The sequence below is a fragment of the Canis lupus genome, chromosome 12, assembly GCF_011100685.1.
Source record: "Canis lupus familiaris isolate Mischka breed German Shepherd chromosome 12, alternate assembly UU_Cfam_GSD_1.0, whole genome shotgun sequence".
In the NCBI taxonomy this organism is placed as follows: Eukaryota; Metazoa; Chordata; class Mammalia; order Carnivora; family Canidae; genus Canis; species Canis lupus.
Genome location: NC_049233.1, coordinates 498,939 through 769,013, shown reverse-complemented (window position 1 = coordinate 769,013; position 270,075 = coordinate 498,939). Strand labels below are relative to the sequence as shown.

Here is a 270,075-nt window from a genome sequence, read left to right as displayed (position 1 = left end):
ATATATATGAGTGCATTAATGTTGTGGGGGTAGGCCTCCTAAAGATAAGCCACATTGGCATGAACATTATTTTGAGTTTAAAGCAATCAAAACACAGCCCATTCAAGAGAAGCTCCTTACCTTCCCCTTAATGGCCTGCTTGCTTTTCATCAGCCTGACGTTTCATCATAGAGAGCTATTAACAGAGATTCCTCTTTATCTTAGAAACTTATCTACATAATAGGGCAATCTTATTTTTTCAAACATCGCCTTTTCACCTTCCTGCTAATGGCCTTCCTCCCTTTGTATTCTCAGACACTACTCCTCTCCTTTGTTCACATAAGCTTCATGTTACTTCACTGTCTTTGGAATTTCTATGTGGAATCCCCATAGGTACACCTATTAAATTTGACTTTCTCCTGTTAATCAGTCACATGTCAATTTGATTCTTAGTTTAGCTAGAAGAATTGTGAAGGGCAGAGGAAATTCTTCCTCCCCAACAATGTATATGCAAGCTCCCTGCTCCCTAATATGCTGAATTAAAGCTTCCTATACTAACCCAACAAGGACATAGTGCTTAGAGAGCTCTCTCAGTCTCCTCATGTGTAACAAGTAATACAAAGTTCTTTGCTTTCAACACTTCCTTGGGCTACATTCAATTTGATGCACCCCAACTGCTGAACCCATTGATTCAGTTACAATCTTTATTTGTATCCTTTATAATAAACTGTGGTTCTAAGTATGTCATTTCCCTGAGTTCTGTGAGTCATTCTAGCAAATTATCAAATGAGAAAAGGATCAGGGACCCCTCCAGATTTAAATCCAGTTGGTCAGAGGAGCAAGTGGGGACCCCAAACTTGTGGCTGGCCTCTGAAGTAAAAGCAGTCTTGTTGGGGATTATATCCTTAACCTGGGAATCTGATGCTAATTCCAGATGGCTCCTGTCAGAACTGTGCTGCAGTATTCCAGTGCCTTATCCACCAACATTCATGTCATTTCTTTGTTGTGCCCTTGCTGGAGTGTCTCTATCCTCATGATTTCATAAAGGAGGGAGGCCAGGGGAGAGGAGATTTACCCAGAGAAACAATTCTGAATGCCTTTTGATGTGCATTCCTAAAATTTTACAATTTCTTGCTTATCAATTCTCTGCTCTGCTTTTTGTTTCTCTGATTTTACTAGATTATCCAGATATTGGCAACACTAGCAATGTATTTATATAAGTTTAACCTATCAGCCTTCAGGATACATTCTCCTACTTTCTCCATTTTTTCCCCAGAACTTCCTCAGTTGTGTGTGTGTGTGTGTGTGTGTGTGTGTGTGTGTGTGTGTATGCGCATGTCTGTGTTGTTAAAATCAAGACAGCATTCTCTCTCGGCCTATATCTCTGCCTCTGTGTGTGTGTGTGTGTGTCTCATGAATAAATAAACAAAATCTTAAAAAAAAAGGTGGGGGACGGGGGACACCTGGGTGACTCAGCAGTTGAGCGCCTGTCTTTGCCCCAGGGCATGATCTAGAATCCCCGATCCCTGCAGAGAGCCTGCTTCTCTCTTTGCCTGTCTCTGCCTCTCTCTCTGTGTGTGTCTCTCATGAATAAATAAATAAAATCTTTTAAAAATAATAATAATAATAATAATAAAATAATAAAAACAAGACAACGGGCCCAAAATTGAGTTGCTTATGTAACCCCCAAATCACCAAACCAAGACCTAACTTAATAACAGTTTCAGCCCCTCCAAGAAATAGAATCTTAAATCAGTCAATCAGGAATCACATAATCAACACTAGATGGAAATCTGTCTGATAGATCTCTGCCATCCCCTAAAGGAAAGTACCTTGCCATAACCAATCCACTTTTTACCTCCTTGTTCCAGCTCCCATCTGCCTATAAATGTCTTTCATTTTATACGGCTCTTGGAGCTCCTTTTTATCCGGTAGACGGGATGCATCATGAATCATTGGATAAAGCCAATAAAATCTCAGATTTACTGAGTTGAATTTTGTTAACTGTGTGTGATATTCATTAACATGACCATGTATCAAAGAGGTTTACCATCGTGATGGTAAAACCTTTACCATGAACAAAGTAATGAATGGTTTCCACAGAACAATTAAGTGAGTGATTATTATACAATACTGGTCACTGCCACAAAGGCAAATATATATTGTTTAAATTCTCTGGATTTGAGGGGGCCTTTTACTTTCCTATTTTTATTTTGTGCTGAGAAACACTGCTCCTACCCTAAGCTAGATTGAACTGAACTACAAAGGCCTGATGCCACTCACTCACCGTCTTTTCATGACATTGAGGATTCTTGTATCACTGAGACTTCCTGTCTTTTTCCACACACTATGGAATGGTCTCAGCAATGGTCACAGACTGAGATATTTCCTTTCTCAGTGTGGCCTCCTTTCTCACCTCATAGATTTCCTCTTTTTTTTTTTTTTTTTTTTCCCACAGAACAAGAAATTTTATTATCTCAAATGCTGGTGCATAACCATTAACAAGCTTAATAAAAAAAAAATAATAATAATAACAAACTTAATCAGAGGAGGAGACAGAGGGAAACCAGATACTCAGGTGGATTTCTGGGCAGGTTTTAAAACCTTTAAAGGTTGAGGGCATAATTGTTCAGTCTTTTTTTTACATGTAGGGCTTTCCTTTTACTTGACATTTTCACTTTAACAGTTCTTATATTATGAAGTTCAACCAAAATCCTTCACCTGTAAAGTTAAATGAAAAACAGAGAGCAAGTAAAACAATTTCTCTAGGATGTAAGAGTATTAGAAATAGTTTGTTCTTTCACATACATTTTAATGTCTAACTTTGAAATTATGGATGTCTTAAGTTTTGAGTTTTAAAAATGGTAAGACAAATTTTCTTGAATTATAGATCGTAGTAGCTTTATAAATGATCAAGGTACATGTACAAACAAAATTTCAGATACTCTTGAAAACACATTTTGAGGGATCCCTGGGTGGCGCAGCGGTTTGGCGCCTGCCTTTGGCCTAGGGTGCGATCCTGGAGATCCAGGATCGATTCCCACGTCGGGCTCCCGGTGCATGGAGCCTGCTTCTCTCTGCCTGTGTCTCTGCCTCTCTTTCTCTCTCTGTGACTGTCATAAATAAATAAAAACATTTAAAAAAAATATTTAAAAAAAATTGAGTTGGAAACCAGTTTTCTTTAAAAAAAAAAAGAAAGAAAACACATTTTGAGATATATCACACATGGTATATATTTCTTCTTGGGTTTGCTTATCTTTTTGGGATACTGAAGAATACCCAACTTATTTTATTTTATTTTATTTTTTATTTATTTATGATAGTCACACAGAGAGAGAGAGAGAGAGAGGCAGAGACACAGGCAGAGGGAGAAGCAGGCTCCATGCACCGGGAGCCCGACGTGGGATTCGATCCCGGGTCTCCAGGATCGCGCCCTGGGCCAAAGGCAGGCGCCAGACCGCTGCGCCACCCAGGGATCCCCCCCAATTTATTTTACACTAAAAATTTAGCCTTTGAACACTGGCTTGGATAGACCACAAAGTAGAACCTTCAGAGTTCTCTCAGTAGGCTTTCAGTCCAAATGATTCGGACATCTTGTGTCCTAAATTGGATGTTACTATTTTTTCTCATGTAATTAGTATCAGTGGGGGGTCTTGTACTGGCAGTTTGTCTTGGTCATAACTTATTCTTGCAAAACCAATCCTTATAGTGAAATATGAAATTTTCCTCAATGCAAGGAAAATGATCTGGATCAGTAACAAAGTCCACAGGTGTTTCAGGAACATTCTTGAAAACGAATTTCCACAGTCCTGATACGTTTCTCCTTCTTTAACAGTTCTTTTTCATAACTGCGCAGTCACTGCCCTATTCTGTCCTGCACCACCACCACCACAAAATTCTTTTGAAGATCAACTTTTTTCCTTGGCACCGTTACTATCTATCCGGAACGAGCCCAAAGACAGTGGGATGTTGGGTCTCTCCTCAAGTAGCTTCCTCCTCTTTTAACAGCATTTAATCACCGTCAATAACCTTATCAGGCCCAGTCCTAAGTAGGACCATTGACAGCCATAAGCGAAAAAAGCTCTTCGCTAAAAGCCAACTGATCAAACGGGGTCTTCTCATAACGCGTTTGGACCCGCCCCCCAGGGCTGCTCCCTCGCTCTGGGGTTCTCAGAAACATCTAGTGGGCTCCTTCCGGGCCGCGGACGCCCAGTCGCCGGCACCACTCAGGTGCTCCTCCCCCGGGTAAGCGCGGGCGTCCTCCCAGTCCTCAAACCCTCAGCCGCGTCCTCGCTCGAAGTCAGGGCCCGCGCGGGGGCTGCTGCCCAGGGCTGGGCGGGTGAGCAAGGCCTCGGCCCCCCGCGGCCCCGTGGGGCTGGGCCGCCTGGCGGGCGGCGGGCGGCGGGCGGCGGGCGGCGGGCGGGGTTCGGGGTGGCTCCCGGCCCCGCCTCCTACCTCCGTCTGCAGAAGGTCACCCCCGCCGCGCATCACATCCATCTGCAGGCCTTTGCTCTCTTCACACAACTCGGACAGCTCGTTCATTTCCAACATTGTACAAGCGGCTCAACCTCTAGCCAGGCGTTCGTGCAAAAACCTCACAGATTTCCTTTACCTGATTTTCATAGTGGCTTTCATGGACTGCTGGCTTCTGGGACCAGAGAGATCGTGTTAATTTGTCACCTGCCCGCCAGGGTGGCGCAATGGCGCATTTATCAACCACATTTCCAATTTTATTTTAGCTTCTCCAAAAGCAAAGCAATCACTACCTCTAGCTCTTGGAGGAGGGTTTTAGCTACTTCATTTAATTTTATGGGAACTTTCATGAAGAGGAGCCACATTTGATCTATGTCCTTGAGCTGAACGGAAGGCCATGCACAGAAAAGGAAAAACAATCTGTTTATAGTCTAGAACCTCACTTTGAGGAGATTCCCGTGGTGGAAATTTGCTGGGTAATGCCTCTCTCCTAAGATGGCAAAAGATAGTATGCTAACACCAGGTACCCTAGTCGTTGGCATATGGCTTCATCAACAGCTCCATGCCTCCAGTATTTCTTCTATTGCCTGGTGTTCAGTGTGGTCTCAGCCAACTTGTTCCCTCCCACACTTACCAATTCATCCCCAAAATGTTGAAAATCAGACCAAAATGAAAATGCTGTCTTAAATGTAAGAAGTTTTCAAAATAGTTGTTAATTCTAAGGCAGTAAAAATTACACCTAAGTAGGACCCTAGGTCTCATTGTGTCAGCAAGAAAGGCTGGCACAGTCTCACCTGAGTCCTCCACACTGTTGGGGTTTTTATACCTTGGCTATTACTCCTTGTGATGGTTCATTTGATGTGTCAACTTGACTAGTTAAGAGTCATTAACTCTTAACTAAACTGCTAAAACATTATTTTTCAGTGCTTCTGTTTGTGAGGGTGTTTCTGGGAAAGATTAGCATTTGAATCAGTGGACTCAGTAAAGTAGACTGCTCTCCCCCTGGTGGGTAGGCATCATCTGATCTGTGAGGGCCTGAATGGAACAAAAAGGAGAAGGAAGCTCTTTGCTTGAGTTGGAGCATCTGTCTCCTCCTGCCCTCAGAGGTCACATCCCTGGTTCTTGAGCCTTCAGACTCATACTGAATGACCACCAGTTTTTCTGGTTCTCCAGCTGCAGACAGCAGAGAAGGTTGGGATTTTTAGATCTCCATAATTGTGTATTATATATATAATAAACAGTACAGAACCAGTAAAAAATAGATACTGTTTTAAAAATTCAACTGAGTAAAAAAAAAAAAAAAAAAAAAAAAAATTCAACTGAGTAAATTTAAAGATCTAATTGGTTTTACTCAGTGATTCGTGAGTCAGGCAGCACCTCATCTAACAAACAGAAGGGAGCTCTGAAGATTTTCTACAAAATGGAAGATTTTTATAGGCAAGAGAATGGGACAGGAAGTCAAAAGAGTGGATTATTTCAGGCAAGACTACATGGTCTTAATGGAAGGCAGGGGGTTTTACCATACAGATTACCTCACCAGTGTAGATCAGAACATTCCGAATTGATTGGTTTAAAATTCACTCTTAGGTGGATGAAGCTGATGGCAGCAGGCTGGGTCCAAGGACCCAGAGGGGTCCTGCAGGACTAACCAAGAAGGTCTTTAGGCATCAAGATGGATGGAAATGAGACAGGAGCCAGCAAGAGGTGAAAGCAGAGCTTATTGAAGCTTATTGAAGCTTATTGAAGCTTACTGTATCTATAGAAAGAAATATAGTTCAAGGTCCGGGAGAAAGCAGATCAAGAAAGGAAGAAAGCAAAAAAAAAAGAAAGAAAGAAAGAAAGAAAGAAAGAAAGAAAGAAAGAAAGAAAGAAAGAAAGAAAGAAAGAAAGAAAGGAAGAGTCTCATTTTTGCTTGGGGTCTGGGATTTTTACTGGCAACTGTGATCTGGTGCATGTGTCCTCTTAGGCATCCACGAACTGGTCAGAACAAGGACAGAGTCCAGGTGTCCTTCATAAGTCATTCATTACCTGAAGTCAGAGGTCTTGGCATCAAGGCATTCAGAGTCAGTGGGGTTTTTTTGTTTTTTGTTTTTTTTAAGATTTTATTTATTCATGAGAGACACAGAGAGAGAGAGAGAGGCAGAGGGAGAAGCAGGCTCCATGTAAGGAGCCTGATGTGGGACTTGATCCTGGGTCTCCAGGATCACGCCCTGAGCCGAAGGCAGGTGCTAAACCGCTGAGCCACCCAGGGATCCCTGGAGTCAGTGGTCCTAGAGAACATTCACGACAACTCCTCCTGGTCACTCCTTAGATGTTATCTATTAGGCTGGAAGTTTCCAAAGATATCATTATCTATTTGTCCTTTACAAGGAATAGATATGCTATTTGCATCACAAGGCTTACGTAGAGTGGGGTGGGGACGCAAATCCTAGCAAGAATAGAACCCAGAAATGAAAAAAGGAGGAAAATGGCTTTTTTAATGGGGTCCTTTTAGTTTTCCTGTCTCAGAACTATAAGGTATCTGACATGAAAGAAAAGTCTGAGTATACTGTTAGGTAACTGCCAGAGGGAGAATTAGCCTAAGTGTATCCATGTTAAACTTATACAAATCTTTCACTGGTTAGCAGAAATTCATTTTTTTTTTTTTTTTGTTAGCAGAAATTCAAAAGTGTGATATCACAGTGCATGAGTGATGCTGAGGAAACCAACTGTCACATACATTGCTGGCAGTAGTGCAAATGGCACAATCCTGAGGAGCAGAACCTATGGTACATGCCAAAATTATAAATGCATTTACCCTTTCATCCAGAAATCTCCCTTCTGGGTATCTATCCTATAGATTTGCCCACATAAGTGGAAACTTGCTGAGGTGTAAGGTTAGTCATTGTAGCATTATTTATAATAACAACTTACTATATTGTAATATAGTCGAAGTGTCCAGCAATAGGTGACTGGTTGAACATATAACTGCTATATCAACCAATGGAATACTATACAGCTATCAAAAGGGACCAAGGTATGAGAAAGAGTTAAATATGCTTTGTTATAGGGATCCCTGGGTGGCTCAGGAGTTTAGTGCTTGCCTTCGGCCCAGGGCATGATCCTGGAGACCCGGAATCAAGTCCCACATAGGCTCCCTGCATGGAGCCTGCTTCTCCCTCTGCCTGTGTCTCTGCCTTTCTCTCTCTCTCTCTCTGTGTATCTCTTATGAATAAATAAATAAAATCTTAAAAAAAAAAGGCTTTCTAAGGTGTGCCTTAAAATAATAATAATAATAAGGTGTGCCTTTGTGGCTCAGTCAGTTAAGTGTCTGCCTTCAGCTCAGGTCATGATCCCAGGGTCCTGGGATCCAGCCCCAGGTCAGGCTCCCTGTTCAGTGGGAAGTCGGCTTCTCTCTCTCTCCCTCTGCCCCTTTCCCTGAGACATCTCTTTCCCAAGTAAGTAAATAAATCTTTAAAAATAAATAAATGGGGATCCCTGGGGCGCAGCGGTTTGGCGCCTGCCTTTGGCCCAGGGCGCGATCCTGGAGACCCGGGATCGAATCCCACATCGGGCTCCCGGTGCATGGAGCCTGCTTCTCCCTCTGCCTGTGTCTCTGCCTCTCTCTCTCTCTCTGTGACTATCATGAATAAATAAATAAAATCTTTAAAAAAAATAAAAATAAAAATAAAAAAATAAAAATAAATAAATGAATGTTTTAAAAGACCTTAAAACTAATATAATGCTATATGTCAGTTATATATCAGTAAAATAAATAATTTTTTAAAATAAATTTTAAAACACAATGTTTCTTCAAAAGATTGTTAAAAACCTAAACAAGAAAACTTTCAATATTGGATAGGTTACAGTAATTTGTGGCAAACTAAAGTGGCCACAAAACATACTTAGATGCCTGGCTGGTTCAGTCAGTAGAGCCTGTGACTCTTGATCTTTGGGCCATGAGTTCAAGCCCCATGTTTGGTATAGAGATTACTTAAAAACAACAACTAGAAAAACCAAATGAAACAATGTTTATAATCACCAGAGATCTGAGGAAGCAACTCATACTATGGAACTAATTTAGTTAACGTTCTAAAGGGAGAACCTAAGAAAGTGAGCTTCTGATCTGAAGCTGCTTTTTTCCCAGAGGCATTTTCTAACCCTGGGCTCAGGCAAAAGGCTAAGAATCTGAGCTTGGCTCAGGCAGCATGCCATGGAGTTAGGGTCACAAAACTGGAGACCGGAGAGGTCTCAAAACCACTGTATCCCTTCAAGACATTTGCAAAATTTTGAAGGCACATGAGGCAACAGGCAGAAACCTCTGAAATGAATGTCTTCCAAAAGTTTTAAACACTACAGATTAGAGTTAAGGGTCCTCCAGTGGAAGGATTCCCAGTTAATACATCAGCTCTTCATTCAAAGCCTTGAGAACTATACTATAGGAACAAGAACAAATAAAAAGTGGACTACAGGGACGCCTGGGTGGCTCAGCGGTTGAGCATCTGCCTTTGGCTCAGGGCATGATTCCGGAGTCCCCGGATTGAGTCCCACGTTGGCTCCCTGAATGGAGGCTGCTTCTCCCTCTACCTGTGTTTCTGCCTCTCTCTCTCTCTATGTCTCTCATGAGTAAATAAATACGTAAATCTTAAAAATAATAATAATAAAAGGTGGACTACAGCCTTAAACACTAACTAAATAGATAACTGCAATTCAGCCTTAGCACTGCTAGGTCACCAATTGCATTGAAGTACTCAGCTTCCACTCTGTATACCTAGCAGAAAAAAAGTGAATACTCTGTAGTAGAAGACTTCATCATCTCGATAAGCCACAGTTTTTATAAACAATGTTTGATATCAAATCAAAATCAGTGGCAAGGGACACTGCCATAAAAATGAAAGAGACATTTCCATGAAAGAGACACTTGCACAAAAATGAAAACCAAGAGGAAAACAGGCAATAAAGAGACACAGGGCAACCCGGGGGGGCTCAGTGGTTTAGCTCCGCCTTCGGCCCAGGGCGTGATCCTGGAGACCCAGGATCGAGTCCCACGTCAGGTGCATGGAGCCTGCTTCTCCCTCTGCCTGTGTCTCTGCTTCTCTCTCTCTCTCTCTGTCATGAATAAATAAATAAAAATCTTTTAAAAATAATAATAATAAAAAAATAAAAAGAGACACAAAGTGATCCCGATATTGCTTTAACAAGCAAGGGCTTTAAAAGAACTATGGTTAATAGGTTCACAGAAAGAGAGGAAAAGATGGAGAAACTATGTTAAAATGGAGACTTTCACCACAAAACTGAAATCTAGAAAATAAGCAAATGGAAATTCTGGAATAAAAAATTACATCTGACATTAAGAACTCAATTGATTAGAAATAGCAGAAAACGGTTAGAAATAGCAGAAAATATGCTTGGTGAACTGGAAGACAGACTAGTTTCCAAACAGAAACATAGAAAAAAGAATGAAAAGCCCAGGAAATATTTGTTAGGAGAAAAAGATTAGAATTTTTAAAACTCTCTAACGATTTTTAAAGATTAAAGAAATAGAGGATCCCTAGATGGCTCACTGGTTTAGTACCTGCCTTCCGCCCAGGGTGTGGTCCTGGAGTCCCGGGATCGAGTCCCACGGCGGGCTCCCTGCATTGAGCCTGCTTCTCCCTCTGCCTGTGTCTCTGCCTCTCTCTCTGTGTCTCTCATGAATAAATAGATAAAATCTTTAAAAATAAATAAAGATTAAAAAAATATAGAAAGCGAATATTCAGTAAGCAAGATATAGATGTACATAAAAAATACTCAGGTTTTATTTTTCTAAGAAAGTCTCTCTTCTGTTTTCATGCCTTTATTTTTGTAAAAAATAAAATAAAATAAAAATTCCAAGCCTGGAGAGATTTCAGGAAAAACCTGCCAAGGAAAAAGCCTAGAATTCAATGGACAGAGGAGCCGCAGGGTAAAAAAGAGAAGGCTGGGCAGCCCTGGTGGCTCAGTGGTTTAGCGCCACCTCTGGTCCAGGTCATGATCTTAGAGACCTGGGGTCCAGTCCCACGTCGGGCTCCCTGCGTGGAGTCTGCTTCTCCCTCTGCCTGTGTCTCTGCCTCTCTCTCTCTCTCTCTCTGTCTCTCATGAATAAATAAATAGAATCTTTTTTAAAAAAAGAGAGAAGGCCATAAAATGTTCCAATGACTTGAGAATTCTGTTGTTTATCCATTTTTATTATAAAATGTACACCAAATGTCATATTCCTTATTTTTTCTCAACCAAATGGAATCCACTCTGTACCCCAACCTGCCAGGCTGGGAATAAATTCAATCTTAGTCATCAGTGGGGCTCTGTCCTCCCTCCACAAGGCTATAAAATATCAGGGGCTTATGCTATGCCAGAAAAATCTAAAGCAAGCCCAGGCCCTTAGTGGTAACTGTCTTAGCTCAGGCTGCTACAATGAAATACTACAGACTGGGTGGCTTAGACCACGACGTTTCCCTCACAGTTCTGTAGGCCAGGAAGTCTAAGATGGAGGTGCTGGCAGGCTCAGTGTCCGATGAGAGCTCTTTTCCTGGCCTGCAGATGGCTGGCTTCTCACGGTATCCTCACATGGCAGAGAGAGAGGGGGGAACTCTTGTTACAAAGCACTGGGGATGAAGGCTTCAACTCAGGAATTTTCAGTGGCACACACATGCAGTCCACTGTAGCAGTGGCCGTTTCTGTCACTCCCTCTGCTTTCAGATACTGTTGTCAAGCCCTGCAGTCCTGGCCTTCCCATGCATCCATGTCACTGACAATAGGGTCTCTCTGGGGGACCCTGGCCTCGGTGCTTCTATTGGGAGAAACTGTGCCCAGGCTCTCTAGGCCTTCTCCAGTGATCCCTTAGTCTAGGAATGCTCTGGGCAAAATTAGTAGCCTGGGTATCCACCACTCATAGGAGAGAAAGCCCCAAATCTCCAGATCATGAAGAATCCCAGCCTCAGCTCAGCACACACCCACAGCTCACGTCTGTCTCTGTCCACCTAGGTGTTAGCACACAATCCAGATGCCAACAACCACCCACACCTTCATACACAAAAAGAAATTCAGAATAGAGAACAAAAAATAGAGAACAAAAACTTCATAACTTTTTGTCGGAAAATGTGCATAGAGCAACAGGAAAAATAATTCTACAATATCTACAATAAATTATCCTGCCATGAGCCTGGCAGCTTAGATAGATTCTAATGGAATAAAGAGTTAGTTAAATTTTTAGCCAGAGTTTGGCCAAGTGAGTTAAGGAGATGAATTCTTACAGAGCCAAGGAGCTGCTCATCATGGGCATAAAGGCTCTGGTCTAAGGAAAGATTCAACTTTTCCATTGACCTATTGCTGGAAAACAACTATGCCAAACTTAATAGCTTAAAACAAACAACACTGCCTCATATCTCATGATTTTGTCTGTCAGTTTGGCAATTCTTCTATTCTTTTTTTTTAAATATAAAAGTTACAGTTTATTTACTTATTTATCTATTTTTAAGTAAGCCCTGCCCCTAACATGGGATTTGAACTCATGACCCCAAGATTGAGACACATGCCTTACCGACTGAGCAGCCAGGCACCCCTCTTCTACTCTTTATGTTGGCTGAAATCACCTGGCACCATCAGATGCAGATGGGCTTGGTCTAGAGTGTCCAAGACGGCTTGCCTCACATTTCTGTCTCCTTGGTGGAGACAGCTGGACTCCACTGGTAGTTGACGAGAGTACTGCACATGCAGTCTTGGGGAATTTGGACTCCTTGTACGGCAGGTCAGGGTTCCCAGAGTGTTCCAAGAGAGGGAAGTGGAAGTTGCCTAGCTCTGGAAAATGGCCCAGTATCCCTTTACCAATTCTTATTGATCAAAAAGCCATAGAACCTGCCCAGGTTCAAGGGAACACCCACCCCCCCCCCCCCTTAATGGGACAAACAGCAAAGGATTTGTGACCGTCTTTAATCTCCCGCACTAGATAAAAGTAGACCCCTCCTTCTGGGTGATTCCAGGTGAGCTGAGTCCTACTTTAGCAACAGCGCCTGTGAACCTTGATGGCCCTGGAGAAGATACCAGGAAGGCCTCAAACCTGATCAGCAGGGTCTGCCTGGCTACTGTGACCACCACACAGGCCTCACTGCTGGATTTACGGATGCTGATGCTCATATTGGTCCCGCTGATATTTGATGAAGGAGCTCTCAATAACACAAGCCCATCTAGCTCATTAAAGTCTTTACAAGAGCTGAAAAATGCATGAGATCAATTCAGGAAGCCATTAAAAGGACAAGCAGAAAAGTCCTTCACGATTTAAATTCTCCCCCACCACCCCTCCTCTGGTTTTAGTATATGTGCTGCCAAAGCAAGCACCCACCCCTCCTCTTGATGAGACAAGAGTGAAGATCCTATGAGGAAGCCACCGAAGCCGGTGAGATTGAGATGACAAAAAACCATTCCCATTTTCCTCACTCCATTCTGCAGATTCATTTCTAATACTTAAATCCTTTTAAAAAATGATTTTCAGGGATCCCTGGGTGGCGCAGCGGTTTGGCGCCTGCCTTTGGCCCAGGGCGCGATCCTGGAGACCCCGGATCGAATCCCACGTCGGGCTCCCGGTGCATGGAGCCTGCTTCTCCCTCTGCCTGTGTCTCTGCCTCTCTCTCTCTCTCTCTGTGACTATCCTAAATAAATAAATAAAATATTAAAAAATATTTTTAAAAAAATGATTTTCATTAATATAATATAAATACAGAAAAGGACACAAATTGTTAAGTGTACAGCACAATGAACCTCCACGCACTGAGCATATCATGCAACCAGCGCCTAGATTAAGGAATAAAACATTCCCAGAATGCCAGGGGCCGCCCTCATGTCCCCTTTTAGTCACTACCCTTCCCCAAAGGGTAACCATTCTCCTGGCTTCTACATTCATGTCTGGATAAATGGAACCTGACAGTATGTGCCCTTGGATAGTCAGCTTCTTTTACTAGACTATGTCTGCAGATTCACCTGGGCCATCGCAAGGAGCTGCGAGATGATTCATTTTCATCGCTGAGAAGCATCTCTTTGCATGAAACTGCTACAATTTTTCTTTTTTCTTCTCATTCTCTTGTGGAAGGATATTTGGGCAGTTTCTGGTTTAGGCTGTAGCATGCTCCCTAGTGGGCATAACTCTGTTGGAACCAGCTGTGCTCCTCTTGCCTCCCGCTGAGGGCCAAGCCCCCCTGAGACACAGGACCCTGCTGAGACACAGCGCCCCACTGAGGCATAGGGCACCAATCTGAGGCATTTGACACCTGGCGCAGCTGGCAGCACCACAGAGTACTTCCTTCCCAAGGGCTCCAGCCTGCCCCAGACTCAACGAAGCAAGACAGAGGCCCTCCCTCCTGTCCCACAAACCTTCTTGGCACTTGTACCACCTTCCCGGGGCTTAGCCCAAGGACCCCTTCCTCTAGGGCCCACAAATGTCCCTAGCCTCATCATGTCCCCTCTGCCCCTGCAGTCCAAGGTGGGCATGTTGCTCTTAGACTCCCCTTCTCCTAAATCCTGGGCTTTTGCTGTGAATCCTTTCATTTCCCTCAAAGGTCTAGTATTTAAAACTCAGGAGCCACAGAAGGATAAGCAGACCCTATCTCCCTGCTTTTTCTCCATTTAGATCCCTCCTTCCTCCGGTTTCTTACAGGCAACAAAAGAACATAGTTTTTTTCCTGGGAGAGCTTGGCATCTTCTCAGCCTGAACCAGAGAATTACAAGCCCCATGACCCCCCACCCCCCGACTAACTTGGCTGCGTCTAACAGTACAACCCTCTAGTATTCTGACCCAGGCAGGGGAGCTCGTGGTGCTTTACAGAGGAGCCAGAGTACACTGGTATTTTTGCGATTAAAGCTGGGAAGGGGGCAGCCCCGGTGGCTCAGCGGTTTAGCGCCACCTTTAGCCCAGGGAGTGATCCTAGAGACCCAGGGTCGAGTCCCACGTCAGCCTCCCTGCATGGAGCCTGCTTTTCCCTCTGCCTGTGTCTCTGTCTCTCTCTCTTTCTCTCTCTCTCTCTCTCTGTCTCTCATGAAAAAATGGATAAAATCTTAAAAGAAAGAAAGAAAGAAAAGCTGGGAAGGTTGCCCCTGCCTTGTCCTGCTCAGCCTCTCTGCCCTCACCCCGTTCTCTGCCCCCAACTCCTCTCCTGCACCCCTAAGGCCCAGTTAGCCACCCTCCTTCCTCAAACATAGCTGCAGGCTCCTGGTCCAGGCAGTGTCTTCCCTGAGCAGTCCTTGAACTGTGTGTGCCTCCCGCCCACCCGTGGTCTCTAGAGCACAGGGCAAGAGCAGGCAAGGACAATTGCTGGAAGCCGGGGCTCTCTATCTAGTGGGGATGCCTGCCGTGGAGCCGTGGAGTCTGTCTGGGACCGGCTGCGCTGATCAGCTCCTTCACCCCTCTCCTCCCACTGCCTGAGCCTCTGAAGCCTCAGGACATTCTCCAGGCCTCGGTTACCAGGCAGGGTGGACAAAGCAGCATTTGGGGAGTGAGGACACAGCACTGTCCTCTCCCTCTCACCCCACTGTGCCACGTGTGCCTGCAGTGCTGCAGTCGTAGCCACTCTGGTCTGAAGCACCACAGATCCTGAGCGGCGGCAGTAGGTCCAGCTGAATACGTGAGTAGGACGTGGAGCCATGGGTCAGTGCTGTATCGCAGAAAAACTAAATGGGCGCGCACCCACGCATGTACTCTGGGAGGACCCACCGCCACAAGATGTGGCCAGGGCGCCCCTGGCAGGCTTCCCGCAGTTCCCCACGCACCTGCCATCCCAGCTCAGGCCCACGGCCCTAGCTATGCAATCTGCCATCTCAGGCAGGACTGGAAGACGTTCATGGGCCGAAGGGCCAAGTCATGGCTCCTGGCATCTTCTGTCCTGAAATGACAATTCCGGGAAGAATTGGCCTCTGGGACAAACTTGCACTGGTGCTCAGTCTGGCCAAGCAGGTAGTCCAGTGTGTCTGGTGGTAAACCAGCCCATGTCTGCTCCTCAGCCCCACTGAGCCAGAAGGCTGGTGGCAAGAGGAGCCAGGGCTTCTGGTGGGACAGAGGCTGCTCCTTACTGTCCTTAAATTCACAGCCAAGAGGGGACACATGCAGGAGCCTGGTTCTCTTTATATTGCAAAGGAGGCTGATGCAATTCTTTTTTTTTTTTTTTTTAAGATTTTATTTACTTACTCATGAGACATGCAGAGAGAGAGGCAGCGACATAGGCAAAGGGAGAAGCAGGTTCCCCACAGAAAGCCCAATGTGGGACTCGATCCAAGGACCCCTGGAACATGACCTGAGCCAAAGGCAGACGCTCAATCACTGAGCCACCCAGGTGCCCCGTGGCTGATGCAGTTCTATGTTGAGATCACCTTGCGATGCCATGGAGAATACTGGTGCAGCAGGAGAAGGGAAAGAAACTAGAGCCAGGCATGAGCCCTGCCTCCATGTGAAAAGAACTGAGAATCCCCTCCTCACCCAGACCAGGACAGATTTGGAATATTGGATGATTTGCTCACTGGGTCCCAAGGACACGGCTAAGTAATGCTCTAGATGCATCCTGCTATCATATACACCCATGACATATGACACTTCTGGTTGTCCATCCAGGCACCATCTCCAGCCTCCAGTGTTTGTTCTCATATGCTCCCTGGTGCTGGGTCCAGCCTGACTTGAGACCCCTGATGAAATGTTGTCATGGAACCCATACAGAAACCTTCCTCCTATCCTAAAGCTGCTATCCCTGGGCTCCTTTCATGCATCCTTGTGTTGGGTGGGGGACAGTACCGCTTCCCCCAGCCTCATCTCAGGTGACTGCTATAGCCCCGCCTACCTGATCCAGCTTTGAGAAAGTTAGCAGAATATGATTGGAGGAACTTGTTAGAATAGCCCCCTACCATGTAGCACAAAGCTACAGTTCGTACTTGTACAAAAGACACAGACACGTGAGTGAAACAGAACAGATAACCCAGAGTTTTTGATGCAGAACAATGATGGAGAAAATATTGGAGAAAATAAAAACTCCATGTTCAACAACGGGGGATATCCCCATAGATATTCTCAGAAATGGAATATCAATGCAAAAAATTAATAGGGCTGAAGCAGTGGCCTGTTGGGCTCTGAGTCTAGGTACAGCCAAGGGCAACTAGGAATCCAAGGCCTGTCAAGTGATGAGAAAGAATTCAACTGCCCACTTGAGGTGGGGGACCAGAGTCATGCTCACTGATCAAAACTCCAGGAGCACAGCAAATATCATTCTCAATGGGGAAACACTGAGACCCTTACCTCTGCGATCAGGAACAAGACAGGGATGTTCACTCTCACCACTGCTATTCAACATAGTACTGGAAGTCCTAGCCTCAGCAATCAGACAACAAAAAGAAGTAAAAGGCATTCAAATTGGCAAAGAAAAAAAAAAAAACACAAATTGGCAAAGAAGAAGTCAAACTCTCCTTCTTTGCAGATAACATGATACTGTACATAGAAAACCCAAAGTCTCCACCCCAAGATTGCTAGAACTCATACAGCAATTCAGCAGCGTGGCAGGATACAAAATCAATGCCCAGAAGTCAGTGGCATTTCTATACACTAACAATGAGTCTGAAGAAAGAGAAATTAAGGAGTCAATCCCATTTACAATTGCACCCAAAAGCATAAGATACCTAGGACTAAACCTAACCAAAGAGGGAAAGGATCTATACCCTAAAAACTACAGAACACTTCTGAAAGAAATTGAGGAAAACACAAAGAGATGGAAAAATATTCCATGCTCATGGATTGGAAGAATTAATGTTGTGAAAATGTCAATGTTACCCAGGACAATTTACACATTCAATGCAATCCCTATCAAAATACCATGGACTTTCTTCAGAGAGTTGGAACAAATCATCTTAAGATTTGTGTGGAATCAGAAAAGACTGAATAGCCAGGGGAATATTGAAAAAGAAAACCAAAGCTGGGGGCATCACAATGCCAGATCCCAAGTTGTACTTCAAAGCTGCGATCATGAAGACAGTGTGGTGCTGGCACAAAAACAGACACATAAATCAATGGAACAGAATAGAGAATCCAGAAATGGGCCCTCAACTCTGTGGTTGACTACTATTCGACAAAGCAGGAAAGACTATCCACTGGAAAAGGACAGTCTCTTTAATAAATGGTGCTGGGAAAACTGGACAGCCACGTGCAGAAGAATGAAACTAGACCACTCTCTTACACAAGACACAAAGATAAACTCAAAATGGATGAAAGATCTAAATGTGAGACAAGATTCCATCAAAATCCTAGAGGAGAACGCAGGCAACACCCTTTTTGAACTTGGCCATAGCAACTTCTTGCAAGATACATCCATGAAGGCAAGGGAAACAAAAGCAGAAATGAACTGTTGGGACGTCATCAAGATAAAAAGTTTCTGCACAGCAAAGGATACAGTCAACACAACTCAAAGACAACCTACAGAATGGGAGAAGATATTTGCAAACGACTTATCAGATAAAGGGCTAGTTTCCAAGATCTATAAAGAACTTCTTAAACTCAACAGCAAAGAAACAAACAATCCAATCATGAAATGGGCAAAAGACATGAACAGAAATCTCACAGAGGAAGACATAGACATGGCCAACACGCACATGAGAAAATGCTCTGCATCACTTGCCATCAGGGAAATACAAATCAAAACCACAATGAGATCCCACCTCACACCAGTGAGAACGGGGAAAATTAACAAGACAGGAAACCACAAATGTTGGAGAGGATGTGGAGAAAGGGGAACCCTCTTGCACTGTTGGTGGGAATGTGAACTGGTGCAGCCACTCTGGAAAACTGTGTGGAGGTTCCTCAAAGAGTTAAAAATAGACCTGCCCTACAGCCCAGCAATTGCACTGCTGGGGATTTACCCCAAAGATTCAGATGCAGTGACACACCGGGACACCTGCACCCCGATGTTTATAGCAGCAATGGCCACGATAGCCAAACTGTGGAAGGAGCCCCGGTGTCCATCGAAAGATGAATGGATGAAGAAGATGTGGTCTATGTATACACTGGAATATTCCTCAGCCATTAGAAACGAGAAATACCCACCATTTGCTTCGATGTGGATGGAACTGGAGGGTATTATGCTGAGTGAAGTAAGTCAATCGGAGAAGGACAAACATCATATGGTCTCATTCATTTGGGGAATATAAAAAATAGTGAAAGGGAATAAAGGGGAAAGGAGAGAAAATGAGTGGGAAATATTAGTGAGGATGAGAGAACACGAGAGACTCCTAACTCTGGGAAACAAACAAGGGGTGGTAGAAAGGGAAGTGGGCGGGGGGATGGGGTGACTGGGTGATGGGCACAGAGGGGGGCACTTGACGGGATGAGCACTGGATGTTATGCTATATGTTGGCAAATCGAACTCCAATAAAAAATATACAAAAAATAAATAAATAAAAAAGAGTTAAAAAAACAAACAAACAAACAAAAAACACTCCAGGAGCTGCCACTGGCCTCTCTCCATCCTCTTCAAGAAAATAGATGGATTAAAAAAAAAAAAAAAGAAAGAAAATAGATGGATAGTGAAGTCCCTGGATACCAAAATGGATCTGCATGTGGACCTAACACAGCTCCCTCCTGCCTGGAGGGGGTCATGCCTAAGTTCATACTGGGGCAGGAGCCCAGACTGCCTGTAAGACCTCACTCTGGACAGGCCCCAGGGAGGGCAACCACTCAGTCACTGGACAGGAAGGGCTGAGGAGCAGAGAAGGGAGACAGAGAGAAAAAAAAAGAAAAAAAAAAAAAAAAAAAAACAACAAGAAATGAACTTGTTGGCTGTGTTCTGAACTACACAAAAACTCACACGAGAAAGGCAGCCAGAGGGATCCATGGGTAGCGCAGCGGTTTGGCGCCTGCCTTTGGCCCAGGGCGCTATCCTGGAGACCCGGGATCGAATCCCACGTCGGGCTCCCGGTGCATGGAGCCTGCTTCTCCCTCTGCCTGTGTCTCTGCCTCTCTCTCTCACTGTGTGCCTATCATAAAAAAAAAAAAAAAAGAGAAAGGCAGCCAGAGTATCAGCACGCTAAAGATAGATTCACACCAAATGAAGCCAAAAGAGCAACCAGAAGGAGACTTCAGTATCCTCAAATTGCTGACTGGACATTAAAAACAAGCAATTGGGATCCCTGGGTGGTGCAGCGGTTTGGCGCCTGCCTTTGGCCCAGGGCGCGATCCTGGAGTCCTGGGATCGAGTCCCACGTCGGGCTCCCGGCATGAAGCCTGCTTCTCCCTCTGCCTGTGTCTCTGCCTCTCTCTCTCTCTGTGACTATCGTAAATAAATAAATAAATAAAAATAAAAACAAGCAATTATGAAATAATACTCAGCAGAAAGTTTCCATTATAAAGCAACAGAAACAAAAATGTCTTTAATAAATGATTTGGGAGAAATAATTGATTTTTTTGGGAAAAAATATATATCATGCTAAAAAAAATCCAAATATTTTCTAATCTCTGAAGAGAAGAGGATGTTCTAAACTGACTGAAAACAAAGGGACGGGGGGCAATAAAAGAAAGGGAGTAGGCTGATAGATTTAATCATAAATTTTTTTAAATTTTTAAAAAGATTTTATTTTTTTATTTGAAAGAGAGAGTGAGAGAGAGAGCACAAGCATGGAGAAGAGGGAGAAGCAGGCTCCCCACTGAGCAAGGAGCCCAATGTGGGGCTCAGTCCTAGGACCCCGGGATCATGACCTGAGCCAAAGGCAAACACAATTGACTAGGCCACCCAGGCATTCCCTAACCATAAAAATTTAATGATTATAGTTAATAGGGAAAAAAAGGCAAACAAATAAATCAGATAAATATTGGCTATTTTGTAGTTTGCACAGGCTTTGAATCCAGACTTCCTGGGTATGACCTGGGGCAAGATACTTGATTTCTTCATGTCTCTGTGTCCTCTATACACTGAGACTAACTAATCATTGCACCTGCCTCCTGGTGGGTCAGGATTAACTGACTTACTACATGTAAAGCTCTTAGAACAGTAACTAGCACATAGAAAACACTATTTTTATTTTTTATTGTATTGTGTGAGAAATTCAAACACAAACAGTTTACAGCAGAGAAGCCATAACTAATTAAAAATCACAGTAGAAAATTCAACTTCACCAATAAAAAAAATCAAAATAATAATTAATTTTTACTGTTTTAGTTGATAAAGATTATGTTTTTTTTTTAAAGATTTTATTTATTTATTCATGAGAGACACACAGAGAGAGACAAAGGAGAAGCAGGCTCCCTGAGGGGAGCCCAATGTAAGACTCCATCCCAGGACCCCAGGATCACGCCCTGAGTCAAAGGCAAACACTCAACCACTGAGCCACCCAGGCATCCCAGTTGATAAAGATTGTTAAAATGACAATAGAGTATTCCTTCTACAACCATCCTAAAAATCGGCTTGGATGAAAGCACTATGATTAAAGAATTTAGGACTTTATGCAAAGTTTAGGGTAGGTCACAATCTTCAGTCAATCTATGTTCTGGAAGACATTATGCCACCGCACACCCATCAGGATGTCTACATCACAAGAGAAAAGTAGCAAGTGTTGACAAGGGTGTAGAGAAATGAGAACCCTTGTAGCTGTTGGTACGATTATAAAATTACCAAGCCACTATGGAAAACAGCATGGCCGTTCCTCAAGAAATGTTAAATAGAATTACTGTATGATCCAGAAGTCCCACTATTCCCCAAAGAATTGAAAGTAGAGTCTCAATATATATTTATACACCTGTGCACATAGCAGCATTATTCACAATAGCCAAAAGGTGGAAGCCACCCAAATATCCATCAATAGATGAATGAATAAACAAAATATGATGTGTGTGTGTATGTATATATATACACACACATGCATATACCAATGGAGTATGTACATATATGTACATATATATATATATATATACTCCACACACATTGGAATATTATTCCTCCTTAAAGAGAAAGGAAATTCCAATATATGCCATCACATGGATGAACCAACCATAATGACAAATACTGTAAGAACCCACTTATATGAGGTAGTCAGATTCACAGAGACAGAAATTAGAATGGTGATTGCCAGGGCCTAGGAGGAAGGCACAATGGCAATTATTTAATGGGTACAGAGTTTCAGTCATGCAAGATGAAAAGCGTCCTGGTGATTAGCTGCAAAACAATGCGAATGTACTTAGCACCACTGAATTGTACATTTAAAAATGATTGAGATGGTAAATTTTATTACCACAATTTTGTTGAAGATTTTTATTTATTTATTTGAGAGGAGAGAGAGAGCACAAATAGGCCTGTGTAGAGGGAGAGGGAGAAGCAGGCTCCCCACTGAGCAGGGAGCCCACCTCGGGGCTCGATCCCAGGACTCTGAGATCATGACCTGAGCTGAAGGCAGATGCTTAACCAACTGAGCCACCCAAGAGTCCCATTTACCACAATTTTTTAGTGTTTAAGATCTTGGTTGTTACATTTAAAAAATATTCCTTATTTTTACTAAAACTTATAAAGAAATGATCAGTTTTACAAAACAAATTATTAAGTGCTTGTCGAACAATGATTATCCATTAATCTTCCCTCCCTTCCTTCTACAGGAGAAGACTCCCTTCTCGTGTAGTTTCAATAAGATGTTTGCAAGTTAGTTCTAGGTTTGTTTGTTGTTGTTGTTGTTGTTTTAATCACTAATGGACCTATGGCAAAGGATTTTGGTGTTTGCTCACATGTAGTTCTCCATCTAAACACTCAGCATCTTTCCAATGATCAGTGGGACTATGTAATGTATTGCACTTATGTGATGCAAGTATGAAACAGAAAAAAGAAAGTGTGGTTCAGGGACACCTGGGTGGCTCAGTGGATCAGAGTCATGATTATGGGTTATGACTTTGTCTCAGGTCATGATCTCAGGGTCCTGGGATCGAGACCCGCAGCAGGCTCCCTGCTCAGTGGGAAGTCTGCTTCTCCCTGTCCTGCTGCTCCCTCTGCTTGTCCTCGCTTGCTCACTCTTTGTCTCAGATAAATAAATAAAATCAAAAGAAAGAAAGAAAGAAAGAAGAAAGAAAGAAAGAAAGAAAGAAAGAAAGAAAGAAAGAAAGAGAAAGAAAGAAAGAAAGGAAGAAAAAGGAAGAGAAAGAAAAAGAAAGAAAGAAAGAAAGAAAGAAAGAAAGAAAGAAAGAAAGAAAGAAAGAAAAAGAAAGAAAGAAAGAAAGAAAGAAAAAAAGAAAAAAGAAAAGAAAAGAAAAGAAAAAAAGAAAAGAAAAGAAAAGAAAAGAAAAGAAAAGAAAAGAAAAGAAAAGAAAAGAAAGTGGTGGGACGCCTGGGTGGCTCAGCAGTTGAGCACCTGCCTTTGGCTCAGGGCGTGATCCTGGAGTCCCAGCACTGAGTCCCACACTGGGCTCCCTGCATGGAGCCTGCTTCTCCCTCTGCCTGTGTCTCTGCCTCTTTCTCTCTCTGTCTTTCCTGAATAAATAAAATCCTTTAAAAAAAGAAAGGAAAGGAAAGAGGAAAGGAAAGGAAAGGAAAGGAAAGGAAAGGAAAGGAAAGGAAAGGAAAGGAAAGGAAAGGAAAGGAAAGGAAAAGAAAGGAAGAGAGAAAGAAAGAAAGAAAGAAAGAAAGAAAGAAAGAAAGAAAGGAAGGAAGGAAGGAAGGAAGGAAGGAAGGAAGGAGTGGGGTTTAGGCAGAATGTGCTATGGAAGACCATGGCAGGAAGAGAAGCTTGTGCACCAGCCTGGAATGAGCCAGTGGTACCAGCGCGGGGATTCCAGTTGGCTGGGCCTGGGCCCAGGCCCAAGTGTTTGGAAATGCTCCTCAGGTGCTTCTACCACGCAAGTTCTAATGTGAACCTGTGGAAGGAGGTTGGATCTGGGAAGAGACTTGGCTTCTAACACAGTCTTCCACCATCTTGCAGTTCAGCCATAGACAAGGGTTTCCATTTCCTGGGTTTTAATTTCCTCCTTTTGCTATAAAATGAAAGAACTGGACTAAAGTGAGGTCCTTGTTGACAGGGCAACATGGGCAACCTCAGAAAAGAACACAGGCCTTGGGGTCAGGCCCCTGGCAGTGATGTTCTCTCCAGTCATTCTTCCTCTCCCTCAGCCTTCGATCTGCCCTTCCTACCCTGAAATCTGTCTCCCTTCTGTCCCCGCCTGCCCTTTGGTGATTGTCTTAATTCAAACTTTCATCACCCATTGAAACAGGTTCAATAGCCTCCAAACTATTTTTCCTGACATCGGTCTGGACTTCTCCAATCCACTCCTACACGGCCTGTTGCTATGCACCTTTCTCTCCCTTCCCTGTAGGTGAAATTTCAGGCTTTCAGTATAACAAGAGTATGTTTGCTCTGCTTTATACACCAGCCATTTTATCAGATCATCAAGATCCCGGCAATGATCAGGGAGCAATTTACACTATTGCAACATGGCTCTTATTATGCTGCTCTCTCTTTCCTTCTTCAGGAAACCCTCAGTATCTTCCCTTATATAAGAAATGAGCAGGGATCCCTGGGTGGCGCAGCGGTTTGGCGCCTGCCTTTGGCCCAGGGCGCGATCCTGGAGACCCGGGATCGAATCCCACGTCGGGCTCCCGGTGCATGGAGCCTGCTTCTCCCTCTGCCTATGTCTCTGCCTCTCTCTCTCTCTCTCTCTCTGTGACTATCATAAATAAATAAAAATTAAAAAAAAAAAAAAAGAAATGAGCAAGAGGCACCTGCGACTCTTGATCTCGGGGTTGTGAGCTCGAGCCCCACGTCGGAGTATAGATAACTTAAAATCTTTCTAAAACATGAGCCAGAATGTTATCATAAAGGTATGCCATTTTAACGTATCCTCACAATCAACAAAGTTTTTTTTTTTAAGATTTTTTAATTTATTTATGATGGACACACAGAGAGAGAGAGAATGGCAGAGACACAGACAGAGGGAGAAGCAGGCTCCATGCAGGGAGCCCGACGTGGGACTCCATGCGGGTCTCCGGGACCACACCCCAGACTGAAGGTGGCGCTAAACTGCTAGGCCACTGGGGCTGCCCCACAATCAACAAAGTTTTGTTTTGTTTTGTTTTAAGATTTTATTTATTTATTCATGAGAGACACACACAGAGAGAGGCAGAGACATAGGCAGAGGGAGAAGCAGGCTCCATGCAGGGAGCCCGAGTGGGACTCGATCCCAGGACTCCAGGATCACGCCCTGGGCTGAAGGCGGCGCTAAACCGCTGAGCCACCAGGGCTGCCCTCAACAAAGTTTTAAAGGAATTTTGTTTTCACTGGGAGCTCTGTCTCCATCCACACATCTGGGCATTGGGACTGTCCTGGGGCCTCAGGGGAAGAGCCTCTCCTAGGATCTCCATCTTGCCCCTGTGGGACTAATGACCAAAACTATAAAGTGCCCTGAAGCCTAGAACCTTGCCTTATTTACCTTTTAACCCCAGCTCCTACAGCAGGCCTGGTAGATTTATTGAATGAATCCATCCATCTAAAATAAATATTAGAAATAGTCCTTTAAAATTCTCCAGCGTCAAAATGTATAGAAGCACAAAAGTCACCCCTGAATGCCTTTACTTTTCTCAGCTCCCTCTTGCCTTGTGCCTCCTGCTCCCACCTTCTCAGCTGCGACCACCTGCGGTGGACTCTCAGGCACTCCTTACCTTGGACTCTAGATCTCACAAGTGCCAAATCCAATCTGGATGTAACCAAAAGAGACAGGCTGATATGCAGGGGCCAACTGTACTCATCTTCAGACACCGCAGGATAGTTAGCACTTCGCAAAATGGGATGCATGTTTTAGTCCAATAATGCTAATATTAGCAATAATTCCTGCCTAACGTCTTCCACTCTGTGTCAAGGAGTCTATAGCCAAGGGCAGTGCATGTTGCAGATAAAGATAAGCCTGCATCCAGTTCTTACTCCCAGGTGGCTTTCTACACACAATGCAGGAGAGGAGGGATCCCTGGGGGGCGCAGTGGTTTGGTGCCTGCCTTTGGCCCAGGGCGTGATCCTGGAGACCCGGGATCGAATCCCACATCGGGCTCCCGGTGCATGGAGCCTGCTTCTCCCTCTGCCTGTGTCTCTGCCTCTCTCCTCTCTCTCTGTGTGACTATCATAAATAAATAAAAATTAAAAAAAAAATGCAGGAGAGGAAAATCCAGACTGAACAGGCTCAGGAGGCCCATATTTATCATTTTAAGGTTAAGAAAGGAATTTGTCTGTACTTTGATGGCAAGAAAAACACATCAAAATAACAAGTGTCACTTAGAACAGACACGTGAAATATGCTTTCTTGTATTTTCAGCATTGATTACAGGTTTCCCTTCCTTTCCAAAAATAGAGCATTCCTTTTTTTTTTTTTTTTTTTTTTTTTTTTTTTTATTTATGATAGTCACAGAGAGAGAGAGAGCGCGGCAGAGACACAGGCAGAGGGAGAAGCAGGCTCCATGCACCGGGAGCCCGACGTGGGATTCGATCCCGGGTCTCCAGGATCGCGCCCTGGGCCAAAGGCAGGCGCCAAACCGCTGCGCCACCCAGGGATCCCCAAAAATAGAGCATTCCTATGAAAACTTCTGGAAGCCGAAATGGCATAAAATTGAAGAAATAATTAATATTAATTTTATGGGAAAAAAATTTTAGCACCCCGAGATCCAAAAAATAACCTTTTAAGCTGTTCTGATCCCTCAGGACATATGGATGTACAAAGCAAATCCAGATAAAGCGCAGATGCTCACAGACCAGTTCACTGCGGAGACGCTGAGATGCCGAGTGCAGTTCCCCCGCTCAGCGCGTGGTGGCGCCACTGCCCCGGCTGGTGGTGCCTGCTGCGTCCGGAGAAAGGCTTTCGGGACGTCAGGGCTCCCCGCTGCTCTCACTTTTTTTCCACTGGAGAAAAACTTCTCAGATTTCTTTTGGTTAGGGAAAGCAGGTACTGATGCAGGCCTTTTGTAAAAGTGAAACGGCACAATTCACACGGGCCACAAGCGGGGGGCACCTGCATCTGCTGGCCGTTGTGGGGTTTAGAACCGACGACTTCCTCTTTTCTTCTTAAGTAAACGCGCTCAAGTCATGCCACCTGGTGGCCAAATAAATTGGACACGTGCAAGTAGCCGGCTTGAGCAGGGCCTTTGTCGTCGCAGAATGTGTGAGCGGGTCCCATTAGAGTTATTGCCCTTGCTTTTTAATTCCCACCCCCATTTCCCCATGAGAATCTGTGAGTCGCTGCATTAGGAGAGCCCGGGCATTGAGGGTATCCGGACTCCTACAGGAAAAAGATAAGCAAGTTTAGTCTTGGGATTATGTGCAACTGGCTATGACAAAAGGAAAAAGGACAAAGGGATACGTCCTTCACTCATGGCCATTCACACAGTGTTTCCAGATGAGAGACAAAGAGCAGAAGACTTTGAGCGCTTCCAGCTTCTCAATGGGAAGCATGACTTTTGAGTGGGAAGGGTAGGATGACTATTGGTAAACAGAGATTAGAACCCAACACCTAAAAAAAGAAAGTAAGAAAAACTGTAGCAGCACTAAACGTGTTTAAACTTCCTACTATGAAAAGATCACATGTCAGAGCACCCAAAAAATGGTGATACTCGTGGTACACCAAAGTCGCCATCATGAAAGGCAGACAGGTGTTAGAAGACCAGAGATGGCTTTGACTTCCAAAGATGGACAAAAGGTGAATGTTGAAAATTACAAATCAGTGGCCTTGACAATGACCGTAGGCAAAAAGCCTCAAATAAGATACAAAAAGGTGTCTTGTGAAGACAGGAGAAGCAAACGCAGTGCCAGACTGTCCTCATTCATGTTCTCTTGTCCCCCGTTAAGACTGATAGAAAGAGGCACTATAACAGACCCAGGGTCTGCATGTGATTAAGGCATTTCATGACATCTTAAATTATATCCTTCCGGAACAAATGGAGAAATCTGAAGCTGGTTAAATGACAGAATTCCAAGGTGCTGAGGAGTTCTCACCTCACTCCTGCCTGCTCAGTATTTGTATCATGTCTTATGTGTTGTATATAGGATACATTTGGCAAATATGAAGATGGTACAGAGTTTGAAGGATAGAAAATCCATTAGAGGGATCCCTGGGTGGCGCAGCGGTTTGGCGCCTGCCTTTGGCCCAGGGCGTGATCCTGGAGACCCGGGATCGAATCCCACATCGGGCTCCCGGTGCATGGAGCCTGCTTCTCCCTCTGCCTGTGTCTCTGCCTCTCTCTCTCTCTCTCTCTGTGACTATCATAAATAAATAAAAATTAAAAAAAAAAAAAAAGAAAATCCATTAGATTCCAGAATCTACCCCAAATCCATCTAGTCAGACCAAACAGATTCTTTTTTTTCTTTTTCCATTTTTATTTTTTTTTATAATAAATTTACTTTTTATTGGAGACCAAACAGATTCTAACAGAAAGAAATGGATCTTTCTTTTCTCCATCCCAGATCCCATTCTCTTGTTTTATGGTTTTGCCCAAAGTTCCTCCTCTGTTTATAGCTCAGCTAAAACTTGCCCTGCTTCCCCCAAATCCTTACTGTGGGTGAAAGCATCTTATCCACCTTAACCTCAAGGATTCCTCCTTTCATCTCTCTAGCAATTGGTCACTGAAGTCACTGAGCAGAGTGTTCCTTACTTCCTTGACTACCTCAAAAACAATCTAAATTAACCTGATCAATATGCCCTCAGCCTCAATCACAGAGACTGGACAAAAGATCCCTCTTATTCCAGGCCAATCAATCTTCCTGGCCTTAAAGTCCACCTTCTATCTTCTTCCCAGGGCTCACCTATTAGCCATCCTCTTTCCAGTATCTTCAAGTGCCCCCTTTCAGGTTCCTTCCTCTCTTTCCTACTCTTAAACAAAAAGAAACAATTTTAGAAACCCTTCTTTTCTCCTTCCCCAATAAACTCTTCAAAAGACTTGTTTCTGCCACTCTGTCAGAGACTGGGTTCTCTGGAAGCAGATACTTATATGGGATTTGGGATGCAAGATGTTGACTAGGAGTCAACCTCTGTAACAGTAAGGGGAGGAAGCAGGCAGGGCAGGGCAAAGGGAGGCCTGTAGAGTCTCAGATAGCTATGGAGAACTTCACAGAGCAAACCAAATTGGAATGAATCAGCTAGGCCTTTCCAGCCCCAGCCCTGCTCAGTCACCATGGAGCTGCTCAGAAAAAGAAGGACCCTGAAGGAGCTGACAGCTGGTGACGGTCACCCTAATTCTGTGTCTACTATATTCTGTGTCTACTATATTCTCCTTGCTTTGCCTTTCTTTCTGATACATTGGAAATCTACCTTCTGTCTCCACTTTTTCCCATGCATCCCCTGCCTGTGCCCCACAGGAAAGTTTCCTTTCCCAGAAACTCTGTTGCATTCATTGGTGCTGATTCATTCTCTCTCTCGGTCTCTCTCTGTCTCTCTCTCTCTTGTCTCAGAAGTCTTAACTCTTAATTTCCATGATAACTTGCTCTCTTACCTAGTTTTAACCTCCCTTCCTGGCCTTCTCAGGGGTCTTGTCCTCTACTCACCAACTAAGTATTGGGACTCCACCCTCCCCTTTCTCCATACCCTCCCAGAGTGACCTTGCCCACTGTCATGTATGTTTTAATCCCCACATACATGCCAGTGACTCTGAGATCTACTCTTCAGCCCACTCCCTCCCTCCTGAGCTTCCAGTTCTCACATTTAATTGGTTGCCAGACATGCCAATGTTAAAACTGTCCAGAAAGAGAAGTGCTGCTTTCCCTTTCCTGTCATGTTCCCACTCTGAAGAAGGCTCTTCTTCTGGTTCAACAGTTGAGGGATCCTTTGAACCTCCTCCAGCAAGTTCCTTTTCTAGGCAGCTACCCTTGCTCTGTCCTGTTTGGGCATGTGAAAGCACTCTGAACAACAGCAAGGACTCTACGTATGGAAACCTGCATCACTGCCATATAAATAGCTGATGCTGGGTGATGAAGCCGAAAGAATATTCATCACTTCTTCCCTGATCACATCTGCTGCTTACCTAATTAGATGTGAACCTCTGACTCAGTGGGTCCCCAGGAAAGAGTTATTCAGAATTTCCTTATTACAGGTGATGAAAGGTGACAGTGATTTCTTTTATAGCTTGCGTTTCTCCTGAAGAAGAGTTCTCTGAGCAGGTTGTTTTCAGCCATGCCCTCCCTTTTTTTCCTAGTCCTATATCTGGGTAGCAAAGACATGTATAGGAGGCATTTCTCCAGGAAAATGATCTCCATTTTATTTAAATGCATCATGCTTAGTGTGTCTGTCCTCTCTTCCCAAATTGGAATTTCCATTTGGACTCAATGAATACTTATCAAGCAAGTACAGTGTTCCAAGGGCAGGGCTCAGTACAAGACAATCCTTGCCTTAAGGAGCTACAGGGTAGTAAAAGAATGTCTAATCAAGCACGTGCCAGTTTGCTGATGATCACAGAAGCCACAGAAAATAAGTGCTGTGGGGTTCCAGAGAAAGGAAATGTCTCCATCGAGGGTGGCTTCATAAAAGCATCTGAGACGGACCTTGAAGAGTAGATCAAATTTCAGGGAGTGAGCATGTGACGAAATAAGCGAGAAATAATGATGACACACAAGGAATAGAGAAAAAAAAAAGACAAATGACAAAAAATCCATCTGAAGAATATCTTCAAAGAACTGCAAAATAAACAAAGAATAATGGTAAGAGAATTTTCTCAAAGCTATGGCCAAATACTGAGACTATAGAAATAGCCTGGGAAACAGAGACAAGGTCATGGGAGAAAGATTATTAGTATGATATTATTAAAAGACGTTGGGTAGGACAGGCAAGATCAGTGTCCTATTAGCCCTTCATAGGCCTCAGCTGACACCCAACCTCTTTGGATTTTCCTTTCTTACCATCACAGGCAGGATGGGTGTTAAAGGCTCCAAGACCCCGCCTCTATCCATCACTACAAGGACAGTGCTCACTAAGAAAGACGTTGATGCCGCATTGACCCAATTTTTCTAGTTTGGTAAAATGTCCCCAAAGTTGCCTGAGTGGCTACCTCCCACCTATACTAGTCCATCCTTCTGCCTCATGGGTGCTAAGTGGCTGTTCTTACAGCCACTTACAGGTATCACATCCACATTTCAGGCAGAAAGGAAGAGGAAGGAGCAAAAGACATGTTGCAACAGAATCTAGCTTTTCCTTTTTAATCAGGAAAGCACTTGAATTGCTGAAAGCCACACCAGGCAGACTTCTGTTGATGACTCATTAGCCATATAGTCATGTGGCCACCCCTAGATGCAAAGGAGTATGGGGAACTTAAGTGTTCTTAAGTAGAATATTGTCACCCAGACAAGACTGAGATTCCATTGAAGAGGATGATGAGGATGATGGAATTTGAAGCAGCAATCAGCTGCAATGATATCAGAGATACATAGCCATCCAATAAATAGCCAAATGACAAGATAGAGGAGGCTGCTGAGAAAGGGCATTCTGAGTGGATGAGGGGGAGGGGATATCTGAGTAATTCTCCATCAGAGGTTCAGGCACCTGCATAGCTTGGCCTCCTGTGCCTGTTGGTGTGAGCATGAGGCCGATAGAGAGGGAGTGGATTGTTTCATTTGCCCCAGGTCACTAAGATAGTTAACCACAAAGCAGGGATGCACACCATTTCCCAACTTGGAGGCTGGGTTCTTTTCACCACCCTATACATTTGCAAACCATGTTCAAGAGGTCCACTGAGAGGTCTCTAGAGGATCTGGTAAGTATCAGGTTGGATACACAGTGGGTAGGGCTCTACTCCTTGGTCCTCTTCACCCAGAGAAGTTTCACCTCTGAGTTTGTCTTATTTAGTGAGCTTCCTTCTCTATGAAATTTAATGTAATAAAAAGGCTATGGGACACCTGGGTGGCTCAGCAGTTGAGCATCTGCCTTTGGCTCAGGGCATGATTCCGGGATCCAGGATCGAGTCCCGCCTCGGGCTCCTTGCAGGGAGCCTGATTCTCCCTCTGCCTGTGTCTCTGCCTCTCTGTATCTCTCATGAGTAAATAAATAAAATATTTTTTAAAAAGACTGAACCATTATTTTAAAAACCATTCTGCCATATAACTGTTGTGTACACTCATTATTTGGTGAACATTTTAAGACAGATCTAATTATGGGACACCTGGGTAGCTCAGTCAGTTAAGTGTCTGACTTTTGATCTTAGTTCAGGTCTTGATCTCAACTCAGGTCTTGATCTCAGGGTCGTGAGTTCAAGCCCTGCATTACCCTCCACACTGGGCATGGAGCCTACTTTAAAAAGGCTGGGAGTGGTGCCTGGGTGGCTCAGTCAGTTAAGCGCCTGCCTTTGGCTCAAGTCATGATCCCAAGGTGCTGGGATGAAGCCCCACATCAGGCTCCCTGTTCTGTGGGGAGTCTGCTTCTCCCTCTCCCTCTGCTGTTCCCCCTGCTTGTGCTCTCTCGATATCTCTCTTTGTCAAATAAATTAATTCAAAAAAATTTAAAGGTAGATTTAATTATTCCATACATTCATAGGTCCTCTGAGTTCAAAAGTGAGGCCAGTGCACAAGGGGCTCCAGAAACAGTTCATACCTATTTGGTGCCAGCATCAGAAAATAGCACTCTCTAAAATGAAGTTAAAATTAGGGAGGAGGGGGTCAGAAACCTGTAGAGGCAATCCGGAGGGAGCCAGGATAGCCCCAAGTGTCCCTGAGTGGAGTACAGTATGGGCCGTACCCCCTGTGAGCTTGTAGAGGCTGCTTTCAGGCAGCAGGCACTGGAATTTGAGTAAGAAAGGAGGGCCCACAGTGACCACCAGGTGAGTGCAAACAGGCCCACGAGGTGACCCCCCCTGGAAATAGTCAGCTGACCAAAGGGTCACTTACAACTGGGTACAGGTACCACGATGGGAAATTGCATCCTTCCCCATTCCTGCCCACTCCCCCACTTAAGAGTAGTCCCCCCAACCACCTCCCCACCCCCCCACCCCACACTGGATCCTGGCAGAGAGTCTCTCTCTGTTGTCCTGCCCACTGCTCCCTTGCAGTGTATTCAGTAAACTTCTATCTCCTTTGTCCTGCCTTGCGTGAATTCTTCCATCACCCACTCAGCCACCTCCCCCTCCACTCAGCCAGATCCTTAGCCCTGCAAGCTTGGCTGGAGCAGCATGCCTGGGGACAGAGAGTCCTAGAGGAAGGTGTTGGTCTGAATTGAAGAATGGAATGTGTCTGTCTTTAGCTTCTTTTCTTTTTTAAGATTTTTATTTATTTATTCATGAGAGACACAGAGAGAGAGAGAAGCAAAGACACAGGCAGAGGGAGAAGCAGGCTCCATGCAGGGAGCCCGACGTGGGACTCGATCTCAGGACCCCAGGATCATGCCCTGGGCCGAAGGCAGGCGCTAAACCACTGAACTACCCAGGAATCCCCTTTAGCTTATTTTCATTCAATAGTCACACATTGACTGGATGGAAGAAAGAAGGAAGAGAAAGAGTAGGGGTTCCAGTGATGACTCACACGCAGATATCTGGCTTTCAGATCCAGTAGGAGAGAAATCTTCTGACCTCCACACAGAAGAGCTGGCTGCAGCCTGCCTATAGGGAGACCGTGTGCAGTTTTAAAAGACTCCTCCTCAGGGTGAATTAAATAGGTACAGGCAGCCCATAGGCATACAAGCTCAGCAACAAGGGGCACCTTTTGTGCAAATTAGAAAAAAAGACCCCTTCCAGGGGCCCCTGGGTGGCTCAGCAGTTGACTGCTTGTCTTCAGCTCACATCGTGATCCTGGGATCCCGGATCCATCCTCACTGAGCTCCCCACAGGGAGCCTGCTCCTCCCTCTGCCCGTGTCTCTGCCTCTCTGTGTGTGTGTCTCTCATGAATAAATAAATAAACTTTAAAAAAAAAAAAAAGGCCCTTTCCTTTGGGTAGGCAATCTATGCCTTGCTGAGCATGAGGCCAAGGGAGCTGAGCATAGGCTGGAATTCAGGCACACTCACCACCTTTGTGAGTTCATAGGCAGGGCCTAAGTTACCCAGTTCTCCCTGTGCCTCAGGACATCTGTTGGGGTCCACAACCCTGCATTCTACACATCAAAACTTTGTCAGCTCCAGACAACATCTGCCTTAGAAGGGAGAAGGAAGAGGCATGGAGAAACTTCTTTTCTCTTCCTCTTTTGTATCATATGTGGACACAGGTCTGTGCCCATGTGAACACATAAATACACACTTGCACATGCACACATGTAAGGACACACAAAGTCAAAGGTCTGTTGGGTAGAGCTTAAGCCACTGAATGTTTCAGAAAGAACAGTGATACCTAAGATAGAATAGTTGGTGGACTAAAGGTAGGGGTTATTTTACTATTCATAGTTCTTGGGTTTATATGCAATTACATTTTAGAAACCCAACAAGTAAATGGTAAATATGGAATTAAGGAATCACAATGTAGTGAAGTTCAAGGAAGCTGATGTTACTCACAAGAGTAAATGAAGTAGGAGCCATAGGGCATAGGGCCATGGTAAATGATGGGGGAACAGAGGACTGGCTGAGGACAAAGCACAAGCCCAGGGCAGCACATTGACAAGCCCTTGAAACAGGCAGAGGGACCTTCCTCTACAGACTCAACCGCCTCGATGTTCATACTTTGCTAAGGGCAAAAGGCAATCTTAGCTTGACCCCCAGGATGACCCCCAGGATCCTGTAAGTCTTCTTTAAGATAAAAATTCCTTTAGAAAGTTCCTTTATTTCTCTCTTTTTTTTTTTTTTCTTAATTTATTCATTCAGGAGAGACAGAGAGGGTGAGAGAGGCAGAGACACAGGCAGAGGGAGAAGCAGGCTCCATACAGAGAGCCTGACGTGGGATTTGATCCAGGGTCTCCAGGATCACATCCTGGGCCAAATGCGGCACTAAACCGCTGAGCCACCCAGGCTGCCCAAGTAAGTTCCTTTATCTCTAAACCCCCAAGATAGGGCAGCCCCGGTGGCACAGCAGTTTAGCGCCACCTGCAGCCCAGGGCATGATCCAGAAGACCCAGGATTGAGTCCCACGTCAGGCTGCCTGCATGGAGCCTGCTTCTCCCTCTGCCTGTGTCTCTGCCTCTCTCTCTCTCTCTCTCTGTGTGACTATCATAAATAAAATAAAAATTAAAAAAAAAAAAGACTCCATGTGTTGGAACGTCGCTTAGACCAAGATGGATTTCTATCTTTACTGTTTTCTGTCGTTGTCCTCTACCAACTACTTAAGCTACAAAATTGGGTAATTTCCCCTTGTAAAACTTTTCTAGTGTTCTCCATGGGTTAAAACCAGCGGGTTTTGCCTCAAGGCAAGGCAAAATAAGGCGTGACCCTCACTACATAACCTCCAAGGCACAGTATTTCGGTCCATATGCTGGCACCCATCCATACACTGAACCCATCCTTAGCCTAGGATGCGATGGGGAAGCAGGAGGAGACAGGCCTCCCTCCTACGGGGCCTTTGACGGCTGCGGCTGGAGTGATCATTGCGATTCTGTTCAGGGGGATGCCTTGGGTCACTTTGACACTAGGAACCTCTGACATATCCTGCGCGTGGGACGCCACCCAGGAGTCAAGGGGGGTTTTCTTTGGTAATGGACCTTCTTTACTCTTCTCTTGGAGCATGGGAGCTTCTCTTTCAGTCCCCAAGGACTCTCCCTTGGGGTGTCTTTTAACCACTGGAGACAATTCAGATTGCAAAATTTAGGAAAGGACTGAACTCTGACACTGCATGGCTTCAGTGGGATCTATCCATTAGATCTCCTCTGCAGGAAATAGGGCAAATGGCCCAAACATGTCGGCTCGTAAACTCCCTCCCAATGTTGGATAATGATCTAAATAGGCCTCTTCCAAGTAAACCCAGGATGTTGGAGGAAACACAGGCCATCCCAGACAAAGGGAACTCTGACTCTTACTCTCACTGTTCCTCCTAATAGATGTGGGGGGTTTCTCCCTCACTCATTTCCTGGGTTAATGGAAATAATTGGGGCCAACTGTGGTTAGTCTACCTCAGGATGGGGACTTCAAGGAAGATTCCCAAGTAGCTGCCGAAAGTCTCTTTGTTTCGGGGATTCCCTGTCTTGTCCGGCCTAATATGGACTGCCTCATTCTACTTGTTGGTGGAAAAACATGACGTGGGACCCCTGGGTGGCTCAGCGGTTGAGTGCCTGCCTTCGGCTCAGGGCATGATCCTGGAGTCCTGGGTTCGAGTCCCCCATCAGGCTCCCTACAGGGAGTCTACTTCTCTCTCTGCCTGTGTCTCAGCCTCTCTCTCCTGTCTCTCATGAATAAATAAATAAAATCTTAAAAAAAAACAAAAAAAAAACATGACATTTACTCATCTATCCAAGGGGACAAGCTCTAGAACCAGGAACCCTTTCTCTGCTTTCTGACTGCACTTTGCCTCTTCTATCTCCCCTCCCCCTCCTCCTGTTTCTGCACCACCTTGGGCGCAGCCTAGTAACTGGCTTCTATACCTTCCCTGGTGCCTCTGGCACCATTGGCTCCTACCCTCTCTGTCAAGGAGCAAAGAGCACTCCCTGGAATTAACACTGCCCACTCCAGATTTCCCCACCAGTGTCTCAGGTAAAAATTGGCAATGGGGAACAAAATGACTTTTAAGAGTGAGCCCGGGTGAAACATACTCAATATTCAAGCTAAATTAAGTTCATTGGTTTAGGGCAGCCCCGGTGGTGCAGTGGTTTAGCGCCGCCTGCAGCCCAGGGCATGATCCTGGAGACTCGGGATCCAGTCCCACGTCGGGCTCCCTGCCTGGAGCCTGCTTCTCCCTCTGCCTGTGTCTCTGCCTCTCTCGCTCTCTGTGTCTCTCACGAATAAACAAATTAAACAAGAATAGTAACATGGGATAGTTTTGTGACTCCTTGTTTGAACTACTACTGGTTCTATTTGCTCTCTCAGGTTAAAACTTTCTCTTAAGATATCTGATTCACAGAAATGTGATAGAGTATTCATTTGTAAACAAATTAAAGCATTAACTTTTCTCTCTACTTGAACCCTCTGAAATTTACGTTATCTCCATGGCAATCATATTCATTTGCATAAGTTCAATAAGAATCTGTTTTTGTAAAAGGACACCATTGGAATATTGGTTATTTTACCAAGGCTTTGACTGGAATGTCATATTTGGGACACATGAATAGACTCAGATATGACCAAAAAGCTTTAAGGAACTAAGGTTGGCTTTATGAAATCTGAAGCAATAAAACCCTTTGGAAATGTTGGCCTGATACCTTGCTTATGGAGTTCCCAGCAGCCTCACCAGGTAAGTAAAGAATGTCACTCCCTGGCAGGTGCAGGAAACTCAGGATACTTTGGGGACCTTGTGAAGAGGCATCTGACCAAATCTACAGGTATTGCAGGCACGTCTAATGGCAAATACTTGGCTTGGCCTCTGACCTGGAGAGGCTACTAAAAGTTCAACCTAGAGATTCCTTATAAAAGGTTCCAGTGGGAATCCCTGGGTGGCTCAGCAGTTTTAGCACCCGCCTTCGGCCCACAGCATAATCCTGAAGTCCTAGGATCGAGTCCCACATCAGGCTCCCTGCATGGAGCCTGCTTCTCTCTCTCTCTCTCTCTGTATCTCTCATGAATAAATAAATAAAATCTTAAAAAAAAAAAAAAAAAGGTTCCAGCAAAGCAGATTCTAAAAAGATATATGGGATCATTATTCTTGCTGAGCTTATGTAAATAATTAGGCCAAGTTGATAAAGAAGATGTAGTATATGTATACAATGGAATATTCCTCAGCCATTAGAAACGACAAATACCCACCATTTGCTTCGAAGTGGAGGGACCTGGAGGGTTTTAAGCTGAGTGAAATAAATCAATCGGAAAAGGACAAACATTATATGGTCTCATCATTTGGGGAATATAAAAATTAGTGAAAGGGAATAAAGGGAAAGGAGAGAAAATGAGTGAAAATATCACTGAGAGACTCCTAACTCTGGAAAATGAACAAGGGGTAGTGGAAGGGAAGGTGGGCGGGGGGTTGGGGTGACTGGGTGATGGGCACTGAGTGGGGCACTTGGCACTGGATGTTATGCTATGTGTCGGCAAATTGAACTCCAATAAAATTTTTTTTTTTTTTAAATAATAATTAGGCCAAGTTTGTTAAAACTGGACTTGTTTTGCAGACAGGTCAATCAAATCTCTGATTAAGAAATGAGGGCTGTGGGCAGGCCCGGGTGACTCAGCAGTTTAGCTCCTGCCTTCAGCCCAGGGCGTGATCCTGGAGTCCCTGGATCGAGTCCCAGAGTCCCACGTTGTGCTCCCTGCATGGAGCCTGCTTCTCCCTCTGCCTGTGTCTCTGCCTCTCTCTCTCTCTGTGTCTCTCATAAATAAATAAATAAAATCTTTTAAAAAAAAGAAATGAGGGTTATTTTAGACAGACACTGTTTCAATAACACACTTTTGTGAATGTAGTTCTAGTTCTGATTGTCGTGTTTACTTAACCTAGACAACTTTAGGTAAACCTCAGACAAATTGCCACAATAGCTCATGTATAGACAATCTTTTTGTTATTCTGTGGGGATAACAAGGCCCCATGGGAATATAATTAAACAGCTTTAAAAAGGGGGGATTGATTCCCCCAACAATTGCATAACCCAGCTAGCACTCTAACCAATTCTCTGTGGCTGGGATGACAATCAGTTCCCTGAAAGCCAGACATACCCCACTATGGCATTAACTATGGACTTATGGAGATAATGGATGACCCTACTTTATGATTGGATTGGATGATACATTAATGGGATGCCCAAAATTATATGACTGTCTTCTAATGTGACCCAATGACTATGCCACTCTAATTCATGGCCATGGCTTCAATAGGCCATGTCTGGATAGGCCACTGTACTCTGGAGTTTTTAAAAACAGTGATGTGTTTTTATGTTTCATTGTTGTGACCAACTAGCATCCATCTTTGTTCTCTCTTTGAGACCAGAGGATGTTGTTTGGATCATGGAACCTCTTAATAAGTACATGGACAAAGCCCTAAATAACACTCAATGTAAAACTTCTCTATTAAATACTAAAGTAACACAAATGCGTGAAGCAGTTTTACAAAATAGAATGACATTAGATGTTTTAACTGTTACACAAGATAAAACTTGTGCTATTATAAAAGCAATGCTGTGTATATATTCCAGATGACCACAAAAATATTTCTGGGTTTCTATCTAACATAAATACTCAGATTTGTGCTTTAAATAATCTCTTTCCTTAAGTGATTGCTTTAAACTCCTGGACTAGAGGAAAACTATCAAAGGTCAACTGTCAAAGGTCTTTAATTTCTCATTATAATGTTAACCTTAATTTTGTTATTTCTGCCATCTCCGTGACTACTGCGAAGACTCCTTCACTGCCATAACTTCCAGCTGACAGATGATCCTTTCTGCTCAAGGAGATTCATGTGTTGTCCTCATTGGATTCAGCTGCCTTCTCCTTTTTATAACTCCCCGATATGTTCCCCAACTGAATAATATTGACCCACAGGTAGGGACATCTCTACGCCCCTACTCAGCAGGAAGAAGTTACAGATGAGACCTTCCACCTTCAACCTTAAAGATTTAAGGGTCAAAATTGTTCAAAGGGAAATGATGGAGGAACAGAGGACTAGCTGAGGACAAAGCACACTGACAAGTCCTTGAAACAGGCAGAGGGACCTTCCTCTACAGGCTCAACTGCCTCGATGTTCATACTTTGCTAAGGGTAAAAGGCAATCTTAGCCCCACCCCCAGGACCTTGCAAGTCTACTTTAACATGTAAAAAATCATTTAGAAAGTTCCTTTATCTCTAAACCCCCATGATACATGTTGGCAAACATCCCCCAAGCACATGGCCCACCCATACACATCTGAAGGGTCTCGTGACTCAGGTTTTATTAGCCGGTAATAAGTGACTTTTTCCCAACAATAGCTGGTCCCCCCAAGGTCCTGGAAACCCTGCTTCCAAATTCCTTAGAGACTTACCTAATCCCTAACCACCTCCCAACTCCCAGGTATATAATCAGCCACCCCTCACAGGCCCTGGGGCAGCAGCTCTTCCTGCCCACAGGTCCTGTCCCAGTGCTTTAATAAAATCACCATTTTGCACCCAAAATGTCTCAAGAATTCTTTCTTGGTCGTCGGCTCCAGACCTTACCTATATTCCAAAACTTCGTCACTTGTAAGTCACTAAATGGGACTTGCAGAAAAATCCTTTTCTGGAACTGACTCTACAGGCTTCAGTCACCTTTGCCATTTATCCTCCCACTTCTCCATGCCTGATGCATCAGCATGCTGGCCGGAGCTCTAGCAGTCATCTCAACAGCACTTCAGTGCTGGGAACTCTGCATGAAGAAAACAGATTTTTGTCTGTCCCTTCCCTCAATGAGTTTACAGTCTAGTGGGAAGAGACAGATCATAAACAAACTGCTAGAGAGTATGTCAGAATGTGATAAGGATTAAGGAGGAAAATAAATGAAGAGAGACAAACCAGTCCTAGAGAAGAGGGAGCCAGGTTCCTGCTGCACTATTAGGAGCCCTAATCCCACCGACTGAGCCACCCAGGTGCCCCAAGGTTGATTTTAAATGCAGAAAAATTATCTTTTTAAAGATTTTATTTATTTATTCATGAGAGACACAGAGAGAGTGAGAGAGAGGCAGAGACACAGGCAGAGGGAGAAGCAGGCCCCATGCAGGAGCCCGATGTAGGACTCTCCTGGGACTCTGGGATCATGCCCTGGGCTGAAGGCAGGCATTCAACCACTGAGCCACCCAGGTGTCTCTTAAATGCAGAAAAATTAAACCTCAAAATTGTTTATGTCAGTATTTTTCAGGTTTTGTTACTACAGCTGAATGCCACCCCCCAGCTGATAACGATCCTAAAAGAAGACTGTCTTGGGCCTGCTCAGTAACAATTCCTCAGCTCTTGTCCATATGAAAAGGTTGTTAGCCAGATGACACACAAATACCAAGACAAATAATAGACTGCCAACAAGATAACTACTCCCATCTATGAACATAAACAAAACACTGCTTCAAAAATACAATGATTTTTCCCAGAATTTTTCTGTATATTGAAAGTTTCAGTCGTGGTCCTGAAGTTACTTAACCTTTCTGTGTTGCATTAAATACTAATGTTCATGTGAACAAAAGGTGGAAGGAGGATATACTACGGAAAAAAAGGGAGTGAAGGAGAGAAATGGGGAAGGGAAGCATGAGTGTTTAAAGCAGAGGTTGCAGATTTCACAGCCTGCAGAGCAAAGCAGGAAATGCAAGTGATAAAGCACTCAGGGGTGAGGAAAAAACAAGGCTCTTGCTGTCTCTTTGTTCTCTCACTTTTAAGATGTGGTAAGGAACTGAAATTTTTCTGCTAAAGGAGAAAAAGCTGCTCAAGCTAATGACATTGCTAGTTGATATTTTCCCTCAGCGTCCAGGAGGTCAGGGGACACCAAGTAGACTGGTGACCTGACATGGCCAGTTACCACCCAGTTCCATCAATTGTTATCAGCAATAAATAGTCTCAATTTTTAAAAGCTGGAAGTCTGTATTTTTGGGGTGAAATCTTCTACTTTTTAATGTTGGGAATGAATTCAATATTTTTGGGACACATTTTGGTAAAATTCTGTTAGCAAATTATGTTTCTGCAGTTATCAGGCATCAGGTTGTGAGTTTGTGCCCTCCAAAATGCTGAATGGATGGGCTAAAAAGCAGTTGCAATGGAAAGTGGGAGAAAGGCAAGGAGCTGATAGCAGGTATGGTGAGGGGATGGGAAAGAAGGGCAAAATGGAAGAAAAGACCAAAGATGGTGGGATGGAAAGATAAAAAAACATAGGTAGAAAGAAAAAAATGTTGAAAAATGAGAGCAAGAAGAGACTGGGAGGAAGTGAGGAAGGGAGAAAGAAGGTACCAAAGGTGGGAGAAGAATGTGTGAAAGGGGAGGAGATTAGGGGGGCTGCTATAGGCAGGGGTGGGGGTTTGGAATCTCTCCACAGAGACAAAGGAATATGCCCACACCACAGGGAGAAGGACAAGGTGAAAGGGAAGCCCAGTTTCCCAGCCTCTGGCCATCACTTTCTTTTGATAGTCAAATTGAAAGAGGACTTCAACTACTTCATTTTGACTTCAGACTTAAGTTCTCCTTTCCAGTGTCTCTCTTAACTCAGACGGCAGACCTCCAGGGAAAAGCTGTGGATTGGAACTACCTCCTCAAGCTGCAGCGCTGCTCTGAGCCAGCAAGACCCCATGTGATTGGCCCTAAGGCAATGGGGCCCCTGACCTGTGCTGCCTGCCTGCCCATACCTACCAACCTTCGCTCCGTGTTTTCCCTGTATAAACCTAGAGCCTTTTTCAGCACCTTGGAAACAATCTTTTCGATGTTAATCACTCTACTGCCTTCAGATGCTGGCCTCACGGCAACGAATTCCTCTCTTGTTTCACCACCACTCAGGTCTCTGCCTTTGGATTTTGTCAGTGGCAAGCAGCTGAACCTTGTCTGTTTGGGATCCTCGGAACTAGGTGCTCTTGCACCCATGACCCCAGTTACAAAATAACTCAGACCCCCACTTTTCTACAGCTGTAGAAAGTTTAGGACCCTGGCCCAGGAAGTGCTACCTGGGTCAGTCAATACCCCCAGTTAATACCCAAGGTCAATATCACCTCTGGCCTCTTCCTCTCATCACTCATCACTTCCTGTAGGCATCCAGCCTCTTCAGCCCCTCATTTCCTTTATAAACTAACACTGGGCTAAGAGTCAGCTCAGCTTCAGCAGAGGCTTGAACCACGGATGGGCCAGTTAAGAAGGAAGATTGATGGGACGCCTGGGTGGCTCAGTGGTTAATGTTAGGTTTTTTAGTAACTAAATGGAAATGAGACCGCCAAGGCAAGCGAGGGTCCAAGAACAGATTTTATTGCAGGCACCCTCGGGCGAGGTTCCACGACTCACGGGGGAAAGAGAGTGAGTCTGGGAAGTCGCACCAGGACAAGGTGGTCGGGGGTTTACATAACGTTGTAAGGCAGAACGGTTTCCTATTGGTCGGCTCATATGCAAAGGAAGGCTTGCAATCCAACCGGTCAGAGTGACCCTCACTATGCAAAGGAAGGATTGCAATTCGACCAGCCAAAGGTGACTAACTCCTCTGGGGTTTGAAGGGCATTGGGTTCGGTTGGGGAAGTCCAAAGGGGAGGTGTAAGGGTCTGCTCAAGCTGTCAGTAGGTCATTGGCCCATTGGCGTCCCAAGTGGAGGTGGTGACAGGAACCTCAGCCATTTTGGAGTATCCGCCATCTTGAGGAGTTTCCCTTCCCGCCTGGCCCCAACAGTTAAGCCCCTGTCTTTGGCTCAGGGCGTGATCCCAGATCTGGGATCGAATCCCACATCGGGCTCCCTGCAGGGAGCCTGCTTCTCCCTCTGCTTGTGTCTCTGCCTCTCTCTGTGGGTCTCTCATGAATGAATAAATAAATAAATAAATAAAACCTTAAAAAAAAAAAAAAAAGAAGGAAGATTGATTACAGGACACCTGGGTGGTTCAGTTGGTTAAGCATCTGTCTTCAGCTCAGGTAATGATCCTGGAGTCCTGGGATCAAGCAGGGGCTCCCTGCTCAGTGAGGAGTCTGCTCCTCCCTCTGCCTCCCGCCCCACTTGTTCTCTCAAGTAAATAAATTAAAAAAAAAATTTTTAAAGAAGGGGAATTACAGGGGCACCTGGGAGTTTTAATTTTGGCTCAGGTCATGATCTCAGGGTCATGGGATCAAGTATCAGGCTCCACACTCAGTATGGAGTCTGCTTAAGATTCTCTCCCTCTCTTCCCCTTCTCACCACCCTTTATGCAAATACTCTCTCTCTCAAAAAAAGGGGGAAAAAGGTGTGTGTGGGGGGTGGTTACAGCCCAGAACAGGGACACAGTAGAACTCTGTATCAAAGGTGACTGTTCCTAAAATGATTTCTGACTCAGGGGACCCATTCTGGACATTTCTTACCTCTCTGCTCAAGGAAGACACCCTTTCTTTTCATTGTGCTCAGCAATGGAACACCTCTTTGATTAGCCTCTCAGTTCAAACTCTGCCTTAATTTCATGAAATTAAAGGATACATTACAGAGTTTTGTCTTACAAAAAAGCAACATCCCCCAAATAAATGATTCCATCATACCCTAAAGCAATAACGAATGAAGGAAGGACAGGAAGAAGGAAGGAAGGGAGGGAGGAAGACGAAGGAAGGAAGGAAGGAAGGAAGGAAGGAAGGAAGGAAGGAAGGAAGGAAGGAAGGAAGGAAGATGGGAGGGAGGAAAAGAAGGGCGGACGCTAGGAAAAGAAAAAGGAAAGGAGGGATCCCTGGGTGGCGCAGCGGTTTGGCGCCTGCCTTTGGCCCAGGGCGCGATCCTGGAGACCCAGGATCGAATCCCACATCGGACTCCCGGTACATGGAGCCTGCTTCTCCCTCTGCCTGTGTCTCTGCCTCTCTCTCTCTCTCACTGTGTGCCTATCATAAATTACAAAAAAAAAAAAAAAATCAAAAAAAATTAAAAGAAAAAGGAAAGGAAAAGAAGAATAGCCCGCTGGTAGGAGTTGCAGTACTAGAGCAGAAAGAAGAGACAGAAGAGAGAGGCAGAGAAGGCAGAGCGGGTTTGGAGCTGATATGGAGGTAGGGCTGCTGGTCAGGCCCTAGAAGGGCTGTGAATCGGGCAAGTTACTGTCATCATCCTCAAGGAAAGAGCAGTTTCCTCCTGTCTGCCAGGCGACAATGTCCCATTAGCACTCCAGCTCTCCTCAAGGCCTATACAGATCATTTCTTTGTTTGTTTGTTCAAGGTTTTGTTTATTTATTCATGAGACACAGAGAGAGAGAGGCAGAGAGGCAGGCAGAGGGAGAAGCAGGCTCCATGCAGGGAGCCCAACGTGGGACCTGATCCCGGGACCCCAGGATCACGCCCTGAGCAGAAGGCAGACACTCAACCACTGAGCCACCTAGGTGCCCCAGAACATTTCTTTCTTTTTTTTCTTTTTTTTAAAGATTTATTTATTTGAGAGAGAGCATGTGCAGGTAGCATGAGCAGGAGGGGCAGAGAGAAAGGGAGAAAGAATCCCAAGCATACTTTGAGCTGAGCCCAGAGCCTGATGTAGGGCTCGATCTCATGATCCTGAGATCCCCACCTGAGCTGAAACCAGGAGTCGGATGCTCAACCAACTGTGCCACCCAGGTACCCCTCTTTTTTTGTTTTAATGGATCTATTATTTAATTAGGTTCTTTGTAAGAAATTTAGAACAGCAATTTGTGAGGATAAACTCCATTTATAAGAGGAAACAGAGCAGAGAGAGCTGTGAAGCTGAGAAACAGCTATGATTTTTGGCAGAATTCATTGTCCATGGCTTTCTGATCAGTCTTGTGCTGTTCTAATTTCATATTTCTCTTTTTCTGTGAAGAACTCGCCTTCCTAGCGTCTGGATTCATACTGCTTCTTCTTCTTGAAGCAAGCATCCATGAGATGTTTTGGTGGAGGTGGCAATGGCAAATTTCTGGTGTGTTCTACGCAGAGGATTGAGGGCCAGAAGCCTGGTCACAAGTAGCAAGCCACTGCTCAGCTGCTTCAGGAAAACCACCGTCTTGCCTCTGTGGTGCCCACTGAGGATGATAAAAGGGTTCCAGGAGTGACATTAGCTGGCAGGTTTTTCACAAGCTGACTGAAAGGTTTTCTTTTTTTCTTTTTTAAGATTTATTTTTTATTTTTATTCATGAGAGGCACAGAATGAGAGAGAGAGGCAGAGACACAGGCAGAGGGAGAAGCAGGCTCCACACAGGGAGCCAGACGTGGGACTGGATCCCAGGTCTCCAGGATCAGGCCCTGGGCGGAAGGCGGCACTAAACTGCTGAGCCACCCGGGCTGCCCAGGTTTTCTTTTTTGCTGAAGCTCAACAGTGCTTTGTTTTGTTTTGTTTTGTTTTTTAAAGATTTTATTTATTTATTCACGAGAGACACACAGAGAGAGGCAGAGACACAGGCAGAGAGAGAAGCAGGCTCCCTGCAGGGAGCCGGGGTTAAGCCCTGAGCCTAAGGCGGACGCTAAACCACCCAGCCACCCGGGCTGCCCCTCCCCCCCTTTAAAGATTTTATTTATTTATTCATGAGGGGGGGGGCAGAGACACAGGCAGAGGGAGAAGCTCAACAGCTTTTGAGGCACATCTTCAGTAGGATAATACATAGCATTTTGCAAAGTTTAACCATTTGGGTACCACCATTCTTGTCACCACTAACTGGTTTTTTGGCAGTAGCAAGAACCTTCTCCTTTTTCCTTTCAACCCTGGATTTAGCTGCTGAATACTTCCTCTTGTACATAGCCCTTCTGGAATACTCACTCGATGGGGAATACCTGCCAATTCCTCTGACTAGAACAGGGTATCAGCTACAGTAGGGCTTCCCCTTCTTTGTCATTTTAGCCTTGAGGTCACCCTTCTTAACCTTGCCACCAGCATCAGCCTTCTTGACTTCAGGTTTCTTTTTAGTATCCAGCTCCTCCACTTTTTTACCCACCATCTTGCAATATGGAAAAGAGCCATATCCTATTTTCCTTACTCATCTGTGTAGTCTCAGAGAAAATACCTCCCTGAAGGTAACTTGGGTGTTTCTCTGTTCTTTGAGACCTCAAGGAGCTGCATACCTTTTTCACCTTAGCTTCTTTGTAGAATAGTCAGGGTTTGTGTTTGTGTGTTTTGTTTCCCAGTTGAAACGACAGTTGAGGATGTTTGAATATGGAATAAAAATGTTCAAAATTTGAAGGATGGAAGAAGAGGTCCATATTCTGCTGCACAGAGGAGAGCTCTGTTCACTCCTGGTCCCAGTCCAGGTCATTTCCTCATGATCAAGCTCGTAAAAAATTGAAATCCTGCTTGCCATGCAATTGATATTTTTTTCTGTGCTCCTAAACAACAGCAACATGGGCCTCTCCCAGCCACCAGCACCCTCAGGCCCTACCATCTTACCTCCTCTACTCCTGCCCCTTCTTCTCCAATACATATTCCTTTTCCCCCTCCTTTTTCATCTATTCAATCATCCAGCAGATATGTAATGAATATCTGCAATGTGCCAGACACTGTGGTGGCCACAGAATAAAAGATGGCCACCATGGGGGCCCTCCCAACCACAGAGCCTTACAGCCCAACATGAGGCCTACAGGTCTAGAGCCAACCACACTCCCCACATCTGAGCTCAGTGGATCTGAGCAGTAAAGGGAGATGAGGTTAGTCCTCAGTTTGAAAAGGAAATAGAACTATAGGGCATTATGAAACTAATCATGGAGGCCACAGACATAGGAGCGTTGAGCCTGGAATTCAATGTCATACAGATCAAAATCCTATTACTTACCAACTGTGTGACCTTAACTCTGAGCCTCTTTTCCCTTCTGGCAGTAACAACCTAAGCCAACTAACAGGTCAAGATTGATGATTTACCCCATTTAGCAGAGTACCTGGCAATTGGCTGTAGACAATAGCAAGGGGAAACTGGTATTAATGATGCGGAGCTGCCCTGGATATGTGAGCACAGAGGAAGAAAGGTTCCAGCTTCTGTATTCCATCCCTCCCTTTTGCTGCCTGCCCACTTCTCTTCCCTCTGTCACCAATCTTCCGCAGTCAGAAACCTGGCACTTCCTAATATAGAAAACAAGAGCAGGAGGTATGTGGGAACAGGAAACATGAATCATTAACAACAACTGAGCTCCCCAGTGCTCTGAGTGAGCACCCTCACCCTGCCCCCAGAAAGCCACTTTCTACCCACCCCTACCCTCAGCCCCAAGCAGAGCTGCCTCTGCAGGACCTGCTCCAGCTTGAATCACTCTCTTTAGGCCACTCTTCCTAAAGCCTGAAAGGCCATAACTCCCTTGAGCTGCTGGATAAACACTGCACAGAAATCACAAAGAGTCCAGGAAAGAAAAACAGGCAACAAAACGGAACAAGTGCAGAGAGTTGAATAGGTGTTTATTTTGATCCATGTCCAGTTCTGGCAAACCTGGAAAAGAATACAATGTCCAGGAGAAGGCAAGCTGAAGGGAGGTTGGGAAGAGAGCTAATAATATCAAATTTGAGACTCTATAAAAAAATAATAATTTGATCTATTTATCATATCATACAAAAGGATAACTTCTACATAGGATTTTTTTTTTTTAATTGAAACTATAGTGGGGCATCTGGTGGCTCAGTTGGTCAAGGTCCGAATCTTGGTTTCAGCTAAGGTCATGATTTTAGGGTGGTAAGAGCTCCCCCTCAGTGGGGAGTCTGCTTCCCCTCACCCTTTCCCTCTGCCCCTCCCCACTGTTCGCACTCTCTCTCTCTCAAATAAATAAATAAATCTTGTTTTTTTAATCTTAAAAAAATCTCTTTAAAAAAGTCTTTAAAAAAAACCCTATAAAAGTACCAAAGGAAAAAAATGGCAGAATTTCTGTATAACTTGAGAGTAGAAAAGACTTTCATAACTATAGCTAAAAATCCACCTTCAATTGAAGAAGATTGATAAATTTAACTACATAAGAATTTAAAAGCAAGCACTTTTTTTTTTTAAGATTTTTTATTTTATTTATTCATACAGACACACACACAGAGAGGCAGAGACAGACACAGGCAGAGGGGGAAGCAGGCTCCATGCAGGGAGCCCGAGGTGGGTCTCGATCCCGATCCCGGGGTCTCCATGATCACGCCCTGGGCTGCAGGAAGTGCTAAACCCCTGCGCCACCAGGGCTGCCCAGCAAAAACCTTTTTAAGGAAAACATTACCATAAGCACAGTAAAATAACAAACATGTCACAGACAAATGGGTAACATTCCTAATATATAAAGAACTTCTGAGATTAGAGGGAAAAGAATCAACAACTTTAATGGGAGCAGAATAGGCCACCCCAAAATGTACCACTTTGGCATGTGAATTATTTTGACCTGAAGGCAATCGATACCCGGTAGACTCAGAAAAAGCTTTTTACCTCTCCCTCAACTGCCTAAAAGAACTTAGATGAGGGTCAAGAACCATAAAGAGAGCTAACCATTGATAACTTTTTTGTTCAAGTAATATCTACACCCAATGTGGGGCTCAAACTCACAACCCCAAGATGGAGAATCATGTGCTCTACCTACTGAGCCAGCCAGGTATCCTGAAACTTTTTATCTTGAAATTTTAACTGCTTGGTAGGGCAAACACATGACTACAAAATATCCGCTCTTTTTATCTTCCTATGAATTGCCCCCTTCCCTTTGAAGCCCTAGGTCCCCAACTAATTCCTTAGCTTAGGCCAACGTGTAAGCTTCAGTTGCCTATCTTGAAGTATCATGTTTTTATGGGGCTCTTGTGTGTACAAAATTCGTTTTTCGGGACCCCTGGGTGGCTCAGCGGTTGTCGTTTGCCTTTGGCTCAGGGCATCATCCTGGGTTCAGGGATCGAGTCCCACATCGGGTTCCCTGTGAAGAGCCTGTTTCTCCCTCTGCCTATGTCTCTGCCTCTGTGTGTGTGTGTGTGTCTCTCTCATGAATAAATAAAACCTTTAAAAAAAAAACTTTTGGGCATCCCTGAGTGGCGCAGCGGTTTGGCACCTGCCTTTGGCCCAGGGCGCGATCCTGGAGACCTGGGATCGAGTCCCACGTCGGGCTCCCGGTGCATGGAGCCTGCTTCTCCCTCTGCCTGTGTCTCTGCCTCTCTCTCTCTGTCTGTGACTATCATAAATAGATAAAAATTAAAAAAAAAAAAAACTTTTGTTTTTCTTCTTTAATCTATGTCAAATTAATTAATAGACCGCCAAACTCAATTTAATTGGCAAACTACAAACTCAATTTAAAAATTACAAGAACAGGGCAGCCCTGGTGGCCGAGCGGTTTAGTGCCGCCTTCGGCTGGGGCGTGATCCTGGAGACCCGGGATCGGACTTGGGCTCCCTGCGTGGAGCCTGCTTCTCCCTCTGCCTCTCTCTGTGTGTCTCTCATGAATAAATAAATATAATCTTAAAAAAAAATGACAAGAATAGGGGCATCTGGATGGCTCAGCAGTTTGGCGTCTGGATGGCTCAGTTGGTTAAGCATCCGCCTGACTTTTTGGTTTCAGCTTGGGTCACGATCTCCTGGATCCTGGGATTGAGCTCCCCATGGGGCTCCGTGCTCAGCAGGGAGTCTGCTGGAGATTCTCTCCTTCTGCCCCTCCCCTCACTCACGTGCATGTGTGCTCACTCACTCACTCACTCACGCTCTCTCTCTCTCAAACAAATGGATAAGTCTCTGGGGAAAAAAATTGCAAGAACAGGGCACCTGTCAGGTGCCCTGCTCAGTGGGAAGTCTGCTTCTCCCTCACCTTCTCCCTCTGCTCCCCACCCCCCCACCCCCGCTCATGCTCTCTGTCTCAAATAAATAAAAAATTTTTTTTTAAAAAGGCTTTCCCATGGGAATCCCTGGGTGGCTCAGTGGTTTGGCGCCTGCCTTCTGCCCAGGGCGTGATCCTGGAGTCCCAGAATCGAGTTCCACGTTGGGCTTCCTGCATGGAGCCTGCTTCTCCTCTACCTGTGTCTCTGCCTCTCTCTATCTGTGTCTCTCATGAATAAATAAATAAAATCTTTTTTAAAAATAATAAAAAAGGCTTTCCCTAAAAAGGAAAGAAAAATAAAATATCTGCACAGTGAGTTAGTGGTATAATCACAAAGAGAACTATTTCAAACAACTTTATTTTTATTTTTTTTAAGATTTTATTTATTTATTCACGAGAGACATACAGAGAGAGAGGCAGTGGGCAGAGACACAGGTAGAGGGAGAAGCAGACTCCATATAGGTAGCCGGACATGGGACTTGATCCCGGGACTCAGGATCACGTCCTGGGCAGAAGGTAGGCGCCAAACTGCTGAGCCACCCAGGGATCCCCTCAAAAAACTTTAAACACTAACTTGACTGTATCTACCTAGTGAGATATAACTTAAGGACAAAAAGAATTGAAAAGTGTTTTTCATTTTTATATTAATTGATTAATCAATTAATGATGATAATATGAAGAGATAATGCCAATGTTGGTGTGTTTGGGAACTGAGATATTTGGTTGGGAGGAAGAGCAGATGTAAGATGAAGTCATGTAAAATAGTGGGAGTGTCTATTTGAATTAAAAGTGTTAGTAGAGAGAATCCCTGGGTGGCTCAGTGGTTTAGCACCTGCCTTTGGCCCAGGGTGTGATCCTGGAGTCCCAGAATTGAGTCCCACATCAGGCTCCTTGCATGGAGCCTGCTTCTCCCTCTGCCTGTGTCTCTGCCCACTGCCTCTCTCTCTGTGTGTCTCTCGTGAATAAATAAACAAAATATTTTTTTTAAAGTGTTAGTAGAAACAAAGAATGACTTTAAGTGAAAACATGTATGTGTGTATTTCCTATCCACCAGAAGGCCCTATAAAAAAAAGATCAACCTAAAGCAATGAATATCCCTATTACCCTGACTGTGATCTCTAATTGCAATTTCCCATCAATGGAAAGAAATGCTTGGTTCTGAGACTGGAGAAGGAAATGTACAAGATGTACTTGGATGTCTCGTCATAACAAAAAACTCAGGAAGCTATCAAAGTATCTTAGGAATATATCAAAGGGAGGTGAGGAGACTCCCACTTGCCAAAGATGGGACAATTCAAGCATTCATAAGAATAATAATTGCAATGAGCTGTAATAAACTGAGCTATATCAAATATATTCAAACCTATGACTTCATAATGATTTTTTTAGTTGCTCACATTTAGAGAGTTGTAGGTAGCCAACTCACTAATTTGAAAACTGGTCATAAAAAGAAATGAAAATTTCCTGCCTTTCCTACAGGAACCATACCTGACTACATGGTTGATGAGGAAATTTCTCTTACAGAAGTAGTCCAGCTAGTAAATGAAGAACAGAATGATAGAATTCCAATATCACCATTTTGCATCCCCTAAGAAAATCATGCATTAGTCAATGCCTCATAACCAAAAGAGAGACAAGCTGACATTATGCACCTTCTGTTGGAAGTTCACATTCTCCGAGGAGTCCTATAAGATAAGCCAAACATAGACTGAGGGAAATTCTACAGGACAAAAACAAAACAAAACAAACAAAGAAAGAAACAACAACAACACAGTTTCTTCAACAAATATATTTCAAGGGGGAAAATGGAATCGGTAAGAGAACTTATACATTAAAAAAAAAACATAAAAATACCAACCATAATGTATGGACTTTATTTCAATTCTGATTCAAGAAACATAAACTCATTTTAAAAATAGGACATTTGGGGGAGTCTGGAAGAAAAAACTTTGAGGCTCTAAGGAGCCTCTAAGGAGTTCTAGGCTGTTTTCCCACTGGTCTGAGCCTAGGCATTGCTGCTGTTGTAAGCAAAGACCACTTGAGAGCCCAGAACTAGAGTTGGAACAGCTCCTTCTAAATGGCTCTGTACTATCAGAGGAAGAGTCTAAATAGCAAGACCACCTCTCTCATTCCCTTTCACCCCCCATTCTCCCTTCCTCCCACATAAAAACATTCAACTTTCAGCATGAGGATCCAGCAGGAGGTTTTCTTGAGGTGGCTCTCATTCAGTTTCTTGCCCATCTGGACCACAAGTTATGGCATCATTCAGGATGTCCCAGATGAACAAGGTCTGATTGTGTGAGGGAGCTGTTATCCCTGATCACATATGAGCCTAATTTAGAAAGGGAGGTAGTTGGCATACTCCATCAATACCTCTACCAGCAACCCCACGGACTGGAATAACTATAAACTATGGAATATAGGATTCCATCTCAAAAAAAGGTAAAAACCTGCCCCTAGGGCCTGAATATTCTTAAGTCAGAAACCTGGGAATTAGCCATTATTCCCATCTATTTCTACATCTACTCACTGCTCTTAGCTCTTCAACCATAGATCTGAGATATGATTATTTCATGATAGAGAAGAATTTAAGATAAAAGAACCCAAGGAAGGGCAAGAAATGAACAAGTCAGGAAGTGTTGCCAGCACATGAAGCCAAGGGAGCTGAAGCTGCTAGGCAGAAAACAATATTATTATTATTATTTTAAAGATTTTATTTATTTATTCATGAGAGACACAAAGAGAGTGAGAGAGGCAGAGACACAGGCAGAGGGAGAAGCAGGCTCCATGCAGGGAGCCTGACATGGGACTCGATCCCGGATCAGGCCCTGGGCTGAAGGTGGCACTAAACCGCTGAGCCACCCAGGCTGCCCAGAAAACAATATTAATAATAATTTCACATTTATTGAGCTCCTATTACCTGCCAGGTAATGGGCTAGGTCCTTTTCATGCATCATCCCATTTGATACTCTCAGCAACCTATTAAGTAATGCCCTCAATCTTTTCTCAAAGGCAACTTCTCTCCCTCTTCTCAAGAATGCATCTCTTACCTATTTCCTATTTTAAATACCTAGCAGTTATACATAATATCTGAAGTTTTCATATTATTTATAGCAGATATGCCTAGACCTGTGGGAGGTCTATAGTCATTGGAGGGCCAAAGACCTCCATAACACAGTCAACAAAACATCTTCCACCTAACGTTTGAGCAGAGACCCATCTAAAGAAACCTGTCATCTTTACAAAAGATGCCTAGAAGATGCCATGCTTCTCTACTCAGGGCTATGTGTGTGATATGACCCATGACCGGCCATTATTCCTTCACAGTGTCTCATCTGGCCATTATGATTTTGGATCCTTGTCCAGGAAGTAGAGCAAGCAAAGCATGACCACATCTCTAAACAAAGGCATGTTGGACCTCTTACAATTTTATAATGAATGAGTAATGGTGAAAGTTGAGTGCATTTACTTGTAAGAAGTCACAATGTAATTGGTGATTATAGAGCAACTGTATTTTTTCCATCATTTCCTAACAAGAGTCATGCCTCGGAAATTCAATAATGGCCTAATGATAATGACAGAAAAGGAGGAGGAATTGACACATGAGGCAAAGAAGCAAACTATGTCATGTGAGATCTGTCTGACCCCAGGAAAAGAACAACATTTGAACTATATGTCCATTACTTTAGCCCCCCCAAAACACAAAAATAATCAACCATGGGGCTTAACTCTGTAGCTACAACTAATCATATCAAGAATTACTGCAGTGGAACAATGAACCGGTGATGGGGTACACGGCTTCATTACTGTTTGTGTCTTCTTGATATGGATACTCAGTACAGATGACATCTATAAATTTTACATTTGGGTTGCTTCAATTGTCTGTGAAGACCCTACTGAGGCATAGCAAGAATGGTGCTGCCCAGTTGGGTCTGGTTGGGTGAGGAGAGCTGACCACTCAGCTTCAGGAAGCAGTTTTGTGTTTCTCAGCAGATAGTCCAGTAGCCAGAGATCTATGGAAGGGAAAAAATGTTTTTAACTTTATTTCTTTGTAAAAATTGCCCAGAAAGAAAGCCAGTCATTGACACTGGTAATTGAAGTATAAAAATGTGAAGAGTTCCAAGAAAATAATGGTTTTTAGGAATTGTATATTGAAGTAAAGACAGGCATTTTGATCTTGGTGGCAGTTCAGCTTTATTAGTCCTCAATAAATCCAGATATTTGAAAAGAGACTTGAGAAATTTCAGGAAATATTTTCAGGCAGCTCAAAAGTTTCTTACAGAGCAAGATACAAAACTTAAGTGAAAGTAGGAACAGCAGTTAATTCCTAGTAAGAGAGTATAAACAGGAAACAGCAACCTCTCAACAGAAATGTAATTAAGAAAGGTCTGGAAAAATCTGGATAAGTATTTATGTATCATATAATTTAGAGATATGCAAAGATTCTGGTGCCTCTTGTAAAGGTCAAAAGGATCTGCTGTCCTTTCTGCAAACATGGCACTGGGTGATGGCACATCAATCCCCCTTTAATTTTAGTAGCCCTCATCCAGAACTTGCTACAAACCACTTTTGAAGGTTAAAAATTTCTGACCTCCCTAGAATAAGATTGTCTAGAGGGAAAGAAGGTTGGTAAAAAGCTGCCAGCACGCCAAGTATATAGGCCCCTCCCCAAAAGGAAAGGCTTCTGATTCACCTTCCAAAGGCTCATCCTCTCTCTACATAGATATTATCACTGTGTACACACCCTCTCCTCCCTTTCTACTTCATTTATTAGTCTACTCTCATCTATCAAATCCAGATTTATGGTGTTTATGTCTTTTCTTTTAACTACCGAAGTCCTTTTGGATATAAGCTTGATGTACATGAATAATAAGAGTAACTACCAAGTATTATAGCTATTAATTATATTAATAGTTATAATATAAGCTATAGTTACACTATATATAATACTATACTATTTAAGATAGATATAGTTTTATTGCAGTAATAGTTATAGTATGAATGTTACAATACACTATCACATTCCAGTTTATATACATTGTCTTTTATCCTTACAATGCTGGGAGATAGAATCTACAGAAACATGGCACAGGAAATGTAATTTGCTCAGATTCTCATAGTATGGGGGCAGCCCGGGGGGTTCAGCGGTTTAGCGCCGCCTTCCGCCCAGGGCCTGATCCTGGAGACCCGGGAGGGAGTCCCGCGTCAGGCTCTCTGCATGGAGCCTGCTTCTCCCTCTGCCTGTGTCTCTGCTTCTCTCTCTCCTCTCTGTGTATTCTCAGAAATAAATAAATAAAATCTTAAAAAAAAAAAAGATTCTCATAGTATGTGGTAGATTCAGGGTTCAAACGCAAGTGGGAAGGAATCTGTTTCAGGGCTTGTTCTATAGTAAGCTGCCTCTAATGGGGCACATCTCGTTACTACCACTCTCTTACCCATCACAAATTAGACAGCATCAACAGTTTTATAAAAACTGCTTACTAGGGATCCCTGAGTGGCTCAGCGATCCACTAGTGCCTGCCTTCAGCTCAGTGCGTGATCCTGGAGACCCGGGATTGAGTCCCACGTCGGGCTTCCTGCATGGAGCCTACTTCTCTCTCTGCCTGTGTCTCTGCCTCTCTCTCTCTCTCTCTCTCTCTCTCATTCTGTGTCTCTCATGAATAAATAAATAAAATCTTTAAAAAAAAAAAAAAAAGAACTCATCACCCTTTAATTATTTGTTCAGTGTCTTTCATCCCATTGTCCTGTGACCTCCATGGGGGCAAGATGGCTATCCTGTTCACTGCTATATCCAGTATCTTGTGTAACACCTGGCACCTAAGAGAAATTTTATATTTGTTGAATGAATGGATGTGAATAAGCAGTGGGAGCAGGCTCTCTCAAAGGTTAGAGAAGGTGTTGTACCAGCCAGTAGTTAGCTGATGATGCCACAGGATGTTAATCTCTGCCTAACAGAAACCAATAGCCTCTGAGTTCAAGCCTCCCTCCTGTTGCAAACACATTCTGTTGTCTGCTTAGCCTGGGAGCTATACCAGTGGGTGGAAACCTGCCCTGCCAAAAAGGCTAATTAATCCTAAAAGCCACATCAGTGTCATAGCTCTAACCTGTCCAATCTGGTGTCTCTTTGGTCGCAATCTCTAGCCTTAGGTTGAACCTCAAGAGAGTCACAACACCTGGAAAAAGGACAATACCTCCATTCTACCCCTCACTGTAGGGGGATTACCTGGAGACTGGCTTTCCTGCTGTGCCCTGTAGGCTAAGGTCACTTGCCTGTCAGTGGATCTCTTAGAGGTCCACATTCTGGCATCAGGTAGGCATAGGTCAGGTGGGTCCTCAGGCAGGGACCTGGAACTCAGAATGGGAGCTTTGAACAGACATAAGTGGGAATGTGCAGGGGTCTATCTTTCTCCCCTTAGACTCGGGGAGCTTCTTTGAGTTGGAGGCAGCAGGCTAGGAGTGAAGGAGGAGCAATCGTGCAATTCCCTGTGGGCTGAAGATAAATCAGCTCTGTCCTGTGAATCAGATTAACTGGTTGCCTGCTACTCAATTCTTTGATTTCCTTTTCTTTTTTTTTTTTTTTTTAAGATTTTATTTATGTATTCATGAGAGAAACAGAGAGAGAGGCAGAGACATAGGCAGAGGGAGAAGCAGGCTCCACACAGGGAGCCCGGTGTGGGACTCGATCCCAGGACTCCAGGATCATGCCCTGGGCCGAAGGTGGTGCTAAACCGCTGAGCCACCCAGGGTGCCCTGATTTCCTTTTCTTAACTCTAGATCTTTAGGGAATTATTATTTGATTATTGAGATTCTGCATTGCTGATGGCTTCAACTGTGGTTGCCCGCAACCATAAAGGGACAGGGAAACTTCTGGGGCATGGCAGAGCTGGGAAGTCCCCTTCTCCCCATAGGGATGCTCCCTCCAACTGCATCCCCTAGGATGTTCCTCTTACTTTATTATGGGACATGGCTGTTTCTTTGCAGCATCTAGACCAGCTGAGGAAGGCCCCTGACTCCAGTCCTCAAATGGAGATGACCCCAAAGCACCCCAAGTTGGCTCTGGAGATTTGTTCTCCTGATGCTTAGAGTTGCTTTGGGTAATCTGGAGGCCTTGATGGAAGAAAGTCACCACCTAGAAGGTAAAAGGATCCCATCTGTGTTCTCAGAGTCAGGAATGTGGTCTACCCACCGCTTCTCACCTCAAGACCTCAAGGCTCAAAGCTACCTTTCATTTCACAAATAAGATCTCCCCTCTTCTGTGTTGTGCACAGCCCTCCCCCCCCCCCGCCCCGTTCCAGGGCACTTATCTAGTTCCCACAAGATTGGATCTCTCTCTCTCTCCCATTGCTCTGAAAGAAAAAAACTCTGAATGATGAGTCACAACCCTTCCCTCCCAAATCCCCATTATTAAAAATGTTGATATTTTGTTTACATGTGAATTACCGATAGCCTTCTTTTCTCTCTCCCACATGTACATACTTTCTCATTTTTCCAACTAATATGTATGTCTATCTTTCCTCAGCCTGCAATTGAAGGTTTGTGACAGGGCAGGTCCCATCATCCTCAGCTCTTACTCAAGGCTCATTAATTAACTCAAAAGTTAATACTCTTTTAGGGCATTTGTGACCTCAGAGGAGAGTTCACTTACAATGCTGTGCTGATAAACCAGCATGAGTGGTTTCACTACCAGGAGGTAAAATCCCTGATTTGCAAAGGTTACCAATTTCCATGATGTAAATACCCCCACCCACCATGACCACTTTCCAACTAACAATGGTTTAACGACCAGCTTGTAACAATTTAATAATTTCTCTCACCAGTTGGTCTGAGGTGGCTGAAGCACATCACTTGTTCTAGGGGAGCTCCAGAACATTCTTGGGTCCCTAAAATGTCTCAACAAAATGAGCAATAGATTCAGTGGAAGTGAAGGAAGGAATGACCCCTCATGTGCCATTTTCACCTGCTGGCTTTCTTGGCTCAGAGTACTGGAAAGAGTATGGACTTTAGGGAGCCAAAGCTCTGGGTTCAAATCCTTGTGTAACTTGGGCAAGCTTTAGCTTCCAACTCTGCAAAAGAGGATTGATAAAACCTACCTGTGGGATTACTTTAAGAATAAAATGAGGGGATCCCTGGGTGGCGCAGCGGTTTAGCGCCTGCCTTTGGCCCAGGGCACGATCCTGAAGACCCGGGATCGAATCCCACGTCGGGCTCCCGGTGCATGGAGCCTGCTTCTCCCTCTGCCTGTGTCTCTGCCTCTCTCTCTCTCTGTGTCACTATCATAAATAAATAAAAATTAAAAAAAAAAAAGAATAAAATGAGGGCAGCCCCAATGGCCCAGCGGTTTAGCACTGCCTTCAGCCCAGGGCCTGATCCTGGAGACCTGGGATCGAGTCCCATGTTGGGCTCCCTGCATGGAGCCTGCTTCTCCCTCTGCCTGTGTCTCTGCCTCTCTCTCTGTATCCATCATGAATAAATAAATAAAATCTTTTAAAAAAAGAATGAGGGATCCCTGGGTGGCCCAGCGGTTTGGCGCCTGCCTTTGGCCCTGGGGCGTGATCCTGGAGACCAGGGATCGAGTCCCAAGTCGGGCTCCCGGTGCATGGAGCCTGCTTCTCCCTCTGCCTCTCTCTCTCTCTCTGTGACTATCATAAATAAATAAAAATTTAAAAAAAAAGAATGAAATGAGATGCCTAAATAAAATGCCTAATATATAGCAAGCTCTCCATAATGTTCTTTGTTTTGCACCCACCCTGGTCTTAATTTTTCCTGTAGTTCACATGATTATTTTCCAAAGGGTCCAACAGGGGGAGCCCAAACTCAACACTGTCAGGGTGGAGGGCTGGTAATTCAGCCCAACTCTCTCACCAGTCTTGGTTTTAACTGGGGAAGCTTTGAGGAGCAAAGCTTTTACTCTTTCAGGCTCTCCCTTGTCCTCATCCTAAAAGAAATGAGTCCATCAAAATATTTTAGAATGGGATTTATGCCACTCGCCTTCATTCTCCTCCGAGATGGCAGGCTATACTCCTAATGAGAAACCATGGTCCATGAAGGGAGCACCACGTCAGGACCAGAGCAAGGGCGGCAAGCTTCACCAAAACTGTACTTTACACAGTGCAGAGCACATAAAGCTTTCTGCACAGCCAAAATGCTTCCCACACCAAACCAAGTCCCATAATAAGTGGTTACACCTAACTCTCATAGTAAAAAATGTGCATCAGGAGGCTGTGGTCAGACATCTAGAAGAGCTTTCTAACTATAAAACCACTATAGAAGGATTGGAGTCTTTGTGGCTGGGAAGGGTGGAGAGAGGAAGGGAGGTGGAAGGAACATGAGGCTCACTATTTTTGAGAAGTGTGGCTGTTCACAAACATTGGAATTATCGGAATGACACAGAGAGGGGCATCAAACAAAATTTTGAGGAAATCTGATTTCTTGTGATAAAGAGCTTTTGATAACCTGAGACAGTTTTGGAAACTTGGAAGCACAAAAACTCTTAATGAATGGGAAACCTTGGATTTGAACCATGTATGGTCACTTTCTAGCTGACTAACCCATGCAAGTTATTCAACCCCTCTAAGTCTCAGTCACTCATCTATTCATTCACTCCACCTATATTTATTAAGCATCTTGTATGAGTCAGGGGCTAAATGAATCCTGAGGAGACAAAGGTGAGTAAAACTAAGTACTGTCCTTTTTTTTCGTGGCATTTACAATGTATTCATCTGTAAAAAGCATACTAATGCTGGGACAACTAGATACCCACGTGCAAAAGAATGAAGTTGGGTTCCCACCTCACACCATATATGAAAATTAATTCAGGGCAGCCCCAGTGGCGCAGCGGTTTATCGCCGCCTGCAGCCCAGGGTGTGATCCTGGAGACTCGGGGATCGAGTCCCCACATCGGGCTTCCTGCATGGAGCCTGCTTCTCCCTCTGCCTGTGTCTCTGCACCCCTCCCCCCGTGTGTCTTTATGAATAAATATATTTTAAAAAAATCTTTAAAAAAAAGAAGAAAGTTTAAGAAAAAAAAGAAAAGAAAAAAAGAAAATTAATTCAAAATATATCTAAAGGGCAGCCCGGGTGGCTCAGCCGTTTAGCGCGGCCTTCAGCCCAGGGCCTAGTCCTGGAGACCCGGGATCGAGTCCCACGTCGGGCTCCCTGAATGGAGCCTGCTTCTCCTTCTGCCCTTGTCTCTGCCCTTCTCTCTCTGTGTCTTAAATAAATAAATAAATAAATAAATAAATAAATAAATAAATGTGTCTAAATATAAATATCTAAATATAAAACTATTAAACTCTTAAAAGAAAACACAGACATAAAACATAAGTATAAATCTTTGTGACCATGAATTAGGTAATGGCTTCGTAGATATGACACCGGTTGTACAAGTAACAAAAGAAAAGAACACATAAATTAGAATTTATCAAAATTTAAAACTTCTGTGCCTCAAAGGACACTATCAAGAAAATGAAAAGATGGGGCACCTCACTGTTTGAGTGTCTGCCTTGGGCTCAGAGTGTGATCCTGGGATCCAGGATCCAGTCCCACATCAGGCTCCCTGCATGGAGTCTGCTTCTCCCTCTGCCTGTGTCTCTGCCTTTCTCTCTCTCTGTCTCTCATAAATAAATAAATAAATAAATAAATAAATAAATAAATAAACAAACAAATAAATAAATAAATAAATCCCTTTAAAAAATAAATAAAAATGGGCAGAGGATCTAAATAGACATTTTTCCAAAGAAGACATATAGATGACAGACACATGAAAAGATGCTCAACATCACTCATCATTAGGGAAATGAAACTCAAAACCACAGTGACAAATCACCTCACACCTATCAGAATGGCTAGAATCAAAAAGACAAGAAATAACAAGTGTTAGGGAGGATGTTGGGAGAAAGGAATCTTCATGCACAATTGGGAGGAGGGTAAATTAGTGCAGCTACTGTGGAAAACAGTATGGAGTTTCCTCAAAAAATTAAAAATAAAAATACTACATCATTCAGTCATTCCACTACTGAGTATTTACCCAAAGAAAATGAAAACACTAATTCAAAAAGATATATGCACTCCTGTATCTATTGTAGCATTATTTACAACAGCCAATAGATGGATGCAAGTGTCCATTGATTGGTGAATGGGTAAAGAAGATATACAAAGGAATATTACTCAGCCATAAAAGGGATGAGATCTTGTCATTTGCAACATCATAAATAGACATAAAAGGTATTATGCTAAGTTAAGTAAGTCTGAGAAAGACAAATACCATTTAATTTCACTTATATATGGAATCTAAAAAAGGAAATGAATAAATAAACAAACAAACCAAAAATAGAAACAGACCCATAAATACAAAGAACAGAGGGGAGGAAGCTTAAGGGGATGGGTAATATGGGTAAAGAAGAGTGAGAGATATAGGTTTCCAGTTACAGAATAAATAAGTCACAGGGATAAAAGGTACAGAATAGGGAATATAGCCAATGATACTATAATAGCATCTTATGGTGACAAATGGCAGCTACACCTGTAGTGAGCATGGCATAACCTACAGACTTGTTGAATCAGTATATTGTACACTTGAAAGTAAGGTAATATTCTGTGTCAACTAGACTTCAATAATCAACCAATCAATCTCTGAGGAGAACAAACTCTGAGGAAAACAAACTCTGAGAAGAACAAAACCACAAAATAAAGAAGAAAGAGAGAGAACTGATATATGCTGTAATGTAAATAAACTTCAAAAACATTGTGCTAAATTAAAGAAGCCAGACACAAAGACTACATATTGTATGATGACATTTATGTGAAATATCCAGAATAGACCAGTCTATTGAGACAAAAAGTAGGTCAGTGGTTGCCGAGGGCTCAAGTGAGGAGACATCTGAGGGGAAATTGGGACTATTAACAGGCATGGGGTTTCTTTTGGGGGTGATGAAAATGTTCTAAAATTTACTGTGCTGTTGATTGCACAATTCTGTGAGAACACTAAAAGCATTTCAATTGTACGCTTTAAAAGGATAAATCAGGGGCGCCTGAGTGGCTCAGTGGTTGAGCTGTCTGCCTTTGGCTCAGGTGGTGATCCCAGGGTCCTGGGATTGAGTCCCACATTAGGTTCCCCCCAGGGAGCCTGCTTCTTTCTCTCTCTGCCTGTGTCTCTGTCTCTCTCTGTCTCTGTGTCTCTTATAAATAAATAAATGTTTAAAAAATAAAAAAAATAAAAGAATAAATTATGTGCTATGTGAATTATATCTCAATACAGTTGTTATTAAAAGTAAAGGCATAACTTGGGATGCCTGGGTTTCTCAGTTGGTTAAGGGTCTGCCTTCTGCTCAGGTCATGATCTCAGGGTCTTGGAATCGAGTCCCACATTAGGCTCCCTATTCAGCAAGGAGTCTGCTTCTCCCTCTGCCCCTCCCCTTGACTTGTGCTCTCTCCTCTCTTTCTCTCTCTCTCAAATAATAAGTAAAATATTTTAAAAACTTTTTTAATTATTAAAAAGTAAAGGCAAGGGATCCCTGGGTGGTGCAGCAGTTTGGCGCCTGCCTTTGGCCCAGGGCGTGATCCTGAAGACCCGGGATCGAATCCTAGGTCGGGCTCCCGGTACATAGAGCCTGCTTCTCCCTCTGCCTGTGTCTCTGCCTCTCTCTCTCTCTCTGTGTGACTATCATAAATAAAAAAAAAAAGTAAAGGCATAACTCAAATATATATGTGTATATCCACATTCATACAGCATTATTCACAAGAGCCAAAAGGTGGATACAGCCCTGATGGATGAATAGATAAACAAAATGTAGTATATACATACAATGGAATATTACTTGGCCTTAAAAAGGAAGAAAATTCTGTTACATGCTACAACATGAATGAACATCAAATACGTTATGCTAAATGAAATAAGAGTCAGTCACAAAAGGACAAATATATGGTCTCACTTATATGGGATACCTACTATAGTTAAATTCATAGAGATAGAAAGTAGAATAGTGGTTATCAGGGGCAACAGGTGGGGAATGGGAAGACACTGTGTACAGAGTTTCATTTGGGGAAGATGTAAAAGCTCTAGAGATGAATAGTGGTGTTGGTTGCACAACATGTGATTATACTTAATGCCATGAGCTGTATCCTTAAAAATGGTTAAAGTGGTACATTTCTTTCCATGTCTATTATTTTTATTAGGGCAAGAGTGTGTATGTTCTGTAACTTATTTCCTCACAAGCATGAACGGGGAGGAGTCCTTCTCTCTCTTTCTTTACATGGACTGCCCTTGGGCGTGGTCACAATGTGCCACCACAGTGGGACAACTCACCTTCTTTTCAGGCAAGGGGCAAAGCTTAAATCTTAGGACCACCAGGTAGGATCTTCTGCAGCTGCTTAGCCTCTTAGGCCCAGCTTTCCCTTCACACTTTCTTCCACTGCTCTTCCTTGGCAAAGAAATCAGTACATTGCTTTCTGAGAAGGATGCCAGTCACCTATGTGCCTTGAGGAACTCTGTAACACTCATAGCTCTCAGAGGGCAGGCCCACAGGAGGGTTAGGGACTGGTGGTGGAAGCCGACTGTGCCAGAATTCTTCCTCTACTTCCCTTAGCATCTGGGCAGCCTTCCCCAAATCCTTTTCACTCTTATATTCTTCAAACTGGTTCATGCCAAACAAGCAAAGGACCAGTACTTGTCCCTGTGAATGTGCTACAACTTGTAGTAGCACAGCACCCACTCACAAAGCTCCAAGAGGCCATGATGGCCACTTGCCTTCAGTGGCTACCAGGACTCCCTAATAAGGTCAATTTATGTTGTGTATACTTTACTACAATTAAAAATAATAACAGTGGCACCTGGGTGGCTCAGTTGGTTGAGCATCTGCCTTCGACTCAAGCCATGATCCTAAGATCCTGGGATCCAGTCTTGCATCAGGCTCCCTGCTCAGTGGGGATTCTGCTTCTCTCTATCCCTCTGCTGCTCCCCCTGCTTATGCTCTCTCTCTTTCTCTCTCTCTCTGTCAAATAAGTAAATAAAATATTTTTTAAAAAATAATAATAAAAGCAGAGTGCCTGAATGATTCAGCCTGCTAAGCATCCGACTCTTGATTTTAGCTCCAGTCATAATCTCAGAGTTGTGGGATTGAGCCCTGCATGTGATTCTCTCTCTCCTCTCCCTCTGCTCTTCCTATCCCCACACAAGCCCATACACTCTCTCTATCAATAATAATAATAACGGCATAGTAGTAGTTCTTACCTCATAGGGTTGTTGTGAGGACTGATGAGATCAATATTGGCTGAAGGAATGGCTAAAGTGTGTAACTTTAGCCATTTGTAATGGCTAAAGTTCATAACATTTATGAACCAGGCTTGGAGAGTGAGGTTCAGGGTGGTGGAGGGACACTTTAATTTTCTACTCTAATTCATGTATCTATTTTTCAGATTTTTTATAACTGGTATAGTTTCATAATTAAAAAAAAAGAAATCAGGGCTGTTTACATTCCTGCATTACTGATTTGTTCAAGATTTAATATCCACAGAAAAGTGCATGAGGATTGGGATCAACATTCTATTCTTGGCTTATGTTTGACCTTCTGTGTTTATATCTCTATGTGTAATTTTTTCCAGATTTCCTTAGCTTTGCTTGCTTTTCTTCCCCTCCACCCCCAGCTTACTTAACTCTCTTAGTCACAGTCTTAAACCTCCTAGTCTAATCACTGGACCTGCTCTCATGCAGGAAGAGAAACCCCAGACTGCAGGCAGCGTGCCTCCATGTTCATCTGTAGACAGTGTCTTCTCAACTCCTCTTCCCCATTTTTACCTCCTTCCCCATAGTGAAGCATTCCCTGAGATCTGATCTTCAGTGTCTGGCTGCAAATTGAGAGGTCTGCTGCTCCAGGAAGCCCAGAGACAGCTGGGAGCCCTGGCCGGAAGTCTGTTTCCTGGGCAGAGAACACTGGCAGAAATCCAGACCACTGACGTCACCTGGTCCGGATGGCGGAAGCCATTGCCCAACCATAGGAAGTTGATGCCAACAACACATTTCTCTGTGACTCCCTCTCTTAATTCAAAAAAGCATTTTCTTGGACAGAAAGCAGTTGGAGTGGACGTGCTCCGAACTTTGAGCCACACAACATGAAGCCTTGACTGACAAAAGAACGTGAGAGCTGACACTGGACTGAGGCTTCGAAGACACAAGTCTAAGTCATCAACGGCACTCTGCCCCCTAACTTCTGACCTTTGACAAATCGTTCAGTTTCCTTGGTCAGTTTTCTTAGCTATGAATAACACTACCTATCTCACAGAAGTTATTGTTGCAAGACTTAAGTGAGGTCATCTGTGTGGAAGATTTCATAAACTTGAAGCAGGATGCCAAAATCAAACCATGCTTCTAGGAAGGCCTTCCTGACAGCAGCAGACCCCAAGGAGACCAGAGGGAGAGTGGTTACAGGCAGATCAGAGCCAGCCGCCTGCACTGGAATGCTGGTGTGCAGCTTTACTAGCTCTAGGGCAAGGATTCATAATTATCTTCTCTGCACCCAGTTTCCTGGTGGTCAAAATGGGGATGACAAGAATACCTTCACCATGGGGCTGTCAGGAGGGTGAAGCACTTACTCCACGTAGGGCACACGGGCGCAGAGGACACTGCCCAGTCGTGGCGGCACTCACGAAGTCTCGGCTAAGGTGATTGTCCCAGACGCCATCTTGTGCACTTCCAGGCTCTAGGCTGCGCATTCGGGCTAATCCCAAGAGACCTCACAAAGAGAGATTCTGCCCCCAATCCATGGTTCACACAGCAGGCAGAGCAATTCAGCTAAAATCTGACCTTGTCACTTCTCTGTGTAACCACCCCAATCTGCCCTAGCGAACCCAGTGAAGATATCCAGCCCCTGAGACAGGCCCTTGAATTCCTCTCCAGCCTCATCTCCTGATGCCCACCGCCTCTCATCACAGTTCTAGCAACCCCAAACTACCTTCAGCTTCTCACCTCCACCATCCAGCTCTGTTGCACCTTGGCCCAGCATGCCCTCACCTCCCGGTCTTTGCTAACTCCTGGTTATTCTTCAAGACCTTTAGTTTCATGCCTTCCAGAAAATTCTTCTTCACTCTCCTGTACAGGGCTTGGTTCCCCACTCCTCCCTTAAGTCCTTGAAGGCATTTCCACCATGGCACAGGGCAGATTTTATCCTACCCCTTCAGGTGACTCACAACAGATCAAGGGATTCTTGAAAGCAGAAGCCGGCACTGGGTTGGACTTATCTCCCTAAACTCAGCACCAGTACCAGGCACACAGTGGGTGCTCGGTAAACATTGAGTGCCAGCACTGATGAATGGATGACCAAGAACTAATTAAGCTTGTTTGTTCAGCTACCAAAACAGATGACATTGCTTGCCTGGGGTTGGGCTGAGTCTCAAACAGATACAGTTTGCATTTGCCTCCTCAGCTGTTATAGAATTGCCTCTGTCTGTGTCTCAGGCATCTTCTGTATGTCTCTTCCCCCATTCTTATACTTTGTCTCACTTTTTTCACTTTGTTTCTCCTCTTTGCTTTGTGTCATATTTGTTACTCTGTGTTGCTTTATATCCTTTCCTCTTCTTTCTTTTGTGACTGCATGGATATCTGTTCTCTGACAGCTCATCCAAGGTTCTGGGCTGGTAAGAATATCCCAATAACTCTTCAGAAAGAAGGAAAGATTTTAAAAGGAAGAAAATCAAACCTTAGTATGTCCCCAGAAGTTCCATATATTTTATTTCACTTATTTTTGGTGATATCCATAATATGGTACATCCCCCAAAGAAGCTAGGTTATGATTCTGTAATAAACATCCCCAAAATCTCAATGACTTTATGCAACAAAAATGTATTTACTGCTCCTGCAGTGTAGGTTGGCTGAGGCTGCACTGGTCCTAACTCCAGGACCCAGGCTGACAGGGCAGCCACGATCCGGAACATTGTCAGTTGCCACAAGTAGGAGGAGAGAATGTGGAAAAGCACACATTGGCTTTCTAAAACTGCCACATTCGATGAGGGGCACCTGGCTGGCTCGGCTGAAAGAGCATGTGACTCTTGATCTCAGGGTTGAAATTTGAGTCCTACCCTGCATGTAGAGATCACTTAAAATTAAATCTTGTAAAAACTTCCACATAGAAGGGACACATCTTAATTAGTCAATGTAAGTTACATAGCCATACCTAGGCTAATCAGTAAGGGTTAAATAGGGTGGCAAATACAGTCTTCCTAGGAACCTGGAAGGAGAAAGAGGTTCATCTATCTTTGAACAAGATTGAGAAGCACAGTGGATATTACTGTTCCCACTTTATAGATGAAGTGTCTGAGGCTCCAGAAGTTTATTTGGTCTGTTCAAAGACATTCAGGAAGTGTCAGAGAGGGGGGCTGAACTCATGCCTTTGATTCCTGAGACTCTGCTTTTCCCATTTCAGTGGATTTTTTGTGAGCATAGACCTTTTCTGTCATTTTCTACCTAGGTTTTGGACCATGATGTGAAGCATGGCTTGCCAGCATAGCATGTCAGAAGCAGGATGATAAGAAACCCAGCTTTGCTCACCAACCTCCACATCACATCTGGAGAGGGCATCGGCATCTCTCTCCAAAGTGAGGTTTTTGAAGAGTTCCATTTTCCAAGACAAAACCAAGTAGGTCACAAAACTTGGAGCACAGTCATTTGAAACCTTCTAGGCAAAACTAATCTATGGTGACAGAAGTCAGAGTAGCAGTTATTTCAAAGGAAGGTATAAGAGAGAATGCTACATACTGACTAGATAGGGGCTTAAAGAAACCTTCTGGGAAAATGGAGTGATTCTATGTTGGAGGGGATTGTGGTTAAAAGAGTGAATGAATACATACTTAAAAAGTAATCAAGCTGTACACTTAAGATTAGTACATGTTGCTGAATAGCGGTTATGTCTCAATAAAAACAAGTGATAAAGAATATTTTCATCAAGTTAAAAAAATGTATTGTGCCAAAGATTCTGTTAAGAAAATGAAAAAAAAAAAACAAGATTTTGAGTGAAAGAAAATATTTCCAAATCACATACCCAACAAAGACATGTATCCAGAATATATAAACTCTCAAAACTCAACAGCAAGAAAACAGATGCCCTATTTAAAAATAGGCAAAAGACTTGAATAGACACTTCACTAAGGGAATATAAGGAAGGCAAATAAGCTTGACATTTGGCCATCAATTTTGCAGATTGAAACCATGATGAATTACCATTGGAGTTCTATTAGAATAGATACAGTAAAAAATGCTGACAGCATCATCAGGTGTTAACAAGAATGCAGAGCAATTCTATTTCATTACTAGTGGAATTCAAAGTCTACTCTGGGGGACGCCTGGGTGGCTCAGTGGTTGAGCATCTGCCTTCAGCTTAGGGAATGATCCTGGAGTCCCGGGATCGAGTCCTGCATCAGGCTCCTTGCAGGGAGTTTGCTTCTCCCTCTGCCTGTGTCTCTGCCTCTCTCTGTTTCTTTCATGAATAAATAAATAAAATCTTGAAAAAAAAAAAAACAAAGTCTACTCTGGAACATAGCTTGGCAATTTCTTATAAATTCGATACACTTACCATACAGTTCAACAATCCCTTATGTATTTACCTGAGAGAAAAATATGTTCTTAGCAGCTTTATTTGTAATTACCCAAAACCAGATTAAAATGGGTAAATGCATAACTTGGCATATACATACTGTGGAAGAGTATGCAGAAACAAAAACAATTATTGATACATGCAAAATTTGGATGACTCTCAAAGGCATTATGCTGAACAAATCTGATCTCATGCTGGGGCATCTGGCTGGCTCAGTTGGTGGGGCATGTGATTCTTGACCTCAAGGTTGTGGGGTTGAGTCCCATGATGGGTATACAGATTACTTAAAAATAAAATCTTTAGGGATGCCTAGATGGCTCAGTCAGTTAAGCATCTTACTTCAGCTCAGGTCATTATCCCAGAGTCCTGAGATGGGCTCCCTGCTCAGTGGGGAGTCTACTTCTCCCTCTCTCTCTGCCCCTCAGCTCCTGCTCTCTCTCACTCTCAAATAAATAAAATCTTAAATAAATAAACAAGCAAAATCTTTTGAAAAGGGTTACATGCTGTATTGTTCCGTTTATATGACATTTTTGGAAAGACAAAACAATAGTCATGGAGAATAGCTCAAACTAACAAGAGGTTTGTGGGGGATGGGAGGGAGGATGTGACTACAAAGGAATAGCATAATGGATTTTTGGGGGGGCAGTAGCTGTTCTATATCTTTTTTTTTTTTAAGATTTTATTTATTTATTCATGAGAGACACACACACACAGAGAGAGAGAGAGAGAGGCAGAGACACAGGCAGAGGGAGAAGCAGGCTCCATGCAGGGAGCCCGATGTGGGACTCCATCCCAGGTCCCCAGGATCAGGCCCTGGACTGAAGGCGGCACTAAATCGCTGAGCCACCTGGCCTGTCCTTGTTCTATATCTTGATTGTGGTGTTGATGACATGAATTTTTACATGTATTTAGATTCATAGAAGTGGGGCGCCTGGGTGTATTTCGTATCTCAGTCAGTTAAGCCTCAGGTCATGATCTTGGTTTTCCAGAATTGAGCCCCATGTGGGGCTCTGTGCTGAGTCCAGAGTCTGCCTCAGTTTCTCTCTCCCTCTCCCTCTGCTCCTCCCCCTGCTCGTTCATGCTCTCTCTCTTTCTCTCTCTCTCTAAAATAAATAAAATCTTTTAAGGGGTGCCTGGGTGGCTTAGTCCATTAAGCATCTGCCTTCACCTAGGGATTGATCCCAGGGTTCTGTGATCAAGCCCTGCCTCAACCCTCTGTGCTCAGCAGGGAGTGGAGTCTTCTCCTTCTCCTCCCTCTGCTTTCTCCTCCTGCTCATGCGCTTTCTCTTGCTGTCTCTGAAATAAATGAATACATAATCTTTTTAAAAAATAGATAAAATCTTTTTTTAAAGTTCATAGGGAGTATACACTTTTAAAAGTACATTTTACTATATGCTAATTATTATTTAAATAATAATATTTATTAATTAAATTAAATTACAATATTTAAAATATTTTTTAAATTAAAAAGAAACCTTCTAGGGGTGCCTGGCTGGCTCAGTCAGTGAGGGTATGTGACTCTTGACCTTAGGGTCATGAGTTCAAGCCCCATGTAAACAAATAAATAAACAAATACTTCCTAGCCCCTTCTAGCCCCTCAAACAATACAGAAGGGGCCCTGAGGACAGGTACTCAAGAACTAAGTGCCCTGGAAAAGGCACACCACTTTCCTCCACTCTAACCCCATACTTGACATTGGGATTTTCCTGTGCTTTATGCTTACTTCTTTTCATTGTTGTTGTTTGTTTGTTTGTTTTAAAGTAGGCTCCACATCCAATGTGGGGCTTGAACTTACCACCCTGAGATCTGGGGTCACATGCTCTACTGACTGAGCCAGCCAGGCACTCCCCTGCTTTGTTTACTTCTACATCCTCCTGCCTAGAACTTAGGTATAAAGTGAGTGCTCACCGACAGAGTCCTAACACTAGCCTGATTCATCTTGGTATACTGCACAGCTTATCTATATTTAGCCTCTTCTCCAGCTGCACTGGATAGACCATAGCTGGAAGGCATCACTGGTCTCCTCTCATAGCCCAAGCCTGGGTCATAAGCTTATCCTTCTTGGAAAGCAGAATCTCCCATCTGGCCTGTCATTTGAAATCTAAAGATATTAGGAATCTCATGAGTTTATTGTTGCTGTCATTTTAATTTTTGATGTACACTTTTATTATAAAAATAACATCTGTTCAATGTTTTTTAAAAACTCAGTCAAAAAATAATAGATTCTGTCCTACTTCTGAGAAGCCATAACTGTTACTAGTTTCTTCTCTCTAGAAACATTTATATGTGTATGCATATACACATAACAGGTATGAATGAACTGATCCACAGCTCTTGGGGCACAGGTAATTACTTATGTCTTTATGGACTCACTTATATCAAGTCTGGCTTTAGCCCTGACCATCACTGACTAGAATTCTAGAGTCTAACAGTTTTCAGACTGCCCCCTTGGGTCATACAAGGAAGCCTAGGCTCATGCAGTCCTGAGGAAACAGGAGAGTCTCCTGCTCTGACCATGGTGGTCAGAACTGCCTTATTCCTTACTCAGGCCTGTGGGGGCCATTAGAAGTCAAGCCACTCAGTCAAGCTTGGGCAGGTCCTAATCCCCTACACATGACACCCACAAAGCCAAGAGAGGGGAAAAAACAACTTTGGAAGTAATTTCATATTTGAGAAGAAGAGGAAGAGGAGCAGGAGAAGCAGATGGAGAGAGAGAAAGAGAGCACGAAAGCAGTCACATACTAGGAAAAATCACAAATCTGTAGTACATCCTTAAAGTTGCTTTTGGTTTCATATAGCTCTTTTATTTTTAAGTATATGGGGGCCACTGTAACATATTTAGTGCTTCTCTACAGTCTTGATCTGACCTTCCCTGGGGGCTGAGGACATTTGCTGAAGCTCTGAAAATGCCCTATCCAAAGCACCCCAGCCCAGCTCCGATGGACCTTGGCAGCTAATCCCATCTTAGGATGGGCCTAGACCTCCACACATCCTGGAGAAGTTGTATCCCCTATCTTCTTTCTGAGTTCCCAGAGGTCCAAGAGTTAACCAAGGGGTAGGCTACTGTCTCCACATCCTCCCCTCTCAGATTAGACATCTAGTACCTTGCAAAACTATAGCCTACTTAGGGGTATATTTCCTTTAGAGTCTCACTCAGTCTGATTCTTTCCTTTCCTTCTAAAATGCACAACAATCCTAAAAAAGAAGAACAAACAAAACCAAACCCAGGAAAAGGAAGGAAATAATAAAGATTAGAGCAGAAATAAATGATATAGAAACTAAAAAAAGCAAAAACAATAGGACAGACAAATGAAACCAGGAGCTGATTCTTTGAAATGATGAACAAAATTGGTAAACCTCTAGCCAGACTCACCCAAAACAGAAAAAGGAAAAGAAAGGAAAAGAGAGAGAGAGAGAGAAAGAACCCAAATAAAGAAAACCACTATTGAAATAGGAGAAATAACAACCAACGCCACAGAAACACGAAAAATTTTAACAGAATATTATGAAAACCTGTGTCAAAAAATTTGACAACTTAGAAGAAATGAATAAATTCCTAGAAGCATATAATCTACCACAACTAAAACAGGAAGAGGGAAGCCCAGGTGGCTCAGCGGTTTAGTGCCCACTTCAGCCCAGGGTGTGATCCTGGAGACCCAGGATGGAGTCCCACGTCAGGCTCCCTGCATGGAACCTGCTTCTCTCTCTGCCTCTCTCTCTCTCTATGTGTCTCTCATAAATAAATAAAATATTTTTACAAACAAAAAAACAACTAAAGCAGGAAGAAATAGAAATTTTGAACAAATTACCAGCAATAAAATTGAATAAATAGGGGGATCCCTGGGTGGCTCAGCAGTTTAGTGCCTGACTTCGGTCCAGGGCGTGATCCTGGAGACCCGGGATCGAGTCCCACATCAGGCTTCCTGCATAGAGCCTGCTTCTCCCTCTGCCTATGTCTCTGCCTCTCTCTCTCTCTTTCTCTGTCTCTCATGAATAAATAAATTTTTTAAATCTTTAAAAAAATTGAATAAATAATTTTAAAAACTCCACAAAAGTCCAGTGTCAGATACTTTCACAGGTAAAATTCTACCAAACATTTATTTATTTATTTTTAAAGATTTATTTATGATAGAGAGAGAGAGAGAGAGGCAAAGACACAGGCAGAGGGAAAAGCAGGCTCCATGCAGGGAGCCCTATATGGGATTCGATCCCAGGTCTCCAGGATCGCGCCCCGGGCTGAAGGCGACGCTAAACCTCTGAGCCACCCGGGACCACCCAGCATCTGATTCTTAATTTCAGTTCAAGTCATAATCTCAGTGTCATGAGATGAAGCTCCATGTTGAGTCCTGAGTTGGGCTCTCTGCTCAACAAGGAGCCTGCTTCTCTCCTTTCTCCTTCTCCCTCTGCCCCTTTTTCTCTGCCCCTTTCCTGCTCTCTCACTTTCTATTTCTCTCAAATAAATAAAATAAAATATTTTTAAAACATGTCTATACTATCCTAAGTGACCTACAGATTTAATGCAACCCTTATCAAAATACCAACAGCATTTTTCACAGAAATGGAAGAAACAGTCGTAAAATTTGTATTGAACCACAAAAGACCTTGAATAGCCAAATAAATCTTGAAAAAGAAAAACAAAACTAAAGGTATCACAATTCCAGATTTCAAGTGTTATTACAAAGTGGAAGTAATTAAAACAGTATGGTCCTGGCATAAAAATAAACACATAGATCAATGGAATAGAATAGAAAACCCAGAAATAAACCCACAATTATATGGTCAATTAATCTTCAACAAAAGAGAAATGAATAGCCAATGGGAAAAAGTCTCTTCAACAAATGGGTGTTGGGAAAACTGGATACCTATGTGCAAAAGAATGAAACTGGACTACTTTCTTTCACCACACACAAAAATAAATTCAAAATGAATTAAAGACGTAAATGTGAGACATTTGATTTCCTAACCATCAAAATCCTAGAGAGGCAGTAATTTCTCTGACATTGGCCATAGCAACTATTGGGACTACATTAAAATAAAAAGTCTCTGCACAGCAAAAGAAACAATCAATAAAACTAAAAGGCAGGGCAGCCCAGGTGGCTCACCGGTTTAGCGCCGCCTTCAGCCCAGGGTGTGATCCTAGAGACCTGGGATCGAGTCCCATGTCAGGCTCCCTGCATAGAGCCTGCTTCTTCCTCTGCCTGTGTCTCTGCCTCTCTCTGTGTGTCTCATGAATAAATAAATAAAATCTTAAAAAAAAAAAAAAACCTAAAAGGCAAATGACGTACCGGATAAAGATTAGTACCCAAAATATATAAAGAACTGATACTACTCAACACCAAAAAACAAATAATTCAATTAAAAGTAGGGACAGGGGATCCCTGGGTGGCGCAGCGGTTTAGCGCCTGCCTTTGGCCCAGGGCGCGATCCTGGAGACCCAGGATCGAATCCCACGTCGGGCTCCTGGTGCATGGAGCCTGCTTCTCCCTCTGCCTGTGTCTCTGCCTCTCTCTCTCTCTCTCTCTCTCTGTGTGACTATCATAAATAAATAAAAATTAAAAAAAAAAATAAAAAAAAAATAAAAGTAGGGACAGGACATGAAAAGACATGTTTCCAAAGTGGACATCCAGATTAACAGATACGTGAAAAGATGCTCAACATCACTCATCATCAGGGAAATGCAAATCCAAACTACAATGAGATAATACCTCTCACCCATTAGAATGGCTAAAATAAAAAACACAAGAAACAAGTGTTAGCAAGGATGTGGAGCAAAAAGGACCCCCTTGCACTGTTAGTAAGAATGCAAACTGGTGCAGCCACTGTGGAAAATAGTATGGAGTTTCCTCGAAAAGATAAAATAGAATTACCCTGTGACCCAGTATCACACTACTGGATATTTACCCCAAAATACAAAAGCATGAATTCAAAGGGATACATGCACTCCTGTTTATCGAAGCATTATTTATAATAGCCAAACTATGGAAGCAGCCCAGATGTCCATCAATTGATCAATGGATAAAGAAGAGGTGGTGTGTGTGTATATATATACACAATGGAATATTATTCAGATAACAGAGAACAAATTCTCACTATTTGCAATGACATGGATAGAGCTAGAGAGTATTATACCAAGTGAAATAAGTCAGTCTGGGGGTGTCTGGATGACTCTTTTGTAAAGCATTTTCCTTCAGCTCAGGTCATGATCCCAGGGTCCTCAGATAGAGCTCTGTGTCAGCCTCACTGCTCATTGAGGAGTCTGCTTCTCCCTCTCCTTCTGCCCCTCCCCATGTTCTCTCTCTCTCTCTCTCTCTAACTAAATAAAATATTTTTTTTTTTTTTTAATTTTTATTTATTTATGATAGTCACAGAGAGAGAGAGAGAGAGAGAGAGAGAGAGAGGCAGAGGGAGAAGCAGGCTCCATGCACCGGGAGCCCGACGTGGGATTCGATCCCGGGTCTCCAGGATCGCGCCCTGGGCCAAAGGCAGGCGCCAAACCGCTGCGCCACCCAGGGATCCCTAAATAAAATATTTTTTTAAAGAAAGAAGTCAGTCTGAAAAATACAAATATCTTATGATCTGACTCATATGTGGAATGTAAAAATCAAAACAAATAAGCAAAGGAAGAAAAAAAGAGAAAGAGAGGGACAAACCAAGAAACAGACTCTTAATTATAGAGGACAGACTGATGATTACCAGAAGGGAGGTAGGTGGGAGGATGGGTGAAATGGGTGATGGGGATTAAGGAGTACGTTTATCATGATGAAAAATAAATAAATAAAATAAAATAACAAAAAAAATAAACAAACACACTCAAGGGATGCCTGGGCGGCTCAGTGGTTTAGCCTCTGTCTTTGGCCCAGGTTGTGATCCCAGGGTCCTGGGATCCAGTTCCACACTGGGCTCCCCACCGGGAGCCTGCTTCTCCCTCTGCCTATGTCTCTGCCTCACTCTGTGTCTCCTATGAATAAATAAATTAAATCTAAATAAATAAACAAACAAACAAATAAATACACACACTCAAAAAACACCAAATTCTTCAAGGGGTCAGGAAACCCATAACTTCAAGGAAACAAAGTCATGGCTATGCAGAAGAGGGAAAGGAGAACATCATCATTCTTTTTTCATCCTTAATAGATTGTTACCATAATTTAATGATAAATTATCCTGCTACATACATATTCTTTTTAATTTGATCCTTTCTTAGAATATGATGCCTTTGGGTAAAGTTACTCTGGGAAATCAGTTAAAAATCATTTATGGGGGATCCCTGGGTGGCGCAGCGGTTTGGCGCCTGCCTTTGGCCCAGGGCGCGATCCTGGAGACCCGGGATCAAATCCCACGTCGGGCTCCCGGTGCATGGAGCCTGCTTCTCCCTCTGCCTGTGTCTCTGCCTCTCTTTCTCTCTCTCTGTGACTATCATAAATAAAAAAATTAAAAAAAAAATCATTTATGAAGGGGCACCTGGGTGGCTCAGTCAGTTAAGCGTCTGCCTTCAGCTCAGGTCATGATCTCAAAGTCCTGAGATTGAGCCACCTGCCCCACTGAGCTCCTTGCTCAGGCTCAGCAGGGAGTCTGCCTCTCTCTGTCTCTCTCTCAAATAAATACTTAAATAAATAAATAAATAAATAAGTAAATAAATAAATAAATGCTTTAAGACAAAAAATGAATCATTTATGAAATGTTTCTTGGATGAAGAAGCCCATAGTGAGCATATGAGGGAGATAGATTGATTGGTTAATTGATTGATTAAGCTTTTATTTATTTATTTGAGAGAGAGACAGAGAGTGAGAGAGTGAGCACAAGGGGGTGGGGAGAATAGAGGGAAAGGGAGAAGCAGGCTCTCTGCTGAGCAGTGAGCCCCATTTGGGGCTGGATCCAGGACCCAGAATCCTTACCTGAATGGAAGGAAGGCAGACCCTTAACTAACTGAGCCACTCAGGGGCCCCTGCCCCCTACCCCAGGAGATTTAAAGAAAGGAAAAGACAGGATTGGGATCCCTGGGTGGCGCAGCGGTTTAGCGCCTGCCTTTGGCCCAGGGCGCGATCCTGGAGACCCGGGATCGAATCCCACGTCGGGCTCCCGGTGCATGGAGCCTGCTTCTCCCTCTGCCTGTGTCTCTGCCTCTCTCTCTCTCTCTCTGTGTGACTATCATAAATAAATTATTTTTAAAAAATTTAAAAAAAAGAAAAGACAGGGTCATGAGCAATTTTAGTCTAATTTAGACAACAAAATGCATATACTATCTGAGAAACTATTTCAGAACAACTCAAGCCAATGAATATTTATGGAGCATCTACTAAAAAAACCTAACAGTTTCTAATAGCCCGCTAGGAGCCAGGCACTACACTAACCTGAGGATACTGCAACCAAGCAGAGATAAATCCTGCCCTAGGAGCTCAGAAGAACAGACATGAAACATACAGGAATAAGTGGTGATTCTTACAAAAGGGGGAGCATAAGCTACCCCAGGAATGGAGAGCCAGAGGACTAAACAAAAGATGGGGTATCAGGGAAGGCCTCTCCTGGAAACTGATATTTAAACTGAGACTTAAAAGTAACCAAAATCCAAAGATAACAGAGCTGACAGAGGGAAGCTGATTTACTGTTTCCTAGGCAAAGGACAGCCATGTCTCCCAAGAAATAAAAGTTCAGCAGTCTCCCCAGGCAGAAATTGAAAGGGTCAGAAATAGGTCCAAAAGGAGGAAACCAATAAAGTAGGACTGAGTTTGAGTCTGGCTCACTGTGGGGGCTATACACTAATTTGTAATGGGCCCTCTTCGGGTCTCAGTTCTCAAAAAAGCAAGCAGCTCTCAAAGAGATCCAAGACAGGTCCTGTGATGTCTTGAGGGACTCAGAGCCAATGTGGACAAAATCATACACATTTGCTCCAAGGCTAGATATATTTTTCCTTACGAAGACTAAATAGAAGTAGAACAGGCAGAGAAAGAACGGAAGGTGATGGAGGGATCAGAGCTGCAGAGAACTGAGCAAGTTCAAGGAACCAAGAGAGCTTCAAGATAAAGAAGCATGGAGGCAAAGAGGGTGGTGGAGAGTAGACAAAGCTGGCAAAGTAGGCTAGATTAAGAAAGGCTTGGTAGACCGTGTACTATGGATGGGACTGTGTGTCCCCAGGATTCATCTGTTGAAGCCCTAAACTCCAATGTGACTGGAGATTTGGAGATAGGGTCTCTGGTAGGTAATTAAGGGTGGGCGTCCTAAGGGTGGGGCCCTAATTTGATGAGAATTGTATTCTTAAAAAAGGAGGAGGAAACACAAGAGAGTTCTTTCTTCTCATATACACACAGAGAAAGGGCCATATGAGCACAAGGAGGATGGTGGCCACCTACAAGTCAAAAAAAGAGACCTCTGATTCTTTTGTAGTTCACAAGAGTGATGATTGGGTGCTCATGGGATTGTGTGACATGTACCTTTCTCAAACCTTATTACAACCTTGGCACATTATCTGCCTGATATGGAAAAAAGAAGAGGCCTTAGAATTAAGCCTACTTGCTGGCACCTTGAGTTTGGACTTCCAGCCTTCAGAACTGTGAGAAATAAATTTCTGCTGTTTAAGCCACCCAGTCTGTGGTATTTTGTTATGGTAGCCCAAGAAAATGACACCATATTAAGAATTTTGAACTGAAAGCTTAATGAGACTTTTTAAGACTAGTTGAGAGAGAGCATGAGCAGAAGGGACAGAAGGAGAGGGAGAGAGAGAGAGAATCCAAAGCAGACGCCACACGGCCAAGCTGACTCAGTGCTCAGTCTCATGACCCATGAGATCACGACCTGAGCCAAAACCAAGAGTCTGACACTTCACACTCTGTGCCCCTCAGGCACCCCTCAATGAGACCTTAAGCTGGGGATATATATGCTTACACTTAAGCCTGGGAAGGCTCACTCTGGCTGCAAAATAGAGAAGGAATCTGAGCAGGACAAGACTAGAAGCAGAGAGGCAAGGTAGGAGATGAGTGTAGACATTCAGGCTGGAAGTAATAAAGGCTTGGAGCATGGTGGAGGGGACGGGAGGAAAAGCAGACAGGCTGGAGAAACCTTTACAAGGTCAAATCAGCAGGACATGGGGATTAACAGAATGGAAAGAGGAGAGGGCAGATTCCAAAGGCCCCTAAAACACAGCTAGAAAGATTACTGGGCTGAGATTCTCAAGTTTGAGGCTTTAATCACAGATCTGCCACCAACAAATGACTCATATGAAGTAAATGCATTAATGAGGACAAATTTAAGCAATAGTATCATCCCCCTCAAGGCTAGTTTAGGAACCCCTTCTCTATGCTTTACTTAACACTATTGATCATATATACTTATAATTGATCATCAAGGACATATCAGAATTCTCCACGTACTTGTCTGTCTCCCTCAAAAGACAGGATCCCTTGGGTTAAGAACCAAGTATCCTGTACCTGGAACCAGGTCTCATACAGTGATTGATTCATTATATTTGTTAAGATGATTATTTTAAAGTGCTAAGAGGACAGATATATGATTATTCTAGGAAGTTATTTTGGTGTGATGTGTTTTCTGTATATGGGGCACTGTGGTAGATGCTAGGGTCAACAGAATAAACAAGCAAGCAAGTCATGGACCTTACGTCAAGTCAAGTAGCTTAGACAGACATTAAACACATGAGGACAAAAATGATGGTTTATTTCTGGTTGTGGTAAGTGCTACAAGGAAAAGTACTGGGTACTGTGAATGTGTAACAGACATAACATGGGGGTAGAGAAAGGGTTTCTCTGAAAGAATGACCTTTATGATTAGACACATGAGTTGATTTACTCACAAAACAAAGGAGGGAAGAGAGAAGAGGGGGGATCAGGAAGAGGGGAAAGGGAGAGAGACTTTTAGGTAGAAGGAATAATAAGCATGCATGAAGGCCTGAGGCAGCAAAGGAGTTCTGGTGAGAATACTAGAAGGAAGCCCACCAAAATGGTAATGTTAATTATATTCAGGCTGCAGAATTATGGGTACTTTTTTTTTTAATTTAAGATTTTATTTATTTATTCATGAGAGACACAGAGAGAGAGAGAGGCAGAGACAGAGGCAGAGGGAGAAGGCGGCTCCCTGCGGGGAGCCCTGTGGGACTCAATCCCAGGACTCCAGGATCACGCGCTCTGGGCGGAAGGCAGACGCTCAACCACAGAGCCACCCAGGCGCTCCCAATTTTCTTTTGTATACATTTTTCATTTTACAGATTTCCTACAACAAACATGTATTATTTTAATTATCAAAGGGGGGAAAACAACAATGCTAGTTTAAACAAAATAATAAATGATGCAGAGAGAATGGATGTCATGGAGAAGAGGGTACATTCCAGAGGGACTAGTGACATAAGCAATGAGTAATTCCTATGTGGGAGAGAGCAATAAGCACATTGGTGGGGCTGGAACAAAGCAGCATGTGTGGCTTACAAATGATACACTTGAAGCCAGTCCACCAAAGTCCATGAAGGTGAGGCCAAGGTGTTGGGGGTGAGATGAGAAGTGATAGTGAGCTGGGCAGCCCTGGTGGCTCAGCGGGTTTAGCGCGCCTCCAGCCTAGGGCGTGATCCCAGAGACACAGGATCGGATCGGGTCTCCCTGCAAAGAGCCTGCTTCTCCCTTTGCCTGTGTCTCTATGAATAAATAAGTAAAATGTTAAAAAAAAAAAAAAAAAAAAAACTGATAGTGAGCTACTTTCAAGGGACTTGAACAGGAAAAATATACCTTCTAGCAGAGGCAAGCTGGATGGAGAGAAACCAGAGGCAAAAAGACACCCCTCCCCTTCCCACCAGGCCCTGCAGGGCTGGGGCAGGTCAGGGGGCACCTAGGAAGGGTAGTTGTCCTTTAACAGAAACAACTCTGATCCTCTTACTTCTTACTTCCCAGGCACTGAGGGGCTGGGCTGCCCCATCTTTCTGCCCCTACAGCAGAGTGGAAACTGTGGTTTCCGAATATCCTTCCCGATTTGCAATCTCTGAGAAACTGCTAGCCTGAGGACATTTCTAAAGAGATAAAGTCAAAGATTAGTTTGGGTGGAAGGGTGGCAGGCCATAGACAGGGTCTGGAAAATTGAAACCTGATGCAAGTCCTAAGATCTGTCCCCACCCACTCCTGATCATGATAAGCACCCCTGCCACCCACACTGGATCCTTTGCCAGAGTTCCCCCCTCCCACCTCCAGGCTATGAAGCTGTTTAGGGTTGGGATGTGAGTTGGGGAAGGGGGCGGAAATTGGCTGTCCTCCCCTCTCTGAGCTAGACCCACAGGAATTGCCTCAGCCACTTCCCTTCTAGCCCTCCTGCTCTCCCCACCCAGTTACATCAGATCACCATCTAATTGCTCCACCTGATGCTCCTTGGTCTCTCCCACTCACCTCACACTCCTGACATGGGTGCTGCCTTGCTCTTGCTAGCAGAGGGATGAAAAGCAACTTTATCCTGGTCTTCCAGCCAGGAAGTTGAACGCAGCATGAGGGACTTTGCTCTCCTGAGAAGAGAGATACAAAATTACATTAAATCATCACATTAAATGGGTGTGTCAAATGCAAGACCAGTCAGTCGGTAAGTGGCTGAGGTGTCTGTTCATAGCTCTGTGGTGACCCTGAGCTGCTGTGAGGATGGAGGAAGCAGGGGCACTGAAGAAACAGTCCCAGTCTCCACAAGTTTTATTTGCTCTTTGGACGCATCCAGTACTTCTTTTTTTTTTTTTTTCTTCTTTTTTTTTAATCTTATTTATTCATGGGTAGCCCTGGGTGGCTCAGCGGTTTAGCGCCTGCCTTCCGGCCCAGGGCGTGATCCTGGAGACCCGGGATCGAGTCCGCGTCAGGCTCCCTGCATGGAGCCTGCTTCTCCCTCTGCCTGTGCCTCTGCCTTTCTCTCTCTCTCTCTCTCTCTGTGTCTTTCATGATTAAATAAATAAAATCTGAAAATAAAATAAAAGTTTAAAAAAAAGACCTTGGGGCAGCCCCGGTGGCGCAGCGGTTTGGTGCCGCCTGCAGCCTGGGGTGTGATCCTGGAGACCCGGGATCGAGTCCCACATCGGGCTCCCGGTGCATGGAGCCTGCTTCTCCCTCTGCCTGTGTCTCTGCTTCTCTCTCTTTCTCTCTCTCTATGAATAAATAAATACAATCTTTAAAAAAAAAAAAAAAGACCTTATTTACTCATGAGAGACACAGACGGAGAGACAGAGAAAGACAGAGAGAGAGAAAGGGGCAGAGACACAGGCAGAGGAAGAAGCAGGCTCCACGCAGGGAGACTGATGTGGGACTCGATCCTGCATCTCCAGTATCACACCCTGGGCTGAAGACAGGCGCTAAACTGCTGAGTCACCCAGGGATCCCCCTGGAGGCATCTAGTTCTTAATAAAAGTAGCATCATCAACCCAGAAGTCCTTGGTCCATGTCACAGCAGAGCTCTTGCTGAGTCATCTGGGCTAGCACACTTACCCTTCTAAGCCTCAGGTAGTTCTTTCCATTGCTGTTATTTTTGATGGTTGTTGAATAAAGGGGCCACTCAGAAGAAGCAAATGGAGAGCTCTAACAGAGTATAGGAGATTGCATTTTCCAAAGATGAGTGCCTCCCCTTCATGCTCTTCTGGAGTTTTACAGACTCCAGGGTGGGGTCATTTACAGAATCAGGGTGGGGCTGTGGCTACATTGACCAATGGGTACAGGGCGAGCAATGTAGATCATAAAAAAGATGAGGTCGTAAAAAAAAATACAGTTCATGCCTGCTTCTTTCTTTCAGTAACCCAGGCACCACGCAGGAAAAATCCATCTAGATCATTAGGAGTGAAACTGAGGCCCCCCAGCCAATAGACAGCATCCACGGTCAGATGCGTGAGCAAAAAATCCTGCAGATGGGGATCCCTGGGTGGTTCAGCGGTTTGGCGCCTGCCTTTGGCCCAGGGCACGATCTTGGAGTCCTAGGATCGAGTCCCACGTCAGGCTCCTGGTGTGGAGCCTGCTTCTCCCTCTGCCTGTGTCTCTGCCTCTCTCTCTCTCTCTCTCTGTCTATCGTGAATAAATAAATAAAAATAAAAAAAAAAAATCCTGCAGATGACTCTGGTCCGCGGGTTTTGAGTATTCCAGCTGCAGCCCCCCGACAGGAAACAGAGACAAGCCATCCCCATTGGGCTCCATCCAAATTCCTAACCCACAGAACTCATGAACGTAACAAAGGGTGTCTCATGCTACTAAGTCTTGGGGTAATCTGTGAGGCAACATTAGGTAACCAGAACATAGAGTAACCTTAGGACAAGCAAGAATGAGCACATATCAACTGGAGCAGGAAGTGCCCTGGAGGAATTTAGAACCAGAATGGAATGGCATTAAATATGGAAAGCATTACTAGCTCTCGCCACGTAGTTTCTAATTCAGTTCTGCTGTGAAATTGTCCCCTCAATGGCCACCAACAACATCTGAACTAACAAAAAACAACTCAACTTTTTTTCCATACTCATTCTTCCTCAACGTCTTCTTCTCTTGACTTCCAGTGATAAGTTCAACTACCGCACTAACAACCTTTCTGCTGATCTATGCCTTGTTTTAATCATTAAAAAAAATTTTTTTTAAAAAAGGTTTTATTTAGGGACGCCTGGGTAGCTCAGTGGTTGAGTGTCTGCCTCTGACAGGTCGTGATCCCGGGGTCCTGGGATCGAGTCCCGCATCCAGCTCCCTGCAGGAAGCCTGCTTCTCCCTCTGCCTGTGTCTCTGCCTCTTTCTCTGTGTCTCCCATGAATAAATAAATAAAATCTTAAAAAAATAATAAAATATTTTATTTATTCATTTGAGAGAGAGAGACTGAGAGAGAGCACACAAGCAGGGAGGAGACAGAGAAACAGTCTCTCCTCAACCAGGGAGCCTGATGTAGGATTTGATCCCAGGACCACAGGATCATGACCCAAGCCAAAGGCAGATGGTCAGCTGACTGAGCCACCCCTTGTTTTATTCATTGATTCCTCTTCTCCTACCCACCTTCCCTCTAGGGTATAGCCAACTTCCTTTCCAAGGGCTTGCTCCTCTCTCTCTCTATCCATGGCCCTCAAAGAGCTCGTTTCCTCTTGTTGAAACTACCATCTGTGTGCCAGAGTCCCTTACTCCAGGATCTGCATAGCTAGCCCCATTCTTCTCTGTGAACTCCTCTCTTGTAGCTCCCATTTCCCCCTAGTCATATACCAAACCTTAAATCCAACACTCTCAAAATGGGCCCACTGCAATGGATGCTGCCTGGGCCTCACTCAGATCCTTTTTAGCAGCTGGTCCACTCATCACTCACAAGCATGTGGTCTAATAACCACACATAGCTGTCCTCCTTTTTTGGTCAATGAATTACCCTGGAACCAAAGGGGAACCGAGTCTTCCTCCCTTACACATACTCTGGACAGACCTGAGTCAATGACTGCCTGGTGTAGGGCTACAAAGCACCAGCCCACTTGTCTGTAACTGGAGCCCACCCTTTTGCCATTTGTGCCAAAAGCCTCCCAGTGGGCTCAGCCCACACCTTTACTCGCCCTCTTCCCCTTGGCCGTCCCGTTTCCCTCATTCTCCTTCTCCTGGTCCCGCACCAGGTTCTGCTTCTAAGTGACCCAATCAAAAACTCCTACCAAGGGAGGTTTGTTATGTTTACTCTATAAATGCCGTGTCTTGGCCACCCTACCCTGAAACTCCCTATCAGGCCAGACATCAATCTGAACACATTGTCTAGCAAATGCCTCAGATGTACTTCTACTTCACAGCTGGATTGTGAAATCTGTCTCCCCTCCACCCTGCCTGATGCTTCCTGTTTTTCCACCCTCCTTCAACATGTCTAGCATGTAAGTGCCAGATTAAAATTTTTTAAATGCCTCTGATTGTACAGCTTCCCTACCCAAAACATTAATGCCTCCTCTTTTTCATGGTACCAGATCAAGATCCTTTGGTCTTCTTTCCTGGACTCTCACTGAGATCTGGCTTCCATCTTGTTTATTTAATCTCATTTTCAGTATTCTAGGTTTCTATTCCAGCCAGCTCCTTCAAAGTTCCAGAAACCACACACATTTCTACTATACCAGCATGACTTTCCCCTCTCATTTATACTTTCCTAAGTCCTGCCCATTAGTGAGAGTATAACCAGAACTAATGTGAATTCACTCCTTGGTGAATCAGAAACTGCACCAGGTTGTCCCACACAGAAAACTTTATTTGCAGCAAGTAGGGAGATCATGGGGTATAGCCTCCAAAGATATGACTCCCTGAGCAAGGGTGACGGGCTCCTTTATTTATGGTTAGGGTGAATATTTAGATAGGGAAGCCTTGTCATTTAATGTAAAGGCAGGCATAAGGTCATGCATGAGCCTTAAGGAAATATGCCTATACATGCATTGTATATTGTATGAGTGAGACTGAGGCTCTTCCTTGGGTGGAGGTTTTAGTATTATAATGAGGTAAAGGTAATTGAAGGTAATTTTAGAGGTCACTCCATCATCCAACTGTGCAGATGTGACCCAGAAGCTAAACTCAAACTGGTTTGGGTAGTCTGGGCCAGTGGGAGGTCCTGATGGGACAGTTGCTATTGCTTGAAAGTTGGTTTTGCTTTCCATTTGCCCAAGTTAAGTGATAAACTGGAGGGGCGCCTGGGTGGCACAGTCAACTGAGCATCCCACTCTTAGTTTTGGCTTGGGTCATGATCTCAGGGTCATGAGACCGAGCCCCACATTGAGCTCCTTGCTACTTGGGTTTCTCTCTGTCCCTCTTCCCCTGCCCCTCCCCCCATGCACATGCACGCTCTCTCTTTTGCTCTCTCTCTCTAAAAATAAATAAATCAATCTTTAAAAGAGAGAAAGAAGCTGGAAAAAAGAGCTTAAGGAAAAATGTGGGACAAAGTTTTATGAGTATAAGCCAGCAGTCAGTAAAGGTCAAGTCCTGGGTTCTAGCTGGTGACAAGAGGAATGGCCAGTTGCCTCCCAATATCCATTCACTCTTTCTTTCCAGTTTCCATCTGGGAAACATGCTCTAGCCACCCTTTCAGCTAGATGTGGTTAAGTGACTTCACCTCAACCTATTTCATAGAAGTGGAAATGTTGCACATTACTTCTGTCAGTGGCCTTAATAGAAAGGAGAGTGTGTTTCCCTTTCTCTTCCCTACTGGCTGTAGTGTGGAGCTTGAGCAGTGTTAGGGAAGAAGAATTTCCTCTGTCCTTCAAGGTCCTTCTAGCTGGACAAAGAATCAAAGTGACATGAGAAAGATTAACAGGAGAAAACCAAATTTAATAGTATACATACAGGGAATCCACACAGACATGAAATTCCAAAGACAATGAGGCAACATGACATTTATATGAGAGAGAGCTAGTGTTTAAGGATACAAAGGAGTGAAAGACCATTAACCGGAAGGTGAAAAATATTTGGAAAACAAAGATCTCTCTATTTTGCAGATAAGTTTCTTCAGTAAAGAGGAATCTCTGTTAAATAGCTCTCTTTGATACAAGAGAGCTCTCTCTGGTATAAGCAGGCAACAAGGGAGAGTTGAAGAGCTTCTCCTAATTGGCTGTGTTTTGATTGCTTTTTTTTTTTTTTTTTTTGTTTTGATTGCTTTTAACTCAAAATAATGTTCATGCCAAACTGGGGCAGCTGGCCCTTGGCCTCTACCATAGCCATGTTAGATCACGAAGTAAAAGCCATGTATTGAGGATGGTGAGGCAACAAATTAGATGGTGAGCCAAGCCCAAATGACCTACCTCAATCTAAGGAATGAATTTATATATTGTAAGCCACTGTTTTTACTCACAGCTGAATCTAATCCTAACTGGCGCTCAGTCCTTCATGGTTCTATTCACATTTTGCGAAGAAAGAAGTAGATGCATTGATGTATTGGGTAATGATTAATAACTACTTTCAGGGTAGGGTATGGGGCAAGCCCTCATTTGCAACATTTCCAATGTCCATGGCGTATATATTCTTATTAAGGTCAACTTCAAACTACCAATATTATGTCAATTGGCTCACAAAAATCCCAAAAATAGAATGATTAGCTCTTGTGAGCTGGTATAAGCCAGCTCCTGCAAACTACTGGGGAAGGGCTGGTATGGCAATGACGTTTAACAGAGCTTGCTACAGGCTAGGCACTGTAATAGGCATTTTTCTTACATTACCTTCTTTAAGCCTCCTACCAAACTTCTGAGGGGCAAGGCCAGACTTCTCCAACCATTAACACCTTTTGGGGAAAATTCCAATACAAATGGATTTTTTTTTCAATTTTATTTATTTATTCATGAAAGATACAGAGACAGAGAGAGGCAGAGACACAGGCAGAGGGAGAAGCAGGCTCCATGCAGGGAGCCTGATGTGGGACTTGATCCTGGGACTCCAGGATCACGCCCTGGGCTGAACAAAGGCATTAAACCACTGAGCCACCCAGGGATCCCCACAAATGGATTTTTATTTATTTTTTATTTTTTATTTTTTATTTTTTCCACAAATGGATTTTTAAAAAATATCTTTTCTATAACCTTAGGCAGATATGTGGGTTATCCCAATTGTGGAAAATTTTAAAAGGTAGGAAATTGAGGTCAGGAAGAGAAAATGGGGTATGGAGGATATGAAGGCTTGATCATTCAGCACACACTCTCCCTTCCTCTGACAGCAGTCACTGGATTCATTGGGGAATTACCTCTGTGTGGTCATAATGACTGTCAGGTTAGGTGTCCTTTTTTCATCTAGCTCCTGCCTAAACTAGGCTAACCAGGTTTCTCTACTGGGGCTTGGAATGATGAACATGAATGGGAGAGATGGAAAAATCTGATTTTTATTCATTTGTTTCAGCAGGTGGCAAGGCAAGACTTGATTCCTGCCATTGAATCCCCTAGAGCTACCTTCATTGCTGTGTCCCCTAAGCCTGGTTGGTTCTCTAGCCTTCCTTTGATTCTGTGAGCTATCTAATACCCTCCAACACTCAAGTTTTCTGTTTAAATTAGCCATAATGAGTTTCTATGACTTGAAACTGAAGAAATCCAAAGGAAGAAAGACAGAAGCTTTAGGAAAAATTACAGGTAGCTGAGGCAAGGTGCACAGAACTTTGGAAAGATATTTCTAAATCACCACCAATAGGGAGGTGGCTATGATTATGTAAGAACTGAGGCAAGCTCAGTCAGAATATAGGGCTGGAGTTTTATGCATTCTACACTGCAAGAATTATGGGCAGAACTGTCATTACATAACGCTGAGTATTAAGTAAGGTGTTGGAGCTAAACCATTGGATGCTTATCATAAGGTAATTAAGTAAAGGCAACTCAAATCTGTTTACATGTAGAGTATCAAAGTTATTCTGTTTCTAGAATTGCATAAAATGTGTGGGAGGTTTGTTGCTGTCGCATTTTTTTTTAAGATTTTATTTACTTGAGAGAGAGAGAAAGTAAGAGTGAGCATGAGTGAGGTGAGGGGCAAAGGGAGAAGCAGACTCCCCAGTGAGAAGGGAGCCCAATGCAGCTCAGTTCCAGGACTTCAGGATCATGATCTGAGCCAAAGGTAGACACTTAACTGACTGAGCCACCCCAGGCACCCCTGTTGTTGTTTTTAATATGTTGATCATTTAGATGGAGGATCAGAAAGAAAGCACAGACCACTAAGTACTCCATCAGCATTTTATCCTCTGGAAAGAAAAACGAATTTATAATCATCTCATTAAAAACTAGAAGCAATGAAGAATCTGAAGGTTTGTAGCATGGAAGCCAGAAGTTGTATTCAGGTTTGCAGGACTGTCCAGAATTCTTTCTAGTTCTGTGCCTCAATCAAAACTTGCCCCCCTCACCCCACCCTGCAGTGATCTCACTGTGCTCTAAATTCCTAGAACGCTTGCTTTCTGTATCAACATTCCATTCATTTGACATTCATCACAGTGACTTGCTTAGGAAAAGTACTTGTAAGTTCTAACATACCAAACAAATCTTAGTTAGTATGTATTATGTGTGTATGTATGTATATACATGTGTGTATGTGTCTACACATACATGTAATGTATATAATATATACATATTAGTGTACAAACGTATTTATATATAAATACGTGTGTGTGTGTGTGTGTGTGTACGGTTAGGTAGTCATTGTGTGTTTCTCTTATTTTCCCTTCACTGGGTTATAAGCTTCCTGAAGCATATTTTATCCATCTTTCTGCCTTCTGCTGCTCTTAGTTGGAACACATTTGTCAGTCAATCTACTGATGTTTTGAGTGTGGACTCACTTCCAACATTTCACAAGTACATGACTTTCGGCCAGTTATCTTCACTGCCCGTCTGTGTCCTACAGGCTGTTGGAATGACGAGGTGAGATAATGGGCACAAAGCATCCTGCATGGGTGAGTTCCCTGTGGCCAATGACAGAACATTGTGGTTTTAGTTCCTCCTTCAATCTCCTGTCTTCTTTTTCTCAGAAGTTTGGGTCATGGATATGATCAGAGATATCTTTCTTTCTTTTTTCTTTCTTTCTTTCTTTCTTTCTTTCTTTCTTTCTTTCTTTCTTTCTTTCTTTCTTTTTTGTTAAGGCATATATTTTTTAAAGATTTTTATTTATTTATTCATGAGAGACAGAGACAGAGAGACAGAGACACAGGCAGAGGGAGAAGCAGGCTTCATGCAGGGAGCCCGACGTGGGACTCCATCCCTGGTCTCCAGGATCATGTCCTGGGCTGAAGGCGGTGCTAAACCACTGAGCCACCCAGGGTGCCCGAGATATGTTTCTTAATAACAGATTTCTGAAGTGATTCCTAGACCTCTGAATGGGCAGTATGCAAAATCTAATGAGAGAGGACTGATCTAGGCTGTTTTAAAAGTGTTGAAAGCAAGGTAGAGCCATCAGCCTGTGATAAATGTTTTCCCTATGCACCATTTTTCCTTCTCTCACCTCATCGTCTAACCCAGTGTTGTCCAGTAGGACTTTCCTGTTTTTTTTTTTTTTTTTAAGATTTTATTTATTTATTCATGAGACACACAGAGAGAGAGGCAGAGACACAGGCAGAGGGAGAAGCAGGCTCCATGCAGGGAACCCAATGTGGGGCTCGATCCCCGGGTCTCCAGGATCAGGCCCTGGGCCGAAGGCGGCACTAAACTGCTGAGCCACCCGGGCTGCCCCTCCAATAGAACTTTCTGTGCTATATCTGCTCTTTCCAATAGGATAACCACTAGTCACATGTGGTTACTGTGTACTTGAAATGTGGTGATGTAAATGAAAAGTGGAATTTTAAATTTTCTTTAATTAAAATTTAAATAGTCACATGCTACCCTATGGAACAGCACAGAGCTAAACTAAGAATGTTGGTCTCTTCATTCATTCATTCATTCATTCATTCATCATTCAAGCAAAACCTGTTGAGTACCTAATACGTGTCGGGCACAGTAGTAAGCCCTGACAGTGGGTTCAATTGATTGTCTCCACTGAAACAGCTCAAAATTTATTTAGGGAAGCAAATAATCCTTTGAGGTGATCTTAAGTCCTTATCCTTTTGAGATACGTTGCTGGAGAAGATTTCTTAGACATGGGTCACCCTGCAGATAACTTACCTCCCTGACTTCACCTGCTGGATTGGAACCTTGCTTGACCTAGAAGCAGTTCTCAAGGGCTGGTAAGAGGCCAGCGATATAGCCAAGAGGGCTGCCCACCAAGGTTATTCTATCCTGGGGACCGAGTACACAACACATTCAGAGTTTGAAAGTAAGACACAAGCAAGGACGCAAATGTCAGGACAGTATAAAATCCCAAAGACACTAAGAACCAGGGCAGCGATCCAAATAATAACATAAATAGGATCCCTGGGTGGCTCAGCGGTTTAGCACCTGCCTTTGGCCCAGGGCGCAATCCTGGAGTCCCAGGATCGAGTCCCGCGTCAGGCTCCTGGCATGGAGCCTGCCTATGTCTCTGCCTCTCTCTCTCTCTCTCTCTCTCACAAATAAATAAATAAATCGTAAAAAAAAAAGTTCAAAATAATTGTTAAACAAAAAAACAAATAATAACATAAATAATGAGGATTGTTGAGAGACAGGAAAACATAGAGGTTGGTTGCTCTGTCTCTGGAGCCAAACTTCCTGCATGTCAATTCCAGCCTTGCTGGTCTCCTGCTGTGTAATGCCTCTTTTCACTTATAAAACAGATGTTATAATAGCCCTCCTTTCGGAGGCTTATAAATACAAACTTGAACATGAAATTGAACCCAAGTAGACTAGCTCCAGACTCCAGTCTCTGACCAATATGCCATATTGTTGGCCTTCAGAATGAGGTAGACCAGAGTTCCAATCTAACTCTTACTACTTTATGGTTATGCCGTCTTGGGAAAGTGAGCTGCTTCACTGAACCTCTCATTTTCCTCATCTGTAAAATGAGGGTATAAATAATAATAGTAGGGATGCACCTGGGTGGCTCAGTCAGTTAAGCATTGGACTCTTAATTTCGGCTCAGGTCGTGATCTCAGGGCTGTGAGATTGAGTCCTGTGTCCAGCTCCACGCTCATAGGGGAATCTGCTCAGGATTCTCATTCTCCCTCTGCCCCTTCCCACCCACCTCAAATAAATAAATACATAAATTTTAAAATAATAATAATAGGGTTTGTGAAGGCTTAATGAATTGATTTATGTATAGTAGTCAGAAAGAACAGTGCCTAATGGCAGTATGAGCTCAAGTTACTTTACATGGGGCCATGCGACCTGTGCAGAGCCATATAGCAGAAACTGAGTGGGGAGCGAGGCAGACAGATACCAAGCCACAGGTGGTCTGGGGGGCAGGCAAGGTGTGTTCTTGGAGCTGCTGCAGTTCCAAGGGAAACTACTGCAGCATCCCGAGAACATGCCAGTTCTTTAAGGGATAGGTTGCTAACCAAGGAGTTAGTTGCATTCCAGCCCATCCCTGTCCCCTGAGGTAACCTGAGATCCTGTTCTCTGATGAAGAAATCATTTTCACTTGGCAGATTTGGTAGACAGGGATTTTTTTGTTTGTTTTGCTTTTTAAGTAAGCTATACTTAGCCCAGAGTAGGGTTTGAACTCACCACCCTGAGATCAAGAGTTGGATGCTCTACCAACTGAGCCAACCAGCGCCCCAGCAACAGAGATGCTTTGAGGTAGCTTCCTTAAACAGTCCTGTCAAAGAATAAAATGATAAACCACTCTGAAAAACAACATGGCAATGTCTTATAAAGTTAAATCCATACCTAATTATACTACTCTTACAGAGAAAATATAAGAGCACAAGAAAAATAAGAACACATGTCCACAAAAAGATTTGTATAAAATATTCATAGTAGCTTTAGTCATAATAGCCAGAAAGAAGAAAAAAACACAAATGTCCACCAACAGTGAATGAGTAGCCAAATGTAGTATATTTATGCAATGGAATACAATTCAGAAATCAAAAGGAAAGATCTTGATTCATGCAAGAACATGGGTGAATCACAGAGATATTATACTGAGCAAAAGAATTCAGACACAAAAGAGTGCCTAGCATAGTTTTATTTATATGACATTTTAGAAAAGGCAAAACTACAGAAATGAATATCAGATTAGTGGTTGCCAGGGGCTGAGACTAGAGAGAGGGTACTGACCACAAAGGGGCATAAGGAATTTTGTGAGGCAATGGAAATATTCTGTATCATGATTGTAGTGACATTTGTACAATGTATGAGTTTGTCAAAACTCATCACACTGTACTTCTATAAAGGATGCATTTTACTATACGTAAACTATACTTCAACGTGCCTGGCTTTTAATAAAGACAATATCACTAAGCACTAGCAAATTCTCTGTGAAAGAGTGGGAGTCAGAAACAGGATGATCACAACCCATAGGAATAGGTTGAAAATATCTGGTTTATGCATTTTTTTCTGATTTTAAGTGCTGACAATTTCTTTAAAAAATTTTATTTATTTATTAGAGATAGAGTGTGTGTGTGTGTGTGTGTGTGTGTGTGTGTGTGTGTGTGTTGGGGGAGGAGCAGAGGGAGAGGGAGAAGCAGACTCCCTACCAAGCAGGGAGCCTGACACAGGGCTCCATCCTGGGACTCCGGATTGTGACCCGAGCCGAAGGCAGATGCTTAACCGACTGAGCCACAGAGGCACGCCTAAATGCTGATAATTTAATAACCTTTTTTTGCCTCATCGAAAGGTTCCCGGCATCAAAATGGCTGCACCACAATGTCTGGTGATGGCGACCAAAAAGGGCAATGGCAGGTCCAGGCAATTAGAAAGTTCAACAGACAGGACACCTGGGTGGCTTTGTCAGTTAAACGACCAATTCTTGATTTCAGCCCAGGTCATGATCTCAGGGCTGTGAAATCAAGCACTGTGTTGCATTGGGCTCCGAGCTCAGCAAGGGAATCTGTTTGAGATTCTCCCTCTCCCGCTAGTGCTATCTTTCTCTCTCAAATAAATACATTAAAAAATAAAAATGATCAACTGTGTTTGATGCCTCAAGAGGTACAAAGTAGATGGACTAATATTACATGCAGGAGTCAGGGCATGTAATATTAGTTTTCTAATATTTTCTCAGGAAAATGAGTTTGGCCTCAAACTTGAGGTTTTCTCAGGAGAATGGAGAGGAAAAAGAAGAAGAAACCACATATGTGAAGGGTCCAATACGTAAGAGTTTGGCACATGTGAGAAAAAGCACAAAACCAGATGTAGTGCTGTATCTCAGGACAGCAGGAAAGCACTGGGAGAGTTGAGAGAGAAAGCCTGGATTCAGGTTGGGAAGCCAGTATAGACCCATGAAAGGCTGGAAGCACAGAAGTTGCTAGGCAGACATTGACTTGGTCAAGCTTATCTTTTAACAAGAAAGCTCTGGGGAAGACAAAGAAGATGGATTGTGGGGAGAAGAGTTAGGAAGGTTCTTTGTGGCCCATCCTTGTCATAAAATACACTGAAATAAAATGTGCCTCTCTGATAGTGGACTGTTCTGCATGCCAAAAGTATTAGATAAGTCTCAGTATAAAGCAGCCCTGAGGGTAGCTCAGCTGCCCAGTACTTTGGGACCACCCTGTATGTCTTCCTGAACTGGGAAACCCTAGCTCCCAAGCAACCCCTTAGTTCAGGCTCCCAGGATTAGCACCACTTGGTCTATTTCAGACCTGTAACCACCATACAATGGTTACAGGAGCAAACCTAAACAGTCATGGTTCACGGTACAAATCAACAGACCCAAGGGACACAGCATTTTCAGCCTCCCCCGGTGAGCAATCCCCTTTTGTGCTGGGTGGGATTTCCAACCTGGGGAAAAACCTGATCAGGCTGGGAAGGGAGACTCTCATAGAAGGGTCAGGGCCGCCCCAGAGCCAGGATGATGACAACATGAGGCCCAGACACTCCAGGGAATCTGTGAGGCCATAGAGAGAAAACATGAGGGAAGGCAGGGCTACTGTCTGCCTGGTCCAGCTTCCTCTTTCATGAGCTCATGATCAAAGCCAGGCCAGGCAGGAGGGTGCCAGAGATCGAGTGAGCATGTTTTTTCCCTAACTTGGTTCTGAGTCACACAGGCACCTACCCTTCCCAGAAAACCACTCCAGGGCTCACCCCCTGGCAGCCAGTCAAGCCTAGTGCTAACACGCGATACTACCAGGCAGGCCAGCAGCTGGAGATGGGCCAGCAGCTGGAGACAGGCTGGTCAGGAACACTCATCCCGCCCCCAGAGGCCTCTTCCAACCTTCAAAGAAAAGGCAGTACTGTTGGAAGTAGAAGGAAGGCTTAGTTTAACTTTTGAGAACCCATGGGAGACATTGCTGAATCATGGGGTTATAGAGGAGGGAAAGACATCAAAGAGCCTTTAATCTAAGCACTTGACTTTACAGATCAACTCATCCAGTAAATGCAGGGTGTCTGAAAAGGCAGGACAAAGGGGGAAATACTTTATTTGTTTCACTTGCTCCTCCCCTACCGTCCATATTATGCTTTGAGTTAAATCACAATCATACCCTCTAATACTGATGTAGGAGCGTTCTACAGTGAGATACAAGCTGCTTCCCACATGAACAGCTCTGTAACATTAATGAATTAAAGGGCCCTACATTTCTAGCCTTTTCAAGTAGCCTGTAGTGATGGATAAGCACAGTTTTAGGCACTGAATATAGAGCAGTGAACAAGACCGATAAAATCCTGCTCTCATGGAGTTATTATCTGGTAGGAAACTGAGAGGCCAAAGGGAGGAGCTACAAAACCAGGCCCTGGGAAGCCTGTGTTGGCAAAACAGGCACATCGCATCCTTTCCCAGCTTCCCATCTCTCCCAGCAGCCTCCAGGGAATTCTGGTTGAGTTGGGCTGAGCTAGGACGGGCCAAACTACATCCTGGGGCAGGGGATACTGTTTTCTTGTGACCTTGCGTTGGTGCTCCAGGCACTCTTGCCTTCCTTTTGCATCAGGGGAAACTGCCAGGGACTGATCTTGACCCTCCTAAGGTCCTAATGGGTGTCTTTGATGGTTATTCATTAACTTGCTGCCAAGAACTCACCACCCCACCCTACCCTACATGCCTCTGGCAAGAATTGTTCCAGCTAGAATGTGTGTGCATTCTAGGGAAGGGTGTTTAAAATCAGTCACTTTGGCTCAACAAGAACTAGGAATGCAGAAGTCTCTGCTTCTTTGGAGAAAAGCAAAAGCCACAAAACCTGCCTGAGTTGGAGAGGGAAGGAAGGAGGGATGAAAACAGAAAGAGAAAGTCTATCTCCTGATGATCTTAGCACTTGAAGGCTATTTGTCATCCTGGTCACCTACTCCTGGGTTAGCTCACTGCTGCCCATTTCATCTCCAAAGGAGCCCCTCTTCGTATAATCATAATAATGGCCCTCACGGAAGTGCCTAGGAGCAGTCCCCTTGGTATCCTTAATCTTCACAATAACCTTAAAGCCAATATGCCCACTTTTCAATAGAGGAGACATTTTCAGAGACGAAGTAGCTGGCCCAGTATCACGTAGTTAATAGTAGCAGAGCTAGAATTTTTTTTTTTAATTTTTATTTATTTATGATAGTCACACAGAGAGAGAGAGAGAGAGGCAGAGACACAGGCAGAGGGAGAAGCAGGCTCCATGCACTGGGAGCCCGATGTGGGATTCGATCCCGGGTCTCCAGGATTGCGCCCTGGGCCAAAGGCAGGCACCAAACCGCTGCGCCACCCAGGGATCCCCAGAGCTGGAATTTAAAGCCAGTTTCCTCTAACACCACCAGATCCTAACATGCTTTTTTTGTTACACCATGCCTCCTTTCTATCACAAATCCATCTCAAGTCAACAAAGTTACTGAGTATCTACCAAATGCCGGGTATAGCTGAGGTTTTAGTTTCCATTTCTTGAGCACCCTGACTCCAGACCTCTGTTTCCCCTTTTCAAATGTTCTCACTTCCAAATATCTGTCTTGTTCCCATTACCCTCATCCCCCATTCTAGACTTTGGTCTGCAATGTAGCAGTTATCTAGGTGGGCCATCAGGCATGATTCACTCCTTTGCCAAGGAGTGAGGGCCAGTGCTTTGCCATCCATCACCTGCACAGTTATTCTCAATTTAATGGCAGATCCTTCTGTGCCATGGTTGAGCATCCCGCATCCCATCTTTGAAGAGGAAGCATTTGAACCCGGGAGGGGGCCTCTGAAAGGACACAGCTGGGTAAACAGACACTTCCAAGGCTGAGGGGTAGCTCCTCAGAGGGGATGTTTCTAAGGATACACATTAATCCCCTACTAGGTGAAAGGCCAAGTACTGGAGATACTACCAAGATATCATGAGAAAAAGAGTGGATGTGGTCCTGTTTATTTATGGAGATTATATTCCAGTGGGGGGACACAAAACAACAACATACATAAAAATACATAAAATGATGCCCCATTGTAGCAAGAGTTCTAAGAACATGAACAAGGGGCTAAGAAGGACGTTGGTGGGAGGTCAAGATCACAGGTCAAATGAAGGAAAGGAAGGAGCATTGGCAATCTTGGGGAAGATGGAGAGGAAATGAGGAACAGTGAGAGCAGTGAAATGGAAAGGGGCCAAAGGCCTGTCTCCCCAGGATTAGGGCAGTGAGAACTGGTCCAGCTGCTGGTCTCAGCCCTGGTCCTTCCTGGCCTTAACTCATCCTCCAGCTCTACCCTCCCCCCCCCACAACCTTTCATTGGCTTAATGATTCACTCTCAACTTTTCCCTAGCTTCCTGCATGGCAAGGAGGGGGTAATGCAGAGCCTTGGCTCTCTGAGGGTAGCAGGAACAGGGATGACATTGGTTGAGAAGGAATGATGAGCAGTCTAAGATTTCTGGTTCTTCTCTGTCCCATTCTGGTCTTGCCACAAAGAAAGGTCTCTCTGTGCCAGGAGGACAGTGAAGATAACTAGGCCCAGCTGGAGGCCCTGATTCTAGATGTGGGAGGTAGTGGTGAAATAAGATCCTGACATCCCACTTCATTTCCCCTCCCCTGCCAAGTGCCCTAGAGAAATTTTCCATCATAAACAAGTTATGCATTCCTGACCTTGGGTGCCCCCCCAAGCCATCTTCTCCCATCATCACCATCTCCCTCACCCCTGATTTATATCTGTGTGAGCCTGTATGTGGGCCATCAGTACATGTAAGTAGTTCATGTATTCATGCTAATCATTGTGTAGTGTACAGCTTGCCCTGGAATAAGGGTGTAAGTAGGTGCAGGCTCACTGCTTGGGTGTAAAAACAATGATGGCAGGTGTGGAAGGCACGTATAGGGAAGGGACATGTCTCTGTGGAGGTGTGTTTTATGCTGGTCAGGAAGAAGTGTGGTAACACATGAGTTTAGACAGTAGTAATAGGTGTAAAATCAAGCGACATAGAGGCCCAGGAAGCGATTGTATATACAGCAATAATGTATCAATTGAAGCCCAATCGTGGGAATGTCCCTGTTTGCATCCCACACATCCTTGGTTGAGAAATGCCATTAGGTGTTCCTTGTTTGATGTGTGTGTAAGAATTGTCACAGCTGTTCTTAATATACTGTAAATTAAATTTTAAAAAGATACTGTAAATTTGTATGTGGGGTTTGAAAGAGTATATCCATGTCTCAAAGCTTGAGGTGACACAGCCAGGGGGTGAATACTATATGTGTGTGTATAGTTCTGTATTTTCAGCCTTCGTTTAACAAGACTGTGGAGCAACTACTGCATGTAAGGCAGTGTGCTGGGCTTTATGGAGGGCACAGACACATGTGTGACACAGCCTGTGGTGGAAGAGATCATATGTGTACTCTGTGTACACCAGACATAATACGATCTGGAGTAAAGACCTGAGCCAGATGCATTTCAAATCCCTGGAGTCAGCCTTGATGCCTTCATGCTCTCACAGTCAGCACCCCAAACTCTCCATGCTCTCTGATTCTTTTTTTTAAGATTTTATTTATTTATTTATTTATGTATGTATGTATGTATGTATGTATTTTATTTATTTATGAGAGAGAGAGAGAGAGGCAGAAACACAGTCAGAGGGAGAAGCAGGCTCCATGCAGGAAGCCCGACGTGGGACTAAATTCCAGGTCTCCAGAATCACGCCCTGGACTGAAGGCGGCACTAAACTGCTGAGCCACCCAGGCTGCCCCATGCTCCCTGATTCTAATGATTCCCATCTCATTACTAAATCCCTGTGGTCTTAGGCTAGGAAAGTTGCTTCCTGCCACTCCTCCTCTTGGCTCCCTCTGCCATGGCCCATCTCCAGCCCTTGTTACCATCCACCTGAACATTTCCAGTAGCCTCTGATCCCCTATTACAGTGTCTCCCCATGCAGGGCATACTTGTCATCCGATTTAGTTCCCAGCTTGAACTGCCTTCCTTTTATAATCTCTCATGATCCACGGAATCCAGGATCTAGTCTGGCCTCGCAGCTCAGCTCTCCACACTCTGCCCTCCTTTCCAGAATCATTACTTCCCACTACTCCTTTACAGGAAACTTACTGTAAGATTGTTTTTCTAGCAATTCCCCAAACACATCCTGTACTTTTCCAGTGCAGGGCTTTTGCTGATCCCATTCTCTTCCTCACAGTCATCTTCCACATCTGATTTTGTGGTATCCCACCCACTGTTCAAAGTCATCTCAAATGCCACTCTTCCATGAACCCTCGCCTTATTGACTAGACAGACATGAACATTCGTTGTTTTGGGTCCCTCCTCCTTTGCACTTAGTGTTCAGTTGTCTTAAGACCCTCCAGAGAGGGACGCCTGGGGTGTCTCTGGTTAAGCACGTCTGCCTTCAGCCCAGGGCGTGATCCTGGAGAACCAGGATCGAGTCCTGCATCGGGCTCCCTGCACGGAGCCTGCTTCTGTCTCTGCCTCTCTCTTTCTGTGTCTCTCATGAATAAATAAATAAAATCTTTTTTTTTTTTTTTTTAAAGACCTTCCAGAGAGTTCTCCGGGTCCGGGGTCCGGGTCCCCTCTGCATGCATACGGTGAGCCGCCTGCTGAATCTGGCTTGCCCTACTCACCAGCCCATACACTGAAACCAACCTCAGTACTTTCAAACCAACCTCAGTACTTTCAACAGGACCTTTAACGGGGTGCCTGGCTCCAGTAAAGGATGTTAAACTGTGTCCATGAGGAGCTGTCTCTAAGGCAGTTATGAAAATATGCAATTCTCTCTTAGTACTACTACCACACTTAAATAACATCTCACAGTTTAAAATGTTCTTTTCATATAAATTGTGTTAAAAAATAACAAGGGACAAATCTGATGGCAAGGGACAAATCTGGGTGGTTGCTTACCTCTTGCCTTTGTTTTGTAGCACCTTCCCTACGTGAGCATTTCTGCATACATCTATGTGGGTAGTAGCTCTGTTGTGTTGCCCCTGTGAAGTCTCTGCCCCTTTGCTCTGTGTATGTGTGTGCCCGCACGCACATGTGTTATGTGCATGTTAAAGGGGAACAGACCAGGCCACCCCAAAATGTGCTGACGGCAATCAACACCCAGCACACAAGAAGAGCTTTTTACCTCTCTCCCTTAACTGCCTAAAAGAATTTAGATAGGGGGCAGCCCCGGTGGCACAGTGGTTTAGCCTGGGGTGTGATCCTGGAGACCTGGGATCCAGTCCTACATCGGGCTTCCTGCTTCTCCCTCTGCCTGTGTCTCTCCCTCTCTCTTCACTCTCTCTGAATGAATGAATAAATAAATCTTAAAAAAACAATAATAATAATTTAGATAGGCACCTGAACCATGAAGACAGCTATTACCACAGATAACTTTTTATCAGGACAGAACAAACATCTGCCTCGGAGCATCTTCTCTTATCTTCCTGTGAATTGCCCTCCTCCCCTTTGAAGCCCCAGGCTCCTGTTCCATTCCTTAGCTCAAGATAGCATGTAACCCCAATTGCCTTATTGCCTTTGAATCTCATGGCTTCCCAGGCTCCCGAAGTATGTAATTAAACCTGCTTTTCTCCTGTTACTCTATCTTGTATCAATTTAATTATTAGACCAGCCAAAGAAGCTAGAAGGAAAGAAGGGACGTTCTTTTTGCCCCTACAACATGTGTGCTGAGGTCAGCAGCATGGTGTCTGCGTGTACTAATGTGTTCATTTCTCTGTCTTCTTGGCTATTTCTGTAACTACTTTCCTCTTGAGGTGTGTGTGTGTGTGTGTGTTTTCTGTGTGTACCTACAAGTGTATAAATGTGCGTGTGTAACTGTAATTCCTTGACTTTGCTGGGTGACTATCGTCCCAGCGTGGCCAGATTGGTCAGTCCTCCTGCCTCCCCAGAGATGGGGCCGGTGGCCCAGCCATCTCCTAAGCTATCCGGTGGTCCCTGCCTAGTTGCCACATGCCCTGACATGTGCCTGCAGCCCGGGATCTCACCCACCCCACTCCCAACCCCCACACTCCCAACACACACACACTTGGGCGCCTAGGGGTGCACAGACCAAGTCTCCACCCCCTCTCTTTGCTTAACCGTCGGAATTTCCAGCTTGCTCTGGCCATCCCTCCCGGCGGCGGGAGGAGCCGAGGAGGACCCGCCCAGGTCTGAGGCGCCCTTAATTCGCTCGGCACCGGCGCGGGTCCGCATCCGGCCTTCCGCTCCGCTCGCCGCGCGATGTGTCGCTCCCGCAGCTCCCTCCCCACCATGACCGTCCCGCGGGCTCCGACCTCCGTCTCGTCCACCAGCCCCGGGCCCCGGCGGGGCTCCGGTCCCGAGATCTTCACCTTCGATCCTCTCCCGGAGCCTGCGGTGGCCCCTGCCGCGCGCCCCGGCGCGTCCCGCGGGCATCGGAAGCGCAGCCGTAGGGTCCTCTACCCGCGAGTGGTGGGTACCGCGGGAGCCGGCGGCGGGCGGGGGCGGCCGACGCGGGGTCCCGCCAACCTGTCCCCTTGCTTGTCTCCCAGGTCCGGCGCCCGCTCCCGGCCGAGGATCCGAACCCGGCCAAAAGGCTCCTGTTCCTCCTGCTCGCCGTCATCTTCTGCCAGATTCTGCTGGCCGAGGAGGGTGTGCCGGCGCCCCTGGCCCGGGGGGACGTCCCCAGCGGCGCACCCCCTGCGCCCTCCCCGGCGCCCCCGGTCCTCGAGCCCCTCAACCTGACCTCTGCGCCCTCGGACTACGCTCTGGACCTTAGCACTTTCCTACAGCAACACCCGGCCGCCTTCTAACGCGAGCTCCCCACCTCCCCCCGAAAGAACCGGAAAACCCAAATAGACACCAGGTGTACCTGGTGCGCGAGAGCGTATCCCAAACTGGGACTTGCGAGGCAACTTGAGCGGAGAGCACGTCAGCAGAGACGCCAGCCCGCGCCGGAGACGAGCCGAGCACCGGCCCTCCGGGGCCAGGCCCGGTGCGGAAGAGCGTCATTAATTTATTTCTCACTGATCCTAATTAATATTTATATGTATTTATGAATGTCCCCCTAGGTGATGGAGGGGTGTCTGTAATATTTATTTTAACTTATGCAGGGGAGCGCGATGTGCCCCCGTGCTGTAAGCGCAGAACTCTCGGTATTTGCTGAGCTTCGTGGGAGAGGTGGAGGCGGGCGCGCAGGGCTGAAGCGCACCCGGAGGGCCGGGGAGCGCCCAGGCGGAGTCGAGGACGCCGCTGGCACGTGGGCTTAGGGGCTGGTGTTCGTCCTCCGGGGTTTCGGCCCCTTGGATCTGCCGTGTGAGGCTTCGGCGGACCACTGGGGTGAGGTCCTTGGCCTTCGGTCTTCTCAAAGTTGCCCCCAGTGGGTGGCTGGGGTGTCGGAGGTCGGCGGGCGGCCAGGGGGCGGCTGCGCGGCCGTCCAGTATGTTCCGTGAACACCAATAAAGTCGACTTCTTGTCCGTAGTCCTCCGAGTGTATTTTGCAAGCGGCGACTCCCCACTAGTCCCCGCCTCCCGGCGCCAGCGGCGAGCGGGAGGGGCGGGGGCCGCGTCCCCAGCAGGCGCTGCGCCCCGGGCGGCCGGGTGCAGCCGGGGGCGGCCTCCCAGGCCCCGCGGGGCAAACCCGAAATGAGGCAACCTCCGGGCCCGCGGAGGTCACGTCCCGCGTCCCGGGGCGGAGCTCCCGGCTGGGGGAGGGCGGCGGGACCGGGGCGGGCGCGGCCTGCCGGGAAGGGGGCGGGGCGGAGGGCGGCCGCCGGGGGAGGGGCGCGGGCGCGGGCCTGCGGCTGCCGCAGGGTGGGGCCGGGAGGGGCGCGGGCGCCTTCCGCGCTGGCTGGAGGCCGTTCCCCGCCGTTCCCCGCCGTTCCCCGGCCGCTGCTCGCCCCGGCCTGCGTGCGGGGAGGCGGGTGGGGCGCCGAGAGGTAATCGGGCTGCGGAGGGCCAGGGAGGGCGGCGCACGGGCTGGGGCCTCTAGGCGCAGGAGCGCTTTACCCGAGGATCGAGAAACCGTCCTCCCCGAAAGCAGGAAGTGGCCGTGAGCCGGCGGGGGAGAGCCCTGGCGATCGGTGGGACTTCACCGGGAAATGCCTTAGTGGACCCATGGGTTCGGAAGGGACCGGGCCCTGGTGGCTGCGGATGGGGCTAGACTGACGGAAAGAGAATTTGCTCTCCCCCAGACCCCGCCCGCAAAGGCTTTCTCTCCCTTTTCCTCCAGCTTCAGCCTGAGCCATGTTTTTCACCTGTGGCCCAAATGAGGCCATGGTGGTCTCTGGTAAGTAATGCTCTCTTCCCAGCCAGTGCCCCCAAGCCCTGTGGTCCGGCCTCTGCCCCGTACCCTTCTCCCCACCAGCTCCCAGGTCCAGGCCTTCTGTCCACACACCACCCTCCCGCGACCTCCCCATGGCTGCAAGCCACCCCACTTGTGATTCCCAGCGCTACCTAACAAGGCCTGGACTGCCTCCTCTTCGACTCCCAGATTTCCCTTTTGGGATCAACCCCCACCCCACGTTTTCAGTCTTCCGTTTTCTAGCCCTACTCCTGCCACTGCAGTCTGCTACCCCCTCACCTTGCAGGTTTCTGCCGAAGCCCCCCAGTCATGGTGGCCGGAGGACGTGTCTTTGTCCTGCCCTGCATCCAGCAAATCCAGAGGTAGGTAGAAAAGAACCAGGAAGGGGAACCCCAGTTTTCTCTCTTTCCTGTTTTCCTCACTGTCCACTCCTTCTTTTTCCCGTAGGATCTCTCTCAACACACTGACCCTCAATGTCAAGAGTGAAAAGGTTTACACTCGCCATGGGGTCCCCATCTCAGTCACTGGCATTGCCCAGGTGAGGCTTTCAGAGCCTTTTCCCCCAAAGTCCATTCCTTCATCCCCTTCTTTGTCCCCAGACATTAAGAATCTTCTGACCATGGCCTCCCCAACCTCTGGCCACAAAGAAATTTCTCTGCTAAGTTTCACCTTCTCCAGGGACTCCCAAGGCACTTAACTCTTCCATTCTCTTCCTGCTTGCTACTTGGCTTCAGGAGGCCTTCACCACACTTTCCCTATCCCTGCTCTGGTTACAGGTGAAAATCCAGGGGCAGAACAAGGAGATGTTGGCAGCTGCCTGCCAGATGTTCCTGGGGAAAACGGAGGCTGAGATTGCCCACATTGCACTGGAGACTCTGGAGGGCCACCAGAGGGCTATCATGGCCCACATGACTGTGGAGGTGGGCTTGAGGGCAGGGAAAGATCTGGGAGAGATGCCCTGAAGAACCCAGCTAGTCTGTGGGAAACAGTAGCCAGAAGACTGAGAGCCTCAGTTCCTCCTTCCTACCATTCTGTTACCCTAGGAAATCTATAAGGACAGGCAGAAGTTCTCAGAGCAAGTTTTCAAGGTGGCCTCCTCAGACCTGGTCAACATGGGCATCAGTGTGGTTAGCTACACCCTGAAGGACATTCATGATGATCAGGTAAACTTAGGTGGGGCTGATCCTCTCCAGTTCCCTGCTCCTATCTCTTAAGCCCTCCTGAGGATTCTGATTGCTGCTTCTCTTCCTCAGGACTATTTGCACTCCTTAGGGAAAGCTAGAACAGCTCAAGTCCAAAAAGATGCTCGCATTGGGGAAGCAGAAGCCAAAAGAGACGCTGGGATCCGGGTGAGCTGGATCCCATTTGAGGGCTCACTTGGTCACCATGGGCTTCTTGGGCATGCAGTGGGAGAGGGGATGGAAGGGGCACGACTGAGTGAGGACTCAGAGAGCGGGGTTGGCAGAGGAAAGAGATGAGGCCATGGGCAGGGGAGCCTGGTGAGGAGCTGGCTCTCTGCCTTGGGGCCTTCCTCTCCCTACTCTAACTTCCTCCCTGATCTCTGTGTGGACAGGAAGCCAAAGCTAAGCAAGAAAAGGTGTCTGCTCAGTACCTGAGTGAGATTGAGATGGCCAAGGCGCAGAGAGACTATGAGCTAAAGAAGGCTGCATATGACATCGAGGTCAACACCCGCCGAGCCCAGGCTGACCTGGCCTATCAGCTTCAGGTCAGACCTCTCACACTGGGCAGTTATTTCCTCTCAAGCCCTCCATTTTAGCCCTCCACACTTTCCCAGGTTCTAACTCTAATCCCTTTATTCTGGCTCTACATTTCTGACCCAACTTCTCCATATGAGGAAGATTTGAAAGACCTAAGCATTTCGGTTGAAAAGCAGAGGCCAAGAAGGGACATGGTCAGTAGGATGGGATCGTATGTTTGGGCAGACTGGGCAAGGGCCCCTGGATGAGGGGGAAAGCAGAGCTAAGGTCTAGCTGGTGCTCTGTTCACCATGCTCTGCATTCCGGCATAGGTGAATGGTGCCGCATCCACCTAGGGGAAGGGGCACCTTTTTCTGATTTCCCATGAGCTCACAGCAGCCATTTGGGGACTTGGAAATGGGGACTTGGGCTTTGAACCCTGCAAAGTAAGATATGGGCAGCCCTTGATATTGCGAGGAGGCATGGACAGTCCTCATTGTTTACAGATTCTGTATTTGAGAATTTGCCTGCTCACTAAAATTTACTGGTAACCCCAGAAACAGTACTTGTGGCACCTTTGTGATCATTTGTGGACATGCACAGAGCATTGAAAAATCTGAGTTGCCTGATGTGCAGTTGAAGGTGAACGAGATGTTCTGCCTTCGTGTTGCAGTTCTCGTAGTGTAAACAGTGTCAGTACTGTAAACACTGTCATTTTCACCGTATAGTGACTGCTACATTTTTTTGCATTTTTGTACTTTGTTGGTGATTTTGCTGTTTAAAATGACCCCCAAGCATCCCGCTAAAGCATTAAGTGTTCCTAAGTGCAAAGAGGCTGTGATATGCCTTATAAAGAAATTACATGCTTCTTTCAGGCATGGGTTACAGTACTGTTGGCAATGACTTCATTGTTAATGAATTAACCATGTATGTTGCATAAGGTATCTTTAATCAGAAACACATATAAAGCAAGGACATAATACTGATCTGTTGACGAAATGTTGTGAACAGGGGCACATAGGAACCTAACCGTATATTTTCCCTAACAACAGAATAAGTGTTTGTTAGTGCAGTATTTGTGGCTACTTTATGGAGCAGATCCACCATGAATAATGAGAATCAACGATACATTAAGACTTTTACCCAAAGGATAGCAATAGCGTGAGATTTGTTTTTGCCAAGAGTTGGTATAGGCTGAAAGGATAATGAAGTACAAAGCATCTCTAGTTATGATGTTAAATTCCTGGTGGTTTGACAGGTCATTGAGTGTGGCATAGCACTTTTTCCTCAATGTGGTCTGCCTTCCAACAGCATCAGCATCATTGTGGAGCTTGTTAGATACAAAATCTGAAGCTCCAGTTATACTAACTTAATCAGAGTCTGCATTTTTTTTTTTAAAGTAGGCTCCACACCCAACATGGGGGTTGAATGCATGACCCTAAGATCAAGAGTTGCGTGCTCTACCGACTGAGCCAGCCAGGTGCCCTTAGAATCTGTATTTTAACAAAATCTCTAGGGGATTCATGTACACATTGGAGTTTGAGAAGCATTAACATAGCAGAAATTAGCTTGTGTGGTCCTTAACCTAAATATGGCTTTCCTCCTCTGCAAATTAAAGGATTGGGCTGGTTTTGGCTCTGTTCCAGTTATACCAGTTCTTTATTTTGTGCCAGACTTTGTGCTGGTTGCTTGGGAAATAAGGACTCATTCAACAAATAGCTATTAAGTGCTTACTATGTACCAGGCATTGTTTTATTTTTATTTTTTTATAATTTATTTTTTATTGTGTTCAATTTGCCAACATACAAAATAACACCCAGTGCTCATCCCGTCAAGTGCCCCCCTCAGTGCCCGTCACCCATTCAGGCATTGTTTTAGAAGTGAGGATATAAGCATGAATGAAACAGAAAAGATGGGCAGCCCTGGTGGCGCAGCGGTTTGGCGCCGCCTGCAGCCTAGGGTGTGATCCTGGAGACCCAGGATCGAGTCCCACATTGGGCTCCCTGCATGGAGCCTGCTTCTCCCTCTGCCTGTGTCTCTGCCTCTCTCTCTCTGTGTCTATGAATAAATAAATAAAATCTTAAAAAAAAAAAAAGAAAGAAGCAGAAAAGATTCCTGCCCTCATGGAGCTTACATTTTAACACAGGAAATAACTAATAAAGCAAGTAAATAACTTTCATAGGTTCTAATTATCTTGTGTAAGTGCTGTGAAGGAAATATAGAGAGTGATGCAAAAAACAGTGGAGAGATACTATATTAGGTTGGGGCTGATCTAAGAAAGCTTCAGTGAGGAAGTGATTTATGAGATAAACTGGAAGATGAGAAGGAGCCAGCAATGTAGAGTTGTGGGCCAATAGCATTCTAGGCCATTGCTGTTCAAATAGAATTTTCTGTGATGATGGAAATGCTGTAAATTTGTGCATTGATGTTGAGTGCTTGAAATGTGGCTTGTGGAACTGTGGCTAGTGAAATGTGAGGAACAGAATTTTAAATTTTACTTATTTTAATTAATTTTAAATATAAATAGCCATATGTGGCTAGACAGAGGACCACCGTCTGCAAAGGCCCTGAGATACGAAAGAGGTTGATGTATCCCAAGAACAGAGAGGAGGATTCTGATCTGGTGGGGCTGGTATGCTGTGAGTGAGATGGCAAGGCAGGCAGGGCCAGGTCATAGGGTTCAAGTGCCCCTGTTGGAGACTTAGAAGGGAATTCAGAACCCAGTGGAAAGCTATTGGAGAACTTTAAGCAGGGAGGTGCCATGGTCTAATTTACATTTTTACGAGGATCAGTCTGACTGTTGTGTGGAGAATTGATGGTCAGAAGACAAGAGAGGATGCAGGAAGATAAGTTGGAAGCTTTTTCAAAGATGATGGATTAAATAAATACAGTTCATTGCACTCCCTCTCTAAAACCTCACTGAAACCACAGAGTGATTTTCAGAAAAGAGGAAGAAGGCGAAAACAGATGGAGAGAATAGCATCAGGATGAACAGAAAGCATGGTATCATTTTGGAAGCCAGAAAGCCATTGTAATCGACGAAGCCAGTAATCGATAAGGCCATAATCATTTTATCAGTGACGGGCACAATGTGACCATTGAATGCTAAATGCTGACAGTCTCCCCTAACTCCTTTACCCCATTTGGGCCCAAGACCCTCCATCTTCCAAAGAAGTCATCAGAAGACTGTGCTGGGGAACACAACCAATCCAAAGATCCTGAATCATAGGTTCTTCAGCAGATGACTTGTCCAGATCACCCTAGAATGAAGCCTCACCCACATGCTGGGTTTCAGTGTTTTAGACCTCCTTCACTGTGAGCAGGCCATCGAAGATTACCTGATATATGAGGGAATACTGCAATGTTAAAGTCCGAGACTGGAACCACAAACAGCAAAGCAATTTGGAGGTTATGCAGGGAGAAGAAAGCTTAAAATTTTTTTAAATGTCCTCAGTGACAGAAGAATTCACATCCAGAAAATCAGAGCATAAAACAGAAAACAAAAAAAGAGTTCTTAGAAATCAGTAAGATGACAGAAATGAGAGGGGCAAATCATATTGAAAGAAATTATAATGAATCTACAGATTTACTCATCTAATTCTAATAAATTCCGATTTTGGGATCCCTGGGTGGCGCAGCGGTTTGGCGCCTGCCTTTGGCCCAGGGCACGATCCTGGAGACCCGGGATCGAGTCCCACGTCGGGCTCCTGGTGCATGGAGCCTGCTTCTCCCTCTGCCTGTGTCTCTGCCTCTCTCTCCCTCTCTCTGTGTGACTATCATAAATAAATAAAAATTAAAAAAAATAAAAAATAAAATAAAAAAATAAATTCCGACTTTAATAAATTTATTAATCCTAGTCTACAGATTATTAATCATAAAGTATGAACAGAACAAAGAAAATGGTAGGAAAATCAATGGAAAAAATTTTTTTAATGTTTGTTCTGAAAGGTATGACTTTCTAGATTGATACTTTCTACATTGGACTGTTTCAATGCACAATACAATGAATGAAAAACAACTACACTATGAAATTTCAGAACATGGAGAACAGAGAAAGGATATAAAAGCTTCCAGAGAGAGAGAACAGATTGCACAGGGCCAAGCATCAAAATGACTTCAGATTTCTCAAGAAGCTAGAAGACCATGGAGCAGTGCCTTCAAAAATGCTGATAGAAAATGAATTCTAACCTGTACTCAATCTCATTGTCATTCAAGTAGAAAGGTAGAATAACAATCTCAGAAAAGCAAGATCTCAAAAAATGTATTGCCCATATACTTCTTCCAAGGAAGCTCCTGGGGGTTATTTCATCAAAAAGGATGCCTAAACAAAGGCAGGAGGGGCTCCAATATAGAGAGAGATCCTGCACACTGGGGTAGAGAGCAAGTAGCTCAGTTTGGAACTGGTTTGCAAATTTAGGGTCAAAGACAGCACAGGGTGCCATATCCAGAAGCACCTTTCCTCTGGGTGAACAGATGAGTGCAGTAAAGGCAGGGGCATCATATCTGCTATTGATAAGACCCACAGGGATGATGGTACATGGCTGAGCTGGAGCAGTGGGACAGGAAAGAAGCATGTTCCTCTACTGGTGCCTCTCCTCACCAAAATCTTGGCAAGAGCCTTCCGATCTCTGTACAGGAATAAGAAAATGAAATCTGCCTAAAAAGAGGAATTCTATATGTACAGTCTTGTAAATGCTTAGAATCTCCCTGGAAGAAGACGACACAAGAAGCTGGTCACAATGCTTGCCTCTGGGGAAAGGAACAAGGTAGTTTGAGGAAATAAGTAGAGGAAACCTTGATTCTCATTGTCCATTTTTTTTGAGTTTGTATCATATACAAAAGATAAAAGATATATACATGCCCCACCACCACCAAAGCCAGTAGGAAGCTATTGCAGGGAGGGTGAGTTTGGTGGTGGCTTACAAGACGGTTACAGCAGCTCATATGGAGAGAAGTGGGTGGATTTGAATGACTGGAGGTGGAAGATGCCACCGCACATCAGAGCCCTGCAGGTTCTCAGACTCTAGAGAGGGACGCTGTGGAGAAATAGACTAATACGGGAGCTCAACAAGAGGGACACTTAGCCTGGCCTGAGGGAGAACAGGGACTGGATTCCAGCCCTAGCCAGCTTTTGATGGTCAGGCTGCCTGGAAGATACCTCTGAGGAGGATCAGGCCATCCCTCAAGCCACAACTGGGATCCATATGGGAAATGGACTCCACTGGGCTGGCTGAACCCACCAGGGACTGACTTCATGTCCTTACTCTGTTTTTTTTTTTTTTTTTAAGATTTTATTTATTTATTCATGAGACACACAACACATACACACACACACACACAGAGAGAGAGAGAGAGAGAGAGAGAGAGAGAGAGGCAGAGACACAGGCAGAGGGAGAAGCAGGCTCCATGCTGAGAGCCTGACGTGGGACTCGATCCCGGGACCCCAGGATCAGGCCCTGGGCTGAAGGCGGCGCTAAACCGCTGAGCCACGCGGGCTGCCCCTTACTCTGTTTTTATATCTCACCCTGGAGCCCTTGCCCTGGCTTTTCTCTGTGGTTCCTGGGAACTTGCTCTTCAGCCCTGAGGTTGAGCATTGCTCCTTCCCAGGTGGCCAAAACTAAGCAGCAGATCGAGGAACAGCGGGTACAGGTGCAGGTGGTGGAGCGGGCCCAGCAGGTGGCAGTGCAGGAACAGGAGATCGCCCGGCGAGAGAAGGAGCTGGAGGCCCGAGTTCGGAAGCCAGCGGAAGCTGAGCGCTACAAGCTGGAGCGCCTCGCTGAAGCAGAGAAGTAAACACCCGCTCCCAGGCCCTATCCTGCTCCTTTCTCATCTGGCTCCCCCCAGGTGAAGAGTGGAGGCCCTCACTACCTGAACTCCTATGGAACTCAGGTTACAGAAGCCTCTGTCTCTCCAGCAGGGCCTGCCTTTTGCCCTTCCTCAGCCCCTCCCTCCTCTTCCTTTCTGTGCACAGGTCCCAGCTAATTATGCAGGCTGAGGCAGAAGCGGAGTCGGTGAGGGTGAGTGAAGAGGTGGCTCTTGCTGGCTTGCAGAGGGAATGGGAGTTGCTGCTTGAGCTGGGTTTCTTGTCCTTAACTACAGCCATCAGCACCACAATCTCCCTTTCCCTTCTCAGATGCGTGGGGAGGCTGAGGCCTTTGCCATCGGGGCTCGAGCCCGGGCCGAGGCCGAGCAGATGGCCAAGAAGGCAGAAGCATTCCAGCTGTACCAGGAGGCTGCTCAGCTGGACATGCTGCTGGAGAAGCTGCCCCAGGTCTGGAGGTTGTGTGGGCACCAGGAGAGGAACAGAACCAGGGAGTGTAGGGTGGGAGGAAATGAGGGGCTTGGGGAGAACAGACTAGGGGACCATAAACGAGGGGTAGGAATTAGAACCCAGTGACCAAAGTAAAGAAAGATAATCCTTACAAAGTGAAGATGATCAATGATCTTGAAGCCCAGCGTAAAGCAATTTAGGAGGGGTGTGGTCAGACTACAGGTGTTGAGTGGGCATCTTTCACCTACCAGGTGGCAGAGGAGATCAGTGGTCCCTTGACCTCAGCCAATAAGATCACACTAGTGTCCAGTGGAGGTGGGGCCATGGGGGCGGCCAAAGTGACCGGAGAAGTACTGGACATCCTGAGCCGCCTGCCAGAGAGTGTGGAGAGACTCACAGGCGTCAGCATCTCCCAGGTGAGGGTCTCTAGGGTGGGAGGTGTGGATTTTCTGTGAATTTCTGGGTTCTTGGGCATGTGATGCAGCAGGCCAGCACTAGGCCAGCAAGGAGGGTTGGGGGGGCCACTGATAGTTTTGCTTTCTATATGCTAGATGCCATGCTAAGCCTCTACACCAATGGTATGTTGTTGTTGTTTTAATCAAACCATCCTTTGGGTATATAGTATTTTACAAAGTAGAGAAACAACTTCCAATATATTAAGGAATTTTGCCCCTGACATACAGCTGGTAAAGCTAGACTTCAAACCCAGGCTGACTGCCTTCTAGAGCCTATGGTTGCACTAGTACACAGAACTGGTTGCAGCCTATTAACAGTTAATTCCAAGGCATATCACTGCTTTTCTTTCTTTTTTTTAATTTTATTTATTTATTAATGTGAGACACACACGGAGAGGGGGAGAGAGAGAGACAGAGGCAGAGGCAGAGGGAGAAGCAGGCTCCATGCAGGGAGCCTGATGTGGGACTCGATCCCGGGTCTCCAGGACCATGCCCCAGGCTGCAGGTGCGCTAAACCGCTGCGCCACCAGGGCTGCCCATCACTGCTTTTCTTGATGCCTCTTTATTCACCTATAGATTATGATAAAAGTCAGAGCAGTCTCTGGAATCATACTGTTTTGGTGTGAATCCTGGCCCCAGTGCATGCTAGCTGTGACCTTACACAAGTTAGCTACTTCTCTGTATCTCTTTCCTCACCTTAAAATCAGGTTAATAATAGGATTTACTGTCGAATTGTTACAGGGATTAAATGAGTAAAATTGGCAGTGTTTAGGACAGTGCCTGACACATAGTTAAGTACTATACATGAGAGTGCTTAAAATATATATATCTACCTGTCTATCTTACATAGGGGCACCTGGGTGGGTCATCTGGCTCTTGGTTACAGCTCAGGACATGATCTCAGGGTCCTGGTATTGGCCTGCATTGGGCCCAGTGCTCAGTGCAGTCTGCTTGTCCTACTCCCTTCCCTTTCTGTTCCTTCCTCACAACCCCCCCCCCACCTTGCATACATTCTCTCAAATATAGAAGTTCTTAGAAAGATATTTAAGTGAAAACAATAGACTGTAGCAGTGACCTTCAAGCTGGGTTCCTTGGAGCCTTCTTGAGGCTGGCACTGAATGCACTGAATGAGATTAGGAGCCAAGGAGAGTCTACTTTAGCAGGGCTTTGGCCCTCTCCACTCCTTTGCAGTGATTTGGTGCTGTACATGGCTCCTTATGACTGCTTGACAAGAGGTTAAGGTAGGGCGGCAGAAAAAACTTAGATGCTTCCTGGAAATACGTGTCCTTTCTGTAGCTTTCATCCAAATGGGGAGCTGGGAGAACAGGGTACATGGTTCCCGTGTCATCACTGTGGTCTTTTTACCAGGTTAACCACAAGCCTCTGCGAACAGCTTGAGCCCTCAACCTTTGCCGATGCCTTGCTTCATGGTTGCCAGAATGGTCCCCATACTGCATGCACAACTGGCTTCTCTGAGCACACCCTTGACAATGGGGTTCCACCCCTCATCTCCTTGCCAAATAGCTTGTGCCTTGCCTTGGAGAGGAGGGGTTGCTCTTCTTCCCAGCCCCACACTGCTAAGACTACCCAGTCCCCCACGGGTTTCATGCCAGCCTTCTGATTATCCTACTCACCCCGCACCCTGCAATTTAACTTTCTAACTGGACTGTATACATTTATGGTCTAGAATTTTCCTGACCAAAACTGAGGGATCGCCTGGAGGTTCTCAACTTTATCAAATGAGTTGCTGTTACAAAGTACTGATACTGATTAATAATTAACTTAATAAAGCAGAACTGATTCAAAGTTAATACTGGAACGTAGCATCTTCCCTTCATTCAACACTTTTTAGAATGGGAGAAAAGCAAGTTAACACGTAGTTAACGTCATACAATTTTCTTTGGCAAAAGTTGGTAATACGCAAAAAAGCATGCTAAAATGGAAGAAATTGGGAGAACTGCACTAGTTCCCTTTATTAATTGGAAGGAAAATTACATGGACTTAAATTTCCAGGGTAGCTGACTTATTTTGTGCCTTAGAAAAGTATATTTATTTGGTGAAACAGTACTTTAGAATAGGACCATGGAGTAGCATCCCTCACTAGTTATCTTTATCTTTCCCTGGAGTTAAATGAGAAAATTGCCAAGGTGTAAGAGAAAAAAGCAAGACCCATAACTCAAATGAATCCTGGATGTGCTGTGCACTGAAAGTAGTGCAATAATAGCGTTCAACTCTGCATTCACAAGATTCTCCTGGAGTACTGCTAAACAGATTACTAGTCAGCTGGTTTCTGGTTCAGTACATCTGGGTAGGCCTGGTGATCTGCATTTCTACACAAGTTCCCAAGAGGCTATTCATCTGGGAGCCACTTACGCACTATTCAACATTCATCTCAGTTCCCATTTCTGTCAATCCTGTAGGAGTCTATGCCTATCCTAGTTATTGAGACTGGTAGTGAGGATGGTGAAATAGTTCTACCAGGATAAGGTTAAGTACAAGGATATTCTCATCAGTTTATTAAGAGCAGAGTATAAGCGTAGCTGAACTTGAGCCTCAGGTTGTCCAATGGCAATCTTTCCCTAAATGAGCACACATCTCGCAACTTTTTTTCAGTTTTTTTATTTTTGGCTTTTGGGGCAATGGTATCTTTTCAATATGAAAAAAAGCAAGTTCAACACAAAGTAGAAATTTGAAATGTAGGACAGGACAAAAATCAAGGGTGTGTGGGGAAAGGGAATAGCAGAAGGAAGAGCTGAGGTGTTGCCAAAAGGTGGAGGGTCTCCTTGTCCCCTCTGGAAGAATGACTCAAATGATTTAGGTGGCAATACACACTTTTCTATATGTACACAGTAGAGCTGGAGTTTTGTTAAGAAAAAGTGGGGAGTGGGAGGGGGCCTTTCCAGACTTTAGGGATCAAGGCCAGTCCCTCTTTCCCCTGGGAAAAGGAAGAAATCGAACACGTGAAGCAGTTTATGTAGGAGGGAAGGATCCCACTCAACAAAGTGGCACAGACCCCTCAAAAGAAACAGCTCAGGACAGAGCTTGGAAGAAGACTAAAAATAGACAATACTGTCAACATCTCCCCTGAAGCTGAGAGCAGGAAGATTCCTGGATTTGGACTTCAAGAGCCTGGATTTCCCTCTCTAAAACTGCTCTAGAATAGAAAACCCTACCTTCTCGATATGTACCTCTACTGCTATGAGGTAGCTTGGTTTCCTTTCCCCTGGGCTACCACATGGGCTTAGGATGGTGGCGATGTTTTCAGCACATGTTCTAAATGGGATCTAATGAGACCCAGCTTCTCAGTGAATCACCTTAAAAAACAAAGGGAAATATCAACTGCACAAACGGGAAAATGGACACCAAAAGAAAATACAGGGTGACCCAGAACAGCAGAAATCTAGGTTTCCCAGAGTGGAAGAGAGGAGACATTCAACAAACAACAAGTATTTATTGAGCGCCTATTACGTGCCAGGCACTGTTCTAGGACCCCCCCCCCCAAAAAAAAGGGAAAAAAAAATAAGAGGCAGAGAATGCAAATTCTGAGGGAGAGGATAGGGGCAGCTGAGGAAGAGGGAATGGAGAAGCCTAAGGTGATGGTACTCTGCCTTAAGCCTCCTCTTCAGCCTCCTCACCGAAATCCTCTTCTTCTTCTGCGGTGGCATCCTGGTACTGCTGATACTCAGAGACAAGGTCGTTCATGTTGCTCTCAGCTTCGGTGAACTCCATCTCGTCCATGCCTTCACCTGTGTACCAGTGGAGGAAGGCTTTGCGCCGGAACATGGCTGTGAACTGCTCTGAGATGCGCTTGAAAAGCTCCTGGATGGCTGTGCTATTTCCAATGAAGGTGACTGCCATCTTGAGGCCACGGGGCGGGATATCGCAGACAGCGGTCTTGACATTGTTGGGGATCCATTCCACAAAGTAGCTACTATTCTTGTTTTGCACGTTGAGCATCTGCTCATCTACCTCCTTCATGGACATCCGCCCACGGAAGACAGCAGCCACAGTGAGGTAACGGCCATGGCGGGGGTCACAGGCAGCCATCATGTTCTTGGCATCAAAGACCTGCTGGGTGAGTTCAGGTACAGTGAGGGCCCGATACTGCTGGCTTCCACGGCTGGTTAGAGGTGCAAAGCCAGGCATGAAGAAATGGAGACGTGGGAAGGGCACCATGTTGACTGCCAGCTTGCGGAGGTCAGCATTGAGCTGACCAGGGAAGCGGAGGCAGGTGGTGACACCACTCATGGTGGCTGAGACAAGGTGGTTGAGGTCCCCATAGGTTGGCGTGGTCAGCTTGAGGGTGCGGAAGCAGATGTCGTACAGGGCCTCATTGTCAATGCAATAGGTCTCATCCGTGTTCTCTACCAACTGATGGACAGAGAGAGTGGCATTGTAGGGCTCAACCACCGTGTCAGACACTTTGGGGGAGGGCACCACACTGAAGGTGTTCATGATGCGGTCAGGGTACTCTTCTCGGATCTTGCTGATGAGCAGCGTGCCCATGCCAGAGCCTGTGCCCCCACCCAGTGAGTGGGTCAGCTGGAAGCCCTGCAGGCAGTCACAGCTCTCAGCTTCCTTCCGCACCACATCCAGGACTGAGTCCACTAGCTCAGCCCCCTCTGTGTAGTGGCCCTTGGCCCAGTTGTTGCCAGCCCCAGACTGCCCTGGAATGAGGTGAACAAAATTCTCTTTATTAGCAAAGCATCAAAGATAAAGGACCATTTCCACTCTTCAGCTTTTAAAATAACATACACGAATGTGCCTTTTTTCTTACTCACCTGTGATACATCCCTGCCTCAGTATCTACCATCTAAGGCGGTCATTCCCAACACCCTGCGTTAGAGATCTCAAAACATATCCCCAGATAAACGCTCCAGCATTAAAAATAACTTCTTAGCTCTTGCAGTCTCCTTCCTTCAAATACACTGAATAGCACTACTAATATGTGCATAACTCACCAAAAACAAAGTTGTCTGGTCTGAATATCTGCCCAAAAGGACCAGAGCGAACAGAGTCCATGGTCCCAGGTTCTAGATCCACCAAGATAGCACGAGGTACGTATTTGCCACCTATATGGAAGAAAGAATAAGAATTGGTGGACTAGAAGACCAAATGGAGCTGAGCTGGAGGACACCAGGGGGCAGCAGAGCTGATCTTTTGCCCCACCGTGAAGTCAAATCAGGGTAAGACCTTCTTTAAAAATCAGACCCATCCCAAGGTGGGTTCTCCAGGGCTGGAAAGGAGACCCCGGAGAAGTGGGAGCCCCGCGTTCCCCGTTCCCGCCCTCACCTGTAGCTTCGTTGTAATACACGGAGATGCGATCCAGCTGCAGGTCGCTGTCACCGTGGTAGGTTCCGGTGGGATCGATGCCGTGTTCATCGCTGATGACCTCCCAGAACTGCCGAGGAAGAGCAGGGAGACTTGCACAGCTCTGGTCCCAGCCAGTGATGCCCACCCGACCGACACATTTCAAGTGCAAACACGCACACGGAGAGCGCACCTCCGCCGCCTACCGGGCGCTCTGCTTGCCTGCCGCGCCCTCCACCAGACACCCGCAGCCCCCTAAGGGCTGCAGCGTCCACTGCTCGGGTGCAGCCGCGGAGGCCCGGCGACCGGTGGACGCGGTGCGGTGGGGGTGTGCCGGGCGGAGGCTTCCGAGCCGAGCCGACCGGCACACCCTCCCCCCGCGCACGAGCCGGGGCGAGGGACAGAAGCCGCCGCAGTGGACGCCCCTCCACGTGACTGCGGCGCCCGCCCGTCGGCGCTGACAAAGGGAGGCGTCGCGCGTGGGCGGGGGCCTGTGCCGCTAGCGCGCCCCCAGCCGGCCAGCCCGGCGCTTGGAGCCCCGCCCCGCCCCGCCCAGCCCCGGGCTACAACGTAGCAGCAGGACTTCCTCCCTGCCCTGCCCCCGCCACACTGTAACCGCGCGCAGAAAAAGAAACTACCCCCACCTCCCGCTTGAGCCTCCGATTTTCTTCCTTGGCTAGCTTGTTATACCTGGCTTTAAGTACGGCTTCTCGGCCCTTCTCCCACCGTTTAGCCCTGAGGGACCCTTGAAAGAAAAGGATCCTCCCGCCCTCTTTCTCCATATCGGTGCACGCCCTAAAAGGGTCTCTTTACTGGAGATGAAAGGAAATTAATACTGCAGGGACCAATCTTCCATCCACAAGGGCCTACGGGACCGCCCCTCGCGGACTGCCCTCATTTTTGGGGCGGGCACCGCGCGGTGCAGCCCACCCTGGCGCGTCGCGCCCCCCTCCCCACCGTGGGCCCAGGACCCCGCGGCCGCCGCCCAGCCGCGCTCCCTGTCCCCCTCCCTTCCGTGGAGCCGGGCCCCCCCCCGCGGAGGGGATGCACACGGGGACAGCCTCTCCGCGCTGTATCTCGGACCGTTTCCGCATCTCCTCTCTCCCCGTTCCTCGGACCACTACAACACTTTCAAGTAAAATTTTAAAGAGCCAGTCTTCCGACTCCAAACCCGAAACGTCCTCAAAAGCTCACCCAAAATTAGCCAGCCAAGTACAATTCCCCCATTTTTCAAAAGTAAATTCTAGCTGCAACCGTGTATTGTATATGGAAAACTTTTGAGGGCAAAGCGGGACAATGGATGGAACGCAAATATGTCCCACATTCTTCATCATTTAGCTGGATTTGTTTTTCTTCTAAAAAAAAAATAGTTAAAAGAAAAGGCTTAAAATCCTTACCTTGGCACCGATCTGGTTACCACACTGACCGGCCTGGATGTGCACGATTTCCCTCATTGTTAAAATTTATTTTAATTCTTTTTGCTTCTCTCAAAGGTGTGTACGGGGCAGAAAGTGAGATGGGGTTTTTTCCTATACTGCAATTCGCAGGCTGGAAGGATGGGACGCGTCCAGAGGCTGGAGCAACGAGGTCCGAGCGCAGCGACAGGAACGTTGAGATGTAGAAAGAAGCGGGGAGGGCGAAGAAGGAGGAAAGGCGGGCAGGGCGGGGCGCGCGTGCGCGGAGGCTGCAGGCGGGAGAGCGCCCGCGCCGCGGCAGGCAGACAAAGCCTCGCTGGAGTGGGCCCCGATTGGTCAGTGCCGGTCACGTAGGTCTCGTCTATTGGGCTCCGCTCGGGTGGATGAACGCTGGCCTCCCTGGGAGTCGTAGTCCTCCATTGTTGTCTACGCTGGAAAATGAAGGGAGGGATGAGTGGATACTGGATTTTTGGTTGGGGGGGGGGTAGAGTTGGCCTTGTTGTTGTTTTTTAATGAAAAATGACCTTGCGCAAATTTCTTTCCCCTACACTTGAGTTTTTTGTACTAAAAGGGAGTCATTTGGGGGGGATACAGGCATTGGGAACCCTGGGGTGCCAGGAGTTGGAAGGCGAAGTGGGCACGCCCTGAACGTTCCCTGCTGCGGTAGCTCTTGGTAAGAGGGCTGCTTAGCTCAGCTAAAACTGGGGAGAAATGCGGCACCCTGCTCTGGTAGCAAACAGCGGGTCCTTCGGTGACCCACGGCATGAAATCCAGGAAGCCGCTGCTCCCCCAGATAGGAAAAACGGGATGGCCCTCCTGTTATTTCCTTGGAAATTTTCTAATGATAATGTTTAGAAAGAGAAACAAAAATGCAGCAATAGGTTTTCAGAGTAGAGATGTAATTGAGGGTGTGTTCAAATAAATTGAATGGTTTAGAAAAGCTGGTATGTAGAATCTGTGAAGTCAGAAGTCTATCCATGAAAGTGATGAAGTTTTTGGAATTATAAGGTGAGGTTCGGAGCCGACGACCAAGAAAGGATTCTTGAGACATCTTTGGTGCAAAATGGTGGTTTTATTAAAGCAGGGGGACAGGACCCGTGGGCAGGAAGAGCTGCTGCCCGGTGAGGGGTGGCTGATTATATACCTGGGAGTTGGGAGGGGTTTGAGGATAGCGTACTCTCTAAGGAATTTGGAAGCAAGGTTTCCAGGACCTTGAGGGGACCAGCTATTGTTGGGAAAAGGTCACTTATTACCGGCTAATAAAACCTGATTCGTGAGACCCTTTAGATGTGTGTGGGTGGGCCATGTGCTTAGGGGATGATTGCCAACATGTATCTTGTGGGTTTAGATAAAGGATCTTTCTAAAGGAATTTTTATGTTAAAAAGACTTACAGGATCCTGGGGGTTGGGCTAAGATTGCCTTTTCTCCTTAGCAAAGTATGAACATCGAGGCAGTTGAGTCCGTAGAGGAAGGTCCCTCTGCCTGTTTCAAGGGCTTGTCAATGTGCTGCCCTGGGCTTGTGCTTTGTCCTCAGCCAGTCCTCTGTTCCCCCATCAAAAGGGGTTCTTAGGGCAGCCCTGGTGGCTCAGCGGTTTAGCGCGCCTTCGCAGGGCGTGATCCTGGAGACACGGAGTCGAGTCCCACATCGGGCTCCCTACATGGAGCCTGCTTCTCCCTCTGCCTGTGTCTCTGCCTCTCTCTCTCTGCCTGGGTCTCTCATGAATAAATAAATTCTTAAAAAAGGGGGGGGGACTCTTAGGGCAGCATTGAAGACACTGCTTTTGTCTAGAGAATTATGAGGTGAGGTGCCTGAATTTCAGTGTCTTCCAGGATGCCTCTCCAGACATTTTGGTGGAAGTGTTTTTCAGTTTGCTGAATTCACTGACTAGGCAGCTGGCCATTGCAATCTCTCAAAAGCCTCAGGATTGAAACAAAAGAGGGGGTCTGATGGGAGAAAATTGGATGCGCTCAAGTCAGAGGGGCATGCTCCTTAAGGGTTCGTTTGATAGATACTAAGTGTCCACCAAGCCAGAAGCTAGGGATACAAAGTGAGTAAAAATTAGTTCCCCTGTCTTCAGTCTCGGCAATTTGATGGGAAATGTGTAAACAATGGAGGGTGTTACCACATTGTAATAGGACATAGGACTTGTGCTATCAAGGTCATCATTGTTCACTCACAGTCCAGTCAACACATTTCTTCTCACCTAAACAAAAAATAAACAGCAAGTTGTGCAAGACCTTCTCTACCCACTTAAAAGAGAATGTTCTATGTTTCAGGGCATGATCCTAATGAAAGCGGTCATTTTGTGCTAGTGGGGAAAGTTCAGAATCTAGAATCAGAGGACTTGTCTCAAGTTGTCCTTCCCTTCCATTAGCTGTAGGAACGTCGGCAGGTCTCTTAACTTCGCAGACTTCAATTCCCTCCCTGAAATCTATTTGATTGTTGTGGTTGGAGGACAGATAATGAACGCAAAGGACTTCCTCAAGTACACACGTTAATAGTATTGTCACTGTTCTCCTCTCTTAGTGTGAGATCATGAAACTGATGGTTTTAGCATCCGTCCTCCACCTCTTGAAAGACCTCGGTCAACCTTTAAGACAGTTAACAAACAGTTCTCCGTCTTTGCCTAGGGATCCTTAGGAAAATGACCTCCACAGGTCCATCAGGACGTAGTGTCAGAAAGGGAAGGACATGACTTGTCCTAAAAAAGCCAATTCAAAAGGAAATGAATTCCCACTGTGATGGAGACTCTTCAAGCGGCACGCCTACGGGCAGTTCTCCAACCTGCAGCCTCCGGCCACGACTGCAACCCGCAGCTCATTTCCATTTCTCCTGAGTCAGCGGACTCCATGTCTGGGAGGACCGAGGAAGGCTCTCTGGCCGCGGCCGACGCCTCGGCGACGACTGTGGCCGGCCCCTCTATCCACCGACGGAGCCAGACTCTGTGGTCGCGGTTCGGAAATCTGCGCGGGAAGTGGGCGGTGCGTGGTGCGGCGGTGCCGCGCTGTGCCTTGGAGCTGCCCAATCGCGGCGCGCCATTCAGTGCGCGCACGGCAGCCTCGGGTGACCGCCTCACTTAACCGATTTCAGGCGCCCAGGAAGACCTGCCCCTTTGAGCTGCTGAGGGGGCGGGGCGGGGCGGGGCGGGGCGGGGCGGGACCTTGGCGGCGCCCCCCGGTTGGGCGCTTCCTCAGTCGTCGGTCGTGAGAGACAGCAGCAGAAGCCAATCAAAGGGCCGGCGCCCTCTCGGCGCGAGCTCCCGCGCGCCGGGTCGCGGCCGTTACTGGCGGCGCGCGGGGACTCGCAGTGGGTGAGTTCTGGGGGCCGCGCCCACCGCTCGCGGGAGCCATCTTGATCCTCCCGTAGGGCGGGAGGGGCGTGCCCTGCCGCGCCGGGGCGGACGGCACTTGCCGGTTGGTTTCTCGGATTGTAGTATTCAGCCTTACTTGACGCCCCGCCCCGAGGTTAGGTATGAAGATGGGGAGACGTGGGGCCCGGCGGGAAGCCCCTGGGGTGGAGATGAAAGATGGTGGCGCCCCGGATGGAGCCGCGGGGCCTGGGCTCCCGTTGAGTTCCTGCCTGCGGGACGGAGTCAGCTCTCCCCGGGGACGACGCCTGCTTTCCCTGTCAGCAGTTAGTCTCTAAGGGAATTCCACCCTCACCGTTTTGAGTTTTCATCACCTTTCATTTGTCCTTTCGCAGGACGGTGGGGTTAATTTTGTTTGTTTTGTGACTGTATTCCGAGCTCCTTGAACAGTTCCAGGTGCTCAGTAGGTATTCTTGAATGAATATGATGTGACCTAGGGGAAGAGACACAGTTTGCGAAGGCAGAAATGGAAAGTAATGGTTGCAATATGGTGAGAAGTGTTAGGGGAAATAAAAGTTCTCCGACCACGGGGGGCATGTGGGGACACCAAGAACAGAAAGCAAGGACGCCTCCAGGAAAGGCCTTACTGAGGAGGCGACATTTGGACTGAACCATAAATCATGGGTAGGAGTTGGACCAGAAAACTAGGAGCTAAGGGCCAAGGAACTGACCAAGGCATGCAGGTATGGGGAACCACAGGAGCAGTGTGTTCAGTTTGGGGAGAGCAGGTCCATGTGGCTGAACCATAGGCTTTGGCAGAGGGAAGCAGGCCCTGAGGTGCAGATCATGGAGGATCTTGCTAAAGAGTTGAGATTTTATTTCATCCTGTGGGCATGGAAAGCCATGAAGTATTAAACAGAGGACAGAAAATACCTTGTTTACCTTGGGCAAGTTCCTTAACCCGCCTATGTTGCAGTTGCTTAGTCTGATAGAGTAATAATAATAGTTTAAAACATTTTTATGAGGATTAAGTGAGTGTCAGTATAAACTAGAGTAATGCTTCATACAGAACAAGCCTCTATGTACCTCGGTTGTTAGGATTCTCGGCAGTTAGTTGATCACATTGAGATGTTCTGCTAAAGTATAAAAAGCATGCGGTTTGCCTCCAGAAGCACATTTGTTCCTATCCTTTCCACCTACCTGCTATGTTACCCTAAGCAAGTCATTTAATGTTTTAGCCTTAATTTTTGAGGTTTTATTTATTTATTCATGAGAGACAGAGAGAGGCAGAGACATAGGCAGAGGGAGAAGTAGGCTCCATTCAAGGAGACCGACGTGGGACTTGATCCCTGAACTGGGATCATGCCCTGAGCTGAAGGCAGACGCGCAATTGCTGAGCTACCCAGGTGTCCCTTAGCCTTACTTTTTTAAATGCCTGCCTCATATGTCCATGGTGCCTAACACATAACACAATGCTGAGCACATAGTTGATGCTTGGCAAAGTTTAGCTCTCTCTAAAATATTTTTTTCAGGCTGTGGGTTCCAAACCAGTAAGTGGATGGTGAAATCAATTTAGCAGGTTGCAGATCAGCATTTAAACAATAGTGGATGGGAAAAAAAAAATGAAAACTATCAGTATATCATATACCATAAGGCTAAGCATTGTTTTTTCTCAGAATGTTTGTCTCTTTATACATAAGCACATGCATTTGTAGTATGTGTACTTGGGATCTCATACTGTTTATTCCCACCCCCGTAATATTTATTTATTATTATAGACACAAATGTTTTTTAAATAGTTCAGAAGGATAATAACAGGTTGGTTGTCAGAAGGAGACATGTCGGGACACCTGGGTGGCTAAGCAGTTGAGCCCCTGCCTTCCACCCAGGTCGTGATCCTGGGGTCCCGGGATGGAGTCCCACATTTTATTTTGGGATTTTATTTATTTATTCATGAGAGACACAGAGAGAGGCAGAAGGAGAAGCAGGCTGCCTGCAGGGAGCCCGATGTGGGATGGGATCCTGGGACCCCAGAATCACCACCTGGGCCGAAGGCAGGCACCCAACCACTGAGCCATCCAGGTGTCCCAATAAATAAAATCTTAAAAAAAAGATAGGAGACATGTCAATCTCCTATAACTCTCCAGGGTTATCTCCAGTTATCAGCCTCCTCTCTGAGACTGCCCGAGGACCTGAGATGATAATGTGTTTACTTCCCAGGTCATGGAGGACACCCAGGCTATCAACTGGGAGATTGAAGAAGAGGAGGAGACAGAGAGACCCAGTGAAGCCTTGGGGCGTGGCTTAGAGCCTGTAGGGCGGTTGCATATCTTCAGTAGTGCCCATGGACCAGAAAAAGGTCAGTTTCTTGGATGATAAAGTACTGGTATAGGCCTCTTATTTTTATGGGGAGGTAGTTGGACGGTTGTAAGCATCTTTTATATGTCTCGAGGAGATCTGAGTTTTTCACTGGGAATGCAGAGGAGGGGCTGATTGAGTTGATTGCTCCTGGCAAGTACCCTGGACTCAATGGGCTCAATTTTACTTTGGTAGGAGAAGATGAAGAGATTCAGATGGAAATCCAGCATGGTCTGGAAATGAATGGTGGTGATGGTTGCACAACAATGTGACTGTACTTAATGCTACTAAACTGTACACTTAAAAATGGTTAAATGGTAAATTTTATGTATATTTTACTGCAGTAGAAAAAATCCAGTGTGGATGGATGGGGTATTGACAATGAATAATGCATTGCTTATATTCTTCAATACTTATACGTCCTACCGTCTTTTATTTTTCTTATGTGTGTGGGGACTTTGAGTTAGTAGTGGGGTACTTACTTAACAGGAATATTTTCCCGATAGCAGGCCAAGACTCAGGCCTTAACCTATCTATCTCTCTAATTCTTAGATTTTCCCCTGTATCTTGGGAAGAATATGGTAGGCCGAATGCCTGATTGCTCTGTGACCCTGCCCTTTTCATCCATCTCCAAACAACATGCAGTCATTGAAATCTTGGCCTGGGACAAGGCACCTGTCCTCCAAGATTGTGGCAGCCTCAATGGTACTCAAGTCCTAAGGCCTCCTAAGGTCCTAAGCCCAGGGGTGAGTCATCGGCTGAGGGACCAGGAGTTGATTCTCTTTGCTGACTTGCCCTGCCAGTACCATCGCCTGAATGTCCCCCTGCCCTTTGTTTCCCGGGGCCCTCTAACTGTAGAAGAGACACCCAGGGTACAGGGAGGAACTCAACCCCAGGGGCTCCTGTTGGCTGAGGACTCGGAGGAGGAAGTAGGTATGTTTGTATATTGGGAGGGTGGGTGAGAAGATGGGGATGGTGAGTATAGAACAGTCAACTAACTTAATTCCTTTTTACTCTTAGATTCTCCTTCTGAAAGGTGTGTGGTGAAAGAACCAAGGACCTCCCCTTTGGCAGCAGTAGTTCCAGAGAGGTAAGTGCCAAAGGGCCAGACACTTACATCTTTAAAAGGAGGAGGAACCAGGGACTGTAGAATCTATCTGCAAGAGATGATTGTTATGAAAGTGGGGCTGGGGAATTGCACATACTCTTTTGCTCAGCTGAACTTTTATTGAGCATCTCTGATGTGCCAAGTGAGAACTAATTGCTGGAGAGAAAAGAAAGAAACAAACAAACAAACAGCTACTGCCTTGTGTCTGCCCTTAAGGTGCTCATAGTTGAGTGGAGTATTTCTTCTTGGGAAACAGATGCTATCAACCCTTTCTCTTCTGTTCCCTTTTACAGTGATGAAGAGGGGCCTTCTCCTGCCCCAGATGGCCCTGGGCCACCTTTTGCCTTCAACCTGGACAGTGACACAGATGAGGAAGAAAGTCAGCATTCAGCAGCGGGAGAGGCCTCCTTATCTGCCAGAAGAGGCCCCACTGCAGAAACAGAACAGCTGAAAGCTATGACACCTGCAACCCAGCTTGGAAAGGATCAGTGTTCAGTGAAGGAGAGGAACAATAACACAAAAGTTGAGAGGGATGCAAGGAATGGGGTGGTCTCACTTGGGGGGATTCTGGAGAGAAACCAAAGTGCTGGGGAGGACAGTGACACAGATGTGGATGAGAGCAGGCCTCCAGTAAGGCCTGCTGAAGTCCATTTAGAAAGGGCCCAACCTTCTGATTTCATAGACAGTGATACTGATGTGGAAGAAGAACGGATCCCTGCAACACCAGCTGTAGTTCCTATGAAGAAGAGGCAAATCTTCCACAGAGTTAGTACAAAGAGTCTTCAGGAACCTGCTTTGGTACATCTACAGGAGATCCCAGCTGGTAATGATACAGATGTGGAGGAAAGTGAGATCCAACTGGCAGTCCCTCTGGAGAGAAACCAAATTTCCATGGTGATTGACAGCAATACAGATGATGAGGAAGAAGTCTTAGCAGCACTCACTTTGGCACGTCTGAAAGAGAGCGGATCTGATACATGGAACAGAGGTACAGATGTGGAAGAGGACAGGGCCCAACCTGTGGCCCTTCTGGAGCCAAGCCAAACCTCTGCTGGGAGAGATAGTAAGACAGACGTGGAGGAGGAGGGTCTCCCAATGGAAAACAGAAGAACTGTGCCCAAGTGTCATACAGACAAGGCATGCTCAGAAAAGAGGCAGTTTCCTCTCCAAGACAGTGATCTAGAGGTAGATGAAGATAAGAGCTTACTTGAGGTCCACCTGGAGAGAAATCAAGCCTCTGCCACCATAGACATCACACAAGTGGAAGAGAAAGTCCTACCAGGACCAGCTATTATACTTGTGGAGAAGCATCAGGTGCCTGTGGTATGGACAGATCAAACATATGTGGAAGTAGAAGGGGGCCAAGCAAAGCTGCCTGTGATGCACCTAGGGGAACCCCAGCCTCCTCTATCTGAGGACTGTGGGACAGATGTGGAGGAGGACACATCCTTAGCAGCCTCACTGGTGGCAGATACTGGAAAGCACCAGCTTCTAGCAGAAGGGGATGCTGGGACAGAATCGGCTGCACCAGTTCTTGAGCAGGAGAGAGTTCTTGAGGCGAGGGCCCAGGGGGTTTCACTTGTATCACAGGTGGAGCAAGATCTTCTCCCTGTCTCAAAGGAGAACCTTATAGATCTGGTGGTGGACACAGGCACTTCAGGAGAAACCATCCAACCACAGAAAGAGGGAGCCCAGACCCCCACAGAAAGGAAGAGAGAACCACATGTGGACAGGACCAAGAACTGTGGAGACAACCATGGTGGTAAGTGCTGGCCTTCTTCCTTGACCCCGAAAAGAAAGAACGCTTATAGAATATCTTAGTCCACTTGGGGTACTGTAACAGAATACCATAGGCTGGGTGGTTTATAAACAATAGAAATTCTTTCTCATAGTTGTGAAGGCTTAGAAGTCTAAGATCAAAGTTCTGGTATGGGGCAGCCCCAGTGGCACAGCAGTTTAGCGCCCCCTGCAGCCCGGGGTGTGATCCTGCTGGAGACCTGGGATCGAGTCCCACGTCGGGCTCCCTGCATGGAGCCTGCTTCTCCCTCTGCCTGTGTCTCTGCCTCTCTCTCTCTCTCAGTCTGTGTCTCTATGAATAAATAAAATCTTAAAAAAAAACAACAAAGTTCTGGTATGATTGTGTTCTGATGAAGACCTACTTCCTTGTTCATAGGCAGCTGTTGTCTCACTGTGTCCTCATATGGTAGAAGGGCACAAGCTAATTGTGGGGTCTCTTTTATAAGGGTACCAATCCCATTCAGTGGGTTCTACCCTCATGACCTAATCATCTCCCAAAGACCTTACCTCCTAATAAAATCACATTGGGGATTAGGTTTCAACATATGAATTTTGGGTGGGATACAAACATTCAGTCCATTGTAGAGGGCTTGGGGTTGGGGAGAAAATGGTAGAGAAAGAGTAAGGAGTTAAGCATGAGATATGACTTATCTATCTTATATTGCTCCCCCATCAGATTCTGAAGACCTGGACCTACAGGCTACCCAGTGCTTTGTGGAGAGAGAGAATCAGAGCCCAGAAGGTGAGGGCATCTGTGTTGTATGGATGTTGGTGCAAGTGGGAGCTGGGAGCCCAGACTGGTGGTCCTTGAAGGTTGTGAAAGCTGGTGTAGGTGGGGCAGGAGGCCAAGAATGGGTCCCCAGAGTTCTGTGGAAGAGCTAGGCGTGAGCCAGCTTTTCTTCTGCAGCAGTCCAGAGCATGGAGGATGAAGCCACTCAGGCCTTCCTGGCTACTCTACCCCAAGAGTCTGGCCCTTCCTATTACAGCTTCCAGGCCTCAGGTATAAGAAACTCTATCCTTCATGCTCCTAACTTGGCATCATTGCTTTTTCTCTTTACATGTTTCTTTCATATTCTTTGACTTTTTACTGACGTTTCTCCATCTCCATCATTTTTAAAGAGGCTGCTATGAGAACTTCTGTATGCATCTTATTTTTTTGGTCCTCTTCCCAACTTTCCTTTAATGACCAGCTTATGATTATGATTATTAGGTTTATTATTCATGAATTTTTTATTTTAAAAATTTTATTGCTTTATTTGAGGGAGAGAAAGAGAGCACACCTGCACGATTTGGGGAAGGGGTGGAGGGAGAGGGAGAAACAGACTCCCTGCTGAGCAGGGAGCCCCACGTGGGGCTCAATCCCAGGACCCAAGATCATGACCTGAGCCGAAGGCAGGCACTTAACCTACTGAACCACCCAGGCATCCCTATTATTCATGAATTTATCTTAATCTTTTCTCATCCTATTTATTACTTTCCCAATCTGCATCTCTCTCTCTCTGTGTGTGTGTCTCTCTGTCTCTATCTCTCTGTCTCTCTGTCTCTCTCTGTCTCTCTCTCCCTGACTCTACTTCCAGGTGCCCTGGATGAGCCGTGGGAAGTCTTGGCAACACAGCCATTCTGTCCAAGAGAGTCTGAGGCCTCTGAGCCCCAGCCCATTGCTGCCCACATTGATGCCCATGGATCTTGCCCCTCTACACCTAGGACAGCACCACAAGCCCAACATCCAGAGAGCCCAGTTCATGCAGAGCCACTGGGGATTCAAGGCAGAGGGATGCAGACTGTGGAGAAAGACATGGGTACACCAAGAGAAGCACCAGAGGAGGTGGCCCCTGAGAGAGGCCCATTGGACAGGGAAACCAAGAAGCTGCCAGCAGGAGAGAGAGAAGATGTGTTAGGAGAAGAGTTAACTAGAGGGATACGGGTGTTAGCTAGAGATAATCAGGGACAAGAGTCTGACCAAAAGGTGAAAAGTGCAAGTACTGAAAGGAACATGGAGAGTTTAAACATAGAAATTGAGATACCCAGGGAGGCACAAGAGAAAGAGACAGAAAAGCAGTCTATTGCAAGAGAAATATTTGAAAGAGAAGCAGAGAAACCAGTAGTAGAGAGAGAGGGTGAGCCAAGTGGATTAGGCATGAAGGTACCAGAAGTAAAACTGGAGAGAGGCCCACAGAGAGGGGAGATAGAGAAAGGGAGCCAAGACCAGGAAGGGCAGGCCTCCAGTCTAACACCAGAGCCTAGTGCAGGGATGGGGGCCCAGCAGGGACTTGCTTCAGTCCCAGAAGCTTCTGGGAGCCAGTCAGGTGGAGCCCCGATGAGCCCCAGCAGGCAGGAGAGAGGTAAGTGAAGGCAGAGGGGAACCTAAGGTGGTACACAGCACTTGTGCTAAACAACCCCTAAGTGGCTGAGTGCTTAGACCCCAGCTACATACACTTTTTTTCACTTTCTGTCTAGGCCACCTGACTTGCAAGGCGCCACCTGCTGAGAAGGCCTCTGTGGTGAGAACTGCTTTTTCTACCTCCCTCTATTTCATTGTTGCCCCTTCCCCTGACCTTGCTTTAATCTCTTCCTTTCTCCATCTTCCCAATTGTCTTCCATTGTCACCACTCCTTAGTTGGCTCTGTACCTTTCCCTTCACACCTATCATTTTCTGTATCTGTTTCCCAAGGTCTGTCTCCCTCTGCCTGACTTAGAATGTCCTTTTTTTTTTTTTTTCATGTCTTTCCCATCTTTTTCCAGCCATCCTTTTATTACCATCATCCATCTCTGGGGAACACTATACTGGCATGAGGATAGGTCTGTGGGAATGAGGACTGCTTCCTCCCTAGGAAGTTCCAAGTCTCATGAAGGGAGGTCACAGACAAGTGAAGTGCCAGGAACACACTCTAACAATAAACAAGTATCAAGAATAGTATCCAAGTACTGTCTCTCTTCTCTCTGCCTCTTCCTCCCTCACTTACTTCTATTTCTCCTCAGGGTGATCAGGAATCCGCAGATGCTCATCTGCCTGCTGCAGTGCCTGAAGCTTCAACCCCACACCACAACCCCCTCCTCTCTCAGAGTCAAAAACATCCTGTGTCTCAGCCCTTCCTTTCTTCCTCTCCATCTTCTTTAGAGCCCATTCCCAGGACCAGGCAAAATGGGAATCAGGAAGTTCCAGGGACTCCTTTATCCTCAGAGATGGAGCCTCTGTACCCAAAATCCAAAGTCAGGCTCCGAGGGTCCTCCAGGAAGACACTCTCTGCAATTTCTTCTTTAGCCCTTGAACCTCACTCAACCATCCCCACAGACCAGCCCCTCTGTCCTGAGCCCACATCTCGGGTCACTCGGGGCAGGACACGTAGGTCCTCTCTGAAGACCCCTGAACTCCTTGTCCCTGAAGTCCAGCCTTCCACCTCCAAAGACCAGTCTGTCACTGCTGAGCCCATATCTCAAGGCAGGACACGTAAATCTGTCAAGGCTCCTGAACCAGTTGTCTCCACAGCCACTCAGAGCAGGGCACTTAGGTCTTCTGTCAAGACTCCCAAAGTAGACATCTCCACAACCCCTGCGCTCCAGCCTTCTACTTCCAAAGACCAGCCTGTCACCCCTGAGCCCACATCTCAGGTCACTTGGGGCAGGACACGTAGGTCCTCTGTCAAGATCCCTGAACCAACTGTCCCCACAGCCCCTGCACTCCAGCCTTCCACCTCTGAAGACCAGTCTGTCATCACTGAGCACACATCTGGGGGCACTCACAGGAGGACACGTAGGTCTTCTGTCAAGACTCCTGAGCCAATTGTCCCAACAGCTCCTGAATTCCAGCCTACTATCCCCAGAGACCAGCCTGTCACCCCTGAGCCCACATCTCAGGTCACTTGGGGCAGGACACGTAGGTCCTCTGTCAAGACCCCTGAACCAACTGTCCCCACAGCTCCTGAACTTCAGCCGTCTACCTCCAAAGACCAGTCTGTCATCACTGAGCCCACATCAGGAGCCACTCACAGCAGGACACACAGGTCTTCTCTCAAGACTCCTAAGCCAACTGTCCCCACAGCCACTGAGCTCCAGCCTACCACCCACAAAGGCCAGCCTGTCACCCCCAAACGTATATCTCAGGGCAGGACACCTAAGTCTTCTAGCAAGACTAACACATCAGTTGTCTCCACAGTCCCTGAGCTCCAGGCTTGTACCCCCACAGACCAGCCTGTCATCCCCAAACTTGCATTTCAGGCCACTCGGGGTAGGACACAAAGGTTCTCTATCGAGACCCCTGAACCAGTTGCCCCCACAGTGCCTGAACCCCAGCCTTCCATCTCCACAGATCAGCCTGTCACTCCTGAGCCCACATCTCGGGCCACTCGGGGCAGGACACATAGGTCCTTTGTCAAGATGCCCCAGCCAATTGAACCCACAGCCCCTGATCTTGAATCTGTCACCCCCACAGATCAACTGTTCTCCCCCAAGGTTCAGGGAAGTCAGGGTAAGATGCTAAGGTCTTCTACAATAAGTGCTGTGCCAGTTCTTACCACTCCTGAATTCCAGCCTTCTGTCCCCACAGACCAGCCTATTCCCCCTGAGCCCATCTCTCAAGCCAATTGCAGCAGGAGGCTGAGGGCCACTAGGAACCATGAGTCCCTTATAGCTCCCATTATCTGTGAGCCCTACTCTGCACTCCCTGAACCTAAATCTCGGTCCTCAAGGAACCAAAGACAAAGAGCAGTGAGAACAGTTGAGTCCCTCAGGACCATTCCCAAGCCGGCCTTTGCCCAGCTTCCTGAAGCCCCCACTCATGCTACCCAGATCTACAAGTTGGAGGCAGCAGGCAGATCGGAGTTCACCCTGGGGCCCCCACCTAAGGCCTCTCAGAGCCACAAGAGGCCTTTGGCTACTGTGGATTCACCCCCACCTCAAAAACGGCACCAAAGAGGAGAAGTCACCCAGGAGACAGTGTTCCTCAAGGAGGAGGAAGAAGATCCAATGGAGAGGCCAAGGGAGGAGGAGGTGAGGACAGGGCCTGACTGAAGCTAGGAAAGGGCTTGGAGGCTCCGAAACTCCTAGCAAGATCTTTCTCAATCCCAGGATGTAGTGGTTCCAGGACCAGGCAAGAGAAAGAGAGACCAAGCAGAGGAGGAGCCCAAGAGAATCCCAAGCCGCAGTCTTAGACGAACCAAACCTAACCAAGAGTCCACAGTCCCCAAAGTAGGAGAGAAGGGGCATGGGGCTTGGTGGGAGGCAGATGTGGGAGGATGGGAGGATACCAACGGGTTTGGAAACAGGCGCTGATGGCATGGGTTGCTGTGTCCAGCTCAGGCTAACTCCCTCCGCAGGTTCTCTTCACAGGAGTGGTGGATGCCCGTGGTGAGCGGGCAGTGCTGGCCCTGGGGGGGAGTCTGGCCAGCTCAGTGGCAGAGGCTTCCCACTTGGTGACTGATCGAGTCCGCCGTACGGTCAAGTTCCTGTGTGCTCTGGGGCGGGGGATTCCCATCCTCTCCTTGGATTGGCTCCACCAGGTGAGAGGCTAGAAGATGACAGAAGAGGTACCATGGCAGAAAACTACTCTTAGGGTGCCCTAGAAAGGGGAAGGAGGGGCCCAGGAAGACAAGGGAGGTGAGTGAAGCAGAAAGCTTAATTCAAAAAACATTTTGTAAGCTCCCTCCAAATGCTAGGTAGAAGAGCTGGGTGGTGAGCTGGGCTGAGCTTTGATGCTGACTGCTACTGTCCTTAGTCCCACAAGGCTGGTTGCTTTTTGCCCCCGGATGAATATGTGGTGACTGATCCTGAGCAGGAGAAGAACTTTGGCTTCAGCCTTCGAGATGCCCTGAGCCGGGCTCGGGAGCAAAGGTTGCTGGAGGTAGGAGGCTGTCTTGTGCCCCATGCTCCAACCCTCCCTCCTGAGGTTCCCCAGCTATTCATAGCCTCTCAGTGCATACATCTGTGGCCTCTACCATTTTCTTTCTCTTAGGGCTATGAGATCCATGTGACTCCAGGAGTCCAGCCACCACCACCTCAGATGGGAGAGATCATCAGCTGCTGTGGAGGCACTGTACTACCCAGCATGCCCCGGTCTTATAAGGTATGGGTGGGAACACAAGTATTGAGGGGATAAGGGAGCCCTGTAGTATGTAAAGGGATAGGAATGAAGGAAAAGTCTGTTGATTCCAAGTGGATTTATTTGTATTGTATTTTAAAAATTTTCAAACATACAGAGAGAACCTTTATTATCAATGAACCTCCATATATCAATCACTCAGAATTAACAAGGTAGTTTAGATTTTGCTACATTTTCTTCATGTATTGTTTTTCTATGCTGAACTAATTTATTTTTTAGTTGTTGTTTTTTTTTTTTTTTAAGATTTATTTATTCATGAGAGACAGAGAGGCAGAGATACAGGTAGAGAGAGAAACAGGCTCCTCCAAGGGAGCCCGATGTGAGACTTGATCTTGGATCCTGCGATCACACCCTGAGCTGCAGGCAGACGCTCAACTGCTGAGCCACTCAGGTGTCCCTTGCTGAACTATTTTAAAGGAAACTGCATACATCATATTATTTCCCCCTATATACTTAAAGTATCCTTTTCTAAGAAATTATGTACTTTTTTTAACGTAATGACAATGCAATTATTGATCCATAACAAAATTAACAATAGCTTCTTAGTCATTTTCTCATACTCCATTAGTCAGATTTCTCCAGTTGGCCAAAAAGTTCTCCTTACAGTTCAAATCAGGATTTAAACAAGGTCTATGTATTGCCACAATTGCATATCTCTTTATTCTCTTTCACTCTAGAAGATCTTCCCCCCACCCAACCCACCCAGGCTTTTTTTTTTTTTTTTTATTCCATTGACTTCCTGCAGAAACTAGGTCAGCTGTTTTTTAGAATGTTCCCGTCTGGGTTTTACTGTTTGCCCCCATGCTGTGTCATTTATCTTGTTCTTTTACATTCCTTATAAACTATAGTTAATTTTAAAAGCTTGAATAGGGATGCCTGAGTGGCTCAGCAGTTTGGCACCTGCCTTCGGCCCAGAGTGTGATCTTGAAGACAGAGGATTGAGTCTCACATCGGGCTCCCTTGCATGGAGCCTGCTTCTCCCTCTGCCTTTGTCTCTGCCTCTCTCTCTGTGTCTCTCATGAATAAATAAATAAAATCTTTAAAATAAAAAAAAATTTTAAATAAAAATAAAAGCTTGAATAAATTCAGGTTTGGCTTTTCTGGCAAGAGTACTTTTGGCAAGTGCTTCATATCAGGGAGTCTATTTCAGTGATGCTGAAACTGATTCGTGGGTTCTGAACCTATTCCTAGAATTCTTTTTCACCCCTGACTTTGTCTTTGCTGTCTTTCCCCAGCCTCAGAGAGTTGTGATTACATGCTCCCAGGACTTCCCTCGATGCTCTATTCCTTTTCGGATTGGGCTGCCCATCCTCTCACCTGAGTTCCTGCTAACAGGAGTGCTAAAGCAGGAAGCCAAGCCAGAGGCGTTCATCTTCTCCACTTTGGAAATGTCATCCTCCTGAAAATGTCACTACAATACTCTTTTCCCTCCCAGACCAGTGAATAAAAGTGTTAGAGTAAGATTTGGAAGAAAGAACCTAGGGCTTTAGAGAGGATTGGGGTAACTTGACCTGACTTATCTTGGAATATTATGGGTAAACAACAGATAGGGAGGTCTGGAGCCACAGATTTCTTAAGTGGTCACTTAGGGTTGGGTGGTACCATACTCAGATATCTTAGCAGAACTGATGTACTTACTGTTCTGGGCAGACACAGTATCCTACCTCCTGTTTGGAAGCCACTTCTTTTCCTCTTACTGGGATCCTTACTCTCCTCTGAAAGATAGTGGAACAGTTTTAGTGTCAGGAACTTGAAGGGATGCTGGGAGTGAGTAAATTTGAGGTTGGAGTTATGGAATCCTCTAGAATATTTTCCTTTCTCCTCCATCGTGTTAGAAGCGTTCTTTAGCTTTGACTTTGAGCAAATCTCTGCACTTTTCTGGCCTGCTTTTCCAGTGTTTACAAAATTAGCTTAGGTTTAACGTCTGATAAATAAATATTCACTCTGTGCCTTATGGTGTAGTGCGGTTTTTTGTTTTTGTTTTAGTGCGGTTTTTTTTTTTAAACATAAATTTAAATTTTAAGAAAGTTGGTTGATTACAATGATATGGAGAAATTATAACCCTTATTATACATTCCTGGTAGGAATATAAAATGGATCAGCTACTGTGGTAAACAACCTGACAGTTTCTCAAAAAAAATTAGATGTAGAATTACCAAATGACCCAGTAATTCCATTAGTAGGTATACACCCAAAAGAATTAAAGAGTGTTCAAACAAATACTTGTACAAAAATGTTTATATCCACACTTCACAAGAGCAAAAAGGTGAAAAGAAAAATGTCTATCAACATTATTTATGTGAATAAATACGTGGAATATCTATACAGTGGAATATTATTCATCCATAAAGGGAGATGAAATACTGATTCATGTTACAGTGTTTTAAGGATGAACTTTCAAAAGCATTATACTAAGTGAAAGGACCCAAACACAAAAGGTCACCTTGGATGATTCCACTTACATGAAATACCTAGAATAGGTAAGTGCATAGAGACAGAGTAGAGTGGTTGTTGCCAGAAGCAGGGGAAGTGGGGAATGGCTGCTTAATGGGTACAGGGATTTATTTTGGAGGGATGCAAATGCTTTGAACTAGAGATAAGGTGACTGCCCAAATTATGAATGTATTAAATGTCACTAGACTTTTTTTTTTTTTTTTAAAGATTTATTTATTCATGAGAGACACAGAGAAAGGCAGAGACACGGGCAGAGGGAAAAGCAGTCTCCCTGCAGGAAACCTGATGAGGGACTTAATCCCGGACCCCAGGATCATGCCCTGAGCTGAAGGTAGACGCTCAACTGCTGAGCCACCCAGGCATCCCTAGACTATTCTTTTTAAAATAATTTTGTTAGGGATCCCTGGGTGGCGCAGCGGTTTGGCGCCTGCCTCTGGCCCAGGGCGCGATCCTGAAGACTCGGGATTGAATCCCACATCGGGCTCCCGGTGCATGGGGCCTGCTTCTCCCTCTGCCTGTGTCTCTGACTCTCTCTCTCTCTCTCTGTGACTATCATAAATAAAAATTAAAAAAATAATAATAAAATAGAATAATTTTGTTACGTGAATTTCACCTTAATAAAAATGATGGGTGATTAGTTTGTGACTTTTCTGCGAGTAAATTATACTTAAGTTTGTAAAACTTTGGTGTAGTAGAAAGAACATGAGCTTTACCAAATGCTGCTCACTTTTAAACATACAAACATGTCTCAATAAATATTAAGCACAGCCATTGTAGGTGTGGCACATGATAGGACCCAAATAAATGTTAGTCTGCTTGTATAACTCGGAGCCTGTACTGTGTAAAACTGACTATGGCCTTGAGGTCCTCAGGATTCCTTACAATTTCAGCTGCCTCTATATTCCCACTTAGCACTTGTGCCCTCCTACTTAGTGACATTGAAGTGCCCCAGTTTAAATTTCTGGAAAATAGAGATCATTTTTTACATTTTCAATAAATACTATATAGCTTGTAGCACAAATGAGAAGTATCTCTATCAGAGTCCTAGCAGAAAATGATGGTACAGTGAAATTAGAAAAATTTGAAGACTGGGGCGCCTGGGTGGCTCAGTGATTGAGCATCTATCTGCCTTTGGCTCAGGTCACGATCCTGGGGTCCTGGGATGGAGTCCCTGCATGAGGCTCCCTGCAGGCAGAATGCTTCTCCCTCTGCCTGTGTCTCTGCTTCTCTCTCTCTATCTCATGAATAAATAAAATCTTGAAAAAATAATTTGGAGAAAGTTTAATAAAGTGAAAATTACAAAGAGTTGGGAGAGTTAGAGCAATCATGATGTTGCAGTACTCCAGTACCCACAGCTCTTGTGTCCACACCTTAACTCCTAATGCTTGACAGAAAGGAGCAGTTATGCAGAGAGGGCTTCCTCAACGAAAGCTGTGATTTTTTTTTTTAAAGCCCCAAAAGCTGTGATTTTCATTGATACAGTGAATTCAGGACAACTTCTTGAAGCGAAAGCAGGGGGTGGAGGGTGCATCTGGAGGAAAAACCTAAGATGTCTGGTAGCAGTTTACGACAGCATTGATTAAGAGGAGGGTAGGAGTATGGGACTCCAAGAGGAGTGTAAAGGCTGTGGGATGCTGTCTAGCAATTTTCTCATTCATGAACCCACAGGACTAGCAGCAACTTAATTCTCATCTTGGTAAATTTTCTTTGTATTTCCTCTGTCTATAAGCCACGGGATTTCACTTAATGATGTCTCACTTCCCTGCTACGGTCATAGCTACTCTGACTAGGTCCTTAGCAACAAGATCTTTAATTCTGATGGAGGAAAACATTACTTATACTTTTTCAGATATATCAGTCTGTAGGTATTACAAACAGGTCCGAAGGAAAATGTGTTCAGAAAATAGATCTTGGCGGTTTCTCACTAATAAGTGGGGTCAGACTAATAATAAGCTTGCAGAGTAAAGTCATAGATAGTGAATTATCGCAGGCTTGGATGAAATTAATATACTACAAAGTTTACAACAAAATTTTCTATCACAAATATTTTAACATTGTTACGCTCATGATTACCTATCAACAGCCTTTGGCATTATTAGAAATAATCTGTAAGTGTTACAAGACGTTTTTTGTCCTTGGCAAGTGGAGAGAATAAGTTACAGAATAAACATTAATTTACTTTATGGTAAAATAGTCTTTAATAAGACGTCATGGGTGATAGAGCTTCGGGTTCTCAGACTCGGTCTACAATCTTCCGCTCTCTCACCGCTTATTAGTATAGTGTTAACTGAGGCTCTGCAACCTCTGGCCAGGTTACAGAAAGGGGGCTTATAATTCTCGGTTTCTACAAGAATCCTCAAAGAGATGAACTGGCTTCACTTCAGATGAGACAAGTAGCCGAGCTTGCGACTCAACCCACTGGAGCGGCCGCAGGACCCCTGCCCTTCCCATTTGTCCCTCGGAGTCCCGACACCTCTCCGTGACGCGGGAACTCGGGGCAGGGAACCCGGGGCCCGCAGGGCAGGCAGCGTGAACGGGGGCGCGCCGCGGACGCGAGCTGGGCAGCCTGGTCCGCGGAGCGCAGGAGCCCCGCCTTCCTGGGCAGGACCCCGGGGCGGGGGCGGGGCCTGCGGCAGCGGGAACTCCAGGCCTGCCCCTTCCCCCACCCCTCCGTGGGTCGCCATGGCCCCAGCTCTGCTCCTGATCCCTGCTGCCCTTGCCTCATTCATCCTGGCCTTTGGCACCGGAGTGGAGTTCGTGCGCTTCACCTCTCTTCGGCCACTTCTCGGAGGGGCCCCGGAGCCTGGTGGTCCGGGTGAGCCCGCGGGACCGCGGATGAGCTCTGGGACGGGAGGTGGGGCCGGACGCGGGGCGGGGGCGGGACTTGGAGACCAGTGACGGAGGAAGTCCGGGAGAGGGAGCTGGAACCCTGGAGGCCGGGGGAGCTTCGGGGCAGACCAGAGGGCTAAATCAGGGACTCAGGGATTAGCGGTTTGAAGACGCGAGAGAGTGAGGACTGTGGGGAGAGCAAGGGCGATAAGCGAGGAAAGGAAAGTGCCTTTATAGAGAGGACTACGGAGGGGAGAGTGTTAGAGGGAGCGTGTGGAGTACCCGAACCAGAGGGCTGCCTCTCCAGCCTTGCCTTTGCGGCTACTCTGCAGGAAACCCCTCGCCACTCTGTAGGAGGCCAGGGGAAAGGGGAAGGAGCAGGGAATGGAAGAGCAAGGCAGGCAAAGCCTAGAGAGGAAGCATGAAGGGGACAGGGATGGGGGCCGCAAAAGGAGATTAGGGTTAGGGGGTGTTTTCCACAACCTTTTTGATCTTTTGTCCCTTTCTTTGAAAACCCCTAGATGCCCGCCAGGGATGGCTGGCTGCCGTGCAGGACCGCAGCATCCTTGTTCCCCTGGCTTGGGATCTGGGTCTCCTCCTATTATTTGTGGGGCAGCACAGCCTCATGGCAACTGAAATCGTGAAGGCATGGATGTCTCGATATTTTGGGGTCCTTCAGAGGTCACTGTATGTGGCATGCACTGCCCTGGCCTTGCAGGTATGAGGTCTTGGCCACTGAGTCCCCAAGGGAAATTATCTGTGAGAAGGGTGTCCTAGATTGGAGGGGCAAGGACCTTACCTTCTGAAAATGTGGTTTTAGAACTGAGGGTGTTCGGGACTCTAATCTCAGCTTCCATTCCTCTGCAGCACACATCCTTCTTATCAAGAATGGTGTACCATTCCTCATTCCCCAAGCAGATTTGTGTATTCTCACCTTTGCAACTTTGTTCATGTTGTTCTGCTTGAGATCCCCTTAGTAATACCTCTTTCAGTGCTACCCTTTCTTCGAACCACCTCCCTAGGTCTCAAGAGAAGGCTTTCCAGTTGGCACTCACTTGTCTCAGTGAGTGCTTGGCATAGCCTACTTTATGGACCTATCTGGTCACCCCCATCTGTTTTGTAAGTTCTCAGGGTAGATACAGGTCATCCTTACATACTTAGGACTCCACCGAGCACCCTCCACGTGATGACTGTTTGTGACGCTCATGGTAGAGGCAGGGACAGCTCCAGGCCAACCTGGGGTGGGGATAGCCTCTGGGCTTAGGTACCCAGCGAGATACTCAGCACCTCAGCACCTCATCCTTCCCCAGTTGGTGATGCGGTACTGGGAACCTGTACCCAGAGGCCCTGTGTTGTGGGAGGCTCGGGCTGAACCATGGGCCACCTGGGTGCCCCTCCTCTGCTTTGTGCTCCACGTCATATCCTGGCTTCTCATCTTCAGCATCCTTCTCGTCTTTGACTATGCCGAGCTCATGGGCCTCAAACAGGTAAGGCTCCCAGATTCCTACCTAAGACCTATGATTCCATCTAGAATGCCTTTTTCCCTTCCAGGGATCTCTGGTCCTTCTCCCATGCTCTTCCAACTTCCTCTTCAACTCCCTCACCTACCTCCCTTTTTTATAAAACGGTCTCCCCTCAGCTCTCCACTGAAGGCCTGAAATCATGGGCTTCCTGGGCCTAGGGAAAGTTCGTGAACCCAAGATGAGGACCAGGGACCCAGGTCTCAGAAGGGTGGTTCTTGGGCCTAAGTTATAGAAAGGGAAGTTTCCTGGAAGGGGAGGAAAGAGGTGGCTAAGCTGCAAAAGGGGCTTGACCCCATTTCTAAGCTGTTTTCCCTCCTAGGTGTACTACCATGTGCTGGGCCTGGGTGAGCCTCTGGCCCTGAAGTCTCCCCGGGCTCTGAGACTCTTCTCCCACTTGCGCCATCCAGTGTGTGTGGAGCTGCTGATGGTGCTGTGGGTGGTGCCCACCCTGGGCACTGACCGCCTCCTCCTTGCTCTCCTCCTTACCCTGTACCTGGGCCTGGCTCATGGGCTTGACCAGCAAGACCTCCGCTACCTCCGGGCCCAGTTACAAAGAAAACTGCACTTGCTCTCCCGGCCCCAGGAAGGTGAGGCCGAGTGAGGAGCTAACCTGGTCCCAAGCCCTTTAACATCTGGGCTCTGGCTGCTTCAGACCAGAGGCCCAAATCTATGGACTGAAGGGGCCATCCCTTCCCCTGTTTGAGCCTCCACTCCTTGGGCCCAGCTCCATACCCTAATCCTGAATTTCAACCACTGGACCCCAAGATCTACTTCTCACCAAACCACGGAGGAAGGGTGGGGAACTTCAGTATTTCCTCACAGTTTAGGCCTTGACCCACCTCCACCCCACCTTAAGAACAGTCCTTCTAAGGAAGAAGGGTGGGCCTGCCCACTTCCCTCCCACTGTTGCTCCCTTCTACACCTCAGGGATCCCCTTCTCCCCCTCAGGCTTCCCTTCCTAGGAGTAGGATCAGGGTCTGCAGGTTTGATGGTAATGCCAGCTCTGCTGACTCACCTAGCCCCTCCTTAGGCCTTGCCCCTCCTTAGGCGCTGGCCCTGGGCTCTGTCCTCTAACCTGAGAGGATCCTCCCGCCCTTCATGTTGGTGACTAAGAGATCTCTGCCCTCCCGAGGAACGTCTGCGGCGGAAAAATAAAATTCAGCCCGTTTTTTCTACATATGGCATGCAGTCCATCAGTGTGTCTCTAACTAGAGGGCTGACTTTGGAAGGAAGGCCAGCAGAGCCCAGGCACGCCGAAGTCGAGTCCGGACGGCCACCGCGCCCTCTGGCGACCGCTGGGCGGCGGCCCCTCGGGCACACCCCCGAGGCCCAGCCCCCTTCCTCCAAGTCCCCAGTTCCCCCGCCGTGGACCGGGACCCATGGGACGCGGGCTGAAGCTAAAGACTGGGCAGCGGCTGTCGTGGGGGCCAGTTACCAAAGCCGTGGGCTTCCGAGTACGTCTCCGGGTGGCCGCCCGGGACCCCGCAGTGACGCAGGCTGGCCGGGAGAGGCCACCGCCTGGGGAGGGGCGGGCCCGGCCGGGGCAGCGGCTGCTTCCTCTGCGAGTCCCTCGAGGGGCCTGAGTCGCGGCGGGCGCGGCGGGCGGGGCGGGCGGGGCGGGGGCCAGGGCCTGGACACCTGCGTTCTCCGGGGCTCGCGGCAGGAGGGCCGGGCCGGGCCGGGGCTCGGGCGCGAGAAGGGGAGCCGGGGAGGCGGGGCCCACGCGCGGGCTCGGGAGCCGGCCCCGCCCCGCCCCGCCCCGCCCCGCGCCGCCCCGCCCGCGCCCCCTTCCCTCCCCATTGTCCTCAGACAAAGCGGTCGCCGCCCCCCGCCCGGCCCCGGGTCGCGGTCACCCTCCCGCCTCCCCGCCCGCGTCTCCGGCTCTCCCTCGGTCCCACTCCTCCTCCCTCGGACGCCTGCTCCTCCGCACCCCTCCCGTGGGAGCCCCGCGCGTGTGAGTCGGCTGCGGGGCTGCGGCCTCGGGGCGGGGGTGTCTCGCGCCGCCCGCCCCGGCGCGGACCTCGGGCTCCTCCCGTCGAGCCGCGGTTGCCTGTCGGTGCGCCCCGAGCCGGGGGGACGGCGGGCTCCGCGGGGCCGCTGAGCCGGGAGCCGGGCCTGGCGGCAGAGCCGGGGCGCGGAGCCGGGGCGCGGCCCGGGCCGGGGGCTGCCGCAGGAGGGGCGGGGGCGGGCGCCGGGGTTCCGGGAGCCCCGGGGTGGGCGCACCCGCGCCCCGCGCCCCGCTGCCTCCCCGGACGCCGGCTCCTCCCGGCTCCCCGACGCCGCTCCAGTCCCGGCTCCCTCCCGGCGGGACTCCCGGACCCCTCCCCGCCCCCCCCGCCCCCCGCCTCTGGGGCGGCGGTGGGGAAACCCGGCCTGGTCCTCCTCCTCGCGCCGCCCCCGCCCCCGCTCCCCGGCCGCTCCGGGCTCTCGCCTCCCTCGTTACGACTCCTTTTCCGCCCTTCTCTCCGCTCACATCCTCGGGCCTCCCCGATACCATGAACCCCGCGCTGCCAATTCTGACTGCTGTCTCCTCGCCCTGAATCTCTATTCTTCCTCTCAGGGCCGCGACGCCACCTCCGCCGGGCCCACTGCTTTTTCACTTTCTGTTTCCCCGTTACTTTGCCCTCCATCTTCTCACTCTTCCCCTCCCGGGCCTGGGCCCATCTCGGTGTCCCTCCTCTGCCCCTCTGCTTCCCCTCCCCCTACCCCCAGGACCTCTGGAGCCTCTCTTTCCTGTTCTCTAGCCCAGCACTTCCCACCCCTACCTCCGCGCGACCATGGCTACCATCCCGGACTGGAAGCTACAGCTGCTGGCCCGACGGCGGCAGGAGGAGGCGGCCCTTCGTGGCCGGGAGAAGGCTGAGCGGGATCGTCTGTCCCAGATGCCAGCCTGGAAGCGGGGAATCCTGGAGCGCCGCCGGGCCAAGCTTGGTCTGTCTCCTGGAGAACCTAGCCCTGCCCCTGGGACTACAGAGGCTGGACCTCCAGACCCAGATGAGTCGGCTGTCCTCCTAGAAGCCATTGGGCCGGTGCACCAGAACCGATTCATTCGGCAGGAGCGCCAGCAGCAGCAGCAGCAGCAGCGCAATGAAGAGTTACTTGCAGAGAGAAGGCCTGGGCCTTTGGAGGCCCGGGAGAGGAGACCCAGTCCTGGGGAAATTCGAGATCAGAGCCCCAAGGGAAGAGACTCAAAAGAAGAGCGGCTCAGTCCCAGGGAGGCCAGAGAGAGGAAGTTGGGGATAGGGGGAGCCCGAGAGTTGAGCCCCAGAACTTCAGAGGCTTGGGACTGGAGGCAGAGCCCAGGAGAGTCTGGAGACAGGAGCTCTAGACTGTCAGAGGCACGGAAATGGAGGCTGAGCCCTGGAGAAACTCCAGAGTGGAGTCTGAGACTGGCAGAGCCTGCAGAACAAAGCCCCAGGAGAAAAGAGGTGGTGGAAAGTAGACTGAGCCCCGCAGAATCTGACAACCAGAAGTTGGAGCTGTCAGAGTCCCATAAATGGAGGCCCGACTCTGGAGAGTCTCAGGAACAGAGTTTGGTACAACGGGAGGCATCAGGGTGGAGGCCCAGCTCAGAAGAAGAAAGAAAAGACTGTTTGGAGGAATGTAGGAGAAAAGAAGAGAGACCAATTCCAACACTGGCCTCAGAAGAGATTACAAAGGTGTCAGAGACCCTGACAAGGGAGGCTCCAGAGAGCAGCTCTGGAGAGGTGGAGGCAGCAGAGCAAAGGCCCGGCCCTGTGGAGGATAGTGAGAGGGGCCTGAGGCTGACAGAAGGCTGGAAATGGACCCTGAACTCTGGAAAGGTTCGAGAACGGACACCCAGGGACACAGAGACTCAACCTCAGAAACCCCCAGAGGCTGCTGAGAAGTATCTGGGGCCTCTTGGTACAGAGGCTGGAGAAGGGGAGGCTGAGAAGGAGAAGGCAGGGGCTCTGAGCAGGCCTCTGAGAACCCTGCAGAACTGTAGCTCTGTGCCCTCCCCCTTCCCACCAGAGGACGCTGGGACTAAAGGCTCTACGAGGCAGGAAGAGGAAGCGGTGGATCTCCGGCCCCCACCAACAGCCCCTCTGTTTCCCCTACCCCCAGCCCCACCTGCTCCCCAGTCCCCTGGGGATCCCCTCATGAACCGTCTGTTCTATGGGGTGAAGGCAGGGCCAGGGGTGGGGACCCCTCGCCGCAGTGGACACACCTTCACAGTCAACCCCCGGCGGTCTGTGCCCCCAGCAGCCCCCAGCACTCCCGCCACCCCAGCCGCGGCTGATGTTGCAGTTCCTGGAGTTGGGAAGAAGCGGTACCCGACTGCGGAGGAGATCTTGGTTCTGGGGGGCTACCTCCGCCTCAGCCGCAGCTGCCTTGTCAAGGGGTCCCCCGAAAGGCACCACAAACAGGTAGGGAGCAGCCCTCAGACTTCTCAGAAGCCTCAGCTCTCTCTGGCCTCCTTTCTTTTTTATAGCCCTGTATTCTTGTCTTCCTCTATTCTTTCTTGTTAATTCCTGCCACTACCCTTCCTCCTCTATGCACACCCTTCCTTCTTGTTGTAGCCCTCATTTTCCATTCATTTCCAAGCCCAAGGGTTCTGTCCCAAATCAAGTGCTGTCCCTGGGTGTGTCTCCCAGGGTGTGCCCAGGCTGCTCACTCTTCACCCTCGGGCTCTGGGTCCTTCCTCCCTGCCCCTTCAGCTCCCCCTCCCCTGGGCCGCCCCATTTCTTCCCTTCCTCTGAGCCGTGCCAAACCCAGCCCTCCTGGTGGGAGAGTCAGACTGAGGCTCCAGCCTAGAATCTATGGGAGCAGGGTCATCAGGTTGAAAGCACATACAGCCTTCCAGGGAAGAGGATGTTGGGGCAGGAAGCCTGAAGAGGCACAGCGGGTGGCTTTGGGGTTCCAGAGAGAAGTGAGTGGAGGAAGGTCTCAGCCCCAAGGCTGAGGGGGCAGAACTGAACGAGGGGATCTCCGCGGGAGGGGGTGAGGGGATGGAATAGGGCTGGCCAAAGAGCCAAGAGAAGACTTCTGAACCTCAAATCTGCTCCATGGGAGAGGCGCACACAGAGGCCATTTGAAGTGGGTGACCTCAGGGTTACACACCCCCAGCTGGGCCACTGCCTTAGACAGTGCTCCCTTCTCTCTTGGGACAAGAAAAGCCTTCTCTTCTTCCAAAATTCCCCCTCCCCTTCCCCTTCTTCCTTCTTCCCTGGGCTTCCCCTCCTTCCCCAGAACTGGCTCAGCAGTTGGTTTCCCTCCCTCCCCAGTCTTCCTGCTGCCCTTGCTGCCCTGGCCTCTCCCTCCCCTTGGAGTAGCAAAAGAGAGAAGTGACTTTGGAGGCCCTGTGCCCAAAGCAGGGAATACAATGGAAGTTGGGGACAGGGGTGGGGGCTGAAGCCAGCAGAGGATCAGAGGTTAAAACTGGAAAAAGGACGAAGTGCAGGAAGTGGGATCAGCCAGGCTTCTTGCCCTGGCTTCAGCCCAGTCCCTTCCTCACACACCACCCAGTTTCCAGTTTGAAAATGTCTAAGGAGAGAGAGGCTCCTGCACCAAACACATCTCCCCAGAGACCAGGAAGCCCTTCCTAGTCTGCAGTCCTCATCTCCTCTGACATCCTCAGATTTGGTTCTTTTGTGTGTCCCTGGTCAGTGGGAAACCACAGGGACCAACGACCTAGATGAAGCTTGCAGGTCACTTGCTCCCCCGGTTCATCTCACATGAAGCTCAAGCTCCCATCCCTGAGCCAAGGTACCTGAGTCTATCCTGAGCACTCTGGCTGCAACCAGCCCCTTCTTTCCTGGGCTGGGCAGATGTGAGGAAGTAGGTCAGGAACTGCCTGGATGAGGCGTTCAAACAAGTGACTTCCTATTGAGGTTGGCCTCTGCCTTTGGGGAGGAAAAGCAGAGGGAGGCCTGGAGTTTGGGGACCATATGAGAGCAGGGCAGAACCTGTGGTAGTGACCATACCTAGGTGAGGGAGAAGGGGAGCAGGAAGCAGATCACCCAAACAGGAAGCCTGGAGTGGGGGCGGGAAGGCTGGTAGGGCTGAGTGGGTAAATGCTGGGCCATGGGCCTGCCAGAACTGCTCAGGATGTGGTGAGAGAATAAGGAAGCGAGCTGCTCTGGGAGTGGGGGTGGGGAAGCAGCACAGAGTTCTCTAGACCCAGACACCTCCCCCTCCACCCCACGTCAGGCTGCCTTCCCTCTCTCTGCACCCTGCTCAGCACAGACTGGTGTGCGTTGACCCAGCTCTGACCCGACCCACTAGCTCGGAACCAGAGGACCCCACACACACCCCACCCTACCCACCCCGCCACTTCCCTAAATTACTCCTGTTTGCAAGCTAATGTCATCAAACACATCCTTGCCACAGGACAGAAATCCCAGCCCTGCCCTGTGGCTGGTGTCCTTTCTGAGAGCCCCTTCTAGCTGAGAGCTGGGCTCCTCCCCTCTCTGGCCCCCTTGTGACTTTATATAGCTGATGGGAGAGGAACAAGTGAATCACCCCCCTCTGTTTCCCGCCCCACTCCACCCTCAGCTCCCATGCAGGCTGTGCATTCCTGAGGAGCCCAGTCAGAAGTTGGGGCAGGGGTGAGGGGAGGGGGGTGAGGAGAGAAAAAGGGTTGGGGAAGAGAGACAAACATGACTCAGAACAAATAAAATGAATCTTTTTTCAGAATGGATAATAAACTACAGAGCTTGTTGTCCCAAAAGGGGATGTGAAAAGAAAACAAGTGGGTCCCCAGGAGTTTAGGTAAATCTGTCAGTAACGGAACCAGAAGTGGTCCTTTTTGAAAAGCTGGGACGTAAGGGGTCTGGTTGCTGTCCCTCGTGTCTACCAGCAGTTCCACAGACAGACTGTGTACCTCCCACAGTTGGGTCTCTGGGGACCACATCTGAGGTTGGAGCAGCCCTTCCTTACTCACTGTGGCAACTTCCACGTTCTAATGGACAGCAGACCCAGGATAACAAATGTAAATTCCCTGGTACATTAGAAGGTGGTAAGTAATTGTGTGTGTGTGTGGGGGGGGGGGTGGGTTAGAACAGGGTAAGTGGAACCTAGAGGGCCAGAAGGTTGGGGGTGTGAATGTGAACTTTCACTAAGGTGACTGGGAGAGAGGGAGCCATGGGGATATTTGGGGGAAGAGTGTTCCAGGCAGGAGGAATAGCCAGCGAAAGGCCCTGAGATGGGAGTGCCCCTGGTGAGCCAAGTGGAGCCCTGACCAGGGTGGCTGGAGCGGAAACAGATGCCTGAGAGGTGAGGCGGGAGCGGCACAGGGGCTCCAGTACCCTGTGGGCCTCAGTCAGGCTCTGGCTTTGCCTGCCACTGAGATGAGGAGCCAATGCCAGCTCCAGAGCCAAGGTGCCTCTGAGTTCCAGCTTCCTGTGAGGACCCAGGTTTCACATTCCATCTAGCCTTTAGCATCCACCTGTCCAGCCACCCTCCCAGCTTCTGTCTTCTCAAGGATGCAGGGCCCAAGCCCTGGCTCCCCCAACAGGCACTTGGGAAGGCCCGAGTAGATGATCTGGACCTTTCCAAGTAGTTCACATGGAATCCTCCTGTTTGTTGTCTTAATCGCTTTGGCTCCCAGAGTTAATCCCACTCTGCCCCTGCCTCCCTGAGCTTCTTAGAAGGGCAAAGGGGAAGGGTAGAAAGGCAGTGAGGACAGCTGGAGCTGGCCTGCTCTGGGGACAGCGTGTTTGTGAAGGATTTTCTGTCCTCTCAGGTCCCCTCTGGCTCTTCGCCTGTCTGTGCATGCATTCTCCACCCCAACCTGTGTTTGCATGGACTTTCCTCTCTGCCCTGCCACCTCCCCAAGCTGGGCCTTGCAGGGACTCAAGGGCCCTTCTCTCCTGTGTGTCAGGGTAGAGTCTTGTTTCCTCTGGGCCTCTCGGTAGGTCTCTTCTCCCCTCCCAGGCCCTAGCCCCAGTTTGTTGTGAGTCCACTCGGGCTCTAGGAGAAGAGTGAGGGGAGCAGGAGGGCACAGTATCCAGGCTGCTGGGTTTCCCAGGCACCCCAGGGGGCCTACGGTGCGGAAACCAATGTGCTTGTCTTTGCTTCTGCCTGGGACTGTGTCCAGTCAGCTATTTCCTGCCAGGTCAAACTTCCCTCCTCTCCGGGAAGCCTTCCTGATTGCCCTCAACGGTGCCTAAGGATTCAGCTCTGATTACAGGAGTATATTTTTTCATTTCTTTTTACCCTCCCACCACCCACAGTCTAAAGAGTAGGAACCCGAGTCCTGTATTGCTCCCCTCTGCCCAGGCAGTGCGGAGTCTGATGTTTTGGAAATGCTATGATAGAAGAGGGAAAATCTGGAATTGGAGGGCCTGTATCAGAAGGAAAACCGGCCCCGCGGCCCCGGGTGGATGCTCCGCTCCGGCTTCCCTCCGCCTTGCACGCGTTCCCCTGGGCGGGCGCCTCCCGGGCTGAACTTCGGCCTCCCCCTTCTCTCCCACCCTAGCTCAAGATCTCCTTCAGCGAGACAGCACTGGAGACCACGTACCAGTACCCCTCGGAGAGCTCGGTGCTGGAGGACTTGGGCCCGGATCCTGAGGCTCCCGGTGCCCCCAGCCCCCCGGCGGCCCAGCCTGACGACGACGACGACGACGACGACGACGACGACGAGGAGCTGCTGCTGCTGCAGCGGGAGCTCCGGGGCGGCCTGCGCACCAAGGCCCTGATCGTGGGTGAGCGGAGGCTCCGCCGGTCCGAGGGCGCCCCCTGGCGTCCAGGGCGGACACTGCGCCCTGGGAGGGAAGGGGCGGCGTGAGTCTGGGCAGGCAGGACCTCCAGCAGGACCTCCGGGCGCACCGCTCTCCTTCACAGATGGGGAAGTGGAAGTGCATGCACAAGGGGTCTCCAGATTTCAGAACCAGGACCCCTTCTGAGCACTCTCGTGTGCTTAAAAACACCGGGTTTGGGTCAGACAGGCCTGCATTTGATTTCCGTCTTGTTTCTTACATGGGGTGTAACCTCCAGGAAATCACCTGACCTCTGGCCTCAGTTTATTAATTATGACATGGGGTTAATAATAACCACCGCCTGGGGTTTACTGAGAAGGTTCAGTAATGTTTACGAGGCACCCTGTAACTATGGCTGGCCATCAAATTACTTAATCTCCTCTGGTGCTACTATGTGATTAAACAGGTTGTAAGAATGCCTGGCACAGGATGCGAGCTAGGTGAACAATGACTGCTGGTACTGTAGGAGCAGGTGCTGGGCATGGAAAACACTGACTTGCTCAGTGTAGAGAGTAAGTGGGGACGGTGGATGGCAGAGGCCCTCACTCACTCTGTAACCATTACTGCCTCCTCTCCCACAGATGAGTCCTGCCGGAGGTGACCCTCCTTCAACAGAGGGTCTGTCTATACCCCCCTTTTCCAGAATTGAAGATCCTGGAGCCCAGAAGATTGAGAACAGAGAGACCCTGAAAATGAGCTTGGCAGTGAGGGGCAACCAACATCTTCCAACCTTCTTTCCTCATCCTGTTTATGGGAGCAGAGCTAGTCACCCAATTTCCACCCTCACCAAAGATCCCTGGTGTGAGTGTGTCAGACATGCTGGTGGCATCCTAGGTGAATTAAGAATGAGCATCACGTCCTGGGGAGGATCACAGGGCTCACTGGGGCTGGGGTGTAGCACCTCCTCCATCTCCACACTCTCCCTTCAGCCTTCCTTGACTCCCCACCACCCCGTGGGGGCTCTGAGGATTTAAGCACTCATCCTGGACAGCCTGCCCCATTCCATTTACAGGCCCCTCTCCTTCGTATTCCTTAGGGCATTGCCCCCTTGCTTATACCTCCTGCCTCCTCCCCTGACCACCAGCCTGGTTTACAAATCCCATTAGCTCCCAGCCCCACCTGCCGAAGTCCCAGGTTTACAAGCACACCTAACTGTTGAGTCCATATGGAACCCCCCCGCCCGCCCTTTGTCTCTTTGGGGGTGTGGCTTCCTCCACTTTTGCTCAGTATTACTGTACCTCAGTTGTCCTCAAGAAGGAGAGCTGGGGATTTTAACCCTGTACCCCCACCTCATTATTTAATTCTGTTCCTTCCAGTGGTTCACAATTTAATTGAATTGCAAGTGGGTGTGGGGTGACTAACAAGGCCCCTCAACCCTTCTCCCCCATTTCTCCTTCCTTATCAACTGCCTGTTTGTTTTTTAAGTTTTCCATAATAAAACGGAGATCTCTCCAACTCTCCTGCTGCTTTTCCTTCTTTAGAAAAAGGTATGGGGTGGGGGAGGCTCTGTGTTCCTCATTCCAAGCCGCTCCCATCTTCCTATTGGCCATGAAGAGGTAGTGGCCACAGCTGCGGCGGTGGGGTGATGGAGATGAAACAGGAACTCAGCATTGACATGAAGAAAGGGCTCTGGGAGAGCCCTGTAGCTGTTGCTTGAAGGAGTGGCAGGAAAAGGACCAGTTTAAGGAAGGACAGAAAGAATCCACTAAACTGGAAGTGCCATTGGGAAGCCTGGGTGGCTCAGCGGTTGAGGGTCTGCCTTCGGCTCAGGTCGTGTGATCCCGGGGTCCTGGAATTGAATCCCACATCAGGCTCCCTGCATGGAGCCTGCTTCTCCCTCTACTTGTGTCTCTGCCTCTCTCTGTGTCTCTCATGAATAAATAAAATCTTTAAAAAAATAAACTGGAAGTGCCACAAGGGCAGACTGTAGTTGGGTTTAATGAAGCATCCCCATACCTCACAAAATTATCCCTAGCACACTTGCAAAATTATTACTAGAATGACTGAACAAACATGAATAGATGAAAAGAGCTAAAATATTGGAAACAGGACATTCTGAGTTGAAGAACTCCAGTATTTAGAAGCAGCTAGCTAGTGTGTAACACTGGCTAATCTAGGGGCTTTTACTCCAAGACTTGGCACCATAAATAATAAATCTAAAATTGCTGCAAAATATAGTGTATGTTTCCTGGAGTGTCTGGGTGGCTTAGTTAAGTGTCAGCTTTTGGCTCAGGTCATGATCCCAGGGTCTGGAGTGGAGCCCCATATCTGGCTCCCTGCTCAGTGGGGAATCTGCTTCTTGCTCTCCCTCTCCCATTGCCCCTTCCCTTGCTCATGTTCTCTGTCATTCTGTCTAAAATAATTTTTTTTTTTTAAAGTGCGGTTTTCTGGGCAGCCCGGGTGGCTCAGGGGTTTGGCGCCGCCTTCGGCCCAGGGCATGATCCTGGAGATCCTGGAGATTGAATCCCACGTCTGGCTCCCTGCATGGAGCCTGCTTCTCCCTCTACCTGGGTCTCTGCGTCTCTCTCTCTCTCTCTCTCTCTCTCTCTGCGTGTGTGTGTGTGTGTGTGTGTGTGTGTGTGTCTCATGAATAAATAAAATCTTTTTAAAAAAACAAAAAAATAAGGTGTGGTTTTCTAAAAAAAAAAAGTCTGTTAAACAATGGGTTTTATATCTCTAAAGGTTTACTTAAGAACCATTGATAAGGGGGGATCCCTGAGTGGCTTAGCCTGCCTTTGGCCCAGGGCGTGATCCTGGAGTCTCAGGATCCAGTCCCACATCGGACGCCCTGCATGGAGCCTGCTTCTCCCTCTGCCTGTGTCTCTCATGAGTAGATAACTAAAATCTTAGCAAAACAAACGAACAACAACAAAAAAAAACATTGATAGGGACACCTGGGTGGCTCAGTGGTTGAGTGTCTCCCTTCAGTTCAGGTCGTGATCACAGGATCCTGTGAGCAGAGTCCTGCAACGGGCTCCCCACTGGGAGCCTGCTTCTACCTCTGCCTGTGTCTCTGCTTGTGTGTGTGTGTGTGTGTCTCATGAGTAAATAAATAAAATCTTAAAAAAAAAAACATTGATATTTCATGGCTTTGTTGCCCAAGTATAGTTAATTGAGAGATTTTCCCATTTCAAAGAATTTCTATCTTCTACATATGTGGCAGGCACATCTATAGTTTACTTATCAGGTTTTTTTTTTTTTTTTTTCCAGTTTGCTAGGGTAGTAAAGACATGTTTGAGTAGTTATAGTCCTACCACTACAGGAATTTTCTCAGCTTAGTCAGAGGAGACCCCCTTTTACTAAATACAAAATAAGACAAACCGACCTTAAACGAATACCAAAACGAATACCAAAGTCTTTAACTTACTAGCAAAGGAACAACAAAGGTGTTAAAACAATAAGCCAGTTTAGAGAGTATGGAGGGAAACAATGCTTATACTCGTAGCTAATTAAATAAAGACCCTAATAGTTGTGACCCAGGAAACCAGAGGCAGGAAGCTCTGAGACGCCAGGGGTGCCCACAGTCCATCTCAGAAACAGAAAACAATGCATCTAAGAAGCCAGTGCTGGGCATGCCCCCCGGTGGCGCAGCGGTTTGGCGCCGCCTTCGGCCGAGGGCGTGATCCTGGAGACCCGGATCGAGTCCCACGTCGGGCCCCCTGCAGGGAGCTCTGCCTGCTTCTCCCTCTGCCTCTCTCTCTCTCCTCTCTCTGTCTCTCATGAATAAATAACTAAAAATCTTTAAAAAAAGAGAGAGAGCGAGCGAGCGAGCGGGAGGGCAGGCGCCGGTGAGGGCCGAGGGAGAAGCAGGCCCTCTGCAGAGCGGGCTGCCTGCGGGGGGGCTCCCTCCAGGACCCGGCATCACCAGGGCATCACCAGGGCAGCGGAGGGCAGACGCTCGACCACGGAGCCACCCAGGTGCTCCTCTGCTTATTTTTGTTTTTGTTTGTTTGTTTGTTTTTGTTTTTTTCCTCTGCTTATTTTTGAATAAGCACCGCCAGTGAATTTCTCAAGCTGTTAACAAAATGCAGAACACAGTTTACACATTCCTGAGATCGGAGGTTTTTTTTTTTTATTTTTTTATGATAGTCAGAGAGAGAGAGAGAGAGAGAGAGAGGCAGAGACACAGGCAGAGGGAGAAGCAGGCTCCATGCACCGGGAGCCCGACGTGGGATTCGATCCCGGGTCTCCAGGATCGCGCCCCGGGCCAAAGGCAGGCGCCAAACCGCTGCGCCACCCAGGGATCCCAGATTGGAGGTTTTTAAAGCTGTTTCTTGCTGCTTGGAGGTCCTCGCTTGTGTCTAACGTGTATTCGTTCTTGCCACAGGTACTGGCACGAGCAAACGTCACTCCTAATCAGCATGGGCTAATTTTCATCAGCAGGGACCTAGCCTTTCAATTTGAAATAGAACCTCCCCAAACCACACACAAATCTTGCATTATTTTTGGCCCCATACTTTATTTATTATCTACCTTGCCTCCCCCTCCTTCAGTAAGGGATTTTTGTCTGATAATTTGCCACATCCCCAGCAACTAAAACTGCTTAGCACACAGCATTTGTTGAATGAATGCGTGAGCGAGGTATCCACAGACTGACCATCAGAGGGCGACAGAAAGACTTGGTGGAAACGGAAACGAAACGTCTCACCCGTTCGGCGGTTCCGCGAGGTTTGACTTCGCTCGGCCGCCGTAGTGCACAGGCCGGAAACGACTGGCCGGAAACGACTAGTCGTTTCCGGCTTCTGCGGTCCGAGAAGACGGTTTGGGGCTGTGGGAAACCGAGACCCAAGGGTCAAAGGCAGGTCCTTTGCGGAGCTGGGACTCCAGTCCAGGGCTCCAGGCCTGCAGGCCTCCGACGAGCCCAGCCGCCAGCGTGTTTACTCGACATAGTTCAGGGCCAGGAACCGGGCAGCGTGGGTCACCATGGCGACGCCGGCTGGGCTGGAGCGCTGGGTGCAGGACGAGCTGCACTCGGTGCTGGGGCTGAGCGAGCGGCACGTAGCCCAGTTTTTGATCGGTACCGCGCAGCGATGCGCCTCGGCCGAGGACTTCGTACAGCGCCTGCGAGACACCGATACTCTGGACCTCAGCGGACCGGCTCGCGACTTCGCCTTGAGACTCTGGACCAAGGTGTCTGCAGGGGCGGGGCGGGGCCCGGCGTGGGCGCGGCGGGAGAGCAGGTGGAGCGGGGGCGGGGCCCCAGGTTGTCTATCCAGGTGAGGCTAGGCTAACTGTCCTTGGGGGAATTAAGTAAGCTCGGTTACACCAGCACCTAGCTTTTATCCGTTGTCGCCTGGGTACTGTACTAGGTGCTGGACGTGCAGCTCTGGGGAGAAGTTCAAGGACCGTTAGGTGCTGTAGAGCAGTGTTTCACGAACTTTAATAGGCCCTTGTTTTAATGTGGATCCAGATTCGATAGGTTTGGGGTGGGATCTTAGTTTTTGCATTTCTAGCTAGTTTTCAGGTGAAGCTGATGGTCCACGGACAGCATTTTGAGTAGCAAGGCTATAGAAGAAATGTGTGAGAAGTGCTGTGGTAGGGCACAAAAGGTAAGGGTAGTGATCAGGGGAAAGCAGGCCCAAAGATTCCCCGGAATCTGTCTGATAGATAGAGAAGGGGGAAGGAGTAAAGGTGTAAAAGTGAATTCCTGGAGGACAGGACTGTGTATTGCTTGTCTTTGTATTTCTTCCACCTGACAACACCTTACAGAACAGGTGCTTAGTAAGTATATCGAAGAGTGAAAGTGTTCAACGTGTTCCTAGAATGGCAGGTAGCCTGCTTGAGTTGTCACATATGGTTCCTGGTGAAAGATGAATTTAGAATCTAAGTGATATGAGGATAGGGACTTTATGTAAATCCGTGTAGCATGTATCCCTGGAATCTGGTACGGTGCCAAACATATGACAGGCCTCTGTAAACCAATCCTTGTAGCATGTCAGTCCTTGCATCGTGATGACTTAATTGTGGGGAAGAACAGAGTCTGAGCAATTGAGAATTGGTTTTGAGAATGTAGGGACTTGCCTTTGTCCCAGGGCGTGATCCTGAAGTCCCAGGATCGAGTCCCACATCAGGCTCCCTGCATGGGACACCTTAAAAAAAAAGAAAAAAAAAAAAGAATGTAAGATAAACTCCATGAGGGCAGGAATTTTTATTTATTTATTTTTAAGGATTTTATTTATTTATTAATGAGAGACACAGAGAGAGGCAGAGGGAGAAGCAAGCACCATGCAGGGAGCTCAATGTGGGACTCAGTCCCAGGACTCCAGGATCACGCCCTGGGCGGAATGCAGACCCTCAACCGCTGAGCCACCCAGGCAGGAATTTTTGTCTTGTATTTATTCCTGTGTCCTTGATCCCTAGCAAGTACCTGGTGCATCAGACAGGCTTCAATAAATGTTTGTTAAATGAATGACTGCAAGGAGGTTCAGAAGCTGAAAGGCCCAGTTCAGGCTGATGAACATGGTGTGAAGCCATGAGGAAAAGAGACAATGAAGGTTAGTTTAAGATCAGGCCATTCCAGGCAGCCCGGGTGGCTCAGCAGTTTAGTGCCTCCTTCGGCCCAGGGCATGATCCTGGAGACCCAGGATCGAGTCCCACGTTGGGCTCCCTGCATGGAGCCTGCGTCTCCCCCTGCCTGTTTGTCTGCCTCTCTCTCTGTGTCTCTCGTGAATAAAAAAATAAAATCTTAAAAAAAAAAAATCACGCCATTCTTTAAATTTCAGAATGGGGCAAAGTAGATGGGTAAAAATCAGGAGTTGCTCACATCCCATTATCTTCCCTTCTACTGATAGGTACCACGGAAGGCGGTGGTAGAAAAGCCAGCTCGGGCGGCCGAGCGAGAGGCCCAAGCCCTGCTGGAAAAGAACCGATCCTATAAGTTGCTGGAAGACAGTGAGGAGAGTAGTGAGGAGACCGTAGGTAGAACTGGGAGCAGTCTCCAGAAGAAGCGTAGAAAACGGAAACACCTCAGGAAGAAATGTCAGGAGGAGGAAGAAGAGGAGGAAGAGATTTCCGAGAAAGGGAGAAGAAAGACAGGGTAAGTTAGAAGCAGAGTGAGAGAGGGTGAGGCAGGGGATAAGGGGGCAGTAAGCTTCCTAGGAGACCTTATGTAATCCTTTGGACTGGTTTGCAGGGGGAGTCAACAGACTGAGAAGCCGGAATCTGAGGATGAGTGGGAGCGGACCGAGCGAGAGCGCCTTCAGGACCTGGAGGAACGTGATGCCTTTGCTGAGCGGGTTCGGCAGCGAGACAAGGATCGGACTCGCAATGTCCTGGAGCGGTCAGACAAGAAGGTGCATAGGAGCAGCATGTTCTGTAAATCCCCAAGAAGATCCCTGGGTCAGATCTGAGGTTGGGTGTGATTGCAGAGATAGGGCTCTCTGGGAAGACCAGGGTGGCCTCTGGAGGTGTTCATCTCTGTAGTAAGAGGACCCAGAAGGGTCTGCTGATCCTCTGCTCAACCTGTAGGCCTAGAGATTCCCCCCTGAGAAGGGACATTTCTGTATGCTATAGTATATCCAAATGATCCTTGTGATTCTAGAGAGGGAGTGGCTGTGGGAGATTTTGGCCTCATAGCCCTGCACCCTTGGATTCTTCTAGGCTTATGAAGAGGCTCAGAAGCGCCTCAAGATGGCTGAGGAAGACCGGAAAGCCATGGTGAGTCCCAGCGCCCAGGGAGCCAACATCAGAGGGCAAAAGGAAAAACAACTTTGTGATGAAGTGGTTTAGGGTAGGGAAAAAGGATACAAGGAAGTACAGTGAGGGTGCTGATGGGGTGTCAGGTCTGGGGTGTGAGGTCTGTGTTGACAGGAGCCTGCCAAGGACAGACTTAAGTTGTAGAGGGAAAGAAGCTACCTACAGACCCTCCTGACTCCTTAGGATTGAGTCCAGAGTGTTTTCGTCAGGGAGATGTGAGCTTTGCTTGCTCCTGAGACTTAAGGAGCCGTACTCAGTCAGCTGGAACATCAAGGGGTGTGGTTGGAGGACAGGGGCAGGGGAGTTGTCCCATTGCCTAAGAATGTGCTATTTATTCAGCTTAAGCACACTTGATTCCAGATGCCTTCCCTTTTTTTTTTTTTTTTTTTTTAATATTTTATTTATTCATGAGAGACACTGAAAGAGAGGCAGAGACACAGGCAGAGGGAGGAGAAGCAGGCTCCATGCAGGGAGCCTGATGCAGGACTCGATCTCGGGAATCCAGGATCGGGCCCTGAGCTCGAGGCAGACGCTCAACCACTGAGCCCCCCAGGGGTCCCTCCAGATGCCTTCCTACTATCTAACTCCTCCATCCCAAACATGGCCGTGTGATCCTCCTCTATTCCCCAAGTTGGTCTTCTCTCTGACTGGGGACACAGCCCTCGCAATTCATGAACTGAACTTGTTATCATATGAGTTTTGGTAGAGCTGGCGGTTTTCCAAAAGTCTGGTCTTCTCAAGTAAGGTCACATTTCAGTTTCTAAAAAGAATTTTGAGACTTGATGTCCTAAGAATGGCCTAGTGGAACTCAGATCTCCTGATCAAGCCATCTCATGACCCAACCCACAAAATGACTGTTGTCAGAGACTTCTAAGATATCTGTCAGTATAGATGTAATGTTTTTATTTCCCAGAATTTAATTTAATTTCCTCTCTCTCTCTCTCTCTCTCTCTCTCTTTCTCTTTCTTTCTTTCTTTTTTAAGATTTTATTTATTCATGAGAGACACAGAGAGGCAGAGACACAAGCAGAGGGAAAAGCAGGTTCCCTGCAGGAAACCTGATGTGGGACTTGATCCCAGGACCCCAAGATCACGACCTGAGCCAACGTCAGATGCTCAACCACTGAGCCACCCTGGCATCCCTGGTGGTTCAGTCTCTTATGTTTGTTTGTTTCCTTTTGCTCTCTCTCATCTGGTACCATGTCCCTTATTCTGGATTTATCTAACTCTTATCTTGTGGTATTGAGTTCTTCTATGCCCTATGCTTCCTTTAGAGTGGAAATTGGGACCAAATATTGCCTCAATTCAGATTAAAAAGTTGTGACAGGAACACTTCTTAGGTGGTGATGTACCCTTCACATGACACCAATCACTTTAGGGGGACATACAGATTATGTACCTGTTAGTGCAGATAGCGTTTGTGCCAACAGCCTTTCATCTAAAGGTTTTAGCATAACTAGCACTACTAATGCTTTCCTGAATCTGCTGTTTCACTGGGGATTGCAAAGGTGATTTTTGGAGTGTGACATTCCTCCTACATTTATTGGCTAACCTTTTATATAAAGAGCTTTTCCTTAACTAGAAATGAGCAAGGGGCCCTGGTAGCTTAGTATGTTAAGCATCTGAATCTTTTTTTTTTATTTTTAATTTTTAATTTTTTAATTTTTTTTTTTTTATGATAGAGAGAGAGAGAGAGAGAGAGAGAGGCAAAGACACAGGCAGAGGGAGAAGCAGGCTCCATGCACCGGGAGCCTGATGTGGGATTCGATCCCGGGTCTCCAGGATCACGCCCTGGGCCAAAGGCAGGCGCTAAACCGCTGCGCCACCCAGGGATCCCTGAATCTTTTTTTTTCAAAGGTTTTATTTTATTTTATTTTTTTAAAGATTTTATTTATTTATTCATAGACACAGAGAGAGAGGCAGAGACACAGGCAGAGGGAGAAGCAGGCTGCATGCAGGGAGCCTGATGTGGGACTCGATCCTGGGTCTCCAGGATCATGCCCTGGGCCGAAGGGAGGTGCTAAACTGCTGAGCCACCCAGGTGTCCCTCAACTCTTGATTTCAACTCAGGTCATGATCTCAGGGTGGTGAGATCCAGCCCCGAGTCATTCTCCGCCCTCAGCGAGTTTGTTTCTCCTTCCTCATCCTTGGCCCTCCCTCTACTTGCATTGTGCATGCGCTCTCTCTCTCTCTCTCTCTCTCTCTCTCTCTCTCAAATAAGTAAGGCTTAAAAATAACCAGGAATGAGCTGCAATTCTTTCTTCAAAGGCTGAGCAAATGGGGCACCTGGGTGGCTCAGTCAGTTAAGCATTCGACTCTATCAGCTCAGGTCATGGTCTCAGGGTTGGGAGGCAGAGCCCCATGTCGGGGTTCGAGCTCGACAGAGCTTCAAGAAATGTGGAGTCTGTTTGAGTCTCTTTCCCTCAGCCCCTCCCTGTTCATGCTCTCTCTTTGTCTAAAAGAAGAATCTTAAAAAAGGCAGGGCAAATGTTTAATTACTAATTTTGAAAGTAAGGAGTTTGATGTAATAGTCATCTCACTGGTGGTAAAAACTTGTTTCCCATGTGTTGTGTATATGTGTGTCACACTGGACTCATGAGTTTTTATTTTTCAATATTTTACAGTTGCATATGATTTTTTCTTTTTGATACTCAAATTGCCCTGAGTTGGGTTTTATCATTGTTGTTATTTATTGTTTTAGTAATCTCTACACCCGGTGTAGGGCACAAACTCAGGACCCCGAGATCAAGAGCTGCCTGCTCTTCCGACTGAGCCAGCCAGTGCCCTCAAATTGCCCTTTTTTGGGGCCCATATTTTAAAAGAACTTCCATGTGCTTCCCCCATCAGGTTGAAAGAGTATTTGATTGTGGTACTCAGATTAGATCATGAGCATAAACTCCTTTTAAGTCTTCACAGAATAAGCAAGAAAAGCCAAACAATTAAGTAGAATCAGGGACCCCCAGGAGAGGGCTTGATGAAGTTTGGCCACCACAGTGGAGGAGGCTGTTTTGATCCCAGGGAAGACAGTGTTGCCACAGTGGGCAGGCTCATGGTGAGAGCTGAGACAAGCCTTAAGGATGATGTGACCAGTCTTTATCTGTCATCCATTATGTGTCCTGAAAACCTCCTATCAAAGGAAATATGTAGAAGCTAGCTGCAAGATTGTATGAGGCGAGGAGAGGTTAGTCCCAGAGAGCTAATAAGCATTTCTGATTACATCTTGCAAAAACACTCTCTAATGCTGTACTTCCATTTTTTGTATATACTGTATTCCCCCCCCCCCCTTTTCCAAACTATAGTCATTTGATTTAAGACCAGGGAGCATCTAACTAAGGCAGAAGATTACCTTCTGTTGGCACATCCAGTGGTTACCATTAGTCTCACTTGTTTTCAGATTGAGACCTGTGCTTCTAAATGCTGGTATTAGCCCTTTAGTTTTCCTCCTTTCTTTTTTTTTTCTTTAAACATTTTATTTATTTATTCATGAGAGACACACACACAGAGAGAGAGAGAGAGAGGCAGAGATACAGGCAGAGGGAGAAGCAGGCTCCATGCAGGGAGCCCGACATGGGACTCGATCCTGGGTCTCCAGGATCAGGCCCTGGGCTGAAGGCGGCGCTAAACTGCTGAGCCTCTCAGGCTGCCCTGTTTTCCTCCTTTCCACTAAGTCGAATAAAATAGAATAAAACCTAAAACATTCAAATAACCCTAATGCATCTATATTGACCAGGATGGCGAAGCTGTCCAGAAGGGCCTTCAAGCTGGATTGTGCTGCTGAAAGATAGTGTTGGGGGTCAGTGTGTGGCTTTCAGAGAGGCCCAGTTTGGGGCAGGTCAGGTTGGACATTGCAGAAGGACACTGCTGGCCTGTTGGGGGATTTGTCACTCTTACAGATAGGTAAGGAAGGGGGTTGCTGTTCCAGCAAGATGAAGATTTGGCTACCCTGTCCTGACCCAGGTTCCCGAGCTGCGGAAGAAATCACGCCGCGAGTACTTGGCTAAGCGGGAGCGAGAGAAGCTTGAGGACCTAGAGGCTGAGCTGGCTGATGAGGAGTTCCTTTTTGGGGATGTAGAGCTGAGCCGACATGAGCGGCGGGAGCTCAAATACAAGCGGCGAGTGCGGGATCTGGCCCGAGAGTACCGGGCGGCTGGGGAGCAGGAGAAGCTGGAGGCCACCAATCGTTACCACATGCCCGAGGAGACCCGAGGCCAGGTGAGGCAAAGCAGAGTCCACTTTAGCCCTGCTCTCCAAGCTGAGTGGAGGGAAGTCTTCAGGGCTTTGGACAGGGCCTCCACTGGCCCCTTCTTGGTCTTGCCTTTCCTAGTGGGTAGGGATAGTGACTGGAGAGGAGAGACCTGGGAAGAGGGCATCCTCTGTCTTCACATGTCCTTCTCTCCACAGCCATCACGAGCTGTGGATCTAGTGGAGGAGGAATCAGGCGCCCCTGGGGAGGAGCAGCGACGCTGGGAGGAGGCCCGGCTAGGGGCAGCATCTCTGAAGTTTGGGGCCCGAGATGCTGCCTCCCAGGAGCCCAAGTATCAGCTGGTGCTGGAGGAAGAGGAGACCATTGAGTTTGTCCGGGCCACTCAGCTCCAGGGCAACGAGGTGAGCAGGAGAACTGTGGCACGTTCTAACGAGGTTGGGAAGCCGACCCTGAAGCTCACACCCCTCCTCCTCTGCAGGAGCCATCAGGCCCATCGCCTCCATCCCAGGCCCAGCAGAAGGAGTCCGTGCAGGCTGTCCGCCGCAGCCTCCCAGTGTTTCCATTCCGCGAGGAGCTCTTGGCTGCCATTGCTGATCATCAGGTCCTCATCATCGAGGGTGAGACGGGCTCCGGGAAGACCACCCAGATCCCGCAGTATCTCTTTGAGGAGGTACAGTCATCCGCACCCTCCAGGTTACCGGCCACCGGCCCTTGACAAGCACAGTCCTGTCAGAGCTCTTTTCACATGTTGTTTTGAGCAGTCACTTACCTTTTCATCTTTAATCATAGTCTTCTCCATTAAATTGTGAGTTTAAGAATAAGGGCAAACTTGTTTCCTGTTTCTGTTCTCACTTCTAACACAGTATCTGTGTCTAGTGCCAGCATTCGTGTTGGAAAGATGCATAAACAGGTAGATGGTGGGGTTGGGACCTTCCCATACCAACCCATTCAGCCATCGGTCCTCTGCAAAGGACAAAGAACAAGGAGTCAGAGGATTCATTTTCTTGCTTTTTCACCTTCTCTGGCTCCCCCTTGCTTCTGGGTCTGCCCTAGTTGGTCTGTCCTTTTCCATCTCAGATCTAGCTGAGCCTGAATGTGATCACCCAAAAGTCTGGGACCCTCAGAGGGTCGGGTTTTCAGTTTCTGTCTGTTCCTTCATCTCCCCCTGCCCTGTCGTGCACTTACACCTTTTTTCTCTGAATTATCCTAGGCCTCAGGAATATATTTAGCAAAGGGAAAACCTCTTCTCTTGTCATTCAGGGATACACAAAAAAGGGAATGAAGATTGCCTGTACCCAGCCCCGGAGAGTGGCAGCCATGAGTGTGGCTGCCCGAGTGGCCCGGGAGATGGGTGTGAAGCTTGGGAATGAGGTGAGATCTGTGGGGCCTAGGTAGGGAGGGGAGCCTCTAGGGTCTGGGACGTAGCCCACACTGCATAGGGCTTCACACCACACGTCCAGGCACTGACCCCTCATTCCCTAGCCCTGCACTCCCTTCCAGGAGTACCAGCCCAATCTCGATCGTTAATGGTCCCCTTGACAGGTTGGCTACAGCATCCGCTTTGAGGACTGCACATCAGAACGAACTGTCCTCCGCTACATGACAGATGGGATGCTCCTCCGGGAGTTCCTCTCTGAACCTGACCTTGCAAGTTACAGGTACACATGGGGTCACCACCTCCCACCAGAGAGCCACCACCATTCCTGCCCAGTCTGCTGCATTCTGACCCTTCAGCACCTTCCTGTGTCTTCTTTAATCTCTAGCCTATTTTTCCTTTCTTGTCATCCAGCTAGTTTGGCCTTTGTCTTCTGATTAGCCCACCGGTTCTTTTTTTTTTTTTTTTAAGATTTTATTTATTTATTCATGAGAGACAGAGAGAGAGAGAGAGAGAGAGAGAGAGAGGCAGAGACACAGGCAGAGGGAGAAGCAGGCTCCATGCAGGGAGCCTGACGGGGGACTCCATCCCAGGTCTCTAGGATCATGCTCTGGGCTGAAGGCAGGCACCAAACCTCTGAGCCACCCAGGCTGCCCAAGCCCACCAGTTCTTGAAGCTTGATGGTGTGGACAGTCCTAGGACTGACCTGTAGGCACCATGGAGATGGGGTAGAGGGACTGCAGAGATAGACCCCCCACCCCCCATTGCTTGCAGTGTTTAGAAAAACACCAGGATGGCAGAATGGTGCTCTAGAGACTTGAAAAGCCACGTGAAGACCCTTTGAAGAAACTTAGAATGTCCAGCTTAGAGAGAAGAGACTCAGGGAGACATCCTGGTTCCTTCTAAATATGGGAAGGGCTGCTCCGTGGAAAAAGAGGTCAAGCTTGTTTCACGTGACTGCAGCGAGCACAACTAGCAACCACGGGAGTGGCTATAGGGGAAAGAGGTTTCAGTGCAACACTAAGAAGCGAGAGTGGTAGAGATTGAGGCCCTCAATTGAGGTAGAGATTGTGTGCTGGGGCCCTCATCTTGGGCCTTTGGCCCAGGTCTTGGAGTAGCTTGGTCTGTGAATAGTACATTCCCAGTGCTGGTGTTGGCCAAGCAGAGCTTGGATAAATATGTGTTTAGGAGGAGAAGGGATCTGTGCATGGGCTGCTGGTGGGATCAGGCCAGCTGAGCAGTATGTGGTTTCTCAAATCTTAGGAGGCTGTGAAGTTCTGGTCCTAGAAGATCACAGATGGAGCAACAGGACAAATATGATCTGAGCTTTCACATCCCTTGCAAAAATCTCAGAAACCATGGAAGGCCAGCTAGTGCAAGAGTGTTTAGGGTGTGCGGTTTTCCTGTCAAGCCAGCCTGCTTTGTGAAACAGCTGGGGACTTCACTGGCATAGTCAGGGATACGCACAAAGAATTGAGGTCAGGGGTGAGCTCCTGCAGGCATGGCTGTCACCTGAGAATCCAAAGACTTTAGCAAAGATATCAAAGATGTGTCCCACATATAACTAAGGAGGAGACCAAGAAGCCCGCAGAGCCCTCTAAGATTGGGGTAGAAAGGCCTACTGGGGGACACCTGGGTCCCTCAGTGGTTGAACGACTGCCTCTGGCTCAGGGCATGATCCTGAGGTCCCAGGATTGAGTTCCATATTGGGCTCCCCAGAGGGAGCCTGTTTCTCCCTCTGCTTGTGTCTCTGCCTCTCTCTCTGTTTCTCATGAATAAATAAATAAAACCTAAAGAAAGAAAGAGAGAGAGAGGAGACGGAGAGAGAGAGAGAGAGAAAGAAAAGAAAGACAGACAGACAGGCTTACCTGGTTCCTCTCTCCAGAAGGATGCAGCAGGACCAAGAGACATGCACAACAGCAGTCTCATGGAAGCCTAGGAGCTCCTGGGCTGTGCAAATCCTGGTGCTTCAGGTCTGTATGTTCATTCTCAGCCAGCCTGGGGAGCCCAGCCTTACTCCCAAAGGCCCTGTTCTCACTTTTTTCCCCCCCTTTAAAACAGAAACTCTTATTTCTGTTGAGTCTAACAGATCCATGACTCTGATCCAGAGAGCATATGTGACTTGTCCTGGCCTTGGCTTTCAGCCTCCAGATCTTGGCCGTTGTTGTCTGTCCAGGCTGAGATAAACTGCAGACTGCGGGCCCTTGGCTTTCTTTCTTTCTTTCTTTCCTTTCTTTCCTTTCTTTCCTTTCTTTCTTTCCTTTCTTCTTCCTTCCTTCCTTCCTTCCTTCCTTCCTTCCTTCCTTCCTTCCTTCCTTCCTTCCTTCCTTCCTTCTTTTCTTTTCTTTCTTTCTTTCTTTCTTTCTTTCTTTCTTTCTTTCTTTCTTTCTTTCTTTCTTTCTTTCTTTCCTTTCTCTTTTCTTTTCTTTCTTTTCTTTTCTTTTTTTTTTTTCTTTTCTTTTCTTTTCTTTCTTTTGGCTTTCTTTAACATTGTATTAGTCTTCCTTAACTGGGGTGATTGGCCTCTCTTTGGAACCCCCCCTCCCATATTCACCATTGGGCTCTTTGCTTTCCCTTTGTGCCCTTGTCCAGGGGATCCTGTTGTCCTCTCCTGGGCAGCTCTCCTGGCTCACAGCTCTCTTGTTCTTTCCCCAGTGTGGTAATGGTAGATGAAGCTCATGAACGAACCCTACACACAGACATTCTCTTCGGGTTAATCAAGGATGTTGCTCGTTTCCGGCCTGAGCTGAAAGTCTTGGTGGCTTCAGCCACACTGGACACTGCCCGTTTCTCCACCTTCTTTGATGATGCTCCTGTCTTCCGAATCCCTGGACGCAGGTTTCCAGTTGACATCTTCTATACCAAGGTGCTCCCCTCAGGGAGGATGGGCTGAAGTGCGAGGCTGAAAAGCTTGGGCCTTTGGAGAAGGTAGTCCCAAGGAGGGAAGGGGAAATGGAGAGTCTGAAGAAGAACTGGGATAAACTGATTATTGAGCTGGGAGAAGAGGAAGTTTCTTGAACAGATGGCCTTCCTGTGACCCTCTCCTCCTCACCCCCAGGCTCCAGAGGCTGACTACCTAGAAGCTTGTGTGGTGTCTGTGCTGCAGATCCATGTGACCCAGCCCCCTGGGGATATCCTGGTGTTCCTGACAGGACAGGTGTGAGACATGGGGCAAGGGACAATGAGGTGTGTATCCCAGGGGAAAACAGAGCTGGCAGGTGGGCCTTCTGTCACTCTGGGACCTGTACTGCTCTCCCCATCCCAAATCCAGGAGGAGATTGAGGCTGCCTGTGAGATGCTCCAAGATCGCTGCCGCCGCCTGGGCTCCAAAATCCGGGAGCTCTTGGTGTTACCCATTTATGCCAACCTGCCTTCTGACATGCAGGCCCGTATCTTCCAGCCCACACCCCCGGGGGCACGAAAGGTCAGTTGGAGACGCCCACATTCTTCACCCCTATAGTTCACACAAATAGTGAAAAAGAGGGTGTGTGCCTGCCCTATGCAGGCTATGTCCTGGGCACTGCTGCAGCTGCAAGGCTTAGTTGTAGTCAATCCCTAGCCTCCAGAGCTGGAGAGAGAGGGTGAATTCAGCAAATATTTGATCCAGTTAGTAAGTATGTGGAGATGCAGAGGAGAAGGGAAGTCCTCAGGGTGCCAAAAGGTGGGATTTGATTTGGATCTTTAGGGAAAAAAAGGTAGGTAATACCAGAGTAAGGCTTAAGGTATGTTTAAGTCAGAATGTAATCCAAAAGGCTGAGGGGAAGGTTCATGTGGTGAAAACAATTCTGGACTGAGATTAGGGAAGGCCTTTGATAGCAGTTGGAAGCATTTTGACTTTAGATGATTGGGTTTTGAGCAAAGACGTAACTTCCATCCAACAAATGTATAACAAGCTCCTGCCATGTGCCAGATACTCTTCTTGGGCATGAAGATACAGTGATGAACAGAACAAAGTCCCTAGCCTCACAGCCGACAGTCTAACTTAAATTAGGAGACAGTGGACGCGTAGATGCCTGATGCTGATTTGTGACCAATGCTGTGGAGAGATATAGCCCAACATGGGGGAAAAGGAGACTGACTCCAGGGAGGCTGGGAGTGAGCAATGTCAGGAAGGTAGTTTCCTTGGGGTATGGGAAGGTGAAAGGGAAGCTGAGGCCTGAACCCAGTGAGGGAGGGAGCCAGGCTGATAGCTGGGAAGGGAGTGTGTCCAGCAAAGGAAGGCACTCATGCAAAGGACCCGAGTGAGGAGTGTGCTCAGACCAGCCAGGGAGCAACTGTGCAGGAGTGGAACGACGGAGCCTGTAGTCCTTGGAGATGAGATCAGAAAGGTAGAGCACTTGGAGACTTAAGGGGCTTGGATATAATTCTCCAGTAGGATGGGAAGCCATCAACGGATGGTGTTAGTGATGTGACAGGTTTACATTTTTAAAGGACAATCTGGGTGCCAGAAGAATGCCAGGTAAGCAGGACTTGGAGTAGAGGCAGGGAGACACATGAGGAGGCTATTGAAGGAAGTCCTAGCTGAGGAAGATTGTGAAAGTGGTAGTGGGAAAGATGGAGGCAGGGACCTGGACTCCCTCTCCCATCTCTAAAAAAAAAAATTTAACTCCTCCCATTTCCTTTCCGCCTTATGTCTCTTTTTTTCTTTCTTTCTTTCTTTTTTTTTAAGATTTTTATTTTTTTAAATTTATTTATTCATGAGAGACACAGGCAGAGGGAGAAGCAGGCTCCATGCAGGAAGCCCAATGTGGGCCTCGATCATGGGTCTCCAGGGTCATGCCCTGGGCTGAAGGCAGGTGCTAAACCGCTGAGCCACCCAGGGATTCCCTTATGTCTCTTTTCATTCCTTCTCTCCTTGAACCCTTCCTGGCCTTGTCCCTGTCTTCTGACATTAGGCAATAATCCTCTTTGCTCCTGTCCCTTATCTGTGCCTGCTTCTTTACTCAAGTCTTCAGGATTACTCTTTCTAGGGAACTTGGTGGGTGAGGTCTCCGGGTGACTACATCCTCTCACTCAGGTGGTTGTGGCAACAAACATCGCTGAGACGTCACTCACCATTGAAGGCATCATTTATGTGCTGGATCCAGGGTTCTGTAAGCAGAAGAGCTACAACCCTCGCACAGGCATGGAATCCCTCACTGTCACACCCTGCAGCAAGGTCAGCCTGCTTGTACTCTCAGCAGTGTCTCTGTGGGGAAGGTTCGACTCAGGAGGCTGTGGGGGGCCTCTTAGAGGACCGGAATAAGCAGCCTACGTCTTCTCAGGTTTCTTGCATAAATATTGCGCTTCCTTTTTCTCCTCACCAGTTGTCAGCCAGCCTACCTCTCCTTTCTTTCCAGGCCTCAGCCAATCAACGAGCTGGTCGGGCGGGTCGGGTGGCTGCTGGGAAGTGCTTCCGCCTGTATACTGCCTGGGCCTACCAGCATGAGCTGGAGGAAACCACAGTGCCTGAGATCCAGAGGACCAGCCTGGGCAATGTTGTGTTGCTGCTCAAGAGCTTAGGTTATTGGGTTCGCCCAGTCCTGAGAGAGAGGGAGGTGGGGCTAGAGTCACAGATCCCTGCAGAGAATCTCTTCTACCCCTCATATCTTTCTTCAGGGATCCATGACCTAATGCACTTTGATTTCCTGGACCCTCCACCATATGAGACCCTGCTGCTGGCTTTGGAGCAGCTGTATGCTCTGGGAGCCCTCAACCACCTTGGGGAGCTCACCACGGTGAGGTGGGATGGCAGCATGGTCTGGGGCACGATGAAGCAGTTGGGGTGAGCTCTTGGGTGCTGGAGGGGCACCAGAGGGAGGACTGGCCTCAACTCTTTTTCCTCTCCTTAGTCTGGTCGAAAGATGGCAGAGCTACCGGTGGATCCCATGCTATCTAAAATGATCTTGGCCTCTGAGAAGTAAGCACTGTGCTCCTACCCTACCCCATACCTGCCACCCTGGCTAGGCCCCCAGCACCAGCACACGAACTGGCTGTGCCTCCTCCCATCTCTGGGCCATCTTTGTGACCTTGCTCTTTTTCCTTTCTCTCTCTGCTGTGGTATTCTTTAACAAATAAATTATTAGAAAACTCTTTTCTGCGCCTTTGGAGGCTCACAAGGGCAATAAGACATTTATCAAATGGGTAAGATTGACAAACAGAATTTGGGGGTGTAAATTGGTATGGAAGACTCAGCACCTGTGGGGAGAGCGCTGTGTGTGGACTGGTCTGGAGAGTCTCATTCCTGAGGTTTGGGGTTGTAACATTGAGATGTGGTTATGGAGGGACCACCTTTAAATGCCATTCCTCTGCCATGGTTGAGGTCAGAGGTCATTACATGAACTTGAAGTGCTGTCTTCCCTGACGCCCTTACTCCACACCTTCCTGCCGCAGAAGTCCTTCCTACCCTCAGAGGTCCCCAGTGCCCTCCTGCCCCCAGTTCCGTGGAGGGCCCTCCTCTGCCACTGTTACGTCTGCAGCCCACCTCCTCAACACCCCATGGCCAGCACCACCACCAAATCCATCCACTCTGACTTGTAGCCCTTACCCCACCCGGCAGTCTCCATGTGAAGACACATGTCCATAGAATGGTCGCTTACCCCACCCTGTGTACCTGTGTGTCTTCCTTTGAACCTTGTGCTTTGGTCTTCCTGCCCCAGGTATAGCTGTTCGGAAGAGATTCTGACAGTGGCTGCCATGCTGTCTGTTAATAACTCTATCTTCTACCGACCCAAGGACAAGGTAGTTCATGCTGACAACGCCCGTGTCAACTTTTTCCTCCCTGGTGGAGACCACCTGGTTCTGCTGAACGTCTATACTCAGGTCACTGGGCTTAGGTGATGGGACTGAGGGAGGCACAGGGGACTCTGGCTTTGCTATGTACTTAACCTCCCCCCTTTTTAACCATCTTCACAGTGGGCTGAGAGTGGCTACTCTTCTCAGTGGTGCTATGAGAACTTCGTACAGTTCAGATCAATGCGCCGAGCCCGGGATGTGCGAGAACAGCTGGAGGGGCTCTTGGAACGCGTAGAAGTTGGTCTCAGCTCTTGCCAGGGGGACTATATCCGTGTACGCAAGGTCAGCATTTCTTTAGTCTGCTGCTGTTCCTCCCACGCCCTCAATCTCCAGAGGGAGCTGCTCTGGGTGCCTGTAGCAGTCCCTCCAGCCTGAGGCTAGGCCTCTTCCTCTGGAGAGTGTGCTCTTCCGTGCTTTCTTCCCCAGACCACTGAAGGTGCCTTCTCAGTGGGTTCTTCATGCATTCCTTACCTTTCTAGTTCTCCGAGGGCCTGACCTAAAAAAGGTAGTGAGTGCTTAGGGTCCCCAGATGTGTGGCTTTTCCGGTTGACTTTCTCTCCTGTCTGCCCCTCAGGCCATCACAGCTGGTTACTTTTACCACACGGCCCGGTTGACTCGTAGTGGCTATCGCACAGTCAAACAGCAGCAGACAGTGTTCATTCACCCCAACTCCTCCCTCTTTGAGGAACAGCCACGCTGGTTACTCTACCATGAACTTGTCTTGACCACCAAGGAGTTCATGAGACAGGTGAGGGGACCTTCCTTTGCCCAGGAAAGTGAGGATGTGTGGGGAGGTAGGATACTAGCAAGATTCAATTTGCTGAGACTAGCTGAGAAACAGGAAAACATTAATTTAAGGTAGGATAAAATAGAAAGGCGTGGTTTCTGTCAGATGTGTCAGCATCTACTAAGATCCAAGAACTGCATACTCATTCAGGGAGTATTTGAATGCCTATTGTCTCAAGTGTTAAGGATACTGGGGTGAGAATGGTGAACAAAGCAGAAGTGGTCTCTGTCCTGAGTGTACTTTACAGTCTTTATGATTAGGTTTTTTAGGGATAGTTTATTGGGAATCCTGAAGGACTTGTAGAGGTGTGTCTGACCTTGAGGTATAGAGTATTAGAGCCTGGCACCTTTACCCTAGTCCTACAGTTGAAGGTAGAAGAAACTTTTTAAGATTTTACTTATTTGAGAGAGCGAGCGAGCACACAGTGGGGAGGGGCAGAAGGAGAGGGAGAAGCAGACTGTCCGCTGAGCAGTCTGATGTGAGACCTGATCCCAGTACCCTGGGATCATGACCTGAGCTGGAGACAGATGCTTATCTGAACCATGCAGGTGCCCCAGAAGAAACTTTTTGATCACACATACATTACTGTGCAAGTTGGAAAAAGGTGAACCCTACTGATTTTTTTCTCTCCTCTTGTAGGTATTGGAGATTGAAAGCAGTTGGCTTCTGGAGGTGGCTCCTCATTATTATAAAGCCAAGGAGCTAGAAGATCCCCATTCTAAGAAAATGCCCAAAAAAATAGGCAAGACACGGGAAGAGCTAGGATAAAGAGAAGGGGAGGCAAGCCGAACTCAACATCAGCTCCTTTTCCTTCTGTACGTTATTTAATATCTACTTTTGGAATAAAGCTTGGGGTAACTTTTATTATTTTTAAAGATTTTATTTGAGAGAATTTTTTATCTTAAGTAGGCTCCACGCCCAGCATGGAGCTTGAACTCACAACCCTGAGATCGAGTCATATGCTCTACTAAGCCAGCGAGGTGCCCTAAGCTTATGGGAACTTTTGAGATACAGAGAATGTGACACGGAAATTCTCATATATTCACTTAAGACTTTATTATTTACAACTTAAATTACACAGCAGCTTTACACAGCATGAGATGGCAAAAAAGGAGAGCAAAAGAAGAGAGGAAGCTGGCTCCTGAGATTCTAGGCCACCTCCATCTCCTCCTCTTGTGCGTACATAGCAAAGTCTTCAGTGCTGCCTCCACTCCAGTTCCTGGATCAGGTCTTGGAACAGAGGTGTAAGTTGGGTTCTGGCTCTGACAGTCCCAGAGCCACCAGGGCTCCCACTAGCAGCTTCTTCACAGGCGTTGGGGCTGAGTGTGAAGGCATCAGCTGCAGGAACAAAGGTTAATGCCAGCTGATGGAATGTTCTGCCCCCTTCACACCATCCCTACCCAGCCTAAGGACTCACTTTGTCTAAGCGATGGCGACAAATGAGGCCGTTGGAATTCAGGTAGAAGGTGGAATAGGCATCATAGGTCCTGGTGTAAGGGAAAAAGAGAGTCTGACTGAGGGTTCCAAAGTTTAATTCAAGCATCTGTTTAAACCAGTACTTCCTAAATTTTGCTACATATTAGATCATCTGGAGAACTCGAATCCTGATGACCAGGCTGCACCCCATCCCACTCAAATCAGAATGTCTGGCACCAGTATTTTTTGAAGATCCTTAGATGACATCATCATGCTGCAAAGTCTGAGAACCACTGGTTTGGGCTGAGCCTAACAATTTCCTGGGATTCTCTTCCATGCCAGAAATTTTATGAAATACTCACCTAAGGTTGTGAGGCTCAACTTATTAGACGGGATTCTTCATTTTTTCAGTAAATACTTGAATGATTACTATGTGCCATATAACGTACACAAATAAACTGAGTCTAGAGGTTTCCTTTTTTTTTTTTTTTTTTTTAAGATTTTATTTATTCATAAGAGACACATTGAGAGAGAGAGAGGCAGAGACACAGGCAGAGGGAGAAACAGGCTCCATGCAGGGAACCCGATGTGGGACTCGATCCCAGGTCTCCAGGATCACATCCTGGGCTGAAAGCGGCACTACACTGCTGAGCCACCTGGGCTACCCCCCTTTAAAAAAAAAAAAAAAAAAAAAAAATTGGTCTAGAGGTTTCCTAACACAAAGTCTTGATTTCTCCCATATTAAAGTATATGAAAACAAAATCCCTGTCCTCAAAAAGGCCAAAGTCAGGGTTGATCAAGGACTCTCTGGAAGACCAGACAGACCGGAGCCCTAAAGGTAATAAAATTAGGAAACTGGATCTTTTCTCACTTGTCTTACCGATAAAGCTCTTCCTTGTCCCGCTTGTAGAAACGCAAAAAGAGCAGGTGGATGGGCAGCCCCACAAGCCGCCAGCGGGCTTGCAGGGTCCAATTCTCTGGGTGGCGGGTCAGCTGCAGAACCTCCAACCGAAGCTGTGCAAAATAGTTCCAGGCCAGGAAGCGGCAGAGGGTCAGTGACAGAATGTACCACATCCGGCCCCTAGAAAGAGATGGGAAAGATTGCTCATGATGGCATAATCTGAAAACCAAACTGGCCTCTGGGGAATGGGAAACAGTTGTGAGAAGTGGCAGGACCTTCTCTGGTCAATGAAAAAGATCAAGTAGAAAACACAGGGTGCTTTTCCTCCCCGAGGCCCTACCAGTGCCTGGATTCTCACTTGGTACGGATGTTCAGGATCTCATTGATGAATTCCACATCTGATGAGTAGAGAGTATAGTCGTGGGAGTGAAGGAAGAGATTGGGAAGCTAGGTGGAAGAAGAAGGCATCAGCCCCAGTAGGAAAGAAAAGATGATGCTACTTCTCAGTTTTCTCTTTTTGATGCTTCTTTACTCTCCTCTGAGTAAAAGGTCATCTCATCCCATGTTTAACTTCCCTTAAATCCAAACTGAAGAACATCTTTTCCTTAGGAAATGTTTATAACATATATATATATCCTTACCTCGTAATTCCAAGAAAACCCAGTTGACTAACACTCTATTTCCAAGTATTACCTACATCCCTTCTCAATGTGGATGAAGGCCACTTTCAAGCTGACTTACCTCTTGCCTGAGTCTCTCATACATGACAGCCAGGTGCTCCTCCATACTCGGATCTCCTGATGGAGTGGCAGGGGAAGGGCGAGCGGTCCCAGGGGCTTGGAAAGGTATCAAAGCCCCAGGACAGGGGCAGGGAGGTCCCTCAAATAGGCTCCTAAGCCCATCCAGGCAGCCACTATGCATTTCAGGTCCTGGTCCCTCCTCCCCCTTTCCTGGAGGGAGAACCACCCATGGTGAGCTGAAAGCCTGGATCTGAGGGAGAGGTAGTGGGGGAGCTCCAGGAAGCAGCCAAATGGGAGAGAGTGGGGGCGGTAGAGACCAGACAAGAGAAGATGGAGAAGTTGTTGTGGAGTGGGGCCAGAGGGGTGGGAATGGTAAAGCCCGTGGAGACAGCTGGTCCTAAGGGGAAAAATAAAAGGGAAAAAGATAAGAATCTAGCTGCCTGATGTCCCCCTCATCTAAACTCCCTTCATTGATGTGTTTCTAATCCCACCTGCTCCTCCTGACAAGAGATGAAATTAGAGGAAAATGGGATGAATTCATCTTCATCTCTACTGAAAACAGGAGGAAAAGAGTTTCCTATGACATAGGTTCAAGTAGTTCCCCAAAACGTTAGTAGACCTTTACATTGTTTAAGATCCCAACACTGTTTGGGGGCAGTTCCGATTCTCTTACAGAAAGAATCCTAATACGTATTTTGAAAAATGAACAAGCAACAGGCTTTAGTGTACTGTGGATGAAATCACGTAGCCTGTAACAACTTCAGCATGGAGTGTGCGATAGAGAAAAAACATCCAACTGTACGCAGGAGGCATTTCTCTGAGCTCCGATTCCACTGTGACATCTTGGGCACCCTCATGCCCTATGCTTATCTTTTCTTCTTCCTTTTTTTTTTTTTGCTTTTTTTTTTTTTTTTTTTGCTTATCTCTTCTAAAACGAAGACGATGCAGCCATACTGAGTTATTACGAGGACTATACGACATGATAAACGTAGATAAAATTTCGTCGTCTATAAAGTGGTACGTACATGCAGGCTACGATCGTTTCGGGCCCCTCTAACGACACACACGCCTAGGAGACCGTTAGAGGCAGGGAAGGTTGGAAGTGCGATGCGCGGGAGGTCACCTACAGTCGGGCCTAGACGAGTCCTTGCTCCCTCAAGGGCCCCTGGGGGTCCCACTTCCGGGGAGGCTGGCCCGCACGCGCGCACCTGGGCGCCCGAGGGCAGCCAACGCGGGGGGCGTGGCCCCTGTGCCCGCCGGGCCTCGGCGGGAGCGAATCTTCGGCCACCCCCAGGCCAGCCTTCCCGGGCGACGGCTATCCCAATGGAAGACTCGCGGCCCACTCGTCTGTCTGGTCCGGCCCTGAGAATTCCGGGGCGGCTCCGCGGTCAGGCTGCGAACCTCTCCGCCCCTTGTCCTTCAAGTCACCTCCGGGGCCAGGTAACCGCGGGAACGCGGGCGAAATGCAGTCGCGTCCCGCCGCCCAGACCCGGGAAAACCCACATCCCGTGCACCCCACGGCTGGCTGCGCAGCCTTCGGGTCCCCGCCAGCGACCCCGCGCCCCTCCCGCGCCGCCCAGCACAGGCGAAAAGCGGCAGCAGGACGCTGCTGCGCCTGCGCGGACGAGGCGCACGCTCCGCCCCCCGCGCCGGCTCTGAGGAGGGTCCCCTCCCCTCCCCTCCCCTCCCGTTCCTCTCTGCCCTCACCTGGGGTCGAGCCTGGTAGGCACGGAGGCAGGGGCCGAGACGCCGGGCCGCCCCCCGGGTGGGCTGGTACATGATCTTCCGGGAGCGGAGACTGCGCCTCCGGTGTCCGGCCTCTGGCCTCCTCACAGGGTTGACCGCGCCCCGGAGCCGGCTTCTTGAAGGGGAAGGGGGGGTGGAGGGGCTGAAGGGAGGGAAACGGAGATGGTGCGCGCTTGCGCACTGCAGCGGGCTCCAGAGAGGCGGCGAGGGCCTCCGTCCGCAGTGAGTGCGCCTGCGCTCGCCGGCTGTGGCGGCTGCCTCACAGCGCTTGCGCAGTAGACCAACGTCCTGGCGCACACGGCCGCCCGCTGGCGCCGCTCACGCACCAAGCTGGGGCCTAACGGACCGGAAGCGGGTACTCCGGGAAGCGAGTGACCGGATTGAAATCATGACAATACGCTTTTCCAGCAGCTCTCGTGATAAAAATAAATACTTTTATTATTCTGTTAAAAATAAAATAAAATACAAATGACTTGGCATTGATTAGCCCATGGAAGGAAGGAAGGAAGTTAGAAGGAATACATCCATTTGGAGGAACGGCTTGGGCTACCTCCTGTAGTGAAAATACTGACTTTGAAGGTGTGTGTGTGTGGGGGGGCGGGCTGTGGTCACCAAGGCCTGGTGCTGCGGCGGTCCTGCAAGTTTCGAATGAACCTGGCGTTGAGTATGTCCCCACCCATTGTCCAGGACTGGGTCTCTCGGGGAACAGGGTGCGTGGCTTCCTCCCCAGACCCAGCCTGGGACAAGCCCTGCTCCTGGCCGGCAGACCTAGTAGGCGGGAGGGAGATGAACAGTGGGTAATGGGGCTACTAGAGTAGCAGTGCAGAGGACTCTTCAAGGTCTGGTCCTGATGTAGAGTAGGGCTTAAGATGGACTGTGGGCTGAAACCATTAGTGCTAGGTACAAATTTGAAACCCCCTCAGATCGTGCTAAAGGTAAGCACGAACCCACGGGGAAAGAGGGTTTTAGGATGTTAGGTAGAACAATTTGTGGGAAGAGCTGGTGTTCAGTGGGGAAAGTAGCTGAGAGATGTTAGGAAAAGGAGTCAGAGATGGTGGGAGGCTGGCAGAGGAGGGGCTCGGACCTCACCTATTCTCTGTTTCCTGTTCCCCCTGCTTCGATTCCTGGTGGCCTATGGAAACACCAGGCATGTGCATGGGAAGGCTGGAGTAGGTAGTGAATGTGGCGTACCCTTTTTGAGCAGGAGGGAAGAATACTTACCTATATTGGGGGATGAGGAACTCAACCCCCCATGGCGGCTGTAGCAGCAGCTTTGGGCTACCAGCCCTGGGGGAGCCCCCCTGTAGAAACAATGGGAGATGATGGGGTAGAGGCCATAGGAACAAAGATGAGTGGGTATGGAGGAATCAGAGGAGAGGAATGGAAGAAATAGTACAGGAGAGAGAGAAGGGTAAATAACTACTTTTAATGTAAGCTGTGCCTCAGAAAAGGGGAGGGAGCTCATTTTATACCCCAAGATTTTCTGGAGCAGTCCTGGTTTGTTGGTATTAGTTCTAGTTGAGGTACTGTGTTAAAAGTAAGGCTAAACGGGGGCACCTGGGTGGCTCAGTGGTTGAATGTCAGCCTCTGGCTCAGGTCATGCTCCTTGGGCCCTGGGATCGAGTCCCTCATCGGGCTCCCCACAGGGAGCCTGTCTGCTTCTCCACCTGCCTGTGTCTCTCATGAATAAATACAATCTTTTAAAAAAAAAAAAAAAGTAAGGCTAAATGTGATCGAAGTTATGTCAGAAAACCAGACTCCTATATAGGCAAAAAAATTTGTTGGACTAGGTGCCTTGGTGTTTGGTTTAGAAAACCTGATGACTTTAGTTACAGGACACGGCAGACCAGAGGGAAGTAGGGAGTGACCAGGCTGAATTCAGGAGGAAAAGGAATTGTCTTGGGAGAGGTCCAAGGCTGGGGGAAAGGGCAGGAAATCAGAACGGGAAGAGGAATTCAGGCAATGAGTGGATCCCAGGGATGTTGGTAGATCTTGATATTTTGGCAATGGCTGGCCGAGGCTAAAGGGCAGAAGTCACTGGGGGAGAACTGGAGGTTTCTGGAGGGAATGGGGGTGTAGATCTAGAAGCTGAGGTATCCAGTGACTATATGATAGGAGACAGAATCTGCAGAACATCCAGCAGATCACAATGGTAAGGAAGAGAATAGAGACAGGTCCAGGGATCCCAGGAAAAGAACAGGTGACACACAAACGAGGCTGAGACCTGAAGTTTAGGATTTTTTTGATTTTTTTTTCATTGAAAATGTCCATTTAAAAAACACAAAAGAATGCACACTGTATTCAGACAACACTGAAAAAAGAGAAGGAAAAGGAGTTGAGAGAGAGGGAGATCCTGCTCCCAAGTACTGGGATGGGGGAACACTGAGGGTACCTGAACTACCACACATTCAAGGAGTAGGGAGGGGGAAGGGTATTCCACACCCTGGGTATGGAGCAGGGAAGGTTCTTGGTATAGAGGAAAGGAATAGAGGAAGAATTCTCCCATTACCTCAAGATAATCTCACAAGACTGGAAAATACCATCTAGCTATGGGGAGAGGTGTATGCAAGAGGGGTGGGTTCCTGGGAGCTAACAGATACTTGAGACTCAGGGCTTGTCTCCTGAACATGGTTAAGAGTGACCCCAGGGTACTCGGTGGGTCCACTGCCAAGAAACGAACTCCCTCACAGAATCTGGAGCTGGGGGAAGTAGTGGTATCTTTAGAAGTGTGCGGAGTCTTTAGAGCCCCAAAGCAGACATCAGCTTGGGGGTTCCCAGACACATATGCAAAACATGAGAGTAAGAGTTTGGCAATGTTGAGTGGATCCCTTTGGGGAGCTGGTAAGACCCTGTCCTTTATCACTGAACAGCTCTGAGGCAAAGCTCATTGGTCGGCTTCTGCAGGCCTCGAAGGTTAAGTGTGGGAGGCAGCACAAAGCAGTGAGAGCCAGCAGGAACACTGTAGAAGGACCGTGGGATTTTTCCATGGACAAGACTCCTTATGGGTTTCCCTGGAAGAGGAGGCCCTTGGGCCTTCCAGTGTATTCTGGAGTCTAACAGTAAGCAAGAGTGTGCTTCTCTGGATAATTAGTATGAGCCACCCAACCAAGGGATCTGGCAGCGAGTCAGGCTCCTGTCTGTGGGAGTGTGCAGAGCCCACTTAGGAAAGGAAGCGTGGTTTCTACAGGAAGAAGAGCTACAACGTACTAAGCCATCTGGGACCCTGACAACACCTTTGCCCAAGAAAGAGGAAAAGGGAATCCTACAAGCTCTGTCAGGTTCCCCTGGAACCTGGGACTATAATGGAAGAGTGAATCTGGGGTTCTCAGGGAGAGGGGACTCTGCCTGGCCCAGGTGTCCAGGGAGGGGGCCACTAACTGTCAGTATCGACTCTCCTCTGAGCGGGGAAGGGAGCTGGGGAAGGGTGTTATGGACGGGAAGGGAGAGGGATAAGGGGAGAGAGAAAAACACAAAAGAGAAGTCAGAGGTGAAGAGAGAGCTAGGGAGAGAAATCAAGGAGGTGCCCACTCCGCTAGGACAGGCCCTGCTATACAAAGCACTGACAAGAGGCCAGGGTTCCCCGAACTGCCAGAGACCCCACAGCTCACCAGTAAGTACTGAACCAAGACCTCCCCAATTGGAGACTGTTCTCCCCACCCAATGGATCTGTACTTCCTAGCCTTCCTCCCATCTCTTGCTTTAAAAACCAGAGTCCCTCCTACACTCCATATAAAATACTATTCTACTCCTTCATGTACTTTATTTCCAGCTCCCAAAATCTGGTCCAATATATTCTTCTCAAAAGGTTCCGGGACTCTCCAATCCGCCTGTCCTATCACTTCTCCTCTATGGTAGACTCACACTGCCCTTTGCCATTGCTAACACCCTCTTTGACACAGTTCTGAGGCTCCCTGACCCTCCAGCTCTTCTTACCTGGTGCGGCGACGTTGGGCTGGGCTGCCCCCAGGATCAGTAGCAAGCAGAAGGCGAGCAGTAGGGTGTGGGGGGCAGAGGCGCAGGGAACGCAGCAAGTCCTGCTCTGGCACAAAGGGGCGGAGGGGACCCCGCTCTGGGGAGCTTCCCAGGCTGCTGGAGCGAGGGGGTGGGTGGGCTGGAGGCGTAGCTCGGCGAGGGGCTCTGTTCAGGGGCCAAGGAGGCTCCACAGCTACCTTCAGAACTGGCAGGAGGGAATATACAGAGCAAGACGGAGAAAGGAAAAGGAGAGAGAAGAGATAGCAAAGATTTGGGTAGAAAAAAAGAGAAACCAGAGCCTTTAGAGAGAACCAATCCTTCTGGGTAACGGCCCCCAAGCCCAACAGCCACCCTACCCCAGTCTTACATTCTCGGTCACTAGAGGAATATGGCTTAATGTCTCCCTCTGCTCTCTTGGGTGGCAGCTTTCTTGCTGGAGCTGGCAGTGCAGAGGACACACACAGGTAAGCATCAGGAGACATACTTTGCACCCTTCCTCCCACCACCACCTCCTTGACCCCAGACCTCTGCTTCCTGACACCACAGTTCCTCCTGGGGAAGGACAGAGGTCAGCTCTATCACAGAAGCAGCTGCGGCAATGCCTTCACACCAAGAGGGAGTTCAGGGGAGATGCTGGAGCACTTGAGGGGAGCCAGAAGGAGTAGGCCAAATGCAGAGTTGGGGAAGTTCAGGGGGAGACTCTGGGGCTTGGGAGATGCAGGAGAAGGGTGGCTAAGGAGACAAGCTCTTACTGTTGGTGGGTGCTGTCAGGCCCCCCTGGGATCCTGGGGCAGTGCAATGGTCCCTGCCGGGCCAACGAGGACCCCAGGTCCCTCTGGATGAGATGGACAAAGTCCTTGGTTAATTAGGAATTGCTCTGGAGAGATTGGGGAGGGGGCTGGGGTAGGGCAGAACCTCGCCCTTCGGTGCAAAAATAGGACAAGATTGAAGTTTTAATAAGAAAAACATTTGACAAAACAAAGACATTTAGAGTTAGAGTAAATGGAAGGCAAACATATTATCCAAAGCCCTGCTTCCTGTCCCCTCCCTTTTCTAGTTGTTCCCTCCTTTTCCCGCTCAAGAGGTTCTCTTTTGTGTGTGGCAAACGAGAGACTTCTCAGCAAATCCCATTTAAGCTTTCCCCTGGTCCCCGCTCCCCTGTGGACCTCACCGGTCTCGTGGGTCTCGCTCCCTCTCATAGCCTGTAGGCAGCAGGAGCTGGATGGGGGCAGCCTTGGCAGGCAAAGCCAGTCATGGACATGAGCTGCCTCCCAGTGCCTGGCACTGGGCAAAGCTAATGGATGTAACAGATTGTTCTCTGGGGGTGGCTACTCCCCTTCCTGGCCACAGAGGAGGGGAGAGCTAGCCACAGAGCCAGCTCAGCGAGGGAGCACAACTGTGCACACTGTGCTTTCTCTATCTGTGGGAGGCAGTGAGGAAGGAGTGGCTCTCAGACTCCCATAGGGAGTGTGTGTGTATGAGGATGGAATGGGGAGCCTGCACGACATCTCAGCACCTCCTCGGTTAGTTTCTTCAGATCAATTTCATTATTTGGTTGGAAATAGTGTACAATGTGAGCATATTTTCTAAAACTATTTCAACTTTGGACCACGTGTGTCACTATTCTGTGACTAGAAATAGAAGGGCTGATTGCACTTGTCTGTCCCTCAATGACGGACGGAAACCCAAGGGGTCCGCCAAGAAATGTGACTCTGGTCTCTTGTAATGGACCTGCAGCGACAAGAGACTCTACGAATATCGATCATCAAACAGGCTCCCAATGAGCTTGCTTAGTTAAAAGTTCTGACAAGCCTAAGATGTACTAAGTCATGAGAGCAAAGGCAGATGGGTAATGACTGCCAGAGAATTCTCCTAAACTGACCACAATCGCACTGTGCTCCCTGTGGCCTCCAGAGGAACTAGCCACCATGGCCCTACAATTCCACCCACTCACTGCAGCTTTACCAGGGGGTGTAGGATCAACCGCAGCAGCACGAGAGTGTCGAGATGCCCTCAGGGAGGGAGCAGGGGGCCCTGTGAGGAAGGAAGTGGTGGTGCCCCTCAGTGAGGGGGCCAGTGGCATCAAGAATCCACCTCTTTCCTTCCCGTCACCCCAGCTACTTGGCCCACACACAAGGTGACAAAACTTACGATGCTGATGGGCAAAGAAGCCTTCGAAGATCACAAAGTTGTTGACCTATAAAATGAAAGAAGTGAAATAGTTATCCATTCAGCCATTCACCACCTAGGGACAGAACCTGGTCCTAAAAAAACTACAGTGGGAGAACAAAAGCCAGCCTTCCTGTCCTTGTTGACAGACTTAATCAAAAACTCAGATCCTGATAAGCTGATCCTAAAAGTTGATATGGAATTATAAAGGACCTCAAACAGCCAAAACAATCTCGGAGGAGTCATACCTCCTGATTTCAAACCTTACTTACAGAGTAGGTTAATGAAAATGGTATGGAAGAGGCTTAAAGATAGACATAAACACCAATGGCATGAATAGAGTCCAGAAGTAAACCCACATATCTATGGTTAATTTTCAACAATAATGCCAATACGATTTAATGGGGGAAAACACCTTCTTTAACAAATGGTGCTTGGACAACTGAATGTTTACATGCAAGATAATGAGCATGGACCTCTGCCTCACATCAGACAAAAATAACTTCAACTGGGTCAAAGACCCTAAATGTTTTGGGTTTAAAAAAATTTTTTTTAAAGTTTATTTAAGTAATCTCTGCATCCAACACGGGGCTCAAACTCACGACCTGGAGGATCAAGAGCCACATGTTCTTTGGATTGAGCCAGCCAGGCACCCCAAAGATCTAACTGTCAAGAGCTAGAAATATGAAACTCTTAGAAGGAAACATGGAGGGGGGCACCTGGGTGCTTCAGTCAGATGAACGTCGGACTCTTGGTTTCAGCTCAGGTCATGATCTCAGGGTCGTGAGATTGAGACCTGCATCAGGCTCTGTGCTCAGCTCAGAGTCTGCTTAAGATTCTCTCCCTCTGCCCCCACCTATCCAAAAGAAAGAAACATAGGGGGAAATCTTCATGATTTGGATTAGGAAATTGCTTCTTAAATATAACACCAAAGCACAAGCAACAAAAGAAAAAAGTAAATTGGACTTCATCAAAAGCAAAAACTTTTGCACTTCCTTTTTTTTTTTAAGATTTTATTTTTTTTAATTTTTATTTATTTATGATAGTCACAGAGAGAGAGAGAAAGAGAGAGAGGCAGAGACACAGGCAGAGGGAGAAGCAGGCTCCATGCACTGGGAGCCTGACGTGGGATTCGATCCAGGGTCTCCAGGATCGCGCCCTGGGCCAAAGGCAGGCGCCAAACTGCTGCGCCACCCAGGGATCCCAACTTTTGCACTTCCAAAGACACGATCAAGAAAATGAAAAAGCCACAGAATAGGAAAAAATACTTGCAATTCATACATCTGATAAAAGTGTTATATCTAGAATATATAAAGAACACTTACAACTCAAGAACAAGGAACACAATTTAAAAATAAGCATAAAGGGATGCCTGGGTGTCTCAGTGGTTAAGCATCTGCCTTCAACTCGGGTCATGATCTCAGGGTCCTGGGGTATTGAGTCCCACATCAGCCTCCCCACGGGGAGCCTGCTTCTCCCTCTGCCTGTGTCTCTTCCCTTCTCCTTGTGTCTCTCATGAATAAAGAAGTTAAAATCTTAAAAAAAATATATATAAGTAAGCATAAGGAGGGTGCCTGTGGGACTCAGTCAGGTTAAGTGTCTGACTCTTGATCTCAGCTCAGGTCTTAATCTCAGGGTTGTAAGTTCAAAGCCCCTTGTTGGGCTCCACGCTGGGTGTGGAGTCTACTTAAAAAAAAAAAACAACAAAATTGAGCATAGGTCTTGAATAAACATTTCTTTGAAGATGCAAATGGCCAATCAGCACTTGAAAAGATGCTGAACATCATTAGTCAACAAGGAGATCCAAATCAAAACTATAAAGAGACACCAGTGCATACCCACTAGCATAGCTAATAATTTTTAAAAAAGGAAAATGACAAATATTGGTGAGGATATTGAGAAACTGGAATACTTGTACATTGCTGGTAAAAGATGTAAAATGCTGTAGTCATTGTGGAAAAACATCTTGTCAGTTCTTCAGAAAGTTAAAGATCACCATATGACCCAGCAATTCCACTCTTAGGTATATACCCAAGAAAACAGAAAAGATATGTACAAACAAAATCTTGCACACAAATGTTCGTAGCAGTATTATTCATAATAGCCAAACGCAGAAACCACCAAATCTGAATCAGCTGATAAATGGATAAACAGAATGTGGCATATCCATATGTTGGAATAATATTCACCCCAAAAAAGGGATGCAGTACTGATACATGCTACAACTTGGGCGAACCATCTAAAAACATTATGGTAAGTAAAAGCCAAACACAACGGCCACATACTGTATGATTCCATTTATATAATATGTGTAGAATAAACAAATTGACAGAGTAGGATACTGGATGACAAAGGCTGGGGAAAGGGGTATGGGAAGTGACTGCTTAATGAGTTGTGGGTTTCTCTTTGTGTGATGGAAAGGTTTTGGGATTAGATGGCAGGGATAATCACACAACGCTGTGAATTTACTAAAAACCACTGAACTGTATATTTTAGATAATTAAAACTGCATTTTATCTCAAATATCAAAAGCTCATACCCTACTTTTTATTTCTCCCAGGACCCAGGCTAATGGAGACAGTGCACAAAACATCAGGGAAGAAGAGCCATCCAAACTTTCAAAACAGCAACATATACACATACACACACATTAACAAGTCCAAATGGTTTAAGTATACAAATACTGAGAAAAACTAAGATTTAGGGTTCAAATGGGTAGAATTGTCAAGGGAAGACATACTGGAGGAGAGGGTTCCACTATGATAACTGTTTTAGAATTATTTTATAATATTATCACATTCAATTTGGCCTTCACAACAATCCTTGGAGTCACTATGTTTTTTGTTTGTTTGCTTGTTTTAAAGATTTTATTTATTTATTCATGAGAGACACAAGGAGAGGCAGAGACACAGGCAGAGGGAGAAGCAGGCTCCATGCAGGGAGCCTGATGTGGGACTTGATCCTGGGATTCCGGGATTATGCCCTGGGCCGAAGGCTGGCGCTAAACTGCTGAGCCACCCAGGGATCCCCTTGGAGTCACTATGTTAAAGAAGAGTCAAAAAAGGGGATCCCTGGGTGGCGCAGCGGTTTGGCGCCTGCATTTTAGTCTGCCCACTTCTGTCCCCATGATATTCACCTTTCTTTTCTTTTTCTTTTTTTTTTTTAAGATTTTATTTATTCATTCATCAGAGACACAGGGACAGAGAGAGGCAGAGGGAGAAGCAGGCTCAGTGCAGGAAGCCCGACATGGGACTTGATCCTGGGTCTCTAGGATCACACCCTGGGCTGAAGGCGGCGCTAAACTGCTGAGCCACCCAGGGATCCCCCGATATTCACTTTCAAGATTAAATTTAAATCAAGCCTTCCTTTACCCTCAAGGGTAGCACTCACCACCATGTCTTCATACCTCCTCTGTAAGCACATCAATCAAATCATATTGCTGTGGATTAAGTGTCCATGCTCCTAATTCAAGGCTAACTTGTCAACCCAATCCCGACCCCTCCTGCCCATTCAATGATACTGCTTCAGCAATTCACCCCACTTACTCTGACATCATCACATTTTCTCTCTAGCAAGTCATTTTTTTTTTTTTAAAGATTTATTTATTTATTCATTCATTCAGAGAGAGTGAGAGAGAGAGGCAGAGACACAGGCAGAGGGAGAAACAGGCTCCATGCAGGAAGCCCGATGTGGGACTCGATCCCGGGTCTCCAGGATCACAGCCCAGGCTAAACTGCTGCGCCACCGGGGCTGCCCCTCTAGCAAGTTATTCTTATGCTGTTGGTTCTCCCAACTGAAAACAATCAACCCTCTCTTAATCCACTTTCCCTCTAGTTCCTGCTCTATTTCTTTGTTCCCCTTAAAGTAGCAATTTATTATAAAGATTACTCATTTGAGGGGTGCCTGGGTGGCTCAGTCAGTTAAGCGACTGCCTTAGGTTCAGATCATGATCCCAGGGTCCTGGGCTCCTAGCTCAGCAAAAAGTCTGCTTCTCCCTCTGCACCCCTTATCCCCTTCTTGCGCGCTCTCTCTTCTGTCAAATGAATAAATAAAATCTTAAAAAAAAAGATTTACTTGTGAGAGAGCATGCAAGTACGCAACCCTGTAGAGCAAGAGGGGGAGGGGCAGAGGAGAGGGAGAAAAATATCCTCAAGCAGGCTCCCCACTGAGCATGGAGCCACACAGACATGGGTCTCAATCCCAGAACCCAAGAGGATGGTCTGAGCCAAAATCGAGAGTCTGATTCCTAACCGACTGAGCCACCCAAGCGCCCCCTTAAAGCAGCAGCATTTAAAAAGAGTGGCCTATTTGTGTTGTCTCCACTTCCTAGCTTCTCAATCTCCTAAAGCCCACTCCATCCAGGCTTCCATCCACTACTGCGCTGAAAAGGCTTGTTAGGATCACCAGTGGCTTCAGGGAACTAAATACAATGGTCACCTCTTAGGCCTCTTCTGACCTCACTGATCAGTAGCATCTGACTTGGTAAGCCATTTCTTCATACTAGAAACACCTTTTCACTGGCTTTCCAGGTCACCCTCCAAATGAGTAAATTCTCATCTACTTCACCAGTCACTCCTTGGTCACATGTGCTTTCTCCTCCTCCATGACACCTCTTAAAAGAGTACTCAAGGTCTCAAGTCCTTGAACCATTTCTCTATACTCGCCCCTTAGTGACCTCAGCCTGCCTCACTGCTCAATACCCTGTGTATACAGAGATGTTTCTATTCCAAATCTCTTCTCTAAACCCGAGAAGTACCCAACTATCCATTCAACCTAGGATTAACAAAATCAATATGGACTCCTACCATTTCCCCCCCAATTTGCTCCACCTATCATCTCAGTTATGTAGACCTCATCTGTCCAATGGCTCAGGCTGAGTTTTGGATGATCCTTAATTTATCCATAGATAATCTATCAAGAAATCTTATTTACTTAACTTCAAAATATTTAAAACCTGACTACCCTTTATCCTCTCTAGTGCTACCATCTTGGTTTAAGCCACCACCATTTTTCATCAGGATTGTTGCTTCCTAACTAGTCTATTTGCTTCTATCTTTGTTTCCCTACTGCTGTTCTTAACAGCCAAAGTGGTCTGGCTAAATCAGATCATATCATCCCTCTGCTCAAACCCCTACTATGACACTCCTTTTTCCACTAAGAGCATAACCCAAAACCTTTACGATAATCTGTAAGATAAGAAATGTTATTCCTCCTCTGCTGCTGGCTGATCTAATCTACCACACTCCTCCTTCACTCTTGGTGCTCTAGCTACATCAGCCAATTCACTTGCTCAGGCACATTCCTATCTCATGGACTTTGCCCTTGCCATTCCTTCTGCCTGGGATGCCCTCTCTCCACATATTACCTGGCTCTTATTCTTACTTCCTCTAAGTTATTGCTCAAATGGCACTTTCTTAGTGAAGTCTCCCCTGACTATCCTATTTAAACTTACAACCCCATGCACTCCCATCCCCACAGTAGTACTCGCGGGCCTTCCTAGTGGCTCTCGTCCTCCCAGAGCACTTATTATCACACTAGATAGTCATTTATTGTATTTGTCTCACCAACTAGGATATAATCTCCACAAATGCAAAGACTTTTATCTGTTTTGTCGAGTAAAGTATTCCTAGCGCCCAGAACGGAGTCAAGGGCTCAATAAATATTTGCTAAATGAACAGATAGCATTAGTAACATTATATTGTATTTACTTATACATAAAACATATTCTCCGTATTAGGCCAAAGCTCCCAAGGGATAAGAAATATATGGTTTTCTGAGTCTTAATAAATACTGAGTAAAGGCCTGTATAAAAACAAGAAGGTGAAATGAGCAGGCTGTGTTTGGGGCAAAAACATATTACTGGGTATACGGAACAAACCACATGAAAAATTAAAATAGATGACAGTGAATAGCTGCAGAATGAGAGACGGTACCACAAAAAAAAAAAAAAAAAAAAAAAAAAAAAAAAAAAAAGAAGACCTTAGCTATATAAAATGAATCCTACACAATGGGGAATAAAAAGTGTTTCGAAGATGTCACTTCTTTGCCCCCAAATAAATAGATTCAATGGGAATGCTCAGTGAAGATCTGCCCACTGAAACTTCTAACCTGTGGGACTGTGGTCTCCAGGTTGTAATGTTTATTCAGGAACTTAAGCAGCTTCTGTGAGGGTCGGTCAATGGCCAGTTGGTGTGGTTCAACTCGCTCCTTCTGCAGGGAACAGGAGACTCAGAGTAGGAGAAGGTCGGGGGAGAGCATGCCAACAGGAACCCAGCAGCCTGGGAAGGGAGTAGGAGGATATGGGAACATCACAGGCTGGGTCTCTGGAGGGGGTCAGCACACAAGGGCCTTTGATCTCTATTTTGGATGGACTGGTGAAAGAGTAAGTGATACCTGCAACATATAGTGGAAGAGTTCTCGCCCATGGCCATGACGCTGAAGTGATTCATGGATGTAAAAGTCCAGAATGCAAAGTGGTTCTACCTCATTGTGAGCCTCGCGATCATCCTAAGAGGTAAAGAAAAACAAGTATCTTTTAGGACGCAGACATCTCTACCATCTTGCGACATGCAGCACTTTTATTCTCAGAAGCCAAGGCATGTGAACTCTTAGCTTCCAGTAACTCACCAGTACAAAGAGTTTCTTGTATCCAACTTTAAGGAAGCCGATTATGGCTCCTTTGCCAGCCCTGTAGGATGGGGAAAATAATGAAACAAGCTAGTAGCAACTATTTGGAAGGGAAAGTCAACAAAGGGAGAAGGGTTGGGGAAGGAAGGAATAAAGTATGGATGGAAGGGCATCTGGCACTCACGGTCGTGCCGAAGTGTCTTTGAGCACATACATAACATGGCGATTACTCTGCATCCTTGATGCACTGGTGATGGGAGCAGGAAGATGCTGGGCCTGCAGGAAAATAAAGGCCGACTCTCTGAAAGTCTGTTTCAAAGGACCAAGGCATCCCTATCTACTGGCCCCAGAGAAGCCTTCCCCTTTTCTCTATCTAAAGACTCCCCAATACCTTGGCAGAAGCCTTGCCCAGTTCATCTACAATGGTCATAATTTGCTGTTGTAGATCAACACTATAGAAAAAAAAAGGAACGAGTCAGATACTCAACTGAATTAGAGGGTCCTGGGAACCTTGGCCACAACCCCAACCCAGGCTCAGCACTTACGGCTCTCTGACTTTACCTTGGAGGCCTCCGGTCTGGTTTTCCACCCCACCCCACCTTTCGGGAACCTAAACTTTTGCCACACCTCTTCAAAACGGTACACTCCCTCCTCCCTGGGGTTATAGTAGGGAAGCCGGAAGGGCGGGTCAATCACAAGCTCCGGTTAGCACAAGTCAGGCCAAGGCGTGAAAGGTCACAGATAAGAGTGCCCATCAACTCCACCTAGGTCTAAGGTCAAAGGTCACCAGAAGGGCGCGCCAGGGCCACAAAAAGGGAGGTCACTCGTGAGAAGGGGGCGTGGTGCCTGGACCGGGGTTCGGAAGGAACCAGGAGAGAAGGGCTTTGGGGCGGGTTTGAGATGTCACCGGGCCGGCGTTGTGGTTCCGGGTCGGCGGGCTGGGGGTCGCAGGTGCTGGTCCAGCACCGTGATCCGCTCCGGGAGCAGCGCGTCCACGTCGAACGAGAACTCCATGGCCCATTGTGCGCGGCCCGCCCCGCCCCGCGTCACGTCACTTCCGCTCCTCCCTGAGGGGCGGGGTGAGGAGGGAGGAAGCACTTCTGGGAGCCTTTGTTTCCCGGGCCAGGCAGGAGGGGCTCAGGGGCCGCCCGCGGGGGACGGCCTCATCCGCCCTCCCGCCCGTCGCCAGGCCGGTCCCCTCACCACGCCGCTACCGGCCCGCGGAAGCCGCAGCGACGCTCTTCGCCCAAGCTGGCCTCCCGTTCCCCAGTCCCGCCCCCAACCAGTGAGCTGCTCGGTACCGTGGGAACACGGCCCAGGAGGGCCAGGAGGGCCAGGAGGCCAGGAAGCTGAGCATGACAAGATGGTCCAACTGCTCCTTCCTGGTGGCTTCGGGTCCCCAGAGTCCCTGGCCAGCCTGGCCCAAGCCTGAACTCTCCTCTCCCCACAGCAGCACCCACATCCCCTCCCCACCACAAATGGTATTAATCTGAAACTCAGCCCAGAAACAGGAAATACAGCTTTATTGTGGAAAAGCCAAGTTTAGCAGACATTGGAAGTAACAATGTTTAGCCTATTTACAATACATAGGGGTTGAGGTTTCCCATACACATCTGTCCTGCCCTCCTTAAGCCTCCGATGCATTTATTCCCTTCAACAGCAATCATTTCTTTCCTCTGGCCCTGGGCCTGCCATTGGCCACATACAGACACAACTCTTGAGAGTGAAATCCCATCATGTAATTCCTAGGCACTATCCCTTAATCCCTTCCCGGTCTATGGCTCCTACAGAGCACTCTGAGGGCTCTCCTCAGTGGAGGAAGATTCGGTTGGGCTGCTAAGGGGCACTTCAGGCATTGACTCAGGTGGGGGACCGCTCTCTTCTCGAAGATGGCCCTGATAGAGCCGTCGAAGGCGGGACAGCTCTCTCTCCGGTGGCTGTTTCCAACTGTACCATGGATACCAGGGGTCACCTGAAACCAGGGTGGGGGCTGGCGGAGTAGCACTCACAGCTCCATGAGAGGTACTGAAATCAAGGTCCCGAGGTTCAACCTGAGGAATGTGGTAACTGAGGAGACCTAGGGGATTAAGAAAAGAGAAAGTGAGGGAGGCAAGCAAGGAAGGCTAGGTCAGGTTAAGACAAGTAAAATGACATAAAAAGGGAGCGAGGAACCAGTCAGAGCCAGAGGGTGTATTTATGCATGTTGTACACAAAGGCAACTGGCCAAGGGAGCAATGTCAACCGATGTGCTTACTGCTGGGGCTCTTGTCTGCCAAGCTGTGCATCTCTGCATCAAGGCTACAGAGCTGCATCTGCACTTGCAGAGCCATTCCTTTCTTAATTTCTGCAAAGGTGTCATGGAGCCCAGGGCCAGAAATTTATACAAAGATCTCTTATCATCTATCTCTGGCACTGGGACCAATACTTATAAAAGGGAAGAGAAAGGAAAGAGAATTAAGGGGACAGGGCAATGACAAGATAAACTCATGAGAGAGAAAAAGGGACAGTGGAGTGCTGAAAGGAGATTCTTGGGAAGAGCATGGTAGGTGCCACCTTCTCAGACAAGTTGAAATATTTGTATCTACCCTTCAGCCCTAAATCACCTTTTTGGCTAATAAAACTGCACTGGGTCTATTCTCACGCTCACCATGATCTCTGGCTTTCTGGATGGCCTGGGTCAACTTCTTGTGTTGCTTCATACAGACCCCTGTAGGGAGAAAGAGAACTCAGTGCTTGTTCTAGAAAGCACGATAGAGTATACAACTGCTTCTATATGATTATAAAGAGCTGTGCTTGGAAATCTTGCTCCACCTAATAACCCTACTTCCCTGACCCCTTGATGGGCCTGTTTCCCCATCTACCCAATCAGAAGAACCCCCCCCCCCCTTTCTGAAAGCTGAGGTTGAGACTTTCAAGGGGGTCCAGCCACTACAGAAAAGCCATTTAATTATTTATTGTTTTAAAGATTTTTATTCATGAGACACAAAAAGAGAGGCAGGCAGAGACACAGGCAGACGGAGAAGCAGGCTCCATGCAGGGAGCCTGATGTGGGACTTGATCCCAGGACTCCAGGATCACGCCCTGGGCTGAAGGCAGGAGCCAAACTGCTAAGCCACCGAGGCATCCCATAGAAAAGCCATTTAATGGTAAAGCCTCCAAGACAGAGCAGAACACAATTCAAAAGGCAAGTGTGATTAATTAAAGTTTGGGTTGGACAATCCACCGAGAATGATTCACTAAAGGAAGAAAGGGCTCCCAATCTAGAGAAGGTGATCTGAGAGTAGCAAAATAGCCCCTTAGGCTTTTTATAGCTTGACTTTATATAAAGCCCATCTTTAAAGACTCCCTGACAAACCAAACTCCACTGATCATATTGCCATCCCCCAAATGGTGATTCAGATTACTCTTTGCAAGCTAACTTTGCTTTAGAGCTGAGGCTGACAAAATCTTTCTGTGTGGGGCCACATAAATTTTAGGCTCTGCAGGCCCCGCAGTCTCTGTCTCAGCTGCTTAGCTCTGCCATTGTAGACTGCAAGCAGTTGTAGACAATATGGACATAAACAGACATGGCAGTGGGCCAGATTTGGGTCATTAAGAATAGACGTAATCTTAAATTGTTAGGATTACCATTCCAGATTTTGGAAGATCTACTTGGATTGTCGATGGCAAAAAGAACTTATAAGACAATTTGCTAGAAAACCTTTTGTAAAAGCAGAGAGACCCAAAAGGAAATAATTACCACCACTTATCTTTTAAGAGCCATGTTTAAATAATTTAGTTACATTGGTACTTGCCTGTACCTTTTATCCACATGTAAATGTACCCATTAAGGCAAGATTTCCAAAAAAAGGTTCATTCACGTTTTTTATGTCATATGTAGGAGCCACCAGATACCTGTTGTATGAATGAATAAATAAGAAGTGCTCCAGGAAAAGCTATTCTGGTGGTGACAAGATCGACAGACTAACCTGTATATGGGGCATGGAAGATGACACCTGTGTGGGCGCAGACAAACTGTTCCAGGAGCTTCACGTTCTGTGGGGGAAAGTGGTGGGGAAACATGAGAGAGGGTAGGGAGAGCAGCAAGACCTTGAGAAATTGGAAGTGCGCAATCCCTACACATGTGTGTGGACACCCTAAATGCCTGTCTCTCCAGGTGCTACCCTCCTTCGTGTCCCAGCTTTAGCCCCATCACTCTGCTGAACACATTCCTGAAAACTGTAGTAAACGTTTCCTCTTTCTTGGCTTTCCAACCATTTCCGATGCTCACCCTACATTCTGTCACTGAGACTCCTATAGAATCCCCTTCTGCAGGAGTTAAGCTGTAAAATCAGCCCTTCATGCAAAAAATTGGGGATAGTAAGGTGGTAATCCCTGAAATCACCCAAAGAAAAGCAGTATGTTATAATGTGCACGTTTAAAATATGAATATGATAGCATGCTGTATGTAACATATATGCTACTAAGACCAATTTCATAGTTTTAATTATGTAGAATGACTCAGCCAGTGGGTTAGTCACAGGAGATGACACCCATGGAAAAAAGTAGATATGCTTGTGGAGTAGAAGAGCAAGCAGTCATTTGCACTGTTCAATTCATATTCTTTCTTCCTTGATCATGTAACTGATTCTAAACTGTATATGACTAGTTACATTCTCTTTTGTTAAAAAGAGAAAGAAAAAGAGAGTGAATGAGTGGAAGGAGGGGCAGAGGGAGAGGGAGAGAATCTCCAGCAGACTCTCCACTGAGCATGGAGCCTGGCATGCCCAGCACAGGGTGAGGCTCAATCTCAGGACCTGAGCAGACGCTCAACTGACTAAGCCACCCAGATGCCCCTATTCTATATTTATAACCAATCCTACATAGTTGAAATTGAGAAGTTATCTATCTATAGGACCCTCTTACAATGGGGTCAGAAGGGACCTAAGAACAATCAGACACCCCCATCTACTGACTGATCTGTGAATTCTTTCCAACTCCCCTAATGACCAATCATTCAGCTTCTGCTCTAATACCTTCACTGCAGGCTCAGAACATTTTCCCCATTATTTTTGAACTTTTTTTCCCTGAAGATAATATTTACTTATTCATGAGACACACACAGAGAGAAGCAGAGACATAGGTAGAGGGAGAAGCAGGCTCTAGGTAGGGAGCCCGATGTGGAACTCGATCCCCAGACCTGGGATCACACCCTGAGCCAAAGGCAGATGCTCAACCGCTGTGCCACCCAGGTGTCCCAGTTTCTGAACTTTTTTTTTTTTTTTTTTTTAAAGATTTTATTTATTTATTCATGATAGTCACAGAGAGAGAGAGAGAGAGGCAGAGACACAGGCAGAGGGAGAAGCAGGCTCCATGCACCGGGAGCCCGATGTGGGACTCGATCCCGGGTCTCCAGGATCGCGCCCTGGGCCAAAGGCAGGCGCCAAACCGCTGCGCCACCCAGGGATCCCAGTTTCTGAACTTTTTAAGGAGCAAGTCCTGTTCTTGCAATAAAGGCTTTCTGAAAAACAATTAAACTCTGTATCTTGCTTCATGTATCTGCCTTCCAGCCTTAAATCTTGGCATGCCATTAAATAGTTACATGACCAAAAAACCCCAAACAAAAAACAAAACACAACAAAACCCAAAAAACAACAAAACCGACCTCAAAAAACACTAGGCCTGGGATCCAGTCCTGCATCGCGCTCCCTGTGGGGAGCCTGCTTCTCCCTCTGTCTCTCTGCCTCTCTCTCTGTGTCTCTCATGAATAAATAAAATAAAATAAAATAAATAAATAAAAATGAATAAATAAAGATTTTTAAAAAATCTTTAAAAAAAAAAAAAAGAAAGAAAGAAAGAAAAAAGAAAAACACTAGCCCAAACTACTTGCTAAAAATTGGGATGGATATAAGATATAAATGAACCTTTGAGTACTGCTCTCCCATTAGAAATAGACATTTTTGGGGATCCCTGGGTGGCTCAGTGGTTTATGCCTGCCTTCAGCCCAGGGCATGATTCTGGGGACCCAGGATCGAGTCCCACATCGGGCCTTCCTGCATGCAGCCTGCTTCTCCCTCTGCCTATGTCTGTCTGTCTGTCTCTCTCTGTCTCTCATAAAAAAAAAAAAAAAAGACATAAAGCTTTATTAGTATGAACCACAGTACAAGATAAAAGACTAGAAAAGAAGTTTTCATACTACTAGAAAATGAATGCAAATGGACTGTAGTGGGACACCCGTGGTAATCTCTCTAGCGCTACAAAGAGAATCCAAGTCCTTATCTTGGAGAAGATTCTCCTTACCCTAAAGTCGACATGCAGCTTGTGATCACGGCAGATGGGGCAGGGATTCCCAGCAACTTTATCTCTACGCTGTGGAGAGAAGAAACTAGAAGGTGAAAGATGTTCAAAGTCCTATGAGAAAAAGTGCTGGTGCCACTGTCACTATGGCCTCCACTCTCCTCCACATCCCATCCACGTACCACCTTCAGAAACTCACAATACATGTCTTTCGAGTCCGCTGTGGGGGTATTCCACCTTTGTGGTTTCTACGGTAGTCAGCCCAGACAGGGCGAGTACTGTAACGATTCTGGTATTCTGAAATGAAAGACCACACATTATTCCTGGTAGGGATAGCAGAAGTGTCTCTGTTTATTTCAGACCCCCTTGATTCTCCCCTTTCCATTTTAGAGGTACCTTCTGAGTCCAGATATTTCCACGGTTCATTCTTATAAGGACTTATGGGAACTGGGGGCAAAGAATCTTCCTCAGGGGGGCCTTTGGTGCAAAGAGTCTGGAGGGGAACCTATAAAGAAGGCAAAAAAAAAAAAAATGAGCAAATGAGTTCAAGGAAAGGACTGGATAGTTTCACTGCCCATATGTTAGGGAGAAGAGGAATACATGCTCATTGTATTAACAGAATATAGAGGCAATATATATACAAAGTAGAATTTTTGTTAGGGTAGAAGTAACATCAACAACCACTCTTCTGTCTTCTGGATCCTGAAGGAGAACCTAACGTGAGAAGGTAACTAGGATAGATGACTGGGAAGCAGTCATGCCCGGTGGGGAGAGGCTCATTGGTGAGTCTCCAACTCAACCCAATCCTGAATCACTGAATTGCCCCTTTACAGAAGTTGAAGGTCAACATTCCACAGGCCAGAACAAACTTGAGTCCTAACGCTAGCTTTAAAGCCACCAGGCCTGTCATTAATTCCGTGGTGACCCCTGTCACCATTCTTCAGTCCCACTTTAGGAAGTGCCAACTTTGCAAGTTTTCCTATCTCACCTGGCCCCACCAAGAACCTTCAGTGTGGTGAGTACTTGAGGCTGCGGGAAAACCTCAACCTAAAGGACTAAGTAAAGGCCTCATGTATACTCCGAGAAGAGGGAAAAGAAAAACAAAAACTAAAACAGAACCCCCCCCTCCCAAAGTAATTGAGTGAGAGAAAGAGAGCTAAGAAAGTAGGCCCCAGGTCGTGAGAACGTATCCTGGCTTTATCCGCGGATCGCTCCGCAGGAAGAAGCTAGTGTTTCTCAAAAAGGGCACTCCAGGGAATGACAAGTTTAGACATCACATGCACGCTTAGGAGCTGACTGTACGACCAAGAGGCCCAATCCTTCACCTGGTGCTTTAGCCGAGTTGGTACGCTGGAAAAGGATGGTATCTAACCAGGCTCTTTTCCCTCGTCTGGCGATTAAAAATTCGCACAGTATTGAGAGCAAGGGGAAGGGGAAGGGTGGTGGGAGCACTGCTGCCTAGACAGCCAAGGCATAATAGCACTTGGGAAAGATTCCGCTCCTGGATTCCCAGCAAAGGAGCGATGCCCTAGACAAGGTATAACTAAGATGCGGTTGTACAAGATGTGCTCCAAGGAGTTACCTGAACTCCGTAGGCACTTCTGAAGGGCGAAAGGCCAGGAAGGGGCCTCAGCCACGAACGCAATGCGGAGGCCGCCATCTTGACGCACGCCCAATCCCGGAAAGGCGACTGCGCATGCTCCAAGACACTGACTAGGATAGGGGCGAGGGCGAGCCCGCAGTGCGGGAGGCGGCCGCGCACTTGCGTCAGGACGGAAGCGTAAAAGGGGGGCCGTGTGGAGAAGTCAATTTCTACTGCGTCACAATCGAATTTGGCCTCAAAATTGCGTTTTTCCTGAGCCAGTCAGTACGACTTCTAGATCTTATACTTACTGCTTGCGTTTTAAGCAATTTTGAGGGAGATTTCGAGGGACATCTTCTCACTGCGCATGCGCCGGCCCGGTTCTACCAACCAGGGTGAGAACTGTTCTCGAGGACGGAAGTGGTGGAAACAGAGGAAAGGGAGGTGCTAGGCTCCCCGGTCACGCGCTTGTCGGGGGGGCCAGGAAGGAGGCGGAAGAAAGTACCGAGGGGGAAGGGGCTGAGCGAAGGTGAAGGAAGGCTACCCAATCAGCTAGCGAGTTGTCTTTCGGGTTGGCCAATGAATTCACGCCTCGCGCACAATGTCTCGCGACAAGGGCGTTTCACTAGCATGTTTGGGCGCGTTGGGCGGCGTCCGGGTATAAAAGACACCGCCCGAGCAGACAGGCGCCATTCTGGGGTTCGTTTAGAGGTAAGTTTGGGTATCCTGTCGGTTGGAGGGTAAAGTATTGTTGAGCTTGTTGGACTGGGGAGGGGGTTAGGCATGGGTTGTTTTGAGGACCATGGCTTATGGAACGCGGCTGTGTTCTCGTTGGGACCTGGAGGTGTTTGACGACAACAATCATGGTACTTGTGCGTGTTTAAAGCAACCCGTGTTGATTGTATCTTTCTCCCTTGTGTTCCTTTTATCCCAGGTTTGAATTTTCTCGGAGAAAGACAGGCCGGTCACGAGGAAAAAAGAAACAAGCCGCAGCACCATCTAAGCCCTTGAGAGGATCCTGAGGGGGGAAAGGGAAAACAGCAGCCACCAGCCCAACCACTTGTGTCTTCTGCCCCTTCCCACCTGTCTTGCCCACCCCACCAGCCCACGCTGCATGGGACTTGAAATCTGTGGCCGAAGGACCGTCACCACATAACTTCAAAAATAATCAACCACCCACCCTTCCCAAACCCACCCAAATCCACTCATCCAGCGTTTACTTTTTTGAATCCACCCAGAACTTTTTTTCTACGACCCCCCCTCCCTAAATGGAGTTGGGTGGGGGGAAAATGAATACTGAGTTGGCCTTCAATTTTTTACGAGACTTTTTGATCCAATGAGGCCCCCCAAATAATTGAGTTTTGGGTCCTGGTTGGTTGTTTTGTTTTTTTTCTCCAAAATTTTAACCCCCTCCCCCCCTGAGCCCGAGGTGCTGACGTCGCAAAAAAATTGGATAGTAAGTGTCGAATTTTCCAAAACCAGCCTTGCAACAAGAACTCAACGTTTCCCGTTGTGAAACCAAAAATAATGAGAGGAAGAAATGAGCCAATAGAACAAAATAGAGAACTGGAGAAGGACCAAGCCGGTCACTTAATCTCCATTAAAAAGGGGCCTTTGGTCTAAACAGTCTTGTTCTCTCCCCTACCACCTACCTTCCTGCCCGGCTGCAGGCAAGGAAAGGGTGGAGGGAGGGCCAGCAAGTGAGGATTTTGACGGTTAACCCTTGGTAATCCAGCCAATTTCCAGACTGCCAAAGCCATAAGTGTTTGCTTTTTATAAGGAGGAATGGTTAACTTCCTCTTGTTAGCAGTCTTCAAAAGGGTTAATGAGCTCACATACAAAAGATGGTGGATCTTGTGGCTCAGAAGTCCCACTTCTTTGTGTGTGAGACAAGCAGGGCGTCTTTCAATTTGCCAGATTAATAAGCAATCTGTACATAAAGATTGCAGGGTAAGGAGATGGGCAGAAAAGTAATAGCTGGCTATGACTTTTTAAATGATTGTTAAATCCTCTCAATTTTAATGTAATTTGCTTGGGGTATATTTGTGTGCTTAAAATAGGTGGCAATCTAGGAATAAAGATTGCAAGACCCTAAATTCAATACAAAATATCTTAGTGCCAGTACATACAAGATAATGGGGAGGTAAAGAATGTTTTGTAATTGTTGCAGGTTGCATAGGTAATTTAAGAGCAAAAATGATTAACATTTTAACTTGATACGTTTTGGTGGGTGGGAAGGTTGGGAAATGTGGAATTCAGGAGTATAACTTTAAAAGCCATTTAGTGCAATTGAATGCTAGCTTTTCTAAAAGATTTGTGTCGTTAAAAGGAATTTTTTTCTTCCCTGCTTCAATATGGCGACTTTCCTTGTCCTTTTGTCTTCCAAGCGGCGTTGCAGGTTGTGTCTTGGCCCATTTTTCTCTTGTCCTCCCACCTCAATCCTATTTGTTGAGAGTGGTCCAAGTCCTCCCCTTTTCCCTTTATAGGGAGGATGGGGGTGGTCGATGGTAGCAGGTTGAACCTCAATTGCAAATTCAGTTCTTCCCCGCAGAAAATTGTTCTTTTAAATATTTTAATTGGTTTTATTTTCACAACTCTCTTCAATTAGGTCAAAGACCATTCAGGATGGGTGCTGGCTTGGGGTATTTTACTGAAAAGGGGTGTTTTTTTAATGTAACTGGCTGCCGGCAGAGCCGGGATGGCTTTTTAAGTTTTCCTCTTCTCCATTACAAAATGGCGTCGTCCCTGCTGCTTTGTTGTTTTTTCTCCCCCTTTTGCCATCCAGAGCTTAGGGCCGCCCTAGAAACTTGGTCAAGGGGGAGGAGCAGCTTGGAAAGGTGATGTAATCAGCTTTCTTCCTCTCCACCCTCTTGAAACTCCACCCCTGAGCCGATGCTCCCTCTGCACGCTGCGGCTAGACAGGAAGAAACCTTTTATCTTAAAAGGAAAAAGCTTTGTAGCAATTAGGTCTTGAAGTTGTCCCCTGGGCAGCTCTTGTAATTTAACAATCTGAGCCTGTTGCTTTTATTTCCACCTTCACTCATCACAACTGCTTGGAGGTTTTCCCCGCTTCAGTTGCCAGGGGTGGAAAAGCAGTCAAACCAACTATACTTAAGGCTGGGAGCCTTCTGGTGGGGGGTGTGTGTGTGAGGGAGAGCGCACGCGAGCGTGCTGTGTGGTGGGGGAATACTGGGGTAGGAGGACTTGGGAAAGTGACTTGAATAGACATGGGGCCTAATGACACTGAAATGTGCCATTTATGCCCAGGAGCCAGTCCTTGGGCCTGCTTTTGGTTGCTTTGTATAGAGACTGGGGGAGGGTGGGTACTTCAGGACTTCCTTTTAAATCACCCTTATTCCCACTTCTGGATTTGGGGATAAATTCTTTGTGTTTAGTGCTGTGTCACGTTCTCCAGTTGTGTAGCTCCTGTACTTTGGTACTAGGATTGAGAAATGAATAGGAAAGGAGGCGGCAGTTGTAAACTCAAGGCAGGGGGATGCGAGCTACGGTGTCTGGTAAGCAAAACGTTTCTGGTATTACATTTCACAACCTTCATTTCTTTTTTCCAAAGAACCACCTTTTTTTAATTTTTTTCCTTCCCTTTAGAAAGAAATTCCTTTAAAACGTTAGTGGAATAATAACGTCTTCATTTTTCAACTCATGCAGTGCTTTAGCAATGGGTGCATGTTTAAAGCCATGCTCTCAGGGTGATATTGGGTGTCCTGCCCCTTCTCTATCTTCCTCCAACTTTTTCAAAGTCAAATCTTGGTCAGATTTTCCATATCCTTTCCATTTTTTAAAGTCCTGCTTTGAAGCATGGAAGTTCTAGGCAGAATCAGAAAGCCATTTTGTACAGCTCTCCTATGGTGACCTGAGACTTTAGGGCTAATTTTCTGCTGGGTACAGATTCTCAAATTAGTACTTAGACTTCTGGATTGGGTGGGAGGGACTCTTTCACATGTCTATTGACCACAAATTTTTTATCTTTCAAGCAGTTTGCCATGTGCCTCTGCAGCATACCTTCCTTGGGAGCTGAATAGTCTACCCATTGGGGTTCCTGACCTCTAGTGAACAGGGTATTAATAAAGAAGATCTTCCTTAACATGGGAGATGGGGAAACAGGGTCTTCTAGGGAAACCACATCTATCCAGAGAACCTCGGAGAACCTGATCTTTATAGTTTGTGACTAGAGTTATATTTTGGATCTTTTGCTGGGGAGGGGGAGAGGGTGATTTTACATCCTTACTAAAAGGCAGATATGGTTTTCAAAATGAATTTGAGGATTAGGGACTTAGGAGAGGTAAGACCTTGTGCATCACCTAAAGATCTAATTCAGTCCACCAAGTGGTATAAGGACATATCTCAAACACCAAGAAAAGGAAGGGGAATGTTAGGGTCAGGTACAAAGCGTTTTCATTTCCAGAGTGCTAAGACTTATGTTAAGGTAAATTTGGATTCCCTTCTGTGTTACAAGTGTGATTGTTTTTAAAAGGGCTGTGATTTGCCATAGGGGTTTTGTCCTAAACCAATTAAGTTCTTTTCTTGGTGATGGGTAATAACTAGCCAAGTTAGATATTTTTCACTCTTAATTGAATAACCCTCAAGTAAAACTCAATTCAGAGGCTGGAGTGGGTGTCACTTTTAAGTTTCTCTCTGGTAAGATTTGAAGATTCCCCAGTGCCTATGCTCGTAGTGCTCATCTCCCTGGAAAATTCTTTTTTTTTTTTTTTTTTTCCCCTGGAAAATTCTTGATGAGAAGGAATGCACAGTTTAGGACTAGGTAGAGATAAGGCTGGGATTGTTCCCCTCCCCCTGCCCCTTCTGTACTGTCTTCAAGGAGTTTAAAAACAAAAGTATGCCCTAGATTGTTTGCTTCCAGGAAGCTTCCTCAAGCATTCATTTGAGGCTCCAAATAAGACTAATGTTGACACTTGGGTTACTGCCCCTCCTTCCCTGGACAACTCATTAGCCTTTTCCACTGTAGGTAGGCCTGCGCCAGGATTTTAGGCTCTTCATTCCTTTCCACTTGAGTGCCTTGTACCTTCTCTCAGAATGTACTGACTTTAAGGAAATTTGGTTGTGAGACACTTGGAGTCCTTCATTTTAAGTGACTCAAAACTAATTTGCCTGTAGGAAAGCCGTGAGAAAACCCATTTACATTTTGTCACAATTGCTACTTAGGAGATGAAACTTAATTCTGTTGATTATATTTCCAAAACATAAAAGGAAAAGTAATAGTGGAAAGTGAATATTTAAGATTTCTGTTTTATGTTCTAGCTTTCCCTGAGTATTTTTGCCTGTTATGAATGGGAATGAAAAAGTTGTCCCTGGGTCCCATTCCTAGCATAAGGCACTGGACAGAATTTAGCGTTGTGCTTATTGGTCTCTGGGGATGGTTAATTCTTCTCTGCTACCTTCTTAAGTGAAGGAACATTTCGGCTCAAGTGACCCTTTTTTTTTTTTTTTTTTAAAGTTTCTGAAGGAAGGAGAGGTAGCAGTCCTATTGGCTTAGCTCCTTGGTTATGCAAAATGTTCTCGAAGGTGGTGTATCTTCACTCTGGGTTTGAATCAGTGTGGTCAGCAGTATTTGGCCGGGTGGGAGTGGCGGTACTGGTTTGAAGTGTTGTTAATTTAAGTCTTTTTGTCAAATTGTATACATTGTGGTTGCTGATGATGATATGTACTGCTTTGGATTGACTCCTTGTTTTTCCAGTCGCCCCTAGATGGGAAGCCTGTTTTATCCCTTTGTTGTATCTGTGTATCTCTTGGTATGGTGTCTGTGTCGCTCTATGTTGTCTTACCACATGGGAAAAAATGCTTTTTTCTCCTTCCCTGTCTGTAAGAATCTGCACACTTCTGTGGATTTGGCCCGGGGGCTTCTAATCTATAGTATTCTACTTCAGTGTTTCTCTCTCTGACCTCAGGTTCTACCTGCCCTTGTGGAAATTCCAGGACAGCAGCAATGCACAGTTAACCCAGATTTGCTCACCACTCAGATTTCTTACCTCCTCACTCTGTATTCATCCTGCAGGTTATGATCTCAAGAACCAGCCCCTTCCTGCTCCTGCTGCTTCCTAGGTTGTTAGGACTTCTCTATTTAGAAATTTATTGGCCTTGTTGTTGGGAGGACTAAAAGTTGAGATTATTAGGCTTGGGTTTTTGTTTTGTTTTGTTTTGTTTTTAATTTGAGAACAAATAGAACATCTCTGTTATTTTATAAGAAACTTGGTCTTTTTTCCTGCACAAATAGAGTTATCTTTGTAAAACACAGATTTTCCCACCCTTCTGGGATCATGTCTGTTATCTGTACTATTAAGCTGGAGGCAAGAAATTGTTTTCTTCTTGTCTCCTTTCTACCCAGTGTTAGTCTTACATCCCAGACATAAGTATTACTTTCAGTTCTCAGAATCCCACTCAGAGCCACATTGATTCTAAATTAGCTTGGGTTTTGGACTAGAATTGCTTCACACTTTATCCCATAACAGCAGTTTAGCTTTTAATGAGCTCCTTTTCTAACCTGGTTTAAAGTAGCTACTTAAAATTTAATAGCATTTTTCAGCTTCTAGTTTTTTTCTATTCTTTTTGGCTTCATGGTTTCTAATATCAAGCCTTTCTTTTGGGGATCTTGGAAAGTGGTGTGGTTTTGAAGAGGAGTAGTGATCAGATTCTCATCTTTGCTTTTGAAATCACAAACCAGCCTTCCTCTTAACTTTGAAACCATAAAAATGTGTGTCGTATCTGGTTAACGAGTGGCAGTTCATTTCAAGACTTAGGATATAAAGGATTTCCTTTAAATCCATTTGTCTCCATTTCTAGGAAGGTACCCACAACTCTCTTGAGGGAAATAGGATGTTTTCTGGTTTTGTATCACCTACTAGTTTAGCTGATTGTCTCAGAGCGTGTTCTGGCGCTTGAGGTGATGATGATTCTTAATAGAGTGAGATAAAAAGGAACTGACTAATCTTAGAAGGCATATAGCCCAAGTGTCCAGGATTGGCCCAGTTCTTATTAAGCTATCCATTTTTTTCAAGCCAAATTTATCAGCAGCTAAGGGGAAATAGGACCTAACAAGGAGCAAAAAAGCCTGGGATTGTTGAGTTTTAGTATAGGAACTTGACTCTTAGCTCTCATACGATTTAGTGAAGTTCAGCTATCTAGAAAGGATGTAACTGGGAGGGAGAGAGAAATACGTGCTGCCCAGTTCTCCAGTCTAATTTTAGTCTTCCCATTCAGTCCTGTATTAACACCATGCTTAACTTGCCAGGGGTGGTGATGGTCTGTGTTGATTTTTTTCTTACCTAGAAAATGATGAGTGTAGTTGAATATAGATTGAATAATTAGTCACAAAATTTCATCTGCTGTAGAAGTGGAATTTATTAGAGGGTATAGTGGGATTGTCCTTGCCGGCCATTTATTCTGTGGGTTTATTTTGTCCTTGTCTTAGAAACTTCAATCATGGGTTCGGGTCCCATAGATCCCAAAGAGCTTCTCAAGGGCCTGGATAGCTTCCTTAACCGAGATGGGGAAGTCAAGAGTGTGGATGGGATTTCCAAAATCTTCAGGTGAGTCTGCCTATCTCTGGATTCATTGTGGTTAGAGTATATTGTAAGTTGTACTACATAAGGCAGAACAGGAATGAGTGTTCTCAGAGGGAAGAGGAAGATTCTAGAATAAGATTGGAATCCAGTAATTTTAGAGTAAATGATAGGAAGAAGTGATCCCTTGGTTCCTAGCCATAATAGAGTCTGGGTTTGGGAGTCATACTTTGAGAGGAAGGGAACAGGGAAGCCAGGTGACAGTTCTTGGTTCTGTTTTGGGTCACATTCCACATCCCAAACTGTTGTTTCCTTCAGGGCTCTGCCAGTCTCCCAGGGGAAGGCAAGAGACTAAGCCAGTCCTGAACAGACTATGAACAGCTGTTAGTGCTAGTATTCTTCACCGGGAAGCAGAATCAAGTGTGTCCTGTGGGTTAGAGAAGCAGTGATGTTCACCTCCCCAGAGGCTTCAGTGTCTCCTCAGTTGTCTTCCATCCTCTCATGGGATTCCATTGGACTCTGGATCCATCCCATCCCCCGAGAGGCTTGTGTGACCTTCCCACTCTGGCAGAGTCCCAAGTCATCAGGGATTTTTAGGCACTCCCACAGATCAGAGATGCTTCTGCTGAAAGAAGAGGCTCTTGCTCCATTTCTAAGCTTAATTTCCCTCCTACAGCCTGATGAAGGAAGCACGAAAGATGGTGAGTCGATGCACTTACTTGAACATTCTCCTGCAGACCCAGTCACCAGAAATATTGGTCAAGTAAGTGGGGAGGATCTGGGAGGCTGGGATGGGAAGATGTAGTTAGAAGGCAGGGGAGGTGAGGCATGGGGTTCCTAGGTCATTGACAGGGGAGTAGGAGTGTGGGATGTGGCACTCCAAAACCCAGGAAGGGCATTACAAATTCTACTACTTGCCTGCAGGTTTATTGATGTTGGTGGCTACAAGCTTCTTAACAACTGGCTGACTTATTCAAAGACAACCAACAACATTCCCCTCTTGCAGCAAATTCTGCTTACCCTGCAGCACCTCCCGCTCACCGTGGACCATCTCAAGCAGGTACCTTAAGTCTGTACAACACTAGTGCTCCTTTTTGCTTTAGCCTGACAGATAAAATACACCAACTCTGATGTGGTTGCAGTCTTGGACCTGTGCAGAAGAGTGATGGAAAAAAATAGGAGTATACTATCAGAAGGCTTGGTTTAAGCCCTTTAACAGATGTATGGTTAGGGCGCTTCTAGATATTTGAGCCTCAGTTTTCTCATCTCTTGTTGAAAATGATTTCTACCTACTTTGGTTGTTTTTAGAATTAAGTACGATTGCACCTATAAAGGTTTTGTAAAAGGTAAAGTACCATAGTAGCGGTGGTCGCCATTAGGGACTATTAAATTGTAGGCAGGGCACTCCAGTTGGTGGAGTGTGTGGCTCTTGATATCGGGGTTGTGGGTTTAAGCCCCATGTTGGGTGTAGAGATTACTTAAAATTTCACGAAAAAGAAATTGTGTGTTAGTGCAGTTGTAAGCTCCGAGAGGACTCCTGTTCCTCCTGGTACTTAACCTTTCTCCCCGTTTCTTGTAGAACAACACAGCCAAACTGGTGAAGCAGCTGAGCAAGTCAAGTGAGGATGAAGGTAGGGGCCAGTCCTTCCTCATCACTTCACTTCGTTACCTTCATGTCTCACTCCCATCCTTGAACTGTCCTGTCACTCCTTTCTACATCACCTTACTTTTCTCTTTCTTGTAAAAAAATTTCAAATGGGATTTGTCCATTTCTCTACCATTGAATGTAAGACAAGACAGCATACTTTTAACAAGAAGCTGGTTCTTGATATCTCTTGGTTGTGAAAGCTATGCACTTGAAATTCTTTGGAAAAAATAGTGTCATCCTAGAGAGTGTCATCATCATTTTCTTCTGTTATTCTAAATAAACGTAGCATATTCTGGGGCCTTCAGTGTGTGTTTCCTATATAGTTCTACCAGTAAATACCTTCCTATAGGCCATGGGTCAGATCCTGGATCCTGGAGTAGATCACAGCTTTGGTAGCAACAGTCTGTCTTTTTCTAAGATAAAGGGTTTTGGAGCCCTTGGCAAGGGCCATATAGTTCTGGCTTGAAGACAGAGCCTGGCTCCAGAAAGTCACAGCCTCTCCTTCAGTGAAGAAAAGGGTTTATACCCAGGGTACAAACCACTAGCACAAGATACTAGTGTGCCACAAGTGAGCAGTGTTCTAGGAGAGCTGATCCCCTCATCAGAATACAGGCTTGCTTTTTTGTCTAAAAGGAATGGCGTGCTAGGTCCTTTTGGAAGGAGGCTTTGGCAGTTTGGTGTGGAAAGAACATGTAGCCCTGGGTGAGCCTATCTGAAGTTCCTTTAGCTATAGGAGAAAACACTGGGAACATTTAGCAAGTTAAAGAGTTTAACTCACAGTGTTTAAGTGGAAAAACATTCTCTAGCCTTCCATTATTTTAGTAATATTAAATCTTGGTTTTGGGTCCTTTCAGATATTGAGCACTTCTGTGTTTGTGACATTACAAATTATCTTTAATAACTTATAATGTAAAACTACAGAATTTTCTATTAAATCATTGTTCATCTCTTATTTTTTCATTGCTGGGTATATTGTTCCCTGTTTTCCAGTTGTCTCAATTGTATTGCCACCTTTGAATGTAGATTTAATTGTTTTGTACTTCCTTTGGAAATTTGTACATTCCTAATAAAGTCTGACTAGACTATAGTATCAATTGGTCCAAAAAGGTTCAGGATATCCCTGTATTAGGGATGTACTGGAGTTTGTGTTGCCTTAATTATAGAAACTGCTAGTTGTGTGGGTATTTATTTGAAAAGTTTGGTTTTAATGTTTTCAATAATCTCATTATTAAACGAATCTGTAAGTGGAAAAGCTGGCAAGAGGATAGGTGCCATAGATAAGAGATGTGATTTGCCAAGTACGAAAAGCAAGAGCTGTAAAGGTCTTTGTTTTTTTTCCGTATATTTGGAAACACATTTTGTCCTTTAAATTCTCTGACCGTCTTTTTTTCTCTAAACACTGCCTTCCCCATCTCTAATGTGGTCTGCTTTATAAGCTCTTCGCTACACTTATTTGCTACATTTCCTTGATTTTTTTTTTTTAAGATTTTATTTATTCAGGCAGCCCGGGTGGCTCAGCGGTTTGGCGCCTGCCTTCAGCCCAAGGCGTGATCCTGGAGACCCGGGATCGAGTCCAACGTCAGGCTCCCTGCATGGGCCTGCTTCTCCCTCTGCCTGTGTCTCTGCACCCCTCTCTCTCTCTCTCTCTGTGCTTCTGTGTCTCTCTTATGAATAGAGCAGCAGAATGAAGCCAGTGTCCACACTCTTCCACTAACCATGTGTTAAAAGAACAAGAACTAAACTCAAGGAAAAAGCAGGCAGGGTTCAAGTGTCCAAACAGCTAAGAACAGTATTATTGTGTTGTCCTAAAGGCAAACAAAGTATCAAGGAGCCTGACTTAGATTCATCTTATAAAAGATTTTCTAGGGGATCCCTGGGTGGCTCAGGAGTTTAGCGCCTGCCTTCGGCCCACAGCATGGTCCTAAAGTCCTGAGAGCGAGTCCCGCATCGGGCTCCCTGCATGGAGCCTGCTTCTCTCTACCTCTCTTTCTGTATCTCTCATGAATAAATAAAATCTTAAAAAAAAAGAAAAGAAAAGAAAAGAAAAAGATTTTCTAGGCCACCTTTTTTCCTATAATGCCAATAGTAATAATGGCTTAAAAAAAATCAAATAGGGACACCTGGGTGGCTCAGCAGTTGAGCATCTGCCTTCAGCTGAGGGTGTGATCCCAGATTCAGGGATCGAGTCCAGCATTAGGCTCCCTGCATGGGGCCTGCTTCTCCCTCTGTGTCCCTCTCTCTCTCTCTGTTTCTGTGTCTCTCATTAATAAATAAATAAAATCTTAAAAAAATAAAGATTTTATTTATTCATGAAAGACACAGAGAGGCAGATACAGGCAGAGGAAGAAGCAGGCTCTTCACAGGGAGCCCGATGTGGGACTTGATCCCAGGAGCCCGGGATCACGACCTGAGCAGATGCTCAACCACTGAGACACCCAGGCCTCCCAAGAGTTTGAGCCTGTCTCATCTTCTCCTTAAAACTCTGGGCTACGTTTTCTGTTACATAGATTTTCACAGTATATCTTTAAACCTCTGTATTTTCTATTATTGGAAGAATAATATTTTTAGTTACTTAGGGATTTTCCCTTATACTCTCACCTGCAGAGCTCCGGAAATTGGCTTCAGTCCTTGTCAGTGACTGGATGGCTGTCATCCGCTCCCAGAGCAGTACCCAGCCTGCTGGTAAGCTCCTTAGTCTTTTATCCCTTGTATTTATTTCTTTCCCACTGGCCTTCGGTGGCTTTAGCCTGCTTCACCTCTTGACAGTCTTTCTCTTTAAATAAAATCCTTTTCTGCTTTGTTTTTTCACAACAGAGAAAGATAAGAAAAAACGTAAAGAAGAGGGGAAGAGTCGAACCACCCCTCCCGAGCGACCCTTGACTGAGGTGAAGGCTGAGACCCGGGCTGAGGAGGCCCCAGAGAAGAAGAAAGAGAAGCCCAAGTCTCTCCGAACCACAGCACCCAGTCACGCCAAGTTTCGTTCCACTGGTAGGGTGGTTGGCTGGTCTTGGGAGAGTCTGTGGGCAGATGTACACCTAGGGTCTTGTGGTGGAATAGTGGATTTATGACATGGGGAAGAGAGAAGATGGAAGACTAGTAGGTGAGGTTTGGGCTGGGTAAAGATTTAGTGTTGGAGTGGGGAGGAAGAGTTAGAGTGGTAATAAGTTCAACGCAATGGCATGTTTCTTCCCTCAGGGCTAGAGCTGGAGACCCCATCTTTGGTGCCTGTGAAAAAGAACGCCAGTGCAGTGGTGGTTTCTGACAAGTACAATCTTAAACCCATCCCCCTCAAGCGTCAGAGGTATGGCCCTTGTGTACTGGGTTCTGTGTGGGTTATGTCTGTGGACATGAGGGAGGAAGAGGGGGCAAGTTAGGGTGCATCAGAGATCATGTTGATGGCTCATCTTCCAACAGCACCACAGTTGCTCCAGGAGATGGTGCTCCCCCTGCAGAGAAGAAATACAAGCCACTGAACACCACACCAAATGCCACCAAAGAGATCAAAGTGAAGATCATCCCACCACAGCGTGAGTCTGAAGTAGAGGAACACACTTTGAATTGGGAGAGAACTCCATGGAAATGAGTTGGGGGGGTGGTACAAGATGGATTTCTTAGTTTTGTGTGCTTGTCTTAATTTTTGCACCTCTGGAGCTCCTCTTTCATAGGATTACTTAGAAGTAATCTTGGGTATGGGAATGGGGTGCTATTCGGTGACTGGTTCGGGGTGCTCCCAGTCTCGGGATAGTCGGTCCTGTCCATGAGGGTTGTTTTCCTAAGTCACCTGAGCTCTAATTAATACTGAAAGCCTCAAGTTGCTTTTATTTAGTTATTATTTATTACTAGTTAGTTAGTTAGTTTAGCCCCCCTGATGCGTGGGGCTCGATCCCAGGACCCTGGGATCGTGACCTGAGCTGAAGGCAGACGCTCAACCCCATGAGCCCCGCCAGACACCCCAAGTTGCCTGCCTTTATTTTTATTTATTTATTTATTTATTTATTTATTTATTTATTTATTTATTTATTTATTTATTTATTTTAAAGATTTATTTATTCATTCAGAGAGAGCAAGAGAGAGGCAGAGACATGGGCAGAGAGAGAAGCAGGCCCCATGCAGGGAGCCCGATGCGGGACTCGATCCCGGGTCTCCAGGATCGCACCCCAGGCTGCAGGCGGTGCTAAACCGCTGTGCCACCCGGGCTGCCCAGTTGCCTGCCTTTAAAAGAAAGAATAGGGCACCTGGCTGGCTCAGTTGGAGGAACATGCAACTCTTTATCTCCAGGTCATGAGTTCAAGCCCCCATGTTGGTTATAGAATTTCTTTTTTTTATTTTAAAGATTTTATTTATTTATTCATGAGAGACAAAGAGAAAGAGAGGCAGAGGGAGAAACAGGCTCCACGCAGGGAGCCCGATGTAGGACTCCATCCCGGGTCTCCAGGATCACGCCCTGGGCCGAAGGCAGACGCTCAACCACTGAGCCACCCAAGCATCCTGATTATAGAATTTTTAAAAACAGGGGCAGCCCCAGTGGCCCAGCAGTTTAGCATGCCACCTTCGGCCTAGGGTGTGATCCTGGAGACCGGGATCGAGTCCCACGTCAGCTCCCTGCATGGGGCCTGCTTCTCCGTCTGCCTCTCTCTCTGTATCTCTCATGAATAAATAAAGTCTTTTTTAAAAAAACTGAAAAACAAAATTAAAAAAAATTTTTTTTTTCTTGTATGAATCCAGCATATGCATCCTGGCCACCTTGAACTTAACTGTGTCCTAAGTTGGGGTAGGGTCTCCATTGGCCCATTTCCTGCTCAAACTTTGTAGGAATAGGATTGTGAAAGAGGTCTGATGGTTCCATTTTATGCTTTATCCTCTTGTAGCTATGGAGGGCCTGGGCTTCCTGGATGCACTCAATTCAGCCCCTGTTCCAGGCATCAAAATTAAGAAGAAGAAGAAGGTGTTGTCACCCACAGCTGCCAAGGTATGAGCCCTGTGCCGTAGATGTCAATGACAGGATATCTAAAGTGAAAGGAAGGGCCCAGGAATGGTTGGGAGGACCACAGGATGTGGACTGGGGTGAGGGTTGGGGGGCTGGCAGTGGGAGACGCAAAGTCTTCCTTCATCTGAATCCGCAGGGGAGCCTGTCTAGGATGCTGGACTAACTGCCTTACCTTAACCTTGGCTTTCGTGTCAACTCATTAACTTCTTTTTCTTTCACAATAGCCAAGCCCGTTTGAAGGGAAAACGAGCACAGAACCGAGCACGGCCAAACCTTCTTCCCCAGAACCAGCACCAACTTGTGAGGCTATGGACACAGATCGCCCAGGAACCCCAGTTCCCCCTGTTGAAGTCCCAGAGCTCATGGATACAGGTAAGTCTAGAAATTGGTTCAGGTTTGGGGGGTTTCTAAAAGGAACGACCTGGATCTGATACCTCTCCTGCTTCCAGCCTCTTTAGAGCCAGGAGCGCTGGATGCAAAGCCCGTGGAGAGTCCCGGAGATCCCAGCCAGCTGACCCGGAAAGGCAGGAAGAGGAAGACGGTGACATGGCCTGAGGAGGGCAAACTGAGAGAATATTTCTATTTTGAACTGGATGAAACTGAACGAGGTGAGCCGTCAAGGTTCTTGTGTAGTAGATGGGTATAGAGAGTTTATTTTTATTTATTTACTTATTTTGGGGTCTAGAGAGTTTAAAAAGGACTTGTTTGGTGCTTATATTTTCTCTTTTCTCTCCTTGCCACTAGTAAATGTGAATAAGATCAAGGACTTTGGTGAGGCAGCTAAGCGAGAGATACTGTCAGACCGACATGCATTTGAGACGGCCCGGCGTCTGAGCCATGACAACATGGAGGAGAAGGTGCCCTGGGTGTTCCCCCGGCCCCTGGTTCTGCCCTCACCTCTTGTCACCCCTGGAAGCAACAGCCAGGAGCGATACATCCAGGCTGAGCGGGAGAAAGGAATCCTTCAGGAGCTCTTCCTGAACAAGGAAAGGTGAGCAGAACCGGGTTCACACCCTGGGCATGAACCATGTCCACGTTAAGTGCTTGGACTCCTGAGAGGAACATGCCCTGGGGTAATTCAGAAGGGGGTGGGGGCTAGGGAATGTGAGGGCTTGAATAAATAATTTAACTATCTTTTTTTTTTTTCTTGTCCCATCACCTGTGGCATTCCTAATAGTCCTCATGAACCTGATCCTGAACCCTATGAACCTGTACCCCCAAAGCTCATCCCCCTAGATGAGGTGAGCATATGCTATGTGGTGGTGGAGTTGTGATTGATCTTAGTACGTCTTTCAGCATTTTTCAGTTTCAAATGGAATGTCTCTTCATTCTTTCAAAGCTAGTCCTGATTGTTCTGTTCTTGCAGGAATGTTCCATGGATGAGACCCCATATATTGAGACCCTGGAGCCTGGGGGAGCTGGTGGCTCACCTGATGGAGCAGGTGGCTCCAAGTTGCCTCCTGTCCTGGCCAATCTCATGGGAAGCATGGGTGCTGGGAAGAGCCCCCAGGGTCCTGGAGGAGGAGGCATCAATGTCCAAGAGATCCTCACCTCCATCATGGTATATGAGCCCGCCTTCCTCTTTTCCACTTTGTCTGGAATCTGCCTTTCTGTATACCCCAGTAGTTGTCTTCTCACTTACCTCTTCATCTAGCTCTCTTTTCTTTACTAGTTTTTACCCTTGCATTCTGTTGACTGGCTCTTTATTCACCTTGCCTCACAGGGTAGCCCAAATAGTCATCCCTCAGAGGAACTGCTAAAGCAACCAGACTATTCAGACAAGATCAAGCAGATGCTCGGTAATCACCAGGGCCAGGGAGGAAGCCTACTGTGGAGTTGGTGTGGGGGGAGCAGGGTGAGCAAAGGTATTGCTTCTGCTAGGAGGGAAGACTGGATGGAGCTTTGGTCTGACAAGTTGGTCTGAGAGGGCCAGAGGGGCATACCTAAGGAGGAAGTCATGCCACTCTTCTAGAATCCTCTTGCTGACTATATTTTGTTTTTTAATTAACAGTGCCACATGGATTATTAGGCCCTGGTCCAATAGCCAATGGTTTCCCACCAGGAGGTCCTGGGGGTCCCAAGGCCATGCAGCACTTCCCCCCTGGACCTGGAGGACCTATACCAGGTAGGTGGGAAATGAGAGGTTGGAATGGGTTTATCTGCTTAATTTTGGCTTAGTAATAGTGTAGGATTGACCAAAAGGTGGGAGGTAGGTTAGGCTGGGAGAGGCCATCCCTGAGTGTAACAAGTCGCTGATACGGTCTCCCTTTCTTTCCATAACAGGTCCTCATGGAGGCCCTGGTGGGTCAGTGGGTCCGCGTCTCTTGGGTCCCCCACCCCCTCCACGAGGGGGTGATCCCTTCTGGGATGGCCCAGGTGACCCCATGCGAGGTGGCCCAATGCGGGGTGGCCCAGGACCAGGTCCTGGACCATACCATAGAGGCCGTGGTGGCCGAGGAGGAAATGAACCACCTCCTCCTCCTCCTCCCTTCCGGGGGGCCAGGGGAGGTCGCTCTGGAGGAGGACCTCCAAATGGACGAGGGGGCCCTGGTGGGGGCATGGTTGGAGGTGGTGGTCATCGTCCACATGAAGGCCCTGGTGGGGGCATGAACAGCAGCAGTGGACATCGTCCTCATGAAGGCCCTGGTGGTGGTATGGGTGGTGGGCATCGCCCCCACGAAGGCCCTGGCAGTAGCATGGGTGGAGGTGGGGGACATCGTCCTCACGAAGGCCCTGGTGGTGGCATGGGCAGTGGCAGTGGCCATCGTCCTCATGAAGGCCCTGGCAGTGGCATGGGTGGAGGCAGTGGACATCGCCCCCATGAAGGTCCTGGTGGAGGAATGGGTGCTGGTGGTGGACATCGCCCCCATGAAGGTCCTGGACATGGGGGGCCCCATGGCCACCGGCCTCATGATGTCCCTAGTCACCGAGGCCATGACCATCGAGGGCCACCACCTCATGAGCACCGTGGCCATGATGGCCCTGGCCACGGAGGAGGGGGCCACCGAGGGCACGATGGAGGCCACAGCCACGGAGGAGGTGAGAATGGTTCCTGCTCATTGCATGGCTTTTGGTGTTCCATTTAAGTTTTGGGGTAGCATCATCACTCCCCCCGGGTGTGGTAGGACAGACACGTCCCCCTATTTTCAGCATGCCTGGCAGTTGCTATTCTTTGCCCTTCCCTCAAATCCGTAAGATTCCGTATCTCCCTGCACGCTAGTTTTCAGGGTGCTATGGACAGGGTGGGGGTGGGGAGGCAAGGGTGGCATTGACCTCTGAGCCGTGTTCTAACTGTTCTGCCATCGTTCCCACAGATATGTCCAACCGCCCTGTGTGCCGACATTTCATGATGAAGGGCAATTGCCGCTATGAGAACAACTGTGCCTTCTACCACCCGGGTGTCAATGGGCCCCCCCTGCCCTAGGGACTGCCTCCTCTGCCCCCCCTGCCCCACACCCCATGGACTGCAGCCTTGCTCCTTCGACCCTCTTATGGCTTCTGTGAGGCCCACTGTCCCGTCCCCTGCTGATGAGGAGCCGGCCCCTCAGTCCCCACCTGCTTGGGTTTCTGGGGGTTTTGTGATCACTGGTGCACATCGATGTACATATTTTCCTCCAGTCTGGGGAGGAGAGAGACTGGATACATTCTGTACCCTGGATGGCTGAAGAGAAGACCCGGTTGGCTTCAGTTTTTGAGATTGGCCCTATAGCCCCAAACCCCTTTCCAGTATTGCCCTTTATGCCTGAGAACCTAAAGCTGGTTATCCTGAAGAACACCTCTACTCTCCTATTGTGGGTCCTCCACACGCACACAACTGATACGGAATCAGCTGCACTTATGAAATCCTCCCAGCCAAGTTCATTATTCTTCATGGGGTGGGGAGATGGTAAAAAGGGGTATTATATATCCCGCTGCACTGAGAGGGCTCAATCAGGCTGGATTTGAGTTCTGGAATACATCATCCCCACTTCTCCCTGGACACAGGCTTTTTACATTGAGTCCTTTCTCAAGTCAGACTTTGCAACCTGTGAACACCCAAGTCTGCACCATGGGTCTGCTAGTTCCAGTGATGGCCAATTCATGTCCTGCAGCCAGTGGAAGTTGCAGCTGGCATAGGTGAGACTGGTGGTGGTGGTCCACCCTCACCTGCAGCTCATTCTGGAAACTTTGTAAAACACTTCATTGAGACCAGCTTTTCATCAATTTGCCCGGCACGCTGGGCCTGACAAGTCACACTACATGCACTGCCTTCAGGAGTTGGCATACTCTTGCCCCCCACCTGGAACCTTGTCAGTGTGAGGCCTCTGGCTCCCTTGCCCTGTCAGCCACCTCTGAGTCCCACCAGGTGCCTTCCTGGGTGGGTGCCGCAAGCTGACGCACCCTTCCCCAGCCCTCTCCTTCCGAGGTTTTGGCATCAGTTGTTTTCTATGAAAACAGTGGATTGGTTGGCTTTTGTGCAGGGTCTTGTGTTAGAGCCATGATGGATTTGAGGGATGAGTATTTTTTTTCTTTTGGTTTTGTATATTTTGTACATTAATAATAAACAGTGGAAAGAGAAGCAGCTTATTTAACCCCTAGTGTGTTTGGGCTCTGTTTAAACAAGAACGGCCATTGTCCTCTATTTTAAGTACATTAGTACAAACCTCTATGGAATCTTTAGTCCTTTGAGGAGCTGAAGTTCTGTTGTGAGATAGCATGGGTATTAAGTGAAGTATTTTGAATATAAGGAACCACAGGTACAGAGTAAGTCCCTTGGGTCGACATCCTTTGAGCAGCATTGGGACCTAGGGGAGCAGCTTTTCAGATGGCTGGAGCTGCAGGTGGTGTTAGCGGACACTGACTTCACCTAGTTGAACCTACCATCCCTGTGGGGTCGCTTAGGAAAGGAATTCCAGTGAGTGGGAGGAAGGGGTAAAATGAAGCAGTTTCTGGGGGAAGGAAAAACCAGTGGCTCCTTTTCTCAGTGGAGAAAGAACAGTACAGGCTGAGGCTGCTATTCCCTCAAAAAGTGGCTCTGCAGGGCAGGCATTACTAGGCCGACTTGCCTGACATTGGCTCCTTAAGGACAGCTATCCAGGGCTTCCATCATGGGGTGAGGTCTTGGGGAGGCAGGTTTTGGAGATCAGAATGTAGAAGGATAGGATTAACTCCAAATAGGAATTTCTGCTATTACTGAAATTAGGAATTAGAGTGCATTTTGGGGAGGAAGGTGGGCTATGGGAGCAGGAGTTCAGGAAGAATGGTCTTCAGGGGTACCTGGCGGGCTTGGGAGAGCATGAGACTCCATCTGGGGGTTATGAGGTGGAGCCCAATGTTGGGCCTAGAAATAACTTAAAACATAAAAAAACAAACAAAAAAACACCAGTTTTCAAACTCTTAACATTCATCAGAATCATCTGAGGGGCTTTTTAGAAGGCATGAGGAATGAGTCCAGCACATATTCTGGTCAGTAGTTCTGGGAGAGATCCTGAGTTTGCTTCTAGCAAGTTCCCAGGTGCTGATGCCCATTGGAAAGCACTGAAAACTGCCGTACAACCGAGTTTCTTGGCTGCTGTTTCAAGAATTGGCCACAGGAGGGCAACAACCTACATTTCACGGGCCTCATTTACATGAACAAGGCCAATGGGGTTATTTTTATTTTGCCTTTGCCCACAGAGGCTGCACTCCCTGCTTAGCCACTGTAAGTGGCTCTGTGCACTTAGGATCTGAGAGCACCCAAACTAAGAGGCCACAGAACCTTGAAAGGGCTCAAAGTTTTTTCTATTTTAAAAATGAGTTCACCCATCATCTTTCCTTCAAATTCTCCACGAAAATCCAAAGTAACCTGTTGAGATTTTTTTTTGGTGGAGGCTGATCATCCTCTCCATTTCAGGCACTGACCCACTCCATCCATACCTTCACCAAGTCCCTACAGGCACCTCTCCATTTCAGCCGGTCTGTTCTTTCTCATTCATTTCCCTCACCCCCAAATAGCCTTCCCGCTGTAGCCTCTCTGCCAATCCCTCCCCAGGCACACCGGCTCCATCTCTAATTCTGGCTCATCAGGAGTGTTCTAGTTCTCCCATTCCTACTCCCGAGCAGCAAACCTAATGTTGCAAAAACGCAAAATCCTACCATCTTGGCTCCGTACGAATCACTAGCAGCAACTCTACTGCTGCTTGCCAAGTGCTAACTCCTGTCTAGCACCAGAACTCCTGAGCGAGCCCCATCCAATGGGGACACCATTTCGCCTTCAACTAAATCTGAGTCTACCTAATTTTTCTTTCCCAAAGAAGGGTGGCTCTTTCCAAGGCAGTATCCAACCCTTCTCTCGGTATCTTCCTGTGTCCTCCACCCAGAAACCAGAATTTTGTAAAAATGAGAAAACCTCAATTCTTACCACTGTGTAGAGATCAGTGGCCGCCTATTTCTCCCCAAACTGTACCTTAACTCCCCATCAAGGCTTACAGGCTCAGAGTGTCCTGGCCTCTGCTTCCGCCCTTCCCAGCTTCAGGGTCTCTGCACACGGTGGTTTCTTCCCTAGGGGGGCTCTTCTTCCCCACTCATCTAGTCCCTTCACCATCTTCAGGCTCTGGCTTTAAGATTACTTCCTGAGAAGTCAACTTGACCCACATGATTTAAAGATGAGCCCTCTACTTTCCTGGCACCATGCTTCCTTTGACGTGCTCCAAAGGGACTAGAGTTCCTATCGTTGCCCTAACAGGCTTCCAGGTGATGCTCACGCTGCTGGCCTAGACACTTTGTAAACCACTACCCGAGAACAGCCAGTTCAAGTGTTCAGTTGCATTTAGCATAGTCACACAAAGGCAACTTTGGCCTCCTCGAGTGCTGTATGGCCACAAGGCTCTCTCCTGGATTTCACTTCTCCAATTGTACTGACACTATTCCCAAAAACCCCTTGTGTATTCCTAAAACACAGTGCTATCCCGGTTCCAGGCTCCTCCAGAACTTGTGCTTTGGTCACCTTGTCCACATTTTACACGAGGGAAGATGTTCAGGATACTGAAGTCAGATAAACGAGGACGATTACAAAAACAAAAACAAAACAAGGGCCAATGTGAGCAACAAATGTCTCTGTTGAAGGCGGAGGACTGTGGGCGGGTCTTGGTCCTCGGAGTCTTCATTAGGAAGCTGTGCAGAAGAATCTGCTTTTCAAAAACACTTCTACGGCACTTACTATGTACAACAGTACACAATTTATAGATAACAAAAGTTGTTTATGAATATTTAATTGTTAACGGAATCCATTTTCCAGGCTTTGAGTTATCCATATATACTGTATCACGTAAACTGTGTGGCAGCCCAAATGGCTCAGCGGTTTAGCGCCACCTTCAGCCCAGGATGTGACTGATCCTGGAGTCCCGGGATCCAGTCCCACGACAGGCTCCCTGCACGGAGCCTGCTTCTCCCTCTGCCTGTGTCTCTGCCTCTTTCTCTCTGTCTCTCTCATGAATAAATAAATAAAATCTTAAACAAACTGTGTTTAAAAGATTTGAGAGACACGGGGAGGGAGAGAGCGTGCTTGTGCACGCGTGAGCAGGATGGGTGGAGGAAGGAAGGGAGGGAGGGAGGGAGGGAGGGAGGAGGGAATCCTAAGCAGACTCTGCTGAGGGCAGAGCCAGACATGGCGCTCAACCTCCCAACCCCTAAGATCATGAAGGGAGCCAAAATCAAGAGCCAAAGGCTCAAATGATAAGCCATCCAGGCACACCTTCTTTGTGCTTTCTGGATTCAATTGCGTTTATGCTGCTTTTTTTGGGGTGAGAAGGAGCAACCTTTTGCTCATATTTAAGTGATTAATAATTCCTTTAACTATGTATATTGAATGAAAAAGTACAATTTGTGTCAGAAGCGGTTTTGGAGCATCTGAAGTACTTGTGAAATTAGTGATCAAAACCTTAAATTGTAAAATTTTGGTGTTCCTTTTATAAATAACATTCCTACATATTTTACGAATCCTCTAGACTAGTGAACTGAAAATTTTAAGTGTAAAGTGTAACTTTAATTACACTTTAATTTACAATTAAACTTTAATTTAACTGAAATTTTAAGTGTAAGTGTAACATGTAACAAAAGCAGAAATTTAAAGCACTTCACAAAATAATTGCACATCTAATCCCTTAATAATAACCCTACAAGGTAGGTATTTTTTATCATCTTCATTTTACAGAAGAGGAAAAGGTACCAACACCATGCCATTAGTAAGTAGACCTGAAGCCTGGTCCCCATTGCTCTGTGACAAGAGTTACTTCATACAACTGTGGAAATTACTTCACATGGAACATCTTACTCAGATGCTTGGTTCAAGATCCTGATTATTTCCCCCTCAAATTCCGTTAAGAGGGACGCCTGGGTGGTTCAGTGGCTGAAAGTCTGACTTCGGCCCAGGGTGTGATCCTGAAAACCGGGGATTGAGCCCCACATGGGGCTCCCTGCATGGAGCCTGCTTCTCCCTCTGCCTATCTTTTGGTGTCTCATGAATAAATAAATAAAATCTTAAAAAAAAAAAAAAATTCCGTTAAGAGGGATGGTTCCTAATTTGAGATGTTCCCTAACACACCAAACCTGCACTTCCAGTAGAAAATCTGTACTTCAAGCCCATTATTTTTATAGTTTCCCATAAATAGATGTCCACACTCAGTGTCTTAACCAAAATAGTGCCTTGTATTCTCTCTAGAACTGGATACATCAGATCATTCTCCTCTAGAATTCTCTCCAACTCCTACACCTCTTTTGACCTTTCCCTCTCATCCCTCCCATACCCTAGTTCAGCATTTAGTTACCTCACCTGCAAGAAGTTATGGGGTCCACTCCATATGCTTCCACAGCCCCATCATCAGCTCAAGTCACCACTGGTTTCTTTCCCAATCTACCTCTGCAATCTATCTCTAGGAATGGCCACACCAGCTATGCTCTCTCATTAACTCCCAAACAGTCTGTTCTTTCCAAGACTTTGATCTGCTCTTTTCCTAGATTCCAAAAATGGCTTCCTGTTCTCTCACTATTCAAATTTTTCCTTTTCAAAAGGCCCCTGAAGTGATCCTGTCAAATAATCAAGTTCTGGATAATCTTTCCCTTCTATGAGCAAATTGCAACTTATAGAATCTAGAGTACCACAAATTGGCAATTAACCAAATCACCCTTAGGCTGATGTCTCATTTTCTAAGTCTTGTGTAGCTAGACTATTGATGAGGTAGACTTTGTCTTTTCCTTTTTTATACCCCAGTGTTGTTTGTACAGGACGGTTGATTTAGGAATTTCTGAGAGGATCAGTACTGCGATCCCTGACCACAGGGCAGAGCTTGGACAATGAGAAGCCCAGGAGTCCCAGATGAAAGGAATGAACCCCTTTCCCTTCCTGTCTGAAGGGCTGGAGGAAGGGAGGGAGACTCCTTAAACAAACACCATCTAAAATGCATTAAGACTACAAGGTGGAGCCATCTGTATTAGTGGGGAAGAGTGGATACTGAATGCTGCTAGCAAACGGAACAGAGCAAATCAACACTGAGAACAGTCCCAACTCCCACAAATCTCCAAACAGTGATAGGGCAGCAACAACTCCTTTCCTTTATTTCCTCCCCTTGTAAAGGGAGATTCAAGCTGAGTGTCCATTCTTTCCTGTCCCCAAGTCCCCAGCTAGACAAGTGACTGCAGGCACCAAACCCTGGGCTGGGTGATAGCACAGGCCTCAGAACGTGCCTCTAGCACTGAGATGCAGCAGTTATTTGTATGAGCAAGTCAACATTAAGTCCACCAGAAAAGAGGAGCACCACTCAAAGACCAGGGGGCCAGCTGGGCCTGAAGCTTTCAGGTGGACCAGAGGCAGGGTTCTTAGTGATAAGAGAGTCTCGAAATAACTGGCTACTTAAGCTTGGCTGGTTGGAGCCCACAACAATGAAGGTCACCTCTGTGTATATGGCAGGATGTCAAGGATAAGGCCAGCTCAGTTACCTGAAGAAAATTGAAACACACAGTCTTTCAGAGAGAAAGAACCAATCAAAGTGGTACCCTGGTCACGTCAAGACCATGCTCTGCCTTCCTGTGCCTGAATAGCTGCTGGGTCAGCTGCAGGCCAGAGGAAGGCTTCCAAGAGGAGAAAGGGAGACAAAAGGGGGCTTCTAGGCCACACAAGCTTGTTTTTCAGGAGACTTCCAGGAAGGAAAACTCACTCTCGGGGTCTGTTGACCATGACTTCACCAAGGGCCTCCAACACCTCTCGTTTGTAGTCCTCGAAGTCACCATCGATCTGGCTAACACTCTGCTCCTCCACCACCCACAGCTGGCAGTTGGTTTCTGTGATGAGTCGGGCATCGTGGCTGACGACAATCACAGCTTTGAAAAAAGATGAGAGAATGGAGGGCAGGCAGGAAAAAGGTAGAGGGCAATCAGAGCCTGAAAGAAGGGAGCCCTGGCCAAGGGACACAACAGTCTGGTCCCCAAGGAAAAGAGGAGTCTGCATCCTGAGCCAACTTACCGCCCTTGTATTCATTGATGGCTTCCCCAAGAGCATCAATAGACTCGATGTCCAAGTTATTGGTGGGTTCATCCTATGGAGGAGACATTCCATGACCAAGCGTTACAATTCCTTCCAATACTGTCACCTTTAGCCCCTCTTGCGGTCCAGCTCACTCACCAAGATGAGGACATCAGGCTCCCTACAAGCCAGCTCAGCAAACACAACCCGGGCTTTTTGCCCACCTGTAGCAAAGGAAGAGGAGGGCCATCACACTTGACTGCCTTAGATTTCTGAAGGTAAACTGAACATGTGTGCGCAGAGTTTCCCCAAGTCCTAGCTCTTCTTCTCTTCTGACTCTAGGTACAGTCTGGAGATGAAAATTAAGGAGAAGGACATCTTCCCTAGCCCCCTACAGTGGTACCAGAGAGTTTGCAGATCTGGATGGTGTGGGCGTGACTCTCAAGGCCAAAGCGGCCCAGGCACTTCCGGGCATCCTGGTAGGGCAGATTGAAGCCCCGCTGCAGGTACTCAGTGGGTGTCTCCTCCATGCGCAGCTGCTCTGCATACTGCTGGTTGAAGAAGCCAATTTTCTGCCCAAGAGAGGGAGGTGGTCTGTGAAAATCATACTTCCTCTATCAGACTCTTTGTTCCCTAATTCCCAAAGCTAACTTACCAGCCGGTGGTTCTTTCTCATTTCTCCACGCGTCTGTAAGGAAAAAGCAAGTGATAAGATAAGGGAAAGGGGAGACAGTGTCCTGCTCCACACCCCAACTTTTCTGAAAGGGAGACAAATACTAGAACTGGACTGGGAATAAGTCCATGCAAGAAAAAGAACCCAGATGTTCTCCCTAATGTGACAAAGGCACACCCAGGAAAGGAGAATAGTACAGAGCCAAAGGGGAATGACAGACGAATGAAGAGGAGAGACACAAAACACAGATTGAGAACCAGGAGGGAAGGGACCACAGACAAAGACGACCCCCTTCCCACCCAACAAGACCCACCAATGGCATCTTTTTCACGATTCTGCCTCAGATGGGGATTAAGAGACAGTTTGTGAGAGGCTCTAGCAATGTGGTGTCTGAAGAAAAGGGCTCTATTCTCAACACTTTCCTAGAAGGAGTAAAGAGGGCTACACCCAATCTAAAGCACTGTATGGTAATATGTTGTTGTAAAAGTCCTAAGAGCGATTATAGGCAGTATATCCTAAGAAAAAACTACATCCATGAACACATACCATAAGAATATTTACAACCGACCTTCAGTGAAAAATAATTTAAGTGACTGACATCAAATAAATCATAGTAAATTCACAAAAACATGAACGTACATGGATAATTACTGGCATGTAAAAATTCTCAATGTACATTATCTGAAAGAACTGGCTATAAAACAATCTGAGAGCCCATTTTTGTTAAAAAATTTATATATATATATATATATATATATATATATATATATGTATTTTTTTACATTTGCAGAACCAAAGGGGAAAGCAATGCACCAAAATTAAAACCAATGACCTCTAGAATTTTCTTACACAATTTCTAAGCATTCTATAACAGACTTAAGTTTCTCGTATAACCAAAGCACATGTGAGGGAGGGATACCCCCAGTCCAACCCCTCTTCTACCTGCTTTCCTCCCCTCACCTGATCTACAAGCACTCTCTTCTACAACACCTCTTAGGGAAATGAGTCATCTGTGGTGAGTTCTGTATTTAAATCTTCAGCACTAGAAGGGGGCTGCCTGACTCTAGCATCTGGTGAACAGCCGCCTTTTCACAGCTGTCATGCTCTCCTGGCCTGGCTCCAGGACTTACTGGTGTCAGCTTGCCCGTCAGTAGCAGGAGCAGGGTGCTCTTCCCCACGCCGTTAGGGCCCACAATGCAGACTGCAAGGAGGAAGACAGGTAATCAGAAGTCCCCAAAATTGTCCCTGCAGTCCAGCTTCACATCCCCAAGCACTCGACACCAACTCACTCCTTGAATCCATGTCAATGCCAAAATCCAGATTCTTGAAGAGTGGTTTCTGCCCCTCATAGCCAAACGTCGCACCTGAGAAGCAGGAAAAAAAAAAAAAAAAAAAAAAAAGATTCACTTTCTTTTCAGTCACCCTGAAGGTCCCGGCCTTGGGAGAAAAGAAATGGATCCCATGCTGGATGGAGGACATGGGGTGCACACGCTTCCACCCAGCACTGTTGGGGTCTGCAGCCACTCACCGTGCAGACCCAACACAGGAGGGCTGAGTGGTGGAGGGTTAGGGAAAGTGAAGCGCACAGTGTACTCCTTGGGGCGCTTCAGCAGCTCAGGAGCCTCTTGTGAGTCCTCGTCCTGGTTTTTCCGCCGGCATTTCTGCTGCTTCCGTGTCAGGGCTTCCTTTGTTTGCTTTTCCTGGAGAGAAAGGAGAAAAGGAGAAATCTTCACTGTTCACAGCGGTCCCTGAAATGGAGGGTGGTGCCCCTCCAGAAAGAGCCCCCTCTTTCTCTGTACTGAGAAAAGCCCTCCAGAAAAGGAAGACCCCCAGCTGCTCACCGCCTGCTTGGTGGACTTGCCACCTGCCTTTAGCTCCTTCAGCTTTTTCTCCTGCTTCTCATACTGCTTCAGCAGTTCTTTCTGCTTCTGCTGATACATCTTTTTGAAGGTCACTGCAGCAGACGAGGAGGATGGGCATCAACAGTTGTCTCTCTCCCCAGCAGAGGGACAACCAGGACCAGTGAGGACAGAGGTGAGCATCACTGCCTAGACTCCGGAGATTTAACATCACTGCATCCCTACCAGTCTTCCCTCTAAGTAAGGCCTTTTCTCGAAGGCCTTTGCTTTCTTCCCCCTACAGATGATCTCACTTACTGTAATTGCCCCGATAGTAATGGAGCCGCTGGGCATCAAGATGGATAATATCGGTGCAGACATCATCCAGGAAGCCCTGGTCATGGGAGACGATGAGCAATGTCTTCCGCCAGCCCTGGAGGTAGCTGGGTTTTAGAAAAGAGTGTGAACATATCACAATGGTCAGGTTAGGGTTAGGTCAGAGAAGCAGACCGACAACAAAAAAAAAGGGAGGAAGAGAGAAAGGGCTAGATCGTAAAGACAGAATGGGAACCCATGATGTCAAAACTGTAATCAAGGGTGATGTACTTATTGAGCCAGATGACAGCATTGAGGTCCAGGTGGTTAGTGGGCTCATCCAACATCAGCAGCGTCGGTTCCATGAACAGCGCCCTAGAGGGTGGGGCAGCAAAATATAGGATCGGGGCTAGCAAGATCCTTGCTCAGAAAACCCCACAGAAGCCTCTGGTAAGAGACCATGAACACTCCTTTCCAATCTCTCCTCAGAGAAGCTCCTATGCAGGACATGTCGATGAAAATATACCACCAGGTAGGGAGGAAAGATCTTGAGTTTGACAATGCAGATGATACAGAAGAAAGCAGGAAGCCTTGCAACTCCCTACTGGCCCTAAAACATGGAGAAGGGAAAGCCTCCCAGTAGATGGAGGCTGGAAAGAGGAGGGTGGTGATGTGGGTTGCCCACCTGGCCAGGGAGACACGCATGCGCCAGCCCCCCGAGAACTTCTGTGTGGGCCGATTCTGCATTTCAGGGTCGAAGCCCAGACCGGCCAAGATCCGCCGGGCTTTGGCCTCTGCAGCTGCTGCCCCGGTCGCCCGCAATTCTTCATATACCTGGAGGAGGGAGAAGAGGACACATGTCTAGAGGTTCTAGGAACTCCCAAGTCTCAGCCCATGTCCCCTGCGCCATCTCCTCTACCTTCTCTAGCCTCTCAGCAGCTGTGTCATCTCCCTGCTCCAGCTGCCTCTGGAGCCGACGCTCCTCTTCCAGCAGCTTCAGTCGCTTGGTATCAGCTCGAAGAACAGCCTGCACGGCCGGCGTCTCATCTGCTACCACCTCTGAGGGGAAGGCAAGGACAGACAGGTCGCCTAGAGAGCCAAGACTCCCATTCCTTCTTTCCTTCAGCTCTACTTCTGGTTTGCCTGGCCTTGCCCAACTCTTTGTACTTGTTTCACATAAAATATTCTCTATATCTCCTCTCGTTGGCACCCATCTCTCAGTCCCCAATCCCTGCCCCCTGCCCAAACGTTTCTCACTCCATAACCACAATTTCTTCTACTGTCAGTCGACTCTTCTACCCCCACTGCCCACCCCTCAGACCCCACAAACCCATCCCACCACTGGCCTCACCCTGCTCACACAGCAGCACGTCGATGTTGGGAGGGATGCTCAAGGCTCGGTTGGAGATATGCTTGAGGAGAGTGGTCTTGCCCTTCCTGGGGAATGAGAACTATTGGGACCAGGACACCCCTGAGAAATCTCTTCTTTTCCTTCCAGCTCCTTCCCCTTTATAGCTTCAGCCCTCTCCTCACCCATTGGGTCCCACTAGTCCGTAGCGGCGGCCGGCTACAATGTATAGGTCTGCGTTGACAAATAACTCCTTGCCATGGGCCGAGATGCTGAACTTCTCCAGCTGCAGTCATCAGGGAAGCAGAGGGAAGGAACAAGTACACAAGAGCCATAACTTCCTAAGTGCTGGGAAGCTTCTGACAGACAGCTCCAGCATGACGCTCCTCTTACCATACTGGTCTCCTTCCTGTTCACTGCTTTGAATTGGCATCTCCCAAATTCTAAGCCAGTCTAGCCCATTTTACTTCACCTCCAAGGGTGGATCCCTCTACTTCTGTTGGTTTTCCTACTTTCTCACTGAAGCTGACAGAACTCAAGGTATGGAATGCGCCTCCAAGCTGTCTTCCAGTGGACTAAACCACTCACAGTTTACTTTCTTGGCTGCCACGGCCACCTCAGGAAAAGGTGGTGCTTCCCTGAGCAAAATGGTTGGGAGGGGCCCCTCAGACCTTACCTTAATGTCAGATGCATTTTCTAACATGGCTTGGCGGGAGGACACCTCCGCTTGGGACACAGAGAAATCATTTTCAGCAGCATTGGCTGCTTTTAATGAAGCCACCTGGCGCTCATACTCCATCTGAGAAGGAAGCAAAAGCCACATATGAAGTCACTGTCTGTCAATTACCTGTCACAAACAGAGCCATTTATCAATAGACAGCAAGAAAAAGTTAACAGGGCGCCTGGGTGGCTTGGTCTGTTAAGCACCTGCCTTCGGCTCAGATTATGATCTCTGGGTTATGATCCAGACCCACATCAGGCTCCCTTCCTCTCTCTGTTCTCTCACTCTCTTTATTTATGTATTTGAGAAGGAAGGAAGGAAGGAAGGAAGGATGGATTCTTTCCTTATTTTAATTGTTTTTCTTGTAGTGTCCCCCAAAGCTCTCTTTCTTGCCCTCCAAATTCAGATGTCCCTTAGCTGAAAAAAAAATTTTAAAGATTTTATTTTTTGGAGCACCTGGATGGCTCAGTGGTTGAGCGGCTGCCTTTGGCTCGGGTCGTGATCCCAGGGTCCTGGGATCGAGTCCCATAACAGGCTTCCTGGAGGGAGCCTGCTTCTCCCTCTGCCTGTATCTCTGCCTCTCTCTGTGTATCTCTCACAAATAAATAAATGAAATCTTTAAAAAAAATTTATTTTTTAAATTTCCGAACATATAGCATGACACCCAGTGCTCATCACATCACGTGAAAGACTTTAAGTAACCAATGTGGGGCTTGAAGTTACAACCCCAAGATCAAGAGTCACATGCCAAGACTGAGCCAGCCAGATGCACCAACCCCCTCACCGGAATTTTTTTTTTTTTTAATATTAAAAAAATCAAATGTTCCTAACTTTGACCAAGGTCTTACCTGTTTCTTTAGCTTCTTCTTCTCCTTTTTGCTAAGGTGAGCATAAGGATCATCAGCCTTAGACTCCCCTTCCTCCTCTTCATCTTCTCCTTCTTCCTCTGAACACTGTGAGAACCAGGCGGTGATGAAAAACAAAAGATCCCTTCTAGAACTCAGATTTCATGTCATTCATCCAGGCACATAGCTCATCCCTTCTCCACCCAGAGTCCTGAAATATCTTGTTGGGTCCTCTCTCTCTCACACACTAACCCCTGGGCTCCCTGGAGTCCTTCAGCCACTTCTGCTGCCAGCAATGGTATATGACAAATAGTATAAACAAGTATGTATAAAATATAACAATTATACATATCTACAAATTAACTACCTATACCACTAGGGGAGGGGGGAATAAATGAAACAGGTTTTCTTCATGTATCAGTGAGTTTCTGTGGCTTATATGCTAACATGCAAAAAAAAAAAAAAAAAAGTCCAGAAACACTCAGAGCACTGAGAAACCTAACTGAATCCAGAATTAGAAAGTGCTAGAGGTGCAGGGACCTCAGAGAGCATTAGATCTTACAGATAATAAGCCTCGAGGTGAAAAAGTCACACTGCTGGTGACTGACAGAGCCAGAACCCAGATCATCTGAGGCTTACACCAGGGTCCTTTCCTCTCTGAATCAGGAGGTGAATGGGCCATGGGCCAGATTTCACTTGATGCCTTTTTATAAATTTATTTTTTATTGGTGTTCAATTTGCCAACATATAGAATAACACCCAGTGCTCATCCCGTCAAGTGCCCACCTCAGTGCCCATCACCCAGTCATCCCCACCCCCCGCCCACCTCCCCTTCCACCACCCCTAGTTCGTTTCCCAGAGTTAGGAGTCTTTCAAATTCTGTCACCCTCTCTGATATTTCCCACTCATTTTTTCTCCTTTCCCCTTTATTCCCTTTCACTATTTTTTATATTCCCCAAATGAATGAGACCATATAATGTTGTTCTTCTCTGACTGATTTAGTTCACTCAGCATAATACCCTCCAGTTCCATCCATGTCAAAGCAAATGGTGGGTATTTGTCGTTTCTAATGGCTGAGTAATATTCCATTGTTTGATGCCTATTTTTATATGGTCCACGAGCTAAGAATGGTTTTATACTTTCAAAGAATCATTTTAAAATAAAAGGATACGTATTAGAGATTGCATGTGGTCCCCAAAACCATAAATTATTCTGTGGCCCTTTACAGAACTCCTGCTTCCCCAAACACCAAAATATACACCTGCTCTGCCTTCTTGGCCTTCTCCTTCCCTTGTCTGGGTGGCTCCTTTTCTTTTGTTATTTCTTCTTCATCCTCCTCCTCTTCATTGTCCAGAGCAGCAAATTTATTATGAGGCTAACAGGGAAGACAGCAGGTCTGATGAAATTTTCTAATTCCTGAGCCCCAGCACCTCCTCCTGCCAATACCTGCCAATACCTTGGCCTTCCCCTTTGATTTCTCTTCCTTTCCCTTTCTGCCCTTCAGCCCAGGCTGCTGTTCCTCGGATACAGCCTGGAGAACACACGCACAAACATACACACACACACACATATACAAAGTTAATTCACTACTTTGTTGTTTACTAAGCATTTCTAGGGAGACTAGAACTAGAAATTAAGTATTACCAAGTCCTACTCAGGAAAAAAGATCTAGGAAAATCCTAGCTTCCAGCTTGAAATGAAACAGTGAAGAAATTAGTAAATGATGTTAGCAAAGCTAAGGGACTGAGTCAGGAAAGTGAGCAATGTGGGTGGGTGGCACTAGCACTGCAAGGCTTCCTAAGAGAGGGCAAATCTTGAGAACAGATAATGGATATAAGCTTGAAAAAGACATTCTAAAGAGGGAAGATGACATAGTGTAAGAACAAAAAATGGCTCCAGGGCAACTGGCTGCCTTACCTGATGGAGCATGCGACTGATCCCAGGTTTCTGTTTATGTGTTTGTTTGTTTTTTTTAACACTTTATTTATTCATGAGAGACAAAGAGAGAGAGGCAGAGACACAGGCAGAGAGAGAAGCCGGCTCCATGCAAGGAGCCCGATGTAGGACTCGATCCTGGGACTCCAGGATCATGTGACTCCGGGATCACCCTCAACTGCTGAGCCACCCAGGCACCCTGATCTTAGGGTTTTAAGTCCGAGCCCCAAGTTGGATGTAAAGATTACTTAAAACAAAACAGCCTCCAGAAAAAAAAAAATGCTTCAAGAGACATAAAAAAGAATGCTGAGAAGTGAACAAGCCTGTTCACACAAAGAAGAATTCCAATTCCAATTCTGCAAGAATTCCCTTGCAGAAGGGTACAAGAGGAAGAGCAAAGATCCTTTGTTTCAGATTTTAAGTCTAAAGCCCACAGAATCATTACAAACTTCTGAATGATGAGAACAGATATCACAAAGCTGATTTGATAGTGTAAATAAGACAGATCTAGAAACTAGTTTATTTACTCATTTTTAGGCAGGCTTCATGCCCAGTGTGGAACCCAATGAGGGGCTTGAACTCATGACCCAAGCTGAGATTAAGAGTTGGCTGTTTACCCAACTGAATCACCCACGTGCCCCTGGAATTAGTTTAAAAGCAGAAGAAGAGGCACCTGGCCTCCTCAGTTAGTGGAGTGCAAACCTTGATCTCAGGTTTGTGAGTGCAAGCCCCACTTAGATGTAGAGATTACTTACATATCTTTTAAGATCTTTTTTAAATTTACAAATTTAAGAAAGAAAAAAAAGGAGGAAAAAAAGCAAGGGAATTACCACACCATGGCCAGAAGGTGCTACATGGGATGGGAGTGACCAGCAGGGCTGCCACTTTCACCTTATTGATCCGATTCTTCTCTAGCTTGGCAGGTTTAGGAGGATGTTTTTCTTCTTCCTCCTCATCCTCACTGTGATCCTGAATCAGGGCTGCAAAAACATTACCACCCTAGAGAATAGAATGGCCAGAGAAGTCAGTGGAATGGTCAAGGTTGCAACCCTGGGGTCTCTGTTTACCACACAGATGGCTTACCTTAGTTTTCTTCCCTCCTCGGGGTATGGGGGCAGGGACTGAAATAACAAAGGGAGAAGATGAGGTTGGAAATGGTTATAATGTCTGGTTCCTCCATCTAATCCAACTCAAAGATCAAGGAACAAGGCACTTTACTATTCATGACTCAGGAATTTTGGGAACCCATTTCCCCTCAGGTCATTTACCCTCATCCTCCTCATCACTGGCTGGCACAGAGAGCTTCTTAAGACGCTCCATGAGCTCCTTTTCTTCTCCATCATCATCCACATCCTTCTTCCTTCGGCCTTTTCGGGTGTCTCGTTTCTTTTTTTGCTGCTGAAAGGAAAAGAGAGTAAGACAATGAAGCCCAGGCCCTTGCTGCATCTCTGCCCCAGAGAGTTCCCCATAAGCTGAGTGAAACAATGTAAGCTGGACAGGGTTGGCGGACCCCCTGACACTTGAACCTGCTGTTGCTGTTGCTCCTTCTCCTTAAGCACCTTCTCTTCTTCCCCAGCCTGTTTATCTTCTATAGCCAGCTCCTCAAAGAACTGTAAAGGGAGGTAAAATACAGGTAAATGTGGCTCTGAGACCAGCCCCCTCACACATAGGCCCACTGACCCTCCAGTCCACCCTCACCTTCCTTCCTCTCCAGAGCCCCCACCTCCTCCACATGGCCATATTTTGGTTGGAAATATCCATGGTCATTTCTTACCGACAACCCTCATTTTCTCACCGTCTTTTTGGTCTTTTTGTCCTTCTTCCCCTTCTTCACCACTTTGTCTAAAAGGTTAAACAGACATTGTGAATGCTTATCTACAAATCCCAAAACAGCATGACCACCCCTGCAAAGCTCTCAGTGGCTCCAGTCTATTTTACTATTTTCTATCATTCCCCAGGCATTTGTACTGTCCCACAAAAGACAATGGTGCCCTGGTAGCAGTGGAAGGGAGAAGTAGAATTCACAAGGTGAAGACAAAAGTGGGAATGGGAAGTAAGTAGTCAGAGTATTCAGAGATGATTCCTATTGTTTCTCGGTTTGGTTTTTTGTTTTGCTTTTAAGATTTTATATTTTGGTGATCATATACTCAACGTGAGACTCACCCCCAACACAGAGATCAAGAGTCCTATGCTCCACTGACTAAGCCAGCCAGGTGCCCCCAATGACTACTGTATTTTTAGCTTAGCAAAATTAGCTGTGCTAGTGGTACCACTATCAGCTCAGGATACACTAAAAAAGCCCTCTCCCCACCCCTGCCACCCATGAGGGAAAAGTACGACAGAGATACCACACATTCAGTTTCCCAAATGTCATTGGTGAAAAGCACAGACCGTGTAATCAGAGTGGTCTGGTAAGTAAATGAATACCTGGACCTCTGCTCTACCTGCGCTGCTCAAATTAACATTCTAGCATAAATCACACTGCATTGTACTTAACTGTTGGTACGTTCATCTTTCATCCCAGAGAGTGACCTGTCATACTGTTTAGCTTGCATTCCCATGGAACAAAGTGGGAAATCTTATATAAAATCTGACTTGGGTAGCCCAGGTGGCTCAGTGGTTTAGTGCTGCCTTCAGCCCAGGGCGTGATCCTGGAGACCCGGGATCAAGTCCCACGTCGGGCTTCTGGCATGGGGCCTGCTTCTCCCTCTACCTTTGTCTCTGCCTCTGTCTCTCATGAATAAATAAATAAAATCTTGAAAAAAATCTGAACAAATTCCAGCTCCTTTCTATCCAACCCTGATTCCTTGAAGGTAGGGAGGGGACTATGTCTAACTCCTCTTCTCCCTGCCCCCATCAGAAGGGAGGCACCAGCAGCCTCACGACTTCTCTTCCTGTACAGGTCTACGTACCATCATATTCCCCTCTAAACCACCCCATCCACCAACCGCTATCCAACTCTATGCAGAAGCACTCCGATAATCATTTAGTTTAAAATAAACAAATAATTTTAATAAATAATAATAAAATAATAAAAATAATAAACAAATAAACAAATTCTGCTACCTGCCACGTTAGTATTTTTCTTTTCATTTTTTTAGGGAGGCTCCATGCCCAACGTGAGGCTTGATCTCTTGATCCTGAGATCAAGAATCACATTCTCTACCAACTGAGACAGCCAGGCACCCCTCACATTAAGTATTTTTAGTCTAAAACTTGATATAGTCCATAGTAATCAATTATTCAGGCATGTTTTACTGACCATCTACTGTGCCGAAAACTGGAGTTATCAAAGGACACTCCCTATAATGTAAGGCTTCACAAACTAAAGGGTCCTATCCTCTTTTCTACTGTATCTGTTTCTCTACCCACACCTAATGTTCTGGACACTGACCTCTCCTTGCTCCCTGATTAAGTCCCAGACACACTTGGTCTGTTTTTGCTTAATCTGTGTCTTCTATCCAGAACACATTTCAAAATCTGATTCCCACATTGGGTGACTAGTGTGAATGAGCTGAAAAGAAGTGTTGGGGGATGCCTGGGTGGCGCAGCGGTTTGGCGCCTGCCTTTGGCCCAGGGCGCGATCCTGGAGACCCGGGATCGAATCCCACGTCGGGCTCCCAGTGCATGGAGCCTGCTTCTCCCTCTGCCTGTGTCTCTGCCTCTCTCTCTCTCTCTGTGACTATCATAAAAAAAAAAAAGAAGTGTTGAAGAAGTAATGAAAAGTTCTATAAGCTATTCTAAAGAGTTTAATCCTAAAGACTTTTTTGTTGTTGTTGTTTCAAAGATTTTATTTACGGATGCCCAGATGGCTCAGCGGTTGAACATCTACCTTTGGCTCAGGGTTATGAGTCCCATGTCAGGCTCCCTGCATGGAGCCTGCTTCTCCCTCTGCCTATGTCTCTGCCTCTCTCTCTGAAAATAAAGATTTTATTTTATTTCTTAATTTTAGAGAAAGGGAGTATAGGAGTAGAAGCAGAGAGAGAGGAAAGAGTCTTTTTTTTTTTTTTTAAGATTTATTTTTTTATTCATGAGAGACACATTGAGAGAGGCAGAGACACAGGCAGAGGGAGAAGCAGGCTCCATGCAGGGAGCCCAATGTGGGACTCGATCCCGGGACCCCAGGATCATGCCCTGGGCCAAAAGCAGAACTTAACTGCTGAACCATCCAAGCGTCCCCTCCTTTGGCTTTAATCTGCATACTCTCCCTAGCAGACTCCTTTACACTCAACGTTACAACAACATGCTTGTGGTTTTTTACTTTGTAGCCTAAGATCTCTCTTGTTCCCACCTACTCTTAGAAGTTCTCCAGAAATCCCCAAATTGGCAATCAAAAGCTGACTTTATCACTTCCCATTCCCCACCCTACCGGCCACTTCTGATTTCAAGCAATAGTCTACTACCCTCTGAGTTACTCGAGTGTCATCTTTAAGCTCTTCTTCCTTCATTCAGTCAGTTAGCAGACCTGCTCAATGCCATTTCCTCAATAACTCTTTGGTCTCCACTGTCTTGGCTTACTCTCTTACTGCTTCTCACTTAGATCATTGCCAGAGCCTCTTACACAGTCATCTTGTCTCTAATCTTGACCAATTCAAGCCCTTCTCCACTGCTCAGTATTGTCAGGATGAGCCGATCCAATCATTAAGCACATAAAAAAGTCCTTCCTTAATGTCTTCAGGATTAAAGCCTTTGGAATAGTGTATAAAGCCTTATTAATTGTCTCCTGAACATCTTTCTAACCTCATCACATTAGTCACCCAATATTGGAACCAGCCAGGATCACCTAGTTTTTACCTTTGCACATACTTCTTCCTCTGCTTAGAATGCTCCTCCCTTGGCTAACTCATACTGACTCTTCCAGAATCAACTCAGCTACCACATATTTCTGGGAGGCTTTGTTGACATTCCTACCCTATCTGTCTGAGTAGATGCTTCTCGCCGCTGTAGTCTCATGGCATTCTCAACCACATTCATCACTGTCAACCACTTTCTGATTAATGCTGTCCCTTCCACTAAACTCCATGCCCCTTTGGGGCAAGTCTTATTTTTTATCTCTACGTTCTCAGTTCTCTACACAGCACCAGTTATACAACAGGCACCCAATAAATGCTCGTAAACTTAGTCACTGTGTACCCACTAGAACTGTTTGTATCCCTTTTCTCTCCCCTTGAAGTGCCTTCAAATTTGGGAGGATGTCTTCATATTTTTTCTCTCTCTCCTAACCACAGTATACATGGTGCTTAATTTCAGGCAGCTACTCAACAAACATTCCATACACAGCTTAACCTTCATTCCAACACCCAGTAGCTACACTACGCTCTTGCTGCAGATGAGCCTGACATGTATTACGCAGGAGCTCAAGAGGGAGCCCTCCTCTGGCTCCTGAAGGGGTGTGGGTGAGGGCACCGAGGCACAGCTGACAAGTTCCTGTGGTGTGGATACAGTGTGGTGGGGAACACGTCCAACAAAGAGAGGAGGTCTTTCTCAATTCTCCCCTCTCCCGCGGCACCATATGCTTTTCGTCGCCTCTTGTCCGGTCCCACTGAAACTCGTGCGCCATAGCCCGGCGCTTTCTTTCGCTGCCACCCAACTCGCTCCAGCCTGGGCCGACTCTTGCCCCCCATCACGACCTCCCCCCCCGCCTCGGGCACCATTGCATGACTTCTCTACAACATTCCACGCTACCTCCTCAACCTTTAACTTCTCTCCATCCTCCACCCTCGGGCACCATTGCACGCATGCGCAGTCGCCCCCCTCGTCCTTCTCACACCCCGTGACCCACTTCTAAAATACGCGCACTCTCTTCTCCCCTTTTCTCTCCCGTTGGCTCCCTGCCTATCAGCCTCACCGGTGGGGCTCGTACTCTCTCCGTCCCCGATCCACTCGGGCTCCGGCGGCTGCTGCCTAGGTCCCTTCGGCATCGCGGTGGCAGTTACAGGTACCCCGGGCACGCCGGGCGCTATTTCCGCTTCCGGCAGCGTGGGGTCCGGACGGGGCGGGCTCTCCACTCCGCGGCCGCCGGGCCTGTCCCGCGCGGTGCACGTGCGCACGGCGCGTCACCTCGGGGGCGTGCCCGCGGCCACTGGGCGGGGCCAGCGTGCGCCGCGGTAGCGACGTCAGCACGGCGCCGTGGGCTTTCTGGGAATATTGGGTCGTGACTCGATGACGTTGCGTCACCGAGTACCGAACAGAGTAATTTAGGACTAGGCCGAAGGAGAAGAGGAATGCTTGTTTTGTTTGCTTTTGCATTTTCAGTGGTTAGGAGCAGAAAGACGCAGTCCATCTGCTTAGGAACGGGCCTGGTGTTGAGATATGTCGCAAGGCGATCCGGCGTAGAGTTGTAAACGGTGAGCTGTAGCCCAACAGTGTGGTGAAGCTCGGGTTCCTTTGTGGAGGTGGTGGTGGGTAATGTTAACAGTGGTCCTGAGGTATGATTGCTGCACGCTAAACTCACTTGCAATAAATCGACAGGCAAAATGTACACTTTGATCAAAGTCTTGGCATGTATACAGCCATTAAACCACCACCACAATCAAGATTTGGGTTCACGTCTAACTATACCACGTAATAGATGTGGGAGCAAGAGGCTCCCATAGTTCTCTCAGCTCCCGTTCACTCCTTAAACCACTGATCATGCTCTTGTCCCTACCATTGCCTGAGTCCTTCCTTGGCAAGGTCAACAGATAGGAGGCCAATTCTCTGTCCTTATCTTATTTTCCCAGTGGCATTTGATGCAGATGCTCACTCCCACTTCTTTCTTTTCTTTTTTTTTTCAGGGACACTGCTTTCTGCAGGTTCCCCTTCCATTTCAGTGGTTGCTCCCTTTCCCTCCTTTCTGGCTTCTCTATGTCTAAATGTTTTAGGTCACATTCTTTTTTTTTTTTAGGTCACATTCTTTGACTTTCTTTTCTATCTAGACTTATCACCTATGTCTCACGACCTTTAATACCATTCATAACTGACGAAGATCTCTGGATGTCTCTTGACACCAATTTCTGCCCTAAGCTTCAGGCTCACAAATCCAACTGCTTAATGAACATGCTCTCTCAGATCTCTAATAAAATATCTCAAATTAATATTTGCAAAACTGAGCTCTTGTTTTTATTCCTTAACCCTGTGTCTCTTCCAGATTTCCCACCAATAAATCACATCATTGGGGCACCTGGGTGGTGAGTGGTTGGGTGTCTGCCTTCTGCTCTGGCCTGGGATCCAGCCTGGCATCTCACTCCCTGCTGAGTGGAGACCCTGCTTCTCCAACCTCTTCCACTCCCCCTGCTTGTGCACTCTGTCAAATAAATAAAATATTTGAAGGGAAAAAAAGAAACCACCTTTCATTTATTTACTTGAGCCCAAACTGAAAGGTCATTCGCTCTCTCCATTCCCCCTCATCAGCAAGCCATGTCTACTTTATTCAAAAAACATGTTTAAGTACATGGTATATGCCAGACACTCTTCTAGGCTCTTGGGCTCAGTGAATAAAATAAAGACCTCTGCTCACATTTCCAGTAGGAGAGAGAATGCCATGGAAAAAAGAAAATACAGGTCAAGGTAAAAGTACCAAGAGGGCAGGTTGTAGTATAAACTATGAAGCCTCAGTGAAGTGAAATTCACCTTGAAGAAGGTGAGAGTTTTGGCTGCATGGGTTTCGAGGAGAGGAGCCTTGCTGGCAGAAGGAATAGCTAGAGCAAAGCTCTATATCAGAAGTGTACTTGGTATAAAATGAGGAACAAACAGCAAGGACAGTGTGGATGGTCCAGTGTGAGAAGAGATTGTTGGAGAGGTGAACAGAAAAGTAAAGCGGGGTCTGGATTGGGAAGGGTCTTGTAGGTCATCTGAAGAATTTGGCTTCTACCCTTGACTAAAATAGAAAGTCATTACAAGGGTTTTTGTTATGATTTTAGATTTATTTGAGAGAGAGAGAGCACAAGCTGGGGGAGTCAGAGGGAGAGGGAAAAGCTGACTCCCCACTGAGCCGGGGTCCTGACATGGGACTCTATTCCAGGACCTAGTGATCATGACCTGAGCCACCCACGCATCCCCATTAAAGGTTTTGACCAGAGCAGTGACATGACCTGACTCACATCTTAAAAGGATGACTTTGGATGCTGAGATGAGAATAAACTGAGGAGCTCAGGGCGGGGAGGAATGGCAGAAGCAGGGAGACACGTTAGCAAGTGTTGGTGACGCAGACCAGGGTATTGGAGGTGGTGAAAAAGGAGTGGTTTCTGGATATGTTTGAGATGGAACCAGCAGGTCTTATAAAGAATTGGATGTCAGGTATGCCTGGGTGGCTCAGCGGTTGGGCATTTGCCTTTGGCTCAGGGCATGATCCTGGCCCTGGGATTGAGTCCTGCATCGGGCTTCCCATGGGAAGCCTGCTTCTCCCTCTATGTCTCTGCTTCTCTGTGTGTCTCTCATGAATAAATAAATATTAAAAAAATAAAAGAATTGGATGTCAGGTGTGACCAAAATATTTTTTTAAAACGATGGCTCCGAGTTTTCCAGACTGAACAAATAGAGAGATGGAGTTGCCATCAACTGAGACTTTAAAACATATCCCAAATCTGTCCATTATCTCCGCCTCTGCCCCAGAGCATACCACCATCTCTTTCCTTTGCACGACCAAAGTGGCCTCCTAACTGGTGGTTCTGTTGTCATTCTCGGTCTCTAGTCTATTCTTCACACCTACATCAGTAAGATGTAAATCAGATCTTCAAAACACTCAGAATAAAATCTGAGTGCTTGGTACAGCTTACCAGGTTCTATATGACCTGCCCCCTGTTGGTTCCTGATCTTTCTCCATAGTCTAGCTATACTGGCCTTATATTTTACTTCATACACTTCAAACTCATTCTTTCCTCAGGGATTTTGCCCTTGTTGCTCCTTAAGCTTGGAATGCACTTACTCCAGATACTCACATCGTTGCTTTCTCATTTAATTTCAGTCTCTAGGGCACCTAGGTGGCTCAGTCAGTTAAGTGCCTGCCTTTGGCTCAGGTCATGATCCCAGGGTTCTGGGATTGGGCCTGACATCAGAATCCCTGCTCAGTGGGGGAGTCTGCTTCTCCTTCTTTTTTTTTTTTTTTTTAAATCTTTATTTATGTATTTTTTTAAATAAATTTTTATTTATTTATGATAGTCTCACAGAGAGAGAGAGAGGCAGAGACACAGGCAGAGGGAGAAGCAGGCTCCATGCACCGGGAGCCCGACGTGGGATTCGATCCCGGGTCTCCAGGATCGTGCCCTGGGCCAAAGGCAGGCGCCAAACCGCTGCGCCACCCAGGGATCCCTCTCCTTCTCCTTCTGCTCCTCCTCCCTGCTCATGCTCACTCTCTCTCAAGTAGATAAAATCTTTAAAAAATAATAGTTTCAGCCTTTATTGATATCTTACCTCCTCAATGAAGCCATATTGTAATACTGATCTATTGTCTTCCACCTGTCACTCTCCAGCCTCTTCCTTCTCTTTTTCTTTAGAGCACGTATTACTTAAGTTTATAGTACATACTTATTGTCTATTATCCTCAACAGATTATAAGCACCATAGGGGCAGGGATTTATCTTTCTCTTTATTACATTTCTGGCCCCTAAATAGTGCTAAAATATTTATTGAATGAATGTGAGACTTAAATAACAAATAGAAAAACTTAGCATGGTACCTTGCACAGAACAATGGAAAGATCTTACACTCTGAGATATCCCCCCAACCTCCTCTGGCCATCCCTCCTCAGTCTCTCTCTCTCTCTTTTGATTTTTTGTTATTTTTATTGGAGTTCGATTTGCCAACCTCCTTAGTCTCCTTGTTGGTTTCATCCTTTTGTACTTGGCCACTAAATGTCAGCCCTCCTCAAGGCTATACTGGGCCCTCTCTTCTTTCCACTTGACATTCTCCTCTTATGTGGTTTCAGCAGATTCCTTAGAGTTCTATCCCAACCACCACTTTTTTTTTTTTTAAAGATTTTTTTTAAAGATTTTATTTATTTATTCACAGGCACAGAGAGAGAGAGGCAGAGACACAGGCACAGGGAGAGGGAGAAGCAGGCTCCATGCAGGGAGCCCGACATGGGACTCGATCCCGGGTCTCCAGGATTACACCCCAGGCTGCAGGCAGCACCAAACCGCTGCGCCACTGGGGCTGCCCTTTTTTTTAAGATTTTATTTATTTATTCATGAGAGACACACAGAGAGAGAGAGGTAGAGACATGGGCAGAGGGAGAAGCAGGATCCCTGCAGGGAGCCCAATGTGGAATTCAATCCCAGGACCCCGGGATCACGACCTAAGCCAAAGGCACTCAACCACTGAGCCACCCAGGTGCCCCCAACCATTACTCTCTATAGAGTACCCCTCATTTACTTCCTTAATATCATTAATCACAACCTGTAATTATTCACATGTTCACTTTTAAGAAAGACGGCCCCTGACAACTGGGAATTGGCCTGATCCTACCAGCTAAGCCATGATGCTCAACTTAAACATAACCTCACAGAACATAAATGTCAGCTGTTACTATGACTGTCACGAAGACAAAGTTCAAAACCTTCTCTAAGCACAAAGACAAGGTCGTCATGCAAACCATAAATATTAAACAGCCCCCTCTCTGCTAAAATGAATGAGGGCTCTTTTTGACCAACTGCACTTTTAGCCATGTTTCATTCCTCCCTCCTATTTTTTTTAAAAGATTTTATTTATTCATTCATCATGAGAATACACAGAGAGGAGAAAGAGAGAGAGGCAGAGACACAGGCAGAGGGAGAAGCAGGCTCCATGCATGGAGCCCAACATGGGACTCGATCCCGGGTCTCCAGGATCACACCCTGGGCTGAAGGCAGGGCCAAACCACTGAGCCACCTGGGCTGCCCCATTCCTCTCTCCCTCTAGATGAGATTAAGATGTGCATTCACAATTGCCTTCACTTCCTGAGAGCACCCAACCCAGACCAATTTCATTTCCTTGAACCTTTCCCCCAAATCACCTAGCAGAAACCCTAAACCTGTCATTTCTAACTTAGTGAGATAACCTTCAGAATTAATAAATCTGAAGACTAAGATTGTGTTCCTGGTGGTCTTTGGCCGGAGGGCATTGATACTTTTAGTGTTATTCTCTGTTACATCTCCAAATTTTACCAGAGAGCAGCCAATAAAGGATGTTCATCCTGAAAAGCCAGGTGCTTGAATAGAGTACCTTTCCAAGCTTCAGTGGCAGCTAGGACTAGTTATGGTCAGTGGCATAAAGTTGAGCTGTTAGCTTTAAATTTCCTCCAAGGGGATCCCTCAGTTGCTCAGTGGTTTGGCACCTGCCTTTGGCCCAGGGCGCGATCCTGGGGTCCCAGGATTGAGTCCCACGTCGGGCTCCCAGCATGGAGCCCGCTTCTCCCTCTGCCTGTGACTCTGCCTCTCTCTCCCTGTGTCTCTTATGAATAAATAAAATCTTAAAAAAAGATTTTAAGGCCCATACTGAGGATTGGAACATGGATAAGTTAGCTTATCCACTTCCCAAACCATGAATAGGAGGATCTGACCCCAGTAATTTTGGAGCTGGAATCTGAAGGGAGGGGTTCTGAATACCTGAGGACCTTGTGGTAGCATTATGCCTTGTGCTGTCTACCTCCTGAGTTGTGAGAAATAAACTTCTATTTTGCTTTAGGACTAACTGGTTTCCAATACAACTCAACTTAAAAGCTAATATGGGGCAGCTCTGGGGGGGAGGGGGGGCTCAGCAGTTTAGCACCACCTTTGGCCTGGGGCTTGATCCTGGAGACCCGGGATCAAGTCCCACGTTGGGCTCCCTGCGTGGAGCCTGCTCCTCCCTCTGCCTGTGTCTCTGCCTCTCTCTCCCTGTGTCTCTCATGAATAAATAAAATCTTTTAAAAAAGCAAAAAAAGAAAGCTGATAAACCATTGTAGTAGGTACTTAATATTTAGTGAACGTTTCCATGTTCACGGTTTAACTACCTATATTGTAAAACACTCAAATATGCAGAAGACATTTATGACACCAGTTTTACTGTGAATACTAAACCTGTATATCCAACTTCCCTTTTACTCTCTTCTGAGGTTTTTTTTTTTTTTTTTAATTTTATTTATTTATTCATGAGCGACACAGAGGGAGAAGCAGGCTCCCTGTAGGGAGCCCAATGTGGGACTGGATCCCAGGATGCTGGGATCACACCGAGTCAAAGGCAGATGCTCAGCCACCCAGGCGTCCCTCTTCTGAGGTCTTAAAAGGCAGCTCAGACTCATTATTACAAGAACAAATTCATAGCATTGTCTGTTTCCTATTTCTTTTTAAATGGTAGTTATGCGGGCCAGTATTACCCTGAGAAACCTAAAATATTTTCATTTTGATCTTTTCAGGTCTACTTTTCTCCCATTCCACTACCCACGGCTATACCATCATAACTCACCTGGACTACTGAAGATACCTTGCAAGGCACTTCCAAGCCTGGCCAGCTCCAAATTAGAATCCATCTTCTTGAAAAACAAAATCTAATCCATGATAGTCAATGGCCTAAGACCCTTCAGGTCTTTGGTAATAAAAGAGACCCAAGTCTTTATTTCTACAAGGCCATGAGTGGTCTAGCTCCTCTTTCTTCTGCCTCATGTTCTACTTTTCCCATCTTAGCAAACACCTTTGCTTGGCTTTTGCTCTCCTACTCAGGCCTCCTGCTTGTCCTTCAGAGCTTGTCTCATGTCACCTTCCCAGTCTCCCTTTATTACATACTCCCTTTTCATTATGTCTCACTTTTGACAGGTGTGGCCTTATGCATATTCATGATTTTTTGATAACCGTGTCTCTCCTATGGATTTAAATTCACTGGCTTTGGCTCTGTTCTTTCTAGTGCCTAGTATATTGTCAGGCCCACAGTCTACAACTATTTCTTCAAAGACTGTTTTGTCATTACAACTCTATAAACATCAAACCTATAAACATAGATAAAATATTAAAAGATTACTCCACAGATACTTGGCCTTTCCTTTCTCCTATAAAACCTTACCTGTGAATGTAATGCAGCCTGGTATATTTGATGCTTATAGATTAATGGGACCTCACTGGTTCCTTCAGACTGAAAGAAACGTAAGCTTTTTCCTATGAACAAATGGAAGAATAAAGTGACTCCAACCAAGAACAGCCTCATCTGCACCTCCAGAGATGACTGGAACACAGGGATTGAGGAAAATGCTTGTTTCCACTGCATTTATTACTAATATAAAAAATGTTAAAAAGAAAAAAAATTCATTCTCAGTTCTCCAACGGCTCTCATCCTTCCCTCTTGCCCACACAACTCCTGACCCATTTCCTCAGGGCCAGTGCAAAACCGAACCTGTTCACTGCCGTTTTCACAGAAAACAACCAGTGCCAGGGATGTAGGGAAGAAGGTTAGACGAGGGCAACAGTACCGTCCAGGTTCCACCCAAGGGTAGGCCAGGTGGAGATTCACAGAATTCAGACGAAAGGGCTGGTGGCCTCACAATGACGTACTCTAACTAAAGTGGGCTGGAGAGGAGATAGGATAGCCCGTAAGAGGCTTTAGAGGACATCTCATGGGCTTGGGTCAAACCCAAAAAAACCGACACCAGGAGAATAAGGAGACCAGGGAGGCAGTCTTGCAGAAAGTTTCACAATTCTCCCATGTTGGGAGGTGTGGAAAATCTAGAGGGCATCAAGAGCCTCACTCATTTTGGCAGAAAAACTTACTCTAGTGTTGGGAAGTCACAATGATGCCACGGACACTGAGAAAGGCTACGTACGAGGGGATGCACAGTTTCACAAAGCACAGTGATCACAGACGAGTGGTGGGGACCATGCTACTGACGCAGGATCTACAAAATCCAAAAGCAGGGAGAGTGGCCTTTCAGGGAATAACTCTGCACCAGTCATCCGTACTTGACCCCAGGTCAACCTGGTGAGTTTCACAGAGCAACTGGCAACTTTGGGGGTAGGGTTTGTCACATAAAAAGGACTTAAAACAAGCAGCTAGAAGAAGGGAATGGCAGGAAACTGCTCCAGGGCTCTTAGGAATCGAGGGCAGTGCCGAGGGCTGGGTGGACAGATAGATGCACAAGAAACAGCACCAAAGAGGTTTCCTGTTGAGCAGTCAATCGGCGAAGGGGAAGAGGATCCAGGAGGCAGTTGAAGAGAGCAATGGTGGGGTCCTGAAGGCGAGTCTCTGGAGGCTGAATCGGAAGAAAGCCCACACGCTGGGCACCAGTGATGAAACAAAACTCTGGACCCCAAATGGGGGAGGTGAGAGATGGGGGTGGGTGTCTGAGGGTGGTGGGTGGAACAGCCTCACAGTAGCCGTCACAGGGCCACAGGGAAATATATGGCCGCTAGGTCAGAGGGCTCCTTCCAGCCTGGATGGGAAGGCACAGTCTCACAGAGGAGGTCCATTGACGCCTGGGTGGTAGAAGGCACAGAGGTCCTCATATCGACAGTGGCCCTTTTTGGCAAAGTGTCGGCAGACGGGGCGGTTGGATTTGTCTGTGAACAAGTGAAAATTGAGCAGTTTAAAATGCAAGACAGAAAACAAATGTAACAAAAAGGAGAGAGAGGGCAGTCAAATTTTTCTACTCCCCACCATTTCCATACGTTTTAGAATGGTAGTAGTCCTCTTCCTGGGAGAAAAACACATTCAGGGCTATTCCTACTTCAAAAGGACAAAACAGCCTGGGTGGCTTAGCGGTTTAGCACCACCTTCAGCCCAGGGCGTGATCCTGGAGACCGGGGATCAAGTCCCACGTCACGCTCCCTGCATGGAGCCTGCTTCTCTCTCTGCCTGTGTCTCTGCCTCTCTCTGTGTCTCTCATGAATAAATAAATAAAATATTTAAAACAAACAAAAAAACAAAAACAGGACAAAGGACAGCCCAAAAGAGAAGAGTCACAGGCATTCTGGGAGTGATGGGTATTAAATATGTACAGGCATCAAAAAAAAGAACCTCACCTTCCATAACTTGGGGGCCATCCTTGGGTGGGCAGGTATTTTTGATAAGAGACCAACTTTTGAGCCTTCGGGGATTTCTCTGCTCTTTGTGAAAGCCTCCTCTGGAAGGACCCCCATGGCCTGGTCCAGGAAAAGGAGGTTCAGTATTGGCCCCCCACCAGCCACGACCATATGGGCCGCACCTGGGACCCAGGCCTCCCCGGATTGGGCCTCTGCCCCTGGGAGGAGGTGGGAGGCTCAGCAGTGGTGGAATCATTGGTCCCCTTGATCCTGGAGGACCTCTGTGAAGAGCTGGAGAGAAAGAAAGAGAAAGAAAGACATGGAAAGGTGATCAGTGGCCAGCTTAATCCTCATGAGGAAGCCCTGTGTTTTTGTTTACTTTTTTGAGGTACGGTATACATACAGAAAAATACACCAATTTTAAGTGTGCAACTTGATTACCATCAAAGTAAACACACCTGTGTTTTTAACCACCCGTGTGAAGGGATAGAGCCTTCTTAGCAATCAGAAGTCCTCCCCCCACTTGTGCCCCTCCTCCCCCACTATTCCATCCCCCCCCCCCAAAGTAACCACTATCCTGACTTCTAGCACCATAGGTTAGTTTTTGCCTGTTTTTGAACTTCGCATAAATGGAATCATACAGTCTGCATTCTTTTCTGTCTGGCTCCTTTCGCTCAACACCGTGTTTGTGAGATTCATCCAGGTTGCCTGTAGCAGGAGTTCGTTCATTTTCATTGCAGTGTAGTATCCCATTGCATGCACACACAACAACTTATTTATCCATTCTACTGATGGTGGACATGTGGGTGGATTCCAGTTTGGGGCTATAACGAAAAATGCTGCTATGAACATTTTTATACATGTCTTTGTTACACATATGTATGCATTTCTGTTGAGTATAAACCTAGTAAAAGTATTGTTGGGTCCTGGGGATATGTATGCTAAAGTTTAATGAAGTCCAACTCTTTTTCAAAGTGGATGTACCAATTTAAGTTCCCACTGGCAATTGTTCCACAGCCTTGACAACACTTAGTATTGTCAATTTTTTTTTCATTTTTGCCATTCTGGGGAGTGTTGTTGTTGTTTTTTAATTGTGGTGGAACATGTAAAATTTGCTGTCTTTTTTTGTTTTTAGAGTAATCTCTATGCCCAATACGGGACTCCATCTCACAACCCTGAGATCAAGAGTCACATGGTCTATGGACTAAGCACACCAGGCACCTAAGATTTGCCATGTTTCAGTAGTGTTAAGTAAATTCTCATTGTTGTGAAACAGATTTTTAGAACTTTTCCATCTTACAAAACTGAAACTCTATAGCTACTAAACAACTCTCCACTCAGCTCCTAGTAACTACCATTCTGTTTCTATGAATTTGACTACTTTAGATACCTCACAAGTAGAATCATACATTTGTCTTTTTTGTGACTGGCCTGTTTCATTTAGCCAGATGGCCTACAGGTTCTACCATGTTGTAGTATGTGACAGGATTCCCTTCCTCTTGGGGGCTGAATAATATTCCATTGTATGAATATACAGAATTTTATTCATCTGTCAATGGACATTTGGGATGCTTCCAGCTCTTGGCTCTTGTAAATAGTGCTGCTATGAATATGCATGTGCAAATATCTCTTCAAGACCCAGCTTTCCATTTTTTTGGATATATACCCAGAAGTGGGAATGCTGGATCATGTGGTAGTCCTATTTCAAATTTTTTTTTTTGAGGAAACTCCAGTGTTTTCCATAGAAATGTACCATTTTACAATCTCACCAACAGTGCACAAGCATCTTAACTTTGAAGTGTTATGTTTTTATCTTGAGATTATTTAACAACTAATGACATTGAGTTCTTGTTCACATGTTCTTGGTCACTTAGATCTCAGTTTTTGAGAGACAATTGTTCTGGTCCGTTGTCCATTTTTCTAACAAGCTGTCTAAAAGAGTTCTATATATATTCTAGATATGAGATCTTTATTGGTTGTGTTTATCGCAAATATCTGCTATTCTATTAATTTCTTAACGGTGTGACTTGATTAATAAAAGTTTAATGTAGTTCAGTTTATCCATCTTTCCTTTATGGTTAGTGTGTTTCTTGTCTAAGAACTCTTATCCCTTCTAAGACCATGAAAATATTTTTCTTTACCTTTAACACTTAGATCTACGGTTCACTCCGAGTTGATGTTTACATATGGTACGAATAGGTCAGATTTCATCTCCCCACATATCCAATTAACCAACATCATTTACTGAAACGACCACTATTTCAGCTCCATCTTCATCATAAATGACATATCTATGTATGTGTAGACCTGATACTGGACATTTTTTCAGGGCTATTTACTTATATGTTTGTTGTTGTGCCAATACCACACCATAATAACTACTATAGCCTTTCGAAAAATCATGATAGTCAAGTAAGTCCTCCTACCTCAAGACCGTATTTGCAGTCTCTTAGCCTGATCCTTTGCATGTCCACATAATAACATAGAATGTTTATTTCCATTATGGGGATCGTCACTGGGAATGCACTGAATCTATAGATCAATTTGATTATAAGTGACATTTTTGCAATATTGAGCTTTCCAACCTGTGAATATACAACATCTTTCTATCCATTTACGTACAGAATCCCTGATCTTTTGGTTTTAAGTTCTTACTGGGTTTTAGTCCCTCCCGCCGCCCCCCCTTCTCCAGGACCTAATCAAAGAATCAGAGCCCCCTTGTCCTCACCTGACTTGGGATCACCAGGCTTTCCATTGGCCATGGGGGGAGGGCCCAGAAGGCTAGGTGGTCCTAAGAGTAGACATAAAAATATAGTCACCAGAATGGACTCAGGTACTGGTAAAATCCTGTTGTTTTTCTACTACTCATTCCTTAATCCGATCAGTAATGGCAGATATATTCTCAGTAGCGTTACAAATTCTCAGCCCATCTGCCTGCTCTTTCCTTTGCAAAGCGTTTTTGAAGTTCGCAAAAAAAAAAAAAAAAAAAAAAAGGAGACTCAAGCAAGGAGGATACTACGGGAAGGGTATTTTACAGCTTTCTCTTTCCCTTACATAGTTGCCATTCAAAACGTCCCAGGTGATTCCAGAGGTAACCCAATCCCTCTCTTTAACTGTTGGCCAATCGGAATGATCCTCCGCACTCCCCGCCTCAGAGTAGTTTAGAGAAGGCTGCACTTCCACCTTCCTTGGGCCCAAGTCTGGTCACAAATTGTTATACTAAATCATTGCAATCTGCGATCTCTGTAGGGTCCCTCTCCCTTGCTGTTCTGCGGCTGCGCGCATGAGCTTTATATGCTACCCCCCCCCACCCCCGCCTTCTTCAGAAAGGTTACAGGAGGATGGAAGTTGAGGGATCAAGGAAGAGAACTCGCTCAGGGCTCCACAGGGGACAGCCTCCTAGCCCCGCCCCAGCGCCCCTTCTCCTTCGGTTAGAACCCCCTCCCCCGCACCTTTTCAGACCCTAACCCCTCAGCTAGACCAGCTGACAGGCATGTGCACAGCCCTCCCGGGCTCCTCACCGATGGGACTCCCATCCTCCTCGTCTCCAGTCTCCCCCCGCTCTGGCAGCTGGGGCTGTTGCGGAGGCGGCGGCTGCTGCTGATTCTGCTTCTTTCGTTTGGGCATCGTGGTTGCGGCAATGGCTGCAGCGGGATTTGGAGGGCAGTGAGGAAGGGGCACGCTGGGATTCTGTTTCCGCTTCCGGGGAGTGGAAGGAGAGGCTGAGACTCCCGCCCTTTCACTTCCGGAAGGCTCCGGGGAGCTTTTGTGCGGCTCATTCTTGAGGTCTCCGTCGGTCTCTGCCAGGCACAGAGACAGTCTCAAGCCTTTTTGCTGCGTTCCTATAAATGCTTAAAAAAAATTCCTCTCTTCTCCGCTCGCTGAAAAAAAAAAAACAAACCCACAACCGGCTCCTCATAGTATGCCATAGAGTTGATAGGCTCTCGGGCCAGAAAGCCTGAGAACGCTGTCGCACCTTAAGATCGCCACATCCGGTCCCGGTTACCATGGTAGCAGCGGCAGGCACAACTTCGCACCCTCTGACCTCTCTCCAAAAGTCCTTGTCCCACCTGGGTTTCCTTCCTCGCCCGCGCTTGCCTTTATGATCTGTAAAGCTGCTCATCATCGCTCCCACAAGGAATTTGGGCCCCAGCAAGGTGGCGCCCAGAACTCTTCAGACCGCTACCCGCCCCTCAAGACGTCTGGCACTGCCCTCAGTGTAGACCAGCAAGTCGACTTCATTCCCCGGAGGCGCAGTCCAGTCTTTCCACTAAGGTCCAACCTTGTGGCGGGGTAAATTAGCTTCGGCGCGCCCACGCCCCTCTGTCCCAGATGGTAGACCCGCCCTCCGCGCCCCCGCCCCCTCCAGGTGAGTGATAGGTTCCCTCAGCGCGCAAGGTGATGACACACGCCCCCCCTCCTCCGAGAGCGACTTGGTAGCGTCCGTGACGAAGTTCGCTCGATCCTCCCACGCGCGCCTCCTTGCTCGCCGCCGCTGCGCCCTCTTGGTGCCAGTGAGTCTCACGTGCGGAGAGTCCGGCCCGCTGCGTCTTTTCGCCTCGCTCCAGAAGGAAGCGGCGGTGTTTCCTTCGCCTTCCACCCAGGCCGCAGGCGAACTCGGCCGGCCCGCCCGTGACGTCACCGCCTAGCCCCGCCCCCTCCTGGGTCCCAGGCCCCTGCGGCGGGGGTTGCCCGGGGGGGTGGGGGGGAGTCAGTTGAGGCGGCAGGATCTCGGTGGAGGGTGGGCCAGGTGACTGGTCCAGGCCATGCCGAGAAAGAAGCCCTTCAGCGTGAAGCAGAAGAAGAAGCAGTTGCAGGACAAGCGGGAGCGGAAGCGAGGTCAGTGCGGGCGCGAGGGGAGGGGGCGGAGCCCGACTCCCCACCCCGGGAAGGAGGGGTGTGCCCCCTGGGCCGGGCGGGGCGGGCGGGCCCGGCGGTGGCCGCGCGCCCACGCCCGCGGGGCCCAGTCGAGGGGCTTCTCTCAGCCCGGCCTCCCCCGAAGGAACGGAGGAGGACGGAGATTGGGGGCGGGGAATCCCTCCCGCTCGGACAGGGCGTCGTTCCCGCAGAACCCTGCAGAAGGAATGACTCCCCGACGCGCATCCTCTGGGGTCTTGGGAAGGATGGTGGGAGGACGGCCTCGAAAGGAATGGGGTGGTGGTGGGGAAGCCAGCTGGACCGGGGACGGGGTCTCGAGCTGCTTGGAGCCGGCCGGTATCGGCGTCACTGCCTCCTCCCCGCAGGGCTCCAAGATGGGCTGCGATCCAGCTCCAACAGCCGCAGCGGGAGCCGGGAGCGGCGGGAGGAGCAGACCGACACCTCGGACGGAGAGTCCATGACCCACCATATCCGCAGGCTCAACCAGCAGCCTTCCCAGGGGCTGGGCCCTCGGGGCTACGATGCGAACCGGTGAGAGCGGGCGGGGGCGGGAGCGCCGGCGCCGGCCGGGTGTTCCCCGCCCGCCTGGAGACAAGCGTGTTGGGGAGAAGGTGGCTGCTACCAGTGGGCGAGTGGGTCTGGGATGCCGCGGCTCCGAGGCAGCTGGGCCCACGGAACGGGCCACAGGCCTCCCTTCCGGAGGGGCTGCAGAGAGTTCTTGGCCCTCAGAAGGGCGAGGCTTGGGACAGACACTCGAGGGAGGGCCCGACAGAAAGGTGACTTGAACAACTCTGGAGAGAAAGCTCTGCGAAGATGTCTGCCCGGAGGGGGCTTTATGGGCACGGGATTGCAAGAGATGCTGCGGTCCCTGTCCCATTAGATACCGGCTGCATTTCGAGCGAGACAGCCGGGAGGAGGTGGAAAGGAGGAAGAGAGCAGCCCGAGAGCAAGTGCTACAGCCTGTCAGTGCTGAGCTGCTGGAACTGGATATCCGAGAGGTCTATCAGTTTGGCTCAGGTAAGAGCTCAACACCTGGATATTTGGGAGAGGCAGTGTGCTCCGGGAAGGAGCTGGGATGAGCTGTGACCAATGAGAGATCTGGGTGCCGCCACTGTTGAGCCCTGAAACCATTCTCAGACTTACTCGGGCTTTTTCTTAACCTTCCAGTCCTGGACTTTCCCCGTCGTCCTCCTTGGAGCTATGAGATGTCCAAAGAGCAGCTAATGAGCCAGGAGGAACGGAGCTTCCAGGAGTATCTTGGGAAGATTCATGGAGCTTACTCCTCTGAGAAACTCAGCTACTTTGAACATAATCTGGAGGTGAGAATGGAGTGGGGCCAGGAGTGGGGCATAGCAACCCCTTGGTCAAATTGTTCTGGGATCAGGCAGGAGACGGATTTGGGTCTTCGGTACTCTTCCACTGAACTTGTCTTTTCAGACGTGGAGGCAGTTGTGGCGCGTGTTGGAGATGTCTGACATTGTCTTGCTTATCACTGATATCCGACATCCAGTGAGTACTGGGGATGAGGGTGACAAGGGGTATGGAGGAGGAAGATTCTTCTGGGGTAAAGGCCAGAGGCAGAAGTTGAGAGATGGAAAGGTGTTTTTCCTTTTTAGTCATACCTATCTCATACTGACGTCTGTGATCAGGAACTCAGTCCTTTATTCATCAGTGTCACAGCTTGTCACTCCTGCTCTGGTTAACTGACTCTTTTACTTCCTTTGATAAAAATCTGTATATCTCATTTTCATTCCACCACAGCTAGACCGATAGGAAGTTCCAATGTGGAGTGCCACGGGATTCTGTGAAGGCAGCTGGGGGCTCTTCCCTGCCCTACCACAATAGTCACTATAGAGCGCAACCCGACCTGGAATGCTAGGACAGTGGTTAAGGCTCTGGGCTCAGCTACTGGACAACCTTTGTGTTAATTTGGCTATACCACTTCACTGCTGTCCTCCATTGGGAGACAGAGAGGTCTGTGGGGACATTTAGTTAGCGATAATCATGCTTCAGATAAACCTCATCGGCTATAATACTGCCACTGCACAGAGCTTGTGGGGACATTTAGGTTGTAAGTTCTTAACAGCATGTATACACATGCACTCTTGCGTGTACTCACAAACATGTGTTTGCTTGTGTGCACTCACACAGCCACACATAAGCATCACAAACATGCAGACATGTGCACGCTCATACATGCATGTGTATATGCATAGATGTGTGCATACAAAAACAGGTATTAAGTTTTATGCCAACTCCCACCCCATGCCTGACCCCAACCTTCATGCTAGTTTGCTAGGTACAACTATTTGCTTGTCTTGTTTTGGGCTCATTTTCATCCCTAATCAGGACCTGTAAGAAATCCCCCAGAGACAAATGCACAGGTATTGCTTACTGCTGCTTTATCTTCCTAGTTCAGTTTTGCTGATTTACTGTTTTGCCCCCAAATCTGCTACCACCAGAGTCTTGTCTCTGAGTCGTCCCTGGTGAGTGGGGAGCTGGAAGCAGAGAACTCTGGGTTGATCTCTCATTGCTCCCTCCTCTCACTAATCCTGCCCCAGGTTGTGAATTTCCCACCAGCACTTTATGAGTACGTGACTGGAGAACTTGGGTTGGCCTTGGTCTTGGTCCTGAACAAGGTGGATCTAGCCCCACCAGCTCTCGTGGTTGCCTGGAAGCATTATTTTCATCAACACTATCCTCAACTCCACATAGTCCTTTTTACCTCTTTCCCTCGGGACCCCCGCACCCCACAGGACCCTAGTAGCGGTGAGTAGGCAATGAGGAAGGCAGCATGGGAAGGGTGGGGTGACAAGGGACAACAGGGAGAACAGAGAGGCTTGTTGACAAAGGAGTCCCTGATCTCAGGCCTAAGGGTGGTGGGTGAGATGGGATGTATAAGCCCACATGCTGACACTTTTGTACTCTATACTCTCAGTGTTGAAGAAGAGTCGGAGGCGGGGGAGAGGATGGACTCGGGCCCTGGGGCCAGAGCAGTTGCTGAGAGCCTGTGAAGCCATCACTGCAGGGAAAGGTATATACCTCTTGGAGAGGAGCGGTGGGAGGATATGGGGGAGGACATGACTCCCAAGGCCTGGAGTCATTTTGCTTACCTTCCCTGAAGTCAGTCCCTTCTATTATGATTGTAGGCGAGCGACCAGGAGGAGGTATAGAAGAGGGAGCAGATTAACTTGGTGGAATCAAAGGTAGCAAGTAGGCAGGAGCCCCAGTGGTCTGTTGCCTTCAGTCTTCCTAGTATTTTTCCGAAACTCAAAAATTCACGTGATTTCTAGGTGGGGTCAAGTGAAGGCCGGGGAGAATCTGTCCTGTAGGTTGGCACTCTCCAACTCCAGAGGGTGCCAGTTACATTAGCTGTGCAGTGCATAGTCTGTGCAATCATCTGTGATGGCCCTGGGGAGAGAATCTTCATCATCTTATCCTTCCTTGAACAGTGGACTTAAGCAGCTGGCGGGAGAAGATTGCTCGAGATGTGGCTGGGGCCACCTGGGGAAATGGCTCTGGGGAGGAGGAGGAGGAAGAGGATGGGCCTGCAGTGCTGGTGGAACAGCAGACTGACTCAGCAATGGAGCCAACCGGCCCGACCCAGGAGCACTACAAAGACGGGGTGGTGACCATCGGCTGTGTGGGTAAGGATGCGGTGGCCCATGCATGGCAGTCTCTGAGGTACATAGTTTCACTATTTGGAAAAGGAGAGTGTTGGCAATAGTGGAAGGTTCCTGGCACCCTTGACTTAATTTCCACCTTTTCCTAGTTATTTACCCACCCTGAGTCTTAGTTATTTTGATTTTTAGAGTGAGGATGCTGATACCTAATTAGAAGAAAGGACGTAAGGAATGAAGACAATAGCACAGGGAGGGCCTAATAATACTTATCAAATAGTGTTATTAGTAATAATCATGATTGTTAAAATTGAAATTTACATGGTGCTTACCAGGTATTAGGCACCAGGCATCATTCTAAATGACATAAATCTTAACTGTTTCTTTGATGGTAATCAATCTGTAATAGAGGAACCGTTAAGTCCTAGCAGGAGCTTAGTTACCATCAGTATCTTCTGAGTCTTATCCTTATAAGTTTGTTGTCAAGAAGAATCTACCCTGAATTAAAAAGAGCCTTGTCTCTGCTCTTCGTGGGGAAGAAAGGAATGTAGAATTAGGGCCCAGGGCCCCTTTCCTTTGTGGGTGGGAGAGTTAAGAAGTGAAGTGGGCAAAAAAAAAAAAAAAAAAGGAGAAGAAGTGAAGTGGGCAAAGTTGTGTTATCTGAAGTGATAAGGGAACCAAATTAAGGTGAATACAGTAGTTAGTTGGGCTCCTGGGAAACATTCCTGACTTACCTTTCAGTCTTATTTTTGTCCTGGAAACAACCTACCTGACTGCTGACAAATGGCGCCCTTTCCAGTCCTTTCTTCCTGGTTCTCTCTTGCCAAGGTGGGAGGTAGGAGGTGTGGGAGGGGTGGAGATGGGGCATCCACTCTTTCAGGTCTCTGTAGTAACCTTTCTATGTTCAAAGTGATATAGGGAGAGCATTTTCTTTTAAAGATTTTATTTATTTATTCATAAGAGACAGAGAGGCAGACAGAGGGAGAAGCAGGCTCCATGGAGGGAGCCCGAGTCCCGATGGGACTCCAGGATCATGCCCTGGGGTGGAAGGCAGACAACCGCTGAGCCACTCAAGTGTCCCATAGGAGAACATTTTCTGTGGCACAGGCAGTCCTGAGTTTAGATATTGGCAAATATTTGTTATGTGCCAGGTGCTGTTTACAGGGGCAGGTTATGCTGCCATGAAAGTGGCAGAAAAGTCCCTATTCTCACAGAGTTTATTGCCTTGGAAGTAAACTAATTCATGAATTTGAAATCCTATTATTTAGGGGCAATGAAAGGGAGTAGAGAGTGACCCAGAGAGGAGGGTTCTCATGGGAAGCCCTCTCTGAGAAGAGCCTGGAATGTTGAGAGGAAGTTGCCGTTTGGAGATACGGGAAAAGGGCCTTCCAGGCCAAGGGATCGGTAAATGAGATCTCAATGTAGGAACAAACTTGGTGATTGTGGGACAAGCCAGAGTGTCAGAGCATTGGGAGATGGGAGCCATGGGCGGGGGGTAAGATTGAGGAGACGGACAGGACTTGGGAGTTCAAGGTCTGTGAAAGGGGGTGGCTGTAGAGCTGGGTCATGGTGTCTTGGTTGGTATAGAAAGGAAGTGAGGACATGAGTCCAGTATGGAGTAGTTGTCCTAACGAGAGGCAGGGTCAAAGAGTAATCAGAATCGAAGAACAGAAAAAGTGAGCTGGGATGTCACAGCAGAGAGTGGTGCTTGTGGTTGAGATTTTGGAGGTGTGAAGTGACAAGATCCAGAGTATGACCAAGGCAGTGGGTAGTTGAGGAAATAACCTTCGGAAGACGGATGCTGGCACTGGGAGGCCCAAGTGCTTAACAGGCCACCTGTGCGGATACTAAGGTCCCCCAGAGTGAGGGAGGTGTCATGAAGAGAATGTCAGTAAGCCCCAAGGGTTTCCAGTCTTCTCCCTGGAGAAGTTGCAATGATTGTGAGCTGCATGTCTACATATTGGGCATTTAATATACTGCAGGCACTGAACCACGCAATCCTATTTGTTTTTCATTTAATATGGACCACTCTGAGCTTGAAGGTATCTGCACTTGTGAAATGAGGAAACAGAGTCTCAGAACGTGAAGTAAATTGCCTTGAGGTTATAGAGTTGATAAGTGAAGGGGCCAGGATTCAATCATGGCAGCCCAGAGTCTGATTTGAAACTTGCAAGGTTATACTACTTCTGTAACATCTGTGCCTTACTTCCCTTTTTAATTTTTTTTTTCAATTTTTATTTATTTATGATAGTCACAGAGAGAGAGAGAGAGGCAGAGACACAGGCCGAGGGAGAAGCAGGCTCCGTGCACCGGGAGCCCGATGTGGGATTCGATCCCGGGTCTCCAGGATCGCGCCCCGGGCCAAAGGCAGGCGCCAAACCGCTGCGCCACCCAGGGATCCCTACTTCCCTTTTTATCAATAGCTATAGCACTGCATCCTGCCTCACAGAGTAGGGATCTGTCCGCTATTAAGTTTTTTGCCTTCCTTAGGTTTCCCTAATGTGGGCAAGTCCTCACTGATCAACGGGCTGGTGGGTAGAAAGGTTGTGAGTGTCTCCAGAACCCCCGGCCACACCCGATACTTTCAGACCTACTTTCTCACCCCCTCTGTGAAGCTCTGTGATTGCCCTGGACTCATATTCCCATCCCTTCTTCCCAGGCAGTTACAGGTATGAGGGCAGAGGGGGCAGGGAGGGAGAGAAGGCAGGAGGCCAGGAACAGACTGAGTATTCTTGTTTCCCCTCAGGTTCTGGCAGGGATCTACCCCATTGCCCAAATCCAGGAGCCGTACACCGCTGTGGGCTACCTGGCCTCTCGAATCCCTGTGCAGGTCCTGCTCCACCTGCGCCACCCAGAGGCCAAGGATCCCTCAGCAGAACACCCCTGGTGTGCCTGGGACATCTGTGAAGGTGGGCTCCGTGTGCCTGGCTTCTCCCCTTCCCTTTTACCCTGCCCTATCTCCTCTCCTCTCCAGAGGTTCTGCCATTGATGAAGTACCTGGCTACTCTTGCCTGGATTTCTGTCGTGGGGCCAGCAAGATCAGTGGCCTGGGATGTTCTGGAGAAAACTGGAAGGACTTTGTTACGGGAACAGAGTGGTGATGACAAGGCTTTAACGGTTTCCCTCCCCGCTATTCTTTTCTCTCTCCAGCCTGGGCAGAGAAGCGTGGTTATAAGACAGCTAAGGCAGCCCGGAACGATGTGTACAGAGCAGCCAATAGCCTCCTACGACTGGCACTGGATGGCCGCCTCAGCCTATGTTTTCATCCCCCGGGCTACAGTGAACAGAAAGGTCAGAGAGCCAGAGTTCTTATGCTATAATATGGGCAAAAGGGTGTGGGCTCTGTGGCCACACAGAATGAGGGTCAGACCTGGATCCTGTACCTGCCGCTTGCTCTGTGTTACTAAGCATCTCCGAGACAGTTTCCTGACCTGCAAAACCAGGATGATAGTTGCCCCCTGGCAAGGTGGTGGTAGAGAGTAGAGTTAACATATGCAGAACTTGTGTTCATTGCTTAGCACATAGGAGTTGGAATGAGTGAATGAATGCCAGCAGCTGCAAAACCGATGTTAGTGTTAGTTAGTCTTTGCCTCTTCTCATCTTTCTTTGGCTTTAGTTACTGCTTAAAACTCTTCTCCATTCTTTTCTTGTTTTGTTCCCCAGGCACTTGGGAGTCCCATCCAGAGACCACAGAGCTGGTGGTTTTGCAGGGCAGGGTGGGGCCAGCAGGTGACGAGGAGGAGGAAGAAGAAGAAGAGCTGAGCAGCTCCTGTGAGGAGGAGGGAGAGGAAGACCGGGATGCAGATGAGGAGGGGGAAGGGGATGAGGACACCCCAACTTCAGCTGCAGGAGCCAGCCTGGCTGCCCGAAACCCTTATGCCCTACTGGGTGAGGACGAGTGCTGAGTCCCTACCCTGTGCCACCTGCTCCACCCAGTATCTCTGCTTTTGGACTGACCTGGGGGTACCTCCCCTCTGCCGCCCCAATTGTGAATAAAGATTGTCTGCTTTGTAGCCCCTTCCCCGGATGGACTGAGGTGAGAACAGGTGAGAGCGGCTGCTTTAGGCCAACAGCTCTGGGAAGCTTTTCTCCTCTTTTCCCTTCTTGCCTTGTGCATTCTCTTTGGGAAGGAAGAGTTCTCTTAGGGGTTAATTCACTGGGTGCTAAGGCCCCAGAGTCCACTTTCTGCTCATTCTCCCACTCTGCACTTTATGAATCCCATTATCATCATGGAACATGGGGAGGGGAGGTCACTTCAGGCTTTGAGGCCTGGTCGAAATCTAGCCCTCATGCAGCTGGTGCCATTCCTTCTCTCTCAGATTTGAGCAGCAGCCTCATGTTGCCTCCTGCTGCTAGATCTGAGTCTACTAGCTCTTTGGAGCTTTTTGGAGTAGAAGTGGTAAGAGGTGTGATGAGCTATTGTCTCTGCATGAGCGTTTTATAGGATTTATTCAAATTCAACAAATACTTACTGAGGGCTGACTATGCATCTGGATTTCTGCTTTTAAACACTGAGCATATAAAGATGTGTGGACAGTGTCTGACCTAAATGTGCAGCCTGGCCATGATTAACACCCCATTCTCAGGCATCCAAGTTTTTGGATTAAGAAGGGTGTGTGATGTTCTCCAAATCTTTGGGGCTCATACACTATAATTCTAGGACTTCCTATTGATAGAAATTTTTAGGTAAGAAAATGTTTCTGAAAATGATAATTAAATGTGTACAAGTCACTTCTTAAATACTGCAAAGAGCTAGGGTGCACATTTATTATTTGAGTGGACCAGCCCCTTAAGTACACTGTTAGGCTTCTTTTTTTTTTTTTTTTTAATTTTTTATTTATTTATGATAGTCACACACAGAGAGAGAGGCAGAGACACAGGCAGAGGGAGAAGCAGGCTCCATGCACCAGAAGCCCGACGTGGGATTCGATCCCGGGTCTCCAGGATCGCACCCTGGGCTAAAGGCAGGCGCCAAACCGCTGCGCCACCCAGGGATCCCACACTGTTAGGCTTTATTATTGAAAGACCCACATGCACTAAAGGTCTATGGGACTCATAGGGGAAGACATAGAGCCAGCATTTTGAATCCCATTTAGCTTGGTTTGGGGATAGAGCAAAGATGATCAGTGCAGGATCTGAGCTAGAACTCAGCAGGTAGCCAGAACGATCTTATGGAGTTCTGTGCATTTCAGCAGCAGTCAGCTCTATTGAGGGCATCTTAAGACTTTATGTACTTCTTGTTAAGCAAGCAGCTGGACTCCTAGACTTAATTATTGGAGAAAAGGGAGAATGGGATTTGTTTTGTTGGCTGCCACAGTGTTGTCTGAGTTAAATGGTAGCAAAAAAGTATTGGTCCAACAGGCTGAGAAACCTATGCCTTTAGGTGCAGGAGTAAGGAGAAGATGGGAGTACCAGATTGCTTCTCTTCACTCTAAAACCTCCCCTGCAGGATCTGGGTCATTGGGCAGTTTTCCAAATTCCAGTAGAAACCTGGTCAATCCAGGAGTGAAGGAAATAAAGTATATTTAGGAGAGGCTGACATGTTTGGCTTTTGAAGCCTGATCACAGTCCCCCAAACTCACTCTTTATTGGTTCCAGTCAGCACCTAAGTGCTGGAATTTCCATTGCAGTACAAAGATGAAATACTGTCAGCATGTGAATGTGCTTGAAGGTTGCTCAAAATGTGTGGTAAAAGAAAAAAGTCCCAGTTAGAGAAAAACCCACCTGTCTCCCATCTTGGGCTCTTTAGCCTCAAGGCTGACTCTTCTGATGGAAGAAAGGGGCTCAGGCTCAGCTTCCTCTGAGGGTTCATGATGTTTAGAGAAGCAGAGGATTTATATGCTGCTGGAGTAGGAACATTGGAGTGTTCTCAGACAGTGGAGGGACGGGAGGTGATCAGAATTGTACCTGTCCCTCCCTGCCTCCTCTGCAGTGCTGCCTCTCTGCGCTTTATCTTTGGCTGTGCCATGAGTTTCACCAGGGCTATTGGGAGTCTGTTTGTGGGGCTGAAAAGGAGACCTGGAAGGGAAGCTGAAGAGGGGAGATGTTTATGCTGAATACCTAGAAGGAAGTAACTCTAAAGCCCCGGTGGGCTGCACTGTTAAGTGATTCTTCTCAGGCCCCTGTCAGTGACTCACTCACTGTAGGAAAGAGAAACGGAAAAGAACTATCTTAGCAAGAAACAGATTTCAGAGAAGAACAGATAATACCCCAATACTAACTAGTGCCTGGGGTTGGGTGTTGAAACTGACTAAAAGGGACAAAGGAAACCAGGGGTCCAATCTCCGATGCTGAAATATCCAAGACCCTTGTCCTCATGCCCCTTGGCCTGGGTCACATCTACTATGGGGATACTTGACCATAGAGGTCTGGGGCCCTGGCAGTTCCTGTTGCATCTGGCCAGTCTCTCTCTCTCTCTTTTAAAGTTTATTTACAGGGATCCCTGGGTGGCGCAGCTGTTTGGCGCCTGCCTTTGGCCCAGGGCGCGATCCTGGAGACCCAGGATCGAATCCCACGTCGGGCTCCCGGTGCATGGAGCCTGCTTCTCCCTCTGCCTGTGTCTCTGCCTCTCTCTCTTTCTCTCTCTGTGACTATCATTAAAAAAAAAAAAAAAAAAAAAAAGTTTATTTACACAATCTTTACATCCAATGTGGGGCTCGAACTCATGACCCTGAGAACAAGAGCCACATACTCTACTGACTAAGCCAGGCTAGGTGCCCCTCTGGCCGGTCTCTTGGTGCAGAGAAGTCAGTGCTGGCACTCTATTTAGACATTGAACTTCCTTCCAAGCGTCCCTTTTTCAGACTGAGGTTTTGTGTATGTGTGTTTAAGATTTTATTTATTTGAGACAGAGAGAAAGAGCACAAGTGGGGTGGGGGTGGTAGGGGCAGAGGAAGAGGGAGAGACAGACTCTTCACTGAGCAGGGAGCCTAATCTGGGGCTCGATCCCAGGATCCTGGCATCATGACCTGAGCTGAAGGTAGACACTTAACTGGCTGAGCCACCCAGGTACCCCATCAGACTGAGTTCTGATCTTACTTCTGGAATAAGATAGCTGTGTGTACTCTAGGGTAGTTCAGTTATCTGGGCCTCTGTTTTTTAATTTCTTATGATCACTGAATCAACAGAAGTTAATTGAAAGCAATATGTGCCAAGGCATGCTGAGTTTTCTAAAACAAAGAAATTGAATAAAGCATAGGCTGAACCCTCGAGTAAAAGAGCTAGATACTTATAATACAATAATTATGCAGTAAATTCTACAATAATTCTATGTAAATTAATTACATGTATCCATTGAACTTCATAACGAAGTTGTTTTTGCAAAAAAAAATCAGTAGTCTATTGTAAATAATTGGTTTGAAAATACTCAACAGGAGCAGGTAAGCCAGTTTTGATGAGTCAAAAGAATCTAGAGGAATGGAGGTCCAAGCTGAGGCCTGAAGACTGAGCAGGGGTTAGCCAGGCATTAAGAGGGCAAGAGCATTCCATAAGGTCTAGGAAGAAGCACATGACAAACTGGGAAGACCAACATATTCAGCAGGACTCGGGCTTACAGTGCAAGGGACAGGTAAAGAAAGGTGAAGCAGGAGAGGGAGGCTTGGGCCAGCTCTTGCTGGAATTTGTGAGCTGTGCTAAAGATGTAGGCTTTATCCAGAGGAATGGTGAAGAATTTGAGGCCTAAGAACAAGGAGAGATTTGTGCCTTAGATCACTGCAGTATGGAAACTGGTTTGGAAAGGGGAGAGAGATCCAAGGCTTTTGAAGTGATGTCAGGGGAAGAGAATGGAAACTAGAATTAAGTAGTGGCTGATGGAAAGAAGAGAAACAGTTTTATGGGGTGCTTAGGAGATAAGGTTAATGTCTGGGGAATTGTTTTGCTGTGTGGAGGAGGGAGAAGGACAAGTCAAGATTGCATACCCTGTTTCTGACTTGGCAACTGGGTGAGTGATGGTGCCATTTTCTGTGACAGGGTTTATTTGAGTGGAGCTTGGAGGAAAGGGGGTCCTGACTGCAGACAGACTTGGGTGGCATCGACATCAGGGAAGGAGAGTAATGGAGATAGCCCTGAGAAAATGTGTAGCATGAGAAGAGAAGAGGGCACTGTTCAGTCAGTTAAGCGAATGCCTCTGCTCACTGGGGAGTCTGCTTCTCCCTCTCCATCTGCCCTTCCCTGCTTATGTTCTCTCTTGCTGACTCTCAAATAAATTTAATTTTTTAATCTTAAAAAAGAAGAAGGCTAAGGAAGAAAGTGGAGAACAGAAATCAAAGGGAGAGCAGGGGAAGAAAAGCCAGCAGACAGGATGAAACCTGGAAAGTGTGCAATGAAAGCTCAGGTAAGAAGGAAGGGCCAAATGTGGGATGCCCCTGAGGGGTGAGGACCCCAAGAATGAGGAGTGGTCACTAGATTTGACCACAAGGAACCTTGGTGATACTGTTGGGAGAAGTTCCATTGGACAGGTGAGATCAGAATGAAGGAATGACTTGGAGGAAGGAAGTGGAGGCAGTGGGGGAAAGGATATGATTTTCTTAAAAAAAAAAAAAAAAAGATTTTATTTATTCATGAAAGACACACAGAAGCAGAGACCTAGTCAGAGGGAGAGGCAGGCTCCCTGTGGGGAACATGATGCGAGGACTCAATTCCAGGACCCCGGGATCACAACCTGAGCCAAAGGCAGATGCTCAACCACTGAGCCACCCAGATGCCCCAAGGATATTATTTTCAATAAATTTGGCTGTATTTGCAATGAAAGACAGTGGAGAGAGCAGATATATAGAATTGAGGACTTTTTTTTTTTTTTTTTTTTTTTTAAGTTTTGAGTGTTATAACATGCTGTTAAGAAGAATCAAGTGAGGACGAAAAGTTGGAAATGCAGGAAAGTGGGAATTAGAATGGAACAAACCCTGGAAAGCAGATGATGTGGTCCCTGCCCACAGGAGCCAAGTGGCTTCTGTGTTAATAGAAGGAAACGGTACCGGTACTGCCTCAACCAGTTGTTAAAACACTTCTGTACCAGTTAGTAAGTAGTGTAAGAGTAACTACAGTAAGCAGTAAACAAAATAAATTCTGAGTGAACTCATTAATTCAAGCTAATTAAGAAATTGTAGCAGCCATTGGTTAAAGGGTTTCCTGCTGCACCTGAGATGCTTAGCAGCATCATCTGCCCATGTGGCAGCATCACTGCAGGCTGAGAACTGCTTTTTATATATATGAAGCACTCTAAAATTGCCTGTTTAAATTATCTTTGAAGTATGGAGTTGCTACTGCTTCTAAATAGTTTAGTTTCTATTTTGATTTTATTGCTAGTGCATTGTCATTCTTGTGCCAATAAATTGCAGTGTTTTAATATTTATAAATTCAAGAATTTTTAATAAAATATTAAAGCCATACTTGGGTAAAGAGACAACAAAGTTTGGATATGTTTGTTAGTGTGTCTTTTTGAAATATCAAAGTGAGAATCTCTTGATTGCTTAGGAGAACAAAGAAAAGATAATATTAATGGGATGCATCCTGGAATGTCTTCCATTATTGTGTAAAAATTAGGATAATATGGAAATTCTTTCCAACTTTTAATATTTTATTTTTTAAAAAATATTTTTTAAAAAAGATTTTATTTGTCCTTTTTTATTTTTTAAATTACTTTTTGCATTCGTTTTTATTTAAGTTCGATTTGCCAACAGCAAAAAAAGATTTTTTAAATTTATTCGTCTGAGCAAGCAGCACAAGCAGGGGGGAGGGTTGAGGGAGAGAGAGAAGCAGACTCCTGCTGAGCCAGGGTGTCAGATGTGGGGCTTGATCCCAGGACCCCAGGATCATGAGCTGAGCCAAAGGCTGGTGCTTAACTAAGCTACGCAGTTTTATTTTGAAAAACATACAGAAAAGCTGAGAAAAAAGGGATAATAAACACCCAAACACTAAGTCCAAAGATACAACAAATCTTAATATTTTGCCATATTTGCCTTAATTGTCTCTATCTTAATTATCCATCTGTTTGTATACCTACCATTCTTTTCCTAAAGTATTTGAAAGCAACTTACAGACACCAAGACCATTCATCCCTAAATCTTTGGTGTATATCTTACACAATCACGATGGAATTATCAGGTTCTGAAATTATCTGACGAATAATTCGTAATGTCCTCTAATGATCCATATTCAAACTTTCCCAATTTAAGTGTCTTTTATAGCATTAATTTAAAAAGAAAAGATCCAGTCAAGTTCCATACATTACTTTGTTGTTCTTGTTATGTCCTCCTCTCCCCTTTTTTTTTTAAATCCAAAACAGTATCTTTTCTTCATAGAACTGACTTTGAAAGACTAGGCTAGGGGAATCCGTGGGTGGCTCAGCGGTTTGGCGCCTGCCTTTGGCTTAGGGCGTGATCCTGGAGTCCTGGGATCAAGTCCCGCATCAGGCTCCCTGCTTGGAGCCTGCTTCTCCCTCTGCCTATGTCTCTGCCTCTTTCTCTCTCTCTCTCTCTCTCTCTTTCTCTCTCTCATGAATAAATAAAATAAAATCTTAAAAAAAAAAAAGACTAGGCCAATTGTTAAAGAATGTTGTACATTCTGGATTCTATTATTGTTTCTGTCTTGTCATTAAACTCGTTCCTCTCTCCCTCTGCATTTTTTTTTTTCAATTAAGAAAAATTCTGGGGACACCTGAGTGGCTCAGTTAAAAATCTGAGTCTTGATTTCAGCTTAGATCATGACCTCAAGGTCGTGGAATTGAGCTCCACCTTAGGCTCTGTGCCAAGCTTGGAGCCTGCTTAAGATTCTCTCTGTCTCTGCCTGCACTCCTCTGCAACCTCCCCTCCCCACCCCCAAAAAAATCTTAAACAGAAAAGTGCCATGTACTCCACATTGCCTCACATCAGAAGGCATATAATATGAGGTCATCCTACCACTAGTGATACTTGGTTAAGGTGGACATCCTTAGTCAAATTTGTCCTTTAAAGTTTTCTCCTTTACAATTAACAAATCACCTGCAAAGTTCTTTGACACCATGACTAGCCTAAAACACTTTTACCTAATAATTGACGTTCCACAGTGATCCTTCCCTGAATGAGTTTATTTCATCAGAAGCTACAAAATGGTGTGTTTCTACTTCTCCCCTTCCTACATTTATAAAGGGTAGTTATCTATAGAGGAGTTTTCCCTCATCAACTAGGAATCTAGGGTTCCTTCTAAAAAGACAGAGTAACTGCTTTATTTCCCTTTCATTACCAATTTTCGGAGTAAGATAGTGGCATAATATTAATCTACTAAGGTGGAAAATTAGTCTTTTTCTTTTTTTTCTTCAACTACAGATCCAGGGTTTTTATTCAGTATTTTACAACCAATTACAGTCATTCTTTTTGTGCTCAAACTACCAAATGTGTCCAGTTGAGTGTTTTGTTTTGTTTTGTTTTTTTAGAAGCAGCTTCTTTTTATTTATTTATTTATGTCACACACAGAGAGAGAGGCAGAGACACAGGCAGAGGGAGAAGCAGGCTCCATGCACCGGGAGCCTGACGTGGGATTCGATCCCGGGTCTCCAGGATCGTGCCCTGGGACAAAGGCAGGCGCCAAACCACTGCGCCATCCAGGGATCCCCCAGTTGAGTGTTTTTTAAAGTTGACTCATATGTCCTTTTGAGATGCCCTCTAAGTTGTCTGTGAGCACTTTCTAGCTTTGGCACAAGAAGTCCCAGGTTCAGTGTTACTTCTGTAAGCTCCAGACATGAAATCAGCCATTCCTCCAGGGAGCATTACTACTTTTAATGAGGAATGTTTTTTGGAAGCCACTGTTTAAGTGATGGGAGATTTCATTGCTTCAGAGATAGCACTGCTTTCAGACGTTGAAGGCAGTGTTTAGAAAAATCGAAAAATCATGAATTCATATGGATATTTCCAATTCAAAATTTACCTTCCTGTTTTCTTCCTTCTTTGATTTTGTATTTTATAACATTTATCAGAGGAGTTGAAATTCTTGGCTCTTAGTAACTTGGACGTATTTGCCTATTTGCTTTATCCTAAAATATAAAATAGTTTAAAAACTGCAACAACTACTCCTAACAATAAAATTGCTAAATGAAATTTAATATTTATTTGCTATTCTTTTACTCCTTAGAATATTTACTATAAAGGATGTACAGAGTTCTGTATGCAAAAGTCACCTGAGATAATTATTTTCTCTAAGGGTTACCTTAAAATTTGCTAAATAAGGAGCTTTTGTCTTTATATTTTAATTTTTAAAAATGATTTCATTTATTTATTCATGAGAGACACAAAGAGAGGAGCACAGACACAGGGAGAGGGAGAAGCAGGCTCCCCACAGGGAGCCTGGCATGGGACTCAATCCCAGGTCCCTGGTTTCATGCCCTGAGCCAAAGGCAGATGCTCAACCACTGAGCCAGCCCTAGTCTTCAATTTTGGATATTGATTTTTTTCTTTAAAAATTAATTTCATTTTTGGGGTAACTTGGCTCAGTAGGTTGAACGTCCAACTCTTGATTTCAGTTAGGGTCATGATCTCCAGGTGCTGAAATATTGAGCTCCCCCAGAAAGCTCCATGCTTGGCACAGTCTGTGTCTCTCTCTGCCTTACCCTCTGCTTCTCTCCCCTGTTCCCATACTCTCTTTCTCTCAAATAGATAAATGCAAACTTTAAAAAAAAATTAATTTCAGGGATCCCCGGGTGGCTCAGCGGTTTAGCACCTGCCTTCGGCTCAGGGCGTGATCCTAGAGTCCTGAGATTGAGTCCCATGTCAGGCTCCCTGCATGGAGCCTGCTTCTCCCTCTGCCTATGTCTCTATGTCTCTCTCTCTCTGTGTGTGTGTCTCTCTCTCTCTGTCTCTCATGAATAAATAAATAAAATCTTTAAAAAAGATATATTTAATCCTATGGATAAGAAGCAGCAGAAAGGAAATGAGCTTCATTGCAGAAGGGTTTTTGTTTTGTTTTTTTGGTATTCAGTCCCATCTGGGTCAAAAAATTTTGTGACTCCATTTCTCTAATTGTATTTATATGGGAATACTTGTAAATTTTAACAAATGTAGTTTCCATTTGGATGGAAAAGCCATCATAACTTGTTTGGATGCAGTTCTAAATTATGCATATTACAACTGATTCCAAAAATATTTCTGCTCCAAAAATTCCATAGTAAATAAAAACGAATATTTAATCATGAAAATAGCATATATTTAGACAAGTATATTTATCCTAACCTCTCTTTCATTTCTTCCTTCCCTTGTCTATTTTTAACTTAAATTCAATTTAACTAACAAATACTGTATTACACATTTCAGTGGTAGAATTTGTGATTCATCAGTTGCATATAACACAGTGCTCATTACTTCAGTGCCCTCGTTCATTTCCATCACCCAGTTACCCCATCCCCTCACTAACCTCCCCTTTTGCAATTCTCAGTTTATTTCCTAGAATTAAGAGTCATGGTATGTCTCCCTCTCTGATTTCACTTATTTTAGTTTTCCTTTTCCTTCTCAATGTTAATCTATTTTGTTTCTTAAATTCCACACATGAATGAAGTCATATGGTATTTCTCTGACTTATTTCATGTAGCATAATACCCCCTAGCTCCATCCAAATCATTGTGAATGATAAGATTTCATCTTTTTGATGGCTGGGTAATATTCCATTTGTGTGTGTGTGTGTGTGTGTGTGTGTGTGTACACACACATACGCACTGCATCTTCTTTATCCATTCATCTGTTGATGGACATCTGGACTCTTTCCAAAGCTTGGCTTTTGTGAACATGCTGCTATGAACATTGGGATGCAGGTTCCCCTTCAAATCACTATTTGTATCCTTTGAATAAATACCTAGTAGTTCAATTGCCGGGTCATAGTGTAGATCTATTTTTACCTTTTTGAAGGACCTCCATACTGTTTTCCTGATTGGCTGCATCAGGTTGCATTCTCACCAAGAGTGTAAGAGGGTTTCCATTTCTCCACCTCCTCACCAATATGTTGTTTCCTAACTTGTTCATTTTAGCCATTCTGACAGGTGTGAGGTGGTATCTCATTGTGGTTTTGATTTGTGTTTCCCTAATGGCAAGTGATGTGGAGTGTTTTTTCATTTGTCTGTTGACCATGTGTAGGTCTTCTTTGGAGAAATGTCTGTTCATGTCTTCTGCCCATTTCTTGACTTGATTATTTGATTCTTGGTTTTTTGGGTGTTGAGTTTGATAAGTTTTTTTTTTTTTCCCATTTTAAAAATTTATTATTTTTTAAAATTTAAATTCAATTTGCCAACATATAGTGTAACACTGATAAGTTCTTTATAGATTTTGGACACTCGCCCTTTATCTGATATTTGCAAATATCTTCTCCCATTCTGAAGGCTGCCTTTTAGTTTTATTGGCTATCTCCTTTGCTGTGCAGAGGCTTTTTATATTGATGAAGTCCTAATAGTTCATTTTTGCCTTTGTTTTCTTTGCCTTTGGAGACATATCTAGCGAAAACTTCCTGCAGCCAAGGTCAAAGAGGTTACTGCCTGTGTTCTCCTCTAGGATTTTGATGGATTCCTCTCTCATATTTAGGTTTTTCATCCATTTGAAGTTTACTTTTGTGTCTGGTGTAAGAGAATGGAACAGTTTCATTCTTCTACATGTGGCTGCCCAGTTTTCCAGACACCATTTCTTGAAGAGACTGTTCTTTTTCCAGTGGATAGTCTTCCCTGCTTTGTGAAATATTAGTTGACTGTAGAGTTGAGGGCCCATTTCTGGGTTTCTATTCTGTTCCATTAATCTATGTGTCTGTTTTTGTGACAGCACCACACTGTCTTGATGGTCATAGCTTTGTAATACAGCTTGAAGTCAGGCATTGTGATGCCCCCAGCTTTTGTTTTCTTTTTCAACATTCCTTTGGCTATTTGGAGTCTTTCCTGGTTCCATACACATTTTAGGATTGTTTGTTCCAGACTGTAAAAAATGTTTATACTGTTTTGATAGGGATTGCATTGAATGTGTAGATTGCTTTGGGCATCACAGACAGTTTCACAATATTTGTTTTTCCAATCCATGAGCATAGAATGTTTTTCCATTTCTTTGTGTCTTCCTCCATTTCTTTCATAAGTCTTCTATAGTTTTCAGAGTACAGATCCTTTACCTTTTTGGTTAGGTTGATTCCTAGGTATCTTATGGTTTTTGGTGCAACTGTGAATGGGATTGGGGATCCCTGGGTGGCTCAGTGGTTTGGCACCTGCCTTTGGCCCAGAGCGTGATCCTGGAGTCCCGGGGTCAAGTCCCACATCAGGCTCCCTGCATGGAGCCTGCTTCTCCCTCTGCCTGTGTCTCTGCCTCTCTCTCTCTCTCTCTCTCTCTCTGTGTGTGTGTCTCTCATGAATAAATAAATAAAAATCTTTTAAAAAATTATAAATGGGATTGATTCTTTGATTTCTCTTTCATCAGGCTCATTGCTTTTTTTTTTAAGATTTTATTTATTTATTCATCACACACATACACACACACAGAGGTAGGATATAAAACCAATGCACAGAAATCATACAGGAAACCTGTATGAGATCTAGCAATCTTGGGGTGAAGTCTTTAGGGTTTTCCACATAGAGTATCATGTCATCTGTGAAGAGGAAGAGTTTGACTTCTTTGCTGATTTGGATGCCTTTTATTTCTTTTTGTTGTCTGATTGCTGAGGCTAGGACTTCCAGGACTGTGTTGAACAACAGTGGTGAGAGTGGACATCCCTGTCATGTTCCTGACCTTAGAGAGAAGCTCTCAGTTTTTCCCCAAAAAGGAGGATGATATTTGCTATGAGTTTTTGGGATATGGCTTTTATGACATTGAGATATATTTCCTCTATCCCTACACTGTGGAGTTTTAATTTAAAAAAGGATGCCATATTTTGCCAATGCTCTTTCTGCATCAACTGAGAGAATCAGATGGATCTTGTTTTTTCTTTTATTAATATGGTGTATCCCATTGATTGATTTATGGATCTTGAACCACCTTTGCAGCCCAGAAATAAATCTCATGTGGTCGTGGTGAATAATCCTTTTGATATACTGTTGGATCGTACTGGCTAGTACCTTGGTAAGAATTTTGGCATTCATGTTCATCAAGGATATTGGTCTATAATTCTCCTTTTTGGCGGGGTCTTTGTCTGGTTTTGGGATCGAGGTAATGCTGGCCTCATAGAACAAGTTTGAAAGTTTTCCTTCCATTTCTATTTTTGAAACAGCTTCAGAAGACTAGGTATTAATTCTTCATTAAATGTTTGGTAGAATTCCACTGGGACACCATCTGGCCCTGGACTCTTCTTGTTTGTTGGGAGACTTTTATTTACTGCTTCAATTTCCTTGCTGGTTATGGGTCTGTTCAAAAAACAGAAATTTTTTCCTATTTTAGTTTTGATCATTTATATGTTTCTAGAAATGCATCTGTTTCTTCTGAATTGACTAATTTGTTGGTATATAATTATTTATAATATATTCTTATAATTGTATTTCTTTGGTGTTGGTTATGATATTTCCTCTTTCATTTATGATTTTATTTATTTGGGTCCTTTCTCTTATATTTTTTAGAAGTCTGGCTAGGAGTTTATTGATCTCTTTAATTTTCTCAAAGAACCAGCCCCTATTTTCATTGATGTGTTGTACGTTGTTGTGATGGTGGGTTTTTGTTTTGTTTTGTTTTGGTTTTGATATCTACATCATCGATTTCTGCTCTAATCTTTATTTTTTCTCTTCTACTGGATTTAGGCTTTATTTGTTATTCTTTTTCCAGCTTCTTTAGGTATAAGGTTAGGCTGTTATTTGCAACTTCTCTGGTTGAGAGACTTATATTGCCATATACTTCCCTTTTACCTTTTGCTGCATCCCAAAGGTTCTGAAGTGTCACGTTTTCCTTTTCATTTGCTTCCATGTATTTTTTTTTTTTTAGATTTTGTTTGTTTATTCATGAGAGAGACAGAGAGAGGCAGAGACAGAGGTAGAGGGAGAAGCAGGGTCCATGCAGGGAGCCCGACGCAGGACCCGATCCCGGGACCGTGGGATCACACCCTGAGCCAAAGGCAGACGCTCAACCACTGAGCCATCCAGGCACCCTGCTCCCATGTATTTTTAAAATTCTTCTTTGATTTCCTGGTTGGCACATTCATTCTTTAGTAGGGTGCTCTTTAACCACAATGTATTTGTGTTCCTCTCAAATATTTTCTTGTGAATGAGTCAAGTTTTAAAACATTGTGGTCTGAAAATATGCAGGGAATAACCCCAATCTTTTTGTACCAGTTGAGACCTTGATTTGTGATCCAGTATGTGATCTATTCTGGAGATGTTCCATGTGCACTCGAGAAGATATATTCTGCTTTAGGATGGAATACACTGAATATACCTGTGAAGTCCATCTGGTCCAGTGTGTCTTTTAAAGCCCTTGTTTCCTTGTTGATCTTCTGCTTACATGATCTGTCCATTGCTTTGAGTGGGGTGTTAAAGTGCCCTACTATTATTGTATTATTATTAATGTGTTTCTTTAATTTTGCTATCAGTTGATTTATAACTTGGGTACCCCAAGCTAGGGGCGTAAATATTTACAATTGTTAGATCTTCTTGTTGGATAGACCCCTTTTATTAAGGCATAGTGTCTTTCTTCATCTTATTAGAGTCTTAGGTTTAAAATCTAATTTGTATGATTGGAGCAGTAGATTGCTACTCCAGTTTTCTTTTGATGTCCATTAGCATGATAAATGGTTCTCTGCCCCCTCACTTTTAATCTGGAGGTGACTTTGTGTCCAAGATTTTACTCATTTATTCATGAGAGACACAGAGAGGGAGAGGCAGAGACACAGGCAGAGGGAGAAGCGGGCTCCCTGCAGGGAGCCCGATGTGGGACTCAATCCCAGGACTCCAGGATCACGCCCTGAGCCAAAGGCAGACGCTCAACTGCTGAGCTACCCAGGTGTCCCTGTTTGTTTTTAAATCTATTCTGATACTCTATGTCTTTAGATTGGAGAATTTAGTCCGTTTACATTCAGAGTAATTATTGAAAGCTATGAATTTCATGCCATTCTGTTACCTGTAAAGTCACTGTTTCTGTAGATTGTCTCTTCTTTTCTGGTCTTTGTTACTTTTGGGCTTTCTCTTCACTCAAAAGATCCCCTTTAATATTTCTTGCAGAGCCATTTTAGTGTTCACGAATTCCTTTTGTTTTTGTTTGTCCTGGAAGATCTTAATGACAGCCTTGCTGGATAAAGTATTCTTGGCTGCATGGTTTTCCCATTTATACATTGAATATATCATGCCAACCCTTTCTGGCCTGCCAGGTCTCTGTGGATGGGTCTGTTGTTGGTCTTATGTAACCCTTATAGGTAACGGACCTCTTATCCCTGAGCTGCTTTCAGGATTTTCTTTTAATCTCTGAAATTTGCAAGTTTCACTATTATATGTGGAGGTATTGACCTACTTTTATTGATTTTGAGGGCAGTTGTCTGTGCCTCCTGGAGTTGAATGCCTGTTTCCTTCCCCAGATTAGGGATGTTCAAATAAACCTTCTTTGTTAAATAAAACTTCTGTCCCCCTCTTTATCTTTTGGGACTCCTATCATCGCATATTTTGCTTTATGTTATTACTGATTTCTCAAAGTCTCCCTTCATGATCCATTAGTTGTTTTTCTCTGTTTTTCTCAGCTTCCTTGTTTTCCATCATTTTGTCCTCTATATCCTGAGCTCATTTCTGGCTCATTTATCCTCGTTGTCAGAGACTTCATTTGTAATGTATGTCAGTGATAGCACATTTAATTTCCGCCTGATTAGATTTTTGTTCCTTTATTTCTACACTACGGGATTCTCTAGTGTCTTCTATGCTTTATTCAAGCCCAGCTAAGTATTTTTATTATCATTGTTTTGAATTCTAGTTCTGACATCTTACTTGCTTTTTTATTGGAGTTTGATTTGCCAACATATAGTATAACACCCAGTGCTCACCCCATCAAGTGCCCTCTTCAGTGCCCATCACCCAGTCACCCCATTCCCCTGCCCTCCTCTCCTTCCACTACCCTTTGTTTCCCAGAGTTAGAAGTCTCTCATGGTTTGTCATCCTCTCTGATTTTTCCCCACTCATTTTCCTTCCTTTCCCTTATAATTCCTTTTGACATTTTACTTATATCCATATTGATTAAATCCCTGGCATTGAGTACTGCCTCCTGTTCTTTCTTTTGGGGTGAGTTTGTCTCATCATAATGTCAAGAAAAGAATAAAAGGAAAGACAAAAGGCAAAAATAGCAACACCACCACCAGAAAAACAACAAACAAAACAAACCAGAAGAAGACAGAAATAAAACAAAATAAGAAAAAACAAAAACAAAAAAAAACAAGAAAAACAGAACAAAAAAGTAAACTAAATCCTGGGTGTATTTTGGTCTGTTTATTAAATGAAATTAGATCCCAAATTGAAAGAAAAAAATGTATATATACAAAAATAAATACAATGGCAGGAAACCTAAAATGAAAATATATATATATATGTAACATGTATGTAAAAGTAAAAATTAAAATGACAAAAAATTGAAGAAAATTAGAAAATAGCTGAAAAGAAGTGAAAAACTAAGGAATAATAAAAAATCAATGAATAGTATATACTGTTTTTCCCAAGAGCTAAAGTTTTGCAGGTCTCTACAATTGGTAATGGTAAATTTGCCACTAGTGAGTTGTTTCTGCTGGTTTTCTGTGGTGGGGGCCTGTTGCACTGATTCTCAGGTGTCCTGGGCCTCATGATGGCTGATGGCGAGGGCCAGGCCAGAGGAGCCTTGCAAAGGGGCCAGGTTCAGTATAAGTGGCTCTGGATTCCACTGTTTGGCACCGTGTTGCTCTCTGAAGGCTTTCAGCACTGATAGGGGAGATGAAAATGGTGTCGCCCAGTTCTCTAGCACTGGAGCTGAAATTTCGAGTCCCCCACTCTTCGGTGAACCCTCACAGAACGCAAACTCCCTTGTTTCCCTGGTTTCCATCCAGACTGTGTGTTCACTTTGCCTGTGACTGACTTTTTTTTTTTTTTAAGGTTTTATTTATTTGAGAGAGAGCAGGGGGGAGGAGGGAGGAGAAGCAGACCGTCCACTGAGTAGGAAGCATGCAGATCCCCGGACCCTGGGGTTGTGATCTGAGCAGAAGGCAGGCGCCTAATGGACAGAGACACCCAGGTGCTTCTGTGACTGTTTTTCATGACCCAGTTTCAAGTCTCCGAACTTTACAGACTCTGTGGCTTGGACCTGCACTGTGTCTGGTCGGGGGAGGGAGGACTCGCCATACTTCTGCCTCATGCCAGGCCCTATCTGGAGGGCGGTCGTGCAGCTGCGCACCCTTTTGCCTTCATGGCCACACTGAGCAGAAACCCGGCACCTAAACTCGCTGATGGCAGCTGGCTTCCCCAGTGGGTGC

At 46.6% G+C, this 270,075-nt stretch overlaps 14 protein-coding genes, 2 long non-coding RNA genes, 1 other non-coding gene and 2 pseudogenes across 49 annotated transcripts; 10 read left to right on the top strand and 9 right to left on the bottom strand.

Moving 5' to 3' along the window:
* Positions 1 to 44,726: 44,726 nt before the first annotated feature.
* Positions 44,727 to 45,920, bottom strand: LOC100684529 (annotated as a pseudogene).
* Positions 45,921 to 51,487: 5,567 nt separating this feature from the next.
* On the bottom strand, positions 51,488 to 81,894 carry LOC102157048. 2 transcript variants are annotated; one of them, XR_005367517.1, is made up of 5 exons: positions 81,733 to 81,894; positions 80,662 to 80,774; positions 57,528 to 57,602; positions 56,664 to 56,842; positions 51,488 to 53,726 (listed from the first exon to the last, which is right to left on the bottom strand). It is a non-coding gene; the product is annotated as an uncharacterized LOC102157048 (long non-coding RNA). The 2 variants fall into 2 exon arrangements; XR_005367516.1 differs by having other exon boundaries at positions 57,528 to 57,593.
* On the bottom strand, positions 62,627 to 63,615 carry LOC102152265 (annotated as a pseudogene).
* On the top strand, positions 77,660 to 77,763 carry LOC119874356. The gene has a single exon (XR_005368223.1). It is a non-coding gene; the product is annotated as a small nucleolar RNA U13 (small nucleolar RNA).
* Positions 81,895 to 100,229: 18,335 nt separating the features above from the next.
* IER3 (immediate early response 3) lies at positions 100,230 to 101,518 on the top strand. The gene is made up of 2 exons (XM_038553449.1): positions 100,230 to 100,509; positions 100,590 to 101,518. Exons 1-2 carry the CDS (start codon positions 100,300 to 100,302, stop codon positions 100,848 to 100,850), a joined length of 471 nt encoding a protein of 156 aa, XP_038409377.1. The 5' UTR covers positions 100,230 to 100,299; the 3' UTR covers positions 100,851 to 101,518.
* Positions 101,519 to 101,835: 317 nt separating this feature from the next.
* Positions 101,836 to 112,574, top strand: FLOT1 (flotillin 1). 3 transcript variants are annotated; one of them, XM_038553446.1, is made up of 13 exons: positions 101,836 to 101,975; positions 102,269 to 102,325; positions 102,627 to 102,702; positions 102,788 to 102,878; positions 103,117 to 103,260; positions 103,384 to 103,503; positions 103,594 to 103,689; positions 103,914 to 104,066; positions 109,645 to 109,826; positions 110,009 to 110,054; positions 110,171 to 110,308; positions 110,560 to 110,724; positions 112,132 to 112,574. In XM_038553446.1, the coding sequence occupies exons 2-13, from the start codon at positions 102,283 to 102,285 to the stop codon at positions 112,159 to 112,161; spliced, it is 1,284 nt and encodes a 427-aa protein (XP_038409374.1). In that variant the 5' UTR covers positions 101,836 to 101,975; positions 102,269 to 102,282; the 3' UTR covers positions 112,162 to 112,574. The 3 variants fall into 3 exon arrangements, with proteins under 3 accessions (XP_038409374.1, XP_038409376.1, XP_038409375.1); XM_038553447.1 differs by lacking the exon at positions 101,836 to 101,975 and adding an exon at positions 101,998 to 102,119; XM_038553448.1 differs by lacking the exon at positions 102,788 to 102,878 and having other exon boundaries at positions 101,862 to 101,975.
* A 792-nt stretch (positions 112,575 to 113,366) lies between these two features.
* TUBB (tubulin beta class I) lies at positions 113,367 to 117,727 on the bottom strand. The gene is made up of 4 exons (XM_038553445.1): positions 117,471 to 117,727; positions 116,056 to 116,164; positions 115,725 to 115,835; positions 113,367 to 115,430 (listed from the first exon to the last, which is right to left on the bottom strand). Exons 1-4 carry the CDS (start codon positions 117,525 to 117,527, stop codon positions 114,373 to 114,375), a joined length of 1,335 nt encoding a protein of 444 aa, XP_038409373.1. The 5' UTR covers positions 117,528 to 117,727; the 3' UTR covers positions 113,367 to 114,372.
* Positions 117,728 to 120,652: 2,925 nt separating this feature from the next.
* On the top strand, positions 120,653 to 134,108 carry MDC1 (mediator of DNA damage checkpoint 1). 9 transcript variants are annotated; one of them, XM_038553439.1, is made up of 15 exons: positions 120,653 to 120,800; positions 123,018 to 123,156; positions 123,708 to 124,088; positions 124,176 to 124,245; positions 124,557 to 126,025; positions 126,737 to 126,802; positions 126,968 to 127,060; positions 127,638 to 128,402; positions 128,518 to 128,561; positions 129,040 to 131,046; positions 131,125 to 131,244; positions 131,373 to 131,555; positions 131,771 to 131,896; positions 132,008 to 132,118; positions 133,390 to 134,108. In XM_038553439.1, exons 2-15 carry the CDS (start codon positions 123,021 to 123,023, stop codon positions 133,555 to 133,557), a joined length of 5,739 nt encoding a protein of 1,912 aa, XP_038409367.1. In that variant the 5' UTR covers positions 120,653 to 120,800; positions 123,018 to 123,020; the 3' UTR covers positions 133,558 to 134,108. The 9 variants fall into 9 exon arrangements, with proteins under 9 accessions (XP_038409367.1, XP_038409366.1, XP_038409368.1 ...); XM_038553438.1 differs by lacking the exon at positions 120,653 to 120,800 and adding an exon at positions 120,807 to 120,959; XM_038553440.1 differs by lacking the exon at positions 120,653 to 120,800 and adding an exon at positions 120,810 to 120,954.
* Positions 134,109 to 137,212: 3,104 nt separating this feature from the next.
* Positions 137,213 to 140,139, top strand: NRM (nurim). 3 transcript variants are annotated; one of them, XM_038553429.1, is made up of 5 exons: positions 137,213 to 137,462; positions 137,959 to 138,155; positions 138,748 to 138,924; positions 139,280 to 139,547; positions 140,008 to 140,139. In XM_038553429.1, the coding sequence occupies exons 1-5, from the start codon at positions 137,291 to 137,293 to the stop codon at positions 140,037 to 140,039; spliced, it is 846 nt and encodes a 281-aa protein (XP_038409357.1). In that variant the 5' UTR covers positions 137,213 to 137,290; the 3' UTR covers positions 140,040 to 140,139. The 3 variants fall into 3 exon arrangements, with proteins under 3 accessions (XP_038409357.1, XP_038409358.1, XP_038409359.1); XM_038553430.1 differs by having other exon boundaries at positions 137,214 to 137,462; positions 139,280 to 140,139; XM_038553431.1 differs by having other exon boundaries at positions 137,216 to 137,423; positions 139,280 to 140,139.
* A 641-nt stretch (positions 140,140 to 140,780) lies between these two features.
* Positions 140,781 to 149,140, top strand: PPP1R18 (protein phosphatase 1 regulatory subunit 18). Of its 3 annotated transcripts, XM_038553415.1 has the most exons (4): positions 140,781 to 140,914; positions 141,705 to 143,348; positions 147,401 to 147,626; positions 148,324 to 149,140. In XM_038553415.1, the coding sequence occupies exons 2-4, from the start codon at positions 141,738 to 141,740 to the stop codon at positions 148,368 to 148,370; spliced, it is 1,884 nt and encodes a 627-aa protein (XP_038409343.1). In that variant the 5' UTR covers positions 140,781 to 140,914; positions 141,705 to 141,737; the 3' UTR covers positions 148,371 to 149,140. The 3 variants fall into 3 exon arrangements, with proteins under 3 accessions (XP_038409343.1, XP_038409342.1, XP_038409344.1); XM_038553414.1 differs by lacking the exon at positions 140,781 to 140,914 and having other exon boundaries at positions 148,262 to 149,140; XM_038553416.1 differs by lacking the exons at positions 140,781 to 140,914; positions 148,324 to 149,140 and adding an exon at positions 145,814 to 145,939 and having other exon boundaries at positions 147,401 to 147,539.
* A 3,251-nt stretch (positions 149,141 to 152,391) lies between these two features.
* On the top strand, positions 152,392 to 169,389 carry DHX16 (DEAH-box helicase 16). 4 transcript variants are annotated; one of them, XM_038553406.1, is made up of 20 exons: positions 152,393 to 152,810; positions 154,472 to 154,716; positions 154,813 to 154,972; positions 155,280 to 155,336; positions 159,332 to 159,586; positions 159,776 to 159,979; positions 160,057 to 160,195; positions 160,789 to 160,949; positions 161,121 to 161,236; positions 163,609 to 163,819; positions 164,012 to 164,110; positions 164,225 to 164,377; positions 165,971 to 166,111; positions 166,293 to 166,455; positions 166,552 to 166,670; positions 166,785 to 166,852; positions 167,592 to 167,754; positions 167,848 to 168,009; positions 168,302 to 168,475; positions 169,154 to 169,389. In XM_038553406.1, the coding sequence occupies exons 1-20, from the start codon at positions 152,604 to 152,606 to the stop codon at positions 169,280 to 169,282; spliced, it is 3,126 nt and encodes a 1,041-aa protein (XP_038409334.1). In that variant the 5' UTR covers positions 152,393 to 152,603; the 3' UTR covers positions 169,283 to 169,389. The 4 variants fall into 4 exon arrangements, 3 of the variants coding, with proteins under 3 accessions (XP_038409334.1, XP_038409333.1, XP_038409335.1); XM_038553405.1 differs by having other exon boundaries at positions 160,057 to 160,248; positions 160,839 to 160,949; XR_005367514.1 differs by lacking the exons at positions 168,302 to 168,475; positions 169,154 to 169,389 and having other exon boundaries at positions 152,392 to 152,810; positions 160,057 to 160,248; positions 160,839 to 160,949; positions 167,668 to 167,754; positions 167,848 to 167,877.
* Positions 169,390 to 169,545: 156 nt separating this feature from the next.
* C12H6orf136 (chromosome 12 C6orf136 homolog) lies at positions 169,546 to 173,511 on the bottom strand. The gene is made up of 6 exons (XM_038553428.1): positions 173,279 to 173,511; positions 171,573 to 171,968; positions 171,190 to 171,278; positions 170,811 to 171,011; positions 169,932 to 170,001; positions 169,546 to 169,852 (listed from the first exon to the last, which is right to left on the bottom strand). The coding sequence occupies exons 1-6, from the start codon at positions 173,348 to 173,350 to the stop codon at positions 169,739 to 169,741; spliced, it is 942 nt and encodes a 313-aa protein (XP_038409356.1). The 5' UTR covers positions 173,351 to 173,511; the 3' UTR covers positions 169,546 to 169,738.
* Positions 173,512 to 173,639: 128 nt separating this feature from the next.
* Positions 173,640 to 187,151, bottom strand: ATAT1 (alpha tubulin acetyltransferase 1). Of its 9 annotated transcripts, XM_038553423.1 has the most exons (13): positions 186,993 to 187,151; positions 186,477 to 186,537; positions 186,270 to 186,361; positions 186,086 to 186,146; positions 185,852 to 185,965; positions 185,567 to 185,668; positions 179,441 to 179,486; positions 179,255 to 179,323; positions 177,657 to 177,728; positions 177,251 to 177,494; positions 174,539 to 174,618; positions 174,407 to 174,449; positions 173,786 to 174,085 (listed from the first exon to the last, which is right to left on the bottom strand). In XM_038553423.1, the coding sequence occupies exons 1-13, from the start codon at positions 187,097 to 187,099 to the stop codon at positions 173,926 to 173,928; spliced, it is 1,251 nt and encodes a 416-aa protein (XP_038409351.1). In that variant the 5' UTR covers positions 187,100 to 187,151; the 3' UTR covers positions 173,786 to 173,925. The 9 variants fall into 9 exon arrangements, with proteins under 9 accessions (XP_038409347.1, XP_038409349.1, XP_038409350.1 ...); XM_038553419.1 differs by lacking the exon at positions 174,407 to 174,449 and having other exon boundaries at positions 173,640 to 174,085; XM_038553421.1 differs by lacking the exons at positions 174,407 to 174,449; positions 186,993 to 187,151 and adding an exon at positions 186,647 to 186,986 and having other exon boundaries at positions 173,640 to 174,085.
* A 438-nt stretch (positions 187,152 to 187,589) lies between these two features.
* MRPS18B (mitochondrial ribosomal protein S18B) lies at positions 187,590 to 194,100 on the bottom strand. Its single transcript, XM_038553432.1, has 7 exons — positions 193,944 to 194,100; positions 192,758 to 192,866; positions 192,561 to 192,658; positions 192,365 to 192,433; positions 190,054 to 190,120; positions 188,733 to 188,792; positions 187,590 to 188,162 (listed from the first exon to the last, which is right to left on the bottom strand). Exons 1-7 carry the CDS (start codon positions 194,019 to 194,021, stop codon positions 187,870 to 187,872), a joined length of 774 nt encoding a protein of 257 aa, XP_038409360.1. The 5' UTR covers positions 194,022 to 194,100; the 3' UTR covers positions 187,590 to 187,869.
* A 338-nt stretch (positions 194,101 to 194,438) lies between these two features.
* Positions 194,439 to 212,684, top strand: PPP1R10 (protein phosphatase 1 regulatory subunit 10). The gene is made up of 20 exons (XM_038553408.1): positions 194,439 to 194,654; positions 194,878 to 195,399; positions 201,388 to 201,505; positions 202,155 to 202,241; positions 202,403 to 202,538; positions 203,058 to 203,109; positions 205,731 to 205,808; positions 205,941 to 206,114; positions 206,322 to 206,427; positions 206,541 to 206,653; positions 207,995 to 208,095; positions 208,338 to 208,485; positions 208,563 to 208,721; positions 208,858 to 209,104; positions 209,291 to 209,354; positions 209,480 to 209,674; positions 209,837 to 209,912; positions 210,125 to 210,238; positions 210,397 to 211,152; positions 211,428 to 212,684. Exons 3-20 carry the CDS (start codon positions 201,399 to 201,401, stop codon positions 211,535 to 211,537), a joined length of 2,823 nt encoding a protein of 940 aa, XP_038409336.1. The 5' UTR covers positions 194,439 to 194,654; positions 194,878 to 195,399; positions 201,388 to 201,398; the 3' UTR covers positions 211,538 to 212,684.
* Positions 212,685 to 217,531: 4,847 nt separating this feature from the next.
* On the bottom strand, positions 217,532 to 239,171 carry ABCF1 (ATP binding cassette subfamily F member 1). Of its 5 annotated transcripts, none has more exons than XM_038553412.1 (26): positions 238,662 to 239,171; positions 228,058 to 228,104; positions 227,789 to 227,872; positions 227,531 to 227,660; positions 227,346 to 227,383; positions 227,154 to 227,261; positions 225,784 to 225,858; positions 225,589 to 225,702; positions 224,331 to 224,435; positions 223,438 to 223,560; positions 222,947 to 223,047; positions 222,765 to 222,850; positions 222,333 to 222,472; positions 222,099 to 222,247; positions 221,705 to 221,788; positions 221,417 to 221,541; positions 221,102 to 221,214; positions 220,789 to 220,960; positions 220,550 to 220,624; positions 220,391 to 220,461; positions 219,243 to 219,275; positions 218,991 to 219,159; positions 218,747 to 218,811; positions 218,588 to 218,660; positions 218,283 to 218,445; positions 217,532 to 218,064 (listed from the first exon to the last, which is right to left on the bottom strand). In XM_038553412.1, the coding sequence occupies exons 1-26, from the start codon at positions 238,723 to 238,725 to the stop codon at positions 218,061 to 218,063; spliced, it is 2,511 nt and encodes an 836-aa protein (XP_038409340.1). In that variant the 5' UTR covers positions 238,726 to 239,171; the 3' UTR covers positions 217,532 to 218,060. The 5 variants fall into 5 exon arrangements, with proteins under 5 accessions (XP_038409340.1, XP_038409337.1, XP_038409339.1 ...); XM_038553409.1 differs by lacking the exon at positions 238,662 to 239,171 and adding an exon at positions 232,111 to 232,280; XM_038553411.1 differs by lacking the exon at positions 238,662 to 239,171 and adding an exon at positions 232,111 to 232,280 and having other exon boundaries at positions 227,531 to 227,657.
* LOC119874133 lies at positions 232,390 to 239,218 on the top strand. The gene is made up of 2 exons (XR_005367515.1): positions 232,390 to 232,609; positions 238,612 to 239,218. It is a non-coding gene; the product is annotated as an uncharacterized LOC119874133 (long non-coding RNA).
* Positions 239,219 to 239,425: 207 nt separating this feature from the next.
* On the bottom strand, positions 239,426 to 245,532 carry PRR3 (proline rich 3). 3 transcript variants are annotated; one of them, XM_038553435.1, is made up of 6 exons: positions 244,723 to 244,801; positions 243,930 to 243,992; positions 243,628 to 243,733; positions 241,843 to 242,025; positions 241,202 to 241,492; positions 239,426 to 240,739 (listed from the first exon to the last, which is right to left on the bottom strand). In XM_038553435.1, the coding sequence occupies exons 4-6, from the start codon at positions 241,952 to 241,954 to the stop codon at positions 240,633 to 240,635; spliced, it is 510 nt and encodes a 169-aa protein (XP_038409363.1). In that variant the 5' UTR covers positions 241,955 to 242,025; positions 243,628 to 243,733; positions 243,930 to 243,992; positions 244,723 to 244,801; the 3' UTR covers positions 239,426 to 240,632. The 3 variants fall into 3 exon arrangements, with proteins under 3 accessions (XP_038409363.1, XP_038409361.1, XP_038409362.1); XM_038553433.1 differs by lacking the exon at positions 243,628 to 243,733 and having other exon boundaries at positions 244,723 to 245,532; XM_038553434.1 differs by lacking the exons at positions 241,843 to 242,025; positions 243,628 to 243,733 and having other exon boundaries at positions 244,723 to 244,914.
* On the top strand, positions 245,197 to 253,717 carry GNL1 (G protein nucleolar 1 (putative)). Its single transcript, XM_038553418.1, has 12 exons — positions 245,197 to 246,040; positions 246,445 to 246,610; positions 246,960 to 247,096; positions 247,247 to 247,398; positions 247,517 to 247,588; positions 248,641 to 248,848; positions 249,018 to 249,113; positions 249,532 to 249,726; positions 252,190 to 252,368; positions 252,446 to 252,608; positions 252,850 to 252,990; positions 253,363 to 253,717. Exons 1-12 carry the CDS (start codon positions 245,968 to 245,970, stop codon positions 253,602 to 253,604), a joined length of 1,824 nt encoding a protein of 607 aa, XP_038409346.1. The 5' UTR covers positions 245,197 to 245,967; the 3' UTR covers positions 253,605 to 253,717.
* Positions 253,718 to 270,075: the final 16,358 nt, after the last annotated feature.

Excerpts from the sequence above, each read along its gene's own strand:
- MRPS18B (XM_038553432.1), bottom strand. The coding sequence starts at position 194,021 with ATGGCGGCCTCCGCATTGCGTTCGTGGCTGAGGCCCCTTCCTGGCCTT. Across the intron at positions 192,867-193,943 it reads GAAGTGCCTACGGAGTTCAG|GTTCCCCTCCAGACTCTTTG; the intron begins GTAACTCCTTGG and ends CCTTCTTTATAG. Across the intron at positions 190,121-192,364 it reads AGCTGCATGTCGACTTTAGG|AACGTGAAGCTCCTGGAACA; the intron begins GTAAGGAGAATC and ends TTTCCCCCACAG.
- NRM (XM_038553429.1), top strand. The coding sequence starts at position 137,291 with ATGGCCCCAGCTCTGCTCCTGATCCCTGCTGCCCTTGCCTCATTCATC. Across the intron at positions 138,925-139,279 it reads AGCTCATGGGCCTCAAACAG|GTGTACTACCATGTGCTGGG; the intron begins GTAAGGCTCCCA and ends TTTCCCTCCTAG. Across the intron at positions 139,548-140,007 it reads GCTCTCCCGGCCCCAGGAAG|GCGCTGGCCCTGGGCTCTGT; the intron begins GTGAGGCCGAGT and ends GCCCCTCCTTAG.
- TUBB (XM_038553445.1), bottom strand. The coding sequence starts at position 117,527 with ATGAGGGAAATCGTGCACATCCAGGCCGGTCAGTGTGGTAACCAGATC. Across the intron at positions 116,165-117,470 it reads GTAACCAGATCGGTGCCAAG|TTCTGGGAGGTCATCAGCGA; the intron begins GTAAGGATTTTA and ends CTTCCTCGGCAG. Across the intron at positions 115,431-115,724 it reads ACCAGACAACTTTGTTTTTG|GGCAGTCTGGGGCTGGCAAC; the intron begins GTGAGTTATGCA and ends ACCTCATTCCAG.
- IER3 (XM_038553449.1), top strand. The coding sequence starts at position 100,300 with ATGTGTCGCTCCCGCAGCTCCCTCCCCACCATGACCGTCCCGCGGGCT. Across the intron at positions 100,510-100,589 it reads GGGTCCTCTACCCGCGAGTG|GTCCGGCGCCCGCTCCCGGC; the intron begins GTGGGTACCGCG and ends CTTGTCTCCCAG.
- DHX16 (XM_038553405.1), top strand. The coding sequence starts at position 152,604 with ATGGCGACGCCGGCTGGGCTGGAGCGCTGGGTGCAGGACGAGCTGCAC. Across the intron at positions 164,111-164,224 it reads TGGTGTTCCTGACAGGACAG|GAGGAGATTGAGGCTGCCTG; the intron begins GTGTGAGACATG and ends TCCCAAATCCAG. Across the intron at positions 164,378-165,970 it reads CACCCCCGGGGGCACGAAAG|GTGGTTGTGGCAACAAACAT; the intron begins GTCAGTTGGAGA and ends CCTCTCACTCAG.
- ATAT1 (XM_038553419.1), bottom strand. The coding sequence starts at position 187,099 with ATGGAGTTCTCGTTCGACGTGGACGCGCTGCTCCCGGAGCGGATCACG. Across the intron at positions 186,147-186,269 it reads AAAGACACTTCGGCACGACC|GGCTGGCAAAGGAGCCATAA; the intron begins GTGAGTGCCAGA and ends CCCATCCTACAG. Across the intron at positions 174,619-177,250 it reads GCCCAACGTCGCCGCACCAG|GGGGGCTCCCCCAGGGCTGG; the intron begins GTAAGAAGAGCT and ends TTGTTTCTACAG.
- PRR3 (XM_038553433.1), bottom strand. The coding sequence starts at position 244,828 with ATGCCCAAACGAAAGAAGCAGAATCAGCAGCAGCCGCCGCCTCCGCAA. Across the intron at positions 242,026-243,929 it reads GCCTGGTGATCCCAAGTCAG|CCCCAAACTGGAATCCACCC; the intron begins GTGAGGACAAGG and ends TTTTCGTTATAG. Across the intron at positions 241,493-241,842 it reads GACAGAAAAGAATGCAGACT|CTCTTCACAGAGGTCCTCCA; the intron begins GTATGATTCCAT and ends CTTTCTCTCCAG.
- C12H6orf136 (XM_038553428.1), bottom strand. The coding sequence starts at position 173,350 with ATGTACCAGCCCACCCGGGGGGCGGCCCGGCGTCTCGGCCCCTGCCTC. Across the intron at positions 171,279-171,572 it reads ATGAGAGACTCAGGCAAGAG|CTTCCCAATCTCTTCCTTCA; the intron begins GTAAGTCAGCTT and ends TCTTCCACCTAG. Across the intron at positions 170,002-170,810 it reads GACAAGGAAGAGCTTTATCG|GACCTATGATGCCTATTCCA; the intron begins GTAAGACAAGTG and ends CCCTTACACCAG.
- ABCF1 (XM_038553410.1), bottom strand. The coding sequence starts at position 232,183 with ATGCCGAAGGGACCTAGGCAGCAGCCGCCGGAGCCCGAGTGGATCGGG. Across the intron at positions 228,105-232,110 it reads AGAGAGTACGAGCCCCACCG|ACAAAGTGGTGAAGAAGGGG; the intron begins GTGAGGCTGATA and ends TTAACCTTTTAG. Across the intron at positions 227,873-228,057 it reads ACAAAAAGACCAAAAAGACG|TTCTTTGAGGAGCTGGCTAT; the intron begins GTGAGAAAATGA and ends CTCCCTTTACAG.
- PPP1R18 (XM_038553415.1), top strand. The coding sequence starts at position 141,738 with ATGGCTACCATCCCGGACTGGAAGCTACAGCTGCTGGCCCGACGGCGG. Across the intron at positions 143,349-147,400 it reads CCGAAAGGCACCACAAACAG|CTCAAGATCTCCTTCAGCGA; the intron begins GTAGGGAGCAGC and ends CTCCCACCCTAG. Across the intron at positions 147,627-148,323 it reads CACCAAGGCCCTGATCGTGG|AATTGAAGATCCTGGAGCCC; the intron begins GTGAGCGGAGGC and ends CCCCTTTTCCAG.
- MDC1 (XM_038553436.1), top strand. Across the intron at positions 124,246-124,556 it reads GCAGCAGTAGTTCCAGAGAG|TGATGAAGAGGGGCCTTCTC; the intron begins GTAAGTGCCAAA and ends TCCCTTTTACAG. Across the intron at positions 131,245-131,372 it reads AAGAGTCCACAGTCCCCAAA|GTTCTCTTCACAGGAGTGGT; the intron begins GTAGGAGAGAAG and ends CTCCCTCCGCAG.
- GNL1 (XM_038553418.1), top strand. The coding sequence starts at position 245,968 with ATGCCGAGAAAGAAGCCCTTCAGCGTGAAGCAGAAGAAGAAGCAGTTG. Across the intron at positions 246,041-246,444 it reads CAAGCGGGAGCGGAAGCGAG|GGCTCCAAGATGGGCTGCGA; the intron begins GTCAGTGCGGGC and ends TCCTCCCCGCAG. Across the intron at positions 252,991-253,362 it reads GGGCTACAGTGAACAGAAAG|GCACTTGGGAGTCCCATCCA; the intron begins GTCAGAGAGCCA and ends TTTGTTCCCCAG.
- PPP1R10 (XM_038553408.1), top strand. The coding sequence starts at position 201,399 with ATGGGTTCGGGTCCCATAGATCCCAAAGAGCTTCTCAAGGGCCTGGAT. Across the intron at positions 208,722-208,857 it reads ACTGGATGAAACTGAACGAG|TAAATGTGAATAAGATCAAG; the intron begins GTGAGCCGTCAA and ends CCTTGCCACTAG. Across the intron at positions 209,355-209,479 it reads AGCTCATCCCCCTAGATGAG|GAATGTTCCATGGATGAGAC; the intron begins GTGAGCATATGC and ends CTGTTCTTGCAG.
- FLOT1 (XM_038553446.1), top strand. The coding sequence starts at position 102,283 with ATGTTTTTCACCTGTGGCCCAAATGAGGCCATGGTGGTCTCTG. Across the intron at positions 102,703-102,787 it reads TGCATCCAGCAAATCCAGAG|GATCTCTCTCAACACACTGA; the intron begins GTAGGTAGAAAA and ends TTTTTCCCGTAG. Across the intron at positions 104,067-109,644 it reads ACCTGGCCTATCAGCTTCAG|GTGGCCAAAACTAAGCAGCA; the intron begins GTCAGACCTCTC and ends GCTCCTTCCCAG.